This window comes from Lissotriton vulgaris, unplaced genomic scaffold (assembly GCF_964263255.1).
Source record: "Lissotriton vulgaris unplaced genomic scaffold, aLisVul1.2 SCAFFOLD_494, whole genome shotgun sequence".
NCBI lineage: Eukaryota > Metazoa > Chordata > Amphibia > Caudata > Salamandridae > Lissotriton > Lissotriton vulgaris.
Window position 1 is genome coordinate 618,431 of NW_028243049.1, and position 288,358 is coordinate 906,788.

The 288,358-nt window shown below is 48.4% G+C and overlaps 2 protein-coding genes across 2 annotated transcripts; both read left to right on the plus strand.

Annotated features, from left to right (window-relative positions):
* Positions 1 to 535: 535 nt before the first annotated feature.
* LOC147668723 (uncharacterized) lies at positions 536 to 141,907 on the plus strand. Its single transcript, XM_086948474.1, has 4 exons — positions 536 to 675; positions 61,508 to 61,574; positions 134,907 to 134,979; positions 138,383 to 141,907. Exon 4 carries the CDS (start codon positions 139,535 to 139,537, stop codon positions 141,272 to 141,274), a length of 1,740 nt encoding a protein of 579 aa, XP_086804600.1. The 5' UTR covers positions 536 to 675; positions 61,508 to 61,574; positions 134,907 to 134,979; positions 138,383 to 139,534; the 3' UTR covers positions 141,275 to 141,907.
* Positions 141,908 to 237,151: 95,244 nt separating this feature from the next.
* LOC147668724 (uncharacterized) lies at positions 237,152 to 261,183 on the plus strand. The gene is made up of 3 exons (XM_086948475.1): positions 237,152 to 238,846; positions 238,948 to 239,458; positions 258,784 to 261,183. The coding sequence occupies exons 1-3, from the start codon at positions 237,164 to 237,166 to the stop codon at positions 259,617 to 259,619; spliced, it is 3,030 nt and encodes a 1,009-aa protein (XP_086804601.1). The 5' UTR covers positions 237,152 to 237,163; the 3' UTR covers positions 259,620 to 261,183.
* Positions 261,184 to 288,358: the final 27,175 nt, after the last annotated feature.

Genomic DNA, 288,358 nt, shown 5'->3' on the forward strand with positions numbered 1-288,358 from the left:
CACTCATCTCAGCACCCATGCACTCGCCCATCTATGCAACGACTCATTCAACCATGCATCCACTCACCTCACCACCCATGCCCATATATGCAATCACTCATTCATCCATATGCACATGCAGTTATGCACCCATTCATTACTCATCTATCCTCTCACTCACACATCTGTTCATCCAAACACTGACTCATCTGCACATTCAACTGTTCACAAGACTTCACACAGACCAAACTCGACAATCTATAAAGAATCACAAAACTTGTTTGAAAGGTTTCCAAATCTACTTCACTGCTTGCTGCCACGGGGACGGTAAGACATGCTTTGAGGTTCAAGTCATTATCTATCATTCGTCTATTCCAATATTTCTAAAGACCAGAAACAAACTTACCGTGAGTGAGGCAGGAGCTCTTAATGTTTGAAGCAGAGGAAGGAAGGCCTCAGAAAGGCAGAAGTGTCGCTTCCCTCGGACGGTGGGTGGAGTATCCGCTGCGGTGACGTGGGTCTGCCCCGGAAGTGGCGTTTAGAGAAGTCTCTGCCTTTCATCCTCAAGGAGGGGGGGTGGGGGGTGCTGATGGACCTCGAGGCGCTGCAGCGTGGAGGGAATGATGGGGAGAAGGGAGATCTGCTGTTAGAGCCACGACTTCAGCAGAGCTGAGGATATCACAGCCGCCTCTTGATGTGAGTAAAATGAGGAACAACAGATGTCTGAGAATGAAGGGCCCGGAAATGACCTGGGTATATTGTACTGAGTGTGATGGTGCCAGGCGAGGCTCCCTTGGGCCTGGGATGCCCTGGGTATATTGTACTGAGTGTGATGGTGCCAGGTGAGGCTCCCTCTAGCCTGGGATGCCCTGGGTATATTGTACTGAGTGTGATGGTGCCAGGTGAGGCTCCCTTGGGCCTGGGATGCCCTGGGTATATTGTACTGAGTGTGATGGTGCCAGGCGAGGCTCCCTTGGGCCCAGGGTGCCCTGGGTATATTGTACTGAGTGTGATGGTGCCAGGTGAGGCTCCCTCTGGCCCGGGATGCCCTGGGTATATTGACTGAGTGTGATGGTGCCAGGTGAGGCTCCCTCTAGCCTGGGATGCCCTGGGTATATTGTACTGAGTGTGATGGTGCCAGGCGAGGCTCCCTCTGGCCTGGGATGCCCTGGGTATATTGTACTGAGTGTGATGGTGCCAGGCGAGGCTCCCTCTGGCCCGGAATGCCTGGGTATATTGTACTGAGTGTGATGGTGCCAGGTGAGGCTCCCTCTAGCCTGGGATGCCCTGGGTATATTGTACTGAGTGTGATGGTGCCAGGTGAGGCTCCCTCTGGCCTGGGATGCCTGGGTATATTGTACTGAGTGTGATGGTGCCAGGTGAGGCTCCCTCTGGCCTGGGATGCCCTGGGTATATTGTACTGAGTGTGATGGTGCCAGGTGAGGCTCCCTTGGGCCCAGGGTGCCCTGTGTATATTGTACTGAGTGTGACGGTGCCAGGCGAGGCTCCCTTGGGCCCAGGGTCCCCTGGGTATATTGTACTGAGTGTGATGGTGCCAGGCGAGGCTCCCTCTGGCCTGGGATGCCCTGGGTATATTGTACTGAGTGCGATGGTGCCAGGCGAGGCTCCCTTGGGCCCAGGGTCCCCTGGGTATATTGTACTGAGTGTGATGGTGCCAGGCGAGGCTCCCTTGGGCCCAGGGTCCCCTGGGTATATTGTACTGAGTGTGATGGTGCCAGGTGAGGCTCCCTCTGGCCTGGGATGCCCTGGGTATATTGACTGAGTGTGATGGTGCCAGGTGAGGCTCCCTCTAGCCTGGGATGCCCTGGGTATATTGTACTGAGTGTGATGGTGCCAGGTGAGGCTCCCTCTGGCCTGGGATGCCTGGGTATATTGTACTGAGTGTGATGGTGCCAGGTGAGGCTCCCTCTGGCCTGGGATGCCCTGGGTATATTGTACTGAGTGTGATGGTGCCAGGTGAGGCTCCCTTGGGCCTGGGATGCCCTGGGTATATTGTACTGAGTGTGATGGTGCCAGGTGAGGCTCCCTTGGGCCTGGGATGCCCTGGGTATATTGTACTGAGTGTGATGGTGCCAGGCGAGGCTCCCTTGGGCCCAGGGTGCCCTGGGTATATTGTACTGAGTGTGATGGTGCCAGGTGAGGCTCCCTCTGGCCCGGGATGCCCTGGGTATATTGTACTGAGTGTGATGGTGCCAGGTGAGGCTCCCTCTGACCTGGGATGCCCTGGGTATATTGTACTGAGTGTGATGGTGCCAGGTGAGGCTCCCTCTAGCCTGGGATGCCCTGGGTATATTGTACTGAGTGTGATGGTGCCAGGTGAGGCTCCATCTGGCCTGGGATGCCCTGGGTATATTGTACTGAGTGTGATGGTGCCAGGCGAGGCTCCCTTGGGCCCAGGGTGCCCTGGGTATATTGTACTGAGTGTGATGCTGCCAGGTGAGGCTCCCTCTGGCCCGGGATGCCCTGGGTATATTGTACTGAGTGTGATGGTGCCAGGTGAGGCTCCCTCTGACCTGGGATGCCCTGGGTATATTGTACTGAGTGTGATGGTGCCAGGTGAGGCTCCCTCTAGCCTGGGATGCCCTGGGTATATTGTGCTGAGTGTGATGGTGCCAGGTGAGGCTCCCTCTGGCCTGGGATGCCCTGGGTATATTGTACTGAGTGTGATGGTGCCAGGTGAGGCTCCCTCTGGCCCGGGATGCCCTGGGTATATTGTACTGAGTGTGATGGTGCCAGGTGAGGCTCCCTTGGGCCTGGGATGCCTGGGTATATTGTTCTGAGTGTGATGGTGCCAGACGAGGCTCCCTCTGGCCTGGGATGCCCTGGGTATATTCTACTGAGTGTGATTGTGCCAGGCGAGGCTCCCTCGGGAAGGGATGACCCGGGTATATTGTACTGAGTGTGATGGTGCCAGGCGAGGCTCCCTCAGGAAGGGATGCCCTGGGTATATTGTACTGAGTGTGATGGTGCCAGGTGAGGCTCCCTTGGGCCCAGGGTGCCCTGTGTATATTGTACTGAGTGTGACGGTGCCAGGCGAGGCTCCCTTGGGCCCAGGGTCCCCTGGGTATATTGTACTGAGTGTGATGGTGCCAGGCGAGGCTCCCTCTGGCCTGGGATGCCCTGGGTATATTGTACTGAGTGCGATGGTGCCAGGCGAGGCTCCCTTGGGCCCAGGGTCCCCTGGGTATATTGTACTGAGTGTGATGGTGCCAGGCGAGGCTCCCTTGGGCCCAGGGTCCCCTGGGTATATTGTACTGAGTGTGATGGTGCCAGGTGAGGCTCCCTCTGGCCTGGGATGCCCTGGGTATATTGACTGAGTGTGATGGTGCCAGGTGAGGCTCCCTCAGGCCCGGGATGACCTGGGTATATTGTTCTGAGTGTGATGGTGCCAGGCGAGGCTCCCTCTGGCCTGGGATGCCTGGGTATATTGTACTGAGTGTGATGGTGCCAGGTGAGGCTCCCTCTGGCCCGGGATGCCCTGGGTATATTGTACTGAGTGTGACGGTGCCAGGCGAGGCTCCCTCTGGCCTGGGATGCCCTGGGTATATTGTACTGAGTGCGATGGTGCCAGGCGAGGCTCCCTTGGGCCCAGGGTCCCCTGGGTATATTGTACTGAGTGTGATGGTGCCAGACGAGGCTCCCTCTGGCCTGGGATGCCTGGGTATATTGTTCTGAGTGTGATGGTGCCAGGCGAGGCTCCCTTGGGCCTAGGGTGCCCTGGGTATATTGTACTGAGTGTGATGGTGCCAGGCGAGGCTCCCTCTGGCCTGGGATGCCCTGGGTATATTGTACTGAGTGTGATGGTGCCAGGTGAGGCTCCCTCTGGCCTGGGATGCCCTGGGTATATTGTACTGAGTGTGATGGTGCCAGGTGAGGCTCCCTCTGGCCTGGGATGCCCTGGGTATATTGTACTGAGTGTGATGGTGCCAGGTGAGGCTCCCTCTGGCCCGGGATGCCCTGGGTATATTGTACTGAGTGTGATGGTGCCAGGCGAGGCTCCCTTGGGCCTGGGATGCCCTGGGTATATTGTACTGAGTGTGATGGTGCCAGGTGAGGCTCCCTTGGGCCTGGGATGCCCTGGGTATATTGTACTGAGTGTGATGGTGCCAGGTGAGGCTCCCTCTGGCCCGGGATGCCCTGGGTATATTGTACTGAGTGTGATGGTGCCAGGTGAGGCTCCCTCTAGCCTGGGATGCCCTGGGTATATTCTACTGAGTGTGATTGTGCCAGGCGAGGCTCCCTCGGGAAGGGATGACCCGGGTATATTGTACTGAGTGTGATGGTGCCAGGCGAGGCTCCCTCAGGAAGGGATGCCCTGGGTATATTGTACTGAGTGTGATGGTGCCAGGCGAGGCTCCCTTGGGCCTGGGATGCCCTGGGTATATTGTACTGAGTGTGATGGTTCCAGGTGAGGCTCCCTTGGGCCTGGGATGCCCTGGGTATATTGTACTGAGTGTGATGGTGCCAGGTGAGGCTCCCTCTGGCCTGGGATGCCCTGGGTATATTGTACTGAGTGTGATGGTGCCAGGTGAGGCTCCTTTGGGCCTGGGATGCCCTGGGTATATTGTACTGAGTGTGATGGTTCCAGGTGAGGCTCCCTTGGGCCTGGGATGCCCTGGGTATATTGTACTGAGTGTGATGGTGCCAGGTGAGGCTCCTTTGGGCCTGGGATGCCCTGGGTATATTGTACTGAGTGTGATGGTGCCAGGTGAGGCTCCCTTGGGCCTGGGATGCCCTGGGTATATTGTACTGAGTGTGATGGTGCCAGGTGAGGCTCCCTTGGGCCTGGGATGCCCTGGGTATATTGACTGAGTGTGATGGTGCCAGGCGAGGCTCCCTTGGGCCCAGGGTGCCCTGGGTATATTGTACTGAGTGTGATGGTGCCAGGTGAGGCTCCCTCTGACCTGGGATGCCCTGGGTATATTGTACTGAGTGTGATGGTGCCAGGTGAGGCTCCCTCTGGTCTGGGATGCCCTGGGTATATTGTACTGAGTGTGATCATGCCAGGTGAGGCTCCCTCTGGCCCGGGATGCCCTGGGTATATTGTACTGAGTGTGATGGTGCCAGGTGAGGCTCTCTCTGACCTGGGATGCCCTGGGTATATTGTACTGAGTGTGATGGTGCCAGGTGAGGCTCCCTCTGGCCTGGGATGCCCTGGGTATATTGTACTGAGTGTGATGGTGCCAGGTGAGGCTCCCTCTGGCCTGGGATGCCCTGGGTATATTGTACTGAGTGTGATGGTGCCAGGTGAGGCTCCCTTGGGCCTGTGATGCCTGGGTATATTGTTCTGAGTGTGATGGTGCCAGACGAGGCTCCCTCTGGCCTAGGATGCCCTGGGTATATTGTACTGAGTGTGATGGTGCCAGGTGAGGCTCCCTCAGGCCCGGGATGCCCTGGGTATATTGTACTGAGTGTGATGGTGCCAGGTGAGGCTCCCTCTGGCCCGGGATGCCCTGGGTATATTGTACTGAGTGTGATGGTGCCAGGCGAGGCTCCCTCTGACCTGGGATGCCCTGGGTATATTGTACTGAGTGTGATGGTGCCAGGTGAGGCTCCCTCTGGCCTGGGATGCCCTGGGTATATTGTACTGAGTGTGATGGTGCCAGGTGAGGCTCCCTTGGGCCTGGGATGCCCTGGGTATATTGTACTGAGTGTGATGGTGCCAGGTGAGGCTCCCTCTGGCCCGGGATGCCCTGGGTATATTGTACTGAGTGTGATGGTGCCAGGTGAGGCTCCCTCTAGCCTGGGATGCCCTGGGTATATTGTACTGAGTGTGATGGTGCCAGACGAGGCTCCCTCTGGCCTGGGATGCCTGGGTATATTGTTCTGAGTGTGATGGTGCCAGGCGAGGCTCCCTCTGGCCTGGGATGCCTGGGTATATTGTTCTGAGTGTGATGGTGCCAGACGAGGCTCCCTCTGGCCTGGGATGCCCTGGGTATATTGTACTGAGTGTGATGGTGCCAGACGAGGCTCCCTCTGGCCTGGGATGCCTGGGTATATTGTTCTGAGTGTGATGGTGCCAGGCGAGGCTCCCTTGGGCCCAGGGTGCCCTGGGTATATTGTACTGAGTGTGATGGTGCCAGGCGAGGCTCCCTCTGGCCTGGGATGCCTGGGTATATTGTTCTGAGTGTGATGGTGCCAGACGAGGCTCCCTCTGGCCTGGGATGCCTGGGTATATTGTACTGAGTGTGATTGTGCCAGACGAGGCTCCATCGGGAAGGGATGCCCTGGGTATATTGTACTGAGTGTGATGGTGCCAGGTGAGGCTCCCTCTGGCCTGGGATGCCTTGGGTATATTGTTCTGAGTGTGATGGTGCCAGGCGAGGCTCCCTCTGGCCTGGGATGCCTGGGTATATTGTACTGAGTGTGGCGGTGCCAGGCGAGGCTCCATCGGGAAGGGATGCCCTGGGTATATTGTACTGAATGTGATGGTGCCAGGTGAGGCTCCCTCTGACCTGGGATGCCCTGGGTATATTGACTGAGTGTGATGGTGCCAGGCGAGGCTCCCTTGGGCCCAGGGTCCCCTGGGTATATTGTACTGAGTGTGATGGTGCCAGGCGAGGCTCCCTTGGGCCCAGGGTCCCCTGGGTATATTGTACTGAGTGTAATGGTGCCAGGTGAGGCTCCGTCTAGCCTGGGATGCCCTGGGTATATTGTACTGAGTGTGATGGTGCCCGGCGAGGCTCCCTTGATCCCAGGTTGCCCTGGGTATATTGACTGAGTGTGATGGTGCCAGGCGAGGCTCCCTTGGGCCTAGGGTCCCCTGGGTATATTGTACTGAGTGTGATGGTGCCAGGCGAGGCTCCCTTGGGCCCAGGGTCCCCTGGGTATATTGTACTGAGTGTGATGGTGCCAGGTGAGGCTCCGTCTAGCCTGGGATGCCCTGGGTATATTGTACTGAGTGTGATGGTGCCCGGCGAGGCTCCCTTGATCCCAGGTTGCCCTGGGTATATTTTACTGAGTGTGATGGTGCCAGTTGAGGCTCCCTCTGGCCTGGGATGCCCTGGGTATATTGTACTGAGTGTGACGGTGCCAGGCGAGGCTCCCTCTGGCCTGGGATGCCCTGGGTATATTGTACTGAGTGTGATGGTGCCAGGTGAGGCTCCCTCTAGCCTGGGATGCCCTGGGTATATTGTGCTGAGTGTGATGGTGCCAGGTGAGGCTCCCTCTGGCCTGGGATGCCCTGGGTATATTGTACTGAGTGTGATGGTGCCAGGTGAGGCTCCCTCTGGCCCGGGATGCCCTGGGTATATTGTACTGAGTGTGATGGTGCCAGGTGAGGCTCCCTTGGGCCTGGGATGCCTGGGTATATTGTTCTGAGTGTGATGGTGCCAGACGAGGCTCCCTCTGGCCTGGGATGCCCTGGGTATATTCTACTGAGTGTGATTGTGCCAGGCGAGGCTCCCTGGGGAAGGGATGACCCGGGTATATTGTACTGAGTGTGATGGTGCCAGACGAGGCTCCCTCTGGCCTGGGATGCCTGGGTATATTGTTCTGAGTGTGATGGTGCCAGGCGAGGCTCCCTTGGGCCCAGGGTGCCCTGGGTATATTGTACTGAGTGTGATGGTGCCAGGCGAGGCTCCCTCTGGCCTGGGATGCCCTGGGTATATTGTACTGAGTGTGATGGTGCCAGGTGAGGCTCCCTCTGGCCTGGGATGCCCTGGGTATATTGTACTGAGTGTGATGGTGCCAGGTGAGGCTCCCTCTGGCCTGGGATGCCCTGGGTATATTGTACTGAGTGTGATGGTGCCAGGTGAGGCTCCCTCTGGCCCGGGATGCCCTGGGTATATTGTACTGAGTGTGATGGTGCCAGGCGAGGCTCCCTTGGGCCTGGGATGCCCTGGGTATATTGTACTGAGTGTGATGGTGCCAGGTGAGGCTCCCTTGGGCCTGGGATGCCCTGGGTATATTGTACTGAGTGTGATGGTGCCAGGTGAGGCTCCCTCTGGCCCGGGATGCCCTGGGTATATTGTACTGAGTGTGATGGTGCCAGGTGAGGCTCCCTCTAGCCTGGGATGCCCTGGGTATATTCTACTGAGTGTGATTGTGCCAGGCGAGGCTCCCTCGGGAAGGGATGACCCGGGTATATTGTACTGAGTGTGATGGTGCCAGGCGAGGCTCCCTCAGGAAGGGATGCCCTGGGTATATTGTACTGAGTGTGATGGTGCCAGGCGAGGCTCCCTTGGGCCTGGGATGCCCTGGGTATATTGTACTGAGTGTGATGGTTCCAGGTGAGGCTCCCTTGGGCCTGGGATGCCCTGGGTATATTGTACTGAGTGTGATGGTGCCAGGTGAGGCTCCCTCTGGCCTGGGATGCCCTGGGTATATTGTACTGAGTGTGATGGTGCCAGGTGAGGCTCCTTTGGGCCTGGGATGCCCTGGGTATATTGTACTGAGTGTGATGGTTCCAGGTGAGGCTCCCTTGGGCCTGGGATGCCCTGGGTATATTGTACTGAGTGTGATGGTGCCAGGTGAGGCTCCCTCTGGCCTGGGATGCCCTGGGTATATTGTACTGAGTGTGATGGTGCCAGGTGAGGCTCCTTTGGGCCTGGGATGCCCTGGGTATATTGTACTGAGTGTGATGGTGCCAGGTGAGGCTCCCTTGGGCCTGGGATGCCCTGGGTATATTGTACTGAGTGTGATGGTGCCAGGTGAGGCTCCCTTGGGCCTGGGATGCCCTGGGTATATTGACTGAGTGTGATGGTGCCAGGTGAGGCTCCCTCTGGCCCGGGATGCCCTGGGTATATTGTACTGAGTGTGATGGTGCCAGGTGAGGCTCCCTCTGACCTGGGATGCCCTGGGTATATTGTACTGAGTGTGATGGTGCCAGGTGAGGCTCCCTCTGGTCTGGGATGCCCTGGGTATATTGTACTGAGTGTGATCGTGCCAGGTGAGGCTCCCTCTGGCCCGGGATGCCCTGGGTATATTGTACTGAGTGTGATGGTGCCAGGTGAGGCTCTCTCTGACCTGGGATGCCCTGGGTATATTGTACTGAGTGTGATGGTGCCAGGTGAGGCTCCCTCTGGCCTGGGATGCCCTGGGTATATTGTACTGAGTGTGATGGTGCCAGGTGAGGCTCCCTCTGGCCTGGGATGCCCTGGGTATATTGTACTGAGTGTGATGGTGCCAGGTGAGGCTCCCTTGGGCCTGTGATGCCTGGGTATATTGTTCTGAGTGTGATGGTGCCAGACGAGGCTCCCTCTGGCCTAGGATGCCCTGGGTATATTGTACTGAGTGTGATGGTGCCAGGTGAGGCTCCCTCAGGCCCGGGATGCCCTGGGTATATTGTACTGAGTGTGATGGTGCCAGGTGAGGCTCCCTCTGGCCAGGGATGCCCTGGGTATATTGTACTGAGTGTGATGGTGCCAGGCGAGGCTCCCTCTGACCTGGGATGCCCTGGGTATATTGTACTGAGTGTGATGGTGCCAGGTGAGGCTCCCTCTGGCCTGGGATGCCCTGGGTATATTGTACTGAGTGTGATGGTGCCAGGTGAGGCTCCCTTGGGCCTGGGATGCCCTGGGTATATTGTACTGAGTGTGATGGTGCCAGGTGAGGCTCCCTCTGGCCCGGGATGCCCTGGGTATATTGTACTGAGTGTGATGGTGCCAGGTGAGGCTCCCTCTAGCCTGGGATGCCCTGGGTATATTGTACTGAGTGTGATGGTGCCAGACGAGGCTCCCTCTGGCCTGGGATGCCTGGGTATATTGTTCTGAGTGTGATGGTGCCAGGCGAGGCTCCCTCTGGCCTGGGATGCCTGGGTATATTGTTCTGAGTGTGATGGTGCCAGACGAGGCTCCCTCTGGCCTGGGATGCCCTGGGTATATTGTACTGAGTGTGATGGTGCCAGACGAGGCTCCCTCTGGCCTGGGATGCCTGGGTATATTGTTCTGAGTGTGATGGTGCCAGGCGAGGCTCCCTTGGGCCCAGGGTGCCCTGGGTATATTGTACTGAGTGTGATGGTGCCAGGCGAGGCTCCCTCTGGCCTGGGATGCCTGGGTATATTGTTCTGAGTGTGATGGTGCCAGACGAGGCTCCCTCTGGCCTGGGATGCCTGGGTATATTGTACTGAGTGTGATTGTGCCAGACGAGGCTCCTTCGGGAAGGGATGCCCTGGGTATATTGTACTGAGTGTGATGGTGCCAGGTGAGGCTCCCTCTGGCCTGGGATGCCTTGGGTATATTGTTCTGAGTGTGATGGTGCCAGGCGAGGCTCCCTCTGGCCTGGGATGCCTGGGTATATTGTACTGAGTGTGGCGGTGCCAGGCGAGGCTCCATCGGGAAGGGATGCCCTGGGTATATTGTACTGAATGTGATGGTGCCAGGCGAGGCTCCCTTGGGCCCAGGGTCCCCTGGGTATATTGTACTGAGTGTGATGGTGCCAGGCGAGGCTCCCTTGGGCCCAGGGTCCCCTGGGTATATTGTACTGAGTGTAATGGTGCCAGGTGAGGCTCCGTCTAGCCTGGGATGCCCTGGGTATATTGTACTGAGTGTGATGGTGCCCGGCGAGGCTCCCTTGATCCCAGGTTGCCCTGGGTATATTGACTGAGTGTGATGGTGCCAGGCGAGGCTCCCTTGGGCCCAGGGTCCCCTGGGTATATTGTACTGAGTGTGATGGTGCCAGGCGAGGCTCCCTTGGGCCCAGGGTCCCCTGGGTATATTGTACTGAGTGTGATGGTGCCAGGTGAGGCTCCGTCTAGCCTGGGATGCCCTGGGTATATTGTACTGAGTGTGATGGTGCCCGGCGAGGCTCCCTTGATCCCAGGTTGCCCTGGGTATATTTTACTGAGTGTGATGGTGCCAGTTGAGGCTCCCTCTGGCCTGGGATGCCCTGGGTATATTGTACTGAGTGTGACAGTGCCAGGTGAGGCTCCCTCTAGCCTGGGATGCCCTGGGTATATTGTACTGAGTGTGATGGTGCCAGGTGAGGCTCCCTCTGGCCTGGGATGCCCTGGGTATATTCTACTGAGTGTGATTGTGCCAGGCGAGGCTCCCTCGGGAAGGGATGACCCGGGTATATTGTACTGAGTGTGATGGTGCCAGGCGAGGCTCCCTCAGGAAGGGATGCCCTGGGTATATTGTACTGAGTGTGATGGTACTAGGCGAGGCTCCCTTGGGCCCAGGGTGCCCTGTGTATATTGTACTGAGTGTGACGGTGCCAGGCGAGGCTCCCTCTGGCCTGGGATGCCCTGGGTATATTGTACTGAGTGCGATGGTGCCAGGCGAGGCTCCCTCAGGAAGGGATTCCCTGGGTATATTGTATTGAGTGTGATGGTGCCAGGCGAGGCTCCCTTGGGCCTGGGATGCCCTGGGTATATTGTACTGAGTGTGATGGTACCAGGTGCTCGCACTGCTGCATGTATTAAAAAAATTGTTATTTGCTACTGGCAGGGGGCACGAGTTAGGTGCTCGTACTGCGGCTAAACTTTTAAACTGTTCCCTTGTGCAATACCTGTTCCTGTCTCTGGCGCTGCTGCTGTGAGAGAGCAGTAAGCACGATCTCAGGTGCCTGCACTGCGCTAATTTTAAAAAACCTCACTTGCCCGAAATTCAACTCACCTATCAGTCACTGGATTCGCCTGTGTACCTCCCACTCCCCGTTCCACCCCGAGCCGAGCTCGTCGTGTGGAGGGAGTTCTTTCTATCACTTTGCTCTCTTTGCTCTCTTCCGGCGGAAGGGGGGAGCGCTCTAGTTTCCAGACTGCCGCCTCCCTACTTAACGCAGGAGCCAGCGCAGGCTTCAGTCCTCCGATTTAGGGTATATGTGCTGCTGCACTATCGAGACCATAGCCATTTTGCGCCAGTTTATCTTTTGCAGGGGGCACGAGTTAGGTGCTCACACTGCTGCGTGTATTTTAAAAATTGCTATTTGCTACTGGCAGGGGGCACGAGTTAGGTGCTCGCACTGCTGCATGTATCGTAAAAATTGTTATTTGCTACTGGCAGGGGGCACAAGTTAGGTGCTCGCACTGCTGCATGTATTTTAAAAATTGTTATTTGCTGGAGGGGCGTGGTTTGGACGCCGAGGGAGATGGCGGCTCTCTAAGTCTCTCCGCCCGTGCCGAAGGTCTTGATCAGATCTGGAGCGCAAATCCACTCCAGCGCCGACAACCACAGAAGAATCGGGCAGCGGAATGTAAGCGGAGCACATAGAGCGCTCAGCTGATGAGCTGCGTGAAGGAAAAGTCCGATTTTGTTGGACTCGAAGCTCCGCTCCGGGTGCTGCCGGGCTCTGGTGCAGGAAGGCGGGAGGAAGGCTACGCGATCAGCCCAGCAGCCCGCCGAGGACGCCGGCAGACGGGAATCAAGGCTCCTGCTCGATATGGGAGCAGACTATTAAAAATTCCGGCGGCACACCGGACTGTGAAATGTGCAAAAGTATAATCGGAAAAGGAGAACCGTGAGTACATTGAGCGCTTGGGGCACAGTAAACAGCAAACAGCTCGAGCACAGCCACCGCTCACACCCTCATAAAATGGCGGCATAACGCATTTTTAAGGAACTGTAGGTCCACAATCAGATTCTGCCCATTTGCCTGCAACGTTTGCCTGCAACGTTTCTGAGGAAAAACGAGCAAAAAATGACTGAGATTAAATAGAACTGAGCATTTACACCAGTAATTCAGTAATAAGCGGAAAGGTGCCTTTGGTGATGATTTTGACCCCTGAGGATCTATAGTGTGTGATCCGGTGTGTAATGACTGACCATGATCCCATGACCATGATCCCAAATCATCCTCTTTTGAACTGCCTTTGATACTGCTAAGACATCTGGGCTGCCACATTTCATATGCTGTAGTGGATGTAGTGGCTGTAATGCTGTAGTGGCTGAGTGCTGGTTCAACGTGAAGAAGTGATTAACTGATGTCCTGCAATGGGCAAAAGTTAGGAGCTACCACGGAGTGGTAAAATCTGGCAAAGTCTGTAAAAAAAAAAAGGTAGTGTCTGAATATATGCTTGGAGATTGCGCCCACTGCAATGCGAATAAGTGTGAGTCCCACTCATCGCATATTACCTATTTAACGTGTGTGGTTGATCCCAAAATGGCGACGTGTGTGGTTAATCCCGAAATGGTGACGCAAGCTTCTACTCTGAGATGAAGAATTGCGCCTTCAGCACAACAACTGAGCTAATCATATAATCGATCAGTTAGGATAAATAGGAATAAATAGGGACAATTACCGGAGATTGGAAAAGGAAGTGCGCCACAGCGATCAGGCACGAATCAGGGGAATCACTGGCCACTGTTCACGATCAGTCGGTCTATACCACGAATGAACATGTCTGACAAAGAGCTTGCAAAAGGCCTGAAGAGGCTTAAGTCTGATCTGGCGTCACCTGGTAAGGGGAAGAAGGATAACCCGGATCCAATAGATTTAATACTTAGCAGACTTGATGAAGTCAGAGATCTGGCGAAAGCGACAAAGGAAGAGGTGGCAGCAATCAGACAAGATAACCGCGACACCAATGCAAAACTTTTGGAGGCGGAAACGAGGATTAGCAAACTTGAGGATATGGAAGTTAAGACCTGCAACGCAGTTAAACGCTTGTGCATAGCAGCAGATCAAACAACACGGAAACTCGCTGAATTGGAGGACCGGAATCGAAGGGGGAATCTACGCATTTTTGGCATTCCGGAAGGTTCAGAGGATCAACTAGGGAACTGCGTAGCTTTTCTTGAATCCTGTTTACCCAAGCTACAAACATGACGTTTCTACACCCACTAGAATTTGACAGAGCCCATAGAGTCCCGGCCAGGATCTCCAAGGATCAAAAGGGTCCCAGAGCTATTGTTTGTAAACCGCTCCGGTACCAGCATGTAGAACAGATTCTTGCCTTCATGCGGAAAAACAATCACATCCTGTGGAAATCTGCTAAGGTCTATATATCTCAAGACTATAGTAAGGAGACGGTGGACGTCAGGAAGGCATTCTTGGCACTTAGACCGCAGCTGAAGAAAAGGGGTTTCCAATATGGATTCGTTGGTCCGGCAAGGTATCGAGTGATTATTCAAGGCTCTCCACACATTTTTTCAGATCCATTGAAATTGAAACGTATGTTGGATGGCCCAGATGACTTGGACATGGAGACGAACAATCCTGAAAGCTCCGCTGATCAGGCCTCAGCTTCAGGCTATAAATGAAGGGCACCCTGCTAAACGCTTTTTCCAATGGTTTTCTATTCCTGGTTATTAAATGAAACGGCGACTTTGTTCGGTCTGTTATGTCACATGAATATGGTACTTTTGATAGTCTGGATTAAGGCCTCTGATTCAGAGTTCATGTTTCCATATATGTCTCCATATAGTTCACATTTCTCAGTATACCTTGAGGGCCCAGGTTAAGGCCCAGGTTTAAAGCTTTCACTATGGTATTCATGTCTGGACATTGACATTCTTCTACCTTGAGCTGTTTAATACGTTTAATGCGCTTTTCGCATGCCTTAATACGTTTAATGCGTTTTTCGCATGCCTCAATACATGACTTTATACCTTTTATCAGCTGGTAATGTTGGGGGTTCTGTTACTCATTCGACGAAGGTAATGCCTTGTTTTGCTTGTCTTTTAAACTGCAGTTTTTGAATTCTTTAATACACGCAAGGTTACTAGATACATGGCTTTTATAGCTATGACAGTTAACAACGACTCACGAGTTTGCAGTAAATGTTAATAGTCTTGTATGCTCCAGATTAAAAATTAAAATTAATATGGATATGTTTTGGCACGGGGAGGCTACACCGTACTCTCTCTCCAATCGCCATGCCTACTGAATACAGGTGGGGTGGGGAGGGTGGAGGGTTGAGGGGATTGGGGGTTTGGGTATGTGTTACATGTCTTTTATGTTTGATTCTTCTTCTTCTTGCTTGCATTTTCACTATTGCGATGGCACTTGATGGTGGTGTGGGTTATAGACTCTATGTTCACTTATATGTCCTTTCGAAGTCTCGGAGAGGTGAAAGATTAACATTTTGTAGTTGGTCAAGTGAGGTGACTATCCTTCTCTGGATGAAACACTGTTTACCTGTTCACAAATAATACTGTAAATACTCCGATGGGAGTATGTAATATGGACAAAATGAAGATATTGTCACTCAATGTTAAAGGTTTGAACCAATCTATCAAAAGACAAAAAATCTTAGACTATGTGCGTAGGTTAAAAGGTGATATTGTATTGCTACAAGAGACAAAGCTGGAAGCTAAGCTGTTTTTTCACATGCGGAATAAGTTTTACAGTGAGGTTGTGGGTGCAGAATCTGTACACAAGAAGAATGGGGTGTTGATTCTTGTCGCGAAGAAATCAAAGGTGGAGGTTTTATCTTCTGAGGTTAGTTTAGATGGGAGGTGGGTTACGGCCAAACTAAGTAAGGATAATACGGAGTTTTATGTTACGAACATATATGCTCCTAACATCAGTGACCTCGAGTTTTGGGAGGAGTTAAATAAACATATGGAAAATATCCCAGATAGTGCTGTTCACATAGTAGGTGGTGACTTTAATCTTCCAAAGGACGCAACGCTAGATAGGGACTCCCACTGCCCTTTGAAACCAAACAAATCTCATAGAGCCTTCAATAATCTGTGTGAACGCTTTCATTTAGTGGATGCTTGGAGACTCCAGAATCCTACAGGGAGGGATTATACTTTTTATTCTACACCACACGACTCATACTCCAGGATTGACTACATCCTTATAACACAGAACGGGGTACCCAGAATAGAATCTACCACCATAGAACCTCGTGTGATGTCGGATCATTCTTGTATATCCCTGTCCATTGCAAATGCCAAATCATCTCCTCGTCAGACGTCTTGGCGCCTGAATGACGAGATTTTAAGCGATGCTCAACACAGATCCACAATACAAGCTGCCATTGTATCTTACCTGCAAATTAATAGAGAAGGGGACACATCTGATCTTATTAGATGGGATGCCATGAAAAGTACAATACGGGGAGTTTGTATCAAGATTAGGGCTGCCATGAATAAAAATTATAACGCAAAATTAGAATCCCTTGAAAGTGAAATTGGAGTTCTTGAAAGTAAGCATCTGAGGTTAAGAGACGATATGACCCTCTATGCCCTGGCAAATAAAAAATATGAATACAATAAATTAATAAGTGAAAGGGCCGGAGTTTGGCTAGACAAAGGTAGGAGATTTAAGATTTGTGAATCCAATAAAGCGGGAAAGAGTCTCGCTTCATATTTGAAATTCAAAGTACAAAAGAACTGTATTAACATCCTTAAAGACACCGCAGGGAACTCACATTCTGAGCCAGACAAGATAGCTGAGGTATTTAGGGTATTCTATGAGGATCTCTATGCAAAAAATACGATGGTGGAGGAAGATAAAATTAAGAGTTATTTGGATGAGTGTGATCTTCCAAGATTGTCTGCTGAGGATCAGATTGGTCTAAATGGCCCGATAAGTGCTGAGGAAGTGGAAGGTGCGATTAAAAAATTAAAAACAGGGAAGGCACCAGGCCCGGATGGCTTTACAGCAAGATTCTATAAAACATTCCCCACGATATTATCCGGGCCCTTGCTTAACCTGTTCCATGAAATAAATAGTTCTGGGGAAGTAAAGGGCACTCTGGCGGAGGCAACAATTGCAGTACTCCCTAAGGAAGGTAAAGACCCTTCGCTCCCAAAAAACTACAGGCCGATTTCGCTAATTAACATTGACTGTAAGATTCTAGCTATGATACTTTCAGCACGTCTTCAAAAGGTGCTCCCACAACTAGTTCATCCATCTCAAGCGGGCTTTCTAAAGCATAGGTTGTCCAGTGATAACACACCGATTTTGGCCCATGTGTTGGAAAAAGCTAAACTTCTAGAAACCCCTACAGTGGCAATAACGTTAGATGCAGAAAAAGCCTTCGATAAGGTTGACTGGGCCTTTCTGGAAGCAGTCCTCAATAAATTTAGCCTGGGGGAAACATTTACACGACTAGTTATGTCACTTTATTGCTGCCCCTCGGCACGAGTCAGGGCGGGTGGAGCATTTTCGTCCTCCTTTTGCTTAAAACAAGGTACGAGGCAGGGGTGCCCTCTATCACCCTCTTTATTTTTATTGGCAATCGAACCGTTCTTACATCATATAAGGAAAGACCCTAAAATTGCAGGTATACCGTTTGGGGACTGCACGGTCAAACTGACAGCGTATGCGGATGATGTACTTATCCTATCTGAAAAGGCGGATGAAGCAGTATCTGCACTCATGACGGACATTGAAGAATTTTCGAAGGTATCGGGCTACAAGCTCAATAAAGACAAAACAGAGGTCAAACTGCTAAACAATAAAGGTGACAAGGGGATCTTGGGGGACTCTGGTCTTACATGGCAGCCCAAATGCTTTAAGTACCTAGGGTTGGACTTCGATAAGGATTTATTTTCCACCCTAAAAATAAATGAGGAATCGACGTTGAAAAAAATATCTACCCTTCTAGAAAGTTGGTCCCCTAAATTCCTTTCTTGGTGGGGCAGGGCTGAAACACTCAAAATGATGTCGACCCCCTTAGTTAACTACCTGGCCAGTATGCTCCCTATGACGTTCTCTAATACTTTTGTCTCGAAAATAGACCAGCTGTTTGGTAACTTCCTGTGGCGGGGCAAGAAGGCCAGGATATCCCTGAAGAAGCTACAACTGGCGAAAGATAAAGGCGGCCTGGGTCTGCCATCGTTCAGGAACTACCAGACAGCCTTTCTTTGTAAGCAAGGTGCTCAATGGTTTATAAAAACATCAACTTACACCCCGGTGTGGATTGACATTGAGAGATCAATAGTGGGCAATGCTCCTCTTGAGTCTTTAATCACCATGGACCTGTCACACTTACCCCACTCAAGATATATAATGTTAAATACCAGAAGGGCCCTCCTTAGACTCGATCAAACACACAAAACCAAATTGACATTTTCTAAATCATCATGTATGTCTCTATGGAGAAACCCCTACCTTAAACACGTAGGTGTGGAGCTCTTCTGGGAGTCATGGTCCGGAAAAGGTATTAATCTAGCAGGAGATTTGTATGATAATAACGAACTAATCCCGTTCTCAAACTTGCAGGCAAAGTTTGACCTATCACCGATAGACTTCTATAATTTCTTAAAAGTTAAGGCGACGCTAACTAGCCGTAACTTCTCACCCTACACTCCATGGCTGATAACACATCTCCCACGTATTATGCATACAGGTCACTTCGTTTCCAAGGTGTATAAACTGTTACTACCGCTGCCAAATAAATCTCACAGGACTGTTGAAGCGAAATGGGAAGCGGAATCAAACTCCACAGGTATAGAGTTCGATTGGGAATTGATTTATAAGTCAGCATTGACCCACAAAGTATCACCCATCCTATTCCAGACAAAGTATATGCTCATAAATAGGTCGTTCTGGACCCCGGAAAGGCTGTTTAAATGTAAATTGCGTGACTCTCCGGAGTGCTGGAATTGCCAATCAGGGACTGGGGATCTCTCTCACATGCTATTCAACTGTCCCCTACTGGAAGAATATTGGGAGAAAATATTTGTATGCATCCATCATGTGTTTAAGATAATGCCAAAGAAGGAATTTGTATACGTCATTCTAGGGGGGCTGGAACCGCGATTAGCAAATGAGCATGATCGCCAACTTTTGGACTTAATGTTGACATTGGCATGTAAGGTTGTTTTATGCAAGTGGAAATGTGCTAAGGAAGTAAATGTCAAGATTTGGCAGGAATGGCTGTTTTTCCTAAGAGGTGCCACGAACCAAGCATTACAGTCCTCTACGTGGTGTCCATCCAATAAGAAATTGTGGAAATCACTTGATAAATCATCCCTCCATTTTGACCCGCCTTGAGGCAAGACGCCCTTGTAATAATACCTTAGATATATGGGTGTGATCCTAGTCTGTATGTTAGAACTATTCCCATTGCATCCACACGTCAAGTGTTAACACCATAATCAATAACCTTGTGACAAGCAAGAGTGATTCTTCTCTTTATTTTATCATTTGTAGTTTCTGTATTGGTCTGACAACATCTGTAACAACTCACCTTTTGCTGGAAGATTTAATGTAATGTCTTTTGCTTTTGTTTTCTTAACTCAATAAAAATGATTTGAAATAAAAAAAATAAAAAAAATTGTTATTTGCTACTGGCAGGGGGCACGAGTTAGGTGCTCGTACTGCGGCTAAACTTTTAAACTGTTCCCTTGTGCAATACCTGTTCCTGTCTCTGGCGCTGCTGCTGTGAGAGAGCAGTAAGCACGATCTCAGGTGCCTGCACTGCGCTTATTTAAAAAAACCTCACTTGCCCGAAATTCAACTCACCTAACAGTCACTGGATTCGCCTGTGTACTTCCCACTCCCCGTTCCACCCTGAGCCGAGCTCGTTGTGTGGAGGGAGTTCTTTCTATCACTTTGGTCTCTTTGCTCACTTCCGGTGGAAGGGGGGAGCGCTCTAGTTTCCAGACTGCCGCCTCCCTATGTGCCGCCTCCCTATGTGCCGCCTACCGATGTGTTAGCCGACGCGCAGCGGACGCGTGCAGCGGACGCGCGCAGCGGGCGCGACGGTGGCGCGCCGGAGTTGTGCCAGAGTCCTGCCCATCTGCTCCCGTCCACGACAGGCCGGGAACAGGGGCCATTCCCTAGCCCGTTAAATATTTTATGGTAACTCTTACATACTCTAGAGATGCTCTATTAAGCCTTAGGCCACCACATTGCCTACGGAGCCCACCTCTGTGTTGTTATCAGGCTCCAACCACTTGCCCAGACTGCAACCTTTCCCTCTTATCTCTTCCCTCCCAAATCAACATAGCCACATGTAATTTTCCGCAGCGTCAGTTAATGTTTAAACATCTAGACCCCCTTCAAGAATTTTCTTTTGTCAGCTTAAATTGTAGGTCATTACCCAAACATAAGAGAGACATCTTTGACCTACTCACTTCCTCCCAACCAGCTGCTCTATTTCTTACAGAGACCTGGCTAAATGACAGCTCCGGCCCTGACATAGCATCTGCCCGCCCCAATAACTATACCTATATAGGTAAAAATCGAGTGGGAAAAGAGGGTGGTGGGATAGCTATAGTCTTCAACAGAACATATTCTTGTAAATGGGAGGATCTGGATATGCCAAACAGTGAAGCTGGCTTGTTTAAACTCTTGATATCTCCTAACTTCACCCTCTCTGGCGTTCTCATCTACCGCCCACCTGGCCCAGCCTGTACCTGGGCCACTGCCTTCCCTGAGCACGTAGCACCTTTACTCCTGAATGCCAGCAACTTCTTGATGGTTGGGGATTTGAATATACATTTGAACGATACATCCTACTCCATTAGCACCAATCTCATGCAGGATTTAGCTGCATTGAACATCACTCTACATAACTCTGGCCCTACTCACAAGGCCGGTCACATACTGGACCCTATATTCTCCAACTTAGATACGATATGTAGGCCGTCCTTACCCATCTCATGGTCAGACCACTATAGGGTAGATTTTTCCGTTACTACTGATCGTTTTTCTAAAAACCCAGTAATCCCCACTGAACAAAAAATATCCAGAAACTGGAAAAAATTGGATGTTAATAAATTTAACTCCTGTCTTGAGGACACTAGGCCCCTCACAAATGTTACCAGTATCAAGGAGGAGGCTGTCATTCATGATTGGCTTACTTCTGCTGCTAACGCATGTCTACCTCAGCGTAAGCACAAGAACAATCTGCACCACCCACCTGCCCCATGGTTTACAGACTCGCTGAAAATCCAATCCAATGCCATCCATGCCCTCCATGATGTTTACATTCAAGAGACCCCACAGAAATACTAGGCCCATGCACCACTGAGTGAGTACCCCTGGGCAAAAGGCCCCAACAACAGCCAAAAAATCGAAAAACACACAAAAATCACCACAATCCAATGCCATCCATGCCCTAAATGATGTTGAAATTCAACAAAACATTTGCATCATGCACCCATAACTAACCCTGGTCCTACTGGATACTGTGGCTACCCACAATATATTTTATTTAATGTTCTGAAAAAGTTCCAAAATTGTAGTTGCAGCAACTGTAATGCCCCAAACAAACAACATCAACTTACTTGTGAAATTTCTAATCCAAAAGTGATCCAAAGAAAGTCAAAAAGGCCTCAAATCCAAATATCCAGCAGCATCCACAAAAAGTAATCCTTCCAGGTCAAGATCCAAATCAAAGTGACCAAGACATGAACAAAGCACTGAGAGGTGCCTGCTGGACAGGAACAGGAAGTCGGAGACTGTGGGGCACTTCCTTCCTCCCACCCCCCCCAAAATGGACTCCTTGCAAAAAAAAAGTGCAGGCAAATGTCAACCTGAGGAGTTATTCTGATAAAAATCATCATTTTCAATGTTTATGCTGCCTGCTGGTGGATTTCTTGTGCGAAATTGCAAATTTTGCAATCTCGCAATTGCGAGATTGTCGCTGCCTGCCGCATCTACGTGTTCGCAAGTGTTTACTCCCGCGATGCGTGATCACGGGCCTTTATGACGTACTCGCGTTGACAAACTCTCGCTGTGCAAGGTGGCAAGCCGCAATGACAAACTCCCGCGGGATCCCGCAGCAAGATCCAAAATGGCGCAGCACACGCAAACATGGAGAAAAACAACTCTTCAAACGCTGAATGACGGAAAGTGAACGCTGCGCGCCGCAAAATTGTATAATATTCTATTTGTCAAGCGCGACCAAGCGAAAAAATCCGCTTCGCGCAAATTTGCGAATTTTCGGCAAATTCGCGAGAGTTCACGGATTGTGAATTTGCAGAAAATCCTCAAAATCCGCGAGCGGAACGGATTTTACGCCCACGCTTAGAAATTGAGGCAAAGGATAATTCATGGAAAAACAGCAACTCAACGATAAAATACTTATAAGTATGTAATAGGCCCACAATACCTATTTTAATCATTAGTCCATCAGGGCCCAGATCTTTCAGGCCTGCTTCCGCTTCCTCCTACCCTTTAGTGTAAATACGGAAAGCTCCAAGTTATAGATAGCAAGCAAACTAGCTCTCCAATTAATAAATACAGGTGGATCAGGAGATAACCGTTGTGAAGTAATACACAGCCGGATCATAGACATAGCTATAAACAAAAATGCAGTGGCATATCAAGAATTTATTGCCAATGATGAACCACCAAAGCCCATTATAACCATCTCTGGAGACATAGTGCAAGAGATATTGAGCGTAACAGTGATAAAGCGCTCCACGTCAAGCATACAATCACGAAGTCTCGGGCATGAATAGAACATGTGGATCGCGTCAGCTGCATACAACCCACACTTAGCACAATGATCCCCCTTCCTACTACCTCATTTTGCTATTTTTGCCGGCGTATAATAGAGTTCAAAAACTGGCATGTAACTTTGAGTCCGTAGACTACCGGAGACCAGGGCCTCACAGGCTAGCTCCAAAGCAGGCCTCAGATCAATCCCAGTCTTCCCAAGTTTAGCCGCCCACTTCAAGTTTTGCACCTCTAAATCGTCCGGGAAACTGAGCAGTAAATGTTGATATACTGTCCCTATTCTAGCTTTTTGTTGTATCAATTGAAATATATCGACCGTATCTAGCATTGAAGGGGTTGTACTAAGCAGTTTGTGAATAAAGCTTCTGATCTGCAAGTATTTAAAAAAGTATTGCGTATTCAACTTGAACCTATCCTTAAGCAACAAAAAAGAAAGTATTTGCCCAGCTCACACTAAATCCCGATGGTCTGAATACCTGAGGCCTGCCATCTATAAATAGTGTAATCCTGAAAAATGGAGGAGAGGAGGCGAGCAGCTTTGAGTGGAGTATAAATATTAACATTTGAAATACCCAATTTCCGCAGTATTTTCGGCCAAATATGAAACATAGCATTGATAACCTTAAACCTGGTCTTCTTAAAATAGCTGGGCTCCAAAACTTGCGTCAAAATACCCTTGGCGGCTGTGCCAAGACTAATCTCGAAAATAGTGGGTCTATTGCATGGGTGGACCTCGATGCTTGAACCCAAAAGAGGCACTCCCAGGGACTGAACCAATGCAGCCCAGTAATATATTAATAAATTGGTACAGCCCGACCACCACGATCGCGGGGGAGGCACATCCACTTAACAGCTCTACGGGAATGGGGGTACCCCCAAAGGAACCTATAACAAATCCTATCAGCCTTTACCAGGCTACGATTAGATCACCTACACCTCTCCTTATATGGTTGTTGTAGTGTCCTTAAAATGCTGGTACTCCCGAAGTTTTTATATCTCTTTAGGACAATTCCGGTAATTTGCGATTCCTTTGAAAAATACACTTTTTTGCATTTTTTAAAGTGCCATGTGGCGCACATACATGCCCTTAGGTCATGTATGTGTGCCACATGGGCCCACATGCACATTTCAGGGGTGCAACAGGGTGTTTCACCCTGACACCCTTGAAATTGCATTCTCAATTTGCGATTCTCTAATTGAGAATTGCAAATTGAGAATGTCTTCCTATTCATTCCTATGGGCCTCTAGGCCCATAGGAATGAATGGGGAAATATTCCTTAATTGCGAATTGCAATTTGTAATTCGCAATTAAGGAACATGTAGGAGTCGATAAATTATTTGCAAATCCTACATACATAGCATTTTGCAATTCTCAAATAGCAATTCTCTAAAAATCACTATTTGAGAATCGCAAAACGTAAGTTTCATAGGAATGGCCCCAAGTGATTAGACAACCCAGAACATAACACTCCCGACTCTCAGCAATCGTGGTGACAAGACACACCCTTTTGCTCTCACACAAGTACTTGTCCACAGTAAATTCTGACAGAGACACAAGACAAGTTAAAAATGTTTATTTTAACTATCATGCTCTAGTACGCAGTACATGTGCCAAAATAAGCAAGGAGAAGCCTAACACAAATATGGTCAGTATAGCAAGTAATCCATAAATCATAAAAGGAGCTGTCATGATATCCGACAGGGCAAAATAACCCCTCCCCTTCCATAGAAGCAAAATGATCACGCATCAGAAGATCTCTGGGTGTTTGCAGCAGACCCCATACCTTAGCATGCACCGATGAAAGTTCTACATCACAGTTGTAGTCACTGAAAATCTCCCTCCAAGTGTGTCTTTCACATGTTTGTACATACCTATATGACAAAGAGTATGTGTTCCCAAAAGAAAGCTGCATCTGTATGTTTTGTCTAGGTGCCATAGCCTGACCAGAAAACAATAACAAGGGGCATTGTTGTTTGACCCTGTTCACTGTGTTCAGACGAGATCCCAGGAAAGGACAGAACACAAAAACAACTTTAGATTCCGTGTGAAAGTACAGGGTGCCACAAAGCAAAGTGCGTTTGTATAGTAACGTGTGCAACGCAGAGTGCAGCCTGCTTAGGCTATCATTGGGAAAACAACAATGGGCCTGCATGGGACATATGATACCCTCACCTTGGATCATGATAGAAGCTCCCAATATCATGACAGAACTCAGCATCTAAGCAACAGCAAAGTGTTCAAATACATGCGTTTGACACATTTCTCATTTAGTTGTCATGTCAGCCGGGCAAAAAAATAGTTTAAAGAAAGTTCCCAGTTATAGCGTGTCATTGGGGCCCAGGAACTGGGATGCCAAGTGGAAAGACAGCGATTTAGAGACATCAGCCATCCAATTGAGCAGGTCAAAAAAACACACATGCTCTTGAGTGCCAGACGTCGGAAGGACCAACAAAGAACACTAGTGTTAGTTTTGATGATGCTGAGATCCAGAAGACGCTGTGCTGTTGCGTAGGTAGCACCTCTGGTCATCAGCCATAATGCTGGGCTATAGATCAGTTGCATACCGAGGGAATTGACCTGTAATGGGCCACTAAGGAATCCATCAACAGCTTGTGGTGGCAGAGCCAGGCAGATATCGATGACCCATTGAAAGGGGCACCTGATACAATGAAACACAGGTTGTTCACAGGTGAAATAGGCGTGGCGGAAGGTTAAGCAGAACTCGGCATCCAAAGCTGCTAAGGGCACCATTCCAAAGAGTTGCAGCATTTGATCACAGTACAGCTGCAGTGAGGCCTGTGCTGACAGGACCACAAATGAAGCATTCATTGAGGCATAACAGGAACAGAACAACAATGTTGCAAAGTACAATGAGGAGCAGTGGTAACTCACTGAACATGCTGGAAAAATAGAATGTATAAAAGCAGGGTTACTCCAAAATAGTTTTGGCGCCCTCAAGTTTTAGAAAGTGTGCCAGGCCCGTGGTATCAGAAACGTAAAATATTTGGTGTATCAGTTCGCTGGAGAGATTTGGATTTAACAATGGCTGTATTTCACTGGAAGTTCTTCCCACCTGCCAATCGAAGGTATCGCGAGCCGAAGTGAGACCCACGTCTTATTGAAACAATATCGCTTTGAGTTTGATTAGCTTATTGAAATCTGTTTTTCAAAGTTGGAATTGAAGGCCATAGAGAGCTATCGACATTCCCATCTGGGGGTATAAACAGGACATTGTTTCAACAAGTGACTATCTAAGAAAGAGAGACCACATACGGAATACCCAACTGCATTCTGCAGCAGTCCTAATTATTAAGGACTAAATAGCTTCCACTCGAAAGCAAAGTTATAGTGGGAATTATTACAGGAACTGGAGTTCCTTTTAAATAACAAGCCAAATTGGGGGTCGAAACATTAGAGGCGGAGTGAATTTTAACATGAATTGGAACAAATTTACCCAAAAGGCATTTGAACATATGCTATTGCAGGACAAGCCGCCGCTTACTAATACCTTTAAAAAGGCATGGATGGAGTTTGAACAATGGATATCGAGGGCACTAGATAAGGTGGCGCCATGGACCTCAAAAGCCCCTGTACGTAAGACTAGGTCGGCCCCGTGGTATACTGACGAATTGCGCATGGTTAAGGCCAGATGTAAAAGATTTGAACGTCTGTGGCGCAAGGATTATGACCCAGCCCGGAAAGAGGCATATAGGATTAGTCTGAAGGAGTACCTCTGAGGGATCAACAAGGCCAAGAGAGTATTTATCCAAGTGAGAATAGATTCCTCTGTAAACTCTGTTAAAGAGCTCTTTTTAATCTAGAAGGAGCTCACGGTGCCTACACGGGTAGAGACCAAATACCTCTATTCTACGGAGACGTGCGAATCTATCGCAGACCATTTCGTGAATAAAGTGGAACAGATTTATAAGTCCTTTCAGCAGGATCCAGTCAATGGAAACCTTATGGGGGATATTGGCCAGGCATCTATTAAGAAAGCGCATCTTAGGGAATTCATGGTCCCCCCAAGGGAGGAACTGATAAACCTTATCATGAGTATCCAGTCAGGATCTCCTTTAGATGTGGCTCAGCCTAAAATCCTTAGTGAGCAGGTTCATCTCCTGTGGAACTATATTGGTAATTTGGCGTCCCTTTCATTTCAAGAAAGACATGTGCCTGAGGAATGGAAACTGGCACAGGTAGTTCCCATTTAAAAAAAAGGCTAACCTGAATATTTCCCAATTGGATAACCTCTGGCCCATTTCTCTTCTTCCTTTCTGTGCCAAGGTGGTGGAAAAATTGGTGAATAACCAGCTGGTGAAATTTGTGGAGGATAATCATCTCCTGCACGCCTCCCAGTTCGGTTTTAGGGCTAAACATTCAACTGAGACTGCCCTCCTTTCCTCAACAGAGATGCTCCGTCAGAGAGTTGATGAAGGACAGACTGCCGCTCTAATATTGCTGGACTTAAGTGCGGCATTTGATACTGTGTCGCACTCTAAACTCCTGACAAGTTTGAGTGAACTGGGGGTTGAGGGGCCAGCCTATGAATGGATGGTTTCTTTCCTGGCGGACAGAAAATTCCAAATACACTGTCCCCCCTTTAGATCCATGTCCCGTACTCTAAAACAAGGGGTCCCGCAGGGCTCAATTTTGAACCCCACATTATTCAATCTTAATATGGAACCCCTGGCTAGGATGGTGGAGTCCTATGGGGTGGACATTGTATCCTATGCGGATGATACACAACTGGTGGTTACTCTATCTCACGACCCAGTTGAGACAGCGGATAATTTCTCCGCATGTCTGGCATCTTTGGCAGTTTGGATGAAGGGCAATTGCCTTCGCCTTAATGGCAATAAGACTGAACTATTGGTGATTGGCTCATCTCCATCCATTTGGTCATCCGCATGGTGGCCCATGGAATTGGGCCCGACACCAGTCCCCTCTAACACAGTGAAGAACTTGGGTGTTCTGTTGGACACCAATCTTTCATACTCTCAACACATTGCCAAGATAGCAGGGAAATGTTATGGCATATTGAAGATCCTACGTGAGATCTTGGATCTTGTACCTATTACAGCTAGGAAAACACTAGTGCATGCCTTGGTCACGTCCCATCTTGATTATGTCAACTCCCTGCTGTGTGGCCTTAGTAGTAAGGGCCTGAACCAGTTGCAATATGTGCAAAATGCGGCGGCCAGGCTAGTTTTAAAGCTGCCTAGGAAGTCCTCGGGGAAAGGTGCGCTACAGACTTTGCACTGGCTCCCTGTGAGAGAACGTATTCGGTTTAGGACCATGTGCATAAGTCATCGGATTGCGCATGGCAATGGCCCGATGTATTTGCATAGGTTACTTACCATATATCGCCCGAATCGTCTTTTGAGATCTATGGGCAGTATGCAGTTTTCGGTCCCCCGCATACATAAATCACGGATGGGTGGGCGCTCTTTCAGGTTCCTGGCAAGTAAGCAGTGGAATGATCTTCCTATGGAGCTCCGTATGGAACCGTCGGAAACGAGGTTCCGACAGAAACTCAAGACCTATTTGTTCCCTGCAGTTTAACACCTTCTTAGTATCTCCCCCCCTTTTCTTCTTTTCCTTGTTTCCCAGTGTAGGTGTTGATCTTGTCTTTTTATTCAAGTAGGAATGCATCCTAGCGCGAAGACGCACTGCTGTAGTGTATTCAGGCGCTTAATAAATGTTTTTATTATTATTATTATGTTGACATCCAAGGGAATGACAGACACGCGAGTCACACTCCTGTCCTGTAAGAAAATGTCTCTTTCAGCATGTTGACAACAACAGGTAAAGGGCAAGGACCATATCTCATGTATATAGCTGCTCCCAAAGGGTTCGTATCTACCAATGGGAAAGTGTTTCATGCAGCCACTGAACTGAAAGGTTGAGATGGGCAATGAGATAACCCCTTGTATTAACGACACTGCTAACTGCATTGCCGCTACAGTGAAGGGGAGTTGTTCAAGCTTCTCTGTGTGTAACATAGTGTAACTAGCCTCTTTCATTGTCATTGTTTGCTGTGTTTCTTTCAATAAAAGGGTACAAACAAAGCGGTACTGTTAAGATAATGCCAAGGAACGCCACCTTTCTTAAGTGTTTGTAATGTCCAGGTAAATTGTATAATTGATCTAAGATGATTCATTTTTGCACAATATCAATTACAGATGATACAATATTAGCGAAAGTATAAATATGAGGTGAAAATGTATTAATGTTGTCCACCACAGCAATATCTAAATTATCTTGGTCAATTTGATGTAAACGTACTGCTGGAAAAATTTCTGAAGTAAATTTTAAGCAACATAAACCAATCATTTAGAACGTGGTGATTTTGACCCAAAAGGGAATCAGATAGATCCAATTCTTCGGACTTGAGTGAAAGATGTCGTTTCACTGCAGATAAAGTGTAATGTTTTAAATGCCATTGTTACAATTTACATACAGAATATGCTGTTACAGTGTTAGAGTGTAAGGCTTGTGAAGGTCTTTTTTTTGTCAAAGATATTTTTATTGAAAGTACAAGAAGGAAGAGGAAAGGAAGTAAGAGAAAGATAGAAACACAATAAGTGCGACAAGAACCCTCGCAGGAGCTCAAACTGCTTGGCCAAGAAGCGGTAACATTGCTGAAGATTGTACAACGCGGCCACCCTAGCCAGGATGATTCTCAAAGTTCGCCAGCCAACAACGTTGTCCCCAACGGGAAGTCCTTAGGAAGGCTTCGGTTCACAGTGGCACCAGTCAAAAGCCATCCAAGCCAGGGGCTCATTCGACCAGTCTAATATGTGCCTCCTCGTTTCCCGGCCATAGGAAGAGCAATGCAGCGAGGTGAAACATAAAGACCCACCCCCCTAGAGATAGACAGAACAAAACTCCCTCCCCCAAACTCCTGCAACCCTCCAACCCCCCTCCCCCCAGTGGTGGCAGCCAAGTAACAGGCACACATCCAAACATTCTATCACACTTGAAACAAATGGAGTGCACGTAAAGTGGGCGGGCAGACCGCCAACGGCAAGCCTCGAGAAAGGAAGCGGACTAGTGGGCCCCACCTAAAGATGAAGTTTTTGAAATCTCCTCTGAAAACATCCGCCATATGCTCCATACTCAGCAGCTTCCACAACCTAGCATACCAGAGGGAAAGTGCAGGGGCCTCCTTCTTTTTCCAAGCCGCAGCCAAGGTCAACTTGGCCTCACCCATGCAGAGCCAAAGGATTTGTTTATCCGCTTTAGTCTGATGTTCCAGGAGCGGATCACGGAGACCCAAGAGAACGAAGCCTATCGAGTCAGGAATCGGGTAGCCCAGCACTTCCTTGATCTGGGACAGTATCTCCTCCCAGTAGGGGCGAATGACAGGGCAGTCCCACCAAATATGGCGGAAATCCCCCAAGAGACCACATCCTCACCAACATCTATCCGACGCAGAGGGAAACATCTTTTTCAACCGGGCTGGGTAAAGATACCAGTCCAGCATCGTTTTCATATGGGCCTCCCTGAGGTCAATGGAGTGGTTAAATCTGTGTAAATCACGCCAGAGGTGAGTCCACTCCTCGTCAGAGATATCTCGTCCCAGGTGCTCTTCCCACAAACTCATGTATCTAGGGCGAGGCGAGATAGCCGTGGTAAGTAGAAAGCCATAGAGGAATGAGATCACCCCCCTCATGGACGTTGCGCGGGTGATAAAGGATTCGAAGTCCGTGGGGGGCCGTGTCGCTGCATCTCGTACATCCGGTGACAACGCCCAGTGTAGCATTTGGGCGTGCCGGTAACGCTCGGATGGTAACACCGCATAGTCACGCATGCAATTATAGAAGGTGAGCGGCTTGTGACCATGGAACAAGTGTGTGAGCGTGTGGCAACCCCCCGTTCTCCACCCGTCAAAGGGGCCCTCCACGAGAGCCGGTGGAAAGGCTGGGTTAAAATGGATAGGGGTGAAGGGGGACGGGAAGGAAGTCCACCTCTCATCACCAGAAACCGAGTCCCAAACCCTCAGGGTGGTACTCGTAGGGGTGCTAATATAGGCGTTACGAGGGCCAACCCCCTTCGCCTTCCAGACCAGGTCCCATATCGATCTCCCCGCCACACTCCTGTCCATATGCAACCAGTGCTTCTCCGATTCCATCTGGGTCCACTCGACCAGCACTCGGAGTTGCGCCGCCTTATAATAGAGATGCATATCTGGGAGTCCGACCCCACCCTTCTTCAAAGGCCGTCGCAGCATGAGAAAGGAGAGTCTAGCGCAGCCCCCTTGCCAAATATAGCGTAGGATCATGGTCTTAACACGCCTGAAAAAGCCCCCCTCCAAAGCAATAGGGAGTGCTTGTAACAGCTACAGGAGCTTGCGGAGCATCGTCATTTTGACAGCATGGACTCGGCCCAGCCAAGAAATGAACATGGGCTTCCACCGATTCAGCTCGTTCTGTATCTGGGCCAGCAGAGAGGGGAAGTTGGCCGCATATAAGGTGGTAACAGATGAGGTCAGCCGGACCCCAAGGTACTGTATAGAGGAGCTGGCCCAGGACAGGGGCATGAGCGGCCGGATGCCATCCACCTCAGCAGATGGTAGCGTGAGGTTAATGATGTATGACTTGCCGGGATTAACCCGGAAACCCGCCACTGCTTCAAACTGAGAGAGTACCTCCTGCACCCGTGCAAGGGAGCTCCCCGGGTCCGCTAGTGACAACAGAACGTCATCAGCAAAAAGGGAAATTTTATGCTGCTCTCCCGAAAAGGGGAGTCCAACAATGTCCGGGTCCTCCCGCACCCTATGGGCTAGAGGTTCAATGCTGAGCGCAAAGAGTAGGGGAGATAGGGGACAGCCCTGCCGCGTACCCCAGGAGTATTCAAAGAAGGGTGAAACATGGCCATTAAGCATGACCCTCCATCGAGGACCATGGTAGTTGGCCCGAAGCATATCTATGAATTTGGGGGAAAAACCAAAGGCCTCCAGCGTACCAAAGAGAAAGTTCCAGTCCACCCGATCGAACGCCTTTTCAGCGTCAAGGCCCACCAAGACCGCCGGGATCTTAAAGCGATTAGCCTTCTCGATCAGATGGATCAGCCTTCTGGTGTTGTCGTGGGTCTGGCGACCTTTTATGAATCCCGATTGGTCGGGATGGATAAGGGCAGGCATAAGGTCCTGGAGCCGTGTAGCCAAGATAGAGGAGTATAATTTAGCATCTACATTCAGTAGAGCTATGGGCCGGTATGACTCACACTTCGAGGGGTCCTTCCCGGCTTTAGGGATAATCGAAATCATCGCCTCTGCCATAGTGCCCGTAGTCTGGCCCCCCTCCCTCATGCCATTGAAAAGTGTCACCAGAAAGCCCCCCAGTTCAGAGGCAAAGGTCTGATAGAAGGGTGCCGTGAAGCCGTCTGGACCAGGCGCCTTAAGCGGTTTAAGGGACTTGATTGCGGTCAACACCTCCTCCCTAGTAAAGGGGGCTTCCAGAAGGTCGTTCCATTCCTTGGAAACCTGCGGAAGAGGATGAGCCCCCAGATATTCCCGCTGATCTTCCAGCTCCAGGTTATCCGCCGAGTACAGGGCTGCATAGAATTTGCCGAAAAGCTCCGCCTTGGCCGCGTCTTTATGCTCCAAGGCGCCCGAGGGCGCCCGGATGCCGCCTACATATTCCCTCTCACGCTTATCGCGAAGCTGTCGAGCCAGATGTTTCCCCACTTTGTTGCCTTGTGCGTAAGAAAGACGCCGTAAGCGCAGGAGGGTATACTCCGCCCGGTTATTATAGTGGGCCCTGAGTTTACCCCGCACTGCTGCAAGTGGACGGAGCGTCCTTCGAGAAGGATTCTGCTTGTGCGCAGTTTCAAGTGTCACCAGCTCCGCCTCCAGCGCCTCCCTTTCCTCGCGCCTAAGTTTGTTCAGGGCGGAGTTCAACGCGATGCACGTGCCCCGTGTCGTCGCTTTGAAGGCGTCCCATTGGGTGAAAACCGAGGTGTCCCCTTCTTTGTTAAACTCAAAGAATTCACCAATGGCCGCCCTGAGTTTCTTGCACGACTCCTGATCACGTGTAAGGGAGATTGGGAAATACCATTTGCGGTGGGGGGACGTCCCCGGGGCCCAAGTCAGGCATACTGCCAAAAGACTGTGATCTGATACAGAGAGCGGAAATATCCTACTTTCCCGCAAGTCCCCCTGTAACGACTGATTCAGAAAGATGTGATCGAGACGCGAATATGTGTGGTGAACATGGGAAAAGAACGTGTAGTCCCTAGCGTGGGGGTGGAGGGCGCGCCAGCTATCAATGAGACCCAGACTGTCTATAGCATCACGCAACTCAGGGGAGAAGAGGCCTGCCTCCGTCCTCTGTTGGTGCGAGCAATCAAGGCCTTTGTCCCAAACCAAATTGAAATCCCCCATTACTATCAATGCACCCTCCCCAAAATCCCCCACCTCCCTCATGAAAGCCTCAAAGAACCCATTTTGGCCTGTGTTCGGCGCATAGAGAACCACCACGAGCATCCCCTTCACCATCAGCCATCTACCCTCCTTGTCGTTTCGCACCCCCATGGGCTGAAATTGAAGTGTAGAGCGGAACAGGAGTGCCACCCCCGGTGCTTAGTAGTGGCAGAGGATTTGTAAATCAGTGGGTATTGCCGATTCTTAAGCCTGGTTACGTCCCTACGGGCCAAATGAGTTTCCTGCAGTCCCACCACATCCAGATGATGATCTATAATGTATTTCCACACCTTCTGACGCTTTTGAGGGGAATTAAGGCCTTTAACATTCCATGAACCTATCGTCACAGGCATCATTTGGACGTTACTCTCCCCCACCCCGCTCCACATAGTGCCCCCCATAGTGCCATGTAAATGTAAATGTAAATGTAAATGTAAATGTAAATGTAATGGGCATTTATAGAGCGCTGCTACCACTCCAAGGAGTATCTTGGCGCTTACACAACCCAGATGGAAGGGTTGGATAGGGAAAGAAGTCCAGTTTCTTAAACACAGCCACTACACTAGGGTTCTACACATTGAGTCAGGCATGGAGAAAATCCAGGTTTTCAGTGCCTTCCTGAAAGGGGCCTCTTGGGAGAAAGAACGCAAGGGAAGGGGAAGTTTATTCCAGGCCTTAGTTCCCAGTACAAAGATGGATTTGCCACCCTTTGTAGCCAGTTTAAAACGGGGAATAGTAAGTAAATTCTGACTGGCAGATCTTAGGCAGCGTGCTGGGTAGTATCTTTTGAACCCCCTTCGTAAATAGGTCGGGCCACGTTGATGGAAGGCTCTAAAAGTAATCAGGAGAAGTTTAAACAGAATTCTCTTTCCTATTGGCAGCCAGTGTAAGGTATTTAGAGCTGCAGAGGCAGATGATCTGCGGGGCAGACACAGTACGAGGCGGGCAGCCGCGTTTTGGATCATCTGCAATTTGTGGAGCACGATTTTATTTGCTCCAACATAGAGTCCATTGCAGTAATCTAGCCTAGAATTTATTAAGGCCACTGCGACTGTTTTCCTCGCCGAAAGGGGAAGGAGGTCAAAAAATTTCCTAAGTGCTTTGATAATTTGAAAGCACATACCTGCCACTGCTACAGCCTGAGGTTTGAAGGATAGGCAGTTGTCAAACTTTATGCCTAGGTTACGGGCGGATGCAATTGTGTTAGGTGGAGCTTCTGCATCCGATGGCCAGCATGCTGACGGGGAAAAAAGATTATTGATCCCTATGGGTAAAATTTCCGTTTTTCCGGCGTTGCACTTTAGATGGTTGTTATTCATCCACTTGAATGTCGCTGCAAGACAGTTCCTAAGGTCTTCCTCGGCACCTGGTTGTTCCTTATCCAGCACCAGAATCAGTTGGGTGTCGTCAGCGTATGAGATAGAACTGATCTTGAATGACTCGATCAAGTTCATCAGGGGTGTCATATATAGATTGAAAAGGACAGGGCTCAAGCTAGAGCCCTGTGGCACCCCTGAGCTGACGTTTTTAGCCTCAGACTGATATGGGCCAAGCACTGTTATTTGGCGTCTGTTTGTGAGGAAGTTCCTACACCAGGTCAGCACCTGTCCTCCCACCCCTGCGGCAGCCAACCGGTCCAGTAAGATGTTGTGGGACACGGTATCGAAGGCTGCCGACAGGTCAAGAAGGATAAGGACAGCCTGTTTTCCCCGATCCATTGCTGCTCTTAAAGTTTCAGCAGAATATAATAAAGCTGATTCGGTAGAGTGTTCTGACCGAAAGCCAGACTGATTTGAATGGAGAACGTTATTCTTCTCCAAATAGTTTGTCAGTTGACTATTGACAAACCGACCACACCCGCAATCATACCAGGATCACGGCTACCACCACTGAGCCCGTTCCAAAACAACCCTCCTCCAGTCCAAAGGAGCCCCAAAACAACATACAGAGAGAACAGTTCCAGAACCAGAAAGAGAACAAAGAAAGCTGGACATGACCATAAGGGTCGGGGGTAGAAGACCCGGGTAATGCCCCCCTCGAGTTCAGGGTCGGGGTAACCCTCCAATGGAGCTCAGTCCCTCAATGTACCTGAGGTGGTAGAGCCCCCCCGGCCCCACGGGCCGCTGTTTGGGGAGCCTAGGCTGCCGAAGAGCTGTCCATCCGGCCCGAATCAGTCACCAAGGCCACCGAAGCCAGAACCTCTCCCCTCTCACTTTGGCTCGCCGAGGGAGTCGGGCCCTCCCCCATACCATGCCGGCCCACTCTCTGCCAAGCCAGGGAGCGGGAACGGCGTCGTCTTCTTGGGGAGGCGCTGGCGCCAGCCGACGCGGCCTCCTCCTCCATGCCCAGAAGTTCCCTGGCAGCCGCCAGAGATCTCACTTGCACCAGCCTGTTCTGCCACCTGAAGATGAGCCGAAAGGGGTTGCCCCAGGAGTAGGACACCCCGCGGCCCCGCAGGATAGAGACTCCTGAGGCGGAAGCCGGGAGGGCGAAAGACATCTTTTTAAAATTATTGTGATACCATGTACCTTTTAATTACTGCTTGACCCTTGCTTCTCCTGAACAGCGCGCCTCGCGCTGCAACGCTTGTTTACATCTTGGTCGCCATTCCTGACGGCGAGGCGAGCCACGAGACACGCCCACCTCGGTTGGCCACGCCCCCTCACCAAACCTATAAATAGTGCGCGCAGATCTCTAAGCGCGACACTGATAGAGACTCCTGAGGCGGAAGCCGGGAGGGCGAAAGACATCTTTTTAAAATTATTGTGATACCATGTACCTTTTAATTACTGCTTGACCCTTGCTTCTCCTGAACAGCGCGCCTCGCGCTGCAACGCTTGTTTACATCTTGGTCGCCATTCCTGACGGCGAGGCGAGCCACGAGACACGCCCACCTCGGTTGGCCACGCCCCCTCACCAAACCTATATATAGTGCGCGCAGATCTCTAAGCGCGACACTGATAGAGACTCCTGAGGCGGAAGCCGGGAGGGCGAAAGACATCTTTTTAAAATTATTGTGATACCATGTACCTTTTAATTACTGCTTGACCCTTGCTTCTCCTGAACAGCGCGCCTCGCGCTGCAACGCTTGTTTACATCTTGGTCGCCATTCCTGACGGCGAGGCGAGCCACGAGACACGCCCACCTCGGTTGGCCACGCCCCCTCACCAAACCTATATATAGTGCGCGCAGATCTCTAAGCGCGACACTGATAGAGACTCCTGAGGCGGAAGCCGGGAGGGCGAAAGACATCTTTTTAAAATTATTGTGATACCATGTACCTTTTAATTACTGCTTGACCCTTGTTTCTCCTGAACAGCGCGCCTCGCGCTGCAACGCTTGTTTACATCTTGGTCGCCATTCCTGACGGCGAGGCGAGCCACGAGACACGCCCACCTCGGTTGGCCACGCCCCCTCACCAAACCTATAAATAGTGCGCGCAGATCTCTAAGCGCGACACTGATAGAGACTCCTGAGGCGGAAGCCGGGAGGGCGAAAGACATCTTTTTAAAATTATTGTGATACCATGTACCTTTTAATTACTGCTTGACCCTTGCTTCTCCTGAACAGCGCGCCTCGCGCTGCAACGCTTGTTTACATCTTGGTCGCCATTCCTGACGGCGAGGCGAGCCACGAGACACGCCCACCTCGGTTGGCCACGCCCCCTCACCAAACCTATAAATAGTGCGCGCAGATCTCTAAGCGCGACACTGATAGAGACTCCTGAGGCGGAAGCCGGGAGGGCGAAAGACATCTTTTTAAAATTATTGTGATACCATGTACCTTTTAATTACTGCTTGACCCTTGCTTCTCCCGAACAGCGCGCCTCGCGCTGCAACGCTTGTTTACATCTTGGTCGCCATTCCTGACGGCGAGGCGAGCCACGAGACACGCCCACCTCGGTTGGCCACACCCCCTCCAACGCCCCGACCAACCAACATTAATTATGTGCCTTGGCAGGAAGCGCAGCGGACGAGCGCAGCGGGCGCGACGATTGCGCGCCGAAGGCGCGCTTAAGGCAAGCTCGTCTGCGCTCGTCCGCGACCGTCCGGGGCAAGGGGCATGTCACTCTGCTCGCGTTACCACCTACTCTCCTACCCAACTGCGCTGCCTTCGAGGCCCATGGCCGCTATCTGCCTCCATCTGCTCCCACATTTCGTCTCTTGGCTTAGCTCCTCCTGCCCCTCTGATAATACCTTGGCCTCAACCTGTGCCCCCGACTCCCTCTAGCGGTAGCACTTCTCCAGCGGCTCCTAGATCTCTTACGGCTTTCTATCTAAACACTAGGTCCGCAGTTGCCCACGCCCATGAACTGTCGGTCTTGCTGGATCTCCATGCCCCCGACCTTCTTTTTTTAACAGAAACTTGGTTCCGCGACGACCCCCTCCCCACCTTATTGGCGACTCTACCAGCTCCATATTACGCTATTCGCGCCGACCGGCCTAATGGCAAAGCTGGAGGTGGGGTGGCGGTCATCGCTCGAACCGACCTCCCCTTTCAGCCCCTGTCCCTTCCTGATATCGCTACTACTGAGTTTTTAGCCATCCGTACCACCTCCATCACGCCCCCTCTCACCCGTATTCTCATCTATCGTCCCCCCCAATCTCCCTTATTGTTCCTTCCGGATTTCTTGGAAGTCCTGGCTACTATCACAGTTAACAACTCTTCCATTTTACTTTTGGGTGATTTTAATTTTTGGCCTTCTGACCAAGCCGAATGCCCATCTTCCAAGGAGTTCTCAGATACCCTTTCCTCTCTTAACTTTACTTCCCACATTCACTCTCCCACCCACGTCAAAGGTCACACTCTCGACCAGATTTGGTCCTCCAATTGCCCCGTTGAATCCCTTTCAATCTTACCCTGCACCTGGTCTGACCATCACCTGATTTCCTTTTCTCTTCCCATTCACCCCCCGATCAAGCCCCCGCTCCCCAAAAACACCTGGGTTCGAGCATGGGGCCGAGTAGACCCTGACAGTCTATCCTCCATACTCACTTCCTCCGCTCCCCTCCTCCAAGACCTATCTACCTGCTCCCAGGTCACGGCCATTGACCAATGGCTCTCTGCAGGCTGTGACACCATTGCTCCTCTGAAGCGGGTCTCAACCAAACGAGAGAAGGACGCCAACCAGTGGTTTAATCAAGATCTTAAAGCCACTAAACTGGCGGTGCGGCGTGCGGAGCGGGCCTGGAGGAAAAACTACTGCCCCTCCCTACGTTTAGAGTTTATAAACATCCTGACCCTATATAAGAAAAACATCCTTGAGGCAAAAACCATCTACTTTTCCTCCAAAATCCTCGCAGCCGAAAGCAAATCGAAGGAAATCTTTTCGATTGTTCACAATCTAGCGTTCTCGGACAGAACCTCTCTCAAACCCACCCCTTCTCTGGAACTCTGTCACTCCCTAAATAATTTCTTCATTCAAAAAATCGAAACCATTAAAACCAATATTCCCCCTCCTTCCCCTACCTTTGTGGACCCTCAGTGTCCTCCTCCCAAGGACCATCTCACCACCCTCCCACCTCTAACTAAGGAATCAATAAATGCCATAATCCCACTTGTTAAATCAGGGTCCCCGCTAGATCCCTGCCCGGCTCATATCCTCCGTCATATCTTCTCTAACTGCCCAGATCCCCCCCTCCACCTTCTCAACAGTTCCTTATCCCAGGGTGTGGTACCCAACTCACTTAAATCTGCTGTAATAGTCCCTATCCTGAAAAAGCCTGGTGCCGATCCCTCTATCCCAGCCAATTTCCGCCCCATCTCTCTCTTACCTTTCCTGGCGAAAGTACTCGAGCGTCACGTCACCTACGCCCTGAGTTCTTTCGTGGAGAAGAACGGGGCTCTTGCCCCCCGCCAGGCCGGGTTTCGCCCCGCACACTCCACGGAGTCGGTAGTGCTTTCGGTCCTTGATAACCTCAGGGAGGGAATGGATACCAACCAACCTCAGGCCCTGGTTCTCCTCGACCTCTCAGCCGCCTTTGACACGGTGGACCACTCCATCTTACTTTCCCGTGTCAGGGCGGCGGGGATCGGGGGTACCGCGTTGGTCTGGTTATCTTCCTTCCTGAGGGATCGCACCCAGGCTGTTCGCCTGGGTGACTTCACTGCAGACTTCCGTGACGTTCAGTGCGGGGTTCCCCAAGGTTCCTCCCTTTCCCCCCTCTTATTCAATCTCTACATCTCCCCTCTTATCTTTTCATTGCAACAAATGGAGGTCACCGTATTTAATTATGCGGATGACCTCCAGCTTGTGTTCAACCTCTCCTCTTCCCCCGATTCTGTCTCCAACTTTCAAACTATCATGATTCACATCCGAGACTGGATGAACCACAACCATCTTAAGCTCAACCGAGATAAGACCGAGCTGGTGTTGACGGGTGGTTCATCCAGCCCCTGGTCCCCCATTTTCTGGCCCCCTTCCCTTGGTGCCCCACCTGTTCCCTCCACCTCGGTTAAAACCCTAGGCATCAAGCTCAATTCACAACTCACCCTTCACTCCCAGGTGAGTTCTGCGGTTTCTTCCTCCTTTCTGGCTCTTCGCACCATTCGCAAGGTGTCCCGTTTCTTTTCTTTTGATGCCCTAAAACTTATCACTCTTGCCATGGTCGTATCCCGCCTGGATTATGGCAACGCCCTATATGCAGGTATCCCTGCATATAGTCTTCGGCGCTTGCAGCAGATCCAGAACCAGGCGGCACGCCTGGTGTTCAAACTCCCTAAATCCTCCCATACCACTCCCCTTTTGAAAGCTTTACATTGGCTTCCCGTCTGGGCCCGTGTCCAGTTTAAGCTTGCATCCATCACCTTCCAAGCACGACTGGGCACGGCGCCAGCTTTCATCTCCTCGGAGATCATTCCCTACGTTCCATCTAGAGAACTGAGGTCATCTTCCCAATCCCTTCTTACTGTCCCACGGTTTCGAAGAAAGAAATGGGGGGGCTTGAAGTTTGCGACTCTCGCCCCGACTTTTTGGAACTCTCTGCCTGCAGAACTCAGAGCTTCAACTTCATATCTGTTATTTCGGAAACAACTCAAGGCATACCTTTTTGCCAAATCCTTTAATTGATACATTAGTCTCTCTTTTTTCCCCTACCCCGGGACTTCGTCTCTGACCTCTTTCAGTTTTTAGCGCCAAGAAACCGCTGGTGTACGTGCGCTGTACAAATAATTTTAAATAGAAATAAATAGAAATAGGAAAGCTGTGACCGGGCGGAAGTCCCGCCGCTTCTGCAATGTGGAGGCCGCCAAGTCTTGAAAGAGCTGGGGGCTGTGTCCCCGAAATTGTAGGTTGTTGGTATCCCTGGCTTTTCGTAGGATCCTCTCTTTCAATTGAAAGTCGTGGACACAGACTAAAATGTCCGGCGGTGGCGAGCGCGCGCCGCATGGCAGCCCAACTCGATGCACTCTGTCCATGCGGATCTCCGAGAGGTCCGCCTCTGCCAGAACCTGCAGGAACAGGGCCTCCACATATTCCCGCAAGTTTTCACCTTCCCACTCCCAGGGTACAGCTCGGATTCGAATGTTATTGCGGCGGGACTGGTTTTCCAAATCTTCGCAGTGGGTCTGAAGGTCTAAATTTTGCTCTCGAAGCCTGAGCATGTCCTGCTGTAACTGATGGACGTCACCAGTGAGGCCTAGATCATGCTCCTCCAGGGTCGCCACCCGTTCTCCGATGCCATCCACATCTCGGCGGACCTCGCGCAGATCGGAGGCTAGCTGTGACTTCAGCTCCATGATGTTGTCCTTAATGGACGCAAAAAGTTCAATCAGGAAGGCCTTCGTGACTCGGCCGTCCCCGTCGTCCGTTGCAGGGGACTTGCTAGAGCCGGGCGGCGATCCGGACGGACCCTTCCCAGGGCCGTCCTTCCCAGTCCTGTTCATGCGGTTTCTCGTCGTCATGATGAGGAGCCTCGGCTAGCCCCCGCGCACTCCGCGATCGCTATGAGCGTCCCGGGATATCAAGCCGCGCTCCCTCGCACCCCCCGAGATCTTCGCTCCGCCGTCACTGGGCGGCCGGGGCAATCAGAAGATAGCAATCGCCGTGCACACTCAATGTCCGCTGGGTCGCCCCCGGGTTATGAGGGGTAGAGACGGATCAGCACCTCTTCTCCTCTCGTTCCTCTGCGCTGTCCAGCAGCCGCCAGACAGGTCGGCACCTCCTCGCCACCTCTACCCGGGCGACGTTAGCAAAAATGACCCACAGGGGTGCAGATTAAGTTCGGCGGGTCCTGCAGTGCGATCGTTCCTCACTGCAACTCGCTGCGACCCAGGGTCCCCCAGGCTATGAGCCGATGCACTCCAGGCGATGTAATGTAGGCCGCACCAGCGCAGGTGCGTCACCGCCTCGACACCTCGGCAAAGTCCGCCGTTCTTGGTCGTAGCTCGTCGGGAAAAGGCTCAAAAGCATTCAGGGCACCTCAGCAACCCCAGGAAAGTCGATTCCGGAGCAAGGATCGCCCCAGTAAAGCTACACAAGGCGATGAAGGGCTCGGGGTGCCGGAGGAGCTCGCAGGCACGTCTCACTCCATCGCCATCTTTGCCACACCCCCCGTGAAGGTCTTTTTAATTTGAATTCAGATGTTGTGTTTAAAAAAGCAAGAGTGACAAACATTTGTGTCTATCGGCCATAATAACCACTCACCTTGAGACATGATTGAAGAATTAAAGGTACTGTTTTGTATAATACCATTTAATTGGTCTTCAGTATAATATGTGTAAGACTGCCAATCAGGAAGAGGTTTTGTGATTTAATATTGGGAGTACTCAAGTATTAAATTTTTGCCAACCACAGAAAAGTTTGTAAGTGTCCAAATACAAAAAACCCAGCCAACGCGTTTTGTTCATAAACCATGAACTTCTTCAGGGCATAGAATGACGGTCCTGCGAGAGACAATGTATGTGTGCAGTATAGCTAAGTATGGGCAAAATTTGCGAATTTGCGGTCCACAAATTCACGCAAAATGGCAAAAAAATCCGCGAGTTCGCAAATTTCCCTGCGAACTCGTGGATTTTTTTGCCATTTGCACAAATATGTGACCATGTGTGCCTGTAACTTTGCCAGCGCGCCAAAAGGTGCTGAGTGAGCTGGCCATCATAGTAGGGACGGGCGGGAAGACGTTTCGACCTTGCTCACTACTTTTTAGGGCTGATTGATACGTTACTGAATTTGAGCTTCAATTCGGGCACCTGCTTTTATATCTGTGAGTGCTTCCTGTTGAGGTTTACTTTTTGTGACAGGAGCATTGTGCCAGAATGAATCCTGCCCTTCATATTTGTCCACGAAGATGCCACCGTTTTGTGCAATACTTCTACTCAACTGGAGTACTTTCTACTGACTAATCAGTAAATGCTCCCTCGTTGGGTAAATGTTTAGTGCTTTTCCTACACTGCAGCTGTGTAATGAGCCAGATGATTTGTCTACAGTGACCATGTGTGCGTGTAACTTTGCCAGCGCGCCAAAAGGCGCTGAGGTCCCTTGGGTGAGCTGGTAATCATAGTGGGGACGGGTGGGAAGACGTTTCATACCGCTAGTGTGTGGTGGATGGGGCCAAACGGGCGTGGCTTCTATGCGAGTTCACATGCATCTTGTTTATAACGGGCCAAAGACCGAGCAGAGCAGCAGATGAGGAGAAAGCAGCCTCCTGGTCACAGGAGCTACACGGGGATGGCGCTCGGGAAACTCATAGATGCAAAGACCTCCCTTAAGGATTACAGCTAATTTTTGACGACAGATATGGGGATAAAGGACACTTGCCCAGCCTCGACCTTGCTCACTATTTTTTAGGGCTGATTGATACATTACTGAATGTGAGCTTGAACTCGGGCACCTGCTTTTATAGTGCTTCCAGTTGAGGTTTACATTTTGTGACAGGAGCATCGTGCCAGAATGAATCCTGCCCTGCATATTTGTCCACGAAGATGCCACTGTGTTAAAAAAAACCCGCAGGCAGAGTTTGGCAATTTTCCCGAGATTCTCAGATCGCGAAATTGCCGAAAATCCGCAAAATCCGCGAGCGGAACATATTTTGCGCCCACCCTTAAGTATAGCTGCATGGGCCTCCTTGATAAGGGCCGGTATGCAGTGGGTCTGGTAACTACAATGGAAGTAACCGTCCGCTCCAGGTGTACGAGTTCAAAAATAAATCTTCAGATTCGAAAAACAATGTAATATTGTAATTCTGAAAACATCAAATTTATAGTATCAACATTCCAATCATCCGATTGTAACCAAGGCACTTTAACATCACCCATAAAAACCCTGAATACATAGGGTATCTGAAGCATCTCCATTGGACCAAACACATGAAATTGTACTTTATCCGATACAATTCCATCAGTGACTGAGACCGTTGAAATGTTGACAAGGGGCTAGTTTATTTTCATTTTATGCGATGATGAATGCAGAGCCAACAGCCCTTCCAACGGTTCAGCAACAAAGCGTTTGGGGAGGAAAGGGCCTTTATTCGAAAGGAAAAAAACTGTCACAAATCTAATATGCAAGAACAGAAATACCATGGAGAGTACTATCCAGATATATATATATATATGTACTGTGGAATCAGATAAGTGTGTTTTAACCAGGAGATGAAAACACAAATTGGCACTGGTGTGGATGCAAAACCGAGGTCAATGAAAAAATGTGGAAAGGAAAGTTATCTTGATCGATATAGTAGCCTAAAGAACTCAGTTGGAATAGAGGAGGCTGGGAGTCTTGATAAGAACTTGAAGCTCGCACCTCTGAAGGGGTCTCAGGTGGTGGATCAGAATAAACTATTTAAATCATGGAATGTGTATAGATGTAACAGTTACCAGGGCAACTGAAGGCTTGACGTTTCCCTCTGGTGGCTGGGGAGAAGCAGGAATGATGTTGTTTAACTGCTACAAAACAACATTCTGTAGTGGGACACTTCTAGGCATATTATTTAGAATTGGCCATATGGTGTAACTTCGCCTTTTAAATGGAAACAAACAATTGTCTTTGAATCCTGAAAGAAGAGGTAGAATCATAGTTCGAGTACCCTGAAGACCAAGCACTGGAACAGGAGCACAGTAGGATGGACCAAATTCTTTCTTGATTGCCACCTTTTCATGAACTAGATCACTAAATTTATGAAGCCAGTCAGAGACAGCATTGAGAACAGTAGCATCCGATGAGAGAGTCGAAGGCAAATGTGCATTCGCCAGAGAGTCACAACATTTATGCAGATTCTGCATGACAGTACGTACAGTGATTATCTATGTCAAAGGTAGCAGCTGCCACCACAATGTTTAGACCGTCAAGGTCTGGAACATACATCTTGAAGCCAAAGTGCATTTAATATGGGCTCCGCCCACCCAGAAATCTTTTAGGGAGGTTGTTAAGTGCACATTGACCCTCATAAAGATGAGTCAACCAGCCACGTCCCCTACCCAATACCTATGCCATTAAAGACAGCTTTAAGTCACAGTTCATCAGCTAAACAACAAAATTGCCCTTAGGCCTATATGGAGATGAAAGATGCACCTGCACCCCCATGGATGTCATCGAGTAACATGCATTATCGAAAAGTAGGGGACCACAATGGTCAAGATAAACACACCCAAACGGCTGATTTGAAAGATAGAGCTGTGTCTCATGTGGACGGCACACATTAGAAGACTTAATCTGTGGACGAATGGCACAACATAGGACATAACGTGTAAGTTGCTGATACAAACCATGCCACCAATAATGTTGCTGTAAAATTGAAATAGTGGCAGTGAAAGGTCCCCATGCAGTTTCCAGAAAGCTAGATCTTGGTCCAGAAAGAGTGCTCTCTAGGTCTCAGCTAGACAATGATTGTGCTATCTCTTCAAGACATGATGCATATACTTTTTTAGGCTTCAGCCTGCCCATAGGATTCCCATTTGTCTCCTCCTCATCTTTCTCCCCATTTGTCCATGGCATACATGCGTCATGCCTTTTCCTGTGTTTAGTCCTCCACGAGAGCATGGGGCAATCACTATATCAATCGACTACTAGCATCGTTTTTAGAAACTACTTTTTCTCTTTGTTGAACTGCAGTTCACACGAAAGATCCTGTTTTCACTCACTCCATTCAGTTTCTGAGAAAAGGCTTGTAAAGCTTGTTCTTATCTCTTCACATTTGCTGTGCATTCAAACACTGAGATCAAATGTCAGATGCTGTATTCGGAGGGCACGTGCTCCGTGACCTCACCCCCTCCCTCACGCCATGTGGCTGTTGCTTGGAGATGGGCAGAACTCAGTTTAGAAATGTGTTTTCCGCCCACAACAGCACAACTTTGCATTGTTGAACACTTCTGGTTTCAGAAACAGCTTGTTATATTTTCCAAGTGTGTGTGAAAGTATTTCCCCCCCTGGAAGTAAAGATTAGCCTCTCTTCTTGTCAAGTGTTTCCCCCATGGGACATTTTAGTTTTACCTATGGTAACCTAACTTTATAGGCCTCATTTTTCTTTGCACATGTTACTATATAAATATGCTTGCTTCTACTTTCACACATGTAGGAAGGAGGATATCTGACTATATGGTTGCCCCCACTTTTTGCCAGGTGTTTTGCTGGTTTTCAACTTAGTTGGGCTGCGACCCTGCTAATCAGGGCCCCAGCCTATCTGCTTTCACTCTAAAATGGACTCCATGTACTTTAGGTACATACCAGATTGGGTATTGGGTCACCTTTGTGAGTCCCTGTATAGTGTACCGTAGGTACCCAGGGCATAGGTACATCCAAGGCCTACCAGGGGCTGCAGCATGTATTATGCCACCCCTGGCTGGCCCTCCAAACTGACACCACAGGTCTGTTCACTCAGCCTGGGTAAGGTGGTGTAATCACCCCTTACTGGGATATAGTATACCTATACCCACCTTTACATATAGACATATATGCACCTATAAGTCACTCCTATGGCAGGCCTTGACAATCCTGGAGGTAGAGTGCTTGGCTTTATGTGAGAGGGTGCCCTAGCATGAGCTGAGCCCCTCTGCAACTTTCGGAACCATCTCCTTATAGCTGTTCTATGATATAGCCATACCATATATTCTTAAGTGCATTATAATCCTCGCGGTTAATGCTAACTTTGGTTTGGCTTTATCAAAACATGTCGTGTAAGGTGTCAAACACTTTGGAATACTACCCCCCACATCCCCCCCATGCCAGTCCTGGCGGTGGGGGTAGCATTCTACCCTTCTAGAGGGACAAGACATGTAGTTACTGGTTTACCCGGTTTAAGTTAGACAGAACCCTGGCATCACAAATGGATGTCTGCCCTCCTGCTGCTGGACGAAACTCCGGCAGGGGAGGCCTGGACAATAGGTTTCCTGTCAGGGGAGGTGCTAGCACCCCTCCAGGCAGGCTTTAGTGTATTGGGGCAGGCAGGGTTGCATTCAGGGAATGCTTTTTCAGACACTGCCTGGGGCACACAAGGTGCTCCATGCACAGTCCAGTCCAAACCGGTTGCTGGGGCGCATGCCCCAGCTCTGGCGCGAAACTGGACAAAGGGAAGGGGGTGTAACCACCCCCTCCCCTGGTCCACCCATAGGTAGTCCAGCCCCAAAACCTAGTATAAGTATTGGAGCTGTGTCCCTAGGACTTTGGATTATCCTGGAATAAAACCGTTGATACTGAACTCTTGGGCCTTCGACATTCCAATCTGACTGGAAGATGGAAGACATTTCCCTTGTGGTCATGGAGTGACCACCCTGTTCAAACAGGCACCACAGGCACCACAAGCAACTTGCCGGTCTGCAATTTCGAGGCTCCCGCCGGATCCTGAAGAGACTGTGACACAGGACATGGACTTCCAGGTCTTCTCTGACCTCGACCTTCGACCACAGCAAAGTTGAGACCCGTGGCGGACACGAGAGACGTGAGACCGGAACTCCTGGACATCCTGCATTTTGCTCACTGCATTGACTCCTGAGGTAACTCACAGTTGTGCATTGGGGAACTTGAAGCCCCAGCCCAGATCGCCATTTGCACTGAAGCTCAAGCCCGCACACTCCATGAGTGTCCCGTGGGCCCCATCTTTGCATTTCAGCTTGATGCATCTTCCCGGTTCCTAGTCCATTGGCTAGTGAGCCCCTGGAAGACTTCCTTTACAATCTAACTTGTTTTCCTGGTTGCTCCAGGCTTGCTTCAGCTTCCCTACAAAGAAGAAGCTCCTCAGACCTTGCTGGTCTGCAACAGCGCTCATCTCGACTTCCTGCGCGGGTTGCGGTTACCAAGGCTTGTTGGGTCCAATCCGGATACCAACACCGCAGTCAACTAGATCCTTTGTGGGACAGCTCTAATCCAGTGCCTGGTCATCGTCGTTGACTCCTGGACCAGGTGGCTGAAGAGACAAGCTCCACTTCTTCACTCGAAAGCACCCAACATCGCCTGGTTCCTTCCTGGTACCTTCCTGGTCATTGGCTAGTGACCCAGACTGTGTCCCCTCTGCTTTCAGGTTCACCCTTGTATCCACCCGGACACTTTTCCTCTGGTCGCCTGCAGCACTTCTTTACAGGTCTCCATAGAAAACAGCGACGAAACCCGACACGAAAAGGCACCTATGCACCCGGCTTTCCTGGGTGAGGTAACACAAGTACTCTGGTGCTCCCGTGGGTTTTGACTCCCGAAGTGTCCTAGTTTAAAAGGGTTCCATCCAAGTCCATCCGTAAGTGTCCTTAAATTGTATATTTGTAACTTCTTTGTTTCCCATAGAAAGTCATTGGTAGCCCACGGCTGTGTTTAGACTGCACGCGCCTCCCGTGGGCCTCCTACTTCCTAACCTTTGGTTATTTAGAGTAGCCCCAGGGATTCCACAGGTCCCAGGCCTGCTTTATAATCCTCACCTGTTTCATATACCACTATTTTAGTATATGGTTTGTGAGGCCCCTAGGGCATAACTGTATTGGTGCAACTTATCGTATGCTAATTGAACTTCTTGTAATGTATTTTGACCTCTGACCTCATAAAGAGTGCAGAGGGGTTGTGTTTAGAAAAAATACATATATATTTGATATATACCTTGTGTGGTGTACTTTCATTTGGTACTCAAGAGATTATAACTCGCCTACAGAAGTCTTAGCCTGATGACTGCTGGCCCATGCTACCACTAGGATAGCTTTCTATAAGGTTAACTTTACAACCACATCAATAAGGGTTTATTCGACTGGTGTAAGGTGCCCACTAGAACTAGTGGATAAGTAGTGTATGCAGAAAACTGCGGATACATCCCCTGTGTAGGCACTCCGGGGGTGATCAATAATATGATTCAACACATGTATCAGGATTAGATACTTTTAATCCACATTTGGTTTCAATTATCTTATTTTTTCATTTGTGATATTAATGGCATATCAACAAACAGCGTAGCTCCAAGAGTATAATTCAATGAACATGATCCCCAATGCATTTCGGGCAGGGGCGCCCTTGATCACGAGGCGCTGCGGGAGGAGACAAAAGGGAACGATAAGCGCTAGTTTTTAGGTCTGGGGGGATTAGGCTTACAAGTGCTATGTGTGTAGCGGTGTGGTCGAAGGTCGGTAAGTGCAGGGTTTAAAAATGTGAGGGTAGAGGGAGTGCGAGATAAATTACCGCGTGTGATCTACAAAGTATAACACTATGGTGCAATAAGACTTACTTCAAAGTGATGGGTGGCGTGGGACGCCGTCCATGCTCGGGTGAAGAAACGCTGTGGAGCGTGAGTAGGATAGAACGGTAATTGAAGCACGGCTAGATAGAAAGAAGGGACTAAAACCCAAAGGCAACTGAGGCGGCCATCTTGGAGTGGGGTATAGTTACGCGCATATGGTGCAAAGGTGAAATAAAGTAGAATGTGCGAGGTAATGCGGGGCACATGGAGTAAACAGATACCATAAAATCATCGATTACAGTTAGATCATCAGGACAATACTAGAGATAACAGCTGTACTCAATACGGTCATTAAGACCATGTGGCTTCAGAGTCTGTAATCGGTAAATCCATTCAAGTTCTCTTTTTAATAAGAGTTTGTGGTTATCAATGCCTTCGCGTTTGGTTAGGACTTCCAGAACAATGTATTTCAATTGGGCGATAGAATGACGTGATTCAGCAAAGTGTGTGGCGACATTTGATTTCTCAACTTTTAATCTAATGTTGGATTTGTGTTCGTTAAGGCGGGTTTTGATTTTTCGTTCCGTTTTGCCAACATATAACTTCCCGCAGGGACATTTTAGTGCGTAAATCAAATTCATAGAATCACAGGTAGCGTCCACTTGCAGTTTGATATTGTGGCCTTTCATGGGATGTTGGATGCTATTCCCTTTAATGACACAATTGCAGTGGTTGCAATTATGGCAAGGTTGGGTGCCGCGGTGTTTGGAGGTGGTTTTCGTTGGTTTAGAGAGGATCTCTCTAATATTCCTGCTTCTTGTGTGCGCAAATAAAGGAGGTTTCTCAAAGATGCCCCGAAAATCAGGTTCAATTTGTAAGATGGGCCAATGTTTCCATATGATCTTCTTGTATGCTGGGCTAGCAGTTGAGAATTTGGAAACTAGAACCATACGCTGTTCTGTGTCCTTCTTAGATTGCTGTAAACTGTCTTTTCTGGAGATTCTGTTGACTCGGGCTTCTGCTTCTATGAGAGTTGGTTCTGGATATCCTCTGTTGCGAAACCGTTCATGCATTTCTTTGATGCGCATAGTATATATGAGTTCATCAGAGACTATGCGTTTGACACGCAGCATTTGCGAAAATGGTAGGTGTTTTTTCAGGGACCCTTGGTGGAAGCTCGAAAAATGCAAGGTGTTATTGCGTTCTGTGCTTTTTCTATGAAGATCAGTGGTTAACCCTTCAGGGGTATTTTTGATGAGTACATCCAAAAAGGAGATCTCCGTGTCACTAACTTGCCATGTTAGGTTTATTCGTGAGTACTTAGTGTTGACTTCTGTCAGTAGTTGATTTAACGAGTCTTTGGTGTCTGACCACATGATGAACAGGTCATCGATGTATCTGACATACATTTTGGCATGATTTTTAAAGATGGGGTTAGTGTATACATATTGTTTTTCGAAGTTTTCCATGTATACATTCGCATACGTTGGGGCAGCGCAGTTTCCCATCGCCATTCCGGATAGCTGTAAGAACCATTGACTGTCGAGTTCAAAATAACTGTGGTACAAAATGAAAATCATAAGTTCCATCAAAAAGGCCTGCATGGATGTGTTCATGTTGCTGTTAAGTAGGACCTGTTCGATGGCTTCAATTCCACCTAGATGAGGTATCGAGGTATAGAGCGAGCTGACATCTGCGGTGCAGAAGATCAATGGTTGTGTGTTGTGGGTTGCAATCTCAGATAGTTTCACTAAGAATTGAGTGGTGTCTTTTATGTAGCTTAATGATTTGACAATGAGAGGTTGAAGGTATCTATCAAGAAATTTGCCTGTGGTCTCATGAATTGATCCTCTAGTTGAAACAATAGGTCTACAAGGAGGGTCCATTAGGTTCTTATGTATCTTTGGACACATGTGGATGGTAGGGCTTCTAGGGTGCTCGATTAGTAAATAGTTTTTGGTGCGGTCTTCAATTGTACCTGCTTGGTGAGCTTTACTGACAATGTCTTTAAGGATGTTCTGGAACTCTGAGGTTGGATTTTTATCCAATGCCGTATAGGTCATAGTGTCCAGTATGTGTTCCTGTAATTTTTCCATGTACATGCTCGTGTTCAAAATCACCAAAGCGCCTCCCTTGTCAGCTTTAACACATTTTATATGTGGATTATTGGCCAAAGATTGTAGTGTGTCTCGGTCCTTGTTAGTTAGATTGGAAGTTTTTCTAGATGTTTTGAAATTGATTTTCTGTAGGTCGTTACGTACTAAGGTTTCAAAAAGGTCAATGCACTTGTGACTGCAGGGTGCTTGATAAGAGCTCGGTGGTCGTAGACCTTTAAGTTCATCCTCTTTAATGTTTGTTGTGGTCGGTAATACATTGTCAAAGAAATGACGAAGTCTTAGCTTTCTCATGAACTTGAAGGTACTTACTTCAAGCTCAAGCAGGTTAGTGGTGGTGGTGGGAATGAAAGATGTACCTCGTTCCAATAAGTTCATCTGGTGGGTTGAAATATTAGTATTAGAGATATTGATTACGAGACAGTCTTTTTTGGTTTGGGGTCCTTTTTGGCTACTGTGCTCCGGGTATTGGGTGGGCTCTTTTCTCTGTTTTTTCGTCTTGCTCCGCCTGATTCGTCGAGTTCTTCCGGGCTTAACTCTAAAAAATGACCAGTTGAAGTTTGTTCTTGGTTCGTGGTTGAAGTACTGGCTTGTTCAGCGTTTGATGTTCGTCTAGCTTCAGCGGTGGGTTTTCTTGGTGGGCGACTGGTGGTGTCTGAGTCTGAAGATGAGGTGTCAGTTTGAGTTTTGAAAGGTCGGTTACGTCGCCTTTGGGCGTAGACTTCGGCCCAAGAATAAACCTCATCAAGCTTGTAGTCAAGCGTGTCCCGGCGGAACTTTCTTACTTTTCTTTCGTTGATTTCCTTTTGGTATTTATCTAAGATGTTTTTGATGTCATCTAGGCTAGACGTGAGTTCCTCAGATGTAAGGAGATTTTTCAATTCGTTATCAATTTCTTTGATTTTGATTTCAAGGTCTTTTAGTATGCCAGCCAGTTCTTCCACTATTAGTAATATTAGGTCAAGGCTACATTTGTTCAGTATTCCGTTCCATTTATCTAAAAAGGATTTGGAATTTTTGCAGAGTGACGGTTTGAGAGCTATTCGTAATCCGCGTGGGATTCTGAGTGCCCGGTGGTATCGAAGTAGAGTGCTCGCGTGGAGTTTTTGGTTTATGTGGCGTTTGGATAGATATAGTAGCTGTTTAATGCATTGCTCCTTGTTGCGACTGGTGGGGGTGGTGCTGATGTCCTCCTCAATCAGCGAGTAGATGCGTTGTGTTTCTGATTCATCGTAAGCTAAAGTATGGGCTCTGGCTTCCGTACTTTTGCTGATCTCGTCGAATTGCATGTTTCAAGAGCATGCAGTCCACCAAGGGCGGAAAAAGGGTAGACAAAACAATGTGTGGTAGGTGGTGCACAGCTGTAGTTAGGTTATGAAGTTTACGGCAGGTAAACAAACTTCTGGGTGCACTGCAGGGTGGTGCTATCCGTCAAAGCACCAGTAAATTGTAGATAAGTAGTGTATGCAGAAAACTGCGGATACATCCCCTGTGTAGGCACTCCGGGGGTGATCAATAATATGATTCAACACATGTATCAGGATTAGATACTTTTAATCCACATTTGGTTTCAATTATCTTATTTTTTCATTTGTGATATTAATGGCATATCAACAAACAGCGTAGCTCCAAGAGTATAATTCAATGAACATGATCCCCAATGCATTTCGGGCAGGGGTGCCCTTGATCACGAGGCGCTGCGGGAGGAGACAAAAGGGAACGATAAGCGCTAGTTTTTAGGTCTGGGGGGATTAGGCTTACAAGTGCTATGTCTGTAGAGGTGTGGTCGAAGGTCGGTAAGTGCACGGTTTAAAAATGTGAGGGTAGAGGGAGTGCGAGATAAATTACCGCGTGTGATCTACAAAGTATAACACTATGGTGCAACAAGACTTACTTCAAAGTGACGGGTGGCGTGGGACGCCGTCCATGCTCGGGTGAAGAAACGCTGTGGAGCGTGAGTAGGATAGAACGGTAATTGAAGCACGGCTAGATAGAAAGAAGGGACTAAAACCCAAAGGCAACTGAGGCGGCCATCTTGGAGTGGGGTATAGTTACGCGCTTATGGTGCAAAGGTGAAATAAAGTAGAATGTGCGAGGTAATGCGGGGCACATGGAGTAAACAGATACCATAAAATCATCGATTACAGTTAGATCATCAGGACAATACTAGAGATAACAGCTGTACTCAATACGGTCATTAAGACCATGTGGCTTCAGAGTCTGTAATCGGTAAATCCATTCAAGTTCTCTTTTTAATAAGAGTTTGTGGTTATCAATGCCTTCGCGTTTGGTTAGGACTTCCAGAACAATGTATTTCAATTGGGCGATAGAATGACGTGATTCAGCAAAGTGTGTGGCGACATTTGATTTCTCAACTTTTAATCTAATGTTGGACTTGTGTTCGTTAAGGCGGGTTTTGATTTTTCGTTCCGTTTTGCCAACATATAACTTCCCGCAGGGACATTTTAGTGCGTAAATCAAATTCATAGAATCACAGGTAGCGTCCACTTGCAGTTTGATATTGTGGCCTTTCATGGGATGTTGGATGCTATTCCCTTTAATGACACAATTGCAGTGGTTGCAATTATGGCAAGGTTGGGTGCCGCGGTGTTTGGAGGTGGTTTTCGTTGGTTTAGAGAGGATCTCTCTAATATTCCTGCTTCTTGTGTGCGCAAATAAAGGAGGTTTCTCAAAGATGCCCCGAAAATCAGGTTCAATTTGTAAGATGGGCCAATGTTTCCATATGATCTTCTTGTATGCTGGGCTAGCAGTTGAGAATTTGGAAACTAGAACCATACGCTGTTCTGTGTCCTTCTTAGATTGCTGTAAACTGTCTTTTCTGGAGATTCTGTTGACTCGGGCTTCTGCTTCTATGAGAGTTGGTTCTGGATATCCTCTGTTGCGAAACCGTTCATGCATTTCTTTGATGCGCATAGTATATATGAGTTCATCAGAGGCTATGCGTTTGACACGCAGCATTTGCGAAAATGGTAGGTGTTTTTTCAGGGACCCTTGGTGGAAGCTCGAAAAATGCAAGGTGTTATTGCCATAATTGCAACCACTGCAATTGTGTCATTAAAGGGAATAGCATCCAACATCCCATGAAAGGCCACAATATCAAACTGCAAGTGGACGCTACCTGTGATTCTATGAATTTGATTTACGCACTAAAATGTCCCTGCGGGAAGTTATATGTTGGCAAAACGGAACGAAAAATCAAAACCCGCCTTAACGAACACAAGTCCAACATTAGATTAAAAGTTGAGAAATCAAATGTCGCCACACACTTTGCTGAATCACGTCATTCTATCGCCCAATTGAAATACATTGTTCTGGAAGTCCTAACCAAACGCGAAGGCATTGATAACCACAAACTCTTATTAAAAAGAGAACTTGAATGGATTTACCGATTACAGACTCTGAAGCCACATGGTCTTAATGACCGTATTGAGTACAGCTGTTATCTCTAGTATTGTCCTGATGATCTAACTGTAATCGATGATTTTATGGTATCTGTTTACTCCATGTGCCCCGCATTACCTCGCACATTCTACTTTATTTCACCTTTGCACCATAAGCGCGTAACTATACCCCACTCCAAGATGGCCGCCTCAGTTGCCTTTGGGTTTTAGTCCCTTCTTTCTATCTAGCCGTGCTTCAATTACCGTTCTATCCTACTCACGCTCCACAGCGTTTCTTCACCCGAGCATGGACGGCGTCCCACGCCACCCGTCACTTTGAAGTAAGTCTTGTTGCACCATAGTGTTATACTTTGTAGATCACACGCGGTAATTTATCTCGCACTCCCTCTACCCTCACATTTTTAAACCGTGCACTTACCGACCTTCGACCACACCTCTACACACATAGCACTTGTAAGCCTAATCCCCCCAGACTTAAAAACTAGCGCTTATCGTTCCCTTTTGTCTCCTCCCGCAGCGCCTCGTGATCAAGGGCACCCCTGCCCGAAATGCATTGGGGATCATGTTCATTGAATTATACTCTTGGAGCTACGCTGTTTGTTGATATGCCATTAATATCACAAATGAAAAAATAAGATAATTGAAACCAAATGTGGATTAAAAGTATCTAATCCTGATACATGTGTTGAATCATATTATTGATCACCCCCGGAGTGCCTACACAGGGGATGTATCCGCAGTTTTCTGCATACACTACTTATCTACAATTTACTGGTGCTTTGACGGATAGCACCACCCTGCAGTGCACCCAGAACTTTGTTTACCTGCCGTAAACTTCATAACCTTACTACAGCTGTGCACCACCTACCACACATTGTTTTGTCTACTCTTTTTCCGCCCTTGGTGGACTGCACGCTCTTGAAACATGCAATTCGACGAGATCATCAAAAGTACGGAAGCCAGAGCCCATACTTTAGCTTATGATGAATCAGAAACACAACGCATCTACTCGCTGATTGAGGAGGACATCAGCACCACCCCCACCAGTCGCAACAAGGAGCAATGCATTAAACAGCTACTATATCTATCCAAACGCCACATAAACCAAAAACTCCACATGAGCACTCTACTTCGATACCACCGGGCACTCAGAATCCCACGCGGATTACGAATAGCTCTCAAACCGTCACTCTGCAAAAATTCCAAATCCTTTTTAGATAAATGGAACGGAATACTGAACAAATGTAGCCTTGACCTAATATTACTAATAGTGGAAGAACTGGCTGGCACACTAAAAGACCTTGAAATCGAAATCAAAGAAATTGATAACGAATTGAAAAATCTCCTTACATCTGAGGAACTCACGTCTAGCCTAGATGACATCAAAAACATCTTAGATAAATACCAAAAGGAAATCAACGAAAGAAAAGTAAGAAAGTTCCGCCGGGACACGCTTGACTACAAGCTTGATGAGGTTTATTCTTGGGCCGAAGTCTACGCCCAAAGGCGACGTAACCGACCTTTCAAAACTCAAACTGACACCTCATCTTCAGACTCAGACACCACCAGTCGCCCACCAAGAAAACCCACCGCTGAAGCTAGACGAACATCAAACGCTGAACAAGCCAGTACTTCAACCACGAACCAAGAACAAACTTCAACTGGTCATTTTTTAGAGTTAAGCCCGGAAGAACTCGACGAATCAGGCGGAGCAAGACGAAAAAACAGAGAAAAGAGCCCACCCAATACCCGGAGCACAGTAGCCAAAAAGGACCCCAAACCAAAAAAGACTGTCTCGTAATCAATATCTCTAATACTAATATTTCAACCCACCAGATGAACTTATTGGAACGAGGTACATCTTTCATTCCCACCACCACCACTAACCTGCTTGAGCTTGAAGTAAGTACCTTCAAGTTCATGAGAAAGCTAAGACTTCGTCATTTCTTTGACAATGTATTACCGACCACGACAAACATTAAAGAGGATGAACTTAAAGGTCTACGACCACCGAGCTCTTATCAAGTACCCTGCAGTCACAAGTGCATTGACCTTTTTGAAACCTTAGTACGTAACGACCTACAGAAAATCAATTTCAAAACATCTAGAAAAACTTCCAATCTAACTAACAAGGACCGAGACACACTACAATCTTTGGCCAATAATCCACATATAAAATGTGTTAAAGCTGACAAGGGAGGCGCTTTGGTGATTTTGAACACGAGCATGTACATGGAAAAATTACAGGAACACATACTGGACACTATGACCTATACGGCATTGGATAAAAATCCAACCTCAGAGTTCCAGAACATCCTTAAAGACATTGTCAGTAAAGCTCACCAAGCAGGTACAATTGAAGACCGCACCAAAAACTATTTACTAATCGAGCACCCTAGAAGCCCTACCATCCACATGTGTCCAAAGATACATAAGAACCTAATGGACCCTCCTTGTAGACCTATCGTTTCAACTAGAGGATCAATTCATGAGACCACAGGCAAATTTCTTGATAGATACCTTCAACCTCTCATTGTCAAATCATTAAGCTACATAAAAGACACCACTCAATTCTTAGTGAAACTATCTGAGATTGCAACCCACAACACACAACCATTGATCTTCTGCACCGCAGATGTCAGTTCGCTCTATACCTCGATACCTCATCTAGGTGGAATTGAAGCCATCGAACAGGTCCTACTTAACAGCAACATCAACACATCCATGCAGGCCTTTTTGATGGAACTTATGATTTTCATTTTGTACCACAGTTATTTTGAACTCGACAGTCAATGGTTCTTACAGCTATCCGGAATGGCGATGGGAAACTGCGCTGCCCCAACGTATGCGAATGTATACATGGAAAACTTCGAAAAACAATATGTATACACTAACCCCATCTTTAAAAATCATGCCAAAATGTATGTCAGATACATCGATGACCTGTTCATCATGAGGTCAGACACCAAAGACTTGTTAAATCAACTACTGACAGAAGTCAACACTAAGGACTCACGAATAAACCTAACATGGCAAGTTAGTGACACTGAGATCTCCTTCTTGGATGTACTCATCAAAAATACCCCTGAAGGGTTAACCACTGATCTTCATAGAAAAAGCACAGACCGCAATAACACCTTGCATTTTTCGAGCTTCCACCAAGGGTCCCTGAAAAAACACCTACCATTTTCGCAAATGCTGCGTGTCAAACGCATAGTCTCTGATGAACTCATATATACTATGCGCATCAAAGAAATGCATGAACGGTTTCGCAACAGAGGATATCCAGAACCAACTCTCATAGAAGCAGAAGCCCGAGTCAACAGAATCTCCAGAAAAGACAGTTTACAGCAATCTAAGAAGGACACAGAACAGCGTATGGTTCTAGTTTCCAAATTCTTAACTGCTAGCCCAGCATACAAGAAGATCATATGGAAACATTGGCCCATCTTACAAATTGAACCTGATTTTCGGGGCATCTTTGAGAAACCTCCTTTATTTGCGCACACAAGAAGCAGGAATATTAGAGAGATCCTCTCTAAACCAACGAAAACCACCTCCAAACACCGCGGCACCCAACCTTGCCATAATTGCAACCACTGCAATTGTGTCATTAAAGGGAATAGCATCCAACATCCCATGAAAGGCCACAATATCAAACTGCAAGTGGACGCTACCCGTGATTCTATGAATTTGATTTACGCACTAAAATGTCCCTGCGGGAAGTTATATGTTGGCAAAACGGAACGAAAAATCAAAACCCGCCTTAACGAACACAAATCCAACATTAGATTAAAAGTTGAGAAATCAAATGTCGCCACACACTTTGCTGAATCACGTCATTCTATCGCCCAATTGAAATACATTGTTCTGGAAGTCCTAACCAAACGCGAAGGCATTGATAACCACAAACTCTTATTAAAAAGAGAACTTGAATGGATTTACCGATTACAGACTCTGAAGCCACATGGTCTTAATGACCGTATTGAGTACAGCTGTTATCTCTAGTATTGTCCTGATGATCTAACTGTAATCGATGATTTTATGGTATCTGTTTACTCCATGTGCCCCGCATTAGCTCGCACATTCTACTTTATTTCACCTTTGCACCATAAGCGCGTAACTATACCCCACTCCAAGATGGCCGCCTCAGTTGCCTTTGGGTTTTAGTCCCTTCTTTCTATCTAGCCGTGCTTCAATTACCGTTCTATCCTACTCACGCTCCACAGCGTTTCTTCACCCGAGCATGGACGGCGTCCCACGCCACCCGTCACTTTGAAGTAAGTCTTGTTGCACCATAGTGTTATACTTTGTAGATCACACGCGGTAATTTATCTAGCACTCCCTCTACCCTCACATTTTTAAACCGTGCACTTACCGACCTTCGACCACACCTCTACACACATAGCACTTGTAAGCCTAATCCCCCCAGACCTAAAAACTAGCGCTTATCGTTCCCTTTTGTCTCCTCCCGCAGCGCCTCGTGATCAAGGGCACCCCTGCCCGAAATGCATTGGGGATCATGTTCATTGAATTATAGTCTTGGAGCTACGCTGTTTGTTGATATGCCATTAATATCACAAATGAAAAAATAAGATAATTGAAACCAAATGTGGATTAAAAGTATCTAATCCTGATACATGTGTTGAATCATATTATTGATCACCCCCGGAGTGCCTACACAGGGGATGTATCCGCAGTTTTCTGCATACACTACTTATCTACAATTTACTGGTGCTTTGACGGATAGCACCACCCTGCAGTGCACCCAGAACTTTGTTTACCTGCCGTAAACTTCATAACCTAACTACAGCTGTGCACCACCTACCACACATTGTTTTGTCCACTAGAACTAGTGGACATCATATGCCAGGCTAACTTCTCACAAGACGGAACTTGCAAATGTTTTTGCGTTCTGTTCATTTCCTGGGATTTACTCTGCGTGCAACCGACAAGGCCAAACAATAATGCCCCATGTTATTCTTTCTGGCCAGACATTAGCACCTAGATATAACACAATAATGCAGCTGTTGTTTATGTGCACACATGTCCTATTATATAGATGAATACATGAGCTAAAAACAGACAAATGGAAGGAGAGTTATGATAGAATAGCACTGCGTGCGCTGAAATGTAAACCGTCCATCTGTGCATGCTTAGGTATGGAGTCTGCCGGTAATCCCGAGATCATTCATATGTTCATTTAGCCTTAGAAGAAGGGGATTGTGTGTAAGATTACTCTGTCCTATAACATGACAGCGCTTCTGATTGTATATCAATCATTAAGCATGCCAACAATGTTTTATTATGCGTCTCATTTCTAATTGAGTCACGTATACTTCATTTCAGAGCACAATAGTTTGAATAAATATTCTTAACCTTCTTTGTGTCTTCTGGTAATCTTATTGTTGACAATCACAAGTGAGCGAGCGAAAGGGTGTTTCCTGTTACCGCGAGCCCTGAGATGGTCTAGAGCAGGGGTCTCCAAACCGGCCCTGGAGGGCCGGATCCATGCCAGATTTTTGAAATTACTACATGCATCTCAATGGGGATAACCCAAAAATCTGGAATGGATCCGGCCCTCCAGGACCGGTTTGGAGACCCCTGGTCTGGAGCGTTGTGATCTGGGGGTGAAATTCACTTGTTTCTCTGGTAAGGTTCGGAGGGCAAGTGGGTCATTCTGGCTAGTCAGACTCTGCCTTATAGATACTGAGGTGGTTTGGTGACTCAGTCTCTACATGCTGATGCTTTCTGGTTCCAAGCATAGTTTTATTCCAGACCAGATTCCCTGCATCAATCCTATATTATTTTAACACGATTGTCAATAAAAATGTTCGCATTTCACATTCTTCTCTGAGTATGCTAAATAAACTATTTGCATGGAATAGATTCATTGTCCTTGTCATTTGTGCTTTTCTTCCACCATTGTTGTTTCCTTAGTTGGGAATCAGTGACATCTCTCAAATTGGAAGCTCTGGAGGCGCATCTACATGAATATTTATCTTTTATTGCTGCCACCAGTGTATCCTGTTATGAAGTTCAATGTACCCCAAAATAGACCTAGGTAGCTGCACGACCTTTTACCTACATTTGTCTTACCATTGTTCCACATAACGGGTCTGACGCTGACCCTTTACCTAGTTAGGCGCTGCATAAATGTCGTGTGGTTTTCCATGAAAACTAGCCTCATTTATTATGCATGAGGATTCTCAGTATCACAGCAGGATTACCATCTTCTGCATATTAACTCTGTATAAGGGTCACTCCTATTATCATACTTGGCCGACATGGCCATAGTACCATGACACATCTAGGTAGAACCCCTGAGGGTACCTTTCGGGTACACACGCACCATATCTTTGCTAGGCAGCCATAGGAGAACAAACTTCCATGCTGACAGGAGACGCTGAAGTCCCTGCCCGCAGACACTCCAGCACGGAGTGGTCTGACATCCCTCAAGGGGTGTCCAATTCCAGATCAAGACGGGGTCCTTCACTCTCTCACATTAGGTAATGGGGTTGGCTCTTTCTTAGGGGGATTCCTGGCTATATACCTACATACATGCTAGGTACACTTCGGTACATCTAGTTAGGGTTGCATCGTAGGAGTACGCATTATTATTGTCATGTATCTATATGGCTGCATATATTCATTGTTTTAGCACTATGGTAACATTTGACTCTCTATTTACTTAATTGGTGCTTATAATATATACATCTGTTACTGTCCAATGGTTGTTGCAGCGCACGCATTTTATACTAGCATGACGCTGGTTCAATAAATGCTTATTGAAAACGTCCCCATATTTTATTATATATATCTCTCTGAGAGCAAGTGATCACGAGTGAGCGAATAGTACTGTACTATTGCCACGATCCCTGAGGGATCAGGGTTGTCATGTTCAATAGTTGCCAGAAACTGTTTACTCCTTGGTAAGAGGGGCTCATAGTGGCACTGTGAGCTAGCTGGTCTGCAGAATAACATATCCTCGGCGATCTAGAATCAGTCTGGGCACCAATACCTTAGTTTCTGTTGCCTAAACGCGCAGATCCTTTATAGTGGTTATTTTGGCTAAAAGGAGGTTACGCTTCACATTAGCTGACCGAGGCAAAATTAAATCAGTAGGTTCCCACCGATCCCCCAGCCTATGAATGTAGCTGAAAGTATGCAGCGTCGGAGCTAGTGGAATTGCATACTGAATGTCACTCACACAAAGAGATAAGATGCCTTGACAAACATCGTACATTCTGAGAGGGAGGCGAGTCAGAAAATTAAGGGTAGTGTCATGTTTGTGTGGGTTTCTCGTGGATGTTACAACGGTTTACCTCATTTCATTTACTCGTTCTGTGGTTGGGTTATTTTATGCACCTGTATTCTCGAGTGACAAGCGTGGTTTAATTTTGATTCCCGCTGCCTGAAAAAAGTGTTTCCCATTGTATTATTTGGATCACGCAGGACGCTTGTAGGGGACGTATGGCTTTAAGTGTAAGCCATATATGCACCCATTGGTGTACATATATATTTTGTTTATAAAATGACGAGCATGTCTATAAATATCATGGTTTTAATAATTTTTAATGCAGCTTTGTGTCGAACAACGCGCATGCCCAACAATTACACCCCATTATTATACCTTGGGCCTGTGTAACCACGCTATTTGTTTGCACTATGTGCGCCATTCTGTTGCATTAATTGCGATTTACTCTTGGATTTTACAGCAAGAAACCAGAGGGAAAAAGTCATCAACCTCGTCAGTGCTCATTTGCGGCTCCCTGCATGATTGAGGTAATATTTTGTTCTTTTTAACTTTTAGTGCGATGCATACAGAGGGCATTTGACTGGGAAAAAAATGTGCCCAGCAGAACGAACAACATTGCAAACATTTATTTTCGATAGTTAGCTTTCTTTAAATGTTGCCAATCTGTTCTCACCTTGCAATCAGATTTAGTTTTCTTTTTGCTCATGGGCGCTGTCACAGTAACATTGACACTAAGACACTAACGTTAACACTGTCACAGTAACATCAATTAGGAGGCCAAATATGGCTAACAGACATTCAAATTCACAATGCCAATAGCTCAAATTTTGGCCATTGCTGAGACCTTTTTAATCCATACAACCACTGAATCACGCACTCAGACATCTATGTACAGACTCACACACCCCCCATGCACCCACCCACACAGACACTTAGGGACTCATACAGATACTTAGACAACATATCAATAACCTATATAGACACTCATGTAGCTATTCAGCAACCCATGCAGTTGCTTACACACCAACAGAGAGACTAATAGAGACATATACACAGTTTAGTCACTAACCCATGCATTCAGTAAGACACGTTCAATCACTCACTTATACAGTCAGTCATGTACCTACTAAATAATATCTTTAGGCACTTGTAAATGTATTCATTCTTCAATACACCTTGCATAAATATAGAAAACATATTTAACCTTTACAGAAACACACATTCACTGGATGATGTCATGAGTGATGTCATTTGAGATGTCATGAGTGATGTCATCAGTGATGTCACTGACCATGTCATGAGTGATGTAATATGTGACATCATCAGCAGTGCATTGCGGGCTCCCGAGTTATAGTTAGCTCAACTAACTATAACAGGCGAGTTTCTCTGGTTTTATATGAGTCAAATGTTCAACTACCTATAACATCCCTGAAACCTATGGTTTTTTAGTTAATTTCTAAGGTTTTTTAAATGCTAATTCCTAACTTTAACTTGCCTGAAACCTATGTTTTTTTCCAGGGCATTTACATATATTTTATATATAATAAACTAAACTTTACTCAGCGCAAAGCACACCCTATGCGTAGCGATCTAGTAAAAACAAGCCCAGAATTAGACACCAAAAGTGGGTGGCTTTCCCCTAAAAAGGGTTTCTATAAGTGCAGCACATGTTGTGCTTGCAAATTCGGGGTGAATACTAAAACCTATTCCACTGCCTTTTCAGATGTCCCTGTACAACTTAAAGGACATTACACCTGCCGCACATTTTACAGTGTATCTGTGGATTTCGCTATGTAGGCAGCACTAAGCTGTAGGTATATGTGTGAATCCTGCAGCATTTACGTGCAACGGTTAATTCTAACCCCTCATATCCTGTCGCCAGACATATCAAGGTGGAACACGATAAAAACCTAAACGTTCTCCAATACTATGTCATAGACAGTGTACCTGTGAACAAACGGGGGCAATCGCGAGAAAAAACTGAGGCAATTAGAGACCAAATTTATGGTTGAGCTAGATACGAAGGCCCCTAGAGGATTGAACATCTGCGAAGATTTACATCATTATCTATAACGTGTAGTCTCCCATCTCCCCGTGTGAAAGTCCTGATTTAGTAGGGATGTTTCACTATGTCGGGTATACTTCAGTACATTTAAATATCAGAATGTTAGCTCCTGTACAGTGGCGCCTTCACAAGATCAGTTTCTTTCATTCATTTTTTTGTATATAGTCAATTGTATATCTAGATTCAATGATGAATTAACATGCAGCCTTCTCTCACAATTTTTACAACTTTATTCACTGCATTTTTTGTACTTTTATAGCGATTATTGCACATGTGTACAGTCTATTGAATTCTTCAGGTAGCCCTTTAAAGAGGATTTGAATAAAATCTTAATGCTCTCTAGATATTTAAACAATTTCTTAATCATCCAGAATTATAGATCGAGTATTTGTGCGGGTATTTATTTCAAGATATGTTTATAATGAAGCGAATGTTAAGGAAAATTTCCGAAAAACTATTACACCATGATTTCCCAGTTCATGCTTTATTTGGTCCATTGTGTCAAATGTCACTTAGCGTCTTGGTGCATTTGTGCATTGCTGAATTTATACTTTAGTCAATTAGAAATGTGATCCACAAGAAAAATGCTAAGATTACATAAATTTTTTTTAATCATGTCACTTTTGACCAGATAGACATGGATGGTTAAGGGTTATCAATTATATTTCCTTTCAATTATAATTATATTTCCTTTTCCAAATATTGAATTCGCAATAACTATGTATATATTAATGAAATGTAAGTCAATTTTATCTATTTGTCAAGGAGCAGTGCGCTTGTTCAGGCAATGTTTATATCATATAGTATTTCCTCTATGTTCATGCAGTCAGTAGGCGTTATGTCACATGGTCAAATAATTGCTTTATTTAAACGTCACTTACTTGCGACGCATTTATGTGATCAAGGCCATCTCGTTGGCCAAAACGTGTCATGTTCGAGATTTGCACTGTTGAAAAGGAAAAATAAAAACGCTATTGCGGCTGGCAGTATCGGCAAAAAACAAGTTGTCCGTCTCTCTTTCCGGTGCCTGGATGCACTTTGAGTGGTAATTGTTTATATATATATGTATTCTCAAAATAAAAACAAAGGTTGCCGGGACATTATAGTTAGGATGCGGATGTGGCCAAACGGGTAGAGAGGTCAACATGGAAGCTGAGGAAAAGGGTACAAGTCTCATCAAGCACAATCAACAACCTGTGATTCTGGGCAAATCATTTAATCCTTCTGTGCTTACGTGGGGTAATTAGCAGTGCATGGCGAGTATTCACCTCAAATACTAATTATGTGCAGAATAAGGAACACTCCTTGCCATATTTGCAGTAACTGGGAGTGTTGGCTTCACAGTGATTCGCAGAACATGAATCAGACGGCACAGAGTGGGGTGTCTTAGGCAATGAGCCCAGCCTAACTGGCCTCTGTATCGAACATGCAGACTCAAAGGCAGTTAAATTGAAACATGCCTTCAGTCCCGAGACCCCACAGCCTAATGCAATATATAATGTTGAATTCTCAACAAATGTAAGATTTAAAAAAATTCCTTCAGTTATTAATAATGATTTTGAACAATTTACACCTACACTGGGAATTCCTAATGGACAGAATTAGACACAATGGCGGGGCCTGAGACTGGCAAAGGATTGCATGCTTGGTGCAGTCCTAGAGGGACACCAGAGTGACCCTTTTGTGGAAGGAGAAATAAATGGCTATCCAGCGTCACTTCTAATCTGTGAAGGTGCTCCCCCATTCCACAATCTGACAAACGGAAGCTCTAAACCTACTCCTATTGGGAGAAGAAGTACCAGTTGTAGGCACTTTGACATACAACTAACTAATAAGCTGTCAGCAAATGTTCCTGTACAAATTTGGTTGATAATGAATGGCCACAAATGTATACTTAGTGTGACAAGTCCAGTGTTTTTGTACCTTCATTGTAAGATGAATTGTGTAATTTGCTGTACACTAGATGTTGCTGTCATTCGGACACAACATGAAGAATCTATATTACATTCACAAGAGTCAAGAGTTCATTTGTAACCAGTCTTTACAAGGGAGGATTCACTTCCCGCATTAAATTACACAGTAAAGTAAGAGGTCTGGAATTTTACAGGACTATAAACTGAATTGATTGACAGTGCAGAGCCAGTACAACCACATTGAAACTGAATGCAGTGTATCCACACACTCCTCAGTGCAAACATGGTGAAACCGACTGCAGTGTATCCACACACTCCTCAGTGCAACCACAGTGAAACTGACTGCAGTGTATCTACACACTCGTCAGTGGAACCACAGTGAAACCGACTGCAGTGTATCCAAAAACTCCTCAGTGGAACCACAGTGAAACCGTCTGCAGTATATCCACACACTCCTCAGTGCAACCATGGTGAAACCAAATACAGTGTATCCACGCACTTCTCAGTGCAACAACGGTGAAACCAAATGCAGTGTATCCACACACTCCTCAGTGCAACATCGGTGAAACTGACTGCAGGGTATCTACACACTCTTCAGTGCATCCATGGTGAAACCAACTGCAGTGTATCCACACAACCCTCAGTGCAACCACAGTGAAACCGACTGAACTATATCCACACACTCCTCAGTGCAACCAACTTGAAACCGACTGCAGTGTATCCATACACTCTTCAGTGTAACCAGAGTGAAACCGACTGCAGTGCATCCACGTATTACTCAGTGCAACCACGGGGAAACCAACCGCAGTCTATCTACTCACTCCTTAGTGCAACCACGGTGAAAGCGACTGCAGTATATCTACACACTCCTCAGTGCAACCTTGGTGAAACGGAATACAGTGTATCTACGCACCTCTCAGTGCAACCACGGTGAAACCGAATGCAGTGTATCCACACACTCCTCAGTGCAACCACAGTGAAACAGACTGCAGTGTATCCACACACTCCTCAGTGCAACCATGGTGAAACCAACTGCAGTGTATCCACACACTCCACAGTGCAACCACGGTGAAACTGACGACAGTATATCCACACACTCCTCAGTGCAACCAAGTTGAAACCGGCTGCAGTGTATCTATACACTCTTCAGTGCAACCACAGTGAAACAGACCGCAGTGTATCCGGACACTCCACAGTGCAACCACGGTGAAACTGACTGGTGTGTATCCACACACTCCTCAGTGCAACTACGGTAAAACTGACTGCAGTGTATCTGCATACAACTCAGTGCAACCATGGTGAAACCGCCGGCAGTGTATCCACACACTCCTCAGTGCAACCTTGGTGAAATCGACTGCAGTGTATCCACACACTCCTCAAGGCAACCACGCTGAAGCCGACTGCAGTGTATCCACACATTACTCAGTGCAACCAAGGTGAAACAAACCGCAGAGTATCCACACACTCCTCAGGGCAACGTCAGTGAAATCGACTGCAGTGGATCCACACACTCCTCAGTGCATCCATGGTGAAACCAACTGCAGTGTATCCACACACTCCTCAGTGCAACCATAGTGAAACCGACTGCAGAGTATCCACAGACTCCTCAGTGCAACCATAGTGAAACCGACTGCAGAGTATCCATACATTCGTCAGTGCAACCGCAGTGAAACCAACGGCAGTCTATCCACTAACTCCTCAGTGCAACCACGGTGAAACTGTCTGCAGTATATCCACACACTCCTCAGTGCAACCATGGTGAAACCGAATACACTGTATCCACGCACTTCTCAGTGCAACCACGGTGAAACCGAATGCAGTTTATCCACACACTCCTCAGTGCAACCTCAGTGAAACTGACTAAAGTGTTTGCGCACACTCTTCAGTGCATCCATAATGTAACCAACTGCAGTGTATCCACACACCCCTCAGTGCAACCACGGTGAAACCGACTGAAGTATATCCACACACTCCTCAGTGCAACCAACTTGAAACTGACTGCAGTGTATTCATACACTCTTCAGTGTAACCACAGTGAAACCAACGGCAGTGTATCCACACAATCCTCAGTGCAACCACAGTGAAACCGACTGCAGTATATCCACACACTCCTCAGTGCAACCTTGGTGAAACCGAATACAGTGTATCCAAATACTCCTCAGTGCAACCACAGTGAAACAGACTGCAGTGTATCCACACACTCCTCAGTGCAACCATGGTGAAACCAACTGCAGTGTATCCACACACTCCTCAGTTCAACCACGGTGAAACTGACTGCAGTGTATCCACAGACTCCTCAGTGCAACCACGGTGAAACCGACGACAGTATATCCACACACTCCTCAGTGCAACCAAGTTGAAACCAGCTGCAGTGTATCTATACACTCTTCAGTGCAACCACAGTGAAACCGACTGCAGTGTATCCGGACACTCCACAGTGCAACCACAGTGAAACCGACTGCTGTGTATCCACACACTCCTCAGTGCAACCACGGTAAAACTGACTGCAGTGTATCCGCACACTACTCAGTGCAACCACGGTGAAACCGACGGCAGTGTATCCACACACTTCTCAGGGCAACCACGCTGAAGCCGACTGCAAAATATCCACACACTACTTAGTGCAACCACGGGGAAACAGACCGCAGTCTATCCACACACTCCTCAGTGCAACCACAGTGAAACCGACTACAGTATATCCACACACTTCTCAGTGCAACCAAGGTGAAACGACTGCAGTGGTGTATCCACACACTCATCAGTGCAACCATGGGGAAACCGACTGCAGTGTATCCGGACACTCCTCAGTGCAACCACAGTGAAACTGACTGCTGTGTATCCACACACTCCTCAGTGCAACCACCGAGAAACCGACTGCAGTGTATTCACACACTCCTCTTTGCAACCACGGTGAAACCGGCTGCAGTTTATCCACACACTTATCAGTGCAATCACGGTGAAACTGATTACAGTGTATCCACACAATTCTCAGTGGAACCATTGTGAAACCGAATGCAATGTATCAACACACCTCAGTGCAACCACTGTGAAACCGACTGCAGTGTATCTACACACTCTTCAGTGCAATGACGATGAAACTGACTGTAGTGTATCCACACACTCCTCAGTGCAACCACAGTGAAACTGACCGCAGTGTATCCACACACTCCTCAGTGCAACCATGGTGAAACCAACCAGTGTATCCACACACTCCTCAGTGCAACCACAGTGAAACCGACGGCAGTGTATCCAAACACTCTTCAGTGCAACTACAGTGAAACCGACTGCAGTGTTGCCACACACTCCTCAGTGCAATCGCGGTGAAACCGACCTCAGTGTATCCACACACTCCTCAGTGCAACCACGTTGAAACTGACGGCAGTGTATCCATGTACTCTTCAGTGCAACCACGGTATAACCGACTGCATTGTATCCGCACACTCCTCAGTGTAATCACGGTGAAACCGACTGCAGTGTATCCAAACACTCCTCATTGCAACCACGTTGAAACCGACTGCAGTGTATCCACACACTCCTCAGTGCATCCAAGGTTAAACCGATCACAGTTTATCCACACACTCCTCAGTGTAATCACAGTGAAACCGACTGCAGTGTATCCACACACTCCTCAGTGCAACGACGTTAAAACCGACTGCAGTGTATCCACACACTCCTCAGTGCAACCACGTTGAAACCGACTGCAGTGTATCCACACATTCCTCAGTGCATCCAAGGTTAAACCGATCACAGTTTATCCACACACTCCTCAGTGCAACCATGGATAAAACTGACTGCTGAGTACTCACACACTCCTCAGTGCAACCACAGTGAAACAGACTGCAGTGTATCCACACACTCCTCAGTGCAACCATCGTGAAACCAACTGCAGTGTATCCACACACTCCTCAGTGCAACCACGGTGAAACTGACTGCAGTGTATCCACAGACTCCTCAGTGCAACCACGGTGAAACCGACGACAGTATATCCACCCACTCCTCAGTGCAACCAAGTTGAAACCGGCTGCAGTGTATCTATACACTCTTCAGTGCAACCACAGTGAAACCGACTGCAGTGTATCCGGACACTCCACAGTGCAACCACGGTGAAACTGACGGCAGTGTATCCACACATTCCTCAGGGCAACCACGCTGAAGCCGACTGCAAAATATCCACACACTACTCAGTGCAACCACGGGGAAACGGACCGCAGTCTATCCACACACTCCTCAGTGCAACCACAGTGAAACAGACTGCAGTGTATCCACACACTCCTCAGTGCAACCATGGTGAAACCAACTGCAGTGTATCCACACACTCCACAGTGCAACCACGGTGAAACTGACGACAGTATATCCACACACTCCTCAGTGCAACCAAGTTGAAACCGGCTGCAGTGTATCTATACACTCTTCAGTGCAACCACAGTGAAACAGACTGCAGTGTATCCGGACACTCCACAGTGCAACCACGGTGAAACTGACTGGTGTGTATCCACACACTCCTCAGTGCAACTACGGTAAAACTGACTGCAGTGTATCTGCATACAACTCAGTGCAACCATGGTGAAACCGCCGGCAGTGTATCCACACACTCCTCAGTGCAACCTTGGTGAAATCGACTGCAGTGTATCTATACACTCTTCAGTGCAACCACAGTGAAGCCGACAGCAGTGTATCCACACACTCCTCAGGGCAACCACGCTGAAGCCGACTGCAGTGTATCCACACATTACTCAGTGCAACCAAGATGAAACAAACCGCAGAGTATCCACACACTCCTCAGGGCAACCTCAGTGAAATGGACTGCAGTGGATCCACACACTCCTCAGTGCAACCATAGTGAAACCGACTGCAGAGTATCCATACATTCGTCAGTGCAACCGCAGTGAAACCAACGGCAGTCTATCCACTAACTCCTCAGTGCAACCACGGTGAAACTGTCTGCAGTATATTTACACACTCCTCAGTGCAACCATGGTGAAACCGAATACAGTGTATCCACGCACTTCTCAGTGCAACCACGGTGAAACCGCACGGCAGTGTATCCACACATTCCTCAGGGCAACCACGCTGAAGCCGACTGCAAAATATCCACACACTGCTCAGTGCAACCACGGGGAAACGGACCGCAGTCTATCCACACACTCCTCAGTGCAACCACAGTGAAACCGACTACAGTATATCCACACACTTCTCAGTGCAACCAAGGTGAAACGACTGCAGTGGTGTATTCACACACTCATCAGTGCAACCATGGTGAAACTGACTGCAGTGTATCCGGACACTCCTCAGTGCAACCACAGTGAAACTGACTGCTGTGTATCCACACACTCCTCAGTGCAACCACCGAGAAACCGACTGCAGTGTATTTACACACTCCTCTTTGCAACCACGGTGAAACCGGCTGCAGTTTATCCACACACTTCTCAGTGAATCACGGTGAAACTGATTACAGTGTATCCACACAATTCTCAGTGGAACCATTGTGAAACCGAATGCAATGTATCCACACACACCTCAGTGCAACCACTGTGAAACCGACTGCAGTATATCTACACACTCCTCAGTGCAATGATGATGAAACTGACTGTAGTGTATCCACACACTCCTCAGTGCAACCACAGTGAAACTGACCGCAGTGTATCCACACACTCCTCAGTGCAACCACGGTGAAACCGACCAGTGTATCCACACACTCCTCAGTGCAACCACAGTGAAACCGACGGCAGTGTATCGAAACACTCTTCAGTGCAACTACAGTGAAACCGACTGCAGTGTTGCCACACACTCCTCAGTGCAACCGCGGTGAAACCGACCTCAGTGTATCCACACACTCCTCAGTGCAACCACGTTGAAACTGACGGCAGTGTATCCATGTACTCTTCAGGGCAACCACGGTGTAACCGACTGCAGTGTATCTGCACACTCCTCAGTGTAATCACGGTGAAACCGACTGCAGTGTATCCACACACTCCTCAGTTTCACCACGTTGAAACCGACTGCAGTGTATCCACACACTCCTCAGTGCATCCAAGGTTAAACCGATCACAGTTTATCCGAACACTCCTCAGTGTAATCACGGTGAAACCGACTGCAGTGTATCCACACACTCCTCAGTGCAACCACGTTGAAACCGACTGCAGTGTATCCACACACTCCTCAGTGCAACCACGTTGAAACCGACTGCAGTGTATCCACACACTCCTCAGTGCATCCAAGGTTAAACCGATCACAGTTTATCCACACACTCCTCAGTGCAACCATGGATAAAACTGACTGCTGAGTACTCACACACTCCTCAGTGCAACCGAGGTGAAACCGACTGCAGTGTATCCACACACTCCTTAGTGCAACCACGCTGAAGCTGACAGCAGTGTATCCAAACACTCCTCAGTGAAACCAGGAAAAACTGACTGCAGTGTATCCACACACTCCTCAGTGCAACCTTGGTGAAACCGAATACAGTGTATCCACAAACTCCTCAGTGCAACAACAGTGAAACCGACTGCAGTGTATCCACACACTCCTCAGTAAAACCACTGTGAAACTGACTGCAGTGTATCCACACACTCCTCAGTGCAACCACAGTGAAACTAACTGTAGTGTATCCAAACACTCCTCAGTAAAACCACCGTGAAACTGACTGCAGTGTATCCACACACTCCTCAGTGCCACCACAGTAAAACTGACTGCAATGTATCGAAACACTCCTCAGTAATACCACTGTGAAACTGACTGCAGTGTATCCACACACTCCTCAGTGCAATCACAGGGAAACTGACTGCAGTGTATCCAAACACTCCTCAGTAAAACCACTGTGAAACTGACTGCAGTGTATCCACACACTCCTCAGTGCAACCATGGTGAAACCGAATACAGTGTATCCACAAACTCTTCAGTGCAACCACAGTGAACCCGACTGCAGTGTATCCACACACTCCTCTGTGCAAACATGGTGAAACTGACTGCAGTGCATCCACACACTCTTCAGTGCAATCACAGTGAAATAGACCACAGTGTATCCACACACCCCTCAGTGCAACCACGGTGAAACAGACCGCAGTGTATCTACATACTCCTCAGTGGAACCATAGTGAAAGAGGGGGAGCGAGACCTGTGCTGACCCGTGTTGGAGGGGTAGACGCCATTGGGCGGTGCTGTGAGGGAAACGGCTGTGTGCCTGGCAGAAGCGGAGCCCCAGGAAGCGGAGCGCCGGGAGACTCACTCCCGTTCAAAACTACATTGCCCAGCAGCCTTAGGGGCACCCGTGACGCGAGGCTAGCGCACGGAGGCCCTTGAAAAAACCGTTGCGCCCTCTCGCCGCGGGAGGCGCCAGGGAGAAGCCCGGGACAAGCGCGGGCAGTCTGTGGCCGTCCACGTATATCCACACACTCCTCAGTGCAACCACGTTGAAACTGACTGCAGTGTATCCATACACTCTTCAGTGCAACCACGGTGAAACCTACTGCTGTGTATCTACACACTTCTCAGTGCAACCACAGTGAAACCAACTGCAGTCTAGCCACACACTCTTCACTGCAACCAAGGTGAAACCAACTGCAGTGTAGCCACACACTCCTCAGTGCAACCACAGTGAAACTTTCATCAGTATTTCCACACACTCCTCAAAGCAACCATGGTGAAACTAACTGCATTGTATCCACACACTCCTCAGTGCAACCACGGGGAAACTAACTGCAGTGTATCCTCACACTTCTCAGTGCAACCACGGTGAAGCCGACTGCAGTATATCCACACACTCCTCAGTGGAAGCACAGTGAAACCGATTGCAGTGTATCCACACACTCCTCAGTGCAACCACAGTGAAACCGACTGCAGTGTTGCCACACACTCCTCAGTGCAACCGCGGTGAAATCGACCGCAGTGTATCCACACACTCCTCAGTGCAACCATAGTGAAACCGACCCCAGTATATCCACACACTCCTCAGTGCAACCACGTTGAAACTGACGGCAGTGTATCCATATACTCGTCAGTGCAACCACGGTGTAAACGACTGCAGTGTATCCGCACACTCCTCAGTGTAATCACGGTGAAACCGACTGCAGTGTATTCACACACTCCTCAGTGCATCCAAGGTGTAACCGATCACAGTGTATCCACACACTCCTCAGTGCAACCATGGATGAAACTGACTGCTGAGTACTCACACACTCCTCAGTGCAACCAAGGTGAAACCGACTGCAGTGTATCCATACTCTCCTCAGTGCAACCACGGTGAAGCTGACTGCAGCGTATCCAAACACTACTCAGTGAAACCATGGAGAAACTGACTGCAGTGTATTCACACACTCCTCAGTGCAACCATGGTGAAACCGAATACAGTGTATCCACAAACTCCTCAGTGCAACCACAGTGAAACCGACTGCAGTGTATCCACACACTCCTCAGTAAAACCACTGTGAAACTGACTGCCGTGAATCCACACACTCCTGAGTGCAACTATGGTGAAACTAACTGCAGTGTATCCAAACACTCCTCAGTAAAACCACTGTGAAACTGACTGCAGTGTATCCACACACTCTTCAGTGCAACCAAGGTGAAACTGACTGTAGTGTATCCAAACACTCCTCAGTAAAACCACTGTGAAACTGACTGCAGTGTATCCACACACTCCTCAGCGCAACCATGGTGAAACCGAATGCAGTGTATCCACAAACTCCTCAGTGCAACCACAGTTAAACCGACTGCCGTGTATCCACACACTCCTCTGTGCAAACATGGTGAAACTGCTGCAGTGTATCCACACACTCCTCAGTGCAATCACAGTGAAATAGACCGCAGTGTATCCACACACCCCTCAGTGCAATGACGGTGAAACAAACCGCTGTGTATTTACACACTCCTCAGTGCAACCATGGTGAAACTGACTGCAGTGTATCCACACAGCCCTCAGTGCAACTACGGTGAAACAAACCGCAGTGTATTTACATACTCCTCAGTGGAACCATAGTGAAACCGACCCCAGTATATCCACACACTTCTCAGTGTAACCACGTTGAAACTGACTGCAGTGTATCCATACACTCTTCAGTGCAACCACGGTGAAACCTACTGCTGTGTATCTACACACTTCTCAGTGCAACCACAGTGAACCCAACTGCAGTCTAGCCACACACTCTTCACTGCAACCAAGGTGAAACAAACTGCAGTGTAGCCACACACTTCTCAGTGCAACCACAGTGAAACTTTCAGCAGTGTTTCCACACACTCCTCAAGGCAACCATGGTGAAACTAACTGCATTGTATCCACACACTCCTCAGTGAAACCACGGGGAAACCAACTGCAGTGTATCCTCACACTTCTCAGTGCAACCACGGTGAAGCCGACTGCAGTGTATCCACACACTCCTCAGTGCAACCGCAGTGAAACCGACTGCAGTGTATCCACACACTCCTCTGTGCAACCACAGTGAAAGTGACCCCAGTGTATCCACACACTCAGTGCAACAACTGTGAGCTGACTGCAGTGTATCCACACACACCTTAGTGCAACCACGGTGAAACCGCATGCTGTAATCCACAAACTTCTCAGTGCAACCACAGTGAAACCCACTACAGTGTATCAACACACTCCTCATTGCAACCACGGTGAAACCGACTACAGTCTAGCCAAACACTCCTCAGTGCAACCACGGTGAAACTGACCCCAGTGTATCCACACTCTTCAATGCAACCACGGTGAAACCGACTGCAGTGTATCCACACACACCTCAGTGCAACCACGGTGAAACTGACCCCAGTGTGTCCACACACTCTTCAGTGCAACCACTGTGAAACCAACAGCAGTGTATCCACACACTCCTCAGTGGAACCACAGTGAAAACGACAGCAGTGTATCCACACACTCCTCAGTGCAACCGCGGTGAAAACGACAGCAGTGTATCCACACACTCCTCAGTGCAACCATAGTGAAACCAAATGCAGTGTATCCACACACTCCTCAGTGCAACCACGGTGAAACCGATTGCAGTTTATCTACACACTCCTCTGTGCAAACATGGTGAAACTGACTGTAGTGTATCCACACACTCCTCAGTGCAATCACAGTGTGTAGGAAATGGGACCCCCGGCCGGCCAGGGCTTGCGCCACAGCCAGTCAGAGACCACCACTCCTATGTCAGGGCAAGAGGGTCACACGCCAAGACAACCCCTGCTCACCCTCTAGGTAACGCGGCGCGAGCAGTCAGGCCTATCTCGGAGGTCATGTGTAAAGCATTTGCGCATGCACCCAGCAGCAACAACATCCAGGGCCTCCCACTAAAGGAACTCCACACAAGGTATATATAACAATAGTCTTTGTATTAAAAAGGATACATAGGAACACACACTTTACAAGGTGCCAGGCGCACGGGCAGGGTTTACAAGGGACTATGTACAGGGCAGGGCCATGGGGCTGACGTAAATAATTAATTTACTCTCTTAATTTCTATGCAGGTAAGTACTTAATCAATAATAACTCAATCAGAATGAAAAAAACAGAGTCCGTGGTGTTAGAGTTTCTAAGGGTTTTATTCCTCATAAAGGAATCAGGATATCATGTTCTGACCACCACAGGGGTGTCAGAAGGGATAGAGCGCTGAATTTTATTGATAATACATAGCTTATATACTTGATTTATACCATAAGAATCAATGTAAGAGGCGTAACAGCTGAGAGAAGACAAGATAACAGTATACACGTGGTACTAGTACATCATCAAGAGGCGTAAACTAGGCGTGAACCAGAGGTGTGAACTGGACACGTCACTGATAAGTGACGTAAGTGGGTGGCACCAAGGGGTGGTGCTAACAGAATGTTGCAATGTCAGCAGAAATCGGAAGCTTGGATGCGCGCGCAGCTGCATGACGTGTGATTGACGGGGTGCAGGGGACTTGACATTCACACTGACGGAAAGAGACAGAAGTCTGGCATGTCAGATCAACTTGTACTTCTATCATATCTGATATCTGATGTTTAGGAACTATACTATCTGGGCGGAAAGATCTCTAGGGCAGAAGCTATTCTACGCTAACTGTGGATGCGTGTATAAGCGCCTGAGTGTCTACATGTGAAGCGTGGGGCACGGGGCCTTCCATGGAAGCATGGCAACAGAGGCTATGAATTACTTGCATTAAGACAGGTCGGCCCTTTGGCTCTGCAGCTGGGGAGGATGTTTACAGGATCTAGTAGGCAGGAATGTATTCTCGGGGAGCGGAACAGATAACTCGAAGGTTATAGTCAGTCTTGGCAGAAAGCAGGCTTGAGCTGAGCGCGAGGGGCCGCGCTGAAAGTAGGACAGAGTTCACGGGTACAGAGGTAGCCTGGGCAGAGTCAGGAGCCACAAAAGAGGTTCAGATGGCAGGAATTCAGGGCCTACTCTTGCTAGAGCAGGAAAAATACGAAAAGTGTACTACAAAAAGACGGTGGCATAGCATACTTAGGAACGGACTATATAATCCATTCATGGTGGATCTGAAAGAGGACATGTTAACGGTGGACGCAAATGTATTTGCGTCTTCATAGCTGGCACAGGAGGGAAGTTACATGCACTTTAAGCTGGTACATGGAGTCGGTGGGGTACGCGTTAGGGAACACAACATGGCCAAAATTTAATTTTCCTCATTCCCTCCTTGTTCCCTACGGACCCTTCATGAAATATCGATCCTCATGAATCGATCAGTCTGTTCTTGCAACATCATTTGTTCTTCTTTCTTTCGGTTACGTTTTGAGTGAAAACTGGAATGTTCAATACAAGAGGTGGCACACAGTCCACAAATCGCTGGCCCACACTGCAGACACAGGCAGCAACTGAATACTAGGACTAGGCCAATGCCTAGAAAGGATAGGATCTTCCATCCCCAAGCTGTTAACGTTGTCCAGAACCAACCGGACCAAGTCCAGGTGCCTGGATTCTGATGTATCTGATTTGCAATTTTATGAAGACGGGTGATAGCTTGATATACAGATGGTGCATTTTGTGGAATGAAAACACAGCAGCTTGACCCGATGACCTTACAGGCTCCACCTCTATCTGCCAAGATGACGTCAATTACAAGACGATTCTGAAGGACAACAACCCGCATAGCGGACTGCTCTTCTGTTAAGTTACCTAAGGCAGAGGTAGTTTCATTTACTACGGCTTCAAGTGTTCTAGTTAATCTGCATATTAATTTACTATTCTGAACAGGTCCTAAAAAGAAAAAGAATCCTTTATTAAAGTCAGTGTACTGTTCCCATGCCGTTTCTGTGTAGTCGACAAGTGGGACATCTCTTCTGGGTCTATTCTTTACTAGATTGCTATTTCTATGGTAATCAGGAGGAGCTAGAAAAACAGGTGGCAGGAGGAATGCGATGTAACAGGTACCATCCCAATCTGGAGGTAGACGAATGTATGCGGTATGACCACAAACAAAGTAAGAATGACTGATAGCTTTGAAAGAGGATTTTCCATCATCACTGAATTCGACCACAGTAGTGCATTTACTATGACCTAAATGTACGGAACCTTTCTTCTTGATACATAATTCACCAGTGACTGGCAGTACTGACATAATGGGCAGAACTGGTGTGGCTTCGGATTCGACAGTAAGAATCATAAGGCTAATTGTATAATTACCTAATCCATACACTTCATTTTCTAGATCAGTTCCTATTCTAGTGGGGAGTCCCTCCTTATCCGGGTAACAGACGTCGAGCAGGACCAAGTTCAGGTTTCCTCAAACCCAACCCCCATCGAAAACAGCAATATCGGGATCTATAGAATTAATTATCTTAAACCATGCTCCACAGGAGCCATTGTGAGAGAACGGGTACGGAAAGAGAGGCAGAGCTCCCTTGTAATTCTGGTAGGGAGGGAGTCGGCCACATATCCAGCAATTTGTAGCATTGTTAGTTTGATGAGAATGATGTAACATACTAATGAATGTATTGTTGCGCAGCGCGAGTCTGTAGGAAAGCTCATGAGGAGGTAACTCACTAAAAGTGTGTTCAGCAGAGACATTGTAAGCAGATTGTTCACGCTTGAAGATAGGATAGTAGATAGGTAATAAGATGCTAGCAATAATAATTAAAACACTGAGAATAAACATGATTATTAGTGTCACTATGCAGTGACTACGAAGTGATTTGCAATATGTACGTTTCTTTGCTTCTCTCTCTCTAACTCGATCTAGGGGATACATGTCAGAAACTATTTAACCGATTCACCTAGGGGAGGACTTAAACAATTAAACTGTCTGACTTGCTAGATCGTAATTTCATGCGGTATTGTTCTTGAGGAGTTTTTTCTCGTTTGGATTCGGTAAAGTCTTTGGTAACACAGTCTTTGGTGGGGGTGGGTGTGTCTTGTTCCGGTTTCAGTCCTGGGAATGTTTTGATATGGCTTAGGTGGACCCACCCCTTTCTGCCTTCCAATTTGACTGCGGTCTTTGTGGTAAGAAGAACGGTCTTCGGAGACTTCCAGCGGGGCTCCAACGGACTTTTTCTGTCGAAGTTGCGGACGAGGACAGTATCCCCGGGGCGGACGTCATGTGGCTTCACATCAGTGTTGTCAGGGAAGGCTGCGGCAACCTGTGAACGACATGATTGGAGTGCAGACATCAAGGAGGCAAGGTAATCTGTCAACATATTAGAATCAACATCAGTAATCTTTTTAGGAATGGGCGTCCCCCACATATTCGGTGGTCTGCCAAAGACCACCTCGTACGGGGATAGCCCTGATCTCGAATGGGCGACCATTCTCATATAGAATAGTGCCACTGGCAGGGCGACTATCCAGTCGACTCCTTTTTCCTGACATATTTTGGCAAGGCGGATCTTTAATGTCTGATTATGCCTTTCTACAAGGCCTGCTGCTTCTGGATGTCGGACACAATGGAACTTCCACTGGTATCCCAGTAACAAGGAAACTTGTTTCATTAATTCGGATGAGAATGGCTGACCGTTATCTGAGTACACGACACGAGGCATGCCGTATCGTGGGAAGAATTCACGAACCAACTGTTTGGCAGTGGTCGGAGCAGTGTAATCTGGGACTGGGTATGCTTCGGTCCAGCGGGACAGAGCACAGACAACTACGAGAACATATTTAAATCCTCGACAACGGTCCATCTGGATATAATCCATCTGGAGGACTTCAAAAGGGTGATCGGGAGGATGAAATCCACCTTGCTCTACAGGGACGCTTTTACCTGGATTGAACTGACAACAGATCATGCAAGTACGCACTTTCTGTTTTGCTGCTGCTCGTAAGTGTTTATTGTTCCAGAGATTTTGCAAACTATCTAGCATTGCCTTTTCTCCTAGATGTGCAGGACTATGTGCTGTATTTATCATGACTTGAACCATAGAGTCAGGGAGAAACCATGTAGATTTTCCCTTCGTCATCCAACCTTGATCTGTCTGGATCCCTCCTAGTTCGATCCATTTCTTTATTTCGTCTGCAGTAGCATGTGTCTGAATGTCAATAACATCTAGTGTGGGATCTCTGACTGTCATACAGTTTGTCGGATCTGTTGTCTTTGTCGTGTCAGTTGTCTGAGTGTGAGTCAGTGCTGTATGTTTTGCTGTCTGATCTGCCAGGTCGTTACCCTGGGAAACAGAATCTGTGGCTTTAGTATGTGCTTTACACTTCATGACGGATATGGCTGAAGGCAGATGTATTGCTTCTAACAGTGCTTGAATGAGAGGACCATGCTGTATCTTTGTACCATGAGAGGTCAGAAAACCTCTTTCTTGCCAGAGCATGCCGAAGTCGTGTACGACTCCGAACGCATAACGGGAATCTGTGTATATGTTAACATTTCTGTTCTTGGCTAGAATACAGGCTCGGGTCAGAGCGATGAGCTCTGCTGCTTGAGCAGACAGTGTATCAATACGATGTGTCTCTTTAACTTCAGTTTCAGTGGTCACTGCATACGCAGCCACTAACTCTCCTGTACTTGTTCTCATGCATGAACCATCCACATAAAGTGTCAGGTCTGGATTTGTCAATGGAACATCTGTTAAATCTCGTCTGGGCTTTGTTACTGCATTAATGATCTCTATACAATCATGTGGAGCTGGATCTGTCATAACTGTAGGTAACAATGTCGCTGGGTTCAAGATACTGCAGCGTCTGATTTCTATGTGTGGCTGGAATAATGCCAATTCGTAACCTGTCAGTCGTGCTATAGTCAAGTGTTGAGTCTGGGTTCTGTTTAACAGAACCTCTACAGAATGTGGAACTTGTACTGTTAACTGATGACCTAAAACAATTGAGTCGCTTTGTCTGATTGCTAACGCTGTTGCTGCTACGGACTTTAAACATGCAGGGAGTGCCTGTGCTACTGAATCCAATGTACTTGAAAAATAAGCGCAAGGCTTATGTGAACCTGCTTGATCTTGAGTGAGGACAGACAACGCTGTACCGTCACGTTCTGTAACAAAAAGTGTAAACGGTTTGCTGTAACATGGTGTTGCTAAAACTGGTGCTTGGCATAAAGCTTTCTTTAATTCCTCAAAGGCTTGTGTATGTTCCTGAGTCCAAGGGAGGACAGTCGAAGTCGCTGCCTCCTGCGTCGTCAACTGGATGAGTGGTTTAGCTAGGAATGCATATTGAGGAATCCATTGTCTGCAGTACGAGGTGAGGCCTATGAAGGCCCGCACTTCCTTTTGTGTCTGGGGTCGTGGCATGTTTACAATTAACTGAATGCGATCGGGAGTGAGCTGTCTCCCCACTTTGGACAGCAAGTGACCCAAGTACACAACTTGCTGAACACAGAATTGTAGCTTCGAAGGAGACACCTTGTGTCCCTTGTCGGCTAGGAAATGCAAAACTGTCAGAGATGCTTGTTCACATTCGGGCTCACTTCGTGCGGTGATCAGTAGATCATCGACGTATTGCAGTAAAGCGGTATTAACTGGCATTTGAATACAATCTAGTTGTCTTTTCAGTGCTTGACTATAGATGCTGGGGCTTTCTGTAAATCCTTGAGGTGCGCGGGAAAATTTGAAACTTCGTCCATTTAAACTGAATCCGAAGAGATATTGGCTCTCCGGGTCATTTCCAGCGCCAGCGCGCCAAAAGGCGGAGCCACGCCCACTGCGAGGCCACGCCCACCGACCAGTACATAAAAACGCTTGGAAAGCGCAACGACTACTATTCTTGACAGCCTCTGAGGCGGAAAGCCGGAGGTTTAGCTCTCTGAATCTTGCTTTTAAAAATTGTCACCAATTTACTTATTTTAACCACTTTGTAAACAACCTCCTCACCTGTGTTTGAAGCGCTGCATCTTCGCGCTCACACAGACCCCCGCCCTTCAGGCAAGCACAACAGCGCCAGCGCGCCAAAAGGCGGAGCCACGCCCACTGCGAGGCCACGCCCACCGACCAGTACATAAAAACGCTTGGAAAGCGCAACGACTACTATTCTTGACAGCCTCTGAGGCGGAAAGCCGGAGGTTTAGCTCTCTGAATCTTGCTTTTAAAAATTGTCACCAATTTACTTATTTTAACCACTTTGTAAACAACCTCCTCACCTGTGTTTGAAGCGCTGCATCTTCGCGCTCACACAGACCCCCGCCCTTCAGGCAAGCACAACAGCGCCAGCGCGCCAAAAGGCGGAGCCACGCCCACTGCGAGGCCACGCCCACCGACCAGTACATAAAAACGCTTGGAAAGCGCAACGACTACTATTCTTGACAGCCTCTGAGGCGGAAAGCCGGAGGTTTAGCTCTCTGAATCTTGCTTTTAAAAATTGTCACCAATTTACTTATTTTAACCACTTTGTAAACAACCTCCTCACCTGTGTTTGAAGCGCTGCATCTTCGCGCTCACACAGACCCCCGCCCTTCAGGCAAGCACAACAGCGCCAGCGCGCCAAAAGGCGGAGCCACGCCCACTGCGAGGCCACGCCCACCGACCAGTACATAAAAACGCTTGGAAAGCGCAACGACTACTATTCTTGACAGCCTCTGAGGCGGAAAGCCGGAGGTTTAGCTCTCTAAATCTTGCTTTTAAAAATTGTCACCAATTTACTTATTTTAACCACTTTGTAAACAACCTCCTCACCTGTGTTTGAAGCGCTGCATCTTCGCGCTCACACAGACCCCCGCCCTTCAGGCAAGCACAACAGCGCCAGCGCGCCTAAAGGCGGAGCCACGCCCACTGCGAGGCCACGCCCACCGACCAGTACATAAAAACGCTTGGAAAGCGCAACGACTACTATTCTTGACAGCCTCTGAGGCGGAAAGCCGGAGGTTTAGCTCTCTGAATCTTGCTTTTAAAAATTGTCACCAATTTACTTATTTTAACCACTTTGTAAACAACCTCCTCACCTGTGTTTGAAGCGCTGCATCTTCGCGCTCACACAGACCCCCGCCCTTCAGGCAAGCACAACAGCGCCAGCGCGCCAAAAGGCGGAGCCACGCCCACTGCGAGGCCACGCCCACCGACCAGTACATAAAAACGCTTGGAAAGCGCAACGACTACTATTCTTGACAGCCTCTGAGGCGGAAAGCCGGAGGTTTAGCTCTCTGAATCTTGCTTTTAAAAATTGTCACCAATTTACTTATTTTAACCACTTTGTAAACAACCTCCTCACCTGTGTTTGAAGCGCTGCATCTTCGCGCTCACACAGACCCCCGCCCTTCAGGCAAGCACAACAGCGCCAGCGCGCCAAAAGGCGGAGCCACGCCCACTGCGAGGCCACGCCCACCGACCAGTACAAATGTGTCGACCAACCAAGCGCAGCGGACGAGCGCAGCGGGAGCGCCGTCTGCGCGCCGAAGGCGCGCCTAAGGCAAGCCCGTCTGCGCCCGTCCGCGCCAAGGCCGCGCCCAGCGCACGAAACCCTGCGCAAAACCCGACTGTCATCAGATATCTCCCGGGCGAACTCCATCGGTTGCGAGGTGGCAAACACTGCCCCTGTACACTCGATCTAACTAAGTCTGTGGGCAATATCAGCTGTAAAAATTGTAACTGGACGACCACTAATCACCCAGCCTCTACACCCACTCCCCTATCGCACACCAAGGCCACACCAACGCTCTTTAAAGGAGGTCTGATTAATGCACGCTCTATGTGTAAGCATAATCAAGACATCCACGACCTCATCTGCGACTCTGACCTGGACTGCCTACTAATAACCGAAACCTGGTTAACTGAAGACAGCAATCCCGATATTACCGTTTCCCTACCTCAAGGCTACTCATTCTTTAGGCAGGACAGACCAAAAGGCAGAGGAGGAGGTGTCGCCATAATACTCAGGAACACCTTCCCATGCCACACCTTCAACCTTGAACCCCTAAAAAACACGGAAGGGCTAGGATTCTCAATCAAACTAAATGAGCAAACCTCCTTCTCTGGTGGCCTCATTTACCGCCCACCCGGTAATGCCACCGAATTTCTTGATTCACTGTGCGACTCACTGGGCCACTTTCTCCTCCGATACCCCCATTTCACCTTACTCGGGGATTTCAACCTACATCTCGACTCCAAATCTGATACCCAAGCCATCAATTTCCTTCAAACACTAGAACTGTTTAATCTCCAACAACTAGTCTCACAGCCTACCCATCTGCTTGGTCATACCCTTGATGCTGTTTGCACCAATCTCTCTTCCCTCGTCACCCTACCCCCACTCCCTCAGATCTGGACTGACCACAGCCTGATCTTGTTTCATATCCACAGTGTTCGTTCCCCTTCCCGTAACAATACTAACTCACTCGCCCCCAATTCCATCAACTGGAAAAAAGTCCAAGAAAGCCTGACTCTTAATCCTATGGATCAATCCCATACCCCTACTCTGACCGGAAACGCAGAAACCGACGCCGACCTCTTTTTCAATTGGCTCACGCAGGAAATGACAACCAGAAACCCCCCCAAACGTCAAGGCACTTCTCATAGGAAATCCAAGAGCAATGCCCCCTGGTTCACTCCCGAACTGGCCACCTCTCACCTACTCTGTAGGAAAGCAGAGCGAAAATGGCGTAAGTCCTATGACATTGACGATCGTCTCTTATACACTCAAACAAGAAAAGCCTATCTTTCGAGTATTAAATCAGCCAAGAAGTCCTACTATATGAACGCCATCAAAGAATCCCACCAAAAACAAAGGACCCTGTTCTCCATAGTAAAGTCCTTCACCCACCCCAAAACTCTACAACCCGAAATACCTCCATCTCAGGACTTATGCGATAAAATTTCCGACTACTTTGAAGAGAAAATTGTTTCCATTCAAAGCAATTTTCCTCCTTTCTGTTCTTCCCCTCTCCCCCCTCCCTCTGACTCCCTTCCTGGAAATTTAAGCAGTTTCTCCCCTGTAACTCTTGCGCAAACTAGAGAAGTCATCCTGGCCTGTAAATCTGGCTCGCCCTCCGACCCCTGTCCTCCCAAAATCCTTCACCAAATCATCGATGTGATCAACCCAGTAATTAATGACATAGTCAATTCCTCACTTAACACAGGAATTGTCCCCCCCCGGTGGAAGAAAGGAATCGTCAAGCCTCTGATGAAAAAGGCCAATAAACCACCCTCTGACCTGACTAATCTTCGCCCGATTTCATTACTTCCAGCCTTAGGAAAAATCACCGAGCAATTGGTCTACAGAGAACTCAGACACTACCTGGAAGTAAACAACATACTCCACCCGCAGCAGTCTGGTTTCCGGCCTAAACATTCGACGGAAACAGCACTGATAGAACTTTCAGACACGATCAAACTGCTACAAGATCAGCGGAAAAATTCTATCCTCATCCTTCTTGACCTGACTGCGGCGTTCGACACCATCTCCCACTCCATCCTCATCAGTAGACTGATGAATATAGGGATCTCAGATCACGCCCTTGCCTGGTTAAAATCATTCTTGGCTGACCGATCTCAGACTGTTGCTCTGGGCCCTTTTCACTCAAAAGAGAAAACGATCTTCTCAGGTGTCCCTCAGGGTTCGATCCTAAGCCCCCTCCTTTTCAACATCTACCTCATCCCCCTTCTGTCTCTGATTGAATCCTTTGGAATCCCTGTAACCTCCTACGCCGATGACACCCAGCTCATCGTGCCTCTGGATGGTAGTTCCACCACCGCAGAACTCAACCTTAAGAACTGCCTTACGAAAGTCTTCCATTGGATGAATGCCAATCACTTAAAGTGTAACTCAAATAAAACGGAGATTCTCCCAATCGGCAAGAATACCCCCTTCTGCCCAGCCCTCTGGTGGCCTGACGACTCTATCGCCCCCCCCCCAAACTGTAACTACAGCCAGGAACTTAGGCGTCATCTTTGACTCAGATCTTTCTTTCGACCATCATGCTAAGACTGTAGCCGGCAAATGCTTCGGGACAATAAGATCTCTAAGAAAGTTCTTTAACCTCCTCCCTCTTGACGCCAGAAAGAGCGTAACAGTGGCCCTCATAATCTCCCGATTAGATTATTGCAACGGCTTACTGGCAGGGACAAAAAAGAGCACTCTCGCAAAACTCCAGAGCGTGCTAAATACAGCTGCTCGTCTTGTACTCAAACTGCCCCGGAGAGCGTCCACCTCCGCAGCTCTTCGTTCCTTACACTGGCTACCTCTCCACAAGAGAATTCTATTTAAGATTCTAATCATCGCCTTCAGATCCTTCAACAAATCCGGGCCCAAATACCTCCTCAAACGTTTTCCCCACTACATCCCCAGGCGATCTCTCCGTTCAGCGCAGGACAACCTCATCCTGCCTGCAAAATACAATCTGAAGACGAAAGGAGGTAAAACCGTTAGCCACCTAGCCACCAAGGCTTGGAACAATTTGCCCAACCACCTTAGGCAAATAACGCAAGAAAAACCATTCAGAAAGGCTCTTAAGACCTGGATCTTCAGCCTTCCCGACGATCTCACTAAAGCAGCCATCTAACTCCCGCTCTGTTCTCAGACCGGCCCTCAAGAACACTCAGCGCCAAGATGCTCCCTCCGGAGCGAACGCCGCGCTTTACAAATACCCCCACAAATACAAATACAAATACAAATAGGTACACTGAAGAAAGCGTTCTTGAGATCTATTACAGTAAAGAACGTTGCTTCTGAATCAATAGCAGTCAATAGGGAGGAGATATCGGGGACCACAGGATACTGTGGTACAATACATTTGTTCAGTTCTCGAAGGTCAATCACCAGCCGATATACTGGCGGTGCATTGCGGTCTGTACGTTTAAGAATTGGAATGATGGGTGAATTACAGATATTGGAGTCGGTCTCTACGACCACTCCCTGGGCAATAAGCTCTTCAATTATTTTCAGTAAAGCCACTACAGCATCGGGTGGTAACTTGTATTGTCTGATTCTGGGTAAAACAACTCCTGTCTTGAGTGTAACACGGTATGGTGTGATATGCATACAACCTACATCAGCTGGGCCCTTTGCCCATAAGTGATCTGGTACATTTTTCAATCTGACATCAAAGTCACGTAGAACATAATGACCCTTGAAATCCCGTAGAAAGAGTCTGACTCCTTCCGGGGAACAGCATATTATAGCTCCTAGAGCCTTCAGTGTTTTAATTCCTAACAGATTTTCGGGACATGATTTCGTAAGTAACAAATCTGTAACTCGAGATAATGGACCCACAGCTAGTGGTACTGGTTCTGATACTTCATTTACAATAGGCTGTCCCGAAAAACCAAGGGAAACATTCTGTGAGCCTGAGAGGGGTGCCCCTGGGACTTCATTGTGACTGATAGTAGTGCGACTTGCCCCTGTGTCAATTAAAAACTTTCTGTCTTTTCCTAATACGTGACTGTGTACATAAGGACCTTCTTGATCTACAGGAATTTCAATAAGAGGCAAATCACCTTCCCTCTCTAGGCTGTTTCATGTATATCGCTGATAATCTGGATATGCCGACTGGGCATACTGGTACATCTGTTGTGAGACTTGCCGAGTTGCGGCAGCGGGCTGTGTCTGAGCATGCTGTGGCTGCGGTACTGCTACTGTCTGTACTGTATGGGACTGATCATGCATAGGCTGTGTATTCTGCATTGGCTGTTCGTTCTGTGAGGTCTGTTGATGACCCTGTTCATGTCTAGGTGGACGCGGTCTTTCTTTAGTTTTACCTGTCTCGATGTTATGTTTCAGGACTGGACATTCATGTACGTAGTGACCTGGCTGCTTGCAATAATTACATGTCCCTTTAACGGGAGCGGCAGAATGATTGGTCTGGGCCCCACCTTTTCTATGACCGTCGGCTGGAATCGTCTGAGCTACTAACATTTTCATTTTCGTGTCTTTCATACGTTTCTGTTCCTGATCTTGTTCTTCCCTAATTCTGTTCTGGTGATATTGTAACATTTGTAACATCTGTGATGGCGTATTTGCCTGCCAAGTACTTTCAACTTTGTACACTCTATTTTTAACTAATGGTAGGGCGTTCTCGACTAATTTTGTTACAAAAAGGTGTGGATATGACTCGCTACTAGTTTTTAGACCACTATTGATAATGAAACATTTCTCGAATCTTGAATAAAAGTCACTAGTATCTTCATCTTGTTTCTGTTTACAGGACGAGATTGCGTCCCAATCTTCCTTTCTTGTTGTCAATAATCTTGGCAAAACCTGTACTATTAAACCTGGTAATGCTTTAGTCTTATCCCCAAGGCCTAGGACTGGGACTCGTTTGCTTTCTTCGTCTTCTATTTCTGCCCATGCTATCTTTGACTCTCCCACCTCCCAATCTTTCTCCTTTAATTTCTCGTAAATGCCCGTGGGCAACAGTACTTTTAACATTTTCATAATATCATCATACGTGTAATCTCCCATCAGTAACATGTCTTTAAGCTCTCTATGAAAACCTGCAGGGTCTTTATCATGGCACGGAACTAATTTCTTCATTTCTAACAGTTCTAACTTAGTCAGTGGTGTGTGAACATACACACGCTTCAAGCGTTGGTCCTCACCCATAACTGGATGTACTTCTCGTAAGGGATTCTGGCTTTCAATGCCACCACCGCATTGCATGTGGTACGTTTTTCTTTCTGGAGGCGGGGCGGGAACATATTCAGAGCTTAGGAAGGTGTAATACTTACGTCGTTGTTCTAGAATTATTTGTATTAATTTGGTACTGAAACCTCTCCATCTATCCATGAGTAGTGCTTCTAATGTTTCGTGTAAGGGACCTGGATCAGAATGATGGTTTCTGAACTTGATGAGGAGGTGCTGAATCATATATTCACCTGCTATTTTCTGCTCTTCCGGGGAAAGGTTCAAGAATGTCTGCACTAACGTGTCATCATTATACATGTCTGGGTTCTCGGCCCATAATACAGCTGACCGGGCTAATTCCTGTTCATCCATAGAATTGAGTACATGGTACCCCATTCGGTCTCGAAGCCTTTTATCAGTTTCCTGGAACTGATGTTCAGAAGAATTCGGATTTGTTAACTCAGAGAGAAAGACTCTCTTGCTTTCTGGACGGACACCTTTCCTAAGGTAGGCTCCCCTACCTACATATGCTATAGTATCTGTAGACCTTCCTGGTGCTTCATGTTCATCTTCCTCCTCGGAGGAAGCTTTATCATTCTCTTCCTGGTGTGCAGTCAATACTGCCTTTCTAATTTTCTGGGACATACTGGCTATGCAAGCCCCCTTATCATGCTTTCCTTCGGCTATATTTTGACCCCACTTGTTTAATGCGTCTAATTCACTTTGATCTGTCCCGGGCCTGTCTCGTTCTCTTATTACACAATTTATGAAAAATCGTAATATCTGTGCTTGAATGTCAACTTTCTGTTTATGCATGGCAGCTTTGTCGGGGTCTTTCCCTGTCAGTATGAACTTATATAGTCTGTCGAGAAGTTCCTGCATTCCTACATAGCATAGCAAGTTATCGGTGGCAGATCTTAATCGAAGTGATGCTAATATCATTAAATCGTCTTTTCCGGGTACTGGATCATATCTGCAAACTGAAATCTTCTCTTTAAATGCGTCAAGCCGGGATGAGTAGGGAGACTGGAAAGGATTCTGCGTGTCCCTTAAATGCAATCTGTGTGTCGGTGGCGGGGTCTGTAGACCCGCTGTCGCACCTCCTGAGGCGGATGCTTGAGCATTATCTCTCCGCAGAGTCTGGATCTGAGTCTGAATTTGTTGTTTAGTAAGATCAGGTAGGACTGGTTTCGGTAGGTCTGTCTTAAGTACGGGAAGTGGCGGAGCTGGCGGAACAGAGGAGGTCTGTCGTGGTACCGGCGGGACATTATCTGGGGGCGCAGTGCCACCCCCATCCCTGTCAGTAGGCAGGGCACGAACAGGCAGATTGGTATAAGCTGGTGCTACATCCTCTAGATATGAATTTAGGAATATGTCTTTAGTAGTTTTATGCATTACTTTAGTTGGAACTAATGGTGTCGGTAAGTTTTTCGGTATCTCTGATTGGGTTTCAGATGTGCCATCTACTGCAAGATACATACCGTTTACAAGATTATTTCGGGCACGGTCTATTTGTTCTGTTTTTACTCGGATCCCTTCAGTAACTAATTCGTTTTCTTGTTCTTTATCTGATTCTTTAAGTCTATCCTCTCTACGGAGTGCTTTGTCAGCACGCTTACGTGATTCCTTACGCCAAAATTCTATGGCGTCCTTCTGAGATTGTCTAGCTTTCTTTTTCCATAATGCTTCTTCTACCCTCATGATGCACTCGGCATCCCACGTTCCGGTGACAGGCCATCTGTGTCTTTCGTCTAGGTGTTTGGTGTAATCGGCCCATAAATCTAGATATAATATGGCATCTATGCCATGTTTCTGATACATAAAATTGCCTGGAGTGTCCCTAGGGGGGATAGGAATTTCTTCCTCCAGTAACCCTTTCCTGGTTCCTATCTGTTTTAACTTGTTGAAGAACGGCATCTTGCTTACTTATTACTGAACGCTAGATCTTTATTCCTTAATATGAGTTTACAGCTAGTTGATACAAGAAACACAATAATACACAATTAAACAGTCGCATTCATACCACAACATCAATCACATAAAAACATTGAAGACATAGATGACTACCCCCCTATACTTGATGTACTGCTCAACAGTACGAATACACTGGTGTAACAGTGCAGAAATTCGGAATACTTGATATACTGCTAAACAGTACAGATACACTGCCTAAAAACAGTGCAGACCGGACTTGCGTACCCAAACCCGTCTAGATACGACCCAGCAATGGTACTCACCGGGAAGCACGGAAAACAGAAGGCCTCGGAAAACTCGACTGGACTCGACTCGGAACTTCGGAAGACTTCGGAAAACTTCGGAAAACTTCGGAAAACTGGTGGGCCTCTTCACACCTCGGACCTTGCTTCTTTCGGCTGGGCTCTGGTCGGGATCCTCCGCACTCCTCACCGCCTCGTCTGGGCACTGATCGCAGTCTTCGTCACCTCCGTGGGTCAGAGGGAGATGCAGGAAATCCTGCCAGTACACGTGTGTTCCGTCTAACTGATGGCAGGGGACACAGTATGCAACGCACCAACCGGCGCGTGAGGTGGGGGAGGGGTCCCTGTTCGGGCGCCAAAATGACGTAAATAATTAATTTACTCTCTTAATTTCTATGCAGGTAAGTACTTAATCAATAATAACTCAATCAGAATGAAAAAAACAGAGTCCGTGGTGTTAGAGTTTCTAAGGGTTTTATTCCTCATAAAGGAATCAGGATATCCCTTCTGACACCCCTGTGGTGGTCAGAACATGATATCCTGATTCCTTTATGAGGAATAAAACCCTTAGAAACTCTAACACCACGGACTCTGTTTTTTTCATTCTGATTGAGTTATTATTGATTAAGTACTTACCTGCATAGAAATTAAGAGAGTAAATTAATTATTTACGTCAGGGCCACTGCTAGGAATATGCACATGATGGAACTGGCATTAGGACACATAACAATCAAGGAATTCCTAGAACTGGTATTAGGACTCACTATAACCATTAGCAACATCTTTGAGGTATAGGACATTCTGGAAGGAACACAAGGGATAAAGCACACAACGCATCAGGAGCACCTTCAGAGGTGCAACACACTATAACTCTCAGGAATCACATGAACATTAGTACATACTTTCACCAGGCCATCTGGCCTTCCGGGGGCTAAGATGCCCCCAAAGTCTCAATGTCAAGGCAGGCTACAGGTAGCCAATAATAGACCTAAACGTGGCAGCTGCCCACGAAGTGCAGGGCAGCTGAGGGACATTGTGGGAGCCTCGCAGGCTCGGGGGAATAATTGCGCCATGAGGGAGCCTCTAGGACTCCAGAACAAAGATGCTGGGCGGAGCCTCGTCGACTCGAGAGGACAGGGGGGCAATGGTGGAGCCTCTCGGGGCTCATGACAAAAGGTGGAGTCCCTCTCGGGGGACTCGGGAACATCTCGTGCCGGGGGAGCTTCTCGGCTCGGGAAGCAAGGTGTGGACTGGGGCCGAGCCTCGCAGGCTCGGCGGGATACGGGGCAAAGGTGGGGCCCCTCGGGGCTCGAGGAACAGCTTGGTCTATGGTGGGGCCTTCTCGGGCCCGGAAATAACAGGGGGTGTGGTTAAGTCCCTCTTGGGGGACTCTTAATCGCAGCTTGGCTCTTGCTGAGCATAGGTGGAGTCCCTCCCGGGGGGACTCGTCATCAGGGGAGGCCCCACGGGCCTCTGGACACCCGGGTGCTCGCGCTGGAGGGGAGGGGTGGGCACAGGCAATGTGCCCCAACGCCCCTCCTCTCCCTCCTGCAACACTCACCGGGTTTTGCTCAAGCCGGTCTCTCCTCTCTCTCCGGGGTTCCCTCTTGCTCCTGGGGGCCCCGGGGGGGGGAAGCAGCAGTCTTCTCGGGGGAAGCAGGGGCGCGGAGTAGGCTCCCGCCGCTCCCTGCCTCGTCGCTCTCCTCAGGCCGCCTCTCCAGCTTCTCGGGCCGCCGGCCAATCACAGCGCAGTCCGGGGAGACGTCAGCAACACATCCCGGGCCGTCAGCCAATCCCTGCGCGGCCCGGGAAGGACATCACGAGGGGTCCTGGGCCGGCGGCGGTGAACTCGGGGGAAATGACGAGGGCCAGGCTCCCTCGAGGATTAAGGGCAAATAGCGAGGTAGGCACTCGCTGGGGGTGTAGAGCCTCCGCAGAATAGAGCAAAGGCCGGGTGGGCACCGGCTTGAGTAAACAGCGCTCCCAGGCGCTAGGACAGCGTACAGCGCTATAAGGGGAAGTGGAGCGCTCCCAGCGCTAGTAACATAACTAAAGCGCTCCAAGCGCTAGAGAGCAGGAATCAGCGCTTGCAGGCGCTAGGTAGGAAGAACAGCGCTCCCCAAGCGCTGGGGGTCAGAGGACAGCGCTCCCAAGCGCTAGAGGAAGAATAGCAAAGTCCATAAAGAGTCCAGGACCTCAGGTGGAGCACAGCAGCTCCTAGAAGGGAAACAGGCCATCAGCAGTCCAGGAGTAGGGCAGGGCCCAGGGAGGCAAGCCAACCCTGAGCCCAAGCAGCAGCAGCCCCTGGTAGATTCAAGTTGGGAACAAGAACGTTTTCAGAGTGTCACAGCACCCTTTTTATACACAACATCCTTTGTCTAAAGGGGCAGGCAGGGAGAGAACCAGCTGGAACTGGTTATGGGGGATTCTTTTCACTGGCCAGGCTAGGGACATCAGACGCACCCCAGGGGGTTGAGCCGGCATTGTGTGGGGAAAACCCAGCCTCATTCAGGACACTCAAACCAGACAGTCAATCCACAAGCAGGCCCAGGCTCACTCATCCCCTCACATCAGCATGCTAAACACTCCATTCACCACCGGAGCAGACCCTCCCAGATTCTTGGAGCCAGGCTCACCAGCCTGCCTCAGCCAATCACACGGCAGACACACATTCCACAAATATGCCAACTTCTAAAACTGGGACTTCTACACTAGACACACTCATGCCGCATACACCATTGCGCAGCATTCAATCTCACGACTTTGCACATACCAAACTCGACCCTGCATACCCCACGCATCAGGAACTACCAGGGACACATACATTCCCCATGCATTCCTATGGGAGGGCAGGTCTCTCTCTCTCACCACACGCACTCAGAGGGGAAATCACCATCCCCAGGTTACATATAACAAGCAACAACTTCAGGGGTGGACCTGCCAGAAGGGCCAAGTCCAACACAGTGAAATAGACCGCAGTGTATCCACACACCCCTCAGTGCAACCACGGTGAAACAAACAACAGTGTATGTACACACTCCTCAGTGCAACCATGGTGAAACTGACTACAGTGTATCCACACAGCCCTCAGTGCAACCATGGTGAAACAAACCGCAGTGTATCTACATACTCCTCAGTGGAACCATAGTGAAACCGACCCCAGTATATCCACACACTCCTCAGTGCAACCACATTGAAACTGACTGAAGTGTATCCATACACTCTTCAGTGCAACCACAGTGAAACCTTGTAGGAGGGGGTGTGGGACTGGAACTACTTAAGGAGTCAGGTAGAGGCGGTACACCAGGGTAACGTTTCAAACTAGGTTTTATTTTTAGGGTTCTCTTGGTTCTATAAGTAAGTCTTTGTTTTGCGAACTCCAGGTTGTTCGTGGTGGCGATGTAGTCGGCGGGACGGGGTCCACGTGGTCTTGACCGGCGTTGGTGTCTTCGGTGTCGTCTCTCCGGGCCGGATTACCGAGGGAAAAGGAGACCAACAAAGGGAGCCGTTAGTTTTGCTATCTGGGTACTTCCGACCGTTCAGGGGCCCAAGTGACGTGAGGAACACCAGTGTCTCTCGCTACCTTAACAACTATGTGCAGAGGGATGGAGGGATAATCAGTGAGGAAACCAGACGGGTAAAAGGGGTTGGGACTCAGGCAACACACAGGGAAAGATACGCACAAGACTATATACAAATTTACACGGGGGCGTTCTTCTTCCCCACCCAAGCCGCCAAACGTCTCCGTACCTGAGTGAGCCACACTCCTCCCTCGGGAGCGTGGCACGGCGGTGCACAGGGTCGTTGGCCTCCTGGCTCTCCCTCACTTCCTTGGTACTCGTTCTCCTTCTCTCCGTCTCGGTTCCGCGTTGTCTCCTCTTCTCCGTCCTCGCTCTTCCTCGCTCGCTCTCGTCCTCCGCTCTCGTCCTCCGGGGTGTAAACACACCCACCGTACAGGATATCCTGCCTTTTGTCCAGTCCAGGTCTTCTGACGTCAGAAAGGGGCGGAGTCTCGTCCCGCTCCAGGAAGTTCCAATTAAAGGCGCCGCAGTCTCTATGTTCCTCCTGGTCAGAAACGCTGTCCCATTCCGCTTTTGGAGGGTCCGTCTGTATGAAACGAGGAGAAGGAGGAACAGGCAACCACCAGTTAGAGTGTTCATCCCGCTTGACCATGCTACACTCCTCCCCCCTTGGATTCTCCCGTTCGGGGAGATAGGGTGCCCTTGACAGGTAGTCAGCATTACTGTTGGCAACGCCTTTCTTGTGTATGATATTAAACTTAAAGGGTTGGAGGTACAAAAACCATCTTTGCACTCGGGCGTTCTGGGACAAGTTCTTCTGCATCCACTGCAACGGGGCGTGGTCTGAGTGAAGCGTAAAGGGTCTCCCTTCCAAATAGTATCTCAATTTGTCCACGGCCCATCTTATCGCAAGACACTCTTTTTCCACTGTGGGGTACTGTTTTTCTCTGGGATGTAGTTTCCTGCTTATAAAGAGAATAGGATGTTCCAATTCATCCTCCCCCACTTGTGACAAAACCGCGCCTATGCCGGTGTCGGAGGCATCGGTTGCCAGGAGGAACGGTTTCTCAAAGTTGGGGGGAATTAACACAGGGCTGGAGGTTATCGTGTTTTTGAGGACCTCAAACGCTAACCGGGCTTCTTCTGGAGGGGGTTTCCCTCTATTGAAGTTGGATGATTTCCTCAGGAGATTCGTTAAGGGGGCTGCAATTTCAGCGAAGTCCCTAATGAAGCGCCTGTAATAACCTATCAGACCCAGGAAGGCACGCAGTTCTCTGACAGTGGATGGAAACGGGGTCTTGGTTATGGCGTTTACTTTCTCTTCCTGGGGAGCAATAACACCATCACCCAACATGTATCCCAGATATTGTACCCTGGGGAAGGCTGCCCGGGATTTTTTTGCATTGACATGGAGCCTGGCTTCTAGTAGGGACGTGAGTATGCTCTCTATATGACTTAAGTGGTCTTCCCACGTGAGACTGAATATGACAATATCATCAAGGTATACGGAGCTATACTCGGAGTGAGGGGCTAACACTGTGGTCATTAATCTTTGGAACGTTGCTGGGGCTCCATGGAGCCCGAATGGTAAAACGTTAAATTCGTATAGCCCCTCATCTGTGGCAAAGGCTGTTTTGTGTTTGTCGCTTTCCCTCAAAGGTACCTGCCAATAGCCTTTGGTCAGGTCCAGCGTGGTGATGTACTTTGCTTCCCCTATCCTTTCTATCAATTCATCTACCCTGGGGATAGGGAAGGAGTCAAAGGAGGAGATAGCGTTTAGAGCCCTAAAATCCATACAAAAACGGGTGGACCCGTCCGGTTTTGGGACCATGACTATGGGTGAAGTCCAGTTACTTTTGGAGGGGCGTATAACGCCCAGTTGTAGCATGTCCCTAACTTCTTTTCGAACCGTGGCTCGCCTGGCAGCAGGTATGCGATAGGGCCTTTGCTTCACGATTTTCCCCTCTTCTGTCTGTATACAGTGTTCGGCTAGGGGTGTACACCCGGGTTTGTCTGAGAACATGGAGGAGAACTGCTGTAGTCTATGCGTCAACTCCTCCCGTTTCTCTATGGGCAACTCTGGGTTAATCGGTAGTTGATCCAGGGTTGACCTCTCATCTCGCCCTGGTAGAGTGAACTGTATGTTTTTGGGAGGGGGTCCTATCCACTTTTTCAACAGATTGATGTGAAAGGTCTGTTGGCGTGATGGAGTAACCTGTAGTTTGTACGTGGTTTTCCCCAAGGTCTCTGTGACCAAGTAGGGCCCCTTCCATTCGCTCCTAAATTTCTGAGTGGTCGACGGTAGAAGGACCAATGCCCACTCCCCTTTCTGTAGTACCCTCCATTTCTTTCCTTTATCATACTGGACTCTCTGTTGTACCTGGGCTTTTTCCAAATTGGAATATGCTAGGTCTCGTAGCTTGCCTAACCGGGACTTCAGTTGAGCGGTGTACTCTAACAAGGACATTTGTTCTGCCGCTTCCTCCTTTTCCCAGGCTTCCCTGGTGATTTCCAATAGGGACCTAGGTTGTCTCCCATAAAGGAGTTCGAAAGGCGAGAACCCTAAACTGCTCTGCACTTGCGACCGTATCACATAAAGCGCCAAGGGTAGTAATTTGTCCCAATCCTTGTTCTCTGCGCTTAACATTTTCTTGAGGGTGGATTTCAATGTGCGATTATACCTTTCGACCAACCCGTCTGTCTGTGGGTGGTAGGCGGACGTGCGGATATGTTTCAGATCCAATTGCTTGCACACTTCCGCCATCATTCTAGACACAAACGGGGTTCCCTGGTCTGTAAGGATCTCTCGAGGGAACCCTACCCTAGAGAAGAGTTCAATCAGTTTATCTGCCACATTTTTAGTGGTGGGAGCACTCAAGGCAAAGGCTTCTGGAAACCTGGTATTGTAGTCTACTACGACTAAGGCGTACGTGTGCCCTCTTGAGGTACGGGGAAGAGGTCCTATTAAGTCCATCCCCACCCTCTCAAATGGGTTACCTATGATGGGTAAGGGTTGTAGAGGGACTGCTGGGGGCCTGTACATGTTTTTCTTCTGGCAGACTTCGCATTGCTTACAATACGACTCGGCTGTCTTGTATATTCCTGGCCAAAAGAACAGCCGAACGATACTTTGTAGTGTTTTTTCGGCCCCGCTATGCCCCGCTGTCAAATGTGTGTGCGCGTAGAACATAATTTGATCCCTGAATTCCTGTGGGACCACTAACTGTAGGGGCTCACCAGCCTTCCCCTCTCTGTACAGCAGATCCTTCAAGATCCTAAACTTTGGATAGCCCTGGGAAGGCGTTGTTTGCTCTCTATGTCCCGACTCCCAGGCGTTTAGGAGGGTAGGATCGTTGGCTTGGGCGAACTTGAACCCTTTATCCATCTCCCAGGGTCCCGTAGCCAGATATGCGCCTCGGGGTTGGGTTCTCAACTCCCTCCTAAAGAGGGCTAGGAAATCGGGGTTGTCTATCCCCACTATCAGGTCCTCGGGTAAGGAATCCACCACCCCCACTTGTACCTCACAGGGGTCTCGGCCTCTCGGGTGTAGGGTCACCTGTGCTACGGGGTATGGTTTCACGTCCCCGTGGACACATCTGATATGTACGATAGCCCCGGGGTCTATCTGGGAAGGCATCACAAACTTGGACTGTATGACGGATTGCCGACATCCAGAGTCTAACAGGGCTTTAACGTGCAGCTTATTTACAAACATCCTTACATAAAAGGAGGGCCCCATCTCTGCTGTGTACATCACTGCTCTTGGTATGTATCCAACTTCCATCGGCTCTTCTACGGGTTTTTTTCGTGGACACATTCTGGCTATGTGGCCCCAGTCTCCACACTCAAAACACTGTGGACCTCTATGTGGTGGAGGGGCATCCATTCTTGTTGGCCGGGGTCTCCCAAAGTCCTGTGTTGGCTTGAGAGGTTTCTTCTCCTGTTTCGTAGGTCCACTGCTGGATTTATAGCCCTTGTCGGAGTCCCACGGAAATGTTCGTGGCGTCGCTCTGTTGTAGCTAGAAGCCATCTCGATAGCCTGGTCTGGGGTCAACCCGGAATGTTGTCGCAACCACCGTTGGGTTCCGTAGGGCAGAGCCTCCATAAACTGCTCGAGATATATGCTGGCCATCACCTCTTCCTTGGTACGACTCTCGGGTCTTAACCATTTATCCGCTGCTAGTTTAAGCCTAAGATACAGAGTCTTTGGGTGCTCTCCGGCTACACCCCTTTCCTTTCGGAACCGGAGACGATAGGCTTCGGCATCCAGTCCTAAGTGATCAAGAATTACTGCTTTGATGGCCGCATAGGGTGTTACCCCTGTAGGGTTGGCTACTTGGTAGGCCGCCTGTGCTTCACCAGAAAGGAGCGGAGCTAAAAAGAAAGGCCACTTGTCTTCGGGCCACCCACATGCTCTGGCGGCTCTTTCGAAATTCACTAGAAAGGCGTCGGGATCTTCACCCGGCACGTATTTTTGCAAGTGTACTCCAGAGGGCCCGAACTGTCTCCTTTCCATAGGAACCGGTGTACCGGGACTCTGTACCACTTTTTGTAGACTGTCCATCTGGGCGGCCATTGTCGCTTTAAACAGGTCTCTGTCTGCATCGGCAACTGACATCTGCTGTCCTACCGCCCACTCTAACTTCTGTTGCCCCTCGATGAGCTGCTGGATCACCTGTTCCATTGCTGGGTCCGGCAGTGAAGGGGCGGATCCCACTTCTGACACCACTGTAGGAGGGGGTGTGGGACTGGAACTACTTAAGGAGTCAGGTAGAGGCGGTACACCAGGGTAACGTTTCAAACTAGGTTTTATTTTTAGGGTTCTCTTGGTTCTATAAGTAAGTCTTTGTTTTGCGAACTCCAGGTTGTTCGTGGTGGCGATGTAGTCGGCGGGACGGGGTCCACGTGGTCTTGACCGGCGTTGGTGTCTTCGGTGTCGTCTCTCCGGGCCGGATTACCGAGGGAAAAGGAGACCAACAAAGGGAGCCGTTAGTTTTGCTATCTGGGTACTTCCGACCGTTCAGGGACCCAAGTGACGTGAGGAACACCAGTGTCTCTCGCTACCTTAACAACTATGTGCAGAGGGATGGAGGGATAATCAGTGAGGAAACCAGACGGGTAAAAGGGGTTGGGACTCAGGCAACACACAGGGAAAGATACGCACAAGACTATATACAAATTTACACGGGGGCGTTCTTCTTCCCCACCCAAGCCGCCAAACGTCTCCGTACCTGAGTGAGCCACACTCCTCCCTCGGGAGCGTGGCACGGCGGTGCACAGGGTCGTTGGCCTCCTGGCTCTCCCTCACTTCCTTGGTACTCGTTCTCCTTCTCTCCGTCTCGGTTCCGCGTTGTCTCCTCTTCTCCGTCCTCGCTCTTCCTCGCTCGCTCTCGTCCTCCGCTCTCGTCCTCCGGGGTGTAAACACACCCACCGTACAGGATATCCTGCCTTTTGTCCAGTCCAGGTCTTCTGACGTCAGAAAGGGGCGGAGTCTCGTCCCGCTCCAGGAAGTTCCAATTAAAGGCGCCGCAGTCTCTATGTTCCTCCTGGTCAGAAACGCTGTCCCATTCCGCTTTTGGAGGGTCCGTCTGTATGAAACGAGGAGAAGGAGGAACAGGCAACCACCAGTTAGAGTGTTCATCCCGCTTGACCATGCTACACTCCTCCCCCCTTGGATTCTCCCGTTCGGGGAGATAGGGTGCCCTTGACAGGTAGTCAGCATTACTGTTGGCAACGCCTTTCTTGTGTATGATATTAAACTTAAAGGGTTGGAGGTACAAAAACCATCTTTGCACTCGGGCGTTCTGGGACAAGTTCTTCTGCATCCACTGCAACGGGGCGTGGTCTGAGTGAAGCGTAAAGGGTCTCCCTTCCAAATAGTATCTCAATTTGTCCTAGGCCCATCTTATCGCAAGACACTCTTTTTCCACTGTGGGGTACTGTTTTTCTCTGGGATGTAGTTTCCTGCTTATAAAGAGAATAGGATGTTCCAATTCATCCTCCCCCACTTGTGACAAAACCGCGCCTATGCCGGTGTCGGAGGCATCGGTTGCCAGGAGGAACGGTTTCTCAAAGTTGGGGGGAATTAACACAGGGCTGGAGGTTATCGTGTTTTTGAGGACCTCAAACGCTAACCGGGCTTCTTCTGGAGGGGGTTTCCCTCTATTGAAGTTGGATGATTTCCTCAGGAGATTCGTTAAGGGGGCTGCAATTTCAGCGAAGTCCCTAATGAAGCGCCTGTAATAACCTATCAGACCCAGGAAGGCACGCAGTTCTCTGACAGTGGATGGAAACGGGGTCTTGGTTATGGCGTTTACTTTCTCTTCCTGGGGAGCAATAACACCATCTCCCAACATGTATCCCAGATATTGTACCCTGGGGAAGGCTGCCCGGGATTTTTTTGCATTGACATGGAGCCTGGCTTCTAGTAGGGACGTGAGTATGCTCTCTATATGACTTAAGTGGTCTTCCCACGTGAGACTGAATATGACAATATCATCAAGGTATACGGAGCTATACTCGGAGTGAGGGGCTAACACTGTGGTCATTAATCTTTGGAACGTTGCTGGGGCTCCATGGAGCCCGAATGGTAAAACGTTAAATTCGTATAGCCCCTCATCTGTGGCAAAGGCTGTTTTGTGTTTGTCACTTTCCCTCAAAGGTACCTGCCAATAGCCTTTGGTCAGGTCCAGCGTGGTGATGTACTTTGCTTCCCCTATCCTTTCTATCAATTCATCTACCCTGGGGATAGGGAAGGAGTCAAAGGAGGAGATAGCGTTTAGAGCCCTAAAATCCATACAAAAACGGGTGGACCCGTCCGGTTTTGGGACCATGACTATGGGTGAAGTCCAGTTACTTTTGGAGGGGCGTATAACGCCCAGTTGTAGCATGTCCCTAACTTCTTTTCGAACCGTGGCTCGCCTGGCAGCAGGTATGCGATAGGGCCTTTGCTTCACGATTTTCCCCTCTTCTGTCTGTATACAGTGTTCGGCTAGGGGTGTACACCCGGGTTTGTCTGAGAACATGGAGGAGAACTGCTGTAGTCTATGCGTCAACTCCTCCCGTTTCTCTATGGGCAACTCTGGGTTAATCGGTAGTTGATCCAGGGTTGACCTCTCATCTCGCCCTGGTAGAGTGAACTGTATGTTTTTGGGAGGGGGTCCTATCCACTTTTTCAACAGATTGATGTGAAAGGTCTGTTGGCGTGATGGAGTAACCTGTAGTTTGTACGTGGTTTTCCCCAAGGTCTCTGTGACCAAGTAGGGCCCCTTCCATTCGCTCCTAAATTTCTGAGTGGTCGACGGTAGAAGGACCAATGCCCACTCCCCTTTCTGTAGTACCCTCCATTTCTTTCCTTTATCATACTGGACTCTCTGTTGTACCTGGGCTTTTTCCAAATTGGAATATGCTAGGTCTCGTAGCTTGCCTAACCGGGACTTCAGTTGAGCGGTGTACTCTAACAAGGACATTTGTTCTGCCGCTTCCTCCTTTTCCCAGGCTTCCCTGGTGATTTCCAATAGGGACCTAGGTTGTCTCCCATAAAGGAGTTCGAAAGGCGAGAACCCTAAACTGCTCTGCACTTGCGACCGTATCACATAAAGCGCCAAGGGTAGTAATTTGTCCCAATCCTTGTTCTCTGCGCTTAACATTTTCTTGAGGGTGGATTTCAATGTGCGATTATACCTTTCGACCAACCTGTCTGTTTGTGGGTGGTAGGCGGACGTGCGGATATGTTTCAGATCCAATTGCTTGCACACTTCCGCCATCATTCTAGACACAAACGGGGTTCCCTGGTCTGTAAGGATCTCTCGAGGGAACCCTACCCTAGAGAAGAGTTCAATCAGTTTATCTGCCACATTTTTAGTGGTGGGAGCACTCAAGGCAAAGGCTTCTGGAAACCTGGTATTGTAGTCTACTACGACTAAGGCGTACGTGTGCCCTCTTGAGGTACGGGGAAGAGGTCCTATTAAGTCCATCCCCACCCTCTCAAATGGGTTACCTATGATGGGTAAGGGTTGTAGAGGGACTGCTGGGGGCCTGTACATGTTTTTCTTCTGGCAGACTTCGCATTGCTTACAATACGACTCGGCTGTCTTGTATATTCCTGGCCAAAAGAACAGCCGAACGATACTTTGTAGTGTTTTTTCGGCCCCGCTATGCCCCGCTGTCAAATGTGTGTGCGCGTAGAACATAATTTGATCCCTGAATTCCTGTGGGACCACTAACTGTAGGGGCTCACCAGCCTTCCCCTCTCTGTACAGCAGATCCTTCAAGATCCTAAACTTTGGATAGCCCTGGGAAGGCGTTGTTTGCTCTCTATGTCCCGACTCCCAGGCGTTTAGGAGGGTAGGATCGTTGGCTTGGGCGAACTTGAACCCTTTATCCATCTCCCAGGGTCCCGTAGCCAGATATGCGCCTCGGGGTTGGGTTCTCAACTCCCTCCTAAAGAGGGCTAGGAAATCGGGGTTGTCTATCCCCACTATCAGGTCCTCGGGTAAGGAATCCACCACCCCCACTTGTACCTCACAGGGGTCTCGGCCTCTCGGGTGTAGGGTCACCTGTGCTACGGGGTATGGTTTCACGTCCCCGTGGACACATCTGATATGTACGATAGCCCCGGGGTCTATCTGGGAAGGCATCACAAACTTGGACTGTATGACGGATTGCCGACATCCAGAGTCTAACAGGGCTTTAACGTGCAGCTTATTTACAAACATCCTTACATAAAAGGAGGGCCCCATCTCTGCTGTGTACATCACTGCTCTTGGTATGTATCCAACTTCCATCGGCTCTTCTACGGGTTTTTTTCGTGGACACATTCTGGCTATGTGGCCCCAGTCTCCACACTCAAAACACTGTGGACCTCTATGTGGTGGAGGGGCATCCATTCTTGTTGGCCGGGGTCTCCCAAAGTCCTGTGTTGGCTTGAGAGGTTTCTTCTCCTGTTTCGTAGGTCCACTGCTGGATTTATAGCCCTTGTCGGAGTCCCACGGAAATGTTCGTGGCGTCGCTCTGTTGTAGCTAGAAGCCATCTCGATAGCCTGGTCTGGGGTCAACCCGGAATGTTGTCGCAACCACCGTTGGGTTCCGTAGGGCAGAGCCTCCATAAACTGCTCGAGATATATGCTGGCCATCACCTCTTCCTTGGTACGACTCTCGGGTCTTAACCATTTATCCGCTGCTAGTTTAAGCCTAAGATACAGAGTCTTTGGGTGCTCTCCGGCTACACCCCTTTCCTTTCGGAACCGGAGACGATAGGCTTCGGCATCCAGTCCTAAGTGATCAAGAATTACTGCTTTGATGGCCGCATAGGGTGTTACCCCTGTAGGGTTGGCTACTTGGTAGGCCGCCTGTGCTTCACCAGAAAGGAGCGGAGCTAAAAAGAAAGGCCACTTGTCTTCGGGCCACCCACATGCTCTGGCGGCTCTTTCGAAATTCACTAGAAAGGCGTCGGGATCTTCACCCGGCACGTATTTTTGCAAGTGTACTCCAGAGGGCCCGAACTGTCTCCTTTCCATAGGAACCGGTGTACCGGGACTCTGTACCACTTTTTGTAGACTGTCCATCTGGGCGGCCATTGTCGCTTTAAACAGGTCTCTGTCTGCATCGGCAACTGACATCTGCTGTCCTACCGCCCACTCTAACTTCTGTTGCCCCTCGATGAGCTGCTGGATCACCTGTTCCATTGCTGGGTCCGGCAGTGAAGGGGCGGATCCCACTTCTGACACCACTGTAGGAGGGGGTGTGGGACTGGAACTACTTAAGGAGTCAGGTAGAGGCGGTACACCAGGGTAACGTTTCAAACTAGGTTTTATTTTTAGGGTTCTCTTGGTTCTATAAGTAAGTCTTTGTTTTGCGAACTCCAGGTTGTTCGTGGTGGCGATGTAGTCGGCGGGACGGGGTCCACGTGGTCTTGACCGGCGTTGGTGTCTTCGGTGTCGTCTCTCCGGGCCGGATTACCGAGGGAAAAGGAGACCAACAAAGGGAGCCGTTAGTTTTGCTATCTGGGTACTTCCGACCGTTCAGGGGCCCAAGTGACGTGAGGAACACCAGTGTCTCTCGCTACCTTAACAACTATGTGCAGAGGGATGGAGGGATAATCAGTGAGGAAACCAGACGGGTAAAAGGGGTTGGGACTCAGGCAACACACAGGGAAAGATACGCACAAGACTATATACAAATTTACACGGGGGCGTTCTTCTTCCCCACCCAAGCCGCCAAACGTCTCCGTACCTGAGTGAGCCACACTCCTCCCTCGGGAGCGTGGCACGGCGGTGCACAGGGTCGTTGGCCTCCTGGCTCTCCCTCACTTCCTTGGTACTCGTTCTCCTTCTCTCCGTCTCGGTTCCGCGTTGTCTCCTCTTCTCCGTCCTCGCTCTTCCTCGCTCGCTCTCGTCTTCCGCTCTCGTCCTCCGGGGTGTAAACACACCCACCGTACAGGATATCCTGCCTTTTGTCCAGTCCAGGTCTTCTGACGTCAGAAAAGGGCGGAGTCTCGTCCCGCTCCAGGAAGTTCCAATTAAAGGCGCCGCAGTCTCTATGTTCCTCCTGGTCAGAAACGCTGTCCCATTCCGCTTTTGGAGGGTCCGTCTGTATGAAACGAGGAGAAGGAGGAACAGGCAACCACCAGTTAGAGTGTTCATCCCGCTTGACCATGCTACAAACCTACTGCTGTGTATCTACACACTTCTCAGTGCAACCACAGTGAAACTAACTGCAGTCTAGCCATGCACTGTTCAGTGCAACCAAGGTGAAACCAACTGCAGTATAGCCACACACTCCTCAGTGCAACCACAGTGAAATTTTCAGCAGTGTTTCCACACACTCCTCAAAGCAACCATGGGGAAACCAACTGCAGTGTATCCTCACACTTCTCAGTGCAGCCACGGTGAAGCCAACTGCAGTGTATCCACACACTCCTCTGTGCAACCACAGTGAAATTGACCACAGTGTATCCACACACTCAGTGAAACAACTGTGAAACCGACTGCAGTCTATCCACACACTCCTTAGTGCAACTACGGTGAATCTGCATGTTGTGAATCCACACACTTCACAGTGCAACCACGGTTAAACCAACTACAGTGTATCAACACACTCCTCATTGCAACCAGGGTGAAACCGACTACAGTGTAGCCACACACTCCTCAGTGCAACCATGGTTAAACTGACCCCAGTATATCCACACTCTTCAATGCAACCACGGTGAAACCGACTGCAGTGTATCGACACACGCCTCAGTGCAACCACTGTGAAACTGACCCCAGTGTATCCACACACTCTTCAGTGCAACCACGGTGAAACCAACTGCAGTGTATCCACACTCTCCTCAGTGCAACCACTGTGAAAATGACAGCAGTGTATTCCCACACTCATCAGTGCAACCATGGTGAAATGAAATGCAATGCATCCACACACTCCTCAGTGCAACCACTGTGAAACCGATTGCAGTTTATCTACACACTCCTCTGTGCAAACACGGTGAAACTGACTGCAGTGTATCCACACACTCCTCAGTGTAATCACAGTGAAATAGACCGCAGTGTATCCACACACCCCTGAGTACAACCACGGTGAAACAAACCGCAGTGTATGTACACACTCCTCAGTGCAACCATGATGAAACCGACTACAGTGTATCCAAACACTCCTCAGTGAAACCACTGTGAAACTGACTGCAGTGTATCCACACACTCCTCAGTGCAGCCACAGTGAAACTGACTGCAGTGTATCCACACACTCCTCAGTGCAACGATGCTGAAACCGAATACAGTTTAGCCACAATCTCCTCAGTGCAACCACAGTGAAACCGACTGCAGTGTACCCACACACTCCTCAGTGCAATCACAGTGAAATAGACCGCAGTGTATCCACACACCCCTCAGTGCAACCACGGTGAAACAAACCGCAGTGTATGTACACACTCCTCAGTGCAACTATGGTGAAACTGACTGTAATGTATCCACACACCCCTCAGTGCAACCAGGGTGAAACTAACCGCAGTGTATCTACATACTCCTGAGTGGAACCATGGTGAAACCGACCCCAGTATATCTACGCACTCCTCAGTGCAACCACGTTGAAACTGACTGCAGTGTATCCATACACTTTTCAGTGCAACCACGGTGAAACCTACTGCTGTGTATCTACACACTTCTCAGTGCACCACAGTGAGACCAACTGCAGTCTAGCCACACACCCCTCAGTGCAACCACGGTGAAACAAACTGCAGTGTATCTACACACCCCTCAGTGCAACCACGGTGAAACAAACCGCAGTGTATGTACTCACTCCTCAGTGCAATTATGGTGAAACTGACTGCAATGTATCCACACACCACTCAGTGCAACCACGGTGAAACAAACCGCAGTGTATCTACATACTCCTCAGTGGAACCATAGTAAAACCGACCCCAGTATATCCACACACCCCTCAGTGCAACCACGGTGAAACAAACCGCAGTGTATGTACTCACTCCTCAGTGCAATTATGGTGAAACTGACTGCAGTGTATCCACACACCCCTCAGTGCAACCACGGTGAAACAAACTGTTGTGTATGTACTCACTCCTCAGTGCAATTATGGTGAAACTGACTGCAATTTATCCACACACCACTCAGTGCAACCACGGTGAAACAAACCGCAGTGTATCTACATACTCCTCAGTGGAACCATAGTGAAACTGACCCCAGTATATCCACACACTCCTCAGTGCACCCACGTTGAAACTGACTGCAGTGTATCCATACACTCTTCAGTGCAACCACAGGGACATTTTCAGCAGTGTTTCCACACACTCCTCAAAGCAACCATGGTAAAACTTACTGCATTGTATCCACACACTCCTCAGTGCAACCATGGGGAAACCAACTGCAGTGTATCCTCACACTTCTCAGTGCAACCACGGTGAAGCCAACTGCAGTGTATTCACACACTCCTCTGTGCAACCACAGTGAAATTGACCACAGTGTATCCACACACTCAGTGAAACAACTGTGAAACCGACTTCAGTCTATCCACACACTCCTTAGTGCAACCATGGTGAATCTGCATGCTGTGAATCCACACACTTCTCAGTGCAACCACGGTGAAACCAACTACAGTGTATCAACACACTCCTCATTGCAACCAGGGTGAAACCGACTACAGTGTAGCCACACACTCCTCAGTGCAACCATGGTTAAACTGACCCCAGTGTATCCACACTCTTCAATGCAACCACGCTGAAACTGACTGCAGTTAATCCACACACCCCTCAGTGCAACCACGGTGAAACAAACCGCAGTGTATGTATACACTCCTCAGTGCAACTATGGTGAAACTGACTGCAATGTATTCACACACCCCTCAGTGCAACCACGGTGAAACAAACCGCAGTGTATCTACATACTCCTCGGTGGAACCATAGTGAAACCGACTCCAGTATATCTGCACACTCCTCAGTGCAACCACGTTGAAACTGACTGCAGTGTATCCATACACTCTTCAGTGCAACCATGGTGAAACCGGCTGCAGTTTATCCACACACTTCTCAGTGCAATCACAGTGAAATTGATTACAGTATATCCACATACTTCTCAGTGGAACCACTGTGAAACCAAATGCAGTGTATCCACACACACCTCAGTGTAACCACGGTGAAACCGACTGCAGTGAATCTACACACTCCTCAGTGCATTGACGATGAAACTGACTGTAGTGTATCCACACAATCCTCAGTGCAACCACGGTGAAACCGACCAGAGTGTATCCACACACTCCTCAGTGCAACCACAGTGAGACCGACCGCAGAGCATCCAAACACCCTTCAGTGCAACTACAGTAAAAACGACTGCACTGTATTCACACACTCCTCAGTGCAACCACAGCAAATGTAGTATATCCACACACTCCTCAGCGCAACCACGGTAAAACAGACTGCAGTGGATCCACACACTCCTCAGTGCAACCACGGTGAAACTGACTGCAGTGTATCCACACACTCCTCCGTGCAATCACAGCGAAACCTATGACAGTGTATCCACACACTCCTCAGTGGAAGCACAGTGAAACCGACTGCAGTGTATCCACACACTCCTCAGTGCAAGCTTGAGAGAAAGGGAAGTGTGTGTTCCTTGAAAGGTCAAAATTTTACTTTTTTGGATAAATATCCGTTCTTTCAAATTTCCATATAGAGGACAAGACTACTTCAGGTTGCGGTGTGACATCTTTATTATTTTTTTGTGAAACATGGACAGCCGACACGTGTTTCGCCCCCTATTGGCGAGTCGCACCGGGGCTTTCTCAAGGCTATTTATACAAATGCAGCGTATAATGCAGCTGTTTTCATATTGTCAATACGCCAGTTTTAAACAGGCCGGCAACAAGCAAGATTACGCCAACTCTGCATGATGGATAAATAACTAACAGATGTCACGAACTTACAGAAGAATGTTGTCCTGCAAGTATTGAAACTCCTGTCCTTGGAAATTTGACAATATGAAAACAGCTGCATTATACCTTTCAAGGAACACACACTTCCCTTTCTCTAAAACTCGCTTTCTCCTATGAAGCTCAAGAGGTCCAGAGCTTCGAGTGTGTTTCCATCCACTTATAAAACCAGCTTACTAAGCGTTGTTTAGCCTTGGAATCCTTGGACCTTTCCTGCTTTGTTAGGAACTCTTCAGTGCAAGCACAATGAAACCGACTGCAGTGTGTCCACACACTCCTCAGTGTAACAGTGGTGAAACCGACCCCAGTATATCCACACACACTCCTCAGTGCAACCACGTTGAAACTTACTGCAGTGTATCCATATACTCTTCAGTGCAACCGAGGTGTAACCGACTGCAGTGTATCCACACACTCCTCAGTGTAATCACGGTGAAACCGACGGCAATGTATCCAAAACTCCTCAGTAACACCACTGTGAAACTGACTGCAGTGTATCCAAAAACTCCTCAGTAAAACCACTTTGAAACTGACTGCAGTGTATCCACACACTCCTCAGTGCAACCACGGTGAAACTGAGTGCAGTGTATCCAAACACTCCTCAGTAAAACCACTGTGAAACTGACTGCAGTGTATCCACATACTCCTCAGTGCAATCACAGTGAAATAGACCACAGTGTATCCACACACCCCTCAGTACAACCATGGTGAAACAAACCGCAGTGTATGTACAGACTCCTCAGTGCAACCATGGTGAATCCGACCCCAGTATATCCACACACTCCTCAGTGCAGCCACTGTGAAACCTACTGCTGTGTATCTACACACTTCTCAGTGCAACCACAGTGAACCCAACTGCAGTCTAGCCACACACTCTTCACTGTAACCAAGGTGAAACCAACTGCAGTGTAGCCACACACTCCTCAGTGCAACCACAGTGAAACTTTCAGCAGTGTTTCCACACACTCCTCAAAGCAACCATGGTGAAACTAACTGCATTGTATCCACACACTCCTCAGTGCAACCATGGGGAAACCAACTGCAGTGTGTCCTCACACTTCTCAGTGCAACCACGGGGAAGCCGACAGCAGTGTATCCACATACTCCTCAGTGCAACCACAGTGAAACCGACTGCAGTGTATCCACACACTCCTCTGTGCAACATGGTGAAACTGACTGCAGTGCATCCACACACTCCTCAGTGCAACCACAGTGAAACCGACTGCAGTATATCCACACACTCCTCTGTGCAACATGGTGAAACTGACAGCAGTGTATCCACACACTCCTCAGTGCAACTACAGTGAAACTGCATGTAGTGTATCCACACACTCCTCAGTGCAACCACGGTGAAACCGATTGCATTTTATCTACACACTCCTCTGTGCAAACAGGGAGAAACTGACTGCAGTGTATCCACACACTCCTCAATGCAATAACAGTGAAATAGACCGCAGTGTATCCACACACCCCTCAATGCAACCACGGTGAAACAAACCGCAGTGTATGTACACACTCCTCAGTGCAACCATGGTGAAACCGACTACAGTGTATCTAAACACTCCTCAGTGAAACCACTGTGAAACTGACTGCAGTGTATCCACACTCCTCAGTGCAACCACAGTGAAACTGACTGCAGTGTATCGACACACTCCTCAGTGCAACCATGGTGAAACCGAAAACAGTTTAGCCACAATCTCCTCAGTGCAACCACAGTGAAACCGACTGCAGTTTATCCACACACTCCTCAGTGCAATCTCAGTGAAATAGACTGCAGTGTATCCATACACCCCTCAGTGCAACCACGGTGAAACAAACCGCAGTGTATGTACACACTCCTCATTGCAACTATGGTGAAACTGACTGCAATGTATCCACACACCCCTCAGTGCAACCACGGTGAAACAAACCACAGTGTATATACATACTCCTCAGTGGAACCATAGTGAAACCGATCCCGGTATATCCACACATTCCTCAATGAAACCACGTTGGATCTGACTGCAGTGTATCCATACACTCTTCAGTGCAACCATGGTGAAACCTACTGCTGTGTATCTACACACTTCTCAGTGCAACTACAGTGAAACTGCCTGTAGTGTATCCACACACCCCTCAGTGCAACCACAGTGAAACAAACCGCAGTGTATCCACATACTCCTTAGTGGAAACATAGTGAAACCGACCCCAGTATATCCACACACTCCTCAGTGCAACCACGTTGAAACTGACTGCAGTGTATCCATACACTCTTCAGTACAACCACGGTGAAACCTACTGCTGTGTATCTACACACTTCTCAGTGCAACCACAGTGAGACCAACTGCAGTCTAGCAACACACTCTTCACTGCAACCACGGTGAAACTAACTGCAGTATAGCCACACACTCCTCAGTGCAACCACAGTGAAACTTTCAGCAGTGTTTCCACACACTCCTCAAAGCAACTGTGGGGAAACTAACTGCATTGTATCCACACACTCCTCAGTGCAACCACGGGGAAACCAACTGCAGTGTGTCCTCACACTTCTCAGTGCAACCACGGGGAAGCCGACAGCAGTGTATCCACATACTCCTCAGTGCAACCACAGTGAAACCGACTGCAGTGTATCCACACACTCCTCTGTGCAACATGGTGAAACTGACTGCAGTGCATCCACACACTCCTCAGTGCAACCACAGTGAAACCGACTGCAGTATATCCACACACTCCTCTGTGCAACATGGTGAAACTGACAGCAGTGTATCCACACACTCCTCAGTGCAACTACAGTGAAACTGCATGTAGTGTATCCATACACTCTTCAGTACAACCACGGTGAAACCTACTGCTGTGTATCTACACACTTCTCAGTGCAACCACAGTGAGACCAACTGCAGTCTAGCAACACACTCTTCACTGCAACCACGGTGAAACTAACTGCAGTATAGCCACACACTCCTCAGTGCAACCACAGTGAAACTTTCAGCAGTGTTTCCACACACTCCTCAAAGCAACTATGGGGAAACTAACTGCATTGTATCCACACACTCCTCAGTGCAACCACGGGGAAACCAACTGCAGTGTATCCTCACACTTTTCAGTGCAACCACAGTGAAGCCGACTGCAGTGTATCCACAACCTCCTCAGTGCAACCACAGTGAAACCGACTGCAGTGTATCCACACACTCGTCTGTGCAACCACAGTGAAAATGGCCCCAGTGTATCCACACACTCAGTGCAACAACTGTGAAACCGACTGCAGTGTATCCACTCACTCCTCAGTGCAACCACAGTGAAACCAACTACAGTGTATCAACACACTTCTCATTGCAACCAGGGTGAAACCGACTACAGTGTTGCCACACACTCCTCAGTGCAACCACTGTGAAACTGACCCCAGTTTATCCACACTCTTCAATGCAACCACGGTGAAACTGACTGCAGTGTATCCACACACGCCTCAGTGCAACCACGGTGAAACTGACCCCAGTGTATCTACACACTCTTCAGTGTAACCATAGTGAAACCAACTGCAGTGTATCCACACACTCCTTAGGGTAACCACAGTGAAACTGACTGCAGTGTATCCACATACTCCTTAGTGGAAACATAGTGAAACCGACCCCAGTATATCCACACACTCCTCAGTGCAACCACGTTGAAACTGATTGCAGTGTATCCATACACTCTTAAGTACAACCACAGTGAAACTAACTGCATTGTATCCACACACTCCTCAGTGCAACCATGGGGAAACCAACTGCAGTGTGTCCTCACACTTCTCAGTGCAACCACGGTGAAGCCGACTGAAGTGTATCCACACACTCCTCAGTGCAACCACAGTGAAACCGACTGCAGTGTATCCACACACTCCTCTGTGCAACCACGGTGAAACTGACGACAGTATATCCACACACTCCTCAGTGCAACCACGGTGAAAGTATCCCCAATGTATCCACTTACTCAGTGCAACAACTGTGAAACCGACTGCAGTGTATCCACACACTCTTCAGTGCAACCACGGTGAAACCAACTGCAGTGTAGCCACACTCTCCTCAGTGCAACCACGGTGAAACCAACTGCAGTGTAGCCACACTCTCCTCAGTGCAACCACGGTGAAACCAACTGCAGTGTATCCACACACTCCTCAGTGTAACCACAGTGAAACCGACTGCAGTGTATCCACACACTCAGTGCAACCATGGTGAAACTGACTGCAGTGTATTCACATACACCTCAGTGCAACCAGGGTGAAACCGACCGCAGTCTATCCACACACTCCTCAGTGCAACCAAAGTGAAACTGACTGCAGTGTATCCACACACTCCTTGGTCCAATCTTACACATGGATTGGCGGAGGGAATTCTACCTCTCCTTGATAAAATTATTGAGCAAGGCATTCTAAAAGGAGTGTTAGGGAAACCATGCAATCATGGGAATTAAAAAAACAAGATGAAAATGGAGGATAATACAGCACCTCAGAAAAAGTAATATTGCTGTCCCATGTTGATGTATTGTATTGTAGAACATGTAATATCCATTGTCATCCCCTCTCTTTTAGTCACTATTAATTATTCAGTTTATAGGTGTGTTTTGCAAATCTGAAATTTGGTTTGCTATCTTTTCATGAACTTCAATTGGTTGTTGTTATTATTGCCTAATCAAGAAGCATGTCAATAATGTGAAAACCTATCAAATGTACTGTTTTTGGGATATTTGCTGGAATTTGTGTACCCTTTTCCAAGAGGTAGACTTCATGACAGTCCTCCAATAGATTTGTGATGGTGGCGGCAAAACACGCTGAGTTTTTCTCCATTGAATTCCGGTGAGATTTACAAAAACTCTGTGAGATTCTGCGGAGTTCCACTCAACCACCATGACTATGACAGTACCACCCAAGAAACAAAGAGTTCTTGCCCCCTACCCCGACTCCTGGGCTTCGGGCTTCACACAAAGGGCCAACGTGTAAGTGCAGTGCACTTCCCATGGTCTGTTACCTGTGATTTACTGCATGTCTGCATGCTGCCTGACACGCCAGAAGGTGCAAGGACACCACGTTGCAGACCAGAAAATAAACACAATAAAGATACGGCTGAAATAAAATACTTCCTGGATCAGGGGCAAAACTTGACTTTCCCTGTATAATAAGTCCTGTTTTCAGCAGGTTAGATTTTGGGTGGGAAGCAGAGAGCTGCTAGGGAACAACAGGACAAAAATGAGGTCTTGCTAGTTTTGGCATGTGGTCCTGCAAGTTGTGACACTGCAGACACCTAATACTAATGCCTGTAAGCTCTGCCTTGTTTGAGCACCTCAACTCCCAATTAGGCAGTGAGGCTTCACGTTAGGGAACACACTGTGTCCTACCTGATAACTACACGACAGAAGAAAGCACCCAAAAGCTGGACCCCTGATGTCAGTGCGAGTGGTGCAATCCTGGCGCCTCACACCCATCCTCCCAAGAAGTGTTGAGAACAAGGGTACGTTAGAAGGCCTATTCTTTTCTGTATGAGTACACTCGTTGGTAAATCCAACTCTGCGCCCAAAGACGTACGAAGTATGCACATTCAGCCTACACACAGTAGGCGCCTCACTGTTCTGGGTAGAAATCGCTGGGACACCATGTGCTAAGGGCACATCTTTAGATCTTTTAATCATTCAATCCTGCCCCCAACTCCTTCCATTCCATGGGCTAAGGCACCACAAGACATTGTCAACATAGGGAGTGTAGCCTGTCTCATTGCAGGAAGGATTGCTATGAAACCCTTTAACTTTTTTTAAAATAATCTTTAGAAACTTCTGAAAACTCACATTTTGACTCCAACGTTTTCTGGTGGCTCCAAAGGACAAGAATAGCCCCTCTGCCAAGTACAAATGCTGGTGCCAATGTGGGGGCTCCAGGATTCAGAAATCATTCTGTAACCGTGAGGCGGAGCTCAAATACCACTCTACATAGAATGAAACAGAAGCATGCATACCATCGACTCAACCTCACAATTTATACTACTAACACCCCTCACCTTTGCACAGACTGACCCTTAGGAACTGGAAGCAAAACCTCAAAGAGTAACATGAGGGTCAGGGAAATTTACGAACAAACAATCTTTTTCACGCTTACCTGCTTAGAAATGTCAACAAACTGCACTTTAGGGGCAGTGGCAACAACAGCCCCATGTGAGTCAAACCAAATAAACCTCAACAAAGGCTCAACCCCACATAGGAATTCTCACCCCATGGACACCAACCACTGTAAGCCTTACCCACACAAGAAGAAAGTGTCATCCCGCAAAAGATACCGTGTTCCGGACAGAATGGAGAAAGCACAATGTGTGACATGGAAACAAACTCCAGCTCTAAGCCCATAACCCCCGCACTCTGCCCCATTCCCACATGTATACCACCTTCGCCCATACTGTATTCCTTATACGGACAAGAAAAGCCAACGTACACATTTGTCACATAGTGGTCATTTGTTGGCCGCAGTTTATTAGGAATACAAAGAAACATGTATATACTTTGCATATTTTGCATGTTATGTCCTGACAAAACTTCCTTGTTATTGTCTCTTGGCCCTTCTGGGTCGTTCTCCTTGATAGGTTGGTTTTTTCGCTCACTTTGCGCGGGGAGTGGGTAGCTTCTGTCCCGGAGTTAGGCCCCCTCGCTACCTTGTCCGACTCTTGTTGTGCCCTGCCTTCAGGCAGGGGCTGGGCTGCGAGCGCCGTCTCCGTTTGCTACCCCCCCATCGTTGGTAGGCCAACTTCCTTCCCAGCCGTGAGGCATCCCAGAGTGAGTGGTCCTACACACCTGTCCTTAGGCCAACTCACCCAGCCGTGAGGCATCTGAAGGTGAGTGGACCTATTCTGGCACACCGCCCTCCGGTGTGCCTCCGTACCAACCGATATCAGCGTAGTTCTTCGCCACGCTTTGCCTGTTCCTCAGCCCTGCGACATAGCTGTTCCTTAGGTGTGGGTGGGTGGGACAAGAATCTGTGCTCCGCCGCCGGTGCTGCTCCCCCGCTCCGATAAGATAGGAGCTTGCCTGGGGAAGCAGCGTTTATATTCCTCCCCCATTCGCCTTCCAGGCCAGGTAGGCCCCATGCCCATTGGAGAGTTCGTAGCCCGCCTGGGCCTCCATTGGCCGGGGGTGCCGGCGCCTCTTCGGCGGCCGTCGCTGGGGGAGGGGCCGGCATTTCCTTAGCTCCTGGTCACTTTGCGCGCCAAAAAACGGCCCCCACTAGTTTGTTTGTGTCCAGGGGCGCAGCGCTGGTTATGGCGCCGGCTCTCGAGCCCCCTTCGGGAGCAGCCTCTGCAATAACCCCCGCACTCTGCCCCATTCCCACATGTATACCACCTTCGCCCATACTGTATTCCTTATACGGACAAGAAAAGCCAACGTACACATTTGTCACATAGTGGTCATTTGTTGGCCGCAGTTTATTAGGAATACAAAGAAACATGTATATACTTTGCATATTTTGCATGTTATGTCCTGACAAAACTTCCTTGTTATTGTCTCTTGGCCCTTCTGGGTCATTCTCCTTGATAGGTTGTTTTTTTCGCTCACTTTGCACGGGGAGTGGGTAGCTTCTGTTGTGCCCTGCCTTCAGGCAGGGGCTGGGCTGCGAGAGCCGTCTCCGTTTGCTACCCCCCCATCGTTGGTAGGCCAACTTCCTTCCCAGCCGTGAGGCATCCCAGAGTGAGTGGTCCTACACACCTGTCCTTAGGCCAACTCACCCAGCCGTGAGGCATCTGAAGGTGAGTGGACCTATTCTGGCACACCGCCCTCCGGTGTGCCTCCGTACCAACCGATATCAGCGTAGTTCTTCGCCACGCCGTCTGGGAGGCTTCCGTCTCCCCGCGGCTCCCCCCAACTACGTCCTGATCTTCCTTGTTTGCACCCTGCCAAGACCATCGCCCCCCACAGGTTGGTACGACTTGAGCATCCACCCTGTCTATTCCTCACGAGGCTGTCTTCTTCCGTTTTCTCCCTCGGTGCCCCTTGTGAGGCTTCCGGGGGGCCTGCAGGAGCATTGCCTCTACTTTTCCAAGGTGGTAGGCCGCCCTTGTCTTTTCTCCTTCCCGTCTGAGCCTGTATAGTGGGCGTAATTACATCTAATGTTGAGACCACCCCAGCTCGCATTCTTACCCTTGTCCCCGGGGACCAGGACACTACCAGCAGGCTGTCTGGGCCGGTTCTATTGAGGTGCAGCGATCACTCCAATTCGGTCAACGCTGCGTTGGTAAACATTTGCTCAATTTTGCAGCCGCCTACTCCATTGTAATCTTGTCCAAAGATTTATTTTGTTATTTAACGCTTTTGAATTGCCTTTGCTTATTCTAGTATCCAATATACGCCCTCGATCGCGCATTTCCTTGTGGAATTTCCATATGGGACCTTGTTTCATACCTGCCACCCCGCTCCTCCACTGTACCCATGTTTTACTGGAAAGATGGAATCATGGGTTGGCCCCCCCTCGGGTGGCAGAAAACCTACTATCTGTAAAGCTCATGATGCCCCAGGATATATTTGCGCTGCATAACAGATGTTATAATGTTACCCCACCACTCACTGGTACTGATGTTATTGACCTTGAATACCTGTCGAGGCACTTGGCTTTGTGCCACTTGTTGCCGTCTTGCGTTTCCTCGGTGGGAGTGGGAGTTACTAACCCTCTTTCGGACTCCGGCACCCCTCCGCCCTAGCTGACATTTAATTAAAAACTGGGCACACTTCAGGCCCCAGCCTACATCTATCTTATAGTCTAATACACATACTGCCTGCCATGTCCGCGGTTGGTTTAGCCAAAGGAGATAGCTATGATGGGGGCAGTTAGGGGGTGGGCCTGTTGTGCCTCCTCTGCTTCCCCTTCCACCCATACTGCAGAGCTGCCGTATGTTTTTGACACAAACTTATTTTCTTTTTTGTTGCAAGCTCTACGCCAGCTCCTAGCTAACTGTATACTGTTACCCCCCAAAAGGCCTCCCCTTTGTGATCTGCGTTGTCCATGTTGCTTGCAGCAGGCGGGGGGGGGGGGGGGGGGGGGGGAGGTCGGCAGCCTGGCTCTTAATCAGAATTAATCAGAATCGTCGGCGCTGTACTGCTATCTAATGCCCAGACAGCGGGTCTGCCGTACCCTGAGGGCACAAAGCCTTAACATGAATCAAACCCTGTTGACTGGACATGCTTTTCATCTGATGAGGCTCCCCCAGGTACCTGCTGCAGGATAGCAGGCCGGCGACCTCCCTTGGGCCAGCTGGCTTTTGCCATGCGGCACCCCCCCCCCCTCCCCCCCCCCCCCCCAGCGCCTTGAGACCCTACGGGTAGGTAGCGCGCTATATAAGTGTCACTGATTGATTGATTGATGCTTGCTCAACTGTGTCTCGCATCGTCCTCCCACCACAGTCTTTTGTGTCTGGCTGTTCCGTTTGGGCCGCATGCTTCCACCCCTTTGGCCCTCTTGGTGGACAGTAGAAATCCGGACTCTTACTAGACCTGAGGAGCTCCCTACCAATTGCACGCCATTATGGTCATTCTGTGTATTACCGTGCCCCCTGGCGACCATTTATGGCTTTGCCCTACTAAAGGATCGTGGCCATAGGGAAGCAACTTTTTGACTGAAAAGTATGCTCAGCATAGTGCAAACGTTCACACTTCTGCCGATTCTGAGTGCTCTAACAGTGAACACGGTGGCCACCCTATTTATGGTCCTGGGCACACTGATTTGTGGATGTCCTATTCTGACTTCTGACCCCCGGCGTATTCCTTGGCAGTGGGTGACTGATGTCACTGGGGCGTGGTCCCATCATTCCTTGAATTGCTTTCTGCTGAGGGACTTTTTTTTTTGGGGGGGTTTAGGCACTGCCCCTATTTAACTTTCTTGATAGCAAACGACAAACGGCGAGGGTAAGTAGAATATCAGAATCACTTTAGCTTTCTCTAAATTCCCGTCCATAGAAATTGTCTTCCATGCGTACTTGTAGACAATAATATTTTTCCACATATTGTTTCTTAGTGCTAGGAACCGAAGGCCCTGATGATACATTAAAGACAAAGCTATACATTAAAAAACAAAGCTTTGGACTACAACCTTTCCAACTGCGAGGCAATATTTCTCCCCAAGTGCTCCCATACCTGGCGTGTCAGCAGCTTGGTGTTTACTCCCTGTTAGAGAACAGTGAATGTTTCCGCACCTAGGCTAATGTGTTGCATAGTTAAATATGTGCACGGTCCCAAAGGTGAGACCAATTGCCTTAGAATTGCTTGCTTTTCTCGTCATTGCAAGTCATTGAGAATAAATGATGGGGATTGACATCAACGCCTTACTATAGCTCAATTGAATGCTTCGCCTAACGATTCTCGCTCCCGGCATAGAAACGTCTGCACTGTTAGTATTGATTTGCAATTTTAGCAAGTAGCTCTTTTTAAGAGTGCCGAAAATCTGCCGAAGCCTGTTTTATTTCAAAATGAACGCATCGCAGCTTAGAGACAACACACATTTGTTCCTCTATACATGGCACGGATAGCAAAGTTGCACCGATGCAATGACTGCTCAGCGTATGCGCCATGAGCACGCCATATTTTGAAAAACAGCACTCCGAATCAAAAAACGTTGCTTAGACTCGCGCGAATGTTTTTACCGTTTTAAACAGTCACTGACTGTAGTATTGTGGGATGCAGTCTAGTGGTTGCAGAGTGGAGTCAGAGGGAGGAGCAGGAACAGGAGGAGCCGGGGATAGGATCCAGGGGACAGTTAGAGCAGGGACAATGCAGGGATAAGACGTAGTGAATAAAGCTCCAGTTCACATGAGTACTTGTGTCTGTGTTTCTTGTAGCAGGATGCTACAACTGGCGACGAGGGTGGGATAGATGCCAGCCCCACTGAACCCAAAGCGCTGAGAAGACGCCCTGCCCGTGCAGCTCTGAAACGCTGCTGGTTGCCGCCTGGAGATAGAAGAAACGAGCGCCAAACTGCGCGAAGGTAAAGCAGCCTGTGTGTAGGGATCGGGAGCCTACTCCGACCCTATGAAGTGCCCAGAGCGGTGAGAAGAGTGTCCCTGAAGTGTGGACGGCGTCCACAACGTGCCGCCAGCAAGCGCTGCTGCGCGCGCTGAAATCCGAGCCCGGGAGACATCGGACGTCGGAAAACCTCACGCCCGATGCGTGAGGTTTGGGAGGTCATCGGCGAAGACGACCGGGAACTGCGGAGGCGAGCCGGGAGCCCACCCCGATCTCACCTGTTGTCCATGGTGACCGTGGAGGAGTGAATCCTGGCGTGGACTGCCCCAGAAGCCGACCGCCGGTGAGTCTTGAATGCCCCGAGTGGATGAGCCTGGAGAGCTAGCCTCGTGTGTGCCTGCAGTGACGGCGGCCATCTTAGAGTCAGGCGTCTGAGAAGGACAACCCTGTGCAACACAACGGCGGCCATTTTAAAGTCAGGCACCGAGAAAGAAAACAAGCATTGGCAAAGTGGATCAAAACAAACATTGGCAACTGTAAGTGAAGCAAGCATTGGTGACTGTAACAAAACAAACATTGACGCATGCAAACAAGCATTGGCGAATGCAAGTGAAGAATAAACAAACATTGGCAACTGTAAGTGAAGCAAGCATTGGTGACTGCAACAAAACAAACATTGACGCATGCAAACAAGCGTTGGCGAATGCAAGTGAAGAATAACAAAGCGCTGAAAAGACGACAAACAAGCCCATGCAAATGCAAGAAGCAATCTAAGAAGACAAACATTGATACATGCAAATCAACAAGCATTGGTACATGCAAAGACAAAGTACTGGCTAAGAGTAAACAAGCACTGGTACATGCAAATAAACAAGCAGTGATACATGCAACTAGACAAACGTCGATACGTGCAAATCAACAAGCACTGGTACGTACAAAGGAACAAGCACTGATCCATGCAAAGAGACACAAGCATCGATACACGCAGATCAACAAGCATTGGATAAATTGCAGCCAAGAAAGAAAACAAGTATTGCTGAAAACCAAACAAGCACTGGCGAACGTAACAGAATCAAGCATTAGCAAAGACCAAGCGAGCACTGGCGAAGGCCAAACAAGCATTGCTAGCGTCCCAGCGCATGACTAGACCGCAGGCTTCGACTAAATACAGATCAATTACGAAGACTAGAAGACAAGTGAACAGCCCGTGCTCTGCGAGCATGATTCATCAAAATCCTACTCTTATGGCGGGGGAAGAAATCACACAACAGTTCAATCCCTGTTTTGAAGCACCACCCCCAGGGATGCAGACGGATACTTGGAGTCTGTGTCTCAAACGGAACCAATGGCTGGCCACATTGAGTGACTTCCTGGATGCCAATGGAGAACAAAGAGAGAGGAAGTGCCTAATGCTGCTCCTCCATTTGGTGGGTCCAGAGGGCCGATGCCCAATCGAAACATTTTCCGAAGAAGACACAGACATCTATAAAAGACTCCAAGAGAAGCTATGTGCCCGTCTCTCCGCACAAACGGAAGTGGATCGAGAGCGCATCGCTTTCAACACAGCTCGGCAGGAACCAGGTGAATCACTGCCAACCTTCATCACTCGGTTAAAAAACCTGGTACAAGGCTGCCACTTCAACACCTTTACGAATGAGGACGCAATTCGACTCCGGATAATTGAAGGCTGCGCAAACCCCAACACGAAGCTCAAGATCTTGCGAGGAAAGTGGTCACTGAAGGAAATCGTCAGGAAGGCTGAAATCGGACTGCACGTCAAGGGAAGAGACAAATCAAAGGCCCAGAATCTGAAGGCAAATTACCAAGACGCCTGGACAGATAAACCTCAGAAAACAAACAGAATTGATAAGAGAGAGAAGGAAGACAGACCAGCGAAAAGACAACGGGACAGACACCGTGACATAGAAAATAACACGGATCACTCAGAGTCAGATTTCTCAGCATCTGACTACTCAAGGTCATCCAAGGACTGCTCGGAGTCAGATGACCCAGAGTCAACCATTCAAAAGACAATTCCAAAAAATTATTCACCCCCCAGGAGTTCCTCAAGGAGTCATTCAAAGAATGAAGAAAGAGCATCAAGTGGAACTAACCATAGAAGAAGGGGTCGCACTGATCAACACCGGAAGTCGGCGCAGGGACGTCAGTCGACAAGCAGTGAAGACGAGTCCAAGGAAACATCTGGTCGGAGAACACATAAACCCCAAATCAGAGGTGTTGGAGCATCAAGCAATTGGGAAGGAGAACCAGATCACACAAGACGGACTGATCCCTCACAACAACAACAACCAGCAAGAAAAGATCCATGCATTCATGGGCCCCAAAGCATCCATGGGCCCCGCGACAACGAAGAAACAGAGCGTAGATGGGCAACATCAGACGAGAAGGACGAAGAGGCAAAAGCTTGGGATCAAGCACAAGGAACAAGCACGGAACCTTCAAACAATCTCCCAAATGAGACAGCATTGAAGATATTCCAACAAAGACACATGGAGAAGCTTTTCAAAAACAGTTTCGAAGGGGAAAGCGGCTCGTCACGGACTACCCGGTTCCGAAGACCACCTAGTAGGACATTCCCAAATGAACACTCACAGAGGGAACTGACGGAGCACCCCTCTGATTCAGACAGCACGTCGGTCCGATCTTTTGAGTCGGCAGAATCATGGTCCCGACAACGACCACGTGCAACATTCTTAAAGAAACAGTCTCAGAGGGAAGTGAGGGAGAACTCCTCTGATTCAGACAGCACGTCGGTCCGATCTTTTGAGTCGGCAGAGTCATGGTCCCGACAACGACCACGTGCAACACTCGTAAAGAAACATTCTCAGAGGGAAGTGAGGGAGAACTCCTCTGATTCAGACACCGGCCATGGCGCCAAGCACCTGAACACATCAGAGAACCAAGGGACACTCTTCACGTCGAGAGCGATGTGTCCCACACCAATGTCAATGCACACTCGATCGCTCCACCAGACAACCTGTCGCATCGAACACAGATGCATCGCGACACTAATACCACACCGTCACCCCGGGTAGGGGCAGCAAGGTTGACTCGAAGGCCCTGGTCCTGGTCTTATAAAATGGAATCCGACATCGTGACCAATAGCACCCAAATAAAAACGGACCACCCAGTCAATCCGCAAAGGAAGCCAGACATGTCAGGAGAACTAAGTCATCATAGGATGAGAACAAGACACGCTAACCTTCAGCTGACCCCAGGGTCTGCCTGTTCCACGCGCGAGCAGGCATGGGAGAGACAACCCGAGACAGCAAATCAATCTCCAAATCATACCAAACTGACCTCCACCGTTCATACCTCACCGGCCGGCACCCCAGACTCGAAACAGGAAGACAGTGTTGTTCTTGACCTGACGAAGCAAACGGCAGCAAAAATAAATGCGGTGAATGAATTACTGAACCAAGCCAAGACAGTCTCGTCAGATAGCACCATACTGTCTGGCATACATGACCCGGAACCGGAGGACAGCGTTGCCTTCAACCGGACAAGACAAATGGAAGCCAAAGTGGATGCGGGTGCTCGGAAGAGGACCAGAACACTATCCACCCACGAAAGAGATCGAGCACCTGAACCAACAGTAGTTACACCACTGGAAAGAGACATGCTGACTGCGGAATGTGAGAGCAGACAGTCCACACGCAACGTGATCAAGGATGCCCTGATCAAGACAACAGAAAGATTGACCAAAGTCAAGCCCACCGCGGATTCGACACTACTGAGGCTTGAAGAACAGGCTGTCCGCCAACCTGTGTGGCGGATTGAAGAACTGCGAACACTGGGGACATTAAGCTCATTTTGTTAAGAAAGGGGGAGATGTAGTATTGTGGGATGCAGTCTAGTGGTTGCAGGGTGGAGTCAGAGGGAGGAGCAGGAACAGGAGGAGCCGGGGATAGGATCCAGGGGACAGTTAGAGCAGGGACAATGCAGGGATAAGACGTAGTGAATAAAGCTCCAGTTCACATGAGTACTTGTGTCTGTGTTTCTTGTAGCAGGATGCTACACTGACCTGAAGGTATTGGAGTGCTTTACCCGGGCACCTTGTGTACGTTACGCGTTCTGGCACCGTGGGATTAAGGGGTTTGTTTGTGGGCGAAACCAGGTGCCAAAAGGCCTGGTGATGGTGTAGCTGCCCCGGCGAGGGGGGGACTTGGCCGCCATCGGTCGGCGGTAACCCTTTACCGGGCAGCGAATTAGAAGCGGGTGCATGGAATGTGCATGTGCTGATCCCGTATCCTAGCGGTAGTAGTTATAAGCCTATCCGACATTCGTAACCCTGAATTTACAAAGGAAATGTAACCCTTGACTTAGTGCAACGGGAGATCTTACATATTATACCATTCTTTCCCAATATGTAACAAGGTGTTTTCTATTCCTGTGTCATATGTATCCTCGATTCGATTTATGTCAATGTTTCCTAGAATGTTGATGGTACACTGTGTATGAAAACGAAAACATTTCAATTTACAATGCAGCTGATGACTTTCATCTCTCTGTACTTGCTCTCCCTTTTTTTGCTAGGTGTACACCTTCAGAGTCATGGCCCGAAAGAATCCCACAACGTAACGGACGCCTTCCTCTCTCTGCTTAGCTGTCGAACTTTTAAGTCTGGCCCAGAAACTGTAAACATTTGCCCTGTACAGTGTGGATACCTTTGCAGCTATTGGGACCGCGGTTTGTGTGGGAGGGGGCCTTCGGGCCGAGAGTGTTTGAAGGGAGACTAATACCTCCCCAGCCGGGCCCCGCCAGAAAGCGATCCATCCTCGCATTTATTTATTTATTTTGTATTATTATTATTATTTTTTTTTTTTTAAATTTTACTCTCTTTGAGCCCTATTGATTCTTGAGCATTTTGCGCACTATTGATTCTTGAGCTTTTCGCGCACTATTGATTCTTGAGCATTTCGCACCTTTCTAATTACAGCGGCAAATTTGCGCCCTTTCTTTTCAATCGTGTGTGTCCTCTACTACGAGGGCCCCGTATGGAGACAAATGTATGTCCTCCCTTTCCGCTTGTGTGTGTCCTCTACTACGAGGGCCCCATATGGAGACAAATGTATGTCCTCCCTTTCCGCTTGTGTGTGTCCTCTACTATGATGGCCCCGTATGGAGACAAATGTATGTCCTCCCTTTCCGCTTGTGTGTGTCCTCTACTACGAGGGCCCCGTATGGAGACAAATGTATGTCCTCCCTTTCCGCTTGTGTGTGTCCTCTACTACGAGGGCCCCGTATGGAGACAAATGTATGTCCTCCCTTTCCGCTTGTGTGTGTCCTCTACTACGAGGGCCCCTAGACTTATTTTAAACCTGGCAACCCTCTCCCTGCCATTCTACCCTCGGGCCGATTTGCTAGGGTTTCCGCCGTTTCCAACATTCCGCCTTATATGGCGCCATTCCTGCCATGCGATAAGGTGAATCTATCTTGCCTCAAACTCGGACGCTATTGGTGCTTTTTTGGATCACTGCAGACCATGGCAGCTTTTCGTTGCGGCTATGTTGCGCCCGCTCTGCTGAGCTCGCTTCCGTGGCGATGCCGCCCACACGGACTGGTAAGAGTCCAATTGCCCTTTCTCGTGCGTTCTCATCCTCCTAACGACGGGGCTGGCAAGTGACTACCCTAATCCTCCATTATTCTATTGCAGGTTCCCTTTTACGGAGCCCCTTCCTGCCCAACGAGAGAGCTAGCCCGTCGCTTTGCCCCGAACGCAATCTAGTATGCAGTGGCCGTTTTAAGCTATGCTGCCCCCCCCCCACCCGATCTGCTGAGCTTACCTCTATTACCAATTCAATTCAATTCAAAAAGTCATTTATTCGGATTGCAAAAAATCCATAAAAGCAACACATTTACAAAAAATACATTTAAAATAGTTACGAAACTTCCACAAATAGTTAAAGGCTGCAGATATTATACAGGCGTTAATGTAAACAATCAATGTGATTCAATTACTAAAGTGCAGTCAAATTTACTAAAGTGCAAAGGCATGGGGAACTGTAAGGCACATAAACATTTCAGGGAGATTCCATCGATTTGCATGTAGAGAAGATAACTTTCAGAAATGAACTTACACGAAAAATCAGTTCATCGCTTTCTAGTTTTAAAAGCATGGAGTAGGATTGGGTCAGGGAAACTGGTCTTTGTTTTTTAAAATATGGGGCTAAAAACCACTTGATGTAGTTCATATAAAATTTACAATTAAAAAAGAAGTGTAAATCCTTTTGCCTGCTGTGTCCATCGCAGGGGCAGGGGCATAACGCATTTCCGGAGCTCATCATGCTGTGGCCCATTGGGAAGCAAAGTGAAAATTTTATGATCCCAGCTCTCAAGCAATATAATAACGATCTTTCCCAGTTAGTCAATGGAAGTCTTAGGTATAAAGGGATTTGTTGTGGAGATAAGTCGTTGTTTATATTATTCACATATGATTTGACAGTTTGTTTTTGCAATTCTATCTCCAACCTCTTTTCCCTGAAGAGGGCATAGAGTTCAATTTGTATATCCTTTTTGTCCGTACTCTTAATCTGGGAGGGGTCGTTAAAAAGATGGGTTTTGCCAATGCTGTTTAGGCTTTCCTTTGTCGCCCGGAGCCACGGGATACTCATACCTTTATCACAGGCTAAACATTCAGACACAATTTCCTGTGTTAGGATAGCGCAGTCATTGGCCCAAATGGCCAGCCAAAATAATGCAGGCCGCGTGGCAATAAAATCAGTTATACAGGGCAGGTTGAGTTCAGCGTGGCAAATGTACCCGGATGAAGAGATTGGGGCTCCAAGAAGTTTCTTGCATAGCCGGTTCTCTTCTGTCTGCAGGCTAGATGTTTTCACTATCCCCCAAATCTCAGCGCCATAGGTTGCTCCCGGGACACATTGCAGTCTGTATATTTTCACAATTGCCTTAGTTGTTTCAGACCTCTTTGGCCGTTGCAGGGAAAGGATAGAATTTATGGCCTTTGAGAACTTGCCTGTGGCGTGGGCGAGATGCCCACTCCACAGGCCGTTCGCAGCAAAGACCATACCTAAATAGGGAAATGATTTAGTAGAGTGCAACTTCTCTTGTCCTATGGAGATGGAATTGAGTTGTTTGGCCCCTGGCCCGCAGGTCATAATAAACGATTTTTTAAAATTCACTTTCAAGTCCAAGTTCTCCATAAAATGTGCAAAGTTCTTGACCAAGGCACGTAGGGCGTTTGGTGTTAAGCCCATGATCACCGCATCGTCGGCATACAGGAGTGCGGGTAACGGTCTCCCTTGGATTCTCGGGACATCAGTTGTCGTCTTTTTCAGGGAGTCACTCAATCCATTTATGTAGATGATGAACAGCAGGGGTGCTAAAACGCACCCCTGTCGGACGCCTCTTTCTACCTTGATTGCCCCTGAGATCTCACCCTCCATGCCAATTCGTACCTGAGCTTTAGTGTCTGCGTGTAGGTAGGCTAGAAAGTGTACCAAAGGTTCATCAAGGCCATAGGAGAGAAGGATCGCCCACAATTTTGACCTGTTCACTAGGTCGAATGCGGACGACAAGTCCATAAAAGCTAGGTAAATAGGTGAAACCCTAGCTATGGTGTATTTGCCTATTATGAGATTAAGATTCAGGCATTGTTCTGTTGTCCCGACCTTACTTCTGAAACCCATTTGGCATCTGTCCAACACCCCTGCTTCTTCGGCCCAGTCGTTCACTCTGTTATACAGCACCCGGCCCAAAATTTTCAAGGTGTTGTCTAAGAGTGAGATGGGCCTATAGTTTGCGGGGTCAGATCTTTCACCTTTTTTGTAGATAGGCACTATTATACTTGTGGACCAGGTGTCAGGAATGGCGCCCAACGGCAGGCAGTTGAAAACATTAACCAGAATGGGTCCCCAAAATTCTGGTTTGTGTTTGATTAGGTCGATTGGGAAGCCATCCGGCCCGGGTGCCTTGTTCCCGAGGCTTTGATTAATAGCCAAGATGACCTCCCCCAAGGTTATATCTAGTGGGCTCAGATTGCCAGGGCTATAATCATCTGTAGAAGCAATAAGGTTGGCATATATTTTGGAGAAGTGTTGTTCCCATTGCTGACTTGAGATGGTGCAGCTAATTGGTGACAGCTGTTTTCCCGTGTCCCGCATCTTCCTTACAGCAGGCCAAAAGGTAGCGCTATTTCCCACAGCAGCGGAAACAGTTAGTTCATTCCAATGTTCTTCCACCATGGCGGCCTTCCTTATCCCTATAGCTGTTTTATAGGTTTGTCTGGCGGACCGTACATCTGCTTGGCTCCTAAATTTGGAATTTAAGGCCCTGCGAAGAGCCTTGTTTGCCGCTGAACAGCGGCTGTCGAACCACCTAGGCTCATCATTATGTTTTCTGTTGGGGACAGTCAGAAGAGTCTTAATAACATTACAAAGATTTGCAAAGTCTTTGAGTATCCTTTGGTGGTTCCCATCAGTAAGTGAACACGAATCAACTATTGATTGGTGGTTGCTTAAGATTGTGTTGATGATGCGTCCACTGTCCACCCCTTTCCACTTCAGCCTCAGGTTGTTAGTTGATGGCACAATATCCCTAGCTCCCAAAGTGCGAGGCGGTGCTTGAATCGGACCCAGTCTTAAGATGATTTCCAGTGCATTGTGGTCTCCGAAGGCTGTTTCTAAAACTCTTGCCTGGGTAACTCTATCTAATAGTTCTGCGGACGTAAAGATATAGTCCACCGTGCTGGAAAAGTCTCTGCCTCTGAAGGTTGGAATATATGCAGTTTCATTATTTTTGCATATATCCATAGTGTCCAATTGGGTGTGCGTGTTTATGAAGTTTTCCAGTTCCTTCCCACGTTTGGTGGTCCTATCTGATTGGATTGCACCTTCTTTAGTTTTAGCCAGTTTGGCATTAAAGTCTCAGCTAGGATGATCCTATTGTTCGCACAGTTGTTAAGGGGTTCAGTTATTTTTGTAATGTTCTCGAATAGCTCTATGTAGTTCCTGTTAGGGGTCGAGTGGAAATCGTTATTATAGAAGTTGATCAGGTATAACGATGACTTGCATGTAAACTCGATTATTTGAATATTTGGGCTTTTAGTTGGTATTAGTTTGATAGCCCCCCCTAAAGTTATCCTGAATCCAATCAGGAGGCCTCCCATGGGGCGTCCAAAAACTGGCTTCTGTGCGCTAATGCTGTGACATTCAAAGCCCTCTATAACTATTTCAGAAGTAGCCCATGTCTCTTGTAGCATTTTTATATCTTTGTTGGATATGAATTTTAGCCATTCCTGGTCCAGCACCCGCTGTTGAAGTCCCGCTACGTTCCAGCTAATGATCCTTAATTCGTTGTTAGATTTTTTATGAGGGTATGGTTTCCCGTGGATCATATGTATATCAGAGGCTTTTTGGAGGCTGTAGGGATCTCGGGGGTCAGATGTTACGGGCCCTTTAATATTACCGCCTACTTGCTCTTCTCTTATTGGTGACATCTTCAAACAAGTTATAATCTCGATGGGACAACCCTGTTTTGTTCCCTCCAGTTCAATGTTCAGTGGCCGGGATGATGGTGGAAGTCAGTCAACCATCTCTAGGCTGCTGAATCTATTAAAAACTGGAATTCCCCAATAGGCATCTCTACTTATCATATTTCTTTGAGGATATCTATAGTTATCTCGCCCCCACTCACCCCAGTTGTTTCCCATGTCTTTTTGCCCCACCTGACACCAACCTCCATCAAAGGCCTGGTCGTGCTGGTCGAACCGGCCATGATTCCTGGATGGGTAGAAAAAAGAGAGGTGCCTTGTCTCTATGCCTTCACTATACCCCTCACTTCTCCATGAACAAATATGTTCTACCGTGCGTGGGTCCTCGAAGTTAATAATCACACAATCGCCATGTGTTTTCTTTGTCTCGTGGCCCACCCACGGTACTCTCCTAACTGTTAGAATTTTACTCCTACAGTATGGGGGTAGGGGTCTGTTATTATTTAGCCAGTAACTGACTTTATTTAGTAAAGACCAGGCAGGTTCGTCAGTACTGTCTGATATCTCGGGAACTCCCGTCATCACCACTACGTATGGACTTGATCCAGGGGGCAGATTAGCAGGGAATCTTTCTTGATTTCCTTTGTTCCTGTCCTTATAGTTGTTGGTACTACCCCCCTTTGGTTGTGTCGGGTTAGGTTGTTTCCCCTGTGGGTTTGTGTTTATAGTGGGTGGGATTGGTTTTTTCGTGACTCCCTTTGGAGGTGAGGTTAGCTTGGGTGTGTTACTAGAAACTGCAACAGGTTTTTTTCACGGGTTGTCCCGGGGGTTGTTGGGTATGTGGTTTGGCTGCCACTAGAGTTGGTATTCCTTTTGTGGATGGGGTTTTGACTAGGGCGCTTAATTCATTTAGCTGTTTTTCTATGTTCCCTAGTCTCTTATCTGTAGTTGCAAGATGGACACTTATGAGTTCCCCAACCTTCGTTATAAGTTGGTTTGTTGAGGGGCAGTCTTTACATAAGGACTCCATGATGGACGAGTCTCCTTTGTGACCCAACCCTGTATTAGATTTCTTGTTTGCCTTTTTAAAGTTGTTAGATAGGCTTTTCCCCTGCTTTCTCTGGGGTCGAGAGTTCCCCTTAGGTATGGATGTATTTAAACCTTGGGGCTGTTTCTGTATGGCTCCCTCCCTTAAACCTCGCGATGCTCTTGAAATGGGGGTTGAGTCCTCAAATGTATGTATAATGGCCGATTCTCGGGGAGGGGATAAATTAGTAGTAGTAGTAGCCGTCAAATCAGAGTCTATAATCAAGATCGGGTCAGTGGCAAGAGCATGTGTAGTGTCTGTTATCGGGATAGAGGGTAGTTGGGACTCCACGATAGACGTTGTGGACGGGCTCTCAGGGAAACTCATAGCTGGAATAGAGTTGGTAACGAGATCAAGTTGTGTATTGAAGTTGTCTGTGACATCTAGGTTTGGGGATTTCTTCAAACTCCGTAGTGAGTCTGAGAGTAGTTGTGTTACTGATAAACCCACAGTGTTAGGCATGGTGTGAATCTCTGCTCTAGCACTAACTACGGAGACGCCGTCAGCAGGGTTATTCCTATTAGCGGTATTTGCAGAAGCGAGGAGACCCAAGGAAGAGCGTTTGGCTTGGGCCAGTTCCAGGGAGACTCTGCGCTCCAGTAGTGATATTCCATGGTCGATCGCTTCATTGGCCCTGGAGATGAAGTTATCGATTGGGCCAGTGACCTTCCCTACTCCTGCAGCAGTCTTGCTGCGACTGCCCCTTGTAGACATAGCAGTATTTATGAAAATTAGTCGCCTGGTAGGGACGAGGCGTAAATAAAAGAGGTGTCTGTAAGGAACTTACTTTGGGAATGTCAGATAGCGTGGGACTAAGTGGGGTGGCCCGTCCCGTCCTCCGTCGTCCTCGGACGGCCTCAAACGGCCCGCCCTTCGCCCGGGCTTCGCCCCGGGCGCTCCCGCGCGCTCCCGCGCTGCGGGGTTCACCGTTTCTTATAGGCGTCAGTAGACGTAATTAGGCGGGGCGGTCAGGGAGAGCGGGCCAGGTGACTCGGCCTCGGGATTGCCGGGACTCCTGGGAGAACGAGTCCCGGTCCCAGCGCTCGCAACCCTGTCGCTCACCCACTCACCCAGCAGGGGCCAACACCTCAAGCAGCAGCGTCGGCGAAGCGGGACCCGCGAAGCGGGTTTCGCGAGATGTGAGCAAATCCTTCCCCAGACAGCAGCAGGGCAAAGGTCTGTATGGCATCCCGTGTAGCAGTTGAAGGCAGGGTCCTTTTGTATAATTAGGCGGGGCGGGGCGGTCAGGAAAGCGGGCCAGGTGACTCGGCCTCGGGATTGCCGGGACTCCTGGGAGAACGAGTCCCGGTCCCAGCGCTCGCAACCCTGTCGCTCACCCACTCACCCAGCAGGGGCCAACACCTCAAGCAGCAGCGTCGGCGAAGCGGGACCCGCGAAGCGGGTTCCGCGAGATATGAGCAAATCCTTCCTCAGACAGCAGCAGGGCAAAGGTCTGTATGGCGTCCCGTGTAGCAGTTGAAGGCAGGGTCCTTTTGTATAATTAGGCGGGGCGGGGCGGTCAGGGAGAGCGGGCCAGGTGACTCGGCCTCGGGATTGCCGGGACTCCTGGGAGAACGAGTCCCGGTCCCAGCGCTCGCAACCCTGTCGCTCACCCACTCACCCAGCAGGGGCCAACACCTCAAGCAGCAGCGTCGGCGAAGCGGGACCCGCGAAGCGGGTTCCGCGAGAGGTGAGCAAATCCTTCCTCAGACAGCAGCAGGGCAAAGGTCTGTATGGCGTCCCGTGTAGCAGTTGAAGGCAGGGTCCTTTTGTATAATTAGGCAGGGCGGGGCGTTCAGGGAGAGCGGGCCAGGTGACTCGGCCTCGGGATTGCCGGGACTCCTGGGAGAACGAGTCCCGGTCCCAGCGCTCGCAACCCTGTCGCTCACCCACTCACCCAGCAGGGGCCAACACCTCAAGCAGCAGCGTCGGCGAAGCGGGACCCGCGAAGCGGGTTCCGCGAGATGTGAGCAAATCCTTCCTCAGACAGCAGCAGGGCAAAGGTCTGTATGGCGTCCCGTGTAGTAGTTGAAGGCAGGGTCCTTTTGTATAATTAGGCGGGGCGGGGCGGTCAGGGAGAGCGGGCCAGGTGACTCGGCCTCGGGATTGCCGGGACTCCTGGGAGAACGAGTCCCGGGCCCAGTGCTCGCAACCCTGTCGCTCACCCACTCACCCAGCAGGGGCCAACACCTCAAGCAGCAGCGTCGGCGAAGCGGGACCCGCGAAGCGGGTTCCGCGAGATGTGAGCAAATCCTTCCTCAGACAGGAGCAGGGCAAATCCTTCCTCAGACAGCAGCAGGGCAAAGGTCTGTATGGTGTCCCCTCTATTACCACGCTTCGGGGGCACCGCCGCCCGCACCGACCTGCCTCCTTTCCTGCGCACTGCCGTTCAGGCTGCCGGTGCTGGAAGTTGTGACTTCCTGGGCCTTTCTCAACTCCTGCCCAAGACGTCCTCACTGACGATCCTCAGAAGATGTCTCACTTTCGTCTCCCCTCTGCGGCTTGCTGGGAAGGCGGGAGGCATGGCAGGCAGCCGGGGCCATCAAGGTGCGTCTCTTCAGTACTTCAGGCTCCCCGACCATTGCCGCCCCTCACGCTGCTTTGATCCCGCTGTTTCCTGTATTTCCTTTGCTCCGGTCTGTGCTTGTTCCTTGCCATGGGAGAGGGTGAAGGGGTTCCCAGCCCTGCCCCCGTTCTTCCGCTCCTGCCACGAGGAAAAAGGCAATATGATACCTGGGTCAGCTCTGTGGCGCAGGCGGAGGATCCAATCATGCTGTCCGCGCCATTCGGACTTTGCCCCTCGTGCTTATGTTATGTTCTAGCCCGTGTTCAAGGCCGAAGATCGGCTGCGGGGCTCGGGTCCAACCTGCTTGCTGCAGTCTACCGTAATTCCGCCCGTGCCCCAACGTCCCTGATACTTGCAGCAGGGTTCGCCTGGCGGCGTGCGATAACCAATAAGTTCACTGGCGCCGCTGGCCTCGGGTCTCCGGTTCTCAGTTTGCTCTGCCCCTGGCTGACCCTGCCCTGCTCCGGGCGGGGTGAATGTTCTCAGCGACGGTGGTTGCTCCTGCTGGCCCTTTCGTGCAGGGGTTCATCTTGACTCGACAAGAATCTGTGCTCCGCCGCCGGTGCTGCTCCCCCGCTCCGATAAGATAGGAGCTTGCCTGGGGAAGCAGCGTTTATATTCCTCCCCCATTCGCCTTCCAGGCCAGGTAGGCCCCATGTCCATTGGAGAGTTCGTAGCCCGCCTGGGCCTCCATTGGCCGGGGGTGCCGGCGCCTCTTCGGCGGCCGTCGCTGGGGGAGGGGCCGGCATTTCCTTAGCTCCTGGTCACTTTGCGCGCCAAAAACCGGCCCCCACTAGTTTGTTTGTGTCCAGGGGCGCAGCGCTGGTTATGGCGCCGGCTCTCGAGCCCCCTTCGGGAGCAGCCTCTGCAATAACTACCACAGCACTCCAGGGCCAGCACCCCATCACTTCTCTGTGGCCGTGCAGGCTGTGTCTCCCCATACCTCCATCTCCGAAGAAGCCGAGCTCTCCAGAGATTGATGGGGGATGATTAGGGCTCCCCCTCCTCGCAGCAGGGAGATGACCCAAGCAGCTGCACAGATTTGACAGCAAAAATCACATCGAGAAGCAGCAGTCTTAGTCCCAGCTTTCTGCCTGCACAGCGCCAGCTACAAACCGAGTGAGCTAAAGAAGGGACGTGCCCATATACCCTGGAGCTGCACAGTCCACTCAAGTGCCAGCTGCCCCCTTCTCTGGCTTTGTAGGGATATTGCAAGGTGGGGGAGGGTAGACTCAAGGGAGGAGGGGGGGTGAAACCTTCTTTGTTTGTGAACTCTGAGGTATGTGATCCCAAATGGACTTTCTGTTTCGCTGGGATGGGCAGCAGGAGGTAGGGGGCTCCCACACACTGGCCATCCCCTCTCAGTTGGAGAAGCAGCCTTTTCGCTTCTGGCCGAGGAGTTTACATTACTGTGCCCATCTGTCACTGAAAACTCCCACCCTGATAACGAACTGCATTGATATTGTGCGAAATGATAACATTTCATTTAATGGCTGGTATAGCCTGCTGCGGAGGACTATAGGTCCATTACATCATTTGACTAAGGAGGGCAGAATGTGTTAATTAATAAAACAAAGAGGACCGAGACCGAGGGCGTTGAGATACCTGTGCGACTCCGAACCTTTGTTTTACAGCTGTTGATGTGAATGTTCAACAGTTAGGAGCTGCATGCATTGCCACGGTGGTTAATTATTGAACATTAACAGCAGTAGCTATGAAAGGGGCTTGCGTCCACACCTTGTTCTCCCTGAGCTCGGCTAAACTATTTTTTGTTGTGCAGGTGATCCAGGGAGATGCAGGAGCTGAGCTGTAATCCTCCCCCCCTCCTTCCGAGACGCCAGTGACACTGCGAGCTACGGGAAGAAGAAGGGGGGAAGGCTTCTGGAGCCCGACTGCACAGGCGCTATCTTTTGCTTTTCTCTGCCCAGTCCATATATTTTGGAGAGGCAGGGGAAAGAGAGAGGGTGTGTATGAGGACATTGTAATGTTAAGAGCGGCGGGCCTATATCAGGTTTTAGAGGCTGCTGCTGCCCTTTGTGTTCAATGGAGATCTCAACATTTCAATGTTCTAAGCTTTGTCCTGTGAAGGTTTGAGTCCAAATTCCTGCTCTTGAGTGTCAGTCCTTTGGGGCTCAGAAGACACCGAGCCTCCACATCATCCCTTTAGATAATTTATGAATAAAAAGCGCCAACACATTGATGCCTTGTTGCTTTTCCATTTCTCAGTATTCCCAAACTGCATCAGCTTGACCTTGAATTGCTGTTTCTTAGAGAGCGTGGGTTGTATAAATCTAAGAGTGTGGTTGACTGACTTATGGACTATGGGCAGAATTATGTAGAAGGACTTTAACATGCTGTTTGTGAATTAGACTGTTCTGCTTCGCAAGTTGTATGCACTGTAAATGGACAGATGGGAGTTATGAAGAAGGGACTGTGTTTCGCAAGTTTCATGAACTGTAAATGGACAGATGGGAGTTATGAAGAAGGGACTGTGTTGTTGGGGTCTGTTCTCTGAGAGTGTGGGTGCGCTCCACATGCACCGAGACCTTTCCCAGCAGTGGGATCATAGATCATGGTCTGTATATTTATAACCATAGTTGCTTCACAATGGTTTTCAGAGAACAACAGTTCATTTTGTTTTGTTAGTTCAGGACGGTAATTTAGAAGATGGGATAAAGTGCGATTGTCGTCTGATGTAAAACCTTCTCTTTACTTCCTATCAAGGAAATCTGGAATGATCAGGCAATGCTGTGAGGTGAGGCTGACACCCTTGGAGGAAGAAACAAATAACTGTCAGGTTGTGTTTCCTAGCACCCTAAGTTTCCTTGTTGCCTGTTTCTTCTTTCTCTTTTCCCTCTCTCGATCTCGGTTTATGTCTCTCCAACTTCAGCATTTTACTCCCTCCATGCACTATCAGACGTCCGATAATACCTGGTGGAACATGTTGGGCACCTAGTGCAGTTCAGGTTTCGTATCAGGTCAGGATGCACTGGACTGTGAGCACTTGCCTCCTGTTTTACAGAGCAGTTCCTTTACAATTGGTGCATTTCTCTCCTCCTCTGCACCACGTGATACTATCCTCCCTCTTTCTGTTCTTTCTGTGTCTTTTCTCTCTGGGTCTGAATTCCACCTCTTTACATCCTCCCATCCTGCCCTTTACTGTCTTCTTTGCCACTTCAGGGATTGTGTTCGGTACTTGTGGTGAGAGTGAAAGATAGTCTATTTTTTCTCTCATTCCTCTGTTAGTTTTTTGTTTTTTCTTTTCTTGCCTTTTTTGGTTTCTTTTAATGTTGTGATGTTTTTCCTTTGTCAGGTGTCACCAATCTTACTATCTCCTCACCCATCATATCCCCTTGCATATGTTCCGATCACTTTCTCTTCAATTTTACCATCTCTATACCGATGTGTAGTAAGCCCATAACAACTAAGGTGGATCTCATTAGGAAATGGGGCACCCTCGACAAACAAGCCTTTTTGGAAAGTCTTGAGAGTTCTATACCAGCCAATAAAGCAGACCTCGACCAGGCCGAGGCAAACATCTCAGACTGGCTTTTAGCAGCAAGTAACACACATGCCCCATTAAAAAAACTCAAAACAGCTCACCACTCGGACGCTCAAAAATGGTTTTCCCACGACCTAAGGGTCCAAAAACTTGACATCCGCCAAAAGGAGCGGAAAGGAGGAGAGCTTATGATCCTCACGAAAAAACCCTCTATCTGGCTGCCCCAGCAGACTATATGAAAGCAATCACACAAGCCAAGGCTTCCTAGTTCTCTGGCATAATAGAACACTCAGAAAATAAAGCCAAGGACATCTTCGCAATTGTTAACAAGCTCTCCAATTCTGAGAGAACCCTGCCCAAACCTATGGTCACTCAAGACCTGTGCAATTCTCTCAACAAATATTTTCTCAACAAAATTGCCATCATTAAGCCAGTATCCCTGTCATGGATCCTAAACCTACTTCCCCCGCATGTGCCCCCATCACCTACTCCCTTGATCATTTCCCACTTCTTGATGCACACTCCTTACAAGCCCTCCTGACTAGGGTAAAATCTGGCTCTCCCAAGGACTGTTGCCCTCCTCACATTGAAAAAAATGTATTTACGGCTCTATCCCCTCCAATCCTGACCTTTCTCAATGCGTCACTGTCCCAAGGCGTGGTATCTAAAATCTTTAAAGAGGCAGTTGTTGTCACCCTCTTAAAAAAAACAGGGGCAGACCCCTCAATCCTCTCCAACTATAGGCCTATTTCCCTCCTTCCCTATTTAGCAAAAGTTCTAGAGGCTCACGTAACCACCCACCTCTTGATCTTTATTGAGCAATCCAACTTTCCGGATTCCTATCAAGCTGGATTTTGACCCGCCCACTCCACCGAGACAGTCATCACTGCCGTTATGGATTTTCTCTGTCATAATGCAGATAGAGGAATCCCACAGGTCCTGGTCCTACTGGACCATTCGGCAGCGTTTGACAAGGTCGATCATAACATCCTTCTCGACCGTGTCAAACAGGCCGTCATCTGTAACTCAGCCTACAGCTGGATTAGGTCCTTTCTAAGTGACCGTACTCAAACTGTCTGTCTAGCCCCCTTCTCAGCCCCCAAAGTCCACACTTCTTGAGGGGTCCCTCAGGGCTCCTCGCTGTCTCCCCTCTTGTTTAACTTATATATAGCCCCTCTGATTCAGTCCCTCAAAGCATTCAAGGCCATCACATTCAACTACGCAGATGATCTTCAACTCATCTTCACTATCGACAACTCCCCTGAATCCATTCAGGAGTTTCAGAGCACTATCCTACACATCCGTCAATTGATGGACTGTAACCAGCTGAAATTAAACCCCGGCAAGACCGAACTAGTCCTCAATGGCAAAAGTCAACTATTCTGGGGCCCACACTATTGGCACTTGGCTCTCCTCCCATTCCCTCCACTTCGGTCAAAAGCCTGGGAGTGTCCATTGACAAAGATCTATCACTAAAAACCCAAGTAAGCACAGTAGTGTCCTCCTGCGTCTTCCAACTTCGAATAATCGAATCAGTTGGATGCTAAACCAACCGGCCTTGATCCAGGTGGTGATAGCTCTTGTACTATCACACCTGGACTATGCCAATTCTATCTATCTGGGCCGTCCTCTCTTCCTTAGTAAACAACTCTAAATGGCTCAAAACCAGGCCGCCAGACTGATTCATCGACTGCCACGTTGGCAGTCAGCAAGGCCTCTGTTAAAACAGCTTAACTGGGTCCCCATCTCCCAACGAGTTACATTCAAAATGGCCTATATCATCTTCAAGTGCCTCCATGCACGCAGCCCCCAAATCATCAACAATCTCCTGTCTAGATACACCCCCTCTCGTAGCCTCCGGTCTGCCAACCAACATCTCCTGATCATTCCCCCTTTCAAGCTCCAACGCCAGGGAGGAGGCAGGCTTGCCGTCCTTGCCCCTAAACTATGGAACTCCCTCCCTTTGGAAATCCGCTCCTGTACCAATCTTTTAGTGTTCAGGAGACAGCTTAAAACCTGGTTGTTCACTCAGGCCCATGCATAACTTTCCGACCATCAAAGTATCTGTCAATCAGCGCCATGTAACCTCTGGGTGTACGTGCGCTATATAAAATCCTGTTAACATAACATAACATAACATAACATAACAGGTGTTGCAGTGCCCGGGGCACTGTCGGAGGAGTGTGATGAGTTCCAGTCCACAAAGTAAGTCCTTATCACCCCCTCAATTTGAAATGGTGAATTCCACTGAGCTAACTGGACACGGCCTCTGTCTATGCTGGCATTTGAAGCAGTGATTCCAACAGCCAATTCCTCTGTTCAATTAAATGTCCTTTCATAGATCACTGGAAAAAAATGATAAATGAACACTCCCAGTGTGCAGTGGAATAAATAGCATCTGATAATTCATTACAAGTATTACAAATATATTGACTGCGTCTGAGAATCCCTGTCGGAATATATGTCTAACTTGTGATTCTTTCTTAAATATTCACTTGTTTTGCTTTCACAACCTTGAGTTCCAGTCGTTCCAAGCTCCCTTTCTACACTGAGTCCCAGATCTGTTTCATCACTATCAGAAACGTAACTCAAACTGATTGCTTATATTGCTTCTATAAATGCTTTCTTTCTGTAAAGTACAAAGTCATAAATATTTGTTCTTCGTGTTGATTTACAATATCTAACTCTATTTCTCCAGGTGACCGAAGCATGAACAGATAAAAGAAGGCTTTAATTTAGTGAAACACAATAAAAAGGATTATTTCAAGGAAAGTTAAATCCTTCTCGAGCTCTAGAGGAGAAACATATTCTAAGTGCCTGGAATGTTGATGAATTTGGAGCGGAAGAAACTGCTGAATGTGAAAGTTGTCAACTATTTAAAGAAAAATTACGATAAATGTTTACGACGAGTCAGTTATTGAGATTGAAGAGCCTCTGAAATGTGAAAGGAACCCAAGAGTAAATTGAAAGTCTGCATCTACTTATTGTAAGAATATTTTTACTTAAAAGAAACATTTCAAGAACAAAGAACATTGGCAACAATTAATACCCACACAGGGCATTTGAGAATAATCAGTTTTGTAAATTATGTCTGATGGTTTATGAGAAATGCCCTGGCGACCCAAACCCCTCCTAAAAAACAGTATCTGTGACCATGAAGTGACAGAATTGTCAGAAAGACTGATAACCACGGTTTAAAAGAGCAAGCTTTTGTCTACTTCTCAAGTGATTGTTAGAGAGAAGACATTGTTTGAAAAATCGAATTGTAAATGCTCTTCCTCAAGTGTCATTACAGCAAACCACCAACTCTGTCTCTATGGTTGATTTGAGTAGTTTCAAAGTGTCCCGGACCACCAAAGTTGAACATGTACCTGCCTTAGCGTTAGAGCGGAAAAGCATGTACTGGCACATAGTTTAGAAGGGGACAGTGCTATGTATTACTAATTCATGAAACCATCCTGGCCTGCCCTTGCCACCTGTCATTACTTGTATGAACAAATATACTTAAACAGCAAATACTAGATCACAGAGACCTTATCAGGGCTTTCAAAACTCCTAAATGGAATCTGATAAATTGGAGTCCCAAAATGAGTTTAATTCAACTTGAGAGAACTCACCCAGGCATAACTTGGAGAAGTTGAATCCATCTCACTAAATACAAGGGGCCCCTCTGTGAAAGCTTATGAAACATGTTAGACAGGCTGCCTTTAAAAGTAGGAAATAATCTCTAGATAAAAGCTATAATTATTTCAATACAAATGTTAATAAGAGCATCTGCAGTGTATTTTAGAAGTTTATATTGATTGTAACATAAACAAGTACAAACGCTGGAATCAGATACAGTCTTAACATGGGCGGTGTCCAGGAGCAAACCCAACATGAAGACTCACATAACTCGAATAAGAGTGATGGATGTGAGAACAGCTTTAGCTCTCAATCCTACCCCACTAAACACGAGAGAACTCACACTGGACAAAAACCTTATCAGTGTCCAGAATGCCAGAAATGCTTCACTCACAAATCCTCTCTCGTTCAACATGTGAGAATCCACACTGGGCACAAAAAGTATCAGTGCACTGAATGCCAGAAAAGCTTCAGTCTGAAAGGTCATCTCACTGAACATGAGAGAAAACACACTGGGGTAAAACCATATCAGTGCACTGAATGTCAGAAAAGATTCAGTCTGAAAGGTCATCTCACTAAACATGAGAGAACACACACTGGGGTAAAAACTTATCAGTGTACTGAATGCCAGAAAAGCTTCAGTCTGAAAGGTCATCTCACTGAACATGAGAGAACACACACTGGGGTAAAACCGTATCAGTGCACTGAATGCCAGAAAAGATTCAGACTGAAAGGTCATCTCACTAAACATGAGAGAACACACACTGGGGTAAAACCGTATCAGTGCACTGAATGCCAGAAAAGCTTCAGTCGGAAAGGTCATCTCACTCAACATGAACGAACACACACTGGGCTAAAACCTTATCCGTGCACTGAATGCCAGAAAAGCTTCAGTCGGAAAGGTCATCTCAGTCAACATGAGAGAACTCACACTGGACAAAAACCTTACCAGTGCTCAGAGTGCCAAATAAGATTCAGTCATAAGGCCAGTCTAATTTTTCATGAGAAAATCCACACTGGGCTGAATCCTTATCAATGCTCAGAGTGCCAAAAAAGCTTCAGGCGGAAATTCTGTCTCATTAAACATGAGAGAACACACACTGGGCTAAAACCTTATCAGTGCACTGAATGCCAGAAACGCTTCAGTCAGTTAGTTCACCTCACTCGACATAAGATAACACACACTGGCTACAAAGCTTACCAGTGCTCAGAGTGCAAAAAATGTTTCAGGTGTAAATTCCATCTCATTCGACATGAGAGAATTCACACTGGGCAAAAACCATATCAGTGCACTGAATGTCAGAAAAGTTTCAGCCTGAAATCTAGTCTAGCACTTCATGAGAGAACTCACACTGGTGAAAGACCTTATCAGTGCACTGAATGCCAGAAAAGCTTCATTCAGAAAGGTCACCTCATGGAACATAAGCTAACACACACTAGGGACAAACCTTACCAGTGCTCAAAGTGTCCAAAAAGTTTCAGTTGGAAGGCCAGTCTTATTAAACATGAGGGAATCCACCCTGGGAAAAAACCTTATCAGTGCACTGAATGCCAGAAAAGCTTCAGTCACAAAAGTAATCTGACTAAGCATGAGATAATACACACTGGGTACAAACCTTATCAGTGCTCAAAGTGCCCAAAATGTTTTATTTGTAAGGCCAGTCTCATTACACATGCGAGCGCTCACACTGGTGAAAGACCTTATCAGTGCACTGAATGCCAGAAAAGCTTCAGTCTGAAAGGTCAACTCACACAACATAAGAACACACACACTGGGGACAAACCTTATCAGTGCTCTGAATGCCAGAAAACCTTTGCCTGGAAAACTAGTTTTGCTCAACATATAAGAACTCACACTGGTGAAAGGCCTTATCAGTGCACCGAATGCCAGAAAACCTTTGCCTGGAAAACTAGTTTTGCTCAACATAAGAAAACACACATGGGGGGCAAACCTTATCAGTGCTGAGAGTGCCAAAAAAGCTTTGCTTGTAAGATCCAGCTCATTCAATCTGAGAGAATCCACACTGGCGAAAGACCTTATCAGTGCACTGAAAACTAGAAAAGTTTCAGCCAAAAATCTACTCTTGCTCAACATGAGAGAACTCACACTAGACAAAACCTTGTAATTGCTCTAAATGCCAGGGAGATGTCTGCTTGAGATTCAGTTTGATTCAACATAAGAGAACCCACAGCGAGAAAAAAAATTAATAGTGCTCTAAATGTGATGAAAACTTCAGTTATAAATGCAACCTATGTACATGAGATAGACAATGCAGGAGAATAAAAGGTGCTCAGTGTCAACTCTGGGGAGGAGGTTTCAATATCGCAGAACATTCACATGACGTGGCCAGACAGACATCAATCCATTGATTGTCCAACAAACCGCGTACTGAGAAACGCACACTGCAAGGGATGGAAATGCTTGAATTAGGCTTATTTCTTTGTGCCTAACAAAAAGTTATACATGGAATTATTTGGAATTATGTTCTTAATAGTTACAATGATTTTTAAATGAAAAGTCTAAAATGTTATCATGAAGTAATTTTTTTAAATTTTGTAAACAGTTTTTTAATCTATAAATAATTTTAATTTATCTTAATTTCCTATTGGGTTCTATGTTTAAGTCTCTGTCTCCAGTTTTCTAAGGGAGGGTTTTGCATTATCATTGGTTGGCTATGTGTGGGGCTGCACTTTCTATTGCTCAAATTTGACTATAGTAAGGTATATTTGTAAATTTTTGCCCCACCTCAGTTAAATGGCATAGAGACGCTCAGGTCTACATATTTTAGTATGTTTGCGCTCGTATTGCTAAATAGCTAAAAGTGGCAAAGTTACTCTAGGTATATCCTTGCATGTATAGAGTACTCACAGGTATAAGATACCTTTGTGAATAGCTCTCAAGGTGTCCATCTCGACCAAGTGTTTCATTTTTGTAGTAAAGCTAAAGTGGATACAGTTACTTGGGCTGTTAGAGCGAATGGGAGGATCCTGCGCGAACACCAGAGCACTCGTCCAATGTGTTTGTTTGACATAGGAGCGGCAACAAATATCTTGCAGTAATTTTCCTAGACTTGCTACATCTCTCGCCTCCTGAGGGCCTCTTGTAGCAGCGATTTGATACTGCAGTAGTAGGATCAGGTAATTTCTCCCTGTTCTTAAACATGTTATCATGAATTGCTTTTATATTTTCCCTTCTCCTCTTCCTTTCACCTGATTTTGTTGTGTTTACTACCACATTGCACTGAAATGTACTTTGTTGTTAAATGGTTTTAAGGTCTTATTCTTCATGTACCTTTTTATACTATGAACAGTTGTTTTTCCTCACTGTACGGCTACAGTGTAGGCACCGAGAGCCCAAAACCTGAGATTCCTGCACCTTGATTTCCCTTTATTGGTATTCCACCTTTACACCTGGATAATTGAGATAAGGGTTGATATGTTGATTGACCTTTGAACCTGCTGTGTTATGCCTTGGCGGTCACAAGTGTCATGTTTGTACGGTCAGCGTGAGCTCTTGTACGCTGCTTGTTCTCACACGCAATTCTCTGCGTTGGTTTGGATCATCAACCTTGAGCCATCTCCATTACCTGGAAACCCCAAAGACCTTGCAGCTGTTTTAATTGCCTGGCATTTGACACATTTTGATGGCCAAGAATGTGGTTTGACTTGATGACTCAACTGTTCTTTGTGGCTATTTTGCACTTCATGACGGATCTGTGCATCTCGTCACCTTCTCTGACTGGTTCTGCCCAAAACCTTGTGTATCAAAATTAAGCATGGGCCAAAAATCCGTTCCACTCGAGAAATTTGCGGATTTTCAGCAATTTCGCAATCCGTGAATCTCGCGAAATTGCCCAAAAATTTGTGAGTTTTTTTTAATGGCCAGCTCACTAAAGGGACCAAAGTTACAGGCACACACGGTCACTGGAGGCAAATCTTCTGGCCCTTTACACAGCTGCAGTGTAGGAAAAGCACTATACATATATCCAATGAGGTAGCACTTACTGATTAGCCAGTAGAAAGTAGAGAGACTCACCCACCTCTGGTCACAGACATGGGTGAGACAGAGGCTTACAGACCTTGGGTAGGGGGGGCGAGGTCTGTGAGGCATAGAGAAACTCTTCCACCTCTGGTAATAGACACGGGTGAGACAGGGCTTACAGACCAGGGGTAGGGGCGGAGAGGTCAGTGAGACATAGAAAGACTCACCCACCTCTGGTCACAGACACGGTTAGAGAGGGGTTTACAGACAGGGGTAGGGACGGAGAGGTCTGTGAGACATGGAGAGACCCACCCACCTCTGGTCACAGACACCGGTGAGACAGAGAGGCTTACACACCGGGGGAAGGGGCAGAGAGGTCTGTGAGACATAGAGAGACCCACCCACCTCTGCTCACAGACACGGGTGAGAGAGAGGCTCACAAACGGGGATAGGGACGGAGAGGTCAGTGAGACATAGAGAGACTCACCCACCTCTGGTCACAGACACGGGTGAGAGAGAGGCCTACAGACGGGGGTAGGGATGGAGAGGTCTGTGAGACAGAGAGAGACTCACCCACCTCTGGTCACAGACACGGGTGAGACAGAGAGGCTTACAGACCAGGAGTAGAGGCGAAGAGGTCTGTGAGACAGAGAGAGATCCAACCACCTCTGGTCAGAGACACAGGTGAGACAGAGAGGCTTACAGACTGGGGGAAGGGGCGGAGGGGTCTGTGAGACATAGAGAGACTCATCCACCTCTGGTCACAGACACGAGTGAGACAGAGGCTTACAGACCGGGGGTAGTGGCTGGGAGGTCTGTGAGACAGAGACTCACCCACCTCTGGTCACAGACAACTGTGAGCGAGAGGCTTACAGTCCGGGGGAAGGGGCGGAGGGGTCTGGGAGACATAGAGAGACTCACTCACCTCTGGTCACAGACACGGGTGAGACAGAGGTTTACATACCATGGGTAGGGGCGGAGAGGTCTTTGAGACATAGAGAGACTCGCCCGTCTCTGTTCACAGACACAGGTGAGACAGAGGCTTACAGACCAGGGGCAGGGGCGGAGAAGTCTGTGAGACATAGAGAGACTCACCCACCTCTGGTCACAGACATGGGTGAGACAGAGAGGCTTACAGACCGGTGGAAGGGGCGGAGAGGTCTGTGAGACATAGAGAGACTCACCCACCTCTGCTCACAGACACGGGTGAGACAGAGCCTCATAGACCGGGGGTAGGGGCGGAGAGGTCTGTGAGACATAGAGAGACTCACCCACCTCTGCTCACAGACACGGGTGAGAGAGAGGCTCACAGAACGTGGGTGGGGACGGAGAGGTCTGTGAGACATGGAGAGACTCTCCCACCTATGGTCACAGACACGGGTGAGAGAGAGGCTTACAGACGGGTGTAGGGACAGAGAGGTCTGTGAGACAGAGAGAGACTCACCCACCTCTGGTCACAGACACGGGTGAGTCAGAGAGGCTTACAGACCGGGGGAAGGGGCAGAGAGGTCTGTGAGACATAGAGAGACTCACTCACCTCTGGTCACAGACACGGGTGAAAGAGGCTTACAGACCGGGGGTAGGGGCGGAGGGGTCTGTGAAACATAGAGAGACCCACCCACCTCTGGTCACAGACACGGGTGAGAGAGAGAAGCTTACAGACCGGGGAAGGGGCGGAGAGGGCTGTGAAACATAGAGAAACTCACCCACCTCTGGTCACAGAAACAGGTGAGACAGAGGCTTACAGACCGGGGGAAGGAGCGGAGAGGTCTGTGAGACATAGAGAGACTCACCCACCTCAGGTCACAGACACGGGTGAGACAGAGGCTTACAGACCTGATGTAGGGGTGGAGAGGTCTGTGAGACCTAGAGAGACCCACCCACCTTTGGTCACAGACACGGGTGAGACAGAGAGGCTTACAGACCGAGAGTAGGGGCGGCGAGGTCTTTGAGACAGAGAAACCCACTCACATCTGGTCACAGACACTGGTGAGACAGAGAGGCTTACAGACCGGGGCAAGTGGCGAAGAGGTCTGTGAGACATAGAGAGACTCACCCACCTCTGGTCACAGACACGGGTGAGACAGAGGCTTACAAACCGGGGGTAGGGGCGGAGAGGTCTGTGAGACAGAGAGAGACTCACCCACCTCTGGTCACAGACAACTGTGAGCGAGACGCTTACAGACCGGGGGAAGGGGCGGAAGGGTCTGTGAGACATAGAGAGACTCACCCACCTCTGGTCACAGACACGGGTGAGACCGAGGCTTACAGACCGGGGGTAGTGGCGGAGAGGTCTGTGAGACATAGAGAGACTCACACGCCTCTGGTCACAGACACCGGTGAGACAGAGAGGCTTACAGACCAGGGGAAGGGCTGGAAAGGTCTGTGAGACATAGAGAGACTCGCCCGTCTCTGTTCACAGACACAGGTGAGACAGAGGCTTACAGACCAGGGGCAGGGGCGGAGAGGTCTGTGAGACATAGAGAGACTCACCCACCTCTGGTCACAGACATGGGTGAGACAAAGAGGCTTACAGACCGGGGGAAGGGGCGGAGAGGTCTGTGAGACATAGAGAGACTCACCCACCTCTGGTCACAGACACGGGTGAGAAAGTGGCTTATAGACCGGGGGTAGGGGCGGAGAGGTCTGTGAGACATAGAGAGACTCACCCACCTCTGCTCACAGACACGGGTGAGAGAGACGCTCACAGAACGTGGGTAGGGACGGAGAGGTCTGTGAGACATGGAGAGACTCTCCCACCTATGGTCACAGACACGGGTGAGAGAGGCTTACAGACGGGTGTAGGGACAGAGAGGTCTGTGAGTCAGAGAGACACTCACCCACCTTTGGTCACAGACACGGGTGAGTCAGAGAGGCTTACAGACTGGGGGAAGGGGCGGAGAGGTCTGTGAGACAGAGAGAGACTCACCCACCTCTGGTCACAGACAACTGTGAGCGAGAGGCTTACATACCGGGGGAAGGGGCAGAGGGGTCTGGGAGACATAGAGAGACTCACCCACCTCTGGTCACAGACAATGGTGAGCCCGAGGCTTACAGACCGGGGGTAGTGGTAGAGAGGTCTGTGAGACATAGAGAGACTCACACGCCTCTGGTCACAGACATGGGTGAGACAAAGAGGCTTACAGACCGGGGGAAGGGGCGGAGAGGTCTGTGAGACATAGAGAGATTCACCCACCTATGGTGACAGACACGGGTGAGACAGAGGTTTACAGACCATGGGTAGGGGCGGAGAGGTCTTTGAGACATAGAGAGACTCGCCCGTCTCTGTTCACAGACACAGGTGAGATAGAGGCTCACAGACCAGGGGCAGGGGCGGAGAGGTCTGTGAGACATAGAGAGACTCACCCACCTCTGGTCACAGACATGGGTGAGACAGAGAGGCTTACAGACCGGGGGAAGGGGCGGAGAGGTCTGTGAGACATAGAGAGACTCACCCACCTGTGGTCACAGACACGGGTGAGACAGAGGCTTATAGACCGGGGGTAGGGGCGGAGAGGTCTGCGAGACATAGAGAGACTCACCCACCTCTGCTCACAGACACGGGTGAGAGAGAGGCTCACAGAACGTGGGTAGGGACGGAGAGGTCTGTGAGACATGGAGAGACTCTCCCACCTATGGTCACAGACACGGGTGAGAGAGAGGCTTACGGACGGGTGTAGGGACAGAGAGGTCTGTGACACAGAGAGAGACTCACCCACCTCTGGTCACAGACACGGGTGAGTCAGAGAGGCTTACAGAATGGGGGAAGGGGCAGAGAGGTCTGTGAGACATAGAGAGACTCACTCACCTCTGGTCACAGACACGGGTGAAAGAGAGGCTTACAGACCGGGGTTAGGGGCGGAGAGGTCTGTGAAACATAGAGAGACCCACCCACCTCTGCTCACAGACACGGGTGAGAGAGAGAAGCTTACAGACCGGGGAAGGGGCGGAGAGGGCTGTGAGACATAGAGAAACTCGCCCACCTCTGGTCACAGAAACAGGTGAGACAGAGGCTTACAGACCGGGGGTAGGGACTGAGAGGTCTGTGAGACATAGAGAGACTCACCCACCTCAGGTCACAGACACGGGTGAGACAGAGGCTTACAGACCTGAGGTAGGAGCGGAGAGGTCTGTGAGACCTAGAGAGACCCACCCACCTCTGCTCACAGACACGGGTGAGAGAGAGAAGCTTACAGACCGGGGAAGGGGCGGAGAGGGCTGTGAGACATAGAGAGACTCACCCACCTCTGGTCACAGACACAGGTGAGACAGAGAGGCTTACAGACCGGGGGAAGGGGCGGAGAGGTCTGTGAGACATAGAGAGACTCACCCACCTCAGGTCACAGACACGGGTGAGACAGAGGCTTACAGACCTGAGGTAGGGGCGGAGAGGTCTGTGAGACCTAGAGAGACCCACCCACCTTTGGTCACAGACACGGGTGAGACAGAGAGGCTTACAGACCGAGAGTAGGGGCGGAGAGGTCTTTGAGACAGAGAGACCCACCCACCTCTGGTCACAGACAATGGTGAGACAGAGAGGCTTACAGACCGGGGGAAGTGGCGGAGAGGTCTGTGAGACATAGAGAGACTCAATCACCTCTGGTCACAGACATGGGTGAGACAGAGACTTACAGACCGGGGGTAGGGGCGGAGAGGTCTGTGAGACAGAGAGAGACTCACCCACCTCTGGTCACAGACAACTGTGAGCGAGAGGCTTACAGACCGGGGGAAGGGGCGGAGGGGTCTGTGAGACATAGAGGGACTCACCCACCTCTGGTCACAGACATGGGTGAGACCGAGGCTTACAGACCGGGGGTAGTGGCGGAGAGGTCTGTGAGACATAGAGAGACTCACACGCCTCTGGTCACAGACACCGGTGTGACAGAGAGGCTTACAGACCAGGGGAAGGGCTGGAGAGGTCTGTGAGACATAGAGAGATTCACCCACCTCTGGTGACAGACACGGGTGAGACAGAGGTTTACAGACCATGGGTAGGGGCGGAGAGGTCTTTGAGACATAGAGAGACTCGCCCATCTCTGTTCACAGACACAGGTGAGACAGAGGCTTACAGACCAGGGGCAGGGGCGGAGAGGTCTGTGAGACATAGAGAGACTCACCCACCTCTGGTCGCAGACATGGGTTAGACAGAGAGGCTTACAGACCGGGGGAAGGGGCGGAGAGGTCTGTGAGACACAGGGAGACTCACCCACCTCTGCTCACAGACACGGGTGAGAGAGAGGCTCACAGAACATGGGTAGGGACGGAGAGGTCTGTGAGACATGGAGAGACTCTCCCACCCATGGTCACAGACACGGGTGAGAGAGAGGCTTACAGACGGGTGTAGGGACAGAGAGGTCTGTGAGACAGAGAGAGACTCACCCACCTCTGGTCACAGACATGGGTGAGTTAGAGAGGCTTACAGACTGGGGGAAGGGGCGGAGAGGTCTGTGACACAGAAAGAGACTCACCCACCTCTGGTCACAGACACGGGTGAGTCAGAGAGGCTTACAGACCTGGGGTAGGGGCGGAGAGGTCTGTGAAACATAGAGAGACCCACCCACCTCTGCTCACAGACACGGGTGAGAGAGAGAAGCTTACAGACCGGGGAAGGGGCGGAGAGGTCTGTGAGACATAGAGAAACTCACCCACCTCTGGTCACAGAAACAGGTGAGACAGAGGCTTACAGACCGGGGGTAGGGACTGAGAGGTCTGTGAGACATAGAGAGACTCACCCACCTCTGCTCACAGACACGGGTGAGAGAGAGGCTCACAGAACGTGGGTGGGGACGGAGAGGTCTGTGAGACATGGAGAGACTCTCCCACCTATGGTCACAGACACGGGTGAGAGAGAGGCTTACAGACGGGTGTAGGGACAGAGAGGTCTGTGAGACAGAGAGAGACTCACCCACCTCTGGTCACAGACACGGGTGAGTCAGAGAGGCTTCCAGATCGGGGGAAGGGGCAGAGAGGTCTGTGAGACATAGAGAGACTCACTCACCTCTGGTCACAGACACGGGTGAAAGAGAGGCTTACAGACCGGGGATAGGGGCGGAGGGGTCTGTGAAACATAGAGAGACCCACCCACCTCTGGTCACAGACACGGGTGAGAGAGAGAAGCTTACAGACCGGGGAAGGGGCGGAGAGGGGTGTGAAACATAGAGAAACTCACCCACCTCTGGTCACAGAAACAGGTGAGACAGAGGCTTACAGACCGGGGGTAGGGACTGAGAGGTCTGTGAGACATAGAGAGACTCACCCACCTCTGATCACAGACACAGGTGAGACAGAGAGGCTTACAGACCGGGGGAAGGGGCGGAGAGGTCTGTGAGACATAGAGAGACTCACCCACCTCAGGTCACAGACACGGGTGAGACAGAGGCTTACAGACCTGCTGTAGGGGTGGAGAGGTCTGTGGGACCTAGAGAGACCCACCCACCTTTGGTCACAGACACGGGTGAGACAAAGAGGCTTACAGACCGAGAGTAGGGGCAGCGAGGTCTTTGAGACAGAGAGTCTCACTCACCTCTGGTCACAGACACTGGTGAGACAGAGAGGCTTACAGACCGGGGGTAGTGGCGGAGAGGTCTGTGAGACATAGAGAGACTCACACGCCTCTGGTCACAGACACCGGTGAGACAGAGAGGCTTACAGACCAGGGGAAGGGCTGGAAAGGTCTGTGAGACATAGAGAGACTCGCCCGTCTCTGTTCACAGACACAGGTGAGACAGAGGCTTACAGACCAGGGGCAGGGGCGGAGAGGTCTGTGAGACATAGAGAGACTCACCCACCTCTGGTCACAGACATGGGTGAGACAAAGAGCCTTACAGACCGGGGGAAGGGGCGGAGAGGTCTGTGACACATAGAGAGACTCACCCACCTCTGGTCACAGACACGGGTGAGAAAGTGGCTTATAGACCGGGGGTAGGGGCGGAGAGGTCTGTGAGACATAGAGAGACTCACCCACCTCTGCTCACAGACACGGGTGAGAGAGAGGCTCACAGAACGTGGGTAGGGACGGAGAGGTCTGTGAGACATGGAGAGACTCTCCCACCTATGGTCACAGACACGGGTGAGAGAGGCTTACAGACGGGTGTAGGGACAGAGAGGTCTGTGAGTCAGAGAGACACTCACCCACCTTTGGTCACAGACACGGGTGAGTCAGAGAGGCTTACAGACTGGGGGAAGGGGCGGAGAGGTCTGTGAGACAGAGAGAGACTCACCCACCTCTGGTCACAGACAACTGTGAGCGACAGGCTTACATACCGGGGGAAGGGGCAGAGGGGTCTGGGAGACATAGAGAGACTCACCCACCTCTGGTCACAGACAATGGTGAGCCCGAGGCTTACAGACCGGGGGTAGTGGTAGAGAGGTCTGTGAGACATAGAGAGACTCACACGCCTCTGGTCACAGACACAGGTGAGACAGAGAGGCTTACAGACCAGGGGAAGGGCTGGAGAGGTCTGTGAGACATAGAGAGATTCACCCACCTATGGTGACAGACACGGGTGAGACAGAGGTTTACAGACCATGGGTAGGGTCGGAGAGGTCTTTGAGACATAGAGAGACTCGCCCGTCTCTGTTCACAGACACAGGTGAGATAGAGGCTCACAGACCAGGGGCAGGGGCGGAGAGGTCTGTGAGACATAGAGAGACTCACCCACCTCTGGTCACAGACATGGGTGAGACAGAGAGGCTTACAGACCGGGGGAAGGGGCGGAGAGGTCTGTGAGACATAGAGAGACTCACCCACCTGTGGTCACAGACACGGGTGAGACAGAGGCTTATAGACCGGGGGTAGGGGCGGAGAGGTCTGTGAGACATAGAGAGACTCACCCACCTCTGCTCACAGACACGGGTGAGAGAGAGGCTCACAGAACGTGGGTAGGGACGGAGAGGTCTGTGAGACATGGAGAGACTCTCCCACCTATGGTCACAGACACGGGTGAGAGAGAGGCTTACGGACGGGTGTAGGGACAGAGAGGTCTGTGACACAGAGATAGACTCACCCACCTCTGGTCACAGACACGGGTGAGTCAGAGAGGCTTACAGAATGGGGGAAGGGGCAGAGAGGTCTGTGAGACATAGAGAGACTCACTCACCTCTGGTCACAGACACGGGTGAAAGAGAGGCTTACAGACCGGGGGTAGGGGCGGAGAGGTCTGTGAAACATAGAGAGACCCACCCACCTCTGCTCACAGACACGGGTGAGAGAGAGAAGCTTACAGACCGGGGAAGGGGCAGAGAGGGCTGTGAGACATAGAGAAACTCGCCCACCTCTGGTCACAGAAACAGGTGAGACAGAGGCTTACAGACCGGGGGTAGGGACTGAGAGGTCTGTGAGACATAGAGAGACTCACCCACCTCAGGTCACAGACACGGGTGAGACAGAGGCTTACAGACCTGAGGTAGGAGCGGAGAGGTCTGTGAGACCTAGAGAGACCCACCCACCTCTGCTCACAGACACGGGTGAGAGAGAGAAGCTTACAGACCGGGGAAGGGGCGGAGAGGGCTGTGAGACATAGAGAGACTCACCCACCTCTGGTCACAGACACAGGTGAGACAGAGAGGCTTACAGACCGGGGGAAGGGGCGGAGAGGTCTGTGAGACATAGAGAGACTCACCCACCTCAGGTCACAGACACGGGTGAGACAGAGGCTTACAGACCTGAGGTAGGGGCGGAGAGGTCTGTGAGACCTAGAGAGACCCACCCACCTTTGGTCACAGACACGGGTGAGACAGAGAGGCTTACAGACCGAGAGTAGGGGCGGAGAGGTCTTTGAGACAGAGAGACCCACCCACCTCTGGTCACAGACAATGGTGAGACAGAGAGGCTTACAGACCGGGGGAAGTGGCGGAGAGGTCTGTGAGACATAGAGAAACTCAATCACCTCTGGTCACAGACATGGGTGAGACAGAGACTTACAGACCGGGGGTAGGGGCGGAGAGGTCTGTGAGACAGAGAGAGACTCACCCACCTCTGGTCACAGACAACTGTGAGCGAGAGGCTTACAGACCGGGGGAAGGGGCGGAGGGGTCTGTGAGACATAGAGGGACTCACCCACCTCTGGTCACAGACACCGGTGTGACAGAGAGGCTTACAGACCAGGGGAAGGGCTGGAGAGGTCTGTGAGACATAGAGAGATTCACCCACCTCTGGTGACAGACACGGGTGAGACAGAGGTTTACAGACCATGGGTAGGGGCGGAGAGGTCTTTGAGACATATAGAGACTCGCCCATCTCTGTTCACAGACACAGGTGAGACAGAGGCTTACAGACCAGGGGCAGGGGCGGAGAGGTCTGTGAGACATAGAGAGACTCACCCACCTCTGGTCGCAGACATGGGTTAGACAGAGAGGCTTACAGACCGGGGGAAGGGGCGGAGAGGTCTGTGAGACACAGGGAGACTCACCCACCTCTGCTCACAGACACGGGTGAGAGAGAGGCTCACAGAACATGGGTAGGGACGGAGAGGTCTGTGAGACATGGAGAGACTCTCCCACCCATGGTCACAGACACGGGTGAGAGAGAGGCTTACAGACGGGTGTAGGGACAGAGAGGTCTGTGAGACAGAGAGAGACTCACCCACCTCTGGTCACAGACACGGGTGAGTTAGAGAGGCTTACAGACTGGGGGAAGGGGCGGAGAGGTCTGTGACACAGAAAGAGACTCACCCACCTCTGGTCACAGACACGGGTGAGTCAGAGAGGCTTACAGACCTGGGGTAGGGGCGGAGAGGTCTGTGAAACATAGAGAGACCCACCCACCTCTGCTCACAGACACGGGTGAGAGAGAGAAGCTTACAGACCGGGGAAGGGGCGGAGAGGTCTGTGAGACATAGAGAAACTCACCCACCTCTGGTCACAGAAACAGGTGAGACAGAGGCTTACAGACCGGGGGTAGGGACTGAGAGGTCTGTGAGACATAGAGAGACTCACCCACCTCTGCTCACAGACACGGGTGAGAGAGAGGCTCACAGAACGTGGGTGGGGACGGAGAGGTCTGTGAGACATGGAGAGACTCTCCCACCTATGGTCACAGACACGGGTGAGAGAGAGGCTTACAGATGGGTGTAGGGACAGAGAGGTCTGTGAGACAGAGAGAGACTCACCCACCTCTGGTCACAGACACGGGTGAGTCAGAGAGGCTTACAGACCGGGGGAAGGGGCAGAGAGGTCTGTGAGACATAGAGAGACTCACTCACCTCTGGTCACAGACACGGGTGAAAGAGAGGCTTACAGACCGGGGATAGGGGCGGAGGGGTCTGTGAAACATAGAGAGACCCACCCACCTCTGGTCACAGACACGGGTGAGAGAGAGAAGCTTACAGACCGGGGAAGGGGCGGAGAGGGGTGTGAAACATAGAGAAACTCACCCACCTCTGGTCACAGAAACAGGTGAGACAGAGGCTTACAGACCGGGGGTAGGGACTGAGAGGTCTGTGAGACATAGAGAGACTCACCCACCTCTGGTCACAGACACAGGTGAGACAGAGAGGCTTACAGACCGGGGGAAGGGGCGGAGAGGTCTGTGAGACATAGAGAGACTCACCCACCTCAGGTCACAGACACAGGTGAGACAGAGGCTTACAGACCTGATGTAGGGGTGGAGAGGTCTGTGGGACCTAGAGAGACCCACCCACCTTTGGTCACAGACACGGATGAGACAAAGAGGCTTACAGACCGAGAGTAGGGGCAGCGAGGTCTTTGAGACAGAGAGACCCACTCACCTCTGGTCACAGACACTGGTGAGACAGAGAGGCTTACAGACCGGGGCAAGTGGCGAAGAGGTCTGTGAGACATAGAGAGACTCACCCACCTCTGGTCACAGACACGGGTGAGACAGAGGCTTACAAACCGGGGGTAGGGGCGGAGAGGTCTGTGAGACAGAGAGAGACTCACCCACCTCTGGTCACAGACAACTGTGAGCGAGACGCTTACAGACCGGGGGAAGGGGCGGAAGGGTCTGTGAGACATAGAGAGACTCACCCACCTCTGGTCACAGACACGGGTGAGACCGAGGCTTACAGACCGGAGGTAGTGGCGGAGAGGTCTGTGAGACATAGAGAGACTCACACGCCTCTGGTCACAGACACCGGTGAGACAGAGAGGCTTACAGACCAGGGGAAGGGCTGGAGAGGTCTGTGAGACATAGAGAGACTCGCCCGTCTCTGTTCACAAACACAGGTGAGACAGAGGCTTACAGACCAGGGGCAGGGGCGGAGAGGTCTGTGAAACATAGAGAGACTCATCCACCTCTGGTCACAGACATGGGTGAGACAAAGAGGCTTACAGACCGGGGGAAGGGGCGGAGAGGTCTGTGAGACATAGAGAGACTCACCCACCTCTGGTCACAGACACGGGTGAGAAAGTGGCTTATAGACCGGGGGTAGGGGTGGAGAGGTCTGTGAGACATAGAGAGACTCACCCACCTCTGCTCACAGACACGGGTGAGAGAGAGGCTCACAGAACGTGGGTAGGGACGGAGAGGTCTGTGAGACATGAAGAGACTCTCCCACCTATGGTCACAGACACGGGTGAGAGAGAGGCTTACAGACGGGTGTAGGGACAGAGAGGTCTGTGAGTCAGAGAGACACTCACCCACCTCTGGTCACAGACACGGGTGAGTCAGAGAGGCTTACAGACTGGGGGAAGGGGCGGAGAGGTCTGTGAGACAGAGAGAGACTCGCCCACCTCTGCTCACAGACAACTGTGAGCGAGAGGCTTACATACCGGGGGAAGGGGCGGAGGGGTCTGGGAGACATAGAGAGACTCACCCACCTCTGGTCACAGACACTGGCGAGCCCGAGGCTTACAGACCGGGGGTAGTGGTAGAGAGGTCTGTGAGACATAGAGAGACTCACACATCTCTGGTCACAGACACAGGTGAGACAGAGAGGCTTACAGACCAGGGGAAGGGCTGGAGAGGTCTGTGAGACATAGAGAGATTCACAACACCTCTGGTGACAGACACGGGTGAGACAGAGGTTTACAGACCATGGGTAGGGGCGGAGAGGTCTTTGAGACATAGAGAGACTCGCCCGTCTCTGTTCACAGACACAGGTGAGATAGAGGCTTACAGACCAGGGGCAGGGGCGGAGAGGTCTGTGAGACATAGAGAGACTCACCCACCTCTGGTCACAGACATGGGTGAGACAGAGAGGCTTACAGACCGGGGGAAGGGGCGGAGAGATCTGTGAGACATAGAGAGACTCACCCACCTCTGGTCACAGACACGGGTGAGACAGAGGCTTATAGACCGGGGGTAGGGGCGGAGAGGTCTGTGAGACATAGAGAGACTCACCCACCTCTACTCACAGACACGGGTGAGAGAGAGGCTCACAGAACGTGGGTAGGGACGGAGAGGTCTGTGAGACATGGAGAGACTCTCCCACCTATGGTCACAGACACGGGTGAGAGAGAGGCTTACGGACGGGTGTAGGGACAGAGAGGTCTGTGACACAGAGAGAGACTCACCCACCTCTGGTCACAGACACGGGTGAGTCAGAGAGGCTTACAGAATGGGGGAAGGGGCAGAGAGGTCTGTGAGACATAGAGAGACTCACTCACCTCTGGTCACAGACACGGGTGAAAGAGAGGCTTACAAACCGGGGGTAGGGGCGGAGAGGCCTGTGAAACATAGAGAGACCCACCCACCTCTGCTCACAGACACGGGTGAGAGAGAGAAGCTTACAGACCGGGGAAGGGGCGGAGAGGGCTGTGAGACATAGAGAAACTCGCCCACCTCTGGTCACAGAAACAGGTGAGACAGAGGCTTACAGACCGGGGGTAGGGACTGAGAGGTCTGTGAGACATAGAGAGACTCACCCACCTCAGGTCACAGACACGGGTGAGACAGAGGCTTACAGACCTGAGGTAGGGGCGGAGAGGTATGTGAGAACTAGAGAGACCCACCCACCTCTGCTCACAGACACGGGTGAGAGAGAGAAGCTTACAGACCGGGTAAGGGGCGGAGAGGGCTGTGAGACATAGAGAGACTCACCCACCTCTGGTCACAGACCTAGGTGAGACAGAGAGGCTTAGAGACCGGGGGAAGGGGCGGAGAGGTCTGTGAGACATAGAGAGACTCACCCACCTCAGGTCACAGACACGGGTGAGACAGAGGCTTACAGACCTGAGGTAGGGGCGGAGAGGTCTGTGAGACCTAGAGAGACTCACCCACCTCAGGTCACAGACACGGGTGAGACAGAGAGGCTTACAGACCGAGAGTAGGGGCGGAGAGGTCTTTGAGACAGAGAGACCCACCCACCTCTGGTCACAGACAATGGTGAGACAGAGAGGCTTACAGACCGGGGGAAGTGGCGGAGAGGTCTGTGAGACATAGAGAGACTCAATCACCTCTGGTCACAGACACGGGTGAGACAGAGACTTACAGACCGGGGGTAGGGGCGGAGAGGTCTGTGAGACAGAGAGAGACTCACCCACCTCTGGTCACAGACAACTGTGAGCGAGAGGCTTACAGACCGGGGGAAGGGGCGGAGGGGTCTGTGAGACATAGAGGGACTCACCCACCTCTGGTCACAGACACGGGTGAGACCGAGGCTTACAGACCGGGGGTAGTGGCGGAGAGGTCTGTGAGACATAGAGAGACTCACACGCCTCTGGTCACAGACACCGGTGTGACAGAGAGGCTTACAGACCAGGGGAAGGGCTGGAGAGGTCTGTGAGACATAGAGAGATTCACCCACCCCTGGTGACAGACACGGGTGAGACAGAGGTTTACAGACCATGGGTAGGGGCGGAGAGGTCTTTGAGACATAGAGAGACTCGCCCGTCTCGGTTCACAGACACAGGTGAGACAGAGGCTTACAGACCAGGGGCAGGGGCGGAGAGGTCTGTGAGACATAGAGAGACTCACCCTCCTCTGGTCACAGACATGGGTTAGACAGAGAGGCTTACAGACCGGGGGAAGGGGCGGAGAGGTCTGTGAGACACAGAGAGACTCACCCACCTCTACTCACAGACACGGGTGAGAGAGAGGCTCACAGAACATGGGTAGGGACTGGGAGGTCTGTGAGACATGGAGAGAATCTCCCACCCATGGTCACAGACACGGGTGAGAGAGAGGCTTACAGACGGGTGTAGGGACAGAGAGGTCTGTGAGACAGAGAGAGACTCACCCACCTCTGGTCACAGACACGGGTGAGTCAGAGAGGCTTACAGACTGGGGGAAGGGGCGGAGAGGTCTGTGAGACATAGAGAGACTCACTCACCTCTGGTCACAGACACGGGTGAAAGAGAGGCTTACAGACCTGGGGTAGGGGCGGAGAGGTCTGTGAAACATAGAGAGACCCACCCACCTCTGCTCACAGACACGGGTGAGAGAGAGAAGCTTACAGACCGGGGAAGGGGCGGAGAGGTCTGTGAGACATAGAGAAACTCACCCACCTCTGGTCACAGAAACAGGTGAGACAGAGGCTTACAGACCGGGGGTAGGGACTGAGAGGTCTGTGAGACATAGAGAGACTCAACCACCTCTGGTCACAGACACAGGTGAGACAGAGAGGCTTACAGACAGGGGGAAGGGGCGGAGAGGTCTGTGAGACATAGAGAGACTCACCCACCTCAGGTCACAGACACGGGTGAGACAGAGGCTTACAGACCTGAGGTAGGGGCGGAGAGGTCTGTGAGACCTAGAGAGACCCACCCACCTTTGGTCACAGACACGGGTGAGACAGAGAGGCTTACAGACCGAGAGTAGGGGCGGAGAGGTCTTTGAGACAGAGAGACCCACCCACCTCTGGTCACAGACACTGGTGAGACAGAGAGGCTTACAGACCGGGGGAAGTGGCGGAGAGGTCTGTGAGACATAGACTCACCCACCTCTGGTCACAGACACGGGTGAGAAAGAGGTTTACAGACCGGGTAGGGGCGGAGATGTCTGTGAGATATAGAGAGACTCAACCACCTCTGCTCACAGACATGGATGAGACAGAGAGGCTCACTGAACGGGGGTAGGGACGGAGAGGTCTGTGAGACATAGAGAGACTCACCCACCTCTGGTCACAGACACGGGTGAGACAGAGGCTTACAGACCGGGGGTAGGGACGGAGAGGTCTGTGAGACATAGACTCACCCACCTCTGGTCACAGACACGGGTGAGAAAGAGGTTTACAGACCGGGGTAGGGGCGGAGAGGTCTGTGAGGTATAGAGAGACTCACCCACCTCTAGTCACAGACATGGGTGAGACAGAGGCTTACAGACCGGGGGTAGGGGCGGCGAGGTCTGTGAGGCATAGAGGAACGTCCACCTCTGGTCATAGACACGGGTGAGAAAGAGGTTTACAGACCGGGGTAGGGGCGGAGAGGTCTGTGAGATATAGAGAGACTCCCCCACCTCTAGTCACAGACATGGGTGAGACAGAGGCTTACAGACCGGGGGTAGGGGCGGCGAGGTCTGTTAGGCATAGAGGAACGTCCACCTCTGGTCATAGACACGGGTGAGAGAGAGGTTTACAGACGGAGGTAGAAACGGAGAGGTCTGTGAGACATAGAGAGACTCACCCACCTCTGGTCACAGACACGGGTTAGACTGAGAGGCTTACAGACCGGGGGTAGGGGCGGAGATGTCTATAAGACATAAAGAGGTTCACCCACCTCTGGTCACAGACACGGGTAAGACAGAGGCTTACAGACCGGGGGTAGGGGCAGAGAGGTTTGTGAGATATAGAGAGACTCACCCACCTCTGGTCACAGACACGGGTGAGACAGAGAGGCTCACAGACCGGGGGTATGGGAGGGATGCACAATAAGGACCAATCTAGAGAAGAGCGGTCGGCGAGGTGGGGCAGACAGACAGACGGCTGGTTACCCTTACATGCTGAACATTTCGAAAGACACAAAAAGGGATACAATAAGTGAATTTCACCTCTTTGATGTGTTTTCTTCTTGATATCAAAGTTTTGTAATTCACAACAATTGTAAACTATGATATTTCAACATTGCTCAGCAATGCCTGTATGTTCTTGAAGCGAATAGTAGCTATAACGTAGTTAGTGAAAAACACACACCATTGTCTGGCAGACCAGCCTTGGAAATCCTTCTGAGGGTTTCTTTGCTGTTATGATTTGTATCCTTATTCACTGTGCAGGTGTGTGTATGTGTGTGTGGGGTGTTTGGGTGTTTGTGTGTGTATGTGTGTGAGTGTGTGTGTATGTGTATGAGAGAGAGTGTGTGTGTGAGAGAGAGTGTGTGTGTGTGTGAGAGAGAAGGTGTGTGTGTGAGTGTGTGTGTGTCTGTGTGTCTGGCTGTGTGTTGTGCACATGTTGTGAGTGTGTGAAACATGTATGGTAGTAGGACTCTGCTTACAGTGGGCTTCTGAGTACTGGGACCCTTGGGATTCACTTTGGACGACCCCTGGCTTACCATGGCACAATATGGATGGGTGTGCATATTCCCCAGACAGTAGACTACAAACTGCATCTTTGACTGGAGTGCTAGACTGAGAACCTGAGGTGAAGGAGGATGGAGACACAGCTCCTCTTAGAGGTTGGTGACAGCCGGGAGTAAAGATCTCCTGCTTCATTGTGCCTTTGTATTGGACACTCCTGCATGGAGTGAGCATCATTGCCACCTGCTGTGAAAACCACATCCTTACACAAGGGCTGTGTCTGAGGAACACCTTTAAAGGAGAACCCGACCAAACCGATTATAATAACCTCACACAGTGGATCCACAATCCCTGTCGAGAAGATGTGCACAAAAGTGCAATCCAATCCACCGTATTTTGTTCTTGTTCCAGGTTTATCATGGCCAATGAAAAACTTGGAAAGGAGCTCTCTGCAGAGTAGTCAAAGAACTTTCTCTCTGAGGGCAAGTCTCCGGAAGATGAGGGGACATCACCAGAAAGGTGCACTTACTCCTAGAGGATTTGAGGGTCTGCCTAGAACGTAGAGCTCTGCCTGTTTGCTAATTAATGGATGGAGTGTGCCTGGCACTGTAGGAGAAGAAACTTTCTAGGAGGAGAAACCTAGCATGTTCCGAGCATGGGAAAGGCCAGAGAGAGCGAGCGACTACCAGGGAGCAAATGCAGGAGTGACCCTTGAGTGGAAGGATCTCCCTTTCTCCCAAAATAGTTTTGGTCAATAATCGCATCAAACCTTCTACAAAAATCAAATATCAAGTGTGTCCCACAGTCTGCTGAGACTAAAAGAGAAGTGCTCCCTGAAAAGTTCTTCAAAGTATGGAGATACAAGATAGATATAGGTTCAAGAGGTTTATTAGTTAACACCCCATCCATCAGCTACCAGCGTGTAACTGACATCAAGGGAACACCAGGAAGCATAACATTCCAGGTTCCAAAGAACCTTTAGCCAAATGAATGGAGAAGACACTACACATCTTCCTTCTTATAACTAAGCATGAGCTCACAACATAAGCATGAAAAGAACAACTTTAACTTACATAGTCCTTGAGATAATAAGGCATTTTTCTAAAACGAGTAGATTCCTCTTTATCTAAAACATTTGACTCATAAGAATCAGAAGACCTACTTTCTTTGGGAGCAGAATTAAAAGCATTCTCATTGACAACAGCAACACGATTAACATTCCAAATTTTCCCATCCTCCAGTTTTACAGAATTCCTGAAACATTTCACTACCCGCAAGGGAGTAGAATACTTTGACCAAGACATAGCCCCAACTGGAGCTTTCACACGAACAAAGTCCCCAACCACCACCCCACTTTCCTTTACCCTTTTTCTTGAATCAAAATAAACTTTGTTTTTTGTTTGCATATTCTCTTCCCTTTCTTTCCAAACATTATAATTTTTGTCCTTCAGTCCTTTAACCCAAAACATCCAACCAGGAGACAGACTGGTATTGGGATTTCTTCCCTTAAAAAGTTCAAAAGGGGTTCTCTTTGTTGTAGTTTGTGGAGAAAATCTATGAGCCAAAATACATTATTGTAATTCCTCTTTCCAATTCAAACAATTAACCCTTGAGAGTTGAATATTCTCCTTTATCACCCTATTGAATCTTTCTATTACACCATTGGATTCTGGGTGATATACAGACGTTCTTTTATGTTTAATCCCACATGACAACAGAAATTCATTCATCATATTAGAACAAAATTGAGGACCATTATCACTTAAAATTGACGTAGGAAACCCTTCCCTTCTGAAAACATCCTTAAGAAAGGAAATCACACAAAAAGATGTGACATCTGACACAGAGGAAACCTCAACCCATCTAGAGTAGAGATCTATTAAAACAATAAGAAACTGAGTTTTCTGTTCACCAGAAAGGGCACCTACGCTATCAATGGCAATATCCTCCCATGGACCAGAGGGTAAATTCCTACAAACCATAGGTGCTGTTCTTGGTTGTAATATTTTATCACTTGCCCTACAATGTACACACTCCCTCACTGACCTTTCTATTTCCAAGTCCATTCCAGGCCACCAGAAAGAACCACAAATTCTTTCCTTAGTTTTTACAATTCCTAGATGACCTTGATGAGCCTCCTCAATTATTCTTTTCCTCAAAGTGATGGGAGGAACTAATTTAGAACCTCTTAACAAAACATCATTCTCAACAGACAATTCATTAAATACTAAGTGCCAAATTTTATCAAAAGACTTATCAAGTACCAAATTTTCCTGAATCAAACTTCTTATTTTAGAAACCACTTCATCTTTACCACATTCCTCCAACCACTCTTCCTCGAGTATTACACCAGATGTAATTTCACACACATTCACCTCATCTTGACAGATCTCTTCCTCCTCAGGTACACCATTAGCATCCCCAACCAATCTTGAAAGGCAATCCGCAGACACATTATCTATACCAGGTATATAATTTACAGAAAAATTGAATTCTTGCAGACCAATTACCCATTTCCTAATGCGTGAAGATACACAATCCAATCCTTTTGTCGTAAAAATCTCCTTTAAAGGCTTGTGATCAGAGCAAACCTTGAATTCCTGACCCCATAAAAAATTCTTAAACTTTCTAAGAGCCCAGAATATGGCCAAGGCTTCTTTTTCTATAACAGAATAGTTTAATTCTGCACCATGCAAACTCCTAGAAGCACAGGCAATAAGCTTCTCATCCCCACCTCTATTCTGTTTCAAAATAGCACCAAGCCCTTTTGAACTGGCATCAGTTACAACATAAGTTTCTTCAAAGGGAATAAAAGCCTGTAAATTAGGGGCATTTTCTAAATCTTTTTTTATTCCTTCAAATTCTTTCTGACAAAGTTCAGTCCAAACAAATTCTCTGTTCTTAACAATTAAAGCTCTTAAATTGCTAGATTTACTGGCTAAATTCTTTATGAATTTTCCATAATACTCTACCATGCCTAAAAAAGAAACAACTTCTTCTTTATTTTTAGGACAAACCAAATTCTTAATAGTATCAACCAAATCTTTCTTTGGAGATATACCAAAGGCAGAAATATTGTGCCCCAGATAATTTACACTTCTCACTGAAAATTTACATTTCTCATACCTCAAAGTAAGACCTGCAGATTCTAGTCTCCTTAGCACTATTCTCAAAATTTTATCATGTTCCTCTTGATTTCTCCCATGGATCAACAGATCATCCTGATAACATTTTACCGACTTTACTCCTCTCAAAATTAATGCCATAACCCTTTGAAAAACTGACGCAGCAGACACAAGACCAAACGGCATCCTTTTATATTTATAGGAACCCAAAGGAGTGATAAAAGCCGTCAAGTCTTGTGACTCCAGCGTCAACTCAATCTGATGATACGCCTGCGCTAAGTCCAAAGTTGAAAATACTTTTGAATCACCAAGAGAAGTCAAAATCTCATCAATAGTAGGTAGTGGAAACTTATCTACCACAACCTCCTTATTTAGCGATCTTAAATCACAACAGAGTCTAATATCCCCATTGGGTTTGTTGGCGACAACAACAGGCGCCAACCACTCAGTTGCCTAAACCGTGTCAATAATATTCTGCTCAAGTAATTTTTTAATTTCCTCTTCTACTTTTCCTTGTACAGCAATTGGAATCCTCCTAACTTTTGCAATGACAGGAACGGCATTCTTCTTTATTTTAATGCAATGCTCGTACCCTTTTAAGCATCCCAACTCTTTTCTAAAAAGCAGAGGAAACTCCTTAACAAAAGAATTCCCATCTGACTTTATTTCATGAATCTGAATCTGTGGGTTAGAATTCGGATTCAAAATCACACCCAACATGCACTGATGTGACCAACTAATTAAACAATCACCAACCTTTGAGACATAAACCTTTCCAACAATCATGTTCTTTTCAATTTCAATCATAGCATTAAAATAACCTAACATACTTATGGGAAAACCACCACACCCTCCTGGACTGAGATCCATTCTATAAAGCTTGTTTTTCTTTTGAAAATGCTCCTCATACATTTCTTTTGATACAATTGTGATGGGAGAACATGAATCAAACTTCATGTCAATTTCTATACCTTCAATTTTCACCTTGCCAACAGGATGATCATCATTCAAACTTTCCTTTACCTGACAGATAACCTCTTTAATTTCTTTTCTAAACACTTTTTTATCTTTTGATTTGCAAAATTTCACAAAGTGTCCTTTTTTTCCACAAGCATGACAAGCAAATGTTAAAGCCGGACACGTTTTGGAATTTGCTTTATGTCCAGATTTCCCACACCTAAAACAAGAAAATGTATTAAAAGAAACATTCTCGGGGCATGGCTTGGCGGGCAAAGATGGCGGTCGCAGCCTTGTAGAGCTCCCGTCGGCCCGGACTTAATCCGTTCATTTATCCTGGCCCCCAAGCCCGCTGTTGATACCCGGTGACTGGCACCGATTCGGTGGAGTCCCCTGCCTGCTCCGGTGTATCGATCCTGCGTTTTTCTCTCTCCTGTGATCAAGAAAAGGCGACGGCAACGTGCGGCCTAGTGACCGGCTGGAGACCGGGGTCCTCGAGTTTCGAGACGCCCGGTGGCGGTTGCGGGCTCGCGGGTGGTGGTGGCATCCACTGCGCCGCTCTTGGCTCGGCTCTACTGCTACGGTTGCCCACGGATCACAGCGACGCCACTCATTCCTGCGCCTTGGGCGGACACTTCTCTCTCCTGTGATCAAGAAGAGGCGACGGCGACGTGTGGCCTAGTGACCGGCTGGAGACCGGGGTCCTCGAGTTTCGAGACGCCCGGTGGCGGTTGCGGGCTCGCTGGTGGTGGTGGCATCCACTGCGCCGTTCTTGGCTCAGCTCTACTGCTACGGTTGCCCACGGATCACAGCGACGCCACTCATTCCTGCGCCTTGGGCGGACACTCGTGGCGACGAGGCGTGGTGGAGGCCTGTCCCGCCTTGGTGACGCCGGGACCTCGAGTTTCGCGACCTCGGGCCTGTGCCGGCCTGCCCACTTCCTTCTTGGGGACTCCTATATCGACGTTCCATCCCGAGGCCTGGGGCCTCCAGCGCTCGTGGCAGTACCCAGGGGTTCCTGAGCCTTGTCGGGAGTGGTGCCCGCCCTGCCCAGTGTGCGGTCCCGGCGAGCCCGCGATCGGCCATGACCAGGACTGGAGGAGGCGGCCCGCCTAAGCATGGCCCTATTGATAAATTCACAGGGCCTAGTGGTGGCTCTGGGGCGGCTGGTGGCAGCGGTGGCCCTGGGCCGGACAATGCAGCGATCCTGGCGGCCATCACCCAATCCCGGGACATGCTTGATGCTAAAATTGGGGCGGTAGGAGCGGATGTTACACTGCTGCGCCAGGGCCTCCGCAATACGGTGGAGCGGATCACCGAGGCCGAATCCCGTATCACGGTGACCGAAACGGACATTGGCGCCCTGAAGAAGAGGTTGGCGGAGGTGGAGGGAGTCCAGAAGACGCTGGCGGCCCGAGTGGAGGACGCCGAAGGGCGCGCACGGCGGAACAACCTCCGTTTCATTGGCTTTCCGGAGCGGTGCGAGAAGAACGACATGGAGCGGTTCTTGACCCAGTGGCTGGAGAGCTGGCTCCCTGAAGGGGCACTGTCCACGTGCTTTGTTATCGAGAGGGCGCACAGGGCCCTGACCCAGCGGCCACCGGAGGGTGAGCGTCCTAGGCCAGTCATCGCCCGGCTGTTGAACTATCATGACCGCGATGTTATACTGCGGGAGGCGAGGAACAAAGGCTCGCTCACCTTTGGAAATAATACTATCATGATCTTTCCCGATTACACGAAGATGGTGCAGCAGCAGAGACAATCCTTTGTGGCCGCTAAAGCCAAGTTGCGGGGCCTGAAGCTCCAATACTCCCTCCTGTATCCGGTCCGCCTGCGAGTGGTGTACCAGTCCCGGACACATTTCTTTGATTCGCCCGAGGAGGTATTCCGTTGGACCGAAGAGGCGGTGCGACTCAGGCCACATGCCCAGCCGGGGCTGGACCCGGGCAGGTCCCAGGGGTCGTCGCCGGAGCGGACGAACCGCCCGAACCGGAAGGGTCGACACCGGAGGTCTCGATCGCGGAAGAGGTCGGCCTCCGCCAGCGCATCGCAGACAGATGGTGCGAGGGACTCGGAACACTCTGATACCAGCAGCTGAACTTAGATGGGGACTGGACCTTGTTTGCCGGGTACTGAGTTGCCCTCCATTGGCTGGTGAGACTGTTCTATTATGACTTCTTTATGCCAGTCTATACACATCTGAGGAATCCTAGGACTTTTAGCGGGAACGCAATGGGGCTTGGGAGGCGCCTTTTGTGGGCCTCAGACCCTCACGGTTGTGGGTGTTGTGGGGGGGTGGTGAGTGTGTGCTAATGGGGGTGTTGGGATCCATTGGTATGGCGGGCCCTGGGTTCTCCGTTTTGGACCCGGGTCTCTCCATGCCGCGACAGATACTTCAATGTTCTCTGAGGTATTGGGGTGGGGGGAGCGGGCGTGGGGGGGTGTTCTTCTGTTGCTGATGTTTGGGGGGGTTTGGTCTGGGGGGTCTGCTGAGTGTTGGGGTTGTGGGGTGCGCCGGGGTGGTGCGGAGGGCCGGGTGCTGGGCACTGTGTTGATAATGGCTGATCATACGACTGTGTCTCCTCAAAAGACCCTGCGTGTTGTGACATGGAATGTGAGGGGAATTCTGGATAAAATCAAGCGTGGGGCCGTGCTACGTTGGGGGAAGAGAGAGATGGTGGATGTGCTGCTGCTTCAGGAGACCCACATGCTGGGCTCTAAGGCCCTTAGCCTCCAGAGGTTTGGTTTTCAGCAAGTGTACCATGCGGGCTTTACGAGGGGCTCGCGGGGGTGGCTATCTTGGTCCATCGCAGGGTGGCTTACGTGCATGAAAAGCAATGGATTGACCCTCAGGGCCGATATATTTTCATCAAGGGCCTGCTAGGTACCGAGCAGGTGGTTTTTGGTAGCGTGTACGCCCCCACCCCCTCTGCAATGGGCCTTGTCTGAGCGGCTGTTTGCGTTGTGGGACGAGATTCCGGAGGTACTGACCCTGGTGGGATGCGATTGGAACGAGGTTATGGATGCGGGCTTGGATCGCCTGAGACGGGTGCCAGTTGCGGTGGTTTCCCCCACCGCTGCTGCTCCGACCAAACTGCGTGCAACTGTGAGCGGCCTGGGCTGGGTCGATGTGTGGCGACATTTTTATTATTATTAATATTAAGGGGCATTTCTAGAGCGCCTGGTTACGCAGAATGCGTGTCCCCGCGCTGAACTGAAGCACTCCGAAGGAGAAGTAGGGGAGGAGCCCACTTATTTTGAAAAGAGGTAAGTTTTTAATTTCCTCCGGAAACTAGATTCGGAGGGGTCCAGACGGAGATTGAGAGGTAAATTATTCCAGCTTTTTGCCGCCAGGTATCGGAAGGATCTTCCTCCCATACGGGCCTTTTTCACCCTAGGGACCTTAAGTAAGCCTCCATGCGAGGAGCGCAGTGCACGAGTAGGTGCATACCTTGTAATAAGGTTCTGGAGTGGTGCTGGCGCCTTTTTAACGAGGATACGGTGGCAGGTACAGAGGGACTTAAATTCAACTCTGCTCCTCACTGGCAGCCAATGGAGTGACTGGAGGGCGGCCTTGGAGTTCGATCTTTTTGGGAGGTTTAAGATGAGACGAGCTGCAGCATTCTGTAGCATCTGAAGTCGATTTATCGCTTTACAGGTAGCTCCCAAATAGAGTAGGTTGCCAAAGTCCAAGCGTGAGGTGACTAGGGCATGCACCAGTGTTCTGCGGGCGGCCGTAGGAAGGAGAATTAGGACTTTCCGCAGAGTTTTTAGAATGCTGAAGCAAATGCCCGTCACCCTGTTAATCTGTGGTCCGAAGGACAGGTCAGTATCTAGCCAGACCCCGAGATTTCTGACTTCTTTCCGAGGTGTGGGGGCCTCGCCTAGGCATGGTGGCCACCATGCCGACGTCCAGACAGATGGGCTGCCTCCCACCACGAGCACCTCGGTCTTGTTGCCATTTAATTTCAGGCAATTAGTGGACATCCAGGTTGCAAGATCTTGCATGCAAGCCCTGAAACTGTCCATAGCAAGACCGGGTGCACGCGAGAGGGAGACAACCAGCTGTGTGTCGTCGGCATAGGTAACAATTTGTAGTCCGTGTCCCACCACAATTGGAGCCACTGGGGAGACATAGAGATTGAAAAGAGTTGGGCTCAGGGACGAGCCCTGAGGAACGCCCTGACCCAATTCTATGTCTCGGGAATAGTAGGCCCCTTGACGGACCTGGAAACTTCTCCCCGTTAGGAAGGATTGGATCCATTGGAGTGCGGCTCCAGTTATACCGCCATCATTCAGACACTGTAGCAAGGTGGAATGAGCTACAGTGTCGAATGCCGCACTCAGGTCCAATAGGATAAGGGCCATAGTATGACCTTCATCCACCCCCTGCCGTAGGGATTCCACAGCCGTCAATAGTGCCGATTCCGTAGAGTGGCGGGGGCGGAAGCCAAATTGTGTGTCGTGGAGTAAGGCAGCTTTGTCTATGAAATCCATTAGTTGGAGATTGACCGTTTTTTCTGCTACCTTGGCCAGATATGGTAAAAGAGAGATGGGCCGCAAATTGTCTAATTTATCAAAGCTGATGGTAGGTTTTTTTCTGAGAGGAAGGACCACCGCTTTTTTCCATTCTTTAGGCACAGTCTTTGTCATAAAAGACACGTCCAATAGATGCCTAATGTAGGGCTCCAAGGCCCCCAGGCTGTCTTTTAGGCGTTTGGGAGTGGTAGGATCCCGTGGGGAACCTGATTTTACAGATCTGCAGATTTTTAGGAGAGTTTCTGTGGGTGGGGTAACAAAGTTGGTAAGGGTGGGTGAGTTTCCCCTATCCCTGGGTTTTTCCACAAACTCTATCCCATTCGTGGGTTGAGTTGGGAAAGCCGAGTAAATTCTTGATATTTTCTCGGCAAAGAAATCTGCGATTCTGTCACAAGACTCAGGCGAACAGTCATCAGGGACAGTGACGGATTTTCCACTAGAGAGAGTTTTGTAAAGCAAAAATAGCTCCTTCGTAGAGTTACCAGCTTCGTTGATCTTAGTCTCATAGTGTGTGGTTTTCGCCTTTCTAATCAGTCCGTGGTAGACTCGCCTCTCTGACAGGTAGACCTCTCTAGTATCTTTAGAGAAAGCCCGGCGCCATTGCCTTTCTGCTCTCTTCAATAAGGTTTTAGCATTTCGCAGTTCAGTACTGAACCAGGGTGCGGTTTTTTGAGCACGATCACTGGGTTTAGTTTTGGATAGCGGGGCAGTAAGATCTAGTGCATTGTTAATGCGTTTGCAGAGATTGGAGTTAGCCGTGTCTGCATCATCCCCCCCTGGATCGCCTCCTTTTGTTAGTTCCTCACAGAACTTAGACTGTGAGAAGGAGGCCCATTTTCGCCTTAGATGGTACAGTGCAGTCGGATGTCGGGCTCTGCCTTCAGGAATTTGAATGGTAAACGGTACCAGGTGATGGTCCGACCAGGGGATAGGGATGGGAGTCTTCGCTTCTACTTCCCCCCAGTTAACAAATATGGGATCTAGTAAGTTCCCTAACTGGTGGGTAGGCCCGCTTACAATTTGATTTAATTGTAAAGCTTCTAATGCTTGGCAGAGGTTTTTACTAGCGTTGTCGGACGGGTCATTGAAATGAAGGTTAAGGTCACCAAGTACCATGTAATTATTTTTGCATATCGAGGTCTCTATAATGCATTCAACCAGACTCTCCTCGAACCTAGCTGAGGGGCCAGGGGGTCTGTAGATTAACATTCCTTCCAGTTTATAGTTGTTATTCACTTTTATCGTGAAGCTCCCTGCCTCGCTGTCCAAGATAGGCACATGATTGAGCTGGCAGAGTAGACTTTCCTGTGCAACTATTTTCATCCTGCTGCGCGTGAATTCACGTATGTGTCGGCGGTGCATGGGTCCTTCTCGAGACTTGATTATCTATTTGTGCCGGGTGCTATAATGAAAAAAATCCTGCGTGGTGGTCTGGCACCTGCTGTCTCTTGTCACTGCACGTCTGATCTACTGTGCAGTGTTGTCTACTTCTCACTTGCTTTTCCAGGTGCAGTGGCAATAGGCGTGCCAGTCCTTCTGTCTCCTGGCTGAGGGGTGTTCCAGCATGTGGAAATGCACTCTTTCCCATATCACTTTTGATGTGAGGGCTGACTGGCCACTAGATGGCAGTGTAATTTGTTTTTCCGATACACCGGCATCCTTGTACATGCGGGGATCTTCGCGCTGGCTCCAGGGGATTCTCCTTAGCTGGTGACCCCCGTATACCGGTTCTGTCTTGGGACTCTTGACGGTCTCACATTTATTGCCCCATGGGCTGGGCATCTCCTCAGACTGCTGCGCTGCAGCAGGACCGCCTCTACCTTCGCGGTGAGTCTTTTAATTGTTTTACCTGGGCCGTGTAAGGGGGGCACGATACACGTTCAGTGCCTTAAGTGTTGGGGGGGTCTCTGCAGGGTATTTTGGAGCGTTGGTGGCCGCGCTTAGTCACTTTGGGCTCCGTTATGAGGCGGGCTGCCTCTTTTCTCGGCATTCCCCCCCACCGCTGCAGCTCCTCTCAGATCACACGCTGCGCAGGGGGGGGTCCGTCAGTGCTGCTCTGCTCGGCTGTAGGCTGGTTCTTCGTTTCTCCACCCCCGCCGCAGCCAGACGCTTCACGGGGGTGGGGAGGTGTTGGAGCTTCACTGCAAGTGGGCTCCACTTTCTTTTGTAGTTCTTGGCAGCTCACCACACGCTGCGGGCTCATTTACCCCGCCGCAGCAGCCTCAGTCTCACGCTGCGCGGCAGGGGTCGCTGCAGGCAGGCTGTGGGTGGGCTCCACTGGTCTTGCCTCACTGGGGGCTCACACTGTTGGGGGTAAAGTTCAAATTCACAGCGGGTGGGCTCCGCTTTACTGTACAATCCTAAGGGGGGGGTTGCTTTGGCTTGCGCGGCCCCCTAGGCCTTTCTCAGCGCCCGGGCTCACCTCCATGGCACTCTTGCCGCGCGGGTGGGCTCCGCGAGGGCTTCAACCTTCACCCCACGCAGAGGGGCTCACTCTGGGCACAGGAGGCACGGGGAAGGCTTGCGGTCGCCTCGCGGTGGGGTAGTCAGTTGCGGCCCGGTTGTGGCCGATGCGGGTGGGCTCCGCTCGGCCTCCACACGGTGGGGGTCACGCACTCTCGGCCGACGCGGGTGGGCTCCGGTCAGGCCGCTGATCTCCCTCGGGTACTCCCACGGGGGGGTGGCCTACAGCGGGCATGAGAGGTGCGGGGTGGGCTCCCGGTCACCTCCTCATTAACATGTCGGCCCGGGGCTCAGCGGATTCCCAGGGGGTGCCCTCTAGGCAGACAGCTCTCTCCCCCTTTTTCCTCCACCGACAGGCAGTGGCTGCACACGCGGGAAAGACCCGCCTCGTCGCCAATGTCGTGTTGGGCCCTAGGCCCACATGAGGTATTGAAGGGAGACACAGACACCAGGATAGTGGGCTAGTTAATGGGCCGAGAGCATGTGCGCTCCGCCCCCTTTATTGACTGGGTCACCTGACTCGTGACACCAGTGGTGGGTGGGTGCAAAGTGTAGATTACATCAGTAGAACAGCTAGACCGTGTCCAGCAGGACACTACAGGTGTAGCGCTCACCTGTGCCTGGCACTGCAGCCCTCCACACTCCTCCATATTGCTCGGTAGCCCCACCCCGCCCTTTCAAGCTGAGGCCGCGGAGAAATGCTATCGAGAGGCAGAGGTCTGTTATTAACTATTCCCCAATTGAACCTCTTAACTACCAAACTGTCATGTAAACATTCGTATTCCTGTTGTGTTGACCATTGCCTCCCTCACTGCCGATACGAGGAGTGGGATACTTAACACTGTGGAGAGGCAGAGGTCGGTCATTAACTATTCCCCAATTGAAACTCATAATTGCCAAATTGTCTTGGAAACATTGGTATCCTTTTTGTATTGACCATGGCCACCTTCCTGAACCTCCACAAGAGGGGGGGAGGGAGGGCCCCAACTCCCTGCTGGCAATTCCCCTGCTCTCCGGTGCATGGTCCCACAGCGGACCTGCCGCCCTGACACCCCCCCCCCCCCCATATCGTTCAAGGCATATTGCTATTTACGAATGCCCAGCTCTACACTCCTCCTTTTCGCCCCGCATCCCCCCGCCAACCAACCCCAGCATTTGCCGCTCCCTGCTATGCCTGCTGGAGCAGCCCCCCTCCCACCCCAAAACCACTCCCTTCGCCAGCCCGCCCCATAGGCGGCCCTCCCTGCTCTCTTTATCTTACAAATTCCTTTACTCTGACGATCCCCTTTCCCCTGTGACCAAACCCCCCCCCAAATTCACCGGGACGGGGTCTGAAGACATTCTATGCATCTATACCTCAACTCATTGTTCCCTATAATTTTAAAGTCTCTTAATCACAAGTTACTCCAATCTTTTATTATACATTCTTAGAAAAAGTGAATATTTCTCTGATACAATCTGCTGGGAGCCCCTTAATGGCCGTAAAGTTCTATATTAAAACGCTATACATAATTTCTGCAGTATACCTATAGTGCCTATGCACCCATGTTCGAGGCATGTGGGCTGCTGAATTTATATCTGTGCATAGATCGCCGCCTAGTGTTGGGTCCAGATGATTGCACATTGTTGTCCTGGAAGAGTCTTCGAAGTATCACGAGATAGGTGGCTCCTCCCCTGGACTACAGTGCGCATGGGCATCCTCTCCATGCTCCGATTTGTTTTTTTACGCCATTGGGTTCGGATGTACTTTTCTTACTCACGTTCGGAATATATATAAATACTCTTTCTCAAGGCCAAAAGGCCTTCGGGCGTCGGGGCGTCTCAGCGCCAAGACGCCGCGGCATTCGTGCGCTCTACACGAATTTCAGTCAGTCAGTCGGTATTGTCTTTCGTTCGGTGCCTTGTATCCAGTTCTTCGAGACGGACGTCGAAAAGCCCATCGCCTTTCGACACCAAAGGCCCATCAGCGATCGACGATGGAACGGAGTCCGTTCAAGCCATGCCCCGTCTCCAATTCCAAATACCCTCATATCGATGTGCACCCGGTGTGCAACAAATGTCTTTCACCAGACCACGACGAGGTCAGCTGTATGGCCTGTTCCAAGTTCAGATCGAAGAAAACTCTTCGACTTCAACGCGCTGCACGGCAGTCGGCGCGGGAGTCAGCACCCGAGCCTGAAAACATCTTCGGAGCTGACGACGAGGAGGGTGTAGAAGAGGAGGATCCAGATCATCAGTCGTATCCAGCGTCGGAACAAGACTCCAACTACAATGAGGAAGAGGAACAATTCTACGTCCTTGATGAAGACATCGTCGAGGTAGGAGACGACACACAACCTATCGGAGCCGTCGACGACGACTCCAGCGAGGAGCTCGGCTCAACCGCAGTAGCGGGGCCTAACAAAGACTCTTCCACGGCTCGGGTCGAGGCATCGCCGGAAGGCCTTAGCCAAGATCAACGTCCACATTCTATAGTCCCGCTTTCGGGCCAACTAAGAAAATTTAAAAAGAGCCATCGGTCGATAGGCCACAATCTGTGGATAAATCGAAACCTAAGGACACAAAATTGAAACCGAAACTGACAAAAGCAGCTATCGGCTCGACGACTTCGGAACCTACCAAGTCGAAACGTGTGCTTGACCCCTCGGGGTCGACAGAGGGAGTCGACCCGAAGATCGGGGCGCCAAAGCACGTGTCTTCTGTTAAGCACGTCACGCTCACGTCGACGTCCGGCTCCAAAGATGGCAACTCTTCCAGAGGACTCGAGGCCCAAAAACCCCTCGATCCGAAGATGCGGAAGCCGCTGCTACTCAAGTTTTGCAAGGTAACAGGGGGTTGATTCTGTTTAGGGAATCAGAGGCAGGAATCAAGGTAAATATAGTTAAATGCACAAAGCCTCTGACACCATGGATCACACAAGTTGTTTTCTATTCACGTCCTGTTTATTGACAGTGAATGCTCTTGTTTTTTAGCACATTATTTAAGGTTCAAGTGGGTAATCATTGGGTGTGAACAACTCAAATTAGATTGTCTCCTTACATCAGAAAATACATTCGATAATGACAAGAAAATAGCTTACTGGCTATTAGATTTGATCAACGTGAAACAAACACAGTGACAAAATAAGTGGAAACACTTAATAGATTCAAATATAAACAGTCCACAAATAAAAAGAAAAGTGAATTCATATATCAACAGTATCTTATTTACAAGTGATGTGTTTAGGTCCTACTGTAAATCTCAGGGAGATTGTGTTGCTATCCCGAGGGGATGTTGTTGATTTGTCCCTCTAACGGGAAAGTTAATTATCCTGTGGTATGCCAGGGAAAATCATATGTTGGAAAAGTTCTTTAGTGCCTAGTGGTGAGATGCGTCTCTCACTGTATGTCCCAATGATTTAGATGGATCATATGGCATATATTCCTCCTGGCACCAAAGATGAGCCTACGCGTTTCGACCTTAAAGAAAATCTTAACAGGAGGGGAACTTTGTAAAGGTCTTCATCAGGGCTCTTAGTAGGTGATGAGGAGCATCATGTTGCACCTACAAGAAAAATTATGGGAGCATGTTTTAGTGGTAGGATATAAAATGTATAGGACCAAATACAGTGCTTATAAAAAAGGTTTACAGGTAGTGGTTTATCTCAATTTTAAAAGAATCACGTACCCAAGGGTGAAAGAAGTCAGTACTGCATTCAATGAGTAAAGTTGGCTTTCAGAAGACGAGAAGATAGTTCCTCACACATCCGTGTGGTGAAGGTGATTAACTGCAGACTTTTTTATTTGTTTTGTGCTGTGGAGAGAAGCAGGGAGAATGGGTTCAGTCCTCCGTGTGGATACACTGGGTTATTTAATTACTCATAGGGGTGAGTATGGTGCCTAAGTGGAGCTGCATTAGAACGAGTGGTGTTAAGTGGGCAGCTTACGTAACCCTTGGGCGCTCGTTAGTGAAATTGCAAGGTGAAGGTTTGCCTCGCTGGATTAATGGCGGGCTGCGGCGTCTCGTACCTGCAGAAGTCTGAAGGGTTCTTCTTCAGCGCCACAGCGTCATTGTAGCGGGACACGTTCTCCGCAGTGTGGAGGTGCTGAGGTACAAGGCATACCCGGCGCTACCTTCCTCTGACGCGTTGCTTTTTTCTCGGCTCTCGTTCGAAAGGATTTGCACAATACTCGGCAGGCGTGGGTTTTCGCGTCTTGGTCCGAGATGAGAGCGGATCTGTCATTGGTTCATTCTTCGGCAGTGTTGTCTCGAGGCTTCTGATAGGGCTAGATTATCGCTTCGTGTGAATGAGGTCCTGTTGCTAAGTGATCAGGACGCTTGAAGCTACAGTCGAAGCAATCGATTTGGGCACTATGATTGTGTGGTGTGTTTAGCATAGGACACTGGAAATTTCTGCTAGTTCGTTAAGTCCATAGTTTACTGTATCTAGAAACATAATTGTCTTAGCTTCCTGCTTGGACAGGTTGTTGGCTACATTTTGACCTTTCACTTGTTTAACCACAGTCCATTTCAGGTCATCTGGTCCATGTTGTTTTGCAATGAAGTGAGAGACCATGGGTGCATTTTCTTTTTGGCACCGAATTCTGGAGCGGTGCTGTGATATCCTTGTTTTAATGGGTTGACTTGTTTTGCCGACATATGCAAGTCCGCAGGGGCAAATGGCACAGTAAATAACGTTACTGGTGTTACAGTTGGTGAATATCTCGTGTTTGATTTGTTTTTGCCCATAGTAGAAAATAGTTCCTTCAATGGTACTATTGCATGAAATGCAGTTACCGCATTTATGATGTCCTTTGACAGGCGGAAGATTCAGGAGTGACTGAATTGAACTGTCTTGCCTCGGTGATGTAGTGTCCGCTCGAACCAGTTTATTTCTTACACTCTCGTTCTTTTTGAGTGCGAAAATGGGTGGATTTTCAAGTGGTTTCAGGCTCCGTACTGTGTTCCAATTTTTTGTGACTATTTTCTTAATTTCTGTGGTTGCTCCAGAAAATGTTGTCACACATACAATTGGGGTATCCTCCGTGTTCTTATCTTTTGGAGTCAAAAGGGTATCTCTCGGTATGTACCAAGCTCTTTTCATGCTTCTCTTAAGCAGTTTCTTCGGATAGCCTCTCTCAAGTAGTTTGCACATCAGTTCCTGAGCGTGCAGGAAATAATCAGGTTTCTTAGTACAATTCCTGCGCAATCTCAAGAATTGGCTGAATGGTAGATTTTCTCGGGATTGCGTTGATGAAAACTCGAGAAGTGCAGAAAGGTGTTTCGATCGGTCTCTTTGGTATATAGTGTGGTGTACATGGCGCCCTCTTCATGTTTAATCATGAGGTCCAGGAAATTTATTTGTTTTTTACTGTATGACAGGGTGAATTGGATGTTGGGATTACGATCGTTGAGCCAGGTGGCAAATTCTTTCAATGTAAGCTCTTCGCCTCGCCACAGCATGAAGACGTCATCTATATAACGTCTCCAAACTTTTATGTGTCCATCAAATGGATTGTTGTTGAAGATCCAAGTGGCTTCATATAGAGCCATGTACATTATGGCCATTTCCGGCGCAAAGGGACATCCCATGGCCGTCCCCATGGTTTGGAGATATTGTGTGTTATTGAATTTGAAAAAATTGCATTTCAAACAGATCTCTGCTAATTTGAGTAGGAAATCGGTTGGGACATTATGTGGCCGTTCTCTCTTTTCAAGGAAGAATTCCAGTGCTTCCAGGCCTTCTTCTTGCGGAATGTTGGAGTATAAACTCACGATGTCCATAGTGACCAAAAGTTCCATTGATTCGTCAAAGGGTTGGCCATCTAGAAAGTTTATCGCTTCCATGGTATCTTTTATGAAGCTAGCAGTCTGGCCAACAAGAGGTTTTAGAAATGTATCGACGTATTTAGCCGGTCGTTCCAGTATAGAGTGTTTGTTTCACGTTGATCAAATCTAATAGCCAGTAAGCTATTTTCTTGTCATTATCGAATGTATTTTCTGATGTAAGGAGACAATCTAATTTGAGTTGTTCACACCCAATGTTTACCCACTTGAACCTTAAATAATGTGCTAAAAAACAAGAGCATTCACTGTCAATAAACAGGACGTGAATAGAAAACAACTTGTGTGATCCATGGTGTCAGAGGCTTTGTGCATTTAACTATGCTGCTACTCAAGGCCTTCGAGTTGAGACCCAAACTCGGCCCAACAGAACACACCAAGTCAAAACAAAAGGGCGTACCTGCTGCGCAACTACGGCTCGAGTCGACGCAAGGCCACAAGCAAGCTGAACAGTCGAAGTCGGTCGGATCGAAATCAGCGCCTCCCTCGAAGCAGGTCAGTCCGTCGCCAATGCTTACGGCGCCAATCAAATACTGACTTCCCACAACGGCACGACCTAAAACGGTCCAACTCCCAAAGGCCACCGACACATCCAAGTCATCATCGGTGACCGTGACTACTCAGCCGATGGAGGACAACGTCTTGTTCCAGGCACCGTCCTATGACAGCCAATATAAAATGTTCATCGACTCTGAATCAGGTCGTCTCACAATTTATAAATGGAAAATCGTTCCTGAAACTCCTATGGAGTCCTACAGGATACCACTAAAAAAGAAGAGGGACTCTGCCACCTCTCCTACACTTTTTGAACCCGTACAAACATATGGGCAAGACTATAACTACTCTCTCACACCTGTCACTGAGGATGTGGCGGAAGGGGACAGTGAGGACCAGTTAATTATCCCATTGACACTGATCAGGATGAGTCCCAGCCATGGACTGAAACTGTTGACCCTGATGAACCGCACATCACCCCAGACACTCAGTCCTATGCGGTTAAAACATCGCCTACTGAGGACACTGCTGCGTTTACCGCACTAATTGAACGGGCTGCATTGAACCATGATGTCGACATGCACGCTGACCCGGTGGAGGAGGGCTTTCTCTTTGATACGTTCTCAACATCAGAAAGATCTGTAAAAACTCTGCCTATGCTCAAGGGTGTGCTCAAACATGCTAGTGACATTTTTAAAGAGCCCAATAAGGCAAGGGTGGTGAATCCCAGGATTGAGAGAAAGTACCGGCCTGCGCCTGTAGACCCTACGTATATCAAGGGACAACTCCCCTTGGACTCCTTGGTGGTAGCTAATGCTCGTAAACAAGCAAACTAGTGGTGATGCTCCTCCTCCGGACAAAGAATCCAAAATCTTGGAAGCTTCTGGAAAACGTGTGGCGGCTCAAGCAGCTAATATTTGGAGGATCTCAAATACACAGGCCCTATTAGCAAGATATGATTGGGCCCACTACGACACGTTGGAGCAGCTCATGCAACACCTGCCTGATACCTATAAGGAAGGGGCAGAAATGCTCATTCAAGAAGGGAAGTTAATCTCTAATGCATCCATAAAATGTGCGTTAGATGCAGCTGACACAGCAGCTAGGGCCATAAACACTAGCGTGATGCTCAGGAGGCATGCCTGGCTCCGCATCTCTGGTTTCAAGTCAGAGATACAAACTACTCTACTTAATCAGCCAGTTAACCCTGACTTCCTATTTGGTCCTGAGGTAGACACCACTCTAGAAAAGATCAAAAAGGACACAGAAACTGCAAAATCCATGGGAGCTCTGCAGTCTCAACAGTTATGGGGCGGTTCCTTTCGTCGCTCCGGTAACAGGGGAGTCTCTAGAGGACAAGAGTCACAACAGGCCCAATACACCAAAGGAGGCACACCGACCACCTATAACAAGAACAATAGGGGTGGATACTGGGGGAACAGCACCAAGGGCAGAGGACGTGGAAATAATAATGCCAGATCCTCCGCCACCAACAAACAGTGACGTCTTGTGACTGCCCCCCAACTATATAACACTGGTCAGGGGGAGACTTCAGCAGTTCCTGCCAGTCTGGGAAAGCATTACCACGGACAGGTGAGTGAGACAACTTATACAACACGGTTATTGTCTAGAGCTAACCTCCACACCGCCCAACATACCCCCAAGGCACCGTCCTATGTCCGCAGAGCACATGCACTTATTGCAGCAAGAAGTCATCTCCATGCTACAAAGAGGGGCCATAGAACTCGTGCCTATAGAACAACAGGGCACAGGGGTGTACTCACTGTATTTCTTAATCCCAAAAAAGGACGGGTCTCTCAGGCCCATTCTAGACCTCAGACCCTTAAACCAGTACATCCTATCAGAACATTTTCACATGCTCACTTTACTGCAAGTTCTGCCACTACTCAGTCAGGGCGATTTTCTAGCAACACTAGATCTGAAGGATGCCTATTTCCACATTCCCATTCACCCCAGTCACAGGAATTATCTCAGGTTCACCATCAACAACCAGCATTACCAATTCAAGGTCCTGCCTTTCGGGGTCACTACTGCCCCCAGAGTGTTTACCAAGTGCTTAGCAACAGTGGCTGCGCATCTTTAGAAACAACACATCCATGTCTATCCGTATCTGGACGACTGGCTCATCCAGGCAAAGTCGGCCCAGCAGTGTGCCAGCCACATGTCCCGCACAATTCACCTCCTGCACAGTCTAGGATTCTCACTAAATTACCAGAAGTCTCCTCTTCAACCCGCACCTGTACAACAGTACTTGGGTGCAGAAATAAACACTCTCACTGCCACAGCTCAACCAAACTCAGCGAGAGTAAACAGCACGCAGGTGCTGATTCAAAAATTCAGGCCACAACACTCCCTCCCAGCACAAGTGTTCTTGCAACTGATTGGCATGATGGCCTCCTACATCTTTATAGTCCCTCACGCAAGGCTACACATGCGTCCACTTCAGGAATGCTTAGCACAACAATGGAACCAGGCTCAGGGACAGCTGAAAGACCTAGTGTTGGTGACCGGTCATGCATATCACTCTCTGCATTGGTGGAACACCAAAACCTTTGCAGGGGACGACCGTTCCAAGAGCCTGTACCACAGAGAGTGCTGACAGCGGACGCATCTCTCCAAGGATGGGGAGCGCATGTCCTCAGTTACACAGTGCAGGGACTATGGACAACGCAGCAGAAAAGGTTGCACATCAACCTACTAGAACTGATGGCAATCTTCATGGCAATGAAAGCATTCAAGTTGCATCTGTGCAACAAAGTTGTGCTGATCCGGACGGCAACATGACTGTGATGTATTACATCCAGAAGCAGGGAGGGACACACTCTCCACAATTGTCACACCTAGCACAAAGCATGTGGAAGTGGGACATTCAGAGGAACATGTTCCTCATGGCGAACACCTCCCAGGCAGGGATAACCAGATGGCGGACCTGCTCAGCAGACACAGCCATCAGATGCACGAGTGGGAGATACATCCCTCAGTGCTCAAACCATATTTCCAACAGTGGGGTCATCCAGAGATAGACCTATTCGCCACGCACGAAAACGCAAAATGCCACACCTTCGCCGCCAGGTTCCCACACCCGCAGTCTCAGGGCAATGCGATTTGGATAAACTGGTCGAACAAAATTGCGTACGCTTTTCCTCCAGCACCGCTAATACCGCTGGTGGCGCGCAAACTGAGGCAGCACTCCATGACCCTCATCCTGGTCGCTCCAATGTGGACAAGGCAAGCATGGTACACCACGTTCCTAGAACTGTCGGTGATGCCCCACCAGCGCCTAAAACTCACACCCAGTCTCCTCACTCAGAGCCATGGAGAAATTCAGCATCCAGATCCGCAACAGTTGAGCTTTGCAATATGGCTCCTGAGGTCATAGAGTTTGGCTACCTAAACCTGCCCCCTGACTGTATGGACATCATCAAGGAGGCTAGACGACCTACCACCAGGGCTTGCTATGCGGCAAAATGGAAGCGTTTTGTCATCGATTGTTCCAATCATGACATAAATCCACTAAATGCATCAACGCAAAACATCATATGTTATTTGTTGCACCTGTACAGATGCAATCTAGCATATAGTTCCATCAGAATACATTTAGCTGCAATGGCCGCTTATCTTCAAAATAGACAACACCTTTCCCTTTTCAGAGTGCCTGCCATTAAAGCTTTTATGGAGGGACTCAAAAGGGTGATTCCTCCAAGACACCCGCCTTCGCCTGTCTGGAACCTAAACATTGTTCTCACCAGGCTCATGGGTCCACCGTTTGAACCTCTTCACTCTTGTGAGATAGTTTCTTACATGGAAGGTGGCCTTTCTGGTGGCGATCACTTCGCTAAGACGGGTTAGTGAGTTGCAAGCCCTCACTATTCAGGAGCCTTTCATCCAAATTCATGCTAATAGGGTGGTGCTGCGTACCAACCCTAAATTCATGCCTAAGGTGGTGTCACAGTTCCACATTAACCAAACTATTGAACTACCAGTATTCTTCCCGAATTCTGATTCAGTGGCAGACAGAGCACTACACACACTGGATGTTAAAAGGGCTCTCCTGTATTACATAGACAGAACTAAAGATTTCAGAAAAACTAAACAACTGTTTGTTGCCTTCTCTCCACAGCATAAGGCCAACCCAATTTCAAAATCAGGTATAGCCAGATGGGTTGTTAAGTGCATACAGATCTGTTATCAAAAGGCTAAACGCACATTAACAGTTCCCCCAAGAGCGCATTCCACACGCAAGGTAGGGGCATCCATGACTTTCATTGGTAACATTCCTCTAGAGGATATATGTAGAGCAGCCACATGGACCACCATACACACATTCACCAAACACTACTACGTGGATGTCCACTCAAAACAGCAAGCTGCTGTAGGTCAGGCTGTTCTCAGAACTCTTTTTCAGACTGCTGCAGCTGGCACGGGCAACCGCCGCTAAAGAGGGTACTACTATTTATTCTATGCACAGACATGAATTCAGCAGCCCCCATGCCTCGAACGGAATATGCTACTTACCAGTATGCATCTGTTCTTGGCATGTAGGGCTTCTGACATTTATATCGTCCACCCTCCTCCCCGGTGCCTGTCGCAGCTGTAGCACTCAGAATTATTCTCAAGCATCGGTCATCACTTACTGTATCCTACTCCATCTCTGCCACAATGCGAAAAACAATCTGAGCATGGAGAGGATGCCCATGCGCACTGTAGTCCAGGAGAGGAGCCACCTATCTTGTGATACTTAGAAGACTCTTCCAGGACAACAATGTGCAATCATCCGGACCCAACACTAGGCGGCGATCTATGCACAGATATAAATGTCAGCAGCCCTACATGCCAGGAACAGATGCATACTGGTAAGTAGCATATTCCAACTGCCATATAAACAATATGATGAGGCCATACATGTAACATGTCTTCTTAATTCAGTTGTTACCACGCATTGCACTGGGGGGCGCTCAAGGATAGTAAATGATTTAATTTACTATCCCAACACCTTCCCTACTATCCACGGGGAGTGGTGTTGGAATAGTAAATTAAATTAATCAATTTTGCGCCCCCCAGCGCAATGCGTGGTAACAACTTTCGTTGTTACGAACGCGTTGTAAAGGTACGCGTTGTCAATGTATGCGTTCTAACGTCATACATCCGTGATCGACCAATCACAGTGCTCAAAAAACGGCTTGTTGCCGTCCATAGCCAGCTCAGCACTGAATCCCCGAGACATGAAAATGACTGACACTTATATACACCTGAAGGAAAGAGGGGCGGGAGAACTCCGCCTTTGTCGGCGGGTTTGATTGTTATACTCTGGTCCTTTGACAGAGTGTTGAGCGCCAATCTTTCTTCCTTGACAGATTTTGAAAGGTGTCATGTTTGGAGAGAACCAGAGAGCCTATTTGGTGGACCACTGCCTTTTCAAAGGCACCAGCCTTGGGCGGTACCTGTTGTAATAATGGAGTGAAATACGTTTTACACCATGGTAAGGAACATCGGCACGTATATAGGGTATTCACAGTTCTGATGGGCAAACAAAGCTCTATAGAGGAAGTCACCAAAGGGTACAAACAAAATCAGTCCCTTCAACCTAGTTGGAGTGAAAGAGGAAAGAGGAAAAGACCGGAAGGTACGTGGTCTGATTCTAGAAAAACCTCTATCTCTCAGTATAACTAATTCCTTTGATTATACGCTGGTATCCATTTATTAGTTAGTGGTTTGTGTTCTCATGGGGACATAGTCCAGAAATGCATTGTTTACACAATTGCATTGTGCCATGGGCCTTCTTCGTTCAAGCCCTTCATCACCGAATCCAGCATAAAGATCCAAAAAACCTCCATTTTTTTGCGGAGGTTGATGGGATCTATGCCAGGTTTGGCTTGGATTTTTTCCAGAATGAACCACCTTAGATTGGATTCGCAATGGGATTGCTCAAGCCAGTGGGTCACTATAGGGGTAGATGTTTTTTTATTTCGAATGTTGCATTTATGTTCCCCTATTCTTATACGGCATTCTCGTCCTGTTTCCCCAACATAGGGGAGATCACAGGGGCATAGAATCACATAAATGATGTTCGACGATCGACAGTTGGTCATTATTTTATTGCGTGCTATACATATGGTGCGTTCCGTTGTTTTTACAGTCTCTCCAATTATCGCCTGGGGCAGGCGTGGCAAGTACCACACCGATGGTTGCCGTATATGGGTTTGGAGTTGGTTATGGCAGTTAGACTGCCCGTTGGGCAGTCTGGCATCTTTCCTCTCACTAAGAAATTTTTGAGGTTCTTATTTCGTCTGAAGGCAAAAATGGGTCGGTTGAGAGGGGTCCCATTTTTCTCCAGATTCAGCAAGTGCCAGCTGGAGTTGATGGCCTGGCGAACTTTGTGGTTGAGGTTGGAGTGACGAATGACACATACCAAATTATCCTTTGTTTCAGTGGATTTAGGTTGGAACGTCCCTGTTCGTGTATCTCGCCCTCTTGAAAGAATCCTTCACAAGCTTATAAGGATATCCTCAATATAACAATTTTTCTTTTAGGATATCTGAGTCAAAAATTCCCGCATATCCGTGCAATTTCTTCGAATGCGGAGAAATTGGCTATAAGGAATGCTCTCCTTCTGGCATCGTGGATGAAAACTCGTATATTCGAGGTGTTGCGGGCGGTGGGTTTCGTATATAGGGAAACTCGAATCGCTTTGTCCGGATCAAGTTCAAGTTCAAGTTCAGAGATTTGTATAGCGCACTACTCACCCAGAGGGTCTCAAGGCGCTTGAGGGAGGGTGGGTGCGTTACTTATCGAATAGCCAGGTTTTTAGCTGCTTTCTGAAGGAGAGGTGGTTCTGTGTGAGGCGGAGGTGAGTGGGGAGGGAATTCCAGGTTTTGGCCGCTAAGTAGGAGAAGGATCTCCCCCCCCCCCCCCCCCCCCCCCCCCATGGTGGATCTATGGATGCGCGGAATTGCGGCGAGGGCTTGATTGGATGATCGTAGTTGGCGGGTGGGTGTGTAGAAGGACAGTCGTGTTGTGGTACTGAAATTCTTGACCCGTGTTATAAACTTCATCGTATCAAGACGATTTTCGTATCAGCAGACCGGAAATGTCGAGTATACTATGCCCAAGCATTTCCGTCACGATCGATTGACTGAATCACCCTGAAATCAGCATTTCCGTTCCGAACCCTCGGGTTCCATTTTGTGAACAGCATCCATTTTGTGATTGCCCTCACATAGCCAAATGACTAGAAGCCATAACCTGGTCCGAAGGACACGTACACCTTAGCTGACTCCTCTGTGACCTGGGCAAGCTGACTCCACTGCCCGAAGCCAAACCTGTTCAGCCAGGTCCTTCCCCAGTGGCCGAACTAGATTAGTATCAAGGCACAACATATCATAAACCTTTCATCGCACACAAACCATGCCTAATCTTACACACACCTGTCTCTGTTTCTTGCTTTATGACTTGCTTTACAAGGAGGAGGTGCCCGATTTTATTGGAGGTCCGTCGATGTCTGATGAGAATACTGGGTCTTGCCGGGTAATCAATTACGGGCTGGACGAACTAAAATATGTGCTAGTCATCATGACTCTGCTTTCCCTTTGTAGTGAAATATTTATATGGTCAAACTGTAAAATACGGAATTTGTGCCTGAAGCTTATTATTTTGTATAAAAGACGAAGGCTGGCTTTGTAAGTTTGAGCAGTCTCCTGAGAACATACATGCCTCTAGGATACCTGTTACTGGCTGCAGCCAATAAATACGATCTTTGACTTCACCCAGAAGACTCTGTGTTTCTGTAGTCTGAAACATGAAGGACTCGGAGTTTTCAGGTGTGTTCCCTGGCACCGCCAGGTCCATAAGAACCCGGTACTCCAGTGTGTTGAGGCATTCGGGTCCTAGGTCGTAGAGGGCCTTGTGTGTGTGGGTGAGGAGACGGAACGTTATTCTCTTGTTGACGGGAAGCCAATGGAGGTCTTTCAGGTGACCGGAAATGTGAGCTTGACGGGGTATGTCCAGTATGAGTCTGGCTGGGGCGTTTTGGATGCGTTGGAGTTTTTTCTGTAGTTTGGCTGTGGTTCCGGCGTAAAGGGTATTTCCGTAATCGAGTCGGCAAGTAACCAGTGCGTGTGTGACTGTCTTTCTTGTTTCGGTAGGGATCCATCTGAAGATTTTTTGAGTATGCGTAGGATGTTGATGAGATGAGACGGCATTGACTTGTCTGGTCATCGAGAAGGAGGCGTCTAGGATGAAGCCTAGGTTACGTGCGTGATCTGTGGGTATGGGTGCTGTACCCAGGGCCGGTGGCCACCATGAGTCGTCCCAGGCAGAGGGGGATGATCCTAAGATGAGGACTTCCGTTTTGTACGAGTTTAGTTTTAAACGGCTGTTCTTCATCCATTCGGCTACTTCTTTCATTCCTTCATGTAGATTGGATTTGGCGGTGTTTGGGTCTTTGGTGAGGGAGAGGATCAGCTGGGTGTCGTCTGCGTAGGAGATGATGTTGAGGTTATGTTGTCGCGCGATGGATGCAAGGGGACTCATGTATACGTTGAAGAGGGTGGGACTGAGTGATGATCCTTGTGGTACGCCACAGATGACTTCGGTGGCCTCTGATTTGAATGGGGGGAGGCGGACTCTCTGGGTTCTTCCGGCGAGGAACGAGATGATCCAGTCCAAAGCTTTTCCTTGTATTCCGACGTTGTTGAGTCGTCGTATGAGGGTGCTATGACAGACTGTGTCGAAGGCGGCGGAGAGGTCAAGTAGGATGAGGGCAGCTGTTTCTCCGTTGTCCAGTAGTGTTCGAATGTCGTCAGTTGCTGCGATGAGGGCGGTTTCGGTGCTATGTTTGGCTCGGAAGCCGGACTGTGAAGGGTCGTGGGATTTGTTGGATTCGAGGAAGGCGGCCAGCTGGCTGTTGACGGCTTTCTCGATGACTTTGGCAGGGAATGGGAGGAGCGAGATGGGGCGGTAGTTCTTAAGTTCAGTGGAGTCTGCTGTGGGTTTTTTCAAAAGGGCCCTGAGTTCAGCGTGTTTCCAGCTTTCCGGGAAGGTAGCAGAGTTGAGGGAACAGTTGATGACATTGCGGAGTTAGGGTGCGATGATGGAGTCTGCTTTGTTGAAAATGTGGTGGGGACATGGGTCGGTTGGCGAACCTGAGTGGATGGAGTTCATCAGGCGGATGGTGTCTTCAGTAGTAATTGGGTTCCAGGCGCAGAGGTTGTTAGGGTGCTGTTTAGGTTCGGAGGTGGGTGGAGTGGACTGTTCTTCGGAGTGGTTTTCAAAGCTGTTATGTATGTCTTCGATTTTGTTGTGGAAGAAAGAGGATAAAGAGTCGCAGAGGTCTTGGGAAGGGGTGATGTCGTTGGTGCCGGCGGTGGGGTTGGTAAATTCTTTGACGATGTTGAATAGTTTCTTGCTGGATCCATATATCTAAGAATTCTATTTTAGAGTCACTGGATTGACAAGTGAAGCGGATATTTGGGTCAGCTGCGTTGAGCCATAGTACAAATTCCTCCAGGGAGTCCTGATCCCCCTTCCATATGAAGAAAATATCGTCAATGAAACTTTTCCAATTCCTGCATTCTCATGGAAGGGGGCCATCTCATTGAAGATGTTGGTACGTTCGAATTCCCCCATGTATAGGCAGGCGATGCTGGGAGCACAACTTGCTCCCATGCTTACTCCCATCTTCTGTCTGTACATGTTTTGATCGAACTCAAAGTAGTTCTCATTTAAAACCACCTCAAGGCACTGGAGGATAAATTCGGTGTTATTGGCCTCAGGTCCCATTGATAGAATTTTCTTAATGGTGTCATAGGCTCCTTTCTGGGGGATGTTGGAGTATAACGACTCCACATCTAGGGTAACCAATAGTTCCCGGTCTTCAAAGAATGGCAGACCCTCCAGCAGACTGATGAAATGTCCGTTGTCTTTTATATAGGATTCTAATTCCGTGACTAATGGATTTAGGAATTTGTCTATGTATTTCGATAGGGGCTCTGTGGCAGAACCTATGGTTGAAACTATAGGTCTGAGGGGCGGGTCAGTGCTGCTTTTATGCGTCTTGGGAACCCCATATATAATGGGTACTCTCGTGATGGCAGGGGTGAGAAATTCTATTTTGGCCTCACAGATTGCATTGTTCTCCACAGCATTGGTTACTAGCCGAAGGATTAGTTGTTTGAGGGCATCCTAAGGGTTACGGGTAATTCGTACATTGTGTCCCGACGAGGATAGAAGCTTATTCATCTTAGAGGTGTAGTTTGCTGTATCAAAGATGACGATGCCTCCCCCTTTGTCACAGGGTTTGATGGTGATATTTGTATTACCCCTCATTTCCTTCAGGGCTGTGTTTTCCAATTCTGGTAAATTGTTCTTAGGTATGGGTACGTATTTGATCAGTTTCTCAATCTTTCTCATTACAGCTTTCTCAAATATATTAACCTCCGAGCCCACAATGTCCACGGAGGGGGTAAAACTGGAAGGAGGTTTACAGCCCGATATGTTGTTGGTATCGCTGTTAGGGGGGCTGTCTAAAAAGAACTTTTTGGGACGGATCTTTCGAAAAAACATTTGTAGATCTTTGGTCAACTCAAATTTATCGAAGTTGGCAGATGGGACAAAGGATAGGCTCGGGTTAGTAGTTAAACAGCCGAGAGGTCAATCTCTGAGGAAGTCAAATTAAACACAGGGATGCCCCTTATGTTCTCCAATACTGCTGGTGGCGAGTTTGGACATACATTTGGGGCTGGCCCTGACCCTGATGGAAGCCACTCATTTGGGAGTTCTGCCGGTTGTGTCGAGTGTTGCCCCGGCGGTTGCCTAAAAAATGGTTCTGTGGGTTGTGAGACTCATAGCCCCCATTTCTATTGGGTCGATTAGAACTATGTCCCTTGTTGTAGTTGGGATCATATTCATCAGGGGTGTCCTCTCCAGAATCCGTTGTATCGGAGAAAGTTGTGACTTTTATGGGGCCCCATTGGTGAGTCTGTCCCCGGGCACCCTCCTCCTGGTTAGTATAAAATCCTGATGCTAGGTAGGGATATGCGCGTTCTTGAGAGAACATGCAGATGTCTTTGCGGAACTTCTCCGTTTTTCTTTTTGTGCAGGAGTCATTTCCTGCCTAGATTGGACTTGAGCATACATCACTTGGTGCGTGCCTGCCCTTAAAGAATCACTTAGGTTGTGCAAGCCCATGCCTGGGCGCAAGCTTACCTAAGCCCCTACGGAAATCTACTGCCTGTGTATTCCGACCAAGCTACCTCCCTTGGCATCCTGTCCTTACAACACAGGGCTTACCTCTAGGCATGTCACTAATTGTCTCTATCCTGCGTGTAAGGCTAGTTGGGACCTTCTTATCTAAAATCCCTTCTAGTACGCGGTGCCGAGTAGCTGATAGTCTGTCTCTTGACCACTCACCCCGTTTGGGCCCTCGTAGGACCCAAGCCGGCTATTTACAAATGTATATATCAAGTTGGGCAACTTGGGACACTACTACTTTCTCACTGCGTACTTCCCGGCGGGAGATACTGCCTACGATCTCCCTGCCTTAGATCCCGAAGGACGACTAAGTAGATGTGACTCAGGGCAAACTATTCCTAGTGCACCTAGCCAGGTCCCTCCACTGCATGTAAACCCCAGTAGTTTGTTTTCAGGCTGTGGATATTACCTGCCCACATCTGAACCCTACAAGTGAAACCCAGCCAAAACCATTGCGGGCCCTCCTGCAACGACACAACCCTATCTGGCCGAACGTGCCAAAGTGTAGATATTCTGGGCACCAGAAATTACAACAACGAATAAACCAAAGGCAAAGTCACCAAAGAACTTGGCTTACCCCGGGGCAGTTGTAGCGGTCTTCTCGAAAGCCAGACAGTGTGATGTAGTGACAAATGAGGGACGGTGCCACGCGCCAGAACCAACCATCCTGTAAATAGATCGCCAGTGAACTTGCTTCCGAAGTAGCAGTGGCGGGCCCTAGCCGCACTTACTGAAGTCCAGACAGACTCTTTCACCTGTGGGGTTAATAGTTACCAGGTGACAAGTGTGTGACCCGCAACACTAGGCGAGGAAAATGGAAAGGCCCCTCCCCCTTTTGTGACACAGGTGGATGCTATGACAGAGGACAAATGTACTTTTGTATTTTATTGTGTCCAGGTATTTTTGAATAGAGCCCTCCAAATCTTGTTAACCCAAATCTTCTAGCTGCACTTAGTAGTGTAATGCACTACTACGAGCCCTATCAAGAGGATGCAAAGCATCGCCTGCTAAACAGATGCTTGGGAAAATTAGCCAACTGTCTACATGTACTAACCTCTAGTACATGTCAAAAGGACATGGCCCCTAATACTATAGAGCGATAACCTCTTATCTTGCCCTCGTTGTGATGCTCCCAGGTGCATCTGTGCCAAGGCAATGAAATAAATTGCTATCCCGGAGGCAGTAACTACCTTGCATGTAACGCATAACAAGGTTGTCTAATGCTGAGTCTTAATAAGGCAGGTTAAAGGTGTTTGAGTCTCTCCCCTGCAGTATACAAATTCATGTTGCAATCAAGGACTAATGTGCTACATGAATGAGAAGTTGTCTTGTAGTCACAAAGTACCAATGTTGATAAAGTCCTGGCAGTCACTGCCTCCACTGTGGGGTGACCTGTCACTTAACCAGGAACAGCATACAGGCTCTTGGCCCGGAGCACCCCCGGCAATTAAATCCTTCCTTTCCCACCTTTCCTTTTCAGAGTGTTGCCTGGGTACTTGCTCCGATTGTCCTGAAATTAGAAAAAAGGTTACACTCCATTCATGAACGTGCTGACTCACAACCCCACACACTGGTCCCAGTGTGTTCTTCCCCTGTACCTGCTCCAAGCCCAGGCAGGCAGGTCTGCTAGGCGTGTTTTGACCATTATACAACGAAGCCCGTGCGTTTCTGGAAGAGAACAAATCCATGAAAACAGCCCCTACCCAGCATAGACCTGTAAACCTATAGCTAACTTGATCGCCAGGATCAGAGCCCCTTAATTGTGCACCAGTTGCAGTACAAAGACTCATTCCATTAATGCACACAGGACGCATGATGTGCCCAGACACCCCATTTGTTTATAAGGAAACGCATTTCAAATTTGTCACAGTGGATGCAAGATTTGCCTGCACTCTGCCACTGCTTACCAAGAGAACACCCCAACTATAGCCTAGTAAATCAACAAAGTGCCCAGACTCATCCGTTGTTTTAACGAAGAAGACATCCCATTATTGCACAGGAACTACCTGCTCTGCTCGCATTTACCAGTTGACTATTAATGATTACTTCCAAGGGGCGTAACCAGCGCGCCCCGACAACAGGGACAGTTATGACTCCTGGGGAGAGACTGGGGTCCCAGACCCTAGCTCACTGACCCCCACGTGTGCTATGACCTTTATACCTGTTGATAGTTCAGGTGTCCCCCCATGTGAGTCGGGCAGTTCACCAGCGTGGTTCCTGCATGTGACACATAAAACATCCGTTAGAAGCCCTGCCCCCCCTCAATACCAATACATATTCTCAGCAATGAGGCAGGGGCCAACAATGCCCCCACGCCACCAAGGCCAAGCCTGTTTGTCAGGTACGAGAACTAGTTTGTCCCAATTACCTTCTCGTAAGGAGTTGGGTAGGGCAATGACTTGCGTACTTCCAGCGCCAGAGGCAGTAGTGTGGTATTGTGTCTTGCAACTACGTCAACTTTTCAACTGCTATGTCTGATATGACCATTGCACTTAGATGTGTGTGACTGCGAATCACATCATAACTCGTCCCCTTACCATTCTGCCCAGGAACACCTCCTCATCCCAGGCCTTCACACTGACCCCAAAGTTCTCCTCCTTTAAAGACACTTCCAATACAATACGTGCCCTCTCTATTATCATACGGAAGACCTCTTATTAAATCAAGTTCTATTATCCTTGACTGTGGAAGAGTCTTCCCAGTGTCTTGTGATATGACAGGTGCCGTTTATTGCAGTAAAATCCTTCTATCTATTTTAGGTACTCCTTTTTGTAACATGCACACGTCACTTTTATCTTGAAACACGCTGTTTGCTACCACTTACATCGTGCTTGCTTCCTGTACTTGCACAAGTGCCACCACGGCTTACGTAACTTTGATCTTGTGATAGACTTTCTGCCATGTAATGCATTTTATACCTCTACTTGTACATTGTAAGCTTATGCAACTTGCCCATAAGTCACTTTTCCTCTTGTAATGGAAAGTTAGCTACTCCCTGTAACATTTGCCTACGTTTGTCACTATGCTACATGTAACTTGTGTTAGCTTCATAAGGTGTACACATAAAGTGCTCCCACGTATCAGTTCTGTCCCTATTGTGAAGCGCCTGACACCTTCCGGATCTATGATGCACATCCACATTTGCAAACATAGCTTGTGTATATTGAAACGCTTCCACTCGCCTCTTGTTCATAAGCAACTTTAGCTGTCTGTTCCTTTTATCGAACTATGTAGTCCAAAGTCAATGTAATGCAACTGATTCTATGTAATGCGCTCTGACACCTACGGGAAAAGTTCGCGCTATATAAAAACGCATTTAAATAAACTTAGCTACAGCTCCTGCCCAGCAGCATGAGGGAAGCAGTAAACATGGCTTGTATAAATTGAAAACTGGTTCTTCTATGCAGCGCTCTGACACCTTAGGATAATGTTTGCGCTGTATAAAACATATTAAATAAACATCGCTATAGCTCATGCTAAGCAGCATGGGGGAAAATGAGCATGGTTTGTATAAATGAAAACTGGTACTTCTGTAAAGCGCTCTGACACCTTCCGTTGATGTTAGAGAAGCCCAAGCCCGACCAGGCCCCTCCTGATTGTATGCCACGTACATCACGGAGCTAGACGTTCTGCTGCTTCAACTTTCTGTCTTTGATACCTCTCTTCCAGACAAAAATGAGGGATGCGGACACGCAGGAAAAGGGCCAAATTTCACCCCTCCTACTGCTAAAGCTATTCCCATCTTTTACGCATCTAAACGCGTTTGCTCATGACCAACCCGGGAGTCGAACCCTGCTCGAACGGAACATATGGAGCATTAGCGTGCTACGCTAATCCAACTCGAATACACCTAGGCATAAAATGTATGTTGAAGGGGGGGTAAGGCGCTTCCTAACGCAACTGCCTCCTGGCGTCCGAGTGGCACCTAGATATAATCGCTTAAAAGGAAATTCGGCAATTTCTTCTATGGAAGTCGGGTGCCGGCAAGCTGCCTGAAAACCAAACTGCCTATAAGGGCATTATCTTAGCCCGCAAACCCTCTCACAACATGCAAAATGCAATTCCAGTCCTGCTCAAACACAAAACAGTGCGCGCTGGCAGACCCGTGCAACATAACCCAAACACAGAAACATCAATGAAAATTAAAATTGACACATTTGCTCCGTTCAGCGGGGGGTGGCTGAATGCTGGGAATTGGCAGGAATTTCGGGAACGGTCTGCTGTCCCTGGAAAATCCACCGCGGGCAAGTCTACTAACGCATGGATGGGGCCGCTGGGGTTTCGCTGCACGAGTCCATCGCCTGGCCCGCTCCGGTCATAACCCGCAGCCAGCCGGGATCACAATACCCACCACCCTCCCAGCCTTCAGTAGTTCACGTTCTGCCCTGGGGTCGGGCGGGAATCAACGCTCAGCCAGTTGCGGAAATAAAGCACATTGCAGAACGGAGCATGCTTCTACAAATATTGCAGTGACACATTGATACTCGGAGTATAATCGAAGGTAGCTGGGACCTATACTGCAAACGCCACTGACGTTTCTGATATGTACCTATAAACAACACCGCAGTATAGAACCGCACTCGGTCTCCGCCCAATGTTGACCCTGCGGGTGCAGCCTAATGCAGCCGAGTAGAAACCGCAACCCTGGAGCTAAGTGGTTACCTCGCAGGCAACGCACCCTCGCGAGACGCTCTGCCTGCTCTGCTGCTGCCATGCCCACACAACATCTGCTGGTGGGGTGACCGTACAACCAACCCCGATATGAATACAGACCGCCCCGAACATTACATAGAGCCAAGAGACCCCCGAGAAGCAGTCTCACCTGTCCCGCCAACGTGCCGTTCCTCGATCGTTTCTATACTGACCCAAAACTGCCAGCACAACCAACCCACAACAAGCGAGCATAGTGAGTCAGTCCCGGAAAATTCCGCCACCCTACGACCGAGGGAGCGGCTCTGCCGAAAGATTTAACTAGGTGTGTCTAACGCGACCTGACCACTCCAGCGAGTCTCTGAGAGTTACAAAGCACAGTACCTCAGAAACCTGCCCCGTAGGACGGCAATCGTGCTTAGCCACTGAGGCTTCCAACTCATCCAGGCCCGCCAGGGCTTCAACTCGGGACACAAGACCGAAGCTCCATCTCCTGTGCCAAGCGGCAGCACCGCAGAAGTCTCTCCTTAACTGTTCAGGGACATGGCTTAACTAATAATCCTAAACCATACTCCCCCGCGACCACAGCAGGAGTGACCCTGGGGTCCGGGTCGGGCCTCCCGATGCCCTGGGCTAAGAAAATTAAACAACCCCAGAGCGCACACCCGAGCATCGCGTTTGTGCCTGGGTGGGGTGAGGGGGGATCACATAACAGCGTACCCCTCCCCCAAGCAGACAACCCTCCTGCCCCGGTCCCCCTCCAAAGCCCCTTACGGCCAAAAAGCGCGCGCCTAACAAAGGGGCAGGGCAAACACCCATACTTGAGACGGGGTCCCTCCCGGGCACGGCCCAAATGGTGGGACTCCATGGGTAGGGTGACCAGATTCTCAAAACAAAAAACGGGGACAGGTCATAGACATAGAAGTAGGACTATGTTTTGCAGTAACCATCAACATAATTGATTAGCTGTCAGACATAGAAAAAGGACTACGACAGCTCCCTCCACAGACCGAGATGAAGCATTACAGATAAATCTGAGGTCTATTATTGGCACCCCTCCTTTATGCAGCAGCATTAGTACTTTTTATTACAGTTACACTTTTAAGGACTATAGCATATAGTTGCAAAAAAAGAGAGTAAAGGTGCGCATTCTCAACCGGAACAATGACAAACAGGGACATTTCTGTGTTTAACAGGGACACTGTTTGAAAACAGGGACATTTGAGTCACTTGGAGAAAAGTGTCGAGACACGGGGACAATTCTCCAAAAACGGGGACCGTCCTGGGAAAACGGGGACGTCTGGTCACCCTATCCATGGGGTAGGGGTTGCCTACTAACCTCGTGGTCCGCAATGTACGAGGGACACGACCAAACGGCCTCAGGGTGAGGGGATAAAGTGGCCGCCAGGTGGGGGGGGGGGGGGGGGGGGGGAATATATACCTCTCCCCGCCTCCCACCACGGCCGGAAGTGACGTCCAGGACCCATTAGGGTCATGGAACACTGGGCTGCCCCGTGTGCCATCTTGTGGCACTAAGGAGCCGCACTCTTATGTGTGTCCCCTGCGGGGACGTGTCGGTCATCCCGCATTGGTAGGGGGCAGAGGGAGGGCGCAGAATCCCTGAGGCCTCAGTGTGACTGAGTGCAACACTTGGTGAGGGGCAGAGGGAGGGCGCAGAATCCCTGAGGCCTCAGTGTGACTGAGTGCAACACTTGGTGAGGGGCAGAGGGAGGGCGCAGAATCCCTGAGGCCTCAGTGTGACCGAGTGCAACACTTGGTGGGGGGCAGAAGGGGGCCGGAGAATCCCTGAGGCCTCAGTGTGACTGAGTGCAACACTTGGTGGGGGGCAGAGGGAGGCCGGAGAATCCCTTCGGCCTCAGTGTGACTTAGTGCAACACTTGGTGGGGGGCAGAGGGAGGGCGCAGAATCCCTGAGGCCTCAGTGTGACTGAGTGCAACACTTGGTGGGGGCAGAGGGAGGCTGATAGCTTGGTTCGTTACAGATGTATTTCAAAGGGGGTTGAAGAAGCTTCTAGTTCAACAGCACTGATCCCTCTGACTCCTCCAACAAACCTACCAGCACCATTCAAAGTGACGCGTCAGATCGGGCGAACGAAGGCAGCTCACAGCATCCGCATGACTTGTTTGTGTCGACTCCCTTTGCATAATATCACCTGACTTATTCATGACATTTTATCATTTCCCCCGATCAGGTCTTAGTGGTGTGTGCATACATGCCGCTCTTGTGTTTGTTTTTTTACGCTCTCACCTTATTGTAACATGTCCGTACCAGGTCTGATACATGCTGTATCACACTACAAAATATATCACTTAATAAACTGATTCAAGGGAGCAGTGCCTGAGCCCTGACAAGGACGGAGGAGAGTGGGAGACACCCACACTGTGAAGAGGGGAGCCACGTTTCCCACAGGAACCTACTAGTCATGTGTTTACTTTTTAAGAGTGTGCCAGGGCCAGGACATTATACTTAAAAACAAGGTCATGGAAATGTACCTGTATTCAGTTTCAATGTGGCCTGTCTGTTTTCTTTAATTATCACTCTGGGATGTCCAAGGGGCTGCAGAACACATGTTTAAGTTCTTTCTTCTCATAGTTACAGTTTTAAGACTTTAATGATAAAAGGTAAAACTACCAGCTTTAAGGTATTTTCCTAATTTTTGTACCACCTGGGACAGTAAAACAAATGCTATGAAAGGTGGCCAGGTGGAAACCCTTCCTGTGAATCATCTGCAACAGCCGAAACCCCAGCCAGGGTCAATCAGATGGGGTCTGGGGGTGACATGGAGAGCCAGCCTGAAATTCACAGAAGTGTGGATTTATGGTTTCACAAAAGAGGAGAGGCCAGAAAGCCCAGAAAGGTTATTTCCAGTGCTGACCATGGACACATGTACACTCTCTTCTTGTGCTACAATTACGCTGCCTGCTAAAACGTGGCATGTTTTTGACAGATGTAGCCATATTACATAAACGATGCAATAGCGCCAAAAAATATATATATTATGGAGCTAATAGAGGAAGTGGGTGGAGCCAATGCAGGAAGTGGTTGCAAATAGGGCTCGCATTAGGAAAGTTTGAGCTATTGGTCTTATAAATGAATTTTTTTTATTTGTGTTTTTTTTAAATAGCTAAATTAATAGCTTTGTCATTTACAATGCCAATAGTTATAACTTTCGCAAATGTGACACCTATAGCATTTGTAATGCAACATGTTTTGTATTTACGTGACTTAGATGTATTGATATTACAAATAATGGCTTTTAATTTTTTTAAATAATTAATACTTAAATAATTTTTTTAATTTGTAATGGCAATAGCTTAAACTTTTGTAAATAACTTTTGTGAAGATTATGTTCAGTGTTTTTTATTGTGACGAAAATCCAAAAACAGAAGTGAAATATTAACATCTTTTTGTGATTTGTAATCATAAGCGTGAAAGCTTGAAAACAGCTTGAAACATTGAAAGAACATATTTGAACCAGTGATGCTGTGGTTGCGCTGAGTGATGCTGTGGTTGCACTGAGTGATGCTGTGGTTGCACTGAGTGATGCTGTGGTTGCGCTGAGTGATGCTGTGGTTGCGCTGAATGATGCTGTGGTTGCGCTGAGTGATGCTGTGGTTGCGCTGAGTGATGCTGTGGTTGCGCTGAGTGGTGTGTGCATCGGTGGAGCTTAGTGGGTGCATTGGTGGAGCGGTTTGGTGGGTGCATTGGTGGAGAATCGGTGGAGCTGTGTGGTGGGTGCATCGATAGAGCTGTGTGGTGGGTGCCTCGGCGGAGCTGTGTGGTGGGTGCATCTGTGGAGCTGTGTGGTGGGTGCATCTGTGAAGCTGTGTGGTGGGTGCATCTGTGGAGCTGTGTGGTGGGTGCATCTGTGGAGCTGTGTGGTGGGTGCATCGGTGGAGCTGTATGGTGGGTGCCTCGGTGGAGCTGTATGGTGGGTGCCTCGGTGGAGCTGTCGTGGGTGCATCGGTGGAGCTGTGTCGTGGGTGCATCGGTGGAGCTGTGTCGTGGGTGCATCGGTGGAGCTGTGTGGTGGGTGCATCGGTGGAGCTGTGTCGTGGGTGCATCGGTGGAGCTGTCGGTGGAGCTGTGTGGTGGGTGCATCGGTGGAGCTGGGTGGTGCGTGCATCTGTGGAGCTGTGTCAGTGAAGCTGTGTGGTGGCTGCATCTGTGGAGCTGTGTGGTGGGTGCATCGGTGGAGCTGTGTGGTGGGTGCATCAGTGGAGCTGTGTGGTGGGTGCATCGGTGGAGCTGTGTGGTGGGTGCATCGGTGGAGCTGTGTCGTGGGTGCATCGGTGGAGCTGTGTCTGTGGAGCTGTGTGGTGGGTGCATCGGTGGAGCTGGGTGGTGGGTGCATCTGTCGAGCTGTGTCGGTGAAGCTGTGTGGTGGCTGCATCTGTGGAGCTGTATGGTGGGTGCATCGGTGGAGCTGTGTGGTGGGTACCTCGGTGGAGCTGGGTGGTGGGTGCCTCGGTGGAGCTGTGTAGGTGGAGCTGTGTGGTGGGTGCATCGGTGGAGCTGGGTGGTGGGTGCATCAGTGGAGCTGTGTGGTGGGTGCATCTGTGGAGCTGTGTGCTGGGTGCATCGGTGGAGCTGTGTGCATCCGTGGAGCTGTATGGTGGGTGCCTCGGTGGAGCTGTATGGTGTGTGCCTCGGTGGAGCTGTGTCGTGGGTGCATCGGTGGAGCTGTGTCGTGGGTGCATCGGTGGAGCTGTGTCGTGGGTGCATCGGTGGAGCTGTGTCGTGGGTGCATCGGTTGAGCTGTGTCGGTGGAGCTGTGTGGTGGGTGCATCGGTGGAGCTGGGTGGTGGGTGCATCTGTGGAGCTGTGTCGGTGAAGCTGTGTGGTGACTGCATCGGTGGAGCTGTGTGGTGGGTGCATCGATGGAGCTGTGTGGTGGGTACCTCGGTGGAGCTGGGTGGTGGGTGCCTCGGTGGAGCTGTGTAGGTGGAGCTGTGTGGTGGGTGCATCGGTGGAGCTGGGTGGTGGGTGCATCAGTGGAGCTGTGTGGTACGTGCATCGGTGGAGCTGTGTGGTAGGTCCATCGGTGGAGCTTAGTTAGTGCATCGGTGGAGCTGTGTGGTGGGTGCATCAGTGGAGCTGTGTGGTGGGTGCCTCGGCGGAGCTGTGTGGTGGGTGCCTCGGCGGAGCTGTGTGGTGGGTGCCTCAGCAGAGCTGTGTGGTGGGTGCATCGGTGGAGCTGTGTGGTGGGTGCCTTTGTGGAGCTGTGTGGTGGGTGCCTCGGTGGAGCTCTGTGGTGGGTGCATCGGTGAAGCTGTGTGGTGGGTGCCTCGGTGGAGCTTAGTGGGTGCATTGGTGGAGCTGTGTGGTGGGTGCATTTGTGAAGCTTAGTTGGAGCATCGGTGGAGCTATGTGGTGGGTGCATCGGTGGAGCTGGGTGCATCAGTGGAGCTGGGTGGTGGGTGCATCGGTGGAGCTGTGTGGTGGGTGCATCGGTGGAGCTGTGTGGTGGGTGCCTCGGTGGAGCTGTGTGGTGGGTTCCTCGGTGGAGCTGTGTGGTGGGTTCCTCGGTGGAGCTGTGTGGTGGGTGCATCGGTGGAGCTGTGTGGTGGGTGCATCTGTGGAGCTGTGTGGTGGGTGCATCTGTGGAGCTGTGTGGTGGGTGCCTCTGTGGAGCTGTGTGGTGGTGGGTGCCTCTGTGGAGCTGTGTGGTGGGTGCCTCTGTGGAGCTGTGTGGTGGGTGCCTCTGTGGAGCTGTGTTGTGGGTGCCTCGGTGGAGCTGTGTGGTGGGTGCCTCGGTGGAGCTGTGTGGTGGGTGCCTCGGTGGAGCTGTGTGGTGGGTGCCTCGGTGGAGCTGTGTGGTGGGTGCCTCGGTGGAGCTGTGTGGTGGGTGCATCGGTGGAGCTGTGTGGTGGGTGCATCGGTGGAGCTGTGTGGTGGGGGCATCGGTGGAGCTGTGTGGTGGGGGCATCGGTGGAGCTGTGTGGTGGGGGCATCGGTGGAGCTGTGTGGTGGGGGCATCGGTGGAGCTGTGTGGTGGGGGCATCTGTGGAGCTCTGTGGTGGGTGCATCGGTGGAGCTGTGTCGGTGGAGCTGTATGGTGGTTGCATCAGTGGAGCTGTGTGGATCGGTGGAGCTGTGTCGGTAGAGCTGTGTGGTGGTTGCATCGGTGGGGCTGTGTGGTGGATGCATCGGTGGAGCTGTGTCTGGAGCTGTGTGGTGGGTGCCTCGGTGGAGCTGTATGGATCGGTGGAGCTGTGTCGGTGGAGCTGTGTGGTGGTTGCATCGGTGGGGCTGTGTGGTGGATGCATCGGTGGAGCTGTGTCTGGAGCTGTGTGGTGGGTGCCTCGGTGGAGCTGTGTGGTGGGTGCCTCGGTGGAGCTGTGTGGTGGGTGCCTCGGTGGAGCTGTGTGGTGGGTGCCTCGGTGGAGCTGTGTGGTGGGTGCATCGGTGGAGCTGTGTGGTGGGTGCATCGGTGGAGCTGTGGGGTGGGTGCATCGGTGGAGCTGTGTGGTGGGTGCATCTGTGGAGCTGTGTGGTGGGTGCATCTGTGGAGCTGTGTGGTGGGTGCATCTGTGGAGCTGTGTGGTGGGTGCAACGGTGGAGCTGTGTGGTGGGTGCATCGGTGAAGCTGTGTGGTGGGTGCATCGGTGGAGCTGTGTGGTGGGTGCATCGGTGGAGCTGTGTGGTGGATGCATCGGTGAAGATGTGTGGTGGGTGCCTCGGTGGAGCTGTGTGGTGGGTGCCTCGGTGGAGCTGTGTGGTGGGTGCCTCGGTGGAGCTGTGTGGTGGGTGCCTCGGTGGAGCTGTGTGGTGGGTGCATTGGTGGAGCTGTGTGGTGGGTGCATCGGTGGAGCTGTGATGTGGGGGCATCTGTGGAGCTGTGTGGTGGGTGCCTCGGTGGAGCTGTGTGGTGGGTGCATCTGTGGAGCTGTGTGGTGGGTGTATCTGTGGAGCTGTGTGGTGGGTGCATCTGTGGAGCTGGGTGGTGGGTGCATCTGTGGAGCTGAGTGGTGGGTGCATCTGTGGAGCTGGGTGGTGGGTGCATCTGTGGAGCTGGGTGGTGGGTGCATCTGTGGAGCTGGGTGGTGGGTGCATCTGTGGAGCTGGGTGGTGGGTGCATCGGTGGAGCTGGGTGGTGGGTGCATCGGTGGAGCTGTGTGGTGGGTGCCTCGGTGGAGCTGGGTGGTGAGTTCCTCGTTGGAGCTGTGTAGGTGGAGCTGTGTGGTGGGTGCATCGGTGGAGCTGTGTGGTGGGTGAATCAGTGGAGCTGTGTGGTGGGTGCATCGGTGGAGCTGTGTGGTGGGTGCATCGGTGGAGCTGTGTGATGGGTGCATCGGTGGAGCTTAGTGGGTGCATCGGTGGAGCTTAGTGGGTGAATAGGTGGAGCTTAGTGGGTGCATCGGTGGAGCTATGTGGTGGGTGCATCGGTGGAGCTATGTGGTGGGTGCATCGGTGGAGCTGTGTGGTGGGTGCCTCGGTGGAGCTCTGTGGTCGGTGCATCAGTGAAGCTGTGTGGTGGGTGCATCGGTGGAGCTTAGAGAGTGCATTGGTGGAGCTGTGTGGTGGGTGCATTGGTGGAGCTTAGTTGGAGCATCGGTGGAGCTGTGTGGTGGGTGCATCAGTGGAGCTGTGTGGTTGGTACCTCGGTGGAGCTTTGTGGTGGGTGCCTCGGTGGAGCTGTGTGGTGGGTGCATCGGTGGAGCTGTGTGGTGGGTCCATCGGTGGAGCTGTGTCGGTGGAGCTGTGTGGTGGGTGGCACTTTTTATAAATCATTAGTAAAAGAGATCAATGAAATTCAACTAAAACCCATATATAGCAGAAGAGGAGAAAGCTCTAGTAACGGGATTCAGGATGAATGTATTCCTTTGAAGCAAATCGCCAGCATGTGAAAGGTGTAAAATAGCAATCAGCATAAAACGAAAATGCCAGCAAAAGACTTAGAGCGTTTAATTATATCATGACCAACATGGTTATTGTTTCAAGAGCAGCGTGCGAGATAGTTAGGCTGCAATATAAACAAGCCCTCAGCATTGCTGTGGTGGGAAGGGGGGGCGGGGAGAGGCAAGAAGGGAAGAGTAGGGGCCGGGAGCAGCAGCCTTTGATGTGCCGGGAGTGAATAATTAGGGGAGGAGAAATGCCGGCTGGGGGAAGCTTGAGATGCCTGAGGAGGCTGGTGGCTTTGATGTGCACGCGCTTCGGGCACTGCAACAAATCGCCGAGTTGGTTAAACTCTGTCTAAGCCATAATATAGCTCGCCAGCTATGCGCAAGCGCATCAGCAGGCGAGCCCTAAAAAACAATGCAATATCGCCAAAAATATATATAATATGGAGCTAATAGAGGAAGTGGGTGAAGCCAATGAAGGAAGTGGGTGGACCAGAGAAAAGTAGGTGTGGCCTCCGACAAAAATTTGAGCCCCTGCACTTCATATTTTATAAATTAAGCACTGCCCCGCTCAGCCCCGTCCCCCGCAATATTTCCTGGGTTCCTGCTATGGAAGGCGTCCGTGCGCTGGAGCCACCACCGGGGCCTCAAGGTGCTACAATGATACAATGGAGAGCATTATAAACATGAGGGTCTGTGTTGCTAAAGAGGGGCGCGGCCATAGAAGGCCCCCCCCAACCCGAGAGCCTCCGTGTCTGAGGGGCTCAGACAAGACCCTCTCGGCTCAAGGGCCCCAGCTTTAGAGGCACTGAACCTGGGGCAGTGCCTGGAGGCAGCGCTCAGAGGCAGCGCATGGAGGCAGCGCCTAGAGACACCGCATGGAGGCAGCACCTACAGGCAGAGCATGGAGGCAGTGCCTAGAGGCAGCACCCGGAGGCAGCGCATGGAGGCAGCGCCTAGAGACACCGCATGGAGGCATCGCCTAGAGACACCGCATGGATGCAACGCCTAGAGGCAGCGCCTGGAGGCAGAACTTAGAGGGGTACAGAGCAGGAGAGGCCTGTCCAGGGGTGCAGAGGAGGGGAGGCCTGTCCAGGGGTGCAGAGGAGATGAGACCTGTCCTGGGCGTGCTGAGGAGGTGAGGCCTTTCCAGGGGTGCAGAGGAGGGGAGGCCTGTCCAGTGGTGCAGAGAAGGACAGGCCTGTCCAGGGGTGCAGAGGAGGTGAGGCCTGTCTAGAGGATGTGAGGCCTGTCCAGGGGTGCAGAGGAGGTGAGTCCTGTCCAGAGTAGGTGAGGCCTGCCCAGGGGTGCAGAGGAGGAGAGGCCTGTCCAGGGGTGCAGAGGAGGAGAGGCCTGTCCAGGGGTGCAGAGGAGGGGAGGCCTATCCAGGGGTGCAGAGGATGAGAGGCCTGTCCAAGGGGGGTGCAGAGGAGGAGAGGCGCTTGGAGACAGCACTTGGAGGCAGCGCTCGGAGGCAGCGCCTAGAGGCAGCGCTCGGAGACGGCGCAGCTGGGCCCTCCCTTGTTGCATTTCTCTCTCTAGTGTTTCTTCCATCACTTCTCTTTGCCTCTCTGCTCACAGCTGGGCCCTCCCTTGTTGCATTTGTCTCTCTAGTGTCTCTTCCTCCATTGCTTCTCTTTGCTTCTCTGCTCACGGCTGGGCCCTCCCTTGTTGCATTTGTCCCTCTAGTATCTGTTCCTCCCGTGCTCTCTTGGCCTCTCTGCTCACAGCTAGTTCCTCCCTTGTTCCATTTATCTCTCTAGTGTCTCTTCCTCCCATGCTTCTCTTGGCCTCTCTGATCACAGCCGGGCCCTACCTTGTTGCATGTGTCTCTCTAGTGTCTCTTCCTCCCATGCTTCTCTTGGCCTCTCTGATCACATCTGGGCCCTCCCTTGTTGCATTTGTCTCTGTAGTGTCTGTTCCTCCGATGCTTCTCTTTGCCTCTCTGCTCAAAGCTGGGCCCTCCCTTGTTGCATTTGTCCCTCTAGTGTCTGTTCCTCCCATACTTCTCTTGGCCTCTCTGCTCACAGCTGGGCCTTCCCTTGTTGCATTTGTCTCTCAAGTGTCTCTACCTTCATCGCTTCTCTTGGCCTCTCTGCTCACAGCTGGGCTCTCCCTTGTTGCATTTGTCTCTCTGGTGTCTGTTCCTCCCATGCTTCTCTTGGCCTCTCTGCTCACAGCTGGGACCTCCCTTGTTGCATTTGTCTCTCTGGTGTCTGTTCCTCCCATGCTTCTCTTGGCCTCTGCTCACAGCTGGGCCCTCCCATGTTGCATTTGTCTCTCTAGTGTCTGTTCCTCCCATGCTTCTCTTGGCCTCTCTGCTCACAGCTGGGCCCTCCCTTGTTGCATTTGTCTCTCTAGTGTCTGTTCCTCCCATGCTTCTCACCTGGTGCTTTGATCAGAATCCATTGATGCTTTCAGGAGGATGTGAGAAGGGATGGCTGGGCCAAGTCACTTGAAATGCGTCTTTGTGGAAGCAGTTAATAGCAGGGTTGAAGGCTTCACCTCTCTGCACAACTCTCTGTGGCAGTCATGGTGTACGGGCTCTCCCTCCTCAAAACAGCTCTCCCAGGTTAGGATTTCTGGGGGGCTGCTCTCACTGTATGTCCTATCAAGTGTGATTCGACCTGTAAGGTCAGTTTGATGCACCTGGAAACTTCACAACCCCAGAACAGTTAGACAATCCTTGGAACAAGCATTGCTGTTATCCTTGGAGTCGCACACATCGGGTAGTACTGCAAGCTGACAGAAATGATATTGGACTCAACCCAGATCTGTGCCTGGGGGTGAGTGTCTGAAACTTTCAGCGCTCTGTCCCTCATCTCCTTATGTTTGCTCTGCAGATGTCTAATGCCATGGGTCAACTATCCTGTAGTCCTAGTCCTGTTGGGATAGACCCCCAACCCCACACTATGCTTCAGTCCTTAGGCTTTATTCAGTACCGTGGATGTGGCTCCAGGGATCTAGGCCCCGGGCTGCCCAGCACTGCTTAGTGTTTGGGAATTCTGGGGGTGCTTACTGTTAATGTTGGTCCAGATTGTACTAGGTTTCACTGCACGTTCCGGTTCTGCTGCTTGAAATATTCTCAGTAAATCATCACCGTTTGATGACGTTATTATATCCAACTGTACTTCAAAGTCGGCCCCTTCAAAGTATAAATATGCCCACACTTGCCCAGACAAACACGCGGTGGTTTGGAGCAGTTCGACTATCTACTTGCCCGACGCGCCCTGCTGCAGCAAGTGCCGAAGGAAGCCGACCCTCCAGCAGACGCACTGAGAGAGACGCTGTCTTTTCTCTTGCCGAGAAATCCAGCTCCAGTGTTTCCAACCTACCCTTGCGGGTTGTTGGGAAATCGAGTCCTGAGAGAGAGATACAAGACCTCCTTCATTCTAACCACGGTACTGAGCTGATTAGACCCTTAGAGAATTCTTGGATTAGATTCTTGGCAAAAGAATACTTAAACTAAGCTACACCTCACTTATTTCTTCCCTTGTACTAGACCTAGGTTAGGTACACCGGGGTAGGCGTATTTTAGAAGCACCATTGAGTACTTTTAGTCTTTATTTATTAATGTATGTATTCTATGTATTTTATGGCTTAGAAACCATATAATGCTTTTACAATATTATTTTAAAATACTCTTCGTACTGTACGCATTATACTTGGCAACCAGTATTACGATTGTAGCAGTTAATTTCCTCTGCCTGAGAAAGAAGACTGTTCAATAAATACTTTTATTGAAAACGCCCGTCTCTCTATTTTCTCTGCACCTCTGGTGAAACGAAGCATGCACGATTGACTGAGTGAAATAGCTATCTATTGTTTCCGCGACTCTAGAGATAGATTTCCTATTCTTGGGAAACAAAGTTGTCATGTTTATGCGGTTATCAGAAACTAAACACTTCTTGTGTATTCGAGAAAGTTTCTAGTGATCTCTGAGCTAGCTGGCACTCACAATTAAGTCTAGAATATTCGGTAGAGATCTAGTCGACTTCTGTCCTACGTCAAATCTATAGGATATACTATTCCATTGCGCAGAGCCTATTGGGAATATAGGAACTACACTACAGACCATGCATGCAGAAGAGAATGTAAGGGTTAAGTCTGGGCAGACCACACATGCACAAGAGAATATGAGGGTTGAGGCTGAGCAGACCACACATGCACAAGAGAATGTGAGGGTTGAGGATGGGCAGACCACGCATGCACAAGAGAATGTGAGGGTTGGGGCTGGGCAGACCAAGCATGCAGAAGAGAATGTGAGGGTTGAGGCTGGGCACACCAAGCGTGCACAAGAGAATGTGAGGGTCGAGGCTTGGCAGACCAAGCGTGCACAAGAGAATGTGAGGGTTGAGGCTGGGCACGCCAAGTTTGCACAAGAGAATATGAGGGTTGAGGCTGGGCAGACCACGCATGCACAAAAGAATGAGGGTTGAGGCTGGGCAGACCACATATGCACAAGAGAATATGAGGGTTGCGGATGGGCAGACCAAGCATGCACGAGAGAATGTGGGGGTTGAGACTGGGCAGACTATGCATGCACAAGAGAATGTGAGGGTTAAGGATGGGCAGACCACGCATGCACAAGAGAATGTGAGGGTTAAGTGTGGGCACACCAAGCATGCACAAGAGAATTTGAGGGTGAAAGATGGGCTGACCATTCATGCACAAGAGAATTTGAGGGTTGAGACTGGGCAGACCAAGCATGCACAAGAGAATTTGAGGCTGAGCAAACCAAGCATGCACAAGGTAGTGTGAGGATTGAGGCTGGCAGACCAAGCATGCGCAAGAGAATGTGAGGGTTGAGGCTGGGCAAACCAAGCATGCACAGAGGAGAATGTGAGGGTTAAATCTGGGAACACCACGCGTGCACAAGAGAATGTGAGGGTTGAGGATGGGCAGACCACGCATGCACACTACGAAGCAGATTTATTATTTTTTAGTGCAACATAGTTCAGCAGTTAGGTGCAGCGCTGTGACGTGCGAGGGGGAGAGAGCCGAGCTGAGCCAGGTTTATGAAATACAGCACGCTGCTGCTCACTACCCCAGCACTAGTACACAGTCTGCCTAGTGCCACACACAACCTTTACACCATAGGCCAGAGGTGTGTGTGCTGTCTAGCATAGGATTCGGACTGAAAACACACCATTCCAGTATAAAATCCTATACATAGAGTACTCCTTAAACTCTCCAGAGTTCGTGTTTGTGCTGTAAAGTGCTGCACAGGTTGTGTTTGTGCTGTAAAGTGCTGCACTGGTTGTGTTTGTGCTGTGAAGTGCAGGGCAGGTTGTGTTTGTGCTGTAAAGTGCAGGGCAGGTTGTGTTTGTGCTGTGAAGTGCAGGGCAGGGCTGGTTGTGTTTGTGCTGTAAACAGCAGGGCAGGTTGTGATTGTGCTGTAAAGTGCAGGACAAGGTGTGTTTGTGCTGTGAAGTGCAGCGCACATGCAATGTGTGGAGTGTTTGAAGAAGTGACAACGTTTCTCGGTGTTATCACCTGATTCAAGGGTTTTTTTAACATAAAATTCACAGACCCTCAGTACTCTCACAATGTGATATTGAAGCCTTGTACATTTTTCCATATTTCCGCACGTCGCTAATATATGAAGCATCGCGTGTCCATGGAAGTGATAGAAAGGAGGAGTTTATTTCTTACAGAATGCTCCACCCACAGATCTGCTCCCTCCTCAGATACAGACACCTTCCAACTCCCTCAACAGTATTGCACATTGGGTGTTCCCTCAGAGACTCTGGGATGTCACAGCTCTGTTGAAGAGACTGCAAGAACTTTGTGTGAAGAGTGACCCGTGATTATTTGAGGTGTTACATGTGATTGTGCAGATCTGTGCCCACCCTGTGCCCACCCTGCGTGAAGGTCTCTTGGAGTAGTTGATGCCCGTGAATGACCTGGATGAAGCGTAACCTTTCACTACAAAATGTATGGAAGTGATTTGTGTGTGCGAGACAGTGCGTATGTGCTTGTTTGTGGTTGGTCGTCTTGGGTGGATACACTATATATGAGCGTGTAAGCGACTGATCAGTCTGATTACTTATGTTCGAGGCATATCTGTGCATAGATCGCCGCCTAGTGTTGGGTCCGGATGATTGCACATTGTTGTCCTGGAAGAGTCTTCAAAGTATCACAAGATAGGTGGCTCCTCCCTCGGACTACAGTGCGCATGGGCATCCTCTCCATCCTCAGATTGTTTTTCTCCGCCATTGGGTTCGGATGTACTTTCCTACTCTCCAAGTTCGGAATCAAGAAAAACTTTTCAAAAGGCCTTCGGATCCGTCGGTATTGTTCAGCGTTCGGTACCGATACACTTTTTACAACTTTGTTGCACTCCGGTCGTCGAATCGGGCCATGAGGCCTGTTCGACACCACGTGGACCGACCGTCGATGGAACGAAGTCCATTCAAGGTTAGCCCGCAGTGCAACTCCAAGTTCCCGCACACAGATAAGCATGAGTGTGCAACAAATGCCTATCTCCAGATCACAATGAAGATAGTTGCCTAGCCTGTGCCCAGTTCCGATCGAAAAAGACTATCCGGAATCGTCGAGCGGCAAGGCATGAAATGCAACGGTCGGCCCCAGAGCCCGAGAACATCTTCGATGATAAGGAAGATCTAGCGAGCGCCAACGACTCGGATCAAGACGAAAGACAATACTCTGAGCCCGACTCCGATTATTACCCCGAAGAGGGAGAACTAATCGTCGATCTCGAGGAATATGATCAGGACATCGTAGCGGTTGAAGACGACTCCAATGACGAAGAGGGGCGAACCGTGAGTACACCGCCCCATATAGACACTACACCTCTATCAGAGACTCAGGTTGAGGCATTGCCAGCAGGCCTTAGCCGAGATCAACAACCTCGTTCTACAGCCCCACCACACCGCCCGGCTAAGAACACACACAAAGAGTCCTCTGAGACACGACATACAACATCGGTTCCATCGAAACCGAAACTCGTCGACAATACCGTCTTCGGACCGAATTACGTCGACCTGAAGGTGACTGAGCCGAAGGGCGTCGACCCGAAGGCCACAGTACCAATACAACCTTCGAAGCCAAAGACCGTCGAGTCGACATCGAAGACCAAAGCTGTCGAGTCGAGCTCGAAGTCGAAAGCCGTCGAGTCAACCTCTAAGCCAAAACACGTCGAATCGACACAAAAACAAAAGCACGTCGAGTCGACCCCCAAAAAACACGTTGAATCGAGCAAAGCAGCCTCAGGTATCGACAAGGGGAAACAACCGGTCGGCGAAAGCACAAGGCCTGCGCCCAAACCTACCGTCGAACGGAAAGCGAAACTGAAGGTGGACCAAAGTAAATCGGTCGAGCCGAAGCCCATCGATCCGAAAAAGGGCATCGAGCCAAAAACGCAGGCTCTAAAAACACCGAAGAACACTGTCGAACCGACAAAACCGCTCGGTCCGAAAAAGGTGGTGAAGCCAGCCAAAGACGCTCAACCGACAAAACCTGTCGAAAAACATCAAAGACCGATCCAAACACCGAAAGCGGTCGAACCCAAAAAAGGCGTTGACCCAAAACAAGACAAACCAAAGGCTACAGCACCAAAACAAAAAACTATGGAAGAAGAGCTTCTTCACCTAGATCCCTCCACAGAAGACCAGTCAAAACTGTATATTGACCCACAGACTGGTAAAGTGACTGTTTATGCAAAAAAGAAAAGACCTCTGCCAACTGAAGACTTTTCTAGAATTCCCCTAAAGAAAAAGAGACTGTGCCACCTCTCCTATATTCTTTGAACCTATCAGTCCAGCTATGCCTACTACTCCATATGCCCCAACCTCACCTGCACGCTCTGACTATAACCCTGATGAAAATCAGGACGCAGATGTAGGGTTTGGTTATCCACAAAACCATACTACAGAGCCAAACTCACAGCCATGGGGTGGGGAAGGAGAACCAGACACTGAAGGAATTCTGCCCATTACAGACCCTGCAGTATACCCAACTAAGCCATCAACCACAGAAGATACAGTAGCCTTTAATGCACTACTAGATAGAGCAGCAACCTACCATAATGTAGATATGCACTCTGATGCTATTGAGGAAGACTTCCTCTTCGATACATTAACAACATCTGAGAGGCACATTAAAACACTCCCAATGTTGAAAGGTGTATTAAAACCTGCTAGTGACATTTTTAAGGACACTGCTAGAGCAAGGGTCATAAACCCTAGAATTGTAAAGAATTATAGGGCTGCACCAATAGATCCTACATACATCAGGGGGCAGCTACCCCTAGATTCCCTAGTAGAATCCAACGCACGTAAACGTGCAAATTCCCAGACTACTGGAGAGGCAGCTCCTCCAGACAAAGAGTCAAAAATCTTTGAGGCGTCAGGCAAGAGAGTGGCAGCTCAAGCAGCAAACTCATGGAGAATAGCCAATACACAGGCCTTGTTGGCCAGATATGACAGGGCGCACAACGACCGTTTAGAAGAAATTCTCCAACACTTACCTGATCCTTACAAACAGCAGGCGGATGAACTTATACAAGAGGGAAAGCTCATCACCAATGCCTCAATTAAATGTGCCCTAGACGCAGCAGACACAGCTGCCAGATCCATCAATACAGGCGTGCTGCTAAGGCGCCACGCATGGCTTCGCATATCGGGCTTTAAGAATGAAGTCCAATCCACAATTCTTAATCAGCCAATCAACCCAGACTTTTTATTTGGTCCAGCAGTTGATTCAATTCTGGACAAAATGAAAAAGGATGCGGAAACTGCGAAGTCTATGGGAGCTCTCCAGTCCCAACAACACCGGGGCTCCTTTCGTCGCTCCAATTATAGAGGAGGAGCGCGAAGTAATACTTCACAGCAATCCTCCAACTACAAAAGTAACACACAATCCACTTATAACAAAAACACCAACAGGGGTGGATACAGAGGAAACAATACCAAGGGAAGAGGTTGTGGAGGCAATGCAAATTGATCCTCCACTAACACCAAGCAGTGACTTCTTACAACTACCCCCAGACCACATAACACCAGTCGGGGGAAGAATACAACAATTTCTGCCAGTTTGGTTAAATATCACCACAGACAAGTAGGTCAGGCAAATGATCCAATATGGCTATTGCCTCGAACTCACCTCACCACCACCCAACATACCACCCGTGCACCGTCCAAAGTCACAGGAACATATAACGCTACTACAGCAAGAGGTCATCAGTATGCTGCAAAAGGGGGCCATAGAACCAGTCCCAATACAACATCAGGGAACAGGAGTATACTCTTTATACTTCCTCATTCCAAAAAAGGGCCGGTCTCTCGGGCCAATACTGGACCTCAGGCCCCTCAACCTGTACATTTTGTCGGAGCATTTCCACATGCTCACTCTTCAGCAAGTCTTATCATTGCTTCGCCAGGGAGACTTCCTAGCAACCTTAGACCTCAAAGACGCATACTTTCATATACCAATACACCCTGCTCACAGAAAGTATTTAAGGTTCACCATTCAGGGACAACACTACCAGTTCAAAGTCCTACCATTTGGTGCCACGACAGCTCCGAGAGTGTTCACCAAATGTCTAGCTACAGTGGCAGCACATCTTAGAAGGCAACACATCCATGTGTACCCTTATCTGGACGACTGGCTAATACACGCGCCAACAGCCCAGCAATGTGCCAACCACATGTCAAAGACCATACATCTCCTGCACAGTTTAGGATTCTCACTAAACTACTCAAAATCACATCTACAACCCTCCCACATCCAACAGTACCTTGGAGCAACAATAGATACACTGGCAGCAAAGGCATATCCCAACACAGCACGGATCAAGGGAATGCAAACGTTGATACAAAAATTCAGACCCCAACACTCACTACCAGCTCAAGTGTTTATGCAGCTAATAGGCATGATGGCCTCGTGCATATTTATAGTCCCTCATGCTAGGCTACATATGCGTCCGCTCTAAGAATGCCTAGCAAGGCAGTGGAACCAGGCTCACGGGCAATTAAAAGACCTAGTGTTGGTGACCAGTCGGGCATACAACTCTCTGCATTGCTGGAATCCACAAAACCTTTGCAAGGGACGACTGTTCCAAGAGCCTGTCCCACAAATAGTGTTAACCGCGGATGCATCCCTAGTAGGATGGGGAGCCCATGTCCTACACTACACAGTACAGGGACTCTGGACTGTACAGCAAAAGAAAATGTATATCAACCTTCTAGAGTTGATGGCGGTCTTTCTAGCCCTAAAAGCTTTCAAGACACATTTAAGCAACAAAGCTGTGTTGATCCGGACGGACAACATGACAGCTATGTATTATATTCAAAAACAGGGAGGAACACACTCACCACAGCTGTCGCACCTAGCTCAAGCAATGTGGAAGTGGGCCATTCAAAGAAACATGTTTCTAATGGGTGAACACCTCCCAGGCAAGGACAATCAGGTAGCCGACCTGCTCAGCGGGCAGAGCCAACAGATGCCCGAATGGAAAATTCACCCTAAAGTGCTCCAACCATTCTTCCGCAAATGGGGACACCCAGAGATGGATCTCTTTGCCACAAGCGAAAACGCAAAATGCCAGTACTTTGCCGCCAGGTTCCCACATCCGCAGTCGCAGGGCAATGCGATATGGATGAACTGGTCAGGCAAATTTGCGTACGCTTTTCCCCCAGCTCCATTAATACCACTGGTGGCACGCAAAATGCGACAACATTCGCTGACACTAATCCTAGTTGCTCCCACATGGGCAAGGCAACCGTGGTACACAACGTTCCTAGAACTGTCAGTGGTGCCTCATCAAAGACTGCGACTCACACCCAATCTTCTAACTCCGAGCCATGGAGAAATCCAACACCCAGACCCGCAACAGCTGAACCTGGCGATCTGGCTCCTGAAGTCCTAGAATTTGGATACCTAAACTTGCCCCCAGACTGCATGAATATTATCAAAGAGGCAAGAAAACCCACTACCAGAGCTTGTTATGCAGCAAAGTGGAAGCGTTTAGTCATTTACTGTAATAACAATGACATTAACCCACTTGAGGCTTCTACTCAAAATATCATTTGATATCTCTTGCACCTACAACCCTGCAATTTAGCCTATTCATCCATCAGGATACATTTAGCTGCGTTAGCAGCATATCTGCAAAACAGGCAACAACTTTCACTATTTAGGGTGCCAGCAATTAAAGCGTTTATGGAGGGACTTAAATGCGTAATTCCTCCAAGACACCCACCTTCACCAGTCTGGAATCTAAATGTCGTCTTAACCAGACTTATGGGACCACCTTTTGAGCCACTACACTCATGCAAACTACAATTTCTTACTTGGAAGGTGGCTTTCCTCATTGCCATTACTTCACTGAGAAGAGTTAGTGAGCTGCAAGCCCTAACTATTCAAGAGCCATTCATTCAAGTACATGCAAATAGAGTAGTTCTCAGAACAAACCCTAAATTCATGCCAAAGGTGGTATCCCATTTTCATATAAATCAATCAATAGAACTGCCAGTGTTCTTTCAAAACCCACAGACAGTAGCTGAAAGGGCCTTGCATACTCTTGATGTCAAAAGAGCCCTGCTATACTACATAGATAGAACTAAAGCATTTCGAAAAACAAAACAGTTGTTTGTTGCTTTCTCACCGCAACACAAAGGTAACTCTATTTCTAAATGAGGTATAGCCAGATGGATCGTTAAGTGCATACAAATATGTTATTTAAAAGCAAAACGCACCTTAACAGTTCCCCCTAGGGCGCATTCCACACGCAAGCTAGGGGCATCCATGGCTTTCCTCTGTAACATTCCTTTACACGAAATCTGTAGAGCAGCCACATGGTCAACCACACATACATTTACAAAACACTATTGTGTAGATGTACATTCAAAACAGCAAGCTGCTGTAGGACAGGCTGTTCTCAAAACTCTTTTCCAGACTGCTGCAGCAGACACAGGTAGCCACCGCTAAGGGAGATACTGCTATACATTCTATGCACAGATATGAATTCAGCAGCCCACATGCCTCGAACGGAATATGCTACTTACCAGTATGCATCTGTTCTTGGCATGTAGGGCTGCTGACATTCATATCGCCCACCCACCTCCCCGGTGCCTGTCGCAGCTGCAGCATTCACTCTTTGCATGGACATCTTACTGTACTATACTCCATCTCTGCCACAATGGCGAAAAACAATCTGAGGATGGAGAGGATGCCCATGCGCACTGTAGTCCGAGGGAGGAGCCACCTATCTCGTGATACTTCGAAGACTCTTCCAGGACAACAATGTGCAATCATCCGGACCCAACACTAGGCGGCGATCTATGCACAGATATGAATGTCAGCAGCCCTACATGCCAAGAACAGATGCATACTGGTAAGTAGCATATTCCTTCCAGTGTGTAGGTCTTTGTGCCTGGGGATGAATTGTGTTACACATGTGTGTTTCACGTGTGTTTGAAGATGTGGTTAAGAGATACCTGGTTTGTTACATTTATCCATTTATAAATGAGGTGTGAGGCTTTACAAGTGAGAGTTGGAGTTTGTGTCACATCTGTGAGTATACAGTTGAATGGAGTTTTTAAAGAGCAATTTCTTTGTGTGCGTATTGCAAAATTTTTGACAAAGACAAGCCTGTCTGCCCCTAGGCATGCCTGGCCGCATCCGCTGGGACGAGGATTCGGGTAGTATCAACACTTGACTTTACAATTGTAAGTCTTTTGCTAATCCCATTACAAGTCAGTTTTCATATAGATTATACCCCCTTGAGTGAACATGCGTTTCAACACATCAAATTTAATTTCTGCATGGAAAGATTTCAACCATCTCGCATACTGGAGGGTCAAATAGACACAATTAATCAAAAATGTATAAATTGAACAAATACAAATAAAATTGAGTGGTTTTCGATAATAAAGGATATCCTGGCTGAATCAGGAAACGCTTCAACGAATAAGATTCAAGCCTGGTCTCTCTTCTTAGGGAAACTAAAGACGAAAATGAATGTCCCAAATATGAAGGACAAAAGACTCTGTCCAAATAGTAAACTCCCGAAAGAGGCGCAAGATCTAAGAAGGGCCTTACGAAGAACACAAAACAAGCTACAATTAAATAACACAGAAGGACGACTATTGGAGACATTTCTCCTACAAAGAAAGGAATACAAAAAGAAGGTCTGGGAATTCAAAAAAAGGAAAACAGAGCTTTTGGTCTAAATTGCTATTTAGTATTTAGCATCCAAACTCAAATACATTTGGAAGATAATAAATCAATTGACTAGACATCGAAACACCTTAACACCGAATGTGCAGGAAACGGAATGGGTCAGCTTCCTTTCTCAAAAATTTAGAGAAAACTTACCAAAAGCCCCATGGAAACAATCCATTTCAGAATATCTGAAAAAAATGAACTCGGACGAAGAAAGTCGCAGTCAGTCCTTAACAATGGACCTACACAAAACATCCACACCAGTAGTAAATCATGTCATCTACTCGGCAGAGGAGATAGCAAAAATAATTTAAAAGGGTAAAAGTAATGGGGCTCCAGGGCCGAACGGCATTCCTCAAGCGATTTACAAACACGCACCAAAATACTGGAGCTCTCACTTCGAGAAACTCTTTGCCGATGTGCAGATCAATAACCAAGTACCGGACAGCTGGCAAGGCTCAATAATAATAACCATATATAAAGGTGGAGAAAGAACAAACCCACTTAATTACAGATTAATTGCATTGCAGGACGTTGAAGCTAAATACTTTGCATCATTACTTCTGAAAGACCTGGTAAACTGGTCCGGAGAAAGAAACCTGATTCCAATTAATCAAACGGGATTCAGAGAAGGGATTGGAACAACTTCCAACATCCTATCTATTATAATGGTTGCCGAAAAATGCCAGCGTGAGAAACAGGACCTGCGCCTGTGTTTTATAGACCTAAAAGCGGCCTTTGACAGTGTGGACCGAAATCAGCTGTGGGCAAATTTAAAAGCATGGGGAATACCAGAGCGTATACTGAGGCGTTTGTTATTATTTTACTCTGACACCTGGACACAAGTAAAACTTGGGGACGGTACCTGCCTATCGAGAAAAATGTAAACTACTATCGGACTAAAACAGGGTTGCGTCCTGGCACCACATTTATTTAATCTGTTCATATCAGATCTCTCCGGAAAATTAGATAACAGCAATACTCACTCCCCGAAACTAGGCAAGCTAAAACTTACTCACCTAGCGTATGCAGACGACATTGTGCTATTGAGCTTAACAAAAGTTGGATTGTCAAGGCTTCTAACAGAACTTTCAGATTTCCTGTTTACAAACAAGTTGGACCTTAACTCATCAAAAACAAAAACAATGTTACTTACTAATCGACGAACCGCACATCATAACATCTGGCTAGAAGGCAAACTACTGGAAAAAGTATCCTACTATAAATACTTGGGATACTACATAGACGACAAGTTATCCTTAAAAGATCAGAAAAATTACATGACACAGAGAGCGGGGGCCTTAATATTTGCATTTAGCTCATTGGCAAAAAAGTTGGAAGGACCATCACTGAGGCCTATCCTGACTGTGATCGCTAGCAAAGCTCTGCCCACCTTATCTTATGCCAGGGTCGCAATGCATGGCAAAGATTCTGAAATCCTTAATAACCTAATAACAAAACTCTAAAAAAGGTTCTTCAACTTCCCAGTTCAGCTTCACCAGCGCAAATGCGATTAGAATTCGGTCTAATGAACGAATCACTGGGCAGACTTCATACTTACATAAAGGTGTGGTATCGAATTAAGCAAAGTGCTAGTGAAAACAATCTCAACAAATTTCTATGGCAGGAACTAGAAACGCAAACAAAATCGCAGACCAACAAATTCTTGACCTTTGCACATGAGGTAATATGAATTTTCATGGTCAGTTGTGTCCCCTATCGTAGACCCCAACGGCTCCATGTACGTGCTTTAAGTACATGTATGTTCCCTCCACTTCCAGCTATGAAGACGCAAATACATTTGAGTCCAACGTTTATATGTCCTTTTTCAGATCCACCATGAATGGGTCAGATATTCCGTTCCTAAGTGTGCCTTGCCAACGTCTTTATATGGTGCACTTTCATGTTTTACTAGCTCTGGCGAGTTAGGCCCTGATTCCTGCCATCGAGCCCTTTCTGCCTTCTGTTTCTGACAGCTACAGTCTGCTGCTTCCTGACCTCTGCCATACTCCCTGTGCGGCGAGCGGTGCCTGGCTCGGCCTGTTTGTCTGCCAAAGACTGTATTCAGCCTTCAAGTTATCTGCTCCGCTCCTCGAAAATACATTCCTGTCTAGTAGTTTAGGAAAACATCCTTCCCAGCTGCAGAGCAAAGGGCCCGGCCTCACTGTCTCCATGTAAGTAATTCATAGCTCCCGTTACCATGGTAGGCCCATGGCCCCTCGCATCTCATGTAGACACGTAGTCGCATATGCACGCACTAGCAGTCAGTATAGAATAGCCTCTGCCCGAGAGACCTTTCCTTCTAGATAATACAGTTCCTCAAACACCAGATATTAGATATGATTTGGGATTAGGTTGTTCTGACACCCCAGACTTCTGTCTCCTCATGTAGGGCTAAATGTCAAGTCCCCTTCACCCTCCAGTTCCACGTCAATTACACGTCATGCTGCTGCGCGCGCATCTCTGCCACATATTTCTGCTGACACTGCAGGATTCTCCTATGGATCCACCCACCTGTGATACGTTTCAAGTGACGTTGTCTAGCACACGCCCTCATGCACGCCTTCTGTTACGTACATATGTCTTTATCTCGTTTCTCTCAGCTGTTACGCCTCCTGCCTCTATCTCTACTGTAATGCATTGACTATATATATGATGTTCTGTTATTAAAGCATTGTACATGTCCATGTCCATTCCCTTCCTGAACCCTTGTGGTGATGGAACATGATACCTGGTTCGAACCAATTCCTTTTTAAGGAATAAAACCCCTTTTAAAACCTCAAATGCCACGGATTCTGTCTCTTATTTTTGACTGAGTTATTCTTATTGAACTTTACCGCATAAATTAAGTATAGGTAATTTAAATTTACCACATAATTGGCGCCCGAACAGGGACCCCTCCCCCACCCCACGCGCCGGAGGTGCGTTGCAGGCCCGGTCCCCTGCCACAGCCGGACGGACAACTACGCGTACCCGCAGGATTTCCTGTATCTCCCTCAGGCCAACGGAGGTGACTGAGGCTGCGATCGACACCCAGACGAGGCGGTGAGGAGTGCGGAGGATCCCGACAAGAGCCTAGCTGAGAGAGCAAAGTCCGAGGTATTCAGAGGCCCACCAGTTCCGAAGTTCCGAAGTGCCTACGTCACGAGTCGAGTCCAGTCCAGTCCGGTCCAGTCCAGTGTCAAGTTTCCGAGGCCTTCCGTTCCGTGCTTCCCGGTGAGTACCGTTGCTGGGGACGCATCTAGACGAGTGCATTAATTTGTGCCCGGTCAAGACGGGTTTGGGTACACAGACCCGGTCTGCACTGTTTAGCGGTGTATCTGTACTGTTTAGCAGTATATCGAGTATGCAGGTAGCTAGTTTTATTCTAGTTATTGTTGTTCGTTTTTCAAAATGTTTAAATGTGTTTTAATGTTGTGGTATGAGTGATTGTCCGATCTACATTATCGTGTTTTTTGTAGTAATTGTGTCCAAGTCCAAGTAAATATCAAGTAGTAAGGTTCAAGATGCCTTTATTTTCCAAACTAAGACAAATAAAAACTAGAAAAGGGATACTAGAGGAAGCTGTTCCCATTCCACCCAGGGACACTCCAGGGTACTTTATGTACCACAAACACGGCTTAGATGCTGTATTATATCTCGATTTGTGGGTGGATTACACCAAAGATTTAGCAGAGAATCAGAGATGGCCCGCTGCTGGGACATGGGATGCCGATTGCATCATGAGAGTAGAAGAAGGATTATGGAAAAAGAAAGCCAGACAGTCACAGAAAGATGCCATTGAATTATGGCGTAAGGAATCACACAGACGGACAGAGAAAGCACTCAAAAAAGCAGAGAAAAGTAGGGAGGATTCAGACAAAGCCCGAGAAAACGTATTAGTTGAAGAGGGGATACGAGTAAAAGCAGAACAAGTAGACCGACAACGAAACACTCTTATGAATGGTATGTATCCTCTTCTGGCTGAAGGTTTACCTAAGGCCACTCCGGAAATACCAAAGGATCTGCCCCCTCCATTGCTCCCGACTAAAGTACGTCACAAGACCACAAAAGACATTTTTCTTTCTTCCTATTTAGACGATGTAGCCCCCGAATATGTTAATATTCCGCCGCCACGCACACCACCTGCTGACGGCACTGCACCCCGAGATAATCTACACCCACTTCCGCAACACCAAACTCCTCCTCCCGTTCCACATCCTGCGCCTATTCCCCCACCCCTTGCTGCACCTATTCTCCCTACCATTAACCCACTAAATCCTTTTGGACCTAGCACCTCGGGAGGTGCCGCAGGAGGTTTTCAAACACCGCCACAAACACATCGATTGACTTATAGGGATTTAGCACAACAACGTACACCTCAAACAGCGAGTTACGACATACTTAAGGAGCCTCTTACAGACTGTAGATATGATCCAGTACCCGGTAAAGACGACAGAATGATGTTATCATCAGTACGTCTACGACGAGTTGCAAACTATTTAATGTTACTACCAGGAATGATTGATCATCTAGACAGAATATATCTTTTTGTTCAAACTGGGCAAGGCCCTGAAAGTATTGGCGAGGCCATGGCACATCAGAAGGTTGACACTCAAAGAATGATATTACGTCGCCCTTTGCTGAGAGCCTTTGCGGAGAGAGCACTCTCTGTTCCTGCAGCCGAAATCCTTGTTTGCCTGACCGCCCGCCTCCCGCCGCCAGACCCCAGCACCATCACCGGGTCCGGCCGCTGTGTGGAGCGCGGCTGTGGGGTCAGAAAACTACAAGACCCAGAATCCCTGGAGACGCAGTCCGCGTCATTCACGCGCCAGGCGGCGCTTAAAGCTGAGCCCACCCCGGTCGAAGGGGGGAACTTTCCAAACGTCGCCCTTTGCTGAGAGCCTTTGCGGAGAGAGCACTCTCTGTTCCTGCAGCCGAAATCCTTTGTTTGCCTGACCGCCCGCCTCCCGCCGCCAGACCCCAGCACCATCACCGGGTCCGGCCGCTGTGTGGAGCGCGGCTGTGGGGTCAGAAAACTACAAGACCCAGAATCCCTGGAGACGCAGTCCGCGTCATTCACGCGCCAGGCGGCGCTTAAAGCTGAGCCCACCCCGGTCGAAGGGGGGAACTTTCCAAACGTCGCCCTTTGCTGAGAGCCTTTGCGGAGAGAGCACTCTCTGTTCCTGCAGCCGAAATCCTTGTTTGCCTGACCGCCCGCCTCCCGCCGCCAGACCCCAGCACCATCACCGGGTCCGGCCGCTGTGTGGAGCGCGGCTGTGGGGTCAGAAAACTACAAGACCCAGAATCCCTGGAGACGCAGTCCGCGTCATTCACGCGCCAGGCGGCGCTTAAAGCTGAGCCCACCCCCGTCTCGCGGGACGCGAGCGGGACGCCGGGCGAAGCCCGGGCCAAGGGCGGGCCCGTTTCAGCCCGATCCAGACTGTGCAGGACTGGACTGGGCCACGGTATTTCCATTCATTGTTATACATTACTGCTTAAGTACTATACTGTTGAACATTACTTCTGCATTAGCCCTATACACATCTGAACTCTCGCAGTACTAGATTCCATCCAACAATGAATAAACGGACCAGAAGCAAAAAGACCTCTAGTCTAACTGACATTACCGGCCCACTAGACTTATTTATCACAAAGACTCATGAGGTCATAGATAATAGCATACAGATACTACAACGCAGGGTATCCCATGAACTGGAGGTCGCAAGAAGGTCGTCCATGGGGCCTCTGGCCTCTGCACAAACCCCCCAAAAGGGTCCAACCGCCCCCCTGCTTAAACAGGTCGACAATATGAATGTACAAATTCACACAGTACCAAATAGTGTTGACTTATCCGCTACCCAACTCTCTCTGGGGTCCAACTCCTCTGAGGATTTGGAATCAACACCGGACCTACAGTTCTCCCAAAATACACAGGATATTGTAGATATTGTAGATCTTGACCCCACAGGTAACGGGGAGGGGGCCATAGCAAAGAAGCCAACCACATATATAGACAATGCCCCACATGAGGCAGCATTAGCTGCGCAAAACACCAAGACCTCTCTTAAATCTACCACCAACATCATCGCGCCTGGTCAACCAATTTCTATTAATAATGGCGCTAATTGCACAGTATTACCCCATGTCTCTTGCCCTAGAGAGCCTCTAGGAACACAAACACTGGGTGCGGACACACAGAAACCATGCTCTGCTTGTATAACATTACACGACTTTATTACAAGCAGTCTGGGGCGATTGCTAAAACATCATCTGCAACCCCTAGAGAAGAGCATTATGGTTATAGAGAAACAACTAGCTAAATTAAATGCTCCAGCATTTAAGCAAAACACACTAGGCACGCTTGTGAAGGGTCCTGGAACTGTAAATAGCACAAATTTGAAGGCCCAACGTCCAACTACAACAGGCATTCAGCCTAAGCCTCAACCTCCCAAAAAAACTGTAAACCCAGAAGCACAAAAATCTGACAACCATAATATACAACTTACCCCACATCCTGTGACAACAGAAGGACCGGGAAAACAAAAAGGCCCCATCGAGAACCCCCAAAAAACTCCGGCCTCGGCGGAGTCCACTATCCAAACAGCGAAACAAAAGGAGACCATACCATTATCCCAAAAAACCCAACCACCCCAACTACAAGCAAATGAGAGGAAGGCCCCAAGGTATAGACGCCCGATACATCTCCCGCCTGAAGCTACCCCGTATACTGTTATACTCACAGGGGTCACAGAGCTGGCTGATGGTACGGACGAACCCCCCTGGTCCCTGCGAAACAAGGTACTACAGTGGCTAAGCCAAAACAGACCCCTCCACCCATACAATCATGGCAGAATTGTTTCCATGAGGAGAGTGGCCTGGATTGGGGAAACTAAAAAATCTTTAAAAGGTGATTGCATTGTACTCAATTGTGAGGACCCCGATACAGCTGATTACATCTCCTCATGGCCAGCTTTAGAAAAAAGGGGGGGCGTCGACGTACAACGTCTTTCCTTTTTCTACCCCCCTCTAAATATTCCCAATTATGGTGATCCAAATAGTTGGGAGGAACCACAGGATTGGACCTGGACGCAGGTGGGGCACTATAATGGGAACAGAAATAGGTTCAGGAACAATAAGAACAACTGGAATGGAGGGTGGGACAATCATCCCTGGCCATTAAGAAGAGAGAATGCACACCCTGATTACTGGAGGGGGATTCCCACGAGGAACAGGTATGAATGCTTGGATATGGTCGATTGACCAACAATGACAACAAACCCCAAACCCATAAATCTAGGCTCCCCGGTAGATATCCTAATCAGTGAAGAGCAGACCGTCATTGTTAATAGATTATCAGTAGGGTACACGCCTGATCCTCCCCCACAGAATACACTTTGTACCCCCACAAGCCCTCAGATTCCCATTCAACCACACAGGGAGAAAGGATTAAATCTGGAGGGTATAGAGAGCCCAATCCTCCAGGTAGCGGAAATAGAACCCACCAAACACAAACTAAATTTGAAAATTACATCCTGGAATATAGCAGGGCTGAGTAATAAAATAGGGGCCCACCCGTTCTTATCATTCATGGCAAATCAAGATATAATATGTTTGCAGGAATGCTGGGACCGGGAGGAAACTCATATTGAGGGCTTCAGTACTCATTATATCCCGGCGACACAGGGTAATCGAGGCAGAGGGTCGGGAGGCCTTTGCATCTTTACTTCCAATCTGTGTAATATAAAACTATCCACATATCTGGCGAATGGTTCCAATGCAGAGGTAGCCAGATCCTTGCAAGGACTTGTAGTTAAAGCAAGGGGGTGGTCCCTCTTTCTGGTAAACATATATATAAATGTGCCCAAAGCCGAGCCCAAAGCCTTAATAGCGGAGCTGAATGCAATGCTCGTGATGGGTGACCAGAACGCAGATTGCATTATGATAGCAGGGGATTTTAACTGCCACCTGTGCCCCTATAGTGCTACAAAAAATTGTGGAATTTACAATCTAAGAGGGGATCCCACCACACACTTTGAACATTCGATTATTGGGAACATGCTTAATCAATTAATGCATGACTGGGACATGGGGTTCGCAAATGAACTCTGTGAGCCTTATGTAGCTTTCCAGACTACATTCTTTGGGCGGGGGCCAGGCACCACAATTGACTACATCCTAGTGACCAACAAGAATCAGGGTTGCCTGGTGGGCTTCAATAGGGATGATTTGGCATTAAGTGACCACTTTCCAATAAGTACTACAATCTCGATTGACAAAGATGAGTCCTCTGAGTTAAGCATACCGAGCATCCTTCATGGCCACTCGGTCTCGCTGGCAAGAAAGAATGGCTACGCTATAAAGTGGGGGAAAATTGATGGTACAACTTTTCTAAAAGACCTAGTGCAGAAAGAAATGAACCAATTTATGGTCTGCCTAGAATCTAATACCACTCCCCAGCAAATTATAGCGGCATATGGGAATATTGTCGCCACCATAAAGGATAAACTTACAAAAAAGGTAAAAAGAGATATAGTAAGGAGAGAACATGGATGGTTTAACTCCGCCTGTTCTAAAACTCACAAAGACCTATTACAGGCTCTAAAGACACTTCCCAAGGATAATAATGCGATTAGGCAAGCTAGACGTGTCTATAAGCACACGTTACGTGCAAGACAAGATGAACTTAAAAACCAGGCTTGGGAAGCTTTAGTAAAGGCAAGCTCCATAAGGGACAATGTCTCTTTCTGGAAGGAAATTAATGCTCCTTTCTTCTCCCAGGACAACAGGACAGATTCGATGGAAGTAGCAATAGCGGAAGATTCTTGGGTTGACTATTTTACCTCCCTATATAAAAAAGAGGCATTAAATATGACCCTAGGAAATAACATCCTTAATAGCAACCAGGATAGCTTCCCTCTAAACACTGTTTTTTCCCCTGCTGAGGTTGAATTAGCAATCTCGCAAAGCGCAAATTTAAAAGCCCCAGGCCCAGATGGAGTCCCCATCGACTTATTTAAAGTCAATGCAGAAATGTGGGCTCCATTACTAGCAAACGTTCTAAATGCGTATAGCATAGTGGGATTCCCTGATTCATGGCATGAGGCCATAATCATCCCAATATTCAAAAAGGGGAATAGACAGGACCCAAAATGCTACCGCCCTATTTCCCTGCTGGATACATTAATGAAGGTGGCAGGTAGAATTTTACTAACTAAACTGCAAACATGGTCTAAGGAAAATGGGGTTCTCTCTAAATTGCAGTACGGCTTTAAAACTGGAGTTGGTACTGTAGAGCAGGGTCTCAATTTGAATTTAATAATAAACAAGTATGTTAGCAAGAAGCAAGGGAACCTCTACCTCACTTTTGTCGACTTATCCTCGGCATTTGACTGCCTTGACCACGCTGTGCTGTGGAAAACCTTGTCAAAGCTGGGAATAGATAAAAATATCTTACTTTTTATACAGGAATTGTACAGGGATGCGGGCGCAGCGGTTAGGTACGGCAAAAATGGAGAGCGAACGAAAAAATTCCCTATAGCAAAGGGTGTTCGCCAGGGTTGCATCCTCGCGCCTTTCCTTTTTAACTTATATATCAATGAGATAGCAAACGTTTTAAATAATCTTAGAGTCGACTATCCCAAAATAAATGGCACCTCAGTTTCTTTATTATTGTATGCTGACGATGCTGTGATCATGGCTCGCACGCAGCTAGGCCTCCAGAAAGCCATAACAGGTTTCTCATCATTTATGTCCACAAGAGGCCTAAAAATAAATGAAGGAAAAACGTTTACAATGTCATGCTCCTTGCGAAAAAACACACCAAATTGCAAAATCTTTATAAACAGCAGCAAGATAGCAATGACTAAAACCTTCTCCTATTTAGGAATTATATTCAATAATAAGGGAACATGGGCACCAGCCATAACCTCCAGGAATTTAGCTTTTGCCCGCACAATAGGCGCCCTTAAACACTTTGCTAAGAGATTGGGCAGGAAACCCGTGCATATATTACTTAAGATATATGCTGCCAAATGCGTGTCCACTGCCGTTTATGGGGCAGGCATATGGGGCATAGCAGATAGCAGCCAGATCCAAACAGTGGAAAACGCCTTCCTTAGATATTTACTCTCAGTTCCCCGCTCCACGTCTACCACTGTGTGCCATAGTGAACTGGATAGAATCCATATCATAGACCTGATAAAAGTAGCACCAGTAATGCTGTGGTTCAAGATTTGGACATGTGAGGACACAGGGTTCAATAGGGAAGTAATTACTGATTGTTTAAACTATTCGGCTTCCACCACACAACCATGGCTAGCTTATGTGAAAAAGTTTCTTTTTTCCATCGGCAAATCAGACCTTTACATAAACCCCATAACATGCACACAAATATCAAAAAAATCTTTAAAAACGGCGTGTTTAGATTTACTGGCGGAACGTAGATGGTATGTAGATGGGCACAAATCCACCATAGTAGCCCACCGCAATATCTTACATGGCCCGGGAATCCATGCCTATTTAGCACCAATCTATTCGTGCTTTCATAGAATGCTCCTGACCCGAATGAGGACGGAGTCGTTCTATAGGCTTGTATCTTTTCCCAACATAAACATTTGGTCGGCAAATATGGAAAAGTGTCCATGTGATGAAACATCTAGACAGTCAAACTTGCATTGTATACTTTTTTGTAAGTACTATGAATGGGGGAGAAAAAGATACTTAATACCACTGCTAAAGTCATGGGGGGTGAGAACCTGCAAGACTGCACTGTTTAGATTATATATGCTGCAAGAAGAAATTACTATAGTGACAATGATAAAATTCCTCACGTTTATCGTAAAATGCAGGGGGTCTATGGGAAATGTATAGGACTTCTTGAATAATGTATAAAACTGAAAAACTCGTATTATAATGTTCCTTATAAACACCGCATAATACGTATACAGCAGCAGACTGTATGAATACCAAGAGTCTTGTAAATGAATTTTAAATGAACTTGTTGCATTTTATTCATTTTTACCCAGATGATGTTTTATATGAAATTTTTATATGAGAAGGAGATGTATAGATTAATTGTGTTTGTATGTAATGCTTTTATGGTTTTTTGTCAAACACCGAATAAAGCTATCTTGAATTGAATTGAATTACGTTTCTTCATAAACTGCTTGATAAGAGACCAAGATAGGCCTGGTGTAGACCAGGAAGAAATGAAAGCACTTAACAAATGGGGTCAGAATATAGCAGACGGAAAACATGATAAACAGAGTTGTATAGAAAATATGTACCGAAGGATCCGAAAAGCAGTAGAACAAATACATGAAAGAAGACAGCCTGAAAGAGAAATAGATACAGACAAGAATGAATCCTCGGAGGAGGAGGAACAACCAGAAACGACAACAGGAGCATTGCAATTACCAGCTAGAGAAATGATAGCATATGTAGGTAAGGGAAGACCCTTTAATAATTCAATACGTCCGGTACGTCCAGAAAGTAAGAGACTCTTTCAAGCTGCCATGTCAAACCCGAAGACCCCGGAACATCTATTTCAGGCTACCGATGGAATACTTCAAGAACGAATGAGGTACCATGTGCTCGATTCCATGGATGAACAAGAATTGGCCAGGTCAGCAGTACAATGGGCTGACAGTTATGATAAATATAGTGATGACGGCTTAGCGCAGACCTTTTTGAACCTTTCCCCTGATGAACAGAAATTAGCTGGAATATACATGATTCAGCATCTCATTACGTTGTTTAAAGGCCAACATTCTGATCCAGGTCCCCTACCTGATATTTTAATGGAGCTACTCTCGAATAGATGGAGAGGCCTAGGTACCGACTTAATTAAAGTAATTCTAGAACATCGACACAGGTATAGTGTTTTTCTGAATACACAGTTTGTCCCAGCTCCACCTCCAGGAAGAAAAATGTATTACATAGACAGACAGAATCCCTTGCGAGAAGTACATCCAGTTAGGAATGATGATAATACCTTTAGACGTGTGTTTGTGTACACACCCATAACTAAAATGGAACTGTTAGAAATGAAGAAACTAGTGCCTAGTCATGACAAAGACCCAGCAGGTTTCCACCGTGAAATAAAAGACATGTTACTCATGGGTGACTATACCTATCCTGATATTATGAAAATATTGAAAGTATTACTGCCTGCCGGTATTTATGAGAAACTGAAAGAAAAAGAATGGGAGGTGGGAGAGAAAAAGATTGATTGGGCTGCATTAGAAAACGAAGAAAATACTCGAACCCCAGGCCTAGGGCTTGGGGACCAAACCAAAGCATTACCAGGATTGTTAGTACAAGTATTGCCACGTTTGTTAGCAACGAAAAAGGAGGACTGGAATGCAATCTCAGCCTGTAAACAGAAACCAGATGAAGACACTAGTGATTTTTATTCCCGATTCGAGAAATGTTTTGTTATTAATAGTGGCCTGAAACCAAGTAGTGAGTCATACCCACACCTTTTTGTATCCAAATTGATCGAAAATTCCTTGCCCCAGGTTAAGAATCGTGTTCTGAAAGTCAAGAGCACATGGCAAGCTAACACGCCTTCACAAATGTTACAGATGTTACAGTACCACCAGAACAGAATTAGAGAAGAACATGATCACGAACAAAGACGTATGAAAGACACGAAAATGAAAATGTTAGTTGCTCAGTCAGTTCCAGCTGACGGTCAGAAAAAGGGCATGACACAGTCCAACAATTCAGCAGCTCCTGTTAAAGGGATATGCAACTATTGTAAACAGCCAGGTCACTATATAAACGATTGTGCAGTTTTGAAACATAACATAGCTACAGGTAAAACTAAAGAAAGACCGCGTCCTCCTAGACAGGACCAGGCCCAACAACAAGTACCACAGAATATCCAGCCTATGCAAGCTTCACAACAGACAGTACAGACCGTAGTAGTTCCACAGCCACAGCCCATTGACGCAACACAACATGCCACGCAACATATGTACCAATATGCACAAACAGATTATCCCGATTATCAGCGATACACATGAAACAGCCTAGAGAGGGAAGTTGGCTTGCCTCTTATTGAGGTTCCTGTAGATCAAGAAGGTCCTTATGTACATAGTCAAGTATTAGGGAAAGACAGAAAGTTTTTAATTGATACAGGGGCAAGCAGAACGACTATAAGTCATGACGAGGTTCCAGGGGCACCCCTCTCAGGCTCACAGAATGTTTCCCTTGGATTTTCAGGAAAGCCTATTGTTAATGAAGTATCGCAACCACTTCCCCTTGCAGTTGGTCCATTGACACGTACTACAGATTTATTACTAACGAAATCATGTCCAGAAAACTTGTTAGGTATAAAGACACTGAAAGCTCTAGGAGCTGTGATTTGCTGTTCTCCGGAAGGAGTAAGATTGTTTTTACGTGACTTTAAAGGTCACTATGTGTTGAGAGATATTGATCCCAGACTACAGAATGTTCCTGCACATTTATGGGCACAAGGCCCCACTGATGTAGGTTGTATGCACATTACACCATATCGAGTCACACTCAGACCAGGAGTAGTCTTACCACGAATCCGACAATACAAGTTACCTCCAGATGCTGTAGCGGCTTTACTGAAAATCATTGACGAGCTCATTGCACAAGGAGTGGTTGTAGAAACCGACTCGAATCTATGTAACTCCCCCATCATTCCAATTCTTAAACGTACTGATCCAAATGCACCCCCGGTTTATCGATTAGTTATCGATTTGCGCGAATTGAATAAATGCATAGTACCACAGTATCCTGTGGTCCCAGATATCTCGTCTCTATTGACTGCCATTGATTCCGAAGCAGCGTTCTTTACTGTAATTGATCTGAAGAACGCCTTCTTTAGTGTCCCAATTGATTCGGAAAGCCAATACCTTTTCGGATTCTGTTTAAATGGTCGAAGCTTCAAATTTGCACGCGCACCTCAAGGATTCACAGAAAGCCCCAGCATCTACAGCCAAGCACTGAAAAGACAACTAGACAGTATACACATGCCTGACAACACTGCCCTGTTACAGTACGTCGATGATCTGCTGATCACCGCCCGCAGCGAACCTGAATGTGAGCAAGCGTCACTGACGGTTTTACATTTCCTGGCTGACAAGGGACACAAGGTGTCCCCTTCGAAGCTGCAATTCTGTGTTCAGCAAGTTGTGTACCTTGGGCACTTGCTGTCCAATGGGGGGAGACAGCTAACACCTGACCGCATTCAGTTAATTGTAAACATGTCACAGCCCAAGACCCAAAAGGAGGTACGAGCTTTTATAGGTCTCACTTCTTACTGTAGACAATGGATTCCTCAGTATGCATTTCTAGCAAAGCCACTCATACAGTTGACAACACAGGAGGTAGCGACATCGACTGCCCTCCCTTGGACTCAGGAACACACACAAGCTTTTGACGACTTAAAGAAAGCCTTATGCCAAGCACCAGTTTTAGCAACACCATGTTACAGCAAGCCTTTTACACTTTTTGTTACAGAACGTGAAGGTACCGCATTGTCAGTACTCACTCAGGATCAATCAGGTTCACACAAACCGTGTGCCTATTTTTCTAGTACATTGGATCCAGTAGCCCAGGCTCTGCCTGCGTGCTTGAAATCAGTAGCAGCAACAGCTCTAGCAATCAGACAAAGTGATTCCATAGTGTTAGGACATCAATTGACAGTACAAGTTCCACACTCCGTGGAAGTTCTTTTAAACCGAACACAGACCCAGCACTTGACGATAGCACGACTAACAGGTTATGAATTGACATTGTTTCAGCCACACATAGAAATCAGACGTTGCAACACATTAAACCCTGCTACACTTTTGCCATTAAGTGAGACAGACCCATTGGCACATGATTGTATTGAAGTCATTACCATTACGACGAAACCCAGACAAGACTTGACAGACACCGCATTACCAGATCCAGACCTGACACTTTATGTGGATGGTTCATGCATGAAAACAAGTACAGGAGAATTAGTGGCCGCCTATGCAGTCACAACAGAATCTGAAGTCATAGAAACGAATTGTATTGACACCCTGTCGGCTCAAGCAGCAGAGCTCATCGCTCTGACTCAAGCCTGTATTCAAGCAAAGAACAAGAGAGTTAACATATACACAGATTCACGCTATGCATTCGGAGTCGTACACGACTTCGGTGTCTTGTGGCGAGAGAGAGGTTTTTTGACCTCTCACGGAGCCAAAATTCAACACGGTCCCCTCATTCAAACTCTGTTAGATGCAATACATCTGCCTACAGCAATATCCATCATGAAGTGCAAAGCACATACGAAAGTCACAGATATAATTTCCCAGGGTAACGACCTGGCAGACCGAAGAGCTAAGCATACAGCTCAGACTCAGACTCACGCAACTGATCTGACAAAGACGATAGTCCAGACACCGACAAATTGCATGACAGTTAAGGATCCCGCCCTAGATGTAATTGACATACAGACACATGCTACACCAGACGAAATCAAGAAATGGATTGAACTAGGAGGGATCCAGACGGATCAAGGATGGATGACGAAGGGAAAATCTACATGGTTTCTCCCTGACTCTTTGGTCCAAGTTATCATTAACACAGTACACAGTCCTGCACATTTAGGAGAAAAAGCCATGTTAGACAGTATTCAAAACCTATGGTTCAATAAACATTTACGAGCAGCAGCCAAACAGAAAGTGCGTACTTGCATGATTTGTTGTCAGTTCAACCCAGGTAAAAGCATTCCCGTAGAGCAAGGTGGATTTCATCCTCCCGATCACCCTTTTGAAGTTCTCCAGATGGATTATATCCAGATGGAACGTTGTCGAGGATTCAAATATGTCCTCGTAGTTGTATGTGCACTCTCCCGTTGGACAGAAGCTTATCCAGTCCCAGATTACACTGCTCCGACCACTGCCAAGCAGCTGGTTCGTGAATTTTTCCCCAGATATGGTTTGCCCCGCATCGTATACTCCGATAACGGTCAGCCATTCTCGTCCGAGCTGATGAAGCAGGTATCTCTCCTGCTCGGCTACCAGTGGAAGTTCCATTGTGTCCGACATCCCGAGGCAGCAGGCCTCGTGGAACGCCATAATCAGACTCTGAAAATTCGCCTTGCCAAGATTTGTAGAGAGAAAGGAGTCGACTGGATAGTAGCTTTGCCAGTCGCACTCTTTTACATGAGAATGGTCGCACACTCCAGAACAGGGCTATCCCCGTACGAGGTGGTCTTTGGTAGGCCACCGAATATGTGGGGTACGCCTCTGCCTCGCAAAATTACCGATGTTGACTGTAATATGCTGACAGATTACCTTGCTTCTTTGATGTCTGCACTACAATCATGTCGTTCACAGGTTGCTGCAGCCTTTCCCGACAACACCGAGGTGAAGCCCCATGAAGTGGTTCCGGGAGACCTCGTCTACATTAGGAATTTCGACAGGAGAAGTCCGTTGGAGCCCCGCTGGCAAGCACCAAGACTAGTACTTTTGACCACAAGGACAGCGATAAAAGTCGAGGGCCACAAGGGTTGGCTTCATTCGAGTCATATAAAAAAATGTCATGGACTAACGCCAGACCTAGCCTCCCAGCCCGGCCCTCCTACACAGACTGACTCAAAACTCCCCTTGGTCGAGAAAACTTCTTCTCAGGAATATAAGTCAAAATTAAGGTCTAGCAAGTCAGACAGTTTAATTGTTTAAGTCCTCCCCTAGGTGAATCGGTTAGACGTGTTTCTGACATGTATCCCCTAGACCCCAACAGAGAGAGAGATAGACAGAAACAGCTCAAGAAACATGAATATTGTGAATCTCTTCGCAGCCACTGCATTGTGACACTATTGATTATGTTTTTTCTAAGTCTTTTGATTATTGCTGCAAGTATACTGTTACATGTATATTACCCTATTTTCAAGCCTGCACAGTCTCCCTTCAATGTTACTGCCGAGCACTCTTTCAGTGAACTGCCCCCGCATGAATTATCTTACCGACTTGCGCTGCGCAACAACACATTCATTAGTATGTTACATCACTCCCATCAGACCAGCAATGCTACCAATTGTTGGATATGTGGCCGACTCCCTCCCTATCAGAAATACAAGGGAGTTCTGCCCCTCTTCCCGTACCCGTTTACACACAATGGTTCCTGTGGGGCATGGTTTAGTTTAATGAACTCTCTAGATTCCAATTCCGTAGTTTACCAGGGCAACTGGGTATGGGGAAATCTGAACACAGTTCTGCATAAAGTATGTTTCCCTGACAAGGAGGGTCTACCAAAAAGGACAGGGACAGATCTAGAAAACGAAGTATATGGGTTAGGTAACTTTACACTTAACCTCATGATTCTGAATGTTGAATCCGAAACGGAACCAGTCTTGCCCGCTATGTCCGTACTACCAGTCAAAGGTGAATTATGTGTCAGAAAGAATGGTTCAGTACACCTGGGTCATAGTAAATGTACTACTGTGATCGAATTCAGTGATAAGGGCAAGTCTACATTTAAAGCTTCACGTCATTCTTACTTCATTTGTGGTCATACCGCATATATACGCTTACCTCTAGATTGGGATGGCACCTGTTACATTACATTCCTTCTGCCACCTGTTTTCCTAGCCCCTCCTGATTACCATAGGGATACCCATCTAGTACACAATAGACCACAGAGAGATCTCCCGATTGTCGACTACACTGAAACGGCATGGGAACAATATACAGACTTCAATAAAGGTTTTTTTCCCTACTTAGGTGCTGTCTTTAATAGTAAACTGATACGAAAATTAACCAGAACCCTTGAAGCAGTAGTGAATGAAACTACTTCCGCCCTAGGTAACTTAACAGAGGAGCAGTCTGCTATGCGGATTGTTGTTCTTCAAAATCGTCTCGTCCTTGACGTCATCCTGGCCGATAGGTGCGGAGCTTGTAGAGTCATCGGATCGAGCTGCTGTGTTTTCATTCCAGAAAACGCGCCATCAGTATACAGAGCCATAACCCGTCTTCACAAGATTGCAAGTCAGATACACCAGAATCCAGGCACCTGGACTTGGTCCGGTTGGTTCTGGAGCGTGTTGTCAGCCTGGGGATGGAAGGTCCTATCCTTCCTATGTATTGCCCTTCTCATAGTATTCAGTTGTTGCCTATGTCTGCAATGTGGGCCAGCGATTTGCGGCTTGTGCGCCACATCATGTATTCCTCATTCAAGTCCTCATCCAAAACGCCGTAAGAAGAAAGAAGAGCAAATGATGTTACATGAACAGATTGATAGATTAATGAGGATTGATATATCATGAAGGGTCCGTAGGGGACAAGGAGGGAATGAGGTAATATGAATTTTCATGGTCAGTTGTGTCCCCTATCGTGGACCCCAACGGCTCCATGTACGTGCTTTAAGTACATGTATGTTCCCTCCACTTCCAGCTATGAAGACGCAAATACATTTGCGTCCAACGTTAATATGTCCTTTTTCAGATCCACCATGAATGGGTCAGATATTCCGTTCCTAAGTGTGCCTTGCCAACGTCTTTATATGGTGCACTTTCATGTTTTACTAGCTCTGGCGAGTTAGGCCCTGATTCCTGCCATCGAGCCCTTTCTGCCTTCTGTTTCTGAAAGCTACAGTCTGCTGCTTCCTGACCTCTGCCTTACTCCCTGTGCGGCGAGCGGTGCCTGGCTCGGCCTGTTTGTCTGCCAAAGACTGTATTCAGCCTTCAAGTTATCTGCTCCGCTCCTCGAAAATACATTCCTGTCTAGTAGTTTAGGAAAACATCCTTCCCAGCTGCAGAGCAAAGGGCCCGGCCTCACTGTCTCCATGCAAGTAATTCATAGCTCCCGTTACCATGGTAGGCCCATGGCCCCTCGCATCTCATGTAGACACGTAGTCGCATATGCACGCACTAGCAGTCAGTATAGAATAGCCTCTGCCCGAGAGACCTTTCCTTCTAGATAATACAGTTCCTCAAACACCAGATATTAGATATGATTTGGGATTAGGTTGTTCTGACACCCCAGACTTCTGTCTCCTCATGTAGGGCTAAATTTCAAGTCCCCTTCACCCTCCAGTTCCACGTCAATTACACGTCATGCTGCTGCGCGCGCATCTCTGCCACATATTTCTGCTGACACTGCAGGATTCTCCTATGGATCCACCCACATGTGATACGTTTCAAGTGACGTTGTCTAGCACACGCCCTCATGCACGCCTTCTGTTACGTACATATGTCTTTATCTCGTTTCTCTCAGCTGTTACGCCTCCTGCATCTATCTCTACTGTAATGCATTGACTATATATATGATGTTCTGTTATTAAAGCATTGTACATGTCCATGTCCATTCCCTTCCTGAACCCTTGTGGTGATGGAACATGATACCTGGTTCGAACCAATTCCTTTTTAAGGAATAAAACCCCTTTTAAAACCTCAAATGCCACGGATTCTGTCTCTTATTTTTGACTGAGTTATTCTTATTGAACTTTACCGCATAAATTAAGTATAGGTAATTTAAATTTACCACACACTGGAGACAACATGTTCTTCTAACCTCTGGAATAAAAATTTGCCTTTCATATAATTCAAGCAGGCACTAAATAGAGCTGCCAAACGTCACTCGTTGCTAACAGATAAAGGTATTTTTTCCTCATCACTCCCACTCTTGGACAGTGCAACAATTCTAAAACCCTTAAACCGGCGGCTTACTTGGACACAACGTTTCCCATTTACATTAAAAAACGACTAATGGCCTTGCGTTTTGGCAAACTTCCTACTTTAGCCGACGAACCATCTTGGAGGCACATTGAGTCAAAAGATTGCCGTCTCTTTGGAAACATAAAGGAAAATGTAATCCATATAATATGCCATTGTAAGAAGCTGGACAGGGAGCGAGTAACTTTGTTGAAGAAAGCCTTTCTGGAAAAGAGAATACGTACGTGCAGGACTGCTATTATTGGGGGCCTGGATCCAACTGATCCCCAAATGAACTGCAAAATAATAAAGTTTTTGCTAGCTTTTGAAAAACGCTTGAAAGCAAGCACTTCCATTACAAATTAATATTATTAAGCCCCTTTAGCACTGCGGACTAAGCCTGAAGGAAGTCTCTCATTTACATATGTAAATACAAACTAATGATAGTTTTTTTAAGGTTTTAGGAAAGATAACGATTGAAAGTAATTTTACTGAAATTTTATGTTTACTGCTTTCGTTTTTTTTTGGTTGTTTTAAGCTAACATTGGTCAAACGCTGTAAATAAATTTGTTATGGTTATTATTAACTAAAGAATAAAATAAATTATTATTAGAGTCAGGTAGTATCCTCAATATTTCTCATATTCAGCATAAGATCTATTGTCTTTCAGGTACACAGATTTTAGTACCCCTCCCTAGGCAAAGATAAAGTGGAAATACTCAACTTATTAGAATCTTCTAAGCCAGATATCCTGTTCTTAACTGAAACCTGGTTGTCAGAGGGACCTTCTCCAGATCTCCAGAAGCAAAGATGACCAAAAGAGAACAAGCTCAGAGATAGGAGGTGAGATAGCAGCAATTATTCACCAGTGGATCCACACATCTCTGAAACAAATTACTCAAACTGAAGGTGTAGATCGACTTCCCTTTTCAGTTTTGGAATTGATGACCTGAACTGAGACTCTAAAGATAATGAATTGGCTGTAAAAATTATGTTGAATTTACACCAGCACATCACATGCTCAGGTCACATAAAACTAAATCCATTGGATCTGATCTGGGCGTATAATTTGAATTGATCAATATAATCTTCCTTCCTTGCATGTGGTCCAATCATTATTTGATCAGCATTTGTATTCCGGTAGATTTTTCTAACTTGATCCACAGGCAGGAAATGAAACCATACACACATGGCGATACATTAATACAGAGCCAGTGTTATCAACACTTTCAAACACCTCCCCCCCCTTACCATCAATTGAAGATATTCTCTCAAAAGAAAAATAATTCACTGTGTGGCTCAGACATGCTAGTGGCCTACACCCCGCAAATCCAACAGCGTGTTATAAACCGCACCAGACCAGTGTCCTGGTACAAGCCAGATTTAAAGGAGGCGAAGCCTGCATTGCGGCGACACTGGCGGGAAAGGGATGAGCTTATAGACTATAAAGGGAAACCCGTTCCATGCAAAGTCATTTTAATAGGCAAATAATACAAATACTTTTTTAATATCCTGAATGATTTGTCGCCCCCAGATGAAATGAGAACTTCCCTGACTCCTATCGAGGCATTCTGTGACAATTTAAATACTTAACCGCTTAACTGCAGCGGGAATTCCACCGTGGTGCGGCCGTTTAGTGGAGTGGGCAGGGCCGCCGCGGCCTACCGACGTGGGCAGCACTACGGAGATAGTGCTTGTGACGGCCGGTGGCCAACGAACGCATGGAAGGGGTTAACAAAAAAGTTATTTAAAGATAGTATAAACCATTACAGCAGCAGTAGTTCTTAAGGTAAGTATGAAAGATCACTACCACCCTATCCTAGTTTGAACAAATAAGATCCATGAATTTATGATCAAGGTCAAATCCGGGTCACCAACTGACCCTTGCCGCCCAGCAGTCATAGAATCTCTGACCTCATCAATCAATCAATCAGCATTTATAAAGCTTACCCCAAGGATATCTGGGCGCTGAGGGTGCTGCGTCTCCGTCGAAAAGCCAGGTCTTGAGCAATCCCCTGCAGGGCATTTTCATCAAGCTGTCGCTCCAAGCGCGTTTCAAAATGCTGTAGAACTCACGTTGCTGAAAACCAGGGAGAAGTTCCGGATATAACCAAGAATTATAGGTCAATACCTCTTCTCCCTTAACCTGCAAAAACTATTGATCACAGAACTGTCAAGAGGTTCCAGGCTTTAAAACAACACCAGCTCTCAGTTGCTAATTCTTATCAATGAAATTATTAATGATGCAATTTGATAATTACTCGATGAGTTTGAATCAGCTAAAACCGTATGTGGACAAAACCGAGATTGTAATTCTAAAGAATAAGACCAATCTTTGGAACCAACTTTACTCTCCAACAAAAATGAGATTGTTACCGGAGCCTAAACCCACAGCTAAAAGCCTCTGAGTGATAATCAATTGTAATCTTAGCAAGAACCAGCTGCTGGAGCAGTAGGATCTAAATGCAGATTTATGCTGAGACTGCTTCAGAAACTAACCCCACTCCTCCCACTTTAGACAAAAAATTCAATAGTGGTGGCCGCAGTCCTGTCTAGATCACATTATGCCAACCGAGTATATGTAAGAATACCCAGTATCATCATTCATAGACTGCAAGTAATTCACAGCGACGCAGCTTGTTTACTACATCATCTTCTGAGGTGGGCTCGCGCCACACCTATATTGAAATAGCATATCCCCTCTAAGACCCTCTGCCTCCGCCCTAAAGGGTCGAGAGGTCTAGCCCCTCACTTCATTGCAAACCAGGTGGAAATGCATACACCCATACAAAACCAGAGATCGCCTCACTTGAATTTAGTTTCATTTACAAAATTACAGAGTATCAGATCAGGTGGACGCAGCTTTGGTATAAGCTCCTTCCATTCCGATCTCTCTCCCGGCGAAATCCATTTGAATCTAACTCCAAGTGTTTTCCTAGAAATCTGACAACCCACAAACCTATTCAGACTAGATTCTTCCCCGTTATGGTTTGTTTTCTCCTCTTTTATGTATTTCTGATTCAGTGCCAAGAAACCCCAGGTTGAACATGCTCTCTTTATGTGCAATGACATAACAAGCATTTTGTAGATCCTGTAGAGGTTTGGTATGTTGGCGCGTGCTTCAGTCACTTCCCCGATTATTGCAGAAGAGAGGTGTACAGTGCAAGTGAGGATGATATTGCAGTCTTGTCTGCTAGGGTACTATAAACCTTTGATTGCTGCAAAGCTGTTACAATATTCTTTTTTTTTCGTAACTGTGTGAAATTTGAGCAGACCAAGAAACAGACATAGCGTTGGAAACAAATTTCAAATCTGTGCCTTTCATAATATATGAACTATGTTGTGGGTATTGTTAAATTTTAATGATTTAATTTTTTTCAGGTTTTAGAAGTTCGCAATTTTCTCTGATCAGGAGTATTTTGACCCAGCTGTCCTGTGATAATGTGTTGTCTTGTCTCTTTTCCTCTCCTCCGCAGACACTTGAGACTTGAAAATCAAAGTACCAGAATGGGCAGAAGACGGGCTCCAGCAAAGAAAGCGAATGCGCAGTGTTCACGTGAATCCATAAGAGCTACAGTCCCATCTTTACCTCTTCATGACCTCTCATTTTCAAGATCCCGAAATGATGCTCAGAGGGACCAGGACCTAGAATCACTTTCGGAGAAACTGCCCCACATTATCCTTTTATCCATGCTGGAGGAGTTGGAAGCCAAACTGGATAACTTGCTGAATACTGTGAAGGACGTACCTTCTAGAGTCGCTGGGCTGATTAAGAAAATCTGGATAGAAAAGGATCAAGGTTCCCTAGATAATTCTGGAGTGACTTTGGAGGTGGTCTGTCCCGTGAGCATTAGAAATTGTGCTGTTAGCCGTTCGCCTGCGACACCTCAACTGGACAGGCCAGGGGATCCGAGCTTGTGTCTTCAGACAGTGTTTTCTGATCGGCATGCACCAAAGCAGGAGTGTACGCTCTCTTCTCCGACCGATATTCAATTGTACCCAGAGGAGCCAAACCTTTGTCTACAGCCAGTGTTTCCAGATCGACGTCACCCATGGGAGGACCAGTGCTTGCAACCTGGGTTTCCAAATGGAAATGGACTACAGCAGGATTGTACTCTATCCAGGTACCCTCATACAGATCCTCCAGGCAGATCACTGGGGGCAAACCTATATCTTCCCTCAGAATTTGTTGTTGGCCAGACACCAGAGCAAGACCAGAGCATACAGTCAACGTTCCTAGAAAAGAGGGAACCAGATGAGCACCTGAAGCAAGAACCATCCCCATTGTCTACTAATAGCTGGGAACAGCAACAGAACCTCTGCCCACACCCACTATTTCCTGAAGGACACGAACCACAGCAAAACCATGGTGTAGAAACTATGCTATCAAATGGGAAGGGACCTGATGATCCCTTGGAGGAAGAATTGATGTGTTTTGATTTCCAAGATCCCCAGGAGAACCGCAGCCTACAACCCGTGTCACCTGATGGGATGTCATCAGACGAACACTTAGCGTCTGGGCTATTGTCCTTTGATGAGTTGGGGTCACAACAAACCCAGTGCCTACAGCAACACCTATGCTTGAAGCAGGAACTTCCTTATGCACAGGATCCAAACATGAACTTCGAGCTAGAATCAACGCGCCCTGAAGCACAGGAACCAGAGCAGAAAGACAAGCTAGAACAGACCTGTTCAGATGCACCGGGTTCAGATCAGAACAATACGGTGGACCAACTACACACTGCTGCACTGGATCAAGAGAGCGAATCAGTGCTTTCTGAAGCACAAAAAACAGATCAGAACAACACGGAGGAACCACTGCACACTGCTGCACTGGATCGAGAGAGAGAATCAGTGCTTCCTGAAGCACAAAAAACAGATCAAAACAAAACTGTGGAACCACTGCACACTGCTGCACTGGATCGAGAGAGAGAATCTGTGCTTCCTGAAGCACAAAAAACAGATCAGAACAACACGGTGGAACCACTGCACACTGCTGCACTGGATCGAGAGAGAGAATCGGTGCTTCCTGAAGCCCAAAAAACAGATCAGAACAACACGGTGGAACCACTGCACACTGCTGCACCGGATCGAGAGAGAGAATTGGTGCTTCCTGAAGCACAAAAAACAGATCAGAACAACACGGTGGAACCACTGCACACTGCTGCACTGGATCGAGAGAGAGAATCGGTGCTTCCTGAAGCACAAAAAACAGATCAGAACAACACGGTGGAACCACTGCACACTGCTGCACTGAGACACCACTGCACACTGCTGCACTGGATCGAGAGAGAGAATCGGTGCTTCCTGAAGCACAAAAAACAGATCAGAACAACACGGTGGAACCACTGCACACTGCTGCACTGGATCGAGAGAGAGAATCGGTGCTTCCTGAAGCACAAAAAACAGATCAGAACAACACTGTGGAACCACTGCACATTACTGCACTGGATCGAGAGAGAGAATCTGTGCTTCCTGAAGCACAAATAACAGATCAGATTAATACGGTGGAACCACTACAGCTAGAGGAGCAGGATTCAAATCTGAAGTACACGCTAGAGCAATATTGTACTGATGCACAGGGTTCAGATCAGAGCTACATACTCAAACCACTGCACCTTGAATCACAGCATCAACATCAGAACTGCAATGCAAAACTGCTCTGTCCTGAAGAGCGGGGTCAGCCTGTGCCCCCATCATGCTTAGAAATGGAAAAAATTACTGCAGATGAAGATGCCCCCTCAGACTCAATGGAGACAGGACCAACACAGTCACCTTTATTGCCGTCCAGAGCCACACTAGGTATGTGTTTTGCTATAAATGGACACACTGAGTGCACTAACACATGTAACCTCTTTAGAATGCATATGTGCATATTTTAGTAAGTCTTCGAGGGGATTAATATGGTTTGGGAGGAACCCCCTGAGAGATAATGACCCCCAGAGTACACTGGGTGCAGATGTGTCCCTGCACTCTCCTCTGTATCCACACAGGACTGCATCCTTCCTGTGCAGAAACAGGCCTGGTTATGGGACTCCTCATGAGACAAATAGGCCAGTAGCTCTCGTCCTTCCTTGTCCATCCCTATTCCAGGCTGAGGAACTGGAAATCGTGCAATTCATGGGAGGAATTACTGGCCAGAATCACATGTAATAGTCTGATACAAGTAATGTGGCGTTTATTGAGGATAGTAGACATGCACAGTCTAGAGAGGGAACTGTGTGTTCCAGGCATGTGGGCTGCTGAATTCATATCTGTGCATAGACCGCCGACTAGTGTTGGGTCCGGATGATTGCACATTGTTGTCCTGGAAGAGTTTTCGAAGTATCACGAGATAGGTGGCTCCTCCCTCGGACTACAGTGCGCGTGGGCATCCTCTCCATCCCCAGATTGTTTTTCTCCGCCATTGGGTTCGGCTGTACTTTCCTACTCTCCAAGTTCGGAATCAAAAAAACTTCTTAAAGGGCCAAAAGGCCTTCGGATACCGTCGGTATTGTTAAGCGCTCGGTGCCGATACACTTTTTACATCTCGGTTGCACTCCAGTCGTCGGGCCGTAAGGCCTTCTCGACACCACGTGGACCGACCGTCGATGGAACGAAGTCCGTTCAAGTACTGCCCTCAGTGCAACTCAAAGTTCCCGCACACAGACAAGCATCCAGTGTGCAACAAATGTCTGTCTCCAGATCATAACGAAGATAGTTGCCTGACCTGTGCCCAGTTCCGATCAAAAAAGACTATTCGGAATTGAACGGCGGCAAGTCTAGAAATGCAACGATCGGCGCCGGAGCTCGATAACATCTTCGGGGACGAAGAAGATCTAGACAACGGCGAAGACTCAGGCCTTAACGACAGACAATACTCGGAGCCCGACTCCGAATATTACCCCAAAGAGGAAGAACTAATCGTCGATCTCGAAGACTATGATCAGGACATTGTAGCAGTTAAAGACGACCCCGATGACGGCGAGGGGCGAACCGTGAGTACACCGCCCCATATAGACACTATACCTCTATCAGAGACTCTGGCCAAGGCATCGCCAGCAGGCCTTAGCCAAGACCCAACTACCTCGTTTTACAGCCCCGCCATATCGCCCGGCTAAGAACATATCGAAAGAGCCCTCTGAGACACGTCACACAACATCGGTTCCATCGAAACCGAAACTTGTCGAGAATAGAGTCTTCGGACCGAATTACGTCGAACCGAAGGTATCAAAGCCTAAAGGCATCGACCCAAAGGCCACATTACCCTCGAAACCAAAAACCGTCGAGCCGACATCGAAGACAAAAGCAGTCGAGTTGAGCTCCAAGTCAGAGGCCGTCGAGTCAACTTCGAAGCCAAAAAAAGTCGATTCGACACCAAAACAAAAACACGTAGAATCGACCCCCAAAAGGCACGTCGAATCGAGCAAATCAGCCTCAAGTATCGACAAGGGGAACAAACCAGTCGACGACAGAACAAGGCCTACGCCCAACACTAGCGTCGAACCGAAACCAAAGGTGGACGAAAAGAAATCGGTCGAGCCGAAGCCCATCGACCCAAAAAAGGGCGTCGACCCGAAACAGCAGGCTCCAAAACAACATAAAGAGACTATCGAACCGACAGCACCGCTCGGTCCGAAAAAGTTGTGAAGCCAGCAAAGGACGTTCAACCAACAAAACCTGTTGAAAAACAACCGAAAGCGATACAAACACCTAAAACGGTCGAGGTACCAAAAACCATCGACCCGAAAAAACAAAAAGCAAAGGTTGTAACACCAAATACAAAAACTGTGGAAGAGGAGCTTCTTCACCCAGATCCCTCCACAGATAGCCAGTCAAAAATCTACATTGATCCAAAAACTGGTAAAGTGACTGTCTATACTAAAAAGAAAAGGCCTCTACCAACTGAAGACTTTTCCAAGATCCACCTAAAGAAAAAGAGAGACTGTGCTACCTCTCCTATCCTCTTTCAACCTATCACTCCTGCTATGCCTACTACTCCTTATACACCAACCTCACCAACACGCTCTGACTACAACCCTGATGAAGATCAGGATGCAGATGTAGGTTTTAGTTACCCACAAAACCCAGATACAGAGCCAGACACACAGCCATGGGGTGCAGGAGGGGAACCAGACAATGAAGGGATTCTGCCCATTACAGACCCTGCAGTATACCCTACTAAGCCATCACCAACAGAGGATACAGTTGCATTTAATTCTCTGTTAGATAGAGCAGCAACCTACCACAATGTAGAGATGCACTCTGATGCTATTGAGGAAGACTTCCTATTTGATACACTTGCAACATCTGAAAGACACGTTAAAACACTCCCAATGCTAAAAGGGGTGTTAAAACACGCAGGTGACATTTTTAAGGAGACTGCTAGAGCCCGGGTCATAAACCCTAGAATCGAGAAAAAATACAGAGCTGCACCTATAGATCCTACATACATCAAAGGACAGCTACCCCTAGATTCCTTAGTGGTGTCAAACGCACGTAAGCGTGCAAACTCACAAACTACTGGTGAGGCTACACCTCCAGACAAGGAATCTAAAATATTTGAGGCATCAGGCAAAAGAGTGGCGGCTCAGGCAGCAAACTCCTGGAGAATAGCCAATACACAGGCCTTGCTGGCCAGATATGATAGGGCGCACTACGACAGTTTGGAAGAAATTCTCCAACACTTGCCTGATCCCTACAAACAGCAGGCAGATGAACTCATACAAGAGGGAAAGCTCATCACTAATGCATCTATTAAGTGTGCACTAGACGCAGCAGACACAGCTGCCAGATCCATTAATACCAGCGTGCTAATAAGGCGACACGCATGGTTTCGTATATCAGGCTTTAAGAATGAAGTCCAATCTACAATTCTTAATCAACCAATTAACCCAGACTTTTTATTTGGTCTAGCTGTTGATTCAATTCTGGACAAAATGAAAAAGGATGCAGAAACTGCAAAATCTACGGGAGCACTTCAGTCCCAACAACACCGGTGCTCCTTTCGTCGCTCCAATTATAGAGGAGGAGCGCGAGGAACATCACAGCAATCCTCCAACTACAAAACTAACACACAATCCACATTTAACAAGAACACCAGCAGGGGTGGTTATAGAGGAAACCATACCAAAGGCAGAGGTCGTGGAGGCAATGCAAATAGATCCTCCACTAACACAAAGCAGTGACTTCTTGACACTCTCCCCAGACCACATAACACCAGTCGGGGGAAGAATACAACAATTGCAACAAGTCTGGTTAAATATCACCACAGACAAGTGGGTCAGGCAAATTATCCAACATGGCTATTGCCTAGAGCTCACCTCAACTCCACCCAACATACCACCCATGCAACGCCCTATGTCACAAGAACATATAACATTACTTCAGCAAGAGGACATCAGTATGCTGCAAAAGGGGGCCATAGAACCAGTCCCACTGCAACATCAGGGAACAGGAGTATACTTCCTAATTCCAAAGAAGGACGGGTCTCTCAGACCAATATTGACCTCAGGCCCCTCAACCTCTACATTCTGTCAGAGCATTTTCACATGCTCAATCTTCAGCAAGTCTTACCATTGCTTCGCCAGGGAGACTTCCTAGCAACTTTAGACCTCAAAGATGCATACTTTCATATACCAATACACCCTGCTCACAGAAAGTATTTGAGGTTCACCATTCAAGGGCAACACTACCAATTCAAGGTCCTGCCATTTGGGGTGACAACAGCACCAAGAGCGTTCACCAGATGTCTAGCTACAGTAGCAGCACATCTCAGAAGGCAACACATACACGTGTACCCTTATCTGGACGACTGGCTAATACACACGCCAACAGCCCAGCAATGTGCCGACAACATGTCAAAGACCATACACCTACTGCACAGTTTAGGATTCTCACTAAACTACCCAAAGTCACACCTACAACCCTCCCACGTCCAACAGTACCTGGGAGCGACAATAGATACACTGTCAGAAAAAGCATATCCCAACACAGCACGGGTCCAGGGAATGCAGACGCTAATACAAAAGTTCAGACCTCAACACTCACTACCAGCTCAAGTGTTTATGCAGCTAATAGGCATGATGGCCTTGTGCATATTCATAGTCCCTCACGCCAGACTACATATGCGTCCGCTACAAGAATGCCTAGCAAGGCAGTGGAACCAGGCTCACGGGCAATTAAAAGACCTAGTGTTGGTGACCAGTCGTGCATACAACTCTCTGCATTGGTGGAACCCACAAAACCTTTGCAAAGGTCGACTGTTCCAAGAGCCTGTCCCACAAATAGTGTTAACAGCGGACGCATCCCTACTAGGATGGGGAGCCCATGTCCTACACTACACGGTGCAGGGACTCTGGACTATACAGCAAAAGAAAATGCATGTCAATCTCCTAGAATTGATGGCCATCTTTCTAGCCCTAAAAGCTTTCGCGAAACACTTACGCAACAAAGCTGTGTTGATCCGGACGGACAACATGACAGCTATGTATTACATTCAGAAACAGGGAGGAACACACTCGCCACAGCTGTCGCACCTAGCTCAAGCAATGTGGAAATGGGCCATTCAAAGGAACATCTTTCTCATGTCAGAACACCTCCCAGGCAAGCACAACCAAGTGGCCGACCTGCTAAGCAGGCACAGCCAACAGATGCACGAATGGGAAATTCACCCCAAAGTGCTCCAACCATTCTTCCGGAAATGGGGACATCCGGAAATAGATCTATTTGCCACAAGCGAAAACGCAAAATGGCAGTACTTTGCGGCCAGGTTCCCACATCCGCAGTCGCAAGGCAATGCGATATGGAGGAACTGGTCAGGCAAATTTGCGTACGCTTTTCCCCCAGCTCCACTAATACCGCTGGTGGCACGCAAAATACGCCAACATTCGCTGCCGCTAATCCTAGTTGCTCCCACGTGGGCGAGGCAACCATGATACACGACGTTCCTAGAACTGTCAGTGGTGCCTCATCAAAGACTGCGACTAACACCCAGTCTTCTAACGCAGAACCATGGCGAAATCCAATACCCATATCCCCAACAGCTGAACCTAGCGATCTGGCTCCTGAAATCCTAGAATTTGGGTACCTCAATTTGCCTCCAGACTGCATGAATATTATCAAAGCGGCAAGAAAACCCACTACCAGAGCATGCTATGCAGCAAAGTGGAAACGTTTAGTCATTTACTGTAATAACGACATTAACCCGCTTGATGCTTCCACTCAAAACATCATTTGCTACCTATTGCACCTCCAAAGGTGCAATTTAGCTTTTTCTTCCATCAGAATACACCTAGTTGCGTTAGCAAAATATTTGCAAAACAGGCAACACCTTTCACTATTCAGGGTGCCAGCAATTAAAGTGTTTATGGAAGGTCTTAAACGCGTAATTCCTCTAAGGCACCCACCATCACCAGTCTGGAATCTAAACGTTGTTTTAACTAGACTAATGGGACCACCCTTTGAGCCACTGCACTCATGAGAACTACAATTTCTTACTTGGAAAGTGGCTTTCCTTATTGCCATTACTTCGCTTCGAAGAGTTAGTGAGCTGCAAGCCCTAACTATTCAAGAGCCATTCATTCAGGTACATGCAAATAGAGTAGTTCTTAGAACAAACCCTAAGTTCATACCAAAGGTGGTATCCCATTTCCATATAAATCAAACTATAGAATTGCCAGTGTTCTTTCAGAACCCACAAACAGTAGTTGAAAGGGCCTTGCATACCCTTGACATCAAAAGAGCTCTGCTATATTACATAGACAGAACAAAAACATTTCGAAAGACAAAACAATTGTTTGTTGCCTTCTCACCTCAACACAAAGGTAACCCTATCTCAAAATCAGGTATAGCCAGATGGATTGTTAAGTGCATACAAATATGTTATATAAAGGCAAAACGCACCTTAACAGTCCCCCCTAGAGCGCATTCCACGCGCAAGCTAGGGGCATCCATGGCTTTCCTAGGAAATATTCCTTTACACGAAATCTGCAGAGCAGCCACATGGTCAACCACACATACATTTACAAAACACTATTGTGTAGATGTACATTCAAAACAGCAAGCTGCTGTAGGACAGGCTGTTCTCAAAACTCTTTTCCAGACTGCTGCAGCTGACACAGGTAGCCACCGCTAAGGGAGATACTGCTATACATTCTATGCACAGATATGAATTCAGCAGCCCACATGCCTCGAACGGAATATGCTACTTACCAGTATGCATCTGTTCTTGGCATGTAGGGCTGCTGACATTCATATCGCCCACCCGCCTCCCCAGTGCCTGTCGCAGCTGCAGCATTCATTCTTTGCATGGACATCTCTTACTGTACTATACTCCATCTCTGCCACAATGGCGAAAAACAATCTGGGGATGGAGAGGATGCCCATGCGCACTGGAGCCACAACGCCAAAGGAAAAGTCTGCCGATCCGAAGCCATCGGCGTCGACGCATGGGGCCGTGGATGGTGGCGGACGCGCAGTTGTCGAGAGTACGTCTGCGCCTCCAGCAAGGAACGTGGATTCATCAACGCTCCAGTCTTTCCCTGGGGGTGGATCGAGGTCCTCGGTCGGGTCGACGAGACTGTCCGCTTCTTTTACCAAGCAAGTGGCAGACTCCCTCAAACGGATTCGGGAGAAAGAGTTGACGTCGGTGCCGGAGACACCCTCGGTACCTACTCCGGTAGCGCCACCGAAGAATACCTCCATGCCGCTCCTCTTTACTCTACCACCCAAGGTGGTGCCAAAGGCCTTTGCACCTCGGTCGGTGCCTAAGGACTCAGAAGGGGTGAGGCAAACTCAACTGAGTGGAAGTTTGAGTCGACAACCCTTATTAGAAGAGCAGTCGGAACAGTATATTGACGCCGACACAGGAAAATTAACGCTCTACAAGAGGAAGATTACATCACAGCCTTTGGAGTTGTTTGTAATCCCTCTGAAAAAGAAAAGGCCAGCGCCAGAGATGCCAGAACTTGTTGAGCACATTCCTCCGCATCCTGGGAGAAGCCCATCGCCTTCACCCACTTGCTCAGATGGAGATCAGGGTGAACAGGACGAGGAGTATACTTTTCCCGAAAACACAGACCCTGATGAGCAACAGGACTCGTGGTTAGCCTCAGGTGATCAGGGGGACCAACAAGCTGTCCATGACCCACAAGCTTTTGGCGCAAAGACTTCTCCAACCGAAGATTCTGCGGCATTCAATGCCTTAATTGAAAGGGCGGCTGCAAACCATAAGGTGGAAATGCATGCTGACCCTGTGGACGTTGACTTTTTATTTGACACTTTCTCTGCTGCCGAGAAAACTGTAAAAATACTTCCAATGCTTAAGGGTGTTCTTAAGCATGCCACGGACATTTTCAAGGAAACTACAAGGGCACGGGTTGTCAACCCTAGAATAAAGAAAAAATACAGACCGGCACCTGGGGACCCAACTTATATAAGGGGCCAGTTGCCTCTGGACTCTTTGGTGGTCTCTAATGCTCGCAAGAGGGCGAACTCACAGACGATGGGTGAAGCTCCTCCCCCGGACAAAGAGTCTAAAGTGCTGGAGGCGTCGGGGAAAAGGGTGGCAGCGCAGGCAGCCAACATCTGGCGCATATCTAACACACAAGCTTTGTTGGCCAGATACGACAGGGCACACTATGACACCTTAGAGCAGCTTTTACAACACCTTCCAGACGAGTTTAAAGAAGGAGCTGAGATGCTTATCCAGGAAGGCAAGCTCATCTCCAACGCTGCGATTAGATGTGCGCTCGACGTTGCGGATATGGCAGCAAGAGCGATAAACACTAGTGTAATGTTACGGCGTCAAGCATGGTGACGCATCTCAGGGTTCAAGCCAGAGATACAGACTACTATCCTCAACCAGCCCGTTAATCCAGACAGACTATTTGGCCCTGAGGTGGACACCACCCTCGAAAAAATTAAAAAAGATCCTGAAACGGCCAAATCCATGAGTGCACTTCAGTCTCAGCAATTCAGAGGGAGCACTTTTCGTCGCTCAGGCACTCGGGGTGTTACCAGAGGACACTTGGCACAACAGGCGCAGTTCAGTAAAAGTGGGGTGCAGTCCTCGTACCCCAAACAGGGTAGAGGAGGTTACAGAGGAAACAACGCCAAGGGCAGGGGCAGAGGCAACAACAGTTCCCGTTCCTCTGCTGCCAACAAACAGTGACTTCCTGTCACTGACCCCGACCATCCAACACCTGTCGGGGGGAGACTCCAACAGTTCCTGCCAGTCTGGAAGTCCATCACCACAGACAGGTGGGTAAGGAAACTTATCCAGTTCGGCTATTGTTTGGAGTTAACGTCCACTCCACCCAACATACCCCCAAGACAACGTCCTATGTCGGCAGAGCACTTGCACTTATTGCAGCAAGAGGTTCTTGTGATGCTGCAAAAAGGCGCCATAGAGCTCGTGCCACTGGAGGAACAAGGCACATGGGTTTATTCCCTGTACTTCTTAATCCCAAAGAAGGACGGCTCACTCAGACCCATTCTGGTCCTACGCCCCCTCAACCGGTATATTCTTTCAGAACACTTCCACATGTTAACTCTGCAGCAGGTTCTTCCACTGTTAAACCAGGGAGACTTCCTCGCAACCTTGGACCTCAAGGATGCTTATTTTCACGTACTACTCAATCCATCCCACAAAAAATACCTCTGGTTCACCATTCTAAACAGGCATTACCAGTTCAGGGTCCTACCCTTCGGAGTGACCACTGCTCCCAGAGTGTTCACAAAGTGTCTGGTGACGGTAGCGGCGCACCTCAGGAGACAGAACATACATGTCTACCCTTACCTGGACGACTGGCTCGTTCAAGCCAAGTCGGCACAGCAGTGCGCCGCAGACATGTCCCGCACCATTCACCTTCTTCACAGTCTGGGGTTTTCGCTAAACTATCCAAAGTCGCACCTTCCGCCAGCCCATGTGCGGCAGTATTTGGGCGCGACGATAAATACTCTGGCTGCTACAGCTCAGCCAAACCCAGCGAGGATCAACAACATCCAGTCGCTGATACAGAGGTTCAGACCGCAACGCTCACTCCCTGCGAGAGTGTTTATGCAGTTGATAGGCATGATGGCCTCCTGCATCTTCATAGTCCCACACGCGAGGTTGCATATGCATCCGCTCCAGGAATGTTTGGCACACCAATGGACTCAAGCTCAAGGGCAGTTGAAAGACCTAGTGTTGGTAACTGGTCGGGCATACAACTCTCTGCATTGGTGGACTCCACACAACCTTTGCAAGGGCCGACCGTTCCAGGAGCCTGTGCCACAAATTATCCTGACGACGGACGCATCTCTCCAGGGTTGGGGAGCGCACGTCCTCCACTACACAGTGCAGGGTCTATGGTCGACACAGCAGAAGAAGATGCACATCAACTACTTAGAACTGATGGCAATCTTCATGGCACTAAAGTCCTTCAAAGTACATCTGTGCAACAAGGTCGTGTTGATCCGGACGGACAACATGACGGCAATGTACTATATCCAAAAGCAGGGGGGCACACACTCTCCACAGTTGTCTCATCTGGCTCAGGGCATGTGGAAGTGGGCCATTCAGAGGAACATCTTCCTCATGGCAGAACACCTCCCGGGCGTGGACAATCAGATGGCGGATCTGCTCAGCAGGTACAGCCACCAAATGCACGAGTGGGAGTTACATCCATCAGTACTCCACCCGTACTTACAGCAGTGGGGTCATCCAGAGATAGACCTGTTTGCCACAAGGTAGAACGCAAAATGCCCAAGCTTCGCCGCCAGGTTCCCACACCCACAGTCGCAGGGCAATGCGATATGGATGAACTGGTCAGGCAAATTTGCGTACGCTTTTCCCCCAGCACCTCTCATACCGCTGGTGGCACGAAAGCTGCTGCAACACTCAATGACACTCATCCTGGTTGCTCCAACGTGGGCACGCCAGCCATGGTACACCACGTTTCTGGAACTCTCCGTGGTACCTCATCAAAGGCTGCGCCTCACACCCAGGCTCTTGACGCAGAACCATGGCGACATTCAGCACCCAGATCCGCAACAGCTGAACCTGGCGATCTGGCTCCTGAGGTCTTAGAGTTTGGCTACCTTGATTTGCCCCCGGAATGCATGGACATCATCCGGGAGGCAAGAAAGCCCAATACCAGAGCTTGCTATGCAGCAAAATGGAACTGTTTGTCATTTACTGTACAGAACATCATATCAACCCGCTAGATGCATCCATTCTTAATATCATCTGCTATTTGTTACATCTTTACAAATGTAATCTGGCGTATGCTTCCATTCGGATACACTTATCAGCCATAGCGGCTTATCTCCAAAACAGACAGCACCTCTCGGTTTTCAGGGTGCCTGCCATCAAAGCATTCCTGGAAGGGCTGAAACGGTCATCCCCCCAGGACCCCACCAGTTCCTGTGTGGAACCTCAATGTGGTCCTCACCAGATTGATGGGACCACCGTTTGAGCCTCTACACTCCTGTGAGATTCAGTTCTTAACATGGAAAGTGGCTTTTCTCATTGCCATCACGTCTCTACGACGTGTTAGTGAGGTACAAGCACTCACGGTACAAGAGCCATTTATTCAAATTCATCCTAACAGGGTAGTGCTGCGCCCTAACCCTAAGTTTCTTCCTAAGGTGGTGTCGGAGTTTCATGTCAATCAAACCATTGAACTACCCACATTCTTTCAGAACCCTGAAACAGTAGCAGAAAGAATGCTCCACACGCTTGATGTCAAACGAGCGTTAATGTACTACATTGACAGGACCAAAAGCTTTAGGAAGACACAACAGCTATTTGTTGCCTTCTCAGCCCAGCACAAAGGCAACCCCATTTCCAAGGCAGGAATAGCCAGGTGGATCGTTAAGTGTATTCAAATTTGCTACCACAAGGCTAAGCGCACTTTAACGGTCCCCCCCAGAGCCCACTCCACACGCAAGTTAGGGGCCTCCATGGCTTTCCTAGGTAATATTCCTTTGGAGGATATTTGTAGAGCAGCCACATGGATTACACCACATACGTTTACTAAACATTATTGTGTAGATGTGCATTCCAGACAGCAGGCAGCTGTTGGTCAGGCTGTTCTTAAAACTCTTTTTTAAACTTCTGCAGCTGGCACGGGCGGCCGCCGTTAATGGAGGGACTGCTATGTATTCTATGCACTAGATATGAATTTAGCAGCCCACATGCCTCGAACTGAATATGCTACTTACCAGTACGCATCTGTTCTTGGCATGTAGGGCTACTAACATTCATATCGCCCGCCCTCCTCCCCGGCGCCCGTAGCGGCTGCAGATTATTTCTTGCATTCAATCATTAGCATGGACATCATTTACACTATTTCACTCCATCTCTGACACAATGGCTAAAAACAATCTGGGGATGGAGTTGATGCCCATGCGCACTGTAGTCCAGGGGAGGAGCCACCTATCTCGTGATACTTCGAAGACTCTTCCAGGGCAACAAGGTGCAATCATCCGGACTAAACAATAGGCGGCGATCTATGCACTAGATATGAATGTTAGCAGCCCTACATGCCAAGAACAGATGCATACTGGTAAGTAGCATATTCATTCTGAACACCTTCTTCAGGCATCTCTCTGAGGATGGGGGAAGCTGTCTCATTCATAAATGAAAAAAATCAGCTCCACATAGCGTGTCCCCCTCTGGGCCATCTCTTTTGATGCTAGCCATGGATTTCACTCCTTTACTCTTTCTCCTGGGCCATTACCCAGAAACCACAGATGTTCGGGCGATTGGGCCTCTGAATATGACCCCTTTGGCTCTTCCCTTGTATCCTCTCAACTCACCTGCAAGGACATCTGCATGTGAACAGAGGCCAAAGTTGGCAGGGGTACGAGGACTAAGGTGCCCATTTGTTTTTAATTTTGCAAAGACTTCCCATAACCTTTGTTAAAAACAACGATCCCAGATGTGTTAATGGGGACCTGGAGGTACCTCTACGTGAGAGTTCAAGGAGGGTGTCTAATGTGATTTAATTTATGAAATAACTTGAAGCATCATGATGACAAAAAAAGAAATCTTTTTAGAGGCAATGTAAGGATGTTGAGTTTTGAAAAGTGTACTTTTAATGGACTTATAAAAATGATTCCTGCTATAGGTACAGTCTGGTTAGCTATTACTGATATGTATTTTTTGAAAGCACTTGTTTTATCTTATACAGGGCGCTGGAATTATGCGATTCTGCAGCTGTGACATTTTTCGCATATTTATGGGTTTGCAGATTTGCCACATAATCCACCAGCTGCAGTATTACATGCAGATTTTAAAATATTTGTTTGAAGCTCAAATGGATCAAAAGTTACTAAGAACATGGTGACGTGTTTGCACGCATTGGAAGCCCTCTTCCAAGGGTGACTGGACAACTTTCAGTGGCTTATTTCTGTATTTGCTGTTAAATTGGTACTAATGAGGTGAAATCTTTGCCCAGACAGTACTACTAAGTAAAACAAAAAAGGTAAAAATAATTATGTAATACTAGTAAAAATGTGCTGCATTAGACTGCATAATTTGGCTACGGTGCTCCACTGCCACATAATTTCATTGGCCCTGATGACATAGACAAAATCATTGTGTGGCAGCCTATCTTATACAGTGTTTAATATAATTGTAGAATAATGCCCTACATATTCACATTGCTTTCTGTTACATGCTGGGACCGTAAAACATTATAAATACTTGTCGCTATTATGCGCGGCACCATCCTGCATTCAGGTTTTTGACTCAGTTCTCATACAGATATCTTCGGGGATCAAAATAAACTAGTTTCATAATATGTGCAGGTCCCATCAATTTATTTAACACCTTTCGTTTCTCACTTGTTGGCGTGAGCATTATTTTAAATGCAGCTGCTGAACTTGTAAATACAATAAAATACTTACAAAATAGTTTGTTGATTTAAGCCTAGCTGTTGCCTTCGGGACCCCAAGATTCAGGATCCCAGCTGCCTTACTTTTCTCGACACTTCAACAGTCATGTAAATGAAGAAGGCCTGGAAACGCGCAAAATAAACAAACTTGCTCTTCCAGGCCATCTTCATTGTTGAGTACTTAATGAGGCTTTTGCGCGCCCCTGGGACTTCCGCCACGGACCCCCAGGGGGGCGTGCCCCACACTTTGAAGACCTCTGCTCTAGTATATAGCGCTGCTAAGTACGTGTCGCTGCCAAAAGCCAGTCTGTCCACCCTGTAGGCTGGCTCCTCCAGAGGGTAGAACACCCATCCATTCACATTAATGAGCTGTGTCGCCCAATATTAGAGACGGATGTCTGGTACCGCCAGCCCTCCCTCATATGGGCCCCTTTGCAGTTTCTTGAGAGCTATCAGAGGACGTCCGCCACTCCACAGCAAGGAACGCTGTTCAGACTCAATTGCCCTAAACACCTGGTCCGGGACCAGGAAGGGAGCGCATTGTAAAGCATAAAGCAAGCGAGGGAAGGCCATCATTTTAAATAGGACGGCCTGCCCCATCAGCGAAAGCGGGAGGGACCTCCAATGCTCCACGTCTCTGCGCAGCCGCTCCAGCTGCGCCAAAACATCAGACGCAGGAATTCCGACTCGGAGTGCGTGATCCAAATCCCCAAGTATTTGAAAACATCCTTCCAGGCGATCATTCCACAATCCGCCAGCAACTGGGGTTGTGGCCCCGCCAACACATGCCCCAGGGACTTACTCCAATTTATGCGGTATCCAGAATACCTACCGAACTCTCCTATTATGCCCATCAGCCTCTGAATGGACGCCGCCGGCCTCTGCACATACAGGAGGATGTCGTCAGCGTATAAAGAAATACGCTCCTCCCAGCCCCCTCCCAGATCGATGCCCCACACCAGCGGATCCGTTCGGATCCAGTGCGCCAGTGGTTCCACCGCCAGTACGAACAAGGTGGGCGAGAGGGGGCAGCCCTGACGCGTGCCCCGATCAAGGCAGAATTCTCGCGACAGCACTCCATTCGCCCGGACTCTCGCCAGCGGCGCAGTGTACAGCAGCCGCACCCATGCTCGGAAGTGTTTGCCAAAGCCCAATTTCTCCAGATCTGCGTAGAGATACTGCCATTCTATACTATCAAACGCCATATGAGCGTCGAGAGACAGCAGGGCTGCCAGCACCTCTGGTCTTGCGGAGATCCTCTGCAAGACCCCAAACAAATGCCGGAGATTGAGACGAGTGCTTCAGTGAGGCATAAAGCCCGACTGGTCCGGGTGTATCAGGTGCTGTATAACTGCCCCCAGTCTCGTGGTCAGAATCTTACCGAGGACCTTGGTCCCGAAGTTCAGCAAGGAGATGGGCCTGTAGGAGCTACACAGCTCCTGCGGTTTACCGGCCTTATGTATCACTACGATCGTTGCCGACCGTAAGTCTTTGGGAAGTACCCCCACCTGCTTGGCTTCATTGAACATACTCGGCATGTGAGGTGCCAGGCGGCTGGACACGCACCCAAACGCTTCTGCCGGGAACTCATTGGGCCCCGGCGTCTTCCCCACCAGCAAGTCTCCCATTGCGTCCTCCACATCCTAGACCGTTATGGGTGAGTCTAGGATATCTTTATCAGCTTGTTCCAAGGCAGGCAGCTGCAAGGGAGCCAGGAAGTCGTGGTAGTCTTGTTCCTGTCGAACAACGTCAGACCGGTAAACCGCCTCGTAGTAATGTGCGAATTCCGCCGCTATCTCCTGCCCCGTTACTTGCACGGTTCCATCCGGTCTTTGAATTCCCGGGATCCAGTTACGGTCTCGGTCCCGTCTCTCCAGTCAGGCTATCATCTTGTTTGCCTTGTCTCCAAGGTCGTACACCTGTCTCTGGATTGCCAGGGCATGAGATCTCGCCTGGTCAGTGAGGACATCTCTAATCTCCTTCGCAAGGAGTCGCTGCCTATGCAAGGATACAAGGATCAGATATTAAATGCCTTACCCTCCCATTGAGCAGCAAGCGCTCCCTAGGGGGTCTAGCCATTCTTTTCCGATCACCAGAGGTAAGGTGTTCCTGATGAGGATTCCCGCCCCCCCTCGAGCCAGTGGTGAAGCCAACATGTGCCCGCATCGTATAGCCAAATCTATTGAGGGCCTTGCAGTGGTTTCCCAGCAGGTGCGTCTCCTGAAGCAGGACTATATCTGGTGCATGTCTATGTAAATACTGGAGTACCATGGTGTGCTTAATCTTGTTTTGTAGGCCATTAACGTTCCAGGAGAGTATACTAATGTGACTGGTGTGTGGTGTACGCATTATGGGTAATTACCTCTAACAGCCAGGGAGGCAAGCGCCACCCCCCACTTCCCACTCGCTCGCCAATCGTGCCAAAGGAGCCAAATCAAAACCAGTAAAAACACAGCAACACAAAATGAACAATCCCACACCCCACATCCCCGACCCTTAGAACAATCCCCTCTCCCTGCTACCCTGCCACGCCAGCCAACCTGGTCAGGTTTCCCCCAACAAGCAGAGCGCCTGTAGCCCTTGTAAACGAAAACTACGGGGGTGAGAGCTGCTACCAAAACCTGCAACCTGAGGACTACCCTTGACCCCGCTTCGTAATCTGTAACCTGCCTCAGCCTGCTCAGTTGGGTCCTGAGTACCATAGATGTGGGCAAGTCAGTCCCAGGCCTCACTTCTCCCCCCAAACAGCCACCCATACCAAGCAACCCATAATTAGGCAAACATACATAAAAACCCCCGGCTCACCAGGGCCTCCCCTTCCACCGGGCCTCTTCAGTCAGTTATTCAACGTTTATTAAGCAAACCCCAGGGCATTATCCAGGACCCCCTCCGAAGTCAGGCAATACAGAGAAACAGGAATTGTCAGTATACATCACGTGTACGCCAGCTGTCCTTCGTAGTGCAACTCAGTCCTGGCCCCTTCACCCCATGTCCGGCGAGGCGACAGGCTCCGGGCCAGATTCCGACGAAGGGGCAGAGATGTCCGCCAGCGCCGACTTCCACCCCTCTGGGAGCCAGCCGATGATGCTGGCGACCGAGGCGCCGTGTTCCTCCAGTTGCCCCCATATCCGGAGCTCGCCTCGCCCACACGCGTTTCCAGCCAGGAATGAACATCTTCCGGAGAGGTGAAGAACCAGGATTTCTCATCTACCAGGAGCTTGAGTTTTGCCGTAAAGAACATCATGTACTTGATGCCCTTTTCTCGAAGCACTTTTTTGACCCCATCAAATGACCGGCGCTCCTGCTGCACCTTCAGCGTAAAGTCTGGGAAGAACCTAATGACTGCATTGTTCAGATGAAGATCCCCATGTTGGCGGGCTGCCTGCAGAGTGTCGTCACGGTCTGTGTAATTGAGGATCCTTGCGATTATCGTTCATGGCGGGGCCCCTGGGCGCGGCGGGGGGACCAGAGCCCTATGGGATCGCTCGACGGCGGAAAACTTTGAGAGGCGTCTGGGCTGCAGATGCTTTAGGATGAGGTCCTCCAGAAACAAGTCCACGCTCGGCTCCTCCATCTTCTCCGGCACCCCCACCACGCGTATATTATTGTGGCGGGCCCTCCCTTCCTGGTCCTCCAGGCGGGCCGCCACCACCTTCTGCTGGTGCGAGAGCCGTTGAACCTGTTGCTGCAGTTGTTTCGTGGTGTTTAGGAGCTTCGCAATGTCCGCCGTATTTTGGGTGGCCTTCTCAGATGTTTTATTTAAGTCTGCCCTCAGCAGTGTCATTTCTATGGAGACCTTGTCTATCTTTGACTCCAGCGTGGTACCCAGCGTTTGTATGGCCTGCAGTATCGATTGTAACGACGGTTCTGGCGTGCCCGTCAGGGAGCCAGCCTGCGCCTCGGTTCCACCGCCCGTCGCGGCCGTGTAGTTGTCCATTGTGTTAGTCTGAGTCGTCGTGGATTTTTTGGGTCTCATGACAGCGGCCACCGGCCCCGGACCCACCCGCGGACACAGGGGAGAGGGCGCCCTTAAGGTCGCAGCGTCGCCATGCCGTCTGGTTCCACACGATGGGGGGTAGTTTACTCTGCACTAGCTCCTCCCCTGGCCCTCGCTCCCTGAGGATACTGCATCCTCGAGTCAGTGGCCCCGAAGTCGCGCTCTTCAACCCACTGGAAGTGGGCACCACGTCCACACCCCCCTATCAGAGGAACCGCACCAAGCTGATTGTCACCTTGCAGAGTTCATGGGGTTCCCTTGGTCCGCTATGTGATCTGCATTCCCAGCACCTGCACGCCCACTGACCAGCTTTGCGCCACTTGCCCTCCGCTGCCACCGGACAACCACCGCACCCAGGGTCTCACTAATGGCCAGGACCAGGATGCCTGCCGTGCGAACTCTGGAGGGGTCTGCCTCGTCACAAGCACATAGGGACCCCCCTGCGTGCCCGGCGCTGTGTTTGACAATGGCCCCAGGTCTTTCCGGCTCCTCAGACTTTCCCGGCCTCACCCGTCTTAGCCCGTGGGGGGGAAATCATTCCCTCGCCGGTGGTGGTCGCGCTTCGCCCAAGAAGCAGCGCAGGATCCAGCTCCTGACCGACGATCCGCGCTGGCGTCACATTCCCTGGTCCGGCCCGCGGAAGTACTCGAGGCTGCGGCCTCCGTCGGTGAAATAGGCCGTGGACAGGCCCAAAGCTGTTGGCAGGCAGCGCGGAGCACTCTCTCCAAGTAGAGAGCCCGGGAAAACACCCCGGGGCACCGGAGCTCTCGGTGCCTCCAAGCCTGAACTCCGGGGCAGTGTGGCTGCAGGATTATGGCCGGATTTTGAGGGCCTCAGGCAGTTCCCCGCAGGAGCCGCGTTAGAGTTCGGCTATCTTCGGTGCCGCTCGGCCACGCCCCCTCTAAGCCTTAATGTAGATATTTGTGTACCTAGTAGCAGTCACTTCCTCAAACAGTTAGCAAACTACATGACCCATTAGTAGATTAACAAGTTGACAAAGACAAAGTTAAATATGGATCCAGTGTTAAACATGCACTCATGCTCTACATTATCAGAATTGAAAATGTATGAAAAATAAGACCGTTTTTTGCACCGGCACAATTTGGCATATGGTTTTCTACTCGTGCGGAGACTAGGGGTGGGCGGAATTTGCGTAATCATGTTATGCAAAGCTCAGCGTAAAAAATGTTTTGTGAGCACGCAGAATTCTGCAAACACACGGAATTGATTCTTCCTCCCATTCACAATGCTTTTTTCCTGTTCGCGTGCTAGGGGGGAAATATCTTGCGAACACACATTTTGAAAGCGTGAACAAGCAAAAAATTCTACGAAGCTGCGGATCGCGGAGGTTTTGGCAATTCCACTTTCTCAGCGGAATGTGAAATTGAACAAATTCCGCAAGTGGAACTGAAGTTACCGCCCAGGCCTAGCGGAGACACCACATAGAAATACCACAGGCTGAGTCCACGTGTGATAAAGATGCAACCATGGCTTTTCTACCCAACATACCTCTAGTAGATAATTTGTAAAGCAGAAACATTTGGTTCTGTGCATCCTTTCATAAAATATTTCTCTGGTGACATCAACATATTCGGTCGTTGAGGTATGTGGGTCCGATGTTGTTGAGGGATTTGTAGGCGTGGGTGAGGAGTTTGAAGGTGATTCTCTTCTCGACGGGGAGCTTCGTAGGTGTTGGGTCATATGTTTGTGGCGTGGTGTCCCTAGAATGAGCCTGGCTCCGGCGTTCCGGACCTTAACGGTTCTTTTAAGTTATGGCACAACCTGTGATGTGCCACAGATTGCTGAAAATGGAAAATGTTACTCTCTTGCAAATATGTCAGCTTGTCATGTTGCAGGCTCACATGCATCACCCACTTGCTGTATGCTTGGAAAGTATATAGGTTGCTCAGATTAAGCAGTTTTTTATTTTACTCATATAAGCAGTCGTACTCCGATGGAGAAAACAACACAATGATTTTAATTGGAGTCTGCGCGCTGATGCATTATGCCTTTCTGGTATGGGATTATGAGTCGTTCTCCAGATCAAAACTCAATCTTAAATTAATTATTTTTAGTAGTCAGAACCCAACCCATGAGAGGTCACCATATGGGAAACGTGGAACTACAAGCAGCAAATGATTGTTCACAGGTAGTAACATTTCCTTCCTTCATAGATATTACTGTCTGCCTTTCTCATATTATAACCGTGCATTTCTTTCAAGAAATATTTCCCATGTATAATTCTCAGTGTTCATTTCATTCTGCAGCACAGCAGCCGACGACAGAAAGTATGAATGGGAAAGAGAAACGTAAAGCTTCTGGACGAAGGAAGAATTTTGCTTATAAAATGACTGAAAGAAAACACCAAGGAATACAGAAGAGGGAGAATTTTAACAATAAAAGACTACTTGCAAGGCAGAAAAGAATAGACACCGGCCTAAGAGCTTATGCCTGTGCTGAGTGTAAGAAAACATTTACTGGAAAGACACGTCTTTTACTGCACGAACAAACACACACAGATCGGTATCCCTACACTGAGCATGAAATGAGGTTTGCTGATAAGGCAACACATGAAAAAACTCACAAAGGAGAGCGGTCCTTTCTTTGCAATATCTGTGAGAAAAGTTTTACTCAGAAGGGAAATCTTCTACAACATCAAAGTGTACACACAGGAGAGAAGCCTTATCACTGCACTGTGTGTTCCAAACCCTTTTCTCAGAAGGCGACCCTTGTACGGCATCAAAAAACTCAGACCGGAGAGAGGCCTTATCACTGCACTGTGTGTTCCAAGAGGTTTTCTCAAAAGGCGACCCTTGCACAGCATCAAAGCGTACACACAGGAGAGAGGCCTTATCGCTGCACTGTGTGTTCCAAGGGCTTTACTCTTAAGGCAGCCCTTGTACGCCATCAAAGCGTACACACTGGAGAGAGGCCTTATCACTGCACTGTGTGTTCCAAGAGGTTTTCTCGGAAGGCAAACCTTGTACGGCATCAAAGCGTACACACAGGCCAGAGGCTTTATCACTGCACTGTGTGTAGCAAGAGCTTTGATCTTAAGGCAAGCCTTGTACGCCATCAAAGAACACACAGGCGACGGCCATGACGCCGTACAGGATATGGAAACTGCTGTAAACAAAAGGTGGTGCTCAGCAACCTCAAGTAACACATACAAGATGGAAGCCTTCTCAAAGCACTGCCAAAAAACCTTCATTTAAAAAAAGAAATGTGATCTTTTACATCATCTAAGAATCTACAGCTAAAGTTGGACCTCTTATGACATCTAACAATCCTTCCGGGCTGTGATCCTCCCTTTCCTCTGAATGTCAGAAGAGCTTTGAGTTAAAGGACAAACTCCAACGTTCGCAGCATCTCCAAACAGAATATAGGTTCTTCAACGTCACTAACATCACTTCACCAAGCAACGAACTTCACAGAGGCTGCTTCACTGCGAATTAAACCTGTCAGACTCCCATTAAATGCGTGCAGTGTTGAGGACATGTTACCAAGTGTGGATCATAAACTATCCTGATGGACATAACTTCTAGGATTCAACAAAATATTATTGAAAGACCTGAGTACATGGGAAAAAGAAACTAGGAGAAGAAATAGGAATCAAAAACCACTTGCGGACAAAAGGCATAAACTCCTTTCATCACTAAAGCAAGAACATCTACTCCCTATCAGTATCTTCGGACCGGCTCTGTAAATATTCTGTACAACCCATCCAGGCTGAGAGATCAAAATAGGATTCATGGCAGTCTAGATTCTAACAACTTGCAAAGGTGGCACCATCCATATAATTCTGCAGTTTCAACTGCCGAGACTGCGACACATTTCACAATGTTTTGAGATGGTTTATTCTGGTGAGAATCTTCTTTTTTTCTGATAATCAATTTTATTATAATTTTGATTAGAAAAAAAAAGACAGCATACATCATACACAGTAAAGCCAATTCTGTCTCCAACAGACAGTAAATTACCCCACTGTTAGGGTAGGAGTATTTATGCAAGCCACCCAAGCTGGAAAGCAGCACCCCGTTACATGGGAGAGCCAAAGCTGGCAATTTAAAACAGTAGGTTCAGCCATTTGCCCCAAACCCTATGGCACCTCATGGGACAACCATGTTCCTCCTGGGCCACCCACCAATCCACTCCCTGGTGCCACTTTCGCAGGGTAGGGGGGGTTAGGCTGAGCCCAGGCCGCTGCAATATCTGATTTAGCCACAGCGACCGCCGTTCCCAGAAAATGTTTGTCCGCTCTAGAGCCGTCCAAACCTTCAAATACACCCAGGAGAAGACGTAAGGGATCGTGTGGAACCTGCCGACCCAAGGTCTGTGTGAGCTCAGATTCCACCTCGGACCAAAAGGGGTCAAGGCCTGGGCAAAGCAAACCATATGGTAGAAGTCGGCTGGAGTTTGGTCGCTATTTTGGTGAGAATTAAATACCCAAAAACTAACGTTCACATACTTTACAAAACAAAGCAGATTGTCTGATAAAGACACTGTAAGGAGTATTTCATTGCATGCTGTGATGTGTTTTGTGAGGTCAGTTGTGGTCCTGTTCTAGTGTGAGGGGTGAGATTGACAACTAGAGAAAGGACAATTCCACAGTGAGCTGTTTTCCAAGAATGTCTTATTTTACGCATTAAAACTTTGCTATAAACCAATCTGCCTGCCTGTTCCATGTGGTGATGAGATACTTCAAACTTATCGGTACGTTATGAGTGTCTGTTTTCTATCTTGGTGATTAGTCTGTCATGGAAGAGGGTGGGGAAGAACTAACACCCCCCCTCCCCCCCCCCCTGCAGCCCTTCCACCACCAGCCCCTCAGATGTGAGGCATTTCAGTGTGTAGTTTGCTCTATCACTGTGTTTATTAGAGTAGTGCAAGGGTTCCAAGTACAATTTGCACTGTTGATGTTTCAGAAGACAACGTTTGAAGGTTAATAGTGTAATTGCTTTGGGAACACCTTTATCCCTTGGACCTTTTCCTTCACTGAGCGTATTGGTTGGCTTAAAATAGTCTGATTACTCTGGACCCTGTGCCATCTGTGAGCACACAAGGCGTGCCTCCAAACCATTATATGGAAGAAACAGCACTAATGTATGAAGTCTTGAATCATCCTGGTGAATGTTGTGTCCCCCCCCCCCCCCCCCCCCCCCACCCCCACAAGATCCACCCGTGGGCATCAGTGACCGTGAAGCAAGGGACAGACAGATGCCTGGTGCGAGGCTGCTCTGGGGTCACTGAGATACCAGTGCCGATGTCTCCACCCCTATCCCCGACAATGTTTAACATCTACGTCTCTCCTTGGGCCAGACTTATCAGGAGGCATGGATTTGCCCTGGTCTCATGTGCTGATGATTCTCAGCTTGTTATCTTTATCTTCAATCAGCCTGAGGCCACAGCCGCCGGGTTTCATGCTTGTCTCACTGAGATCATGACCTGGATGAACCATAGCTTCCTGAAAATGAACACTGACAAAACGGAGGTGATAGAGTTTGGCCCTGGCCGGTGCCTGTGGAATGACTCCTAGTGGCCGGTTGAGGCCGGGGAATGCCCGTGTCCTGTCCCCAAGGTCAGGAACCTCGGAGTCATCTTTGATGACCAGTTTAATTTTTCTGCCCAGGTAAACAGTCTCACTTACTCCTGCTTCTTTTTACTAAAAACCTTGAGAAAAATCTTCTCTTTTCTCTCAAGAATTGCAAAAGACGGTGGTGGTGGCGCTCTTCCGGTCTAAACTGGACTATTGCAATGCCCTTTTTTGGGCATTGATAAGACCCAGCTGAGAACTGTAGTCTCTACAGAACACTGCAACAAGATTACTTCTAAACATTCCTAAAGGACAATCAACCTCGGCAGGAATTAAGTCACTACACTGGCTTCCCATCCAGCAGCGGGTTGAATTTAAGGCCTTATGCCTCGTGCACAAAGCACTTTATGGTGGAGGTGCTGAAGATATCCCAAAAATGTTCCTACCTTATACCTCCCCAAGTGCCCTTAGATCTGCTAATTTGGGCCTTATCCAGATTGCTAAGATCAGACGGGCAAGATGGGATGGCAGGACTTTATCAAGTTGTGCCTCAAAGTTATGGAACAAAATGCCTATGGCCATGACATTTCAATCTAATCAGCAGGTCTTTAGGAAGGACTTGAAAACATGGATGTTCACTTCCACATAGTCCCCCGGTAACACAGGCCATACTTCCTTTCTACATACACTAGTGCCAAGACGCCACGGCAATCGAGTGCTCTATAAACATATATCCTATCCTATCCCATTTGGGCAAGTGCTGGAGCTTGCTGTGGCTGGTAGCAAGCCCTGGATCTGCAGTGACGTTTGGATCTCTAGGAATGAACTAAGTAGCAATGGTGGCATGTATGTGTGTGCAATGATGAGACGCCCTGGGTGCTAAGTGAATGATGAGATTAGGAATTGAGGGCCTCGGCTGAAGCTGTGATACTGGTTTATTGTCAAGAGCAAGCAAGGGGGTCACAAGATTGTTACAGCTGCGTTGGCACATTTACGGCATATCAGCCAGACATAAAACTTTATTCGGCTTACATAGGCTCTAAAAGTACAAGTTACTAGCATATTAGACTCAAAATTCCTTTACTAAAACACAGTGATTTTTTGGCGCCAGATGTGTGTCCCGCGCAGTAAAATCAGTGCGAACACCACCACGCACAGTGCAAGAGGGCGCTGCTTCTTTCCGCCGCTTGAGTAGAAGTTCTACTAGAGCGACAGCTTCCTCAACGTGAATGGAAGGTTTCTCGACATGAGTGCGAGTGCCCATCCCCGGGCAGCTGCGTTGAGAAATCTGGCTGGGAGATGGTCTGGAGCTGGATTTTCCTTGCTCACGCTCTTCAATTTAACGTTGGTGAGCACAAGCAAGGAAATGTTTTTCTGAACTCAAAGTACTCTGCGGAGTGCGAAAAACTCCACAAAGTCTACGAACGGAGCGGAGTTTACCGCCCAGACCAAATGTTCATGTATCTGTGTATTAGTGTTGAGAGAAATTTTATTTGAGCTATCACGTCAAGAATTAAAAAATTTATTAAGCACATGTTGGTAGGAATAATGCTTCTATTTCTATTACTGAATTTGCACAGCAACCAATCAACAGTACACTTAAAAACTACATTTCCCATGATGTCAGTAACCACAGTCCACAAATCACTGCCCATTATGCTCAGGTATGGCCAGCACCATCTTACTGCCTCGTCGTTGAGTATGCTCCGTTTCAAACAGTTCAACCACAATATCCGGGTCCTAGATGGGATTACCTTCTTTGTCTAACCTGGAACACTGCAATAGTTGTATAAACGTCACTCAGCTGAAGAGCTGTAAAGCTCCAACTTGAAGTCTGTTACCTTGTCTAGTATCCAGGTGTTTTGAGACAACATGTTTCAGTTGTTAAAGAAATATCTCAATTTTCCCCCACCCAAATGTTATTTGACATGGAATGATCTATACCCTGAAAAATAAGCATGGAGGGATGTCTCGCTCTGGACGGTCCCCCCTTAATTGAATTATTGTAGTTCTACTCAGTGGTAAGGGCAACAGGGGCGAGTACCCTAGAACTTGACAGCTACTCTCTGTAGACACATAGTTTTGATCTTGCTGGTGCAAACTCTGGCCTCATTTCCAAGAGGCCTGCCCAGCTGGAGCGTCACTTTTCTTTTAAAGCTGGTGTGGTGCAGGCCTCTGAATCATATCTACAAGGCGACGCAAAACGCTTCATAGATATGGAGTGAGGCTAGGCAGCGCAAAGCGCTGCGTCAGCTTACGCTGCATCAAGGAGGCATTCCATGGGTGTTGATGTGGGTGGTCCCACGAAACACCCATTTATTTTGACACCGCCCCAGATTTAGACACTCAAGTAAACCTGGGGCAGCGCCACAACCTTACACCTCCCCAAAGCAGGCAAAACGAGGAGAAATGTTTTCATTTCTCCTCTTTTATTCCTCTTTCCATGTGTGCCACGTTCTTCAGCAGACATAGACCCCAGTGCACCATGGTGCAAGGGTGTCTGCATTGGCGCTCGGCTGCAAAATGTGCGCCTGAAAGGCCAGTAATGCACTGTGTCCTGTACGGTGCATTCCTGCCCTTTCGATTGGTGCAGAGCAGGGCAACAAGAAAGACTCGCAATGCTGCTGGATGCCAATTCTTGGTAAATGAGGCCCTCAGTGTTCCCCGATCAGTGTATGAGGTGATATTGAACGTGTGTTGTTGGTCTAATTATCACAGCTCGGCCATGGGATTATCGCTCGTGCAAAGCGGAGTGGGCACACTAGGGCGCGTGCATCAAAGCAGACAGTAGAAGACTGCGCTCCTCCGATCAGAGAGGGTGCAGTCTGACCCAAATCTACTGCTCCACAGATGAAAACACTGAGGCAATTTCCCACCGGTTGCATCGCTTGGCAGACAAGTGTAGAGGCTTCTCTTTCAATTACATTAACAATTGAATAAAAGAATCAGGCAAGAAGCAAATACACTGTACATAAGCGTATATAAGAAGATCTGACCACAAACAGATATATGAATGATAACTGTTGGAAACAGGCTCTTTATACAGTATACCAAAAAGAGGTATACTGTGCATGGAGTCATGAGTGGACGGGGTTTGCTTTAGCAATCTCAAGGTGCTCTTCTATGGAGTAGTGAGATTGAGCAGCCTTAGGCTTATCAGAGAGGAGGGTCAGGCATCTGCGATACACACAGAGTCAATAAATGGTACACATGACTCAATAAGGAGAGCCACACCAATTTATAAAAATAACACATATTCTCATATATATTTAGGCACCAGAAACAATACAATCAGGTAACAGTGCAATTTTCATAAGCGTCAATGATATCCTGTGGAGGAAAAACACACGTTGCATACAAGTTCTTTACAGCGACTCACCTGATCACTTTCTTGTCCTTAAGGTGAGTATGGGGCAAAGTCCAAGGCAGCACCAATAGGTCACCCCCAAGGGTTCTAGGGCGGCTGGGTGCAGTGATGCAATACAGCATCTGGTGCCCAATGTTAATCTACGGGGATTGGTCTGGTTGAAAAAAGGCTTCAGGTTAGGACTGGGAGGCCAGTCAGGCTGAATCAGCAGGAGGACTCGGCTCTTATGATGCTCAGGGACACCTTTGGTCCTCTTCGCCAACGGTGCATGACGTGTTGGGTTTTTGGTATCCGGAGTCCTCTCAGTCCTGTTTGGGTGCCTGCAGGATGCAGGGAAGCAGCTCTGCTGCTCCATTGGTGATCCTGGTTCGTGGGTGAAGTGCTGGCACTTCACTCAGGCTTCTGCAGACACGGCAGCTGCGGGAAAAGTGGTCTGGGCCTAAATCCATCGTTTTTTTGCACTCCACATCACCATTCCTCAGAAGCTGCACAGGGGTGGTGTGGAGTGCAAAAAAACGATGGATTTAGGCCCAGATCTCTGTACAGGGGTGAATGTATGACATTGTTCTGCATTCTGTCCATCAACTGTGTTTTTTGCATTTGTCACCCCTAGTGGGATGGGTATGCTCAGACGTGAGTCCCATGCTCTCCATACCACTGGATTCAAGCAAGCCGGGCTGAAGATGGCTGGAATGCCAGAAACCGGTCCTCGGAAGCTTGTTTCCGGTCCAGGGAAGGCATGGCTTGGCAGTTCGGGCTGGACTGTTCCCATGAGACACAGGGTCAGACTGATTTGCATATGGCCATGTTTGAACTGGAGTGGTGTGGAGTGCAAAAAAACGATGGATTTAGGCCAGGATCTCTGTACTGGGGTGAATGTATGACATTGTTCTGCATTCTGTCCATCAACTGTGGTTTTTACCATTGTCAGACAGCATGGACTCGGCATAGTATCCTACGCCGACGACACCCAGCTCATCCTCTCCCTCATGGGGAACCCCTAAGACACCAGACTCTGCTTCCAGGAAGGAATGAAGTACGTCGCAGCCTGGATGAACAACAGCTGCTTGAAGCTCAACTCTGAGAAGACCGAGGTCCTCGTCCTTGGACCCGCTATCAGGAAATCCTGTCATACTATCCTTGGCTCGCCATGTGTTATTTGCCAACATACATGTGGTCAAAAGATTAATCATGTTGCAGTAATTCAACAATGAATTAACTGTGACCAGTGGTTTCTTTCATTATTCATTTGTTGCTGTTTTCTGTCACCCATGCTTGTATATTGTTTTCCTTTTTAACATTTGTTTTAGCCAATGCTTGTTGAAAGTAAGGAGATAGGAGAGCACGTGCATTTAAATGAGACAGCTGCTCTTTGCAGCTTAAACATGTGCTTGGTAACTGAATTGACACGTTGCCAGAACACGCCCAGACAAAGCCCAGTATCCAGGCTATAAATAGCCTTGCTCTTCAAAGCACTGGTTGCTCGGCTCTTTTGATTCCTGCACGTTGTTCAGGCCCTGCTTCATTCAAGCCTTCAAGGAAAAATTCCCCAGAGCCTTCTCCTCTTCAGCAAGCACTGGGACTCAGCCTGCAGGTATTTCTCCCAACTTCAAGTTCAGGCAGAGTTCAAGGACATTGCAGAGCCCGTGAATCACTTGGAAGAGCTACGTTTTCAATCATTGTTTATTTTAACTTTGTCTCCTTTCCGCTTTGGTTATCTCTGTGTTAATTGCTTGGGACTTTACATGCATTTTTGATGAGTGGACATTTTGGGACAATATTGATCTTGTTAATACTATCCTTTATGAGGACAATAATTATTTTGTTTGTATGACTATTGCCTAATGTAAAAGCACATGTTACTGGGCTGAGAATGGGCAATCATTATTCTTTTTCTTGTAAAGCGTGTAACCCTGTTTGTACTCATATTTGGCAGCGTGTGTGCAGAGAACAGATCTTGTGCAGGTCGCCTGATTTAGGCATACACGTTTTTTGTTTTAAAAGTGACTTTATTTAAAGGCGCAAGTAACTCCCTAAAGGTGCACCATCCCCAAGTTGTTGGAGAATCCTGGCAGCATATTAGGGACACTTTAGCCAAAGCATTATATGATTGACATTAGGAAACGTCTTGCATACATTAAGGTGAGATCATAGGGTGAAATAAATCTATTGCATAAAATCTCATGTAATGATCTTGATTACTCCGCCTAATACAATGCCTGTTTATGTTCTAGAAGCAAACTGTATATACCATAGTCTTTACTGAAAGACGAACTAGTTGACAAGGCATCACACAAAGAAAGGTAATGTGAACATTAACCCATGTGTATGTTTCACATGTAGTCCAACGAAATTGGGGAATGCAATGCTTATGCGCTTTGTGTATTTTTTTAGGATATATCTCAAGTAGCTTGCCGAGTAACCTTCCAGAACCTGGCTGGCCCAGACAGCACATCCTCCTTTTAGTGAAGCACGAAGCTTAGCAGTCTCTCTCTCTCTCTTTGTGTCTCATCCCAAATCCCCTTTCCTCTTTGGGCACCTGCTAGGCATTCTGTTTTTAGAAGCAGCACTGAGATGTGCTCAGGGTGATTTGAGGAATAGTCATCGCCCTTGCAGACGGACCTGGTTTTCAGGTGAGTTGCTGGACTCACATCTTACACCCTCCTCCACTGCCTGGGACAACACCTGGTGGCCTCCCACCCTCAGAAACCCACCCACTCCATCAGACCATGCCCGTAACCTATGCATCATTCTAGACTACTACCTCTCCATGAGCCATCAGATCAACGCCGTCACCTCCACCTGCTTCAACTCCCTCTGCATACTCCCCAAGATCTTCAAGTGAATCCCCCCGAATGCAGAAAGAATGTCACCCATGCACTTGTAACCAGCAGATTGAACTACGGCAATGCCCTCTACGCTGGAATAAATGGAAACCTGCTTCACAAGCTCCAATCCATCCAAAACACCTCAGCCAGACTCGTCCTCAGAACCCCTCGACACAAGCACATGACCCAGCACCAACGAGACCACTACTGGCTCTGTGGGAGGAAGAGAGTAACCTTGAAACTACTTACCCACGCTTACAAATCCCTCCACATTGGACCAAATACTTCAACGAGAGAGCCACCTTCCACGTACCCAAAACTAACCTCCGCTCTGATGACCTTGCCCTAACAGTGACCCCACGCATCCGCAGAACTCGAGAAGGTAGAAGAGCCTTTTCCTACGTCGCTGCTATGACCTGGAACGAGCTCCTAGTCAACATCAGATGATCCCCTATTCTGCACACTTTCAGGAAGAGCCTCAAGACCTGGCATTTCGACTGATCCGTAGCTGCACCTCTCCATCTCAGCACCTTGAGTCCTTCGCAGGTGAGTAGCACGCTTTACAAAACCCTGATTGATTGAGTAATGCTAACTTACACTAACTATCTAACCCTAACCCTTACACTAAGTATCTAACATTATCTCTTACACTAACTATCTAACCCTAACTCTTACACTAACTAGACCGCTGCTAACCTGCTAACCTACTGCACACGCCGCACTACTGAGGGAGAAGCCGCCACCGCCAAGAGTCATCCGGCCATTGAACTCCGCGCCGCCGCTCCGGGAACCACAACACCCGGCAGGCCTCGCAGCGGCGTGTAGAGTGACGTGCACGGAGAGCGCGAATGGGCATTAAAGGCAGGCAGACACCCGCGTCGCGGGACGCGAGCGGGCGCCCGGGCAAAGGGCGGGCCCTCTACGGCCCTCATCGGCAGGGGCAGGGCCAGAAACCCTGCACAAGGCTCTCGAGGCATCCCACCGTCCAAGTAAGACTGTATTGCTTGTGATACATAGTTTTCGGTGTGTTTGAGGAGTTCTTGCTCTTTGTTTTGCTATAATCACCAGTATGTCTAAAAAGGGATCTGCACCACCAGCTAATACAATGGAAAACTACTTGGTGCAAACAGTGAAAAAAATCAACCTACAGAGGAGAGAATCCCTGGGACTGAGTCAGTCACCTGACCTACACTGTTTGTCCCCTTCTTTAACCCCCTCACCTGAGGACCTAGTTTCCCTGCAGACATTTCCTGATGCCTGTTCAAATTGCCCCACCACGCAGGAATCCGGTACCTTAATTGATAATACGTTGTCTGGTCCTGAGGTTCTTATAGTGGAGCGTGGAAATAACTTTGACAGTGATGTGGAGCAGGAAATTCGTGCTGACCCTACAGATGAAGACATTTCTATTACTGAACAATCTTCTCGGTTAGACTCTGCGAAAATCAAAAACCTGCCGAGACGGGGGGGGGGTCTAAGATCTGGGACCAGGAGGAAGAGGGTAAATACCCCAAAAGTAAACCTCAAGGAAGTTGGAGGGGGAAGTGTTAAGACTAATGTCAGCCATGATGAGGACTTGTTTGATAGAATTGCTGACTTAATAGATAGTAAAATTAAATCCATTGTTAAACCATTGCTCTCTAAAATTGATAAATTACAATCTGAGGTCAAAAAGCTGGGAGGGCAGTTGAATAAACTAACAGAGGGTGTTGATAATGTCACGATGTTGGTATCAAACCTGGACAATAATAGTAGAGAAGTTGATGATCAGGAGGGGGAGAATACAGACGACGTTTTAAATAATCCACCACCTCAGCATCCAGAACAAAAAACTAATGGAACCAATAATAATAGAGGGGACGGTCATTTAACGGTTGAGATACCCCCTGCACATGCTCAGCCAACTGACCCTCTTCAATTTATAGTCGAAGCCTCTCCTGTTGTTTTAGTACTGACAAATGTACCACCTTTAGAAGCCGGTACTGAAGAATCCCCTTCCTCTCTGTCTAATAAAGCCTTACAGTGGCTCACAACTAATATGAGGTTAGCCCCAAGGGGGGGGGGCAACAGCTGGCTCAAGAGATTAAAACCGCTATAAGGGTTTCATGGCTAGGAAATCGCCCTAAAAAATTTAAGGGGGATTGCGTGGCAGTAAGCTTTTCACACTCTGGCGTGCTGCCTAACATCCTCATTAATCTACTCCCACCCCAACGCAGGAAGGGTTCTGTTGTACCATTAACTTTGAAGTTCTTTTATGGAGAGCAGCAGAACGTCACCTACCCTAAAACACCAGCCTTTGGATGGGATACTAATTCTGATTTAAACTATAGATGGGGCCGGGAACAACATCGGAATACTGTACATCAATCCGCCCCCTTAGTATATCAGAATCCTTTTGCTCAACCCCTCTTATTGTCTAATCGATTTGCACCTCTATCGTTTTTGGATCATAATGACTGACTTCTGTCAGAACACCCTAGACTGACAGAGAATAGTGAGCCAGTACTCAGTATGCTTACCTGGAATATAGCAGGTATTAAGACTAAAGTAGGCAATGCAACATGGTTAAATTTTATAACTAAGTATGATATCATTGCTTTGCAGGAAACCTGGGAAACAAACAATAGTTTATAACTAGATATCAAAGGTAGCCTTAAGAAATGTGACTCAGGATCTGAGCAATGTCTTATTGTTGAATTGTCTCGTGTGGAATCTCCCAATATTTTGTTTATTAATTTTTATAATTCCAACGCTGTTGACTGTACATCATTTAGTCTAGGTAGATTGGATTACTTTCTGTCAGTCTATAGTGAAGATGTCAATGCATTTGAAATCATCTTTTTGGGGGACTTTAATATACACCCTTGTTCACTTATGTGTGTTTGCGATGACTCAGAATCCCCTCCTAATTGTGCACCGGTCCATCTTGAACATAACAAACAGGGGGGTTGTTTAGAGAACTTCCTCGCAAGATGGAACTTATACGAATCCAGTTGTGGGGAGGGGGGGGTTAGGGCCCCTACTTTTAAGGGCTCAGACAATGGCTCTATTATTGATTACATTTTTATTTCTGCATGTTTTTTACTCAAGGTTTTAATGTATAGAACTGTGGTTTCCGCTTTTAGTGATCATAACCCAGTTTCCATGGACCTAGTAGCGTCTGAACTTCTAGGGCGTAATTATGGTCCTTGTTATGAAGAAAGAAAACTTAAAGTTAAGGATCAGGCACGGAGATTGAAATGGGATAGTATAATCCCAGAACCCTTTGTTCAAGAAGTTCTCTCTGAGGCTGAGGAGGAGGTCGGAGTGTGTTTATCCAGTGATTCTAATGATGGGGAAGTGATCCTTGCATTCAGTAGCATATGTAGTAAGATAAACGGCAGGCTTTCTGTGACTAGTAAGCCCAAGTTGAAACCTCTCAAAAGATGGTTTGATCACAGTTGCTCAAAAGCACATTCTGCATTGCTCAATGCTTTAAAAACCGTACCGAAAGATCGTGAACTCATCAGTAATAGTAGAGCACTATATAAAAAGAACATTGCAGAAAGAAAAAAACAGCTTAAAGATGAAGCCTGGACACAACTCACTGATCCAGCCATACTAAAAAAATAGTGGAGAATTCTGGAGGATTGTCAACCAACCCCTACTCACTGGGGAGGATAACTCCCCCCTAGAAACTAACATCCCTGATGAGGGTTGGATCAAACACTTCAGAGACATCTATTCAGATCACAATAACGCTGATTCTAGGGAACAGGATGCGAATAACATTCCAATAGGGAACCATTTGCACTTTGAAGTCAAGGAAGTATTATCTGCAATAGATTGTACCCTGAAAAGAAAGGCACCGGGACCAGACGGTGTTCCTGCTGATGCCTTTAAATGCTTCCCTAACTTCTGGTCAAGATTGCTTTGCAGGGTCTTTAATGCCTTAAACCGTGATAATGTCCCCAAGTCATGGAAAACATCAATAATTATTCCTGTTTTTAAAAAAGGAAATAGGCAGGATCCTGCATGTTATAGACCCATTTCACTGATCGATTCTTCAGTTAAGATTCTAGGGAGAGTCATATTAGTCAAATTGAACGAATGGGCCACTGAGAATAACATCTTGAGTAACGTGCAATATGGGTTTAGACCTAAAAGAAGTACCCTGGATCAGTGCCTTAATCTCCACCTGCTGATCGAGAAATACACCAGGGCTAAGGATGGGTCCATGTACCTTGGTTTCATGGACCTCTCCTCTGCGTTCGATATGGTCAATAGAAATAGGCTCTGGTTAAAATTACTTGACATGGGCCTGGAGAGATCCATAGTTAATTTATTGGCTGACCTACACTCTGGCCTTACTGCTAAAATTAGAGTATCCTCGAATGGAAGGTGTACAGATGTTTTTGCGTCTGAAAAGGGAGTCAGACAGGGTTGTATACTGGCACCACTGTTGTTCACGTTATATGTGAACGCTTTGGAGCCTGCCCTCAGGGGCGTTACAAGCGACATCCCACGTGCAGGGGAACAGGGGATACCAGTTCTCCTTTACGCGGATGACGCGGTTCTTCTTACACACACCTGGGTGGGGCTTCAACGACTCCTGGATGCATTTGAATCCTTTATGGGTTCACTTGACCTGAAAATAAACGCGAAAAAATCGCAGGTTATGCTCATGGGCAGGGCCTCTAGGAGAACCTTTCACAAAACCTTTCTCTGTGGGCAGGAAAAGCTCGCACGCGTCTCCTCCTTTCCCTACCTGGGGATCACCTTTGACGAGAAAGGTAGCTGGGGTCCTCATGTTAAAAGCAGAGCATCCATGTTGGCCAGGACATCTGAAGCCCTCAATGGGTTTTCTAAAAAACTGGGGGGTAGGCCATTTGCAGCTGTTAGTAAAATATACAAGGCTAAATGCATCTCAGTTGCATCATATGGTGGCTCATTGTGGGGATATAGGGGTGTGGAACCCATACAGACAATGGAAAACAAATTTTTTAGATCTGTTCTGGGCGTCCCTCAGTCAACCCCGTCCTACACCGTCCATATGGAATTGGGGGAAGGCTACATCTCAGACCTGATTAGAACAGCACCTTTAGTTGCCTGGCTGAGGATGTGGCTTAATACAGAAATTCCTCTAAATCATATCATAATGAGGGACTGTCTGACCCTAGATAATGTATTCAGGATTAGGTGGTTGATGTATATTAAGGAAAGTTTTTTGAGGTTGGGGAGACCTGCACTTTACACTGTTATTGACTCTATAACATCTGAAGATATTGTTTACACCAAAGTTGCAATGAAGGAGTTCCTATCCCTGGAGAGGGAAGAAATTGAGCTGAAGAAACCCTGTGTCAGGGCCAGTTTATTGTTGGCTATACCTAATGGTCCTGACAGTTACCTAAACGTGGTGACCCATCCCTACCACAGGTTTATTTTAACCCGTTTTCGATTTAATTTGATACATTTTAACTTGGGCTTTTATCCGGTTGGAGTACCCCTGAAAAGGCACCACCCTGTTCTTGCGATCATTTCTCTGAGCAAAGTACTATGCATTTTATAATGTTTTGTAGCCATTACAATGAAGCTCGGAGATTGTTTCTTGTACCTATACTCAAGGAAGCAGGATTCATCCTAGTTAGACCTGCTCTTATTTATTTACAATTGTTACAAACTCCCAGGATTATGTTTCACGTGGCTAGCTTCCTGGTGAGAGCTATAAGAAGCAGGAACATCAGACTTAAAAACGTGTCTTCCACCCTTTGTAGTATAGACCAGCATCCTAGTTAGTTTGTTTGCTGGTGACCTTTGGGGTCAGTATTCTCAGAAAGCACTGTAACAGGGTCTGTAGCTGCCAGTTCTGAACATTTTGTTGGGGACCCTCTTAGCATTTTTTAAGCCTTCTTTGCACTTTAGCACTTTGCACTTTAGCACTTTGCACTTTGTATTATTCATGCTGATATAAAAATGTACTATGTTGTATGTTGGTTTTTAACTTGTTAATCTCAAATTGCTTTTTAATTGATCCTAATGTATGTGTTGTTTGTATCAATGTATTATATATTTGCCATTGTCTTTGTATGATATTAAGTTATCGCAATAAAGTATTTTGACTGACTGACTGACACTATCTAATGCAAACTTACACTAATTATCTGACGCTAACACTTACAGTAACTATCTAACGTACACTCTTACACTAACTATCTGACCCTAACTCTTACACTATCTGACCCTAACTCTTACACTAACTAACCCTAAATCTTACACTATCTGACCCTAACTCTTACACTACCTATCTAACCCTAACTTACACTAACTATCGAACACTAACTTACACTATCTAACCCTAACTCTTACACTAACTATCTAATCCTAACTCTTACACTAACTATCTAACGCTAACACACTATCTAACGACTTACAATAACTGTCTAACCCTAACTCTTACACTACCTATCTAACCCTAACTCTTTTACTATCTATCCCTAACTCTTCCACTAACTATCTAATGTTAAATCTTACACTATCTAACGGTAACTTACACTAACTATCTAACGCTAACTCTTACACGAACTATCTAACGCTAACTCTTTTGGAATGCTGTTATGGGATGCAATACAATTAACTCTTAATTCCATTGGAATACCTCAATACAGTATTATCTTGCCAAACTAATCATGAACAGAACATAAGGCAGGGTGCAGTGTATTTAAATAGTTGGAGATGTACTTTTAAGTTTTACATTTCCTGGTAGTAAAAAACCCACAAATTCATGTTTTCACCACAGTGAGGCCTACCTCTCACAAAGGATAAGATTGGATTACCTTTTTATCTTTAATAAGAGATAAGGTTTGTTTGGGAGGGGGTAGTAATGGCATGTTTGGTGTGTGAATAATTGTATTTTAAAACCCTCTGTTGTGGTAAAGTCAGATTATAAGACACAATTCTAGAAATGCCACTTTAAAAAAGTTGCTATGCAACAACAACTGGTTCTTTAGGGAAAATAACAATTTATTTCAAGCTAGAGGATTCTGGTCGTGATTAACTAGGACGTGCCAAATAATGGTGTGACATAAAAGATGATTTTTAAACACAGCAAATGAAATTAATAAGCACCACAGGCTTAGAAAAAAGTATTCTCTCAATAGATCTGCCCTCATGCGATTTCTTCTTCAATGGTTCCTTTTTAGGACCCTTACAGAACTTGGAAAAACTTGATCCTTTGTCCACCTCTTCACTAAGTGGAGGGATACTTCCCAGTTCATACTTTGATGAGAACCTCAAGCAACACGATATTCGCACTTTGACCGGGCTGTATTCATGTTTTCTAGTCCTGAGGATGACCAGTTGTGATGGATATGAACAAACCTATTTCAGGTGGTCGAAACGTCAATGATACAAATAGGTGTTCCATACCAAAACCTTACATATGTACTGCCAAGAAATTAGGATATGTTTGAACAGACTAAAGAGTTCTAAATGGACACCGCATTATCCCCCAGATGCATCAAGCACCAATTTTGCTATTCCTTATTAGCGAAAAATAAGGATTCGCTAATAAGGAATAGCAAAAGGCTATGCATGAAGAAATCACTTTAAAAATAGCGATTTCTTAAAATTCCTTGATTGCTACTTGCAATTTGCGAATCGCAATTAAGGAATACCTCCCCATTCATTCCTATGAGCCTAGAAGCCCATAGGAATGAATGGGAAGACAATTTCAAGAGTTCAGGGGTGTCCAAAGGACACCTTGTTGCACCCCTGAAATTAATCTGTGCACATATGTTGCGCACACACATGCCCCATGAAACTTTGAAGAATGCACAAAAGTGCATTTTTCAAAGTTTGTGCAAATTACCATGAAGTTCAACTTCATGGTAATTTGCTCCCCCTATTAGCAAAATCGATAATTTTTTTACTTTGTTGCATTGCATTTAAGGAATCTCAATTTGGGATTCCTTAAATGCAATTGCAATTTAAGGAATCTCAATTTAGAGATTCCTTAAATTGCGATTTTTGCATTTGGGATTATGCATCCCAAATGCAAAAATACCGTTCGCAAAGGGGCAGATTCTTAGAATCTGCCCTTTGCGACCAGATTTTCCTTTAATGCATCTGGGCCTATGTGTTTTTTGTTCTTGTATATTGTCAATTGTTTGTTAAGTGGTATTACTTTTTATGTGACCACATTTTTCGTATTGGAACTGATTTATGTTTATTATTATTATTTTTGCTGAAAAACAGTCCTGTGTCTGTGATGTGTAGCACTTTGCCTTTCTGCATTATGTGAATGTTATGCGGAAAGGATCATTTTTTTCTTTGTCTATGGTGCTTATTAACTAAATTTATGTTTTCAAATCCTGCATATGCCATGCCATTCATTGGCACATCCTAGTTAATCAGGACCCAAATGCTCTCGCTTAAAAGAAATTGTTCTCTTCACTACAGAACCAGTTGCTGTTGTGTAGCACTATTCTCCCAGGTTAAGCAGGATGCAGGGTTTACCCATTAGAATTCATGAACTTTCAGAAAGTTGCCATGTTGTTGTCTCTTCTGGATCACTAGACTAAGTGTTGTTGGCAGTTGGCCTTCGTGTATTCCTCTCAGACAGCGACACAACAGAGGGCCTGGTTGTTGGCAGGTTGGACCACCCAAGGCAGGATGGGGAGGCGGAGCTGTGAACAGCCCTAATTACACTTCAAAGACACTGCATCAGCTCAAAACCAAGAAACTTTGCACTAGCCTATGTTGCCTGCAGACAGACTGGGGCCAGGGCAAGGGGCAATAACTTCCAGACACCTTCCAGTGGGGAAGGCTCAAGACATTTCTCCCACTTTTAAGTGGATACCAGGTATAAACAGGGACCACCAAACCAACTCTTCAGTACACTCCTGGACCTGCCGATACTACAGAAGAAGGACTGCTGAGGCCTGCTCTGCTCTCTGGGAATGAATATTGGACCTGCATCCTTCATCCCAGGCTACCTGAGTGACTCTAAGGGCTAGTTTGTTGGCTGCCTGTTCTGAGCTACAGGAACACAACAAGCTTTAGAGGTCTCCCTGCAACTGCCCATCTGTCCTGTTGCACTGAACCTGCATACCCTGCCTGCCTCTGTTCGAGTGAGTTCCTTATCCCAAGAGGTGCCTCCCAGGTCCTGGCCAGTGGCGTGGGATCGGTTGAGGTCTTCCTAATAAAAAAGGAGAAATACTAAAGTTTTGGGCTCTTTGAGACCAAGATCTTGCTAACCACCAACATGAAGCTCCGGTGAACCAGACTCTTCACGCTATAGCGACTGCCATTGATGACTGGGTACGTGAGAGCTGTACTTCGGCTATAGCATCGGCAGCCCACAGTGACCACCAACGTGAAGATACAACAACTACCATCTGTGACGTCCAACTGCTACAGTGTCACCCGGCCTGCTTGTTTTTGCCTACAGTGACGACTGTGCGGAATGCTATCCCTTGTCCCTGTGGCCTTTACTAACACGAACAGGACTCCTACTGCCTAACTTTAGAAGATAACCTTTCCAGTAGGTCTAATCTGGTCCCTCTATCCTGCCTGTGCTCCAATATGGTTGGCTTGAATTTGTGACTTTCCCCTGGTCTCTCACGACCAGATACCCACGAGTGGCGCTTTGTGCTTTGAGGCGCTGTACCTACCTTAAATCTTTGACATTGCATATCTCCAGTTCTTCCTGTTGGATTATTATCATTTTGGTGTTAAATCAATAGAAACATATTTCTCAATGTTTTTCTAAATTCAGGTGGGAGTGTTCTTGTGTTTGTGTTTTTACTTTATTACTGTGTGAGTGCTGTGTTGGACTTGGCCCTGTTTGCAGGGTCATCCCAAAACATTTTGCCCTCCTCTTGTTTGTTTTTTCTGACCTGTTGTTGGTGGTTTTATGATTCTGGGCACTTTATCTCTGCTGATCAGTGCTAAAGTGCCTGTGCTCTTTCTTTTAAACTTGGTAAGATTGGTCTACACATGTTTGGCATATTTAATTCACCTGTAAGTCACTTGCACAGTGGTATCCCATATACCCAGGTCCTGTAAATTAAATGCAATTGGTGGGCTTGCAGCACTGCTTGCACCACTGACCGAAGTAGTCTTTCAAACCTGTCTCAGGCCTCTGTGACTGCAGAGCCTGCGTGTGCAGTTTACTGCCGCCGTGACGTGGCATGTAAAGGGGTTGCCACGTCTGCAACTTCCCTTTTACTACTTGTAAGTCACCCCCTAAGGTAAGCCCTGGCTAGCCCTAAGGAAGGGTGCTGTGTAGGTAAAAGGTAGGACATGTGCCTTAACTGTGTGGCATGTCCTGGTAGTGACAAACAGCCTATTTGTTTTCTAGTCGGGTGCCCTCTCATAGGGATGCATTGGGGATTCCCTGATATGTGCTTCCGTGGTAATTTCTGATCTGAGAGGGGTAGCATGGCCATGTCTGGTATGTTTGGAACAGTAGAGATAAATCCTGCTTATTGGCGAAAGCAAATGTATTATTCCTATTTTAGAAATGGCACTTTTAGAAGTAGGAATTCTGTGTGCTAGGTGTGTTTGTGCCCTGTTAGGGTGTATTGACCGTCTGGTTCTGAGTGACATGAGACAGGGGATGTTCATTCACTCCAGCTAGTCCCTGGTGGGTTGAGGTGTGTCCTGCCCTGCCTGGGAGACGCAGCTGTAGGCTGAATAGATGTTGGCTGGATTCATACTAGCAGGAGAAGTTTTCCCTTGCACCCTGAATTTGCCTGGTTTGCCTTTGGAGTGGTGGGAGGAGTTGTAGATGCACCTGAATAGGGCTGTGCCTGTCTTCCATAATGCTGGCTCAACCTTCTGTGGTGTGTATGGGGCTGGGGCTGAAAATGTGAAAGGGGGTGTTGTGTACTTCAATAGTGTTTGAAGTGCCCCCCAGAACAAACACATTGCACTATAAGTACAGGGGCTGTGATGCCATGATGAGAGAGAAGACACTGCGTTGACTGCTGCGCGCCAGAAGAAACCGCTGTTTGAGACTAAGCTCCTTCCCTCTGGGAGGCTGAAGGGACTGCCCTCTGCTAAGGGGCCCCATGTGCCGGCCTGCCTGTGCCCTGTTCTCCGTGCCGCACCCGAAGGAAGTTCCCTTCAAGCACTGAATACCCGAAGGAGCCTGCATGACTCTAGGCGGGCTTGTGGGTGACGTGCCACAGTTCTTGTCCGGACCTGAGGAGGCTGCTACGGGGCACCCATCATTGCTGATTTGTTTTTGTAGCAGCTTTGTGTGTTGGAGGCAGCTGTTCCTGGGCATTTCCCATGAGTGGGGGACAAGTGACATCTCCTCCCAGTGGTGGAAAGTGGGTGTGCCCCCTCCGGCCTCTTGGTGACATATCGCTTGAGGGCGGCACTTGTCCTGGTGTTAACCTTACGGTGAGAGCCCTGGACGAAAACCCAAGTTCACCGGCGAAGTAAGGCCCCGAGCATCGCATTAACGCATTCCCTGTGGTAGGTGGGTAGGTAGCCCAAGAGCCTATGCAGGGAAAGGCAATGCTGCAGTACAGGGCGCAGGAGCGCAGTTGCCGCTCTTAGTTGTGGTAACCCATTGTCAGCCTTGCACCCTACGTACAGTACAAGGATGGTGATTTGCAGCAATGGTGGTATGCCGAAGGTGGGCATGATGTGGTTATGATAAGTGCACTGTACAAGTGGCTGCTATGGTGCACTGGTGATGATGTTTATACCTAAAGCTTTATGAGAAGCGCAATCCTGCCAGTAGTTACTGGGTATCCTAACTGTAATGCTTATGATGGTGCCTGACGGCCAAGTGATTGATGTAATCCCTGTGAAGTCATGACAAGTGCCTGGTGACACAGTAATATATGTGATTGTGATCTTATGCGTTTTTATGGATAATACAAAGAATATTTTTATATAACCTTGTGTGGAGTTTCTTTTGTGGTGTGCCTAGTGTGTTGCTGCTGTGTGTGTGTTGCACAAACACTTTACACATTGCCTCTGGGATAAGCCTGACTGCTCTGCCAAGCTACGAAGGGGGTGAGCCGGGGTTATCTTCAGTGTGTAACTCCCTTGCCCTGACTACAGTGATGGAGTCTGCCTGGCCAACCAGAAACCCCATTTCTATCATGCTGCACAAATACTTTTCACTTTGCCTCTACCTAAAGCCTGACTACTTTTGTGCGAAGCTCCCTGAAGGCTAAGCACAGGTTCATTTAGGGACTGTGTGTGGTTCACCCTGAGAAGGATTGTGGCTGTTGATCGAATAGAGTTTCACCCGCTCAACCAACAACCCAATTTGTTACACAAGATATACCATGCAATCCAACTTAAGAACCTCAAGAAATCGGCTTGCTGGTTAATGCGTTAGCCAAAACTTAGCACTGTTTTGATACATCTTTAGGGTCTTAGATGTTAAAAACTTGCTAATCATGTCAGAAAGTTCCTTTTGTTCTGACCATTACAGGCCTTGGTGCATTTATTTTTTTCATTGTTTGTGGTTACTGTTTGTATTTTATACACTGGAATAAGATTTTAAAATATCGTAATGCTATTTTTTTAAGTGTGTTATTCATTTATGAAAAGAGTTTTGGGAGTTGTACCGTGTTTCTCATCTCATCTAATGGGACTGGTAGTTACCAAAAAACACTCCCTACGCAGACTGCTCAGCGAGTGGTGTTTGAGCCAAAAACCAGTTGGATTTTGACTCAGTTTTTGGTGCATTAAACTGAGTCCTTGTTCTAGGGAGTTATAAATCCGGGCCCAACACCTCTGGGGGGGAGAGGGGGTGCTCCTTAGACTGTATCAAGAGTCCAGTTCACTTTCACTTTTCTGTCTGATATACTTGTCCTTTCTGCGATACTCAGTCCTCTTGCAGAACATTCATCATGATCCACCCTTAATGGACTCCTGCAGTGGAAGAGAGTCAGTCTTTCTTTTGTGTTTAGCCTGCTGCTTCTTAGTTTCCAGGGCAGCCTTTTCTTTACCAGAAACCTCCTATTCGTTTTTTGCTTTGAGTTGCAGTTTTGCGGATTGAGAACCTAAAATATTCCGTCCACAAAGGAGCATATTTCTGATTGATTCATTATAGGATGCTCCCTATTCACAATCCTAAACAGGAACTGCAGCCAAGCGCTAGCTCACTCCCAGAGCAGACCCTTCTCCTTGAATACTGCGATAAACGATCAGGAGGAATGTTTTAATATTCCATATTGACCTCATAGCTAAATTAACGCCTGGTGCGGCTTGATAGGATTGGATTGGATATTATTTAAAGAGCGTACTTATACCCAAAGGTGTCAAGGCGCTAGAGCAGACAAACGAGGAGAGAGAGAAAAACTTGGGATTGGCTTTTCCAGAATCTTGCCACGGCCATTTGCACTGATCCATTTTTACATTCTTTTACCAGCAGGTTCGCTGAGTAATAGCGTCCCGGGCAGGCCTAAACTTAGTAGGCAATGGTCTCGGCTATTGAAGGGCTCTAACTTACCCACGTTACTGCCTGGGGTCTTTACCTTGGTCAGAATGTGGAGGAAAGCTACTCCACTCTCTGCCAGCACATCCTTGAGTCGCTTGACAAGGTGATTCCACTGCGCAGGGTGAAAGACAAGCCGTTAAAAGCCACTCCTTGGTTCTCTAGTGATCTGTTCCAGCAACGACTTCGCTGTAAACAGGCAGAGCGGGTCTGGAGAAGGCACTATCTGGAAGCAGATATGCTGCTCTATAAAAAATCCCTCCAGGACTATAAAGTACAGATTAGGGTGGCTAAAGCCAAGTTCCTAGAGGACACCTTGGCTAAAGCAGATAATAAGTCCCAAACCCTATTTAAATTAGTCAAGAACCTCTCTAATCCAGCCTGCGCTTCATCCACCATCCCGGCTTCTAAGGAGCTATGTGACTCCCTAGCCTTGGCGTTTGAGGATAAAATAAAAATCATCCTGAACTGACTCTCGGCCTCCAATCTGACCAGCCCCCTCGCCGCCTGTTCTGTGGAACCAGTCAGTATAACGTCTCAGGAGGCCCTTGACGAGGAAGCAGTACAGCCTCGGCTGACCTGCTTTCCCACTCCATCTCTGGAGGATTTCTGCCTACTGGCCAATGGCGTCTCATCTGGTTCCCCTTTAGACCCATTGCCACATAAGTTCTGGAAGTTGTTTCAGGGGGAGCTCTTTCCGCCGCTCCATTCCATCTGCTGCAAGTCCCTTGCCACGGTCCCTGATAGCTGGAAACTGGCAGTGGTTACTTCCGTGCTAAAGAAGGCCACCTTGGACCCGTTGTGCCCGGCCAACTATAGGCCCATTTCGCTCTTGCCTTTCTCGATAAAAATCTTAGAGAAATTGGTCACTAGGGTCCTGTCCAGCTTCCTTGAAACTAACGATCTTGTGGACGTGGCCCAGTTTGGATTCAGGCCGGCCCACGGAACGGAGTCTGCCTTGGTGGCCGTTCTGGACGACCTGCGCTCGCGTGTCGACAAGGGAGGAGCAGCATTTCTGGTGCTGCTCGACATGTCGGCCGCGTTCGATATGGTTGACCATGCGGTGTTACTGGGCAGGCTCTGGGAGTCCGGGGTGACCGGCCTGGCCCTGGACTGGCTGGCCTCATACCTCTGTAACAGGCAGCAATCTGTGGCCCTGCCGCATTGCCGATCAGCCGTAAAAGATGTAAATCAGGGTGTGCCGCAGGGCTCCGCAATCAGCCCGATTCTTTTTAATTTATATCTTCACCCTCTAATAAGTTTGATTAAGTCATTTGGCATCTCTGTCATCAATTATGCTGATGACCCTGAACTTATTTTTTCCTTTGAGGGCAGGGAAGCGGTTTCCATGGAATCCTTTCATCGTTGCATGACTGTAACGGCGGACTGGTTGCGTCAGAATTCGCTCCAGTTAAACGGAGCAAAGTCCAAAGTTTTCCATTGCTCACTGGACTGAATGCCCTGTCCTCTACCCGAGGGGTTCTGGCCTTTTTCTACTCTATTTTCACAAGAACAAGGGAACCCAAAAGGTATATCATAGGGACCTTGGGCAGTATCAATTTACAAAAGACAATGGTCCCTATATGTGACAGGATAGCAAAAAATAATAATCATACACCTAATAAGTAGTATGTTTCTTTGTCCAGCCGGACAAGAATTTTATTTTAAAAGATCAAGTTCATAGAGAGAGTTTTAAGACCAAGATAACAAGTGGGCACAGCCGTGACCCACAACATTTAAGACAAAACAACAAAGAAATGGCCAAAAAGGCAAAGCGAAAATCTGTCTGTATACTATTGTTCAGTGCTACAGACTCAATCTCTTAAACATAACCATACCATTGCGTCAAACAATATAGCATTCATCATATTGCATATGGGGTTTTTTGTCGACGACGTTTCGATGCCTTTTTAAATTATGACATCATCATCAGGACAAGAATTAGCAGCATTATTGTTTTGTTCAACAATTATTAACACAATGCCTATTATCGCATTACTTTCAAAACAATTCCGGGGCTTCCATCAAGGTTGTATGGAAACGCCAGGAGCGCGATGGCTCAATTTGTATTGGCAGGAGCACTGTGGCTAATACGGGAGTCCAGTATTAGCCACAGTGCTCCGTGTGCCCACTTGTTATCTTGGTCTTAAAACTCTCTCTATGAACTTGATCATTTAAAATAAAATTCTTGTCCGGCTGGACAAAGAAACATACTACTTATTAGGTGTATGATTATTATTTTTTGCTATCCTGTCCACATATAGGGACCATTGTCTTTTGTAAACTTTTTCTACTCTAGGCACCGCAGCGGCGGCAGAATCCGCCCGCAACCTAGGCGTCCTGTTCAGGCCTAGCCTCCAGCTGGATGCCTTCGGTAATAAAACTATGGCGACTTGCATGCTACTACTCTGCATGTTACGGAAAATTCTTCCGTTATTTCCCCCCGCGGCAAGGACGGAAGCAGTGCGTAGTATCATCCTCAGTAGATTAGACTACTGTAACGCACTGCTTCTGGGGGACCCCCAATACCCTGGTGCAGAATATGGCAGCTAAATTGGCCCTTTCACGACCACGGTCTGCCTCCTCCTCTCTTGCGCTCTCGGATCTTCATTGGCTCCCCGTCCAAAAACGGATCTGCTATAAATCTTCTTGTCTGGTTTTCAGAGCTCTGCACGGGTTGGGTCCAGTGATGTTGCAAGATCTATTTTCCTGGTACTCTACCGCCAGACCTTTGAGATCTTCCTCGGCATTCCTGGCTACAGTCCCCAAGATAAAAAGGGTGAGGATGGGCGGCTGCTCTTTCAGCTTTGCGCCTGCCAAACTATGGGATTCCTTACCGATGTCCTTAAGGTGCAAACAGGATCTTTTGTCTTTTAAAAAGGATCTCAAAAGTCACCTCTTCCCGAGAGCAGCATAGTGTTAACATCCTGTAGGTAATGTTTTTGGTTGAAGCGCCAGGATACCCTCTGGGTGACAGCTGTGCTCTAGAAGTGTGCTTACAATTACAATTTGGGATTGGGTATTCCATGCTATAGTTCCTGTCTCTAATCTAATTGCCTGTACCATAGCTGACTTAGGTAGGGACAGTAGCATTTTTAGGGCCTTGCCTTCCTCCCGGTCCCACCCACCTTTGCCACTGAAATGGAGAACTTCTACCCCATACAATATGTAGGGGGGGATCATAGCTTTATAAGCATTTAACATAGGTTTGTGTGACATATCCCCATAGTCTTTATTACATTTTTTCAGACCACAGATGGAGGATGATGCTTTTTCATTTTGGGCTTCCACTTGTATACCCCATTTTAAGGAGCTTTCAAACCATAGGCCTAGGTATTTATATTCCTTTACAGTTTCCAATTTTGTTTGACCTAGGTACCAGCTAAATCTTTTAGACATTTTACCAAAGCACAGAATCTTCGTTTTGTCCATATTTACCACTAAGAGTTTGGCCTTACAATATTCACTAAAAGCATTTAATTTTCTCTGTAGCCCTAGCTCCGTTTGGTCAATTATCACTAGGTTGTCCGCATATAGCAGGCTTGCTACCTTCCTACCGCTCAGTCTGGGACTAGCACTTCTTTTAACCTCCAGTGCAGCAGGTAGGTCTGCTAAGAAGATAGAAAAGAGGAGCGGGCCAGGACGCAGCCCCGTCTGAGCCCATTTCCTATGGCTATCTTCCTTGTCAGTGCCCCTTTAGTGTCTTTAATTACTTGGGCCCAGTTTCCTCTGTGCAATTCCTTTAGGATTGCTAGTAGCCTTCCTGGAATATCATATTTAGTCAGGCACTCCCATAGCCTCATGCGGTCCCCCAAATCAAAGGCCGCCCGGAAGTCGACGAAACAGCAAAACATTTTCCCTGTTTGTTCTATCGACTTCCGGGTTAGTTCCCAAAGGGCATAGTAATGGTCCACTGTAGAGTGCCCTTCTTTAAATCCCCCCTGTTCTACTGGGACAATTGAATTCGCTTTTACTCAATTTTTTTGTTTGCCTAGCACTATTTTTACAAAAATCTTCTCCCCGATATCTAACAGATTGATTAATCTGTAGTTTTTTGGGGTCTGCATATCACCTTTCTTATGTATGGGACAAACGAGGAGAAATGAAAGAAGTACACCTGTAGCAACCTTACATGAGATAAGCCAGGTTTTCAGATGTTTTTTAAAAACCGGATAAGAGTCCACGCTGGAGGTAATAGTGGGTAGGGAATTCAATAGCTTGGCGGCCACTACCGTAAAGGAGCGACCACCCCATCTGGCCCTGCAAAATCTGAGAGTCACAAGTTTTTTCTGTGAGGGGGATCTCAGGAGCCTCCCTGGGGTGTACCATTGAAAAGAGTTTTCGTAGATGTGGCGTACTGTTACTCTGCATGGCCTTGAAGACCATGTTCAGAGCCTTAAGGCAGATACGCTGCTTCCTGATAGGGAGCCAATGCAGGGAACAAATCCCATTCCTGGCTGACTGGCACTTGGGAATTTTAAGACTCAGCCACACTGCTGTGTTCTGTACCACCTGGACCTTGTTAAGGGAGACCGCATTGATGTTCAGGTACAGAGTATTGCAATAGTCCAGCCGGGAGGTGAAAATGAGTTATGATGAGTAACTGGTGCAGTTCGGACAGAACAAAAGGCAAAATCTTTCTAAGAATCCTCAGAATATAAGAGAAAGTGCTAACTGTGCTGCTGACCTGTGCGTCAAGCTGAGACCATCGTCAAAGATGACCCCCAGATTTTTTCCTGTCCTAACCCGGGACAGGGAGGGACCACAAACTGCCGGCCACCAAGAGTTTCACCAGATGGAATTCTGCAAGCCAAATACCAGCACTTCAGTTCTGTCTGCATTGAACCTCAGTGAATTCTCCTTCATCCAGCAGATAATGCTGGACATCCACTGATTGAACCTCTCCAAAACAGATTGCAGGTCATTCGAGATGGAGATGATGATCTGCGTATCATCCACATAGGATAGCACCTGAAAGCCAAAGGACCGCACCAGGTCGACTAAAGGAGTCCCATAAAGATTAAAAAGGGTGGGCTCAAAGGCCAGCCTTGGGGCACCCCACAAGCAAGATTAAAGGCCTCATCTCTAAAGCCTCCACAGCTGACGAGAAGGGCCTTATTTGACGTAAAAGAATGGAGAAGCTGCAAGACATTCCCAGCATTTTTCCCGCTTGACACATGCACTGAACTATACGCACCGGGGAAACGGTGTTGAATGCCACCAATAGGTCGAGCATTATCAAAACCACCGCCCCTCCCTGATCAACCTTGGCGGGCATACAGCCAGTAGCCACAATGAGGGCAGACTCAGTGCTGTGACCAGCGTGGAACCCGTTCTAAGACAGATCCAAGATCTCCTGAGATTCAACATATTTCTTCAGTTCCTTATTGATGAATTTCTCCCGGATTTTAGCAGGGGTGGGGAGAAGAGAAATTCGGAAAAAGATTGTCACTTCTAGGGGGGTTTACAAAAAGGGGGTGGTGATGAACAGAGTGTCTGAGTTAAACAGACCACTCTTACCCAGTCCAAAGATCAGGGCTTGATCCATCACCGTTATTTATCTCACTGCCCCATCCCAGCTCAGAACCTGGCTATATGCAAATCAGTCTGTCCCTGGCCCAGTGCATCATGGGAACAGGGCAGACTAAACTACCAAGCCAATTCTTCACCAGAAAGGAAACAAGCTACCGGGGACCGGTTTCTGGCATTTCAGCCTTCTTCGGCCCGGCTTGCTTGAATCCTGATGGAGCAGTGAGAAAGGGACTCATGTCTGAGTATACCCTGCCACACCTATAGTGGCCAAAAACGATTTACAAAAAGGGGGTGGTGATGAACAGAGTGTCTGAGTTAAACAGACCACTCTTACCCAGTCCAAAGATCAGGGCTTGATCCATCACCGTTATTTATCTCACTGCCCCATCCCAGCTCAGAACCTGGCTATATGCAAATCAGTCTGTCCCTGGCCCAGTGCATCATGGGAACAGGGCAGACTAAACTACCAAGCCAATTCTTCACCAGAAAGGAAACAAGCTACCGGGGACCGGTTTCTGGCATTTCAGCCTTCTTCGGCCCGGCTTGCTTGAATCCTGATGGAGCAGTGAGAAAGGGACTCATGTCTGAGTATACCCTGCCACACCTACAGTGGCCAAAAACGATTTACAAAAAGGGGGTGGTGATGAACAGAGTGTCTGAGTTAAACAGACCACTCTTACCCAGTCCAAAGATCAGGGCTTGATCCATCACCGTTATTTATCTCATTGCCCCATCCCAGCTCAGAACCTGGCTATATGCAAATCAGTCTGTCCCTGGCCCAGTGCATCATGGGAACAGGGCAGACTAAACTACCAAGCCAATTCTTCACCAGAAAGGAAACAAGCTACCGGGGACCGGTTTCTGGCATTTCAGCCTTCTTCGGCCCGGCTTGCTTGAATCCTGATGGAGCAGTGAGAAAGGGACTCATGTCTGAGTATACCCTGCCACACCTATAGTGGCCAAAAACGATTTACAAAAAGGGGGTGGTGATGAACAGAGTGTCTGAGTTAAACAGACCACTCTTACCCAGTCCAAAGATCAGGGCTTGATCCATCACCGTTATTTATCTCACTGCCCCATCCCAGCTCAGAACCTGGCTATATGCAAATCAGTCTGTCCCTGGCCCAGTGCATCA

What these genes read in the sequence shown, in the direction of transcription:
- LOC147668724 (XM_086948475.1), top strand. Translation starts at nt 237,164, where the DNA reads ATGGGCAGAAGACGGGCTCCAGCAAAGAAAGCGAATGCGCAGTGTTCA. An exon ending in TGGATCGAGAGAGAGAATCG is followed by an intron (nt 238,847 to 238,947) that starts GTGCTTCCTGAA and finishes CTGGATCGAGAG; the next exon opens with AGAGAATCGGTGCTTCCTGA. An exon ending in GCCGTCCAGAGCCACACTAG is followed by an intron (nt 239,459 to 258,783) that starts GTATGTGTTTTG and finishes TTCATTCTGCAG; the next exon opens with CACAGCAGCCGACGACAGAA.
- LOC147668723 (XM_086948474.1), top strand. Translation starts at nt 139,535, where the DNA reads ATGGGCGGTGTCCAGGAGCAAACCCAACATGAAGACTCACATAACTCG.